At 33.9% G+C, this 233,760-nt stretch overlaps 1 protein-coding gene across 1 annotated transcript; it reads left to right on the top strand.

Annotated features, from left to right (window-relative positions):
- The first annotated feature begins 53,084 nt into the window (after positions 1-53,084).
- Positions 53,085-209,774, top strand: LOC118182555 (chordin-like protein 1). The gene is made up of 12 exons (XM_035351925.2): positions 53,085-53,241; positions 97,788-97,889; positions 104,511-104,665; positions 125,451-125,547; positions 157,068-157,243; positions 159,686-159,773; positions 173,330-173,413; positions 182,708-182,805; positions 183,683-183,791; positions 203,446-203,703; positions 205,248-205,346; positions 209,309-209,774. Exons 1-12 carry the CDS (start codon positions 53,226-53,228, stop codon positions 209,461-209,463), a joined length of 1,437 nt encoding a protein of 478 aa, XP_035207816.1. The 5' UTR covers positions 53,085-53,225; the 3' UTR covers positions 209,464-209,774.
- Positions 209,775-233,760: the final 23,986 nt, after the last annotated feature.

Below are 233,760 nucleotides of genomic sequence, written 5' to 3'. Positions count from 1 at the left end.
CTTATGGGAATTGATATCTAATGTTACACGTAAAGCAATAGAAATACTGACTCAATGATAATAAAATAAAATTAAATAAACTCTTGCTGTTGAATTTTTATCCTAAAATTCTGTTTAACGATGATATTTTCTTGTTTAGAAAATGCTGGAATACAGCCTTTGTATCATAGGTAATTTTGAGAAACTGTGCGTATTCTTTCTAAAATTTACTTCCTAAGCAAACCTAGCTAATACGTGTGCTATTCATGGTAAAAAATCTAAAAGCGTTTTAAGCAATCATCTCATTTAGTCATTAATCTAACTTCGAATTAAAGATACCAGTACTTAATGAACCATTCAAAGAAAAGCAAGAGAAGCTTCTAATACTAAAAAATTTAGAATTAATTTTTGAATTTCTATTAAAACTTTAAAAAGAAATGTTTTCATTAATTTGAATAAAAGGCCCATTTAAGAGATTTCAGCTGTTCTCTTTTCGTACATAAGGGAAAGAAATTTCTTTGCTCAAATACATGACACGTGCCACCTGGTTGATGACACACTCCACCAACTTAATTTTGCCAGAGAATGGCGATGTTGATAATATTCCTTAATTTCTTGAGTAGAAAAAGAAAAAATTAGACTTTAAAATGAAATCCAAACAACCACAAAACTGTCTTAAGGAGTTATCGCATTATCCTACGTATGCTGTCTGGTATAAATGGTTAGAACATCCATTTGGCATTTGAAAGATCCGTGGTTCAATTTCCAGTGAGCGCATAAATAATTTCTCACTCTTCCTACTCTGAAAAAGTCCTAATAGTCTCTGCAGTGCTTTCTGAACTAAAATATTCATCATTGGATAACTCATCATCATCCGTACTTGGTGCCTGCTTCACAGACTTCGCCCTTTTAAGTCGAGGAGAAGCCGAGTTATTGTACTACCTCAAGCCTGCTCTCGTGGCTAGGTGGTTATCGCATCCAACTGCATTTAGAAGATCCATGGTTTGAATACCGAAGAAGGCACAGTTGATTTTTCATGTTTTCTTCTCCAAAAACGCTCAGTGCTAATTATAACTTTTTTTTTCTCCTCAAAAGATCCAGTTTATTAGTCACATTTTGGAATTTGAACCATGTATCTGATTTCCTGTTTTCCCTGATTCCTGTTTACTACCAATGAACATAGATATATTTACCTTAGGACTTGGAATCTGGCTTCTTGCTTTCTGCAAAGGGTTATGTTCTAGTTAAACTAAAGTTTTGTTCATAAAACTATTATACGTTTTTTCATGTTAAGAGAGATCATTAAATGAAAATTTTATTAACTTTGAATTATATCTGATATATGCATATCGTTTTAAGAAAACCTGAGAGAGATAAAGAGAGAGAGAGAGTATGTTTTCAGATATAACATAACATTCTCATTCCATTTACTTTGAAGTTTTTATCGCTTTCTTACATATTTCTCAACTCTCAAACAGCATAAAAATAAAATGTAGATCATGATTTCCTAAAACGAATATTATTTTATTTATTAACATAGAATATTTATTTTTAAAATTCTAGTCATTTCGTCAGCTTGATCATTTTATTGTTTGATCATAAAGGCGTAAAGCTTTTATACTCCTTGATCAACGCTTTTCATACTTTTGATTTGGGATTTTAAAGTTTTTTTTCATATTCTGAAATTCTCATGGTTTCATGAATCAATAGTATCACATTTCACATTTGTATTTAAATTAATTAATTTATTTTATTATGTGTGTTCCTCTTTTCATACTGCTATGGTATAGATATTGCAACACAAAACTTTATGAGGAGAAAATTTTAAAAAGATTAAATGGAAAATTTTAAAATTCTTGTGTAGTATTTTGTTTCATCATCAAAGGCGTTACGTTACAATTCATTGAATTGTATTGTTACGCCGCATAAATTTCTCTTAAATCAAGCTTTAATCAGATGCTGGCTTTTTAAATCATTGAATTTCAGCTTCTAAGCAATAAGAAATATACATAAGACTCAGATTAATACCTACGTTGTAACAACAACAAATGATGTAGCAGTCTAAATTGTCAAAATGCAATCTTTTTAAATTTTTCTTCTTTTTTTTTGTATATTACGTGCTGATACAATATGCGTAATATCCTTCATTGCTCCTTTACACTCAGACAGATATTGTCCTGCGTATGAAAAACAGAAACTCAACTCTCCCTTTATTCTGTAATTACGGTCTATAATACTCTCTCTGAATGCTGGAAAAGCAGATGCCTAATTATTTCGTAATTACTAAATTTAATTAAACTGGCTTGTTGGGCAGAGTAGTTTTGCATCTCGGTCCCGTAAGTGAACTCAGAACTTCAGGCTGAAGTTTCAGTATCGATAAACTGGCGACACTACTCGCAAATTGCTCTACTACATGCACAATTCTGATCACAAATCGGCAACTGCTTCCCAGAATTAACTTGCGGGATATGGTAATCTAGATGTTTATGAAATCTCAACGTAAACACATTCGATGAATACCTCACAATTATACATTGCATTATAAAGTTCGGTAATCCTCTTGGCTACCATAAATTGTAACCAAACATTAGCGACAGCGTATTATCGCTATATATAAAATATTAACTGAAACTTGAAAAGAGTGGAAAACACCCTTTTATTTAAAACTAAGAAGAACAGAAGGCACACCTGATGCTTACAGCTCAGCCAGCTATTATGACGAAATGACTTAAATGAACAACCAAATATAAATTTATATTCAAGTAGCTAATAGCTGAAAGCTACACAGTTCAATTTAAACCAAAGCTGGCTCAAAAAGATAATGGCTGTAGATATTCAAATACCGGTAATTAAAATGCAAGGCCGAAGACTGAAAATCTCATCTGCTATCAAAAACTTAGTAACATAGCCACGAGAGGCAAAACACGCTCTCTCTTACAATCTGAAAACCTTGATTTGAATACACGCGAGATAATTTTCATTCAGGTTTGGAAACGGGAAAAAAGAAGTGATAGTACAGGTGTAAATCATAATAGCTGGTCAATTAACATAAAAGAACGATGAGCGTTATCATCGGACAGTTAGCATCATTTGAAAAAAAATCGCAGTGGTATTTGTAGCAAAGATCTTTTGTTCAGTTGAGCTGTAGTTGTGAACTTTTTTCCAGTTGGAGTTTATGTCCAGCTGATTTGTTTGCTGATAGTATGGTTTATAAGAACTGGCCTTCTTAGGAAGACCAGAATTCTAAAAAGACTAGAATTCTAAAAACCAGAATTCTTATTAGACCAGAATTCTAAAAAGACAGCTAGTGATGTTTCACTGTGTCTTGTAAATATCAAAGAGAGAGAGAGAGAGAGAGAAAATGTGTAAAAAATTTGTTTTATTGATCCAAATTAAGTCCATCAGATGGCACCAACTCGTGTCTACAGAAGCCAACGCTTTTGGCTTAAATCAAAGGTAACGGATAAGCTAAAATTAATGAAGATAAGTATAGCCTAACGGCTTCACAATAGAACTAGCGCGCAAGCTGGCTCTGCCCGAAGTCGATGTAAACACGCATAACGGCAAAAATAATCCATGCACTTTTCGAATGAGAAATTCACCACACAACTTTTCTTTTATGCGATGCTTCAGATGTTGTTTCTCCCACCTGCGTCGTCTAAATGCAGCGAAATACTAATGATGTGCACATCCCAACCTCTTCTTCCTTTCATGTGATTTTGACGTTCGTCAAATCATTCCTTCCTGGTGTTGCAGTTTTAATGGCCAGCATTGTATATTTCTTGGACTTTAAAATAATGCATTTCATGAATTACTTTTCTGTATTTTGTAGTGTTCCTTATTATTATTCTCAATTCGAAAGCATAGTCAGAAGTAACAATGTAGAAGCTTGATTTATGGTCAATATCTGACTAAAAATTGTTTTCCTGAAAAAAAAAAAAAAAAAAAAAAAGAATTACTTTAAAAGATCACTATTATAGATTTCGTATTTTTCTTGTTTTATCATTTTTTATATTAGTTTTATAATATTTTGTGTTAAAGTACTGTTTCTTTCTAGTTAGACGGATTAATTTTTTTAATTAGCGATTTGTTTCTTCTTTCATAGTTAAAATTAAAAATTTTCTCATCGACCTATTACTAAGTTAGAATATAATAAAAGCTCTAAAACTTGTGTTAAAACTCTTCCGAAACTTTAGACAATCGTATCAAGAACAAACAGTCTGATGCTGAATGCTTAGAGTACACAAATGGAGATGCATTCATGATCGGTTGGTATAGATTTTTATTTTTGGTACAGCATTCTTAAAGAAAACATACATTGTAGGATTTTCTTAGTTAAATAACCTTTTATTCAAATTTTTGCTATCTTTCCTGAACTCCTCAACTTCCCCTCTCATTTCCTTGCCAGGATGTAAATTTAAAGTTAAGTGAGTTGAGTATTTAAACGGGTGAATCTTGGAGTTTATTCAGAGCGTGTTTTCGCTAGCCAGCGCACGCTTCGTTGCTGATCTTGTTGTTACGCTAATACGACCCACGGCGATTTCAAATAATTGTCACTCCTGTTAGGTTTGTTGAGTCAACTTAAGTTATCCGTAACTTAACGTGCTAATCCAGTATTATTCTATTTAGAGTTGAAGTGATTTATGTTATAACGTTTAAGTTCCACAGCAAGTAGTCGGTATTATTGTAAAACACGAAGTAGTGCCTTTCTGTTGTTGGTTGAAAATAATAAAGAGTTATTTTCAGGAAGACTTACAGAAGAATTCCGTGCTGGTATTCCTTCACGTATATGCGAGTATTAGCCAGGTTCATTTGTAGGATCTATGTAGATTAGTTTATGTGGAAAAGAAGAGACAGATCTTTTAAGTGGCGCCCAACATTTTCCGAACTCATGACTGAGAACGACGCTGCAGTTGAGCTAGCCCATCGACATCGCGAACTCCACCGGCTCTTGGAAATATCATGGAAGGTTTTGGATACCTTGTTGAAACAATACGGGCCTCCATGAAACACGCAGTGACATTCGACGGAAGAACGCCGGTCACCAGCTTCCTAGGCCATTTGGACAACCATTTTTTGTTGTATCCCGCCCCTGAAGTTCAAAAGATAACTAGCGACGACCGCCTTAAGAGAACAGGCATTAAGTTGGTTTAAAGACACTGGGGAATTTCGTCTGGGGTAAATTAGGCAGTTTCATATATACGTTTGAAAATCTTAAACCCGCTCTGATAAAAGCGTTCTCCCTGGTCAAAGACAGAACAAAACTTGAGGTCGAGTTGTACGGCAAGTACCAATTTAAAATTGAAGAAGTAACATAATTTATTTTACGCAAGTTGCTAATTTGTTGTATGAGAAAAGCCCCGATGCAGAGATAATTCAAATTATTGTCCCTCGACTACCACCGCAAATCCATGATTATATCGAAGTGAGAAACCCCAGCACATTAGAACAATTGTTTGAGCTAGAGGTTAAATTCGAGAGTAGGAGGGTTGCAGAAAGTTGTGCTATTGTAAATAGTTGTTTAATGTATTTTATTTTGTTGTGAAAATATTTTCAAATATATGTTAGTTTAAAAAGGCTTGCCTAGTTATAAGAATTGAATTATATCGCATGAATGAATTGTGATTGCAAACTTTCAAACTGAGAAAATTAAGTTAAAAGTAAATTTAGTTGTGTGCATGAGTAAGTTAGGCTCTCTAGCCAACACTTAAAGTTAAATCCCACTCACATTAGCGCATTAGGTGCAGTTTGTGCCGCATTATGTTATTCTTTAAAATATTATGCAGGGTATTCAGACAAAGTGGCCAGTTTAGTAAATTAAGTTACGGAATTTTCGGTATTTAACTTATTAAGACATAGTATTTTACTAACCGGAATCTTCACTCACGTTTCAAAATAGTTACAGTCACGTTTTTTGACTATATTCAAGTAACATTTAAAACGTTTATTATTTTTTTATAGTAGTTACATTATAATGATGAGTCATGGTAAAAAGGCACAAATTTTAGTTTTATGGTTCAGCCTCAAATTTTAGTTTTACAAGAAATGTTTCTATTATGGGGTTTTCTCGCTTTCGATTGAAACACTGATATTAACATAGATCTACCTTTTGCGAAGTATTCTTAACCAGAGATTGACAACCTGTAGAGACATTAGGAATTTTTTAAAGCGGGAGTGATGAAAAATAAGCAACGCCTTCGCCGGGAATCGAACCACCGACCTCTGAAATACCGGCTCAGTGTGCTGACCACTACACCACGAAGGCACGCTAAGAAGGCGGGAGAAATACCTTATATACTACCCCTTTTAAAGGGTGACTGGGGTTTTTAGGGGACTCAATCGCCAAATCCTGGGTGTGGAAAATCCTCATCCAACACCCTTTTAATTCGGGCGCCACTGTAGAGACATTAGGATTTTTGGAGACCGGAGGGATTAAAAATTAGTAACCGCCTTCGCCGGGGATCGAACCAAGGACCTCTGAAATACTAGCTCAGTGTGCCGACCACTACACCACGAAGGCATGCTAGGAAAGGGGGAGAAACACCTTATAAATTAATGTAGAAAACCTACCTTATCCACTACTGCTGAAGCCAGTTAATAATGGGAACAAAAATGTTAGCGTAATTCCAAAAGTTAGCGTAGATATACGTTTTGTAAAAGACTTGAGTTTGAACGCCCTCCTTCAATATAATCACCTCTTCTTGCACAGTAATTTTTACGGCTCTATGAGCCATGATGGCACATTCAACGTTTCGATATCTTGAAAAGAAACATTAAGATATTCTTTTAAATTTTTGTGAGTGGTTTATATATAACACTGTATTTTTCGAAGAAATATAATCTTTTTAATAATGGCAGTCGCATTAAGTTATCAAAATAACAGGATTTTTTTTTCAATTCAGTGTCGATATAAAGGCGCGAATATAAAAGGAAGACTGAAGATAAATCATTCTAGCTTGAATAGGATTAATGTTTTTTACATTGCTTTTATTGCACAAAAAATTATACATTTAAAACTATTATTGGTTTAAACAAGCTATTAAATAACTTCTGTGCATTTTTTCCCTTATGTTTAATTTAAATGATGCTTTTTCATACCACATGATATAGATTTGTGACAATAAACAATTAATTATAATTATCAATTTTGATAATGAATTTTTTGTAATTGCTGTTTGGTTTTATTTAGAGTAACACGCAGTAGAAAGCATCGCTGCCTACTAAAGTAGCATATCTGATGTGAGTGAAACTTAAATTTTTATGGGTGCTTTCTTTGAGCTTTAACAAAACATATGAACAGGTTATGTCAAGCTATAACGTGCGAAGAAAAAACATAAAATGGATAACAGGTGATTAATTTACCTGGTATGAACTGCTGCGTTTTAACAGTGGAGTCTATTTGGCAATTCAATTAGGTCGGACAGTATTTGGATTCGTAGTAAATGCTGTCCGGAATACTCTCATAGATTTCTCCTCCCATTCTAGTCTTCCACAGCTACATATTTCGTGTCAGGACTCTGTGCATCCCACTGCCGCACTGCGCTGCAGAGAATCACTGCTACTGACCACGTCGATAACCAGGACGACACAGACTCCAGATAGCCCCGTCAGAGCAATACATAGTCTTCACCCATTTCTTGGTTTTTACCCCAGAATTATGCACTTTATCCGGTACTTACGTATTATCCCGTTTACCGCTGGTGGGCATTTCGGAGACGATCACCAGTCGCGAGTCGTTGTTGTGGAATTATAAAGGATACGTTCATCCATAACTGCCGCTAAATCGCTCTACTTGGCCGGTAGACGTGATAATACTTACGTACTCGTTTTCCTCTTCAGCACTGCGCAGACGCCAGAGGGAATGCAAATTTCCCAACAGTAAACAACGGGATCTTGATTATATTGATCATCTGCCATAGAATTTTTGGGTATCGATCCCCGATCGACCCCTTGGAAATTTCATCGACTTCCGAGCCTCAGTACCGACCTCTTTGGGAATCCCATGAAATTATAATTTAACATGAACTTTCTATTCTTTTCTGTAAGATAATCTGTGATGTAAAGTGATGTAATCTGTGAACAACAGACGAAGTATTTTGGCTACCAAATATGACGGATAAACTCACGCACATTAAAAATTGAAAAAAAAAAGGTATTAAACTTTCATATATTATTACGTCATCAATTTATTGTCCATCCCTTTATTTACAACCTCTCTTACTTGTATGCCAAATATAGTAAGCAACTTGACGCTTGAATCAATTTCCATTTCGTTTTACAACATTCAATAAACATAAAAATTTGATGACCACCGTTTCTTGCTCTTTTTTCCTTTGATATATCCGAAACCTTCCTTCAATATCCTAACGAAATCGTTGAGATGCTTATCTGAACATCTATAAAGGTTAATTTGTAGCGGGTTTTACCTTTGTCAAAACACATTTATTTATATCAAGATAACCAATGCAATTCGAAGGCAGGGTTTGTTACGTTTTAACTCTTATATTTGATTATTTTATATTTGAAACTCTTATATTTGATTACTCTTATATTTGAAAGCACTTATCATTTGGTATTTCTTGTGTTAAATCCTTAATTAGTTCAGTGGAGGTCCCACTAAAAATAAATCCTTTTATCATATTCTAATGACAAGCATCATAGAATTGAAAATTTTGGTATCTTCTTATCCTGCAGTAGGGCATATGTAACCTATGTGTCATATATCTCAAGAGCTAAGAAAAAAGCGTTTCGAAACTCTGTGTACCTCCTACTAATTCACTAACAGATTGTGTAGTTGTAAAACAATATTTTATAGTTCAAATCTCTTAATCTCTGAATATTATATATTATTAGTCGGAGAATGTTATACAGTTTACATATAAAAGATCACCGCAAATGAGTATGTAATAAACATTGGTATAAAATGTTTCGTCTAAAGAACAAACTCATTACCATGTATGTTTAGAGTAAAAATTTCTGTTTTTACTTTATTCTTACTTTCCGTTCTTACTTTATTCTATGCTGTTACTTATAAATTCGGGGATCAATATATATTACGCTTCCGTCAATTTTTTAAAGACAGATATAAAGTTTTTGTGGAAAGAGAAAGAAAGCAAAAAATAGCAGAAAAAAGTATGCTGCATATGTGGAGTTTCGTCGATTTGGGGGGAATGATCGTAAGTGACTCAGAGTGTTAAGAAACGATTTTTAACGAAAATGTGTTCTGTGGGTAGTAGTACCTTTGTGGATTCTAAGTTAATTTTCCTATTACTTCTACCCATCCATAGAGATCCTATTATCAGAGCTCTGAACCAAATAACAATATCCAGCCGGAGCTAGTTCTTCCTCTTCATAACTCGTTCCCTTACTCTCTCTAAGCGTAGCTGATCTTTTCCAGGCAGCTCTGCTATCGATGACAATGTGGGGGAAATTCTGGGCAATTCAAAGCCTTAATATGACATGTTTTCAATCATGCGATCGGGAGGTGTAGGCGTTCAAGACGTTTTATTCATATTTTTTTCCTTTCTCGCTATTTCCTCGTATGGAAAATGTTTAATTCAGAGAGGCAGATAACCTTTTTTTCTAATATATCACAAGAGAAGAAAGTTTTTTTTTTAATGTAAGGTATTCTAAATTGTGGCAACAACAATAGCCGTCTAATTTTTTAGAAGGTAAAAGGGGACGGCTGTTGTAAAATTTGTCACATCTTCAAGAATGTGTTTGTTTATACATTGACACTAATATATTTAAATGCTAATTAAAACAAGAAGTTATAAGATAATGGAAAATATTAAGGTAATCAGTATGAATTGCACTTGTTGGCTGAAGGTTTTAATATTCCCATCATAAGCCACAATACAAATTTATGAAATTTATTTATTTCTGTTAGTGTCATGTAGTCGCTGTTCATGCATTAAAATTAAAATTTGTATGATGATTTTATAGGATTATTGCAGATAAAGCTAAATTTACTCGAGGTATAATCTCGTTTCTATTAATTAAACTTACTATTTTAGGAATCCGTATTTCTAAAAAGTAATAATTTCCTGTGGGGGAGGCAATATTGCAGTACTGTTTGCTGAAAAGAATAGATAAGATTCTAAAAGGATTTATGAAAAAGGATTAAAGTTATATCGCTTAATTATCAGCACGGAAGCAGAACAGCATGTAACATTTAGGTCTAAGCCATTAGATTATAAATATGTCACGCATGGTAGCGCAGAAATTGAAGATAATTTTTTGAGTTTTAATTTAAGTGCGTCTGCATTCTTAAGCAGTTTTACTGAGGAGTTTAACTCACAAAGTGTATATTTTAAAGACGAGACTTTTTTAAAGAATATTAGCTTTCTAAAGATATTTTCTTTACCTTTTAATCATCCCTATTTCTTACGGATTTGCTTTTATTAATTTAAAATAAACTTCAGCAAAGCAGGAAAATTTAATATAATTCTAATTTGGGAAACTATTGGAATTAACGAAAATAGTTTGATATCTTGTATTACTTAGGCATAGTTAACATCTTGATATAAACTCATATCTTTATTCTCGATCTATTTCCGTCTCCAGTTATAGGAGCTAAAAGCATCCATTTAGCATAAGCATTTAGAGATAAAATTGTTTAAAACTGAAAAACGGTAAAAATATCTGCATACGTTTTAAATCTCATTTAAACGCATCTGTCTTCTTAAGTACATTAATTATGATGACAAGCAAACTTTAAATCAATGAGCCTTATATAGAATACTTCTAAACCTTATTTCTAGACGCATTAACTTTGTAGGATTTAAATTTGTTAATTTGAAACAGACTTCCGAAAACTAGAAAAGCTTAACATAATTCTATCAACTAAAAGAATTATTTCAGTTTGCTAAAATATTTAGAATTCATACACTACTTAATTATAATTAATAACTCAACATAAATTATTATTATTTACAATATGATTCTTCCTCACAATTCTATGAAACAAAATTTTTTAATTTAGTGCTAAATCTCCTTTGTGAGAAAAACGGAACATTTGCATACAATTTGCAATGTGTGAATTCATTTATCAGTAAGAAATGCACAAGAGAAGCAAATAGAGCCAACAGATTACTTAAGTGTATTGAGAAGTAGAACTACTTTTATGCAGTATGGAATAAAAGTGTATTTTTTCCAACTGCTTACAAAACTAATTGAAAATGTTTAAATAATAATAATAATAATAATCATAGCGTATTTTTTGTACTCAAGGATACTCTCTTTGCCATTTATTGGAAACTGCATCATATTCTGCACCTGTGTTTGATGCTTCATGCAAAATTCAAAATCAACTTGCTATGTTTTTTATGTTTATTAATCCATTATCTTATTATTTTTATCTTTACCGACACTTATGCTTTCGTCGGCTCCCACCAGGATGCTTGGTTAATATATTTGAATACTGGAAGCTCGACCTGATTTGGGTTCAAACCCAGGCGAAAACGCTGGCTGCATGGTTGTTTCTCGTGATATTATCCATCTGTAACGTGAATACGAGAAAATTTCCATCAGAAAGTTCTCCACAACGGCATTTCTCCTTTTAAGCAGATTGCTTTTTCGGCTTTGCCATATTCAAATAACCTAACCTAACCCATCAGCATGCGAATTATTTAACGTACATAAGAACGGAGTTCTTGAGGTTAAGACAGAAATTTCAGCAGCGACCACTGACCTTTACCTTACTATTTCCGCCCAGCTGTTACTATATTTTCCTGAATGGGCTTTATCCGTTTGTTAATAGTGTCAGCTATCGTGATTGAGAATTTGAGCCAAAGTTTACAGTAGGACTTCGTCTTTTGAATTTCATGCTTAAATGACGAGCTTTATGTTATGTTCTGTTAGACTCTGAAGAAGAGGTGACTCATTCTGTACTACAAGAGTTATTTATTCGTTAAGTTATGATAGAAATTTTTATCTTAAACCTTCCTGTGAGTTCGGAGTTACTTGAAATTAAATCTGAAAAACTAAGACTGGGTGATAAGTCGCCTGACTGTCTAGACGGAGCCAGAATTCAGCTTTGAAGGTTCCGTATATTCTTTTATTATGCACAATAATATGTTCTAAAAATTTAGAGTATAATCTAATAAAAAAATCACTCCTAAGCCTAGTTTTAAAAAAAATTAAATAAATCTTGGTTTTCATAGAAAACAAAAGCAATTTATTTTAATGGGTAAATAATTCATTTTAAAATTCGATCTTCAAAGTAACTCGAAATCTAATTTTATCGCTATATTTGGCATGCTTTAGTAAGACTAAGCACTATTTATATACTATCATTAAGATGGAAAAAATAGTTTGTACATTAGACCATGTGAATTACTTATTAAGGCAGGCAGATGTCTGGTTGGTCTAGATATTTGAATGATCCTGAAATACCGTGGATAGGTTATCAGGTCTGAAACTACAACAGTGTGGAAAAATTTATTTCTTTTTCCATCTATTACGATTCTATAAAAATGAGCAGATCATCAATAAACTATAAAATTTACAGGCAGCGTTCCTGAAAGACAAGAAAAACATTCATGACGATATTTCTGTTCAGCAGCGTCATAAGGATGCATTTTAAAAAGGTAGAGTGGTATAGCAGTCATAACCTTAAAAAGCATAACTGGAGTTCTGCTTCAAATACGGAAAACAATTTTACTAGAAAATAAGAAAAGTGAGAAATCATGCTATTTATTAAATTTATCATGACTACTACTTGCTTTTACAAAATCCATGAAACCAGTATAAAAGATTCCAAGTTAAATGGCAATATTCCTTTGCTAACATCCAGTTCGTTTGTTTGCGTAGAGTAGTCCCTTCACCGGACCACAAGTAGCCCTATAACTTACTTAGCCTAATATCAAGTAGTGTCAAAGACTTAATTCAAATTAACAGCATATATACTACATTGGTTACACTATAAGGAGTTAAGACTTTCCTGCATTGCGATGTATCACAAACATCGCAATGCAAGTTTCATAAAGATGTGCTACAGAAATTTAGTTTTTTAAATTTAATTTCAAATGTGATACATGCATGTGTGTGGAATGTATCTAAGTTTTTCTATAAGTTGAAGAACTTGTCACAGCAATAAATGCTTTCTACAATTCAGCGATAGATCCCTATATCCTCATATCATCTCTACAGGTAATATATCAAGTGCAGTCATCGGGTGGCCCACATTACTCAGACTTGATTTGACTGGACTGGGCAATGGTTATACATCATGTGATTTGACTGGAATAGACCATGGTTTTACAATATTTGCAGGGTTTTACAGTATTATGGCCTTTAAATAGCCTTGATATCATGACCAGAAATCTTGCTCGGGAGAACCATGAAAAGGTAGATTGCCAAATCAAAGTAGGTAATATAAAAAGAATGTGTTCCACAAAGTTGGTACCACGTGTCATTATGTTTTTTAGAAGTAAAAGTCATGAAAAATGAGCAATGTAACGGTAGCCGAGTGTGCTACCGTTACGCCACGAATGCATGCTAGAAGGAGGGAGAAAACACCTTTTAAAGGGTGACTGGGGATTAGGGAATCGAATCGCCAAATAATGGTGGTGACGAATTATTGTTTTAGTTCGAGCGCTACTGTAGGGTCATAAGGTTATTTTGGAGCAGGAGGCTGTGAAAAACAGGAGACATGAAAAATGAGCAATGCTCTCGCAGGGACTTGAAACTCGGAACTCTCGAATCTGCGCCTAGTGTCCTGGACATTACATCGCGATGGCATGCAGGAAGCAGGGAGAAAATACATTATATACTCCCACTTTTAAAGGGCTACTGGGGATTATGGGACCCAATCTCCAAATCCTGGTGGTAAGGGATCATCATCCACCACCTTTTAGTTCGGACGCCACTGTAGAGTTATTAAGATTTTTTAGAAGTCGAATTTATGAAAAAGGAGCAATGCCCTCGCCGGGACTTGAACCTGGACTTATCGAATACGCGCCAAGTTTGCTACTGTTACACCACGAAGGCATGCAGAAAGGAGGAAAAGCATACCTTATACTAAATATTTTTTGAAATTTTTTATAATTTAGTTCAAAAACTGATATATATACAACTTTCGAATAAATTGAAGCTCCAGTCAAAAGCGGACAGAACTTCTTTTGTTGACTTTCAGATATTGAGGACTAACAAGCTTCTTTACATACTTATCAATTAATCACCAAACATCACTTTGCTGTTATTCCTGGGCCGACAGTTTATTTGAAATAAGGAGCTTATATACTTGTGTATTTATTTAATGGAAGACATTTAATGGATATCTAATGCAATATATCTGACTTGCATATTTGTCTTCATTCCTACCAAATGTTTTCGGGAAAATAATATTTCTCATTTTTTACTTTGTAAAATATTCATAGAATGGTAAAAATGTGCATATTAGCGAGGAGAAAAGAAAAATTGACTTCAACTGTGAATAATAGGAAGTTCTATATTAATTACTGAGGTTAATTTCTATATTAATTACTGAAAACAACTTACCATACCTAAACTCTTAAAATTTTTATCACACTTGCTAGGCTTCATTAAAAATATTTTTTTATCTCTAGCAATCATCATTCACTAGTCGTTACATCGCCCAAGGCGGCTGCTCTCACAGAATAATATCTAATTTAAATCAAATTGGAAGGGAATGTAAAATTTAAACTTAGGCGAAAAAGAAACTTTTATATTGCGCAGATTTTGAATACAACTTCCTAGTTTGTAAAACATTTATTAGTCAAAAGGGGCTTTGTCCTTGAAGGACTATTGTTTTCGTTTTGCGATTTTGCGTTGAATCACTATAAATATCCCTTTCACTTTTCAAACTGTTGCCACCAAATGTTAGAGTTCTGCATTATATTTGAAGAAATTAAATAATGAAAAATCTGCATATATGTATGTATATTTCTCGCAGTATGATAAAACAACGGTACATAGAGCCATCGAATTTTGAATGACTTAATCCTCCTACGAATATGAGCATGTGGAAGCCCAAATTTGAAATTTGGAATTTGTTTTATTATCGATTTTATATTTTGTAAAACTTTGACGAATTTTTGATTAACAAACTCAAGGATTTCAAAGCGAACAAACTCAAGGATTTCAAAGCGAGCAATCGCAACACTCTACGGGGGGAAAAATCTTTTTATCTCCCGCTCGCGGAACTATGTATCAGAAATTCTAAAGATAGGTTCATTTTAAAATTATTTTGCGACATAGCTATTGAACTGAATTTATTCAGATTCGATGGAGAATACCTGTTTACTCCTCTGGCAGGGCCGCTTACTTGCGTTTGAATTTACAGTTAACATTCCTCACCAGCAGTGGATTCTCTTAAATACAAAAACATCGGACCCCCCCTCCAAAAAAAATGGTAGATTAGAAAGGCAAATGAGTTGACTATGGATCTTTTCAACAAATAATACTACAAAATAAATATTCACAGGTCAGGATATAATACAATTCTAAGACAAAAATCAACTTAGCAAGTAACAATGGATGAACATATAAGCATTTGCCTACATGGCTCGTCGTGTATTTTGAAAGCCGCCTTGCCGCACAGACACTATATGTTTACAAACATCCATGTGTTCTCCAGGATTCGAACCCAGCACATCAATATGTTTGTCGGCGTCACTAGCCACGATACCGGTTGGGTGGATTATTGCTGGATTAACATATAGTGGAACGATTGCATGAATTGTTTGTTCTCTTGATGCTAACCCCGCAGAGTTTTCTGTTTGTTTGCATGTTAAAGTGGCCTACCAGCGTCCGAGCGGTAAAGTTTCTGAACTCTGGTAATTCGACATGAGTTCGATTCAAAGCGAACTGTATGAGCGGTTTCGTAGTTTTGTCCATGAGTAAAGTAAATAGCAGCCTCTTTTGGTTAGAAAGTATTCGAGTTCTTTGCCGTAACCAACTAAACCAACCATGCCAACCAAGCTAACCATAATTCCTCTTTCAATCTTATTAATTCAAATTGCTTGAAAAATAAATTGATATCCCTTGGATATTTTTAATGCTTACGCAAAAATTTGTTAGTTACAGTTTAGAATCTCTTGAATTGAATTATTTTTTTATACATGATAAACTACCTATTATAAAGTGGTGCTTTTTACTTCCTTGCAACGAAGTAATTTATAGTTAAGGACTTCGAGCAATTTATTTTGGATATTTTGTTGAATGGAAGTTTCCTATTTATGAAGTATGAGTTTACTTTGTGAAAATCAGTGATAATCTGCAGTACAGAAAATAAAATCCTAAAGAGTAAAATGTTTTTTATAGGAAGACAATAACACAAGAATAAACAAGGGTCTTCAGCAATGTTGGGGCCAAAGAATTAATACAATCCAGCTACGCAGATAGCATCTATACATACAATTGGGATTGTTAACGACTTCTAGACGGCACTTGTAAGAAGTTCACGACTCGCTCGGCCAATGAATTTCCTGATAAAACAAAAAAAAAAAAACGCAGCTGAAAACATTTCTTAGTGTGCTTTGGGATTCCATTATGTACCGAAAATGTTGCATCGAGTTTGCTCTAGTACAGTGAATTATATAAGAGAATGAAATTGCCAACATTTCATTTTGAATTTTTTTTTATTCGGAAACAGCGATTTATGTAGAGCAAAAAACACAAATTCTAAGCAGAGTAAAATTTTACCTAAAGCGAAGAGCTATTAAAAAAGAAAGTTAAATGAGGGTCTTATTCTAAAACGCACGTGCATTATTAAATTCAATAGCTAGACAGGTCTAAGACATTAACAGATGAAGAAAAAATATCTTAACAGAATTTTTATAAATAAGTTTGTCGCAGTTATAACTCAAGGCTTCAATATCATAACGGATGGCATGGATTACATTTTTTATTGCAATACCAAAAATATGGTTCTAAACTTTACATTGCTATCGACAATTTCTCAGGATGAATTTCTTTCCATTGTTGATATGAGCTCCGTAAGGGATTGTACAGCATTTTATTCCTGGTAAGTATTGTTTTGTTGTCAAATTTTGTTTTCAAAATTTATTACCTACTGTAATGCTCTGAAACTTTCTTAGGTTTACGCTCATTGCCAGGGGAAGACAATCTGCGACTTTCAGATAACAGCATAAAACAGGAAAACACATTTTTACTTAACTTGATTTTTCGTGCAAAGTTTAAAATCCTTTTGATTTGACTATCAGGTTCAATGTTCCTTCTGACCTTCTTCGGAAACATACAAGGACCTGACTCGGAACAGAGAGCTTACTAAAGCTATGTTCACTAATTGTGGTAAGTAGACAGGATACAGACGAAGGGTATACAAAACCCTTTATTTTTCTCTATATACAATAACTTCCGTACTTCGGAATACACTGACCCACCACTTGGGGTCTAACGTAAAAGTATAAAAATAAAACTAAACTCTAATTTAACTTTAGAATAATACACGTTGAAGATTGGCCTTATAATAACAGGAAGCGTATGTAGCACAGAGACTGTGAACACTACAATACGTTTAATTTATCAAGAGGATTAAAACCTCTGGCCTGGAAGGCAAACAGCAACTGCGTAACTTCTAAGGTAAGCTGCCTGCGTTGACTCACTGCTTCCTCTCCGTCGCTTGGCAAAAGGCCACACTTAAATACTTGGCGTTCGCCAGACAAACTTTGCATAAAATCCTTAACGCTTATAATTCTGGCCGGAAGTAGAAAATAAGAAGTGATAGTAAAGATTTAAAATAAAATAAACGTTAGTAAAATTTAAGATCCTTACATACTTCGCGCCAGAGTTAATTAGTTTGAAACTGAGGTCTAAAACGACCTTGTTGAAAACTTTTAGCTCTAGAATCTAACGCGAGGCCAATCTTTTACAAACATAACTTCGCTAGAAACTAGAAAATTTAAAAGAAAGAAATTTGTTACAATAGCAGCTCCCAGGATATACAACAATCTTTTTTTTCATCTGTACTGCATCTAAACAGGAGCTTTTATTCAATTCTGGTTCCTTCCAGAGATCTGGAAGGAAAACTAGTTTAATGAAATGTTACACAATGACATGGCAAGTAACATATGCAATTATACTGCTCTTTAACATTCTTATTTCATTCATGACTATTTTAATTATCTCTCCCCGTGCTCTCTGACATGTGTTGTAAAAGAACACCAAACACGAATGTGTTTCTGTCTACGTGTGCCACACTTCCTCCTACAATCAAAACACTAACGTGTTAAGATTCAACATAACGAGACCTCTTAACACACCCTACTTTCAACTCTAAACCCTGAGGTACTATTCTAAAAGTGGTTAACTCTAAAGTGTAGCGTCAGAGAGCCTAACTACATCATTCAACCTTTAACACATATTCGCCATGCTTTAGTCTTTTTACAGTCACACGAATAAAAAAATTTTAACATTCACTTTTACCATATCACGGTATTTCTTAACATTTAAAATAACAGTTCACATTGTATATAAGAACATATCAACATGCCGTTAATTTTACACATTTGAAAACATACATTAGTAGTACATTGTTAACTTCTATTCTTTTCAAAGCAAGTGCCAATTCTTCTGCATTGAAATACTACATTTCAAAAAGTCTTTCAGACTAAAACTTCTTTCTTGCTAGAATGTTTTAAATAAAATTTATACAATAACTTTTTACAATATTTAAGTCTTTACACAACGCTATTATACATCAACTTTAGTTTTACGCACGAGTAATTTAAAAACATAATACGAAAATCGGTCACAACTCATTTCTCGCCCTTTTGGCGATAAAAGTGGACCTCGCATGAGGTAAAACTTCTTGAAATCTGCCACTTGCAGTAAGAATGAAAGATTAACTTAAGTTTGCAAAGTAACATAAAATTTTACTTATCTTTGTAATATTCGGACATCCTTTTCTGGGCCCAGTCTTTAAAGGTACTGCAGATAGTAGCTTGGTTTATCCTCCTTCTTGTACGGGCTCGCCCTTCAGTGCTTTCCTCTGGAAGCTTCTTTTTTTCACCAGTACGGCCACCCTTGAATACTTTCCTTTTCTCCTCTGCTTGTGGTCTTTGCCGTTTGATGGCAGCTGGTCTGGGCGGAACCGGGAAACTTCTGTCGTGATCCTGCTTGGACCTCGTTTTTGGCCGTTCAAATTTTTCTTGTACTTTTTCCTCCGCCGCTGATGGCCCTTCCGCAGTTCGGCGACTTTTGCTGCGGAGAGTTCTGTCGGATGAGTAGATCTTCCGTTTTAAAGCCGGGTTATAGTTGCCGTCATTTCTCCTGGTCCTCTTCACATACGTCGTCCTTCTCCCTTCTTCATTCTGGGGGTGTTCGTGAACTCTGTTTTCTGGACGGTGGAACGGCTTCTTTTTCTTGTTACCTTCCATTTTTCCGCGGGGCAATTTTCTTTTCACTTGCTTCTGTCTCTCATTGGCTTGCCCTTGTACTTGTCGTTTTTTCACCTCTGGAACTTGTACCTGCGGTGTCTGCCGTGCCGGATCCTGCAAAAGATCTGAAAAGATTTGCATTTTATTACGATCGAAGTAGGGCTTGATTTGATCAATGTTTGCGGAACAGGTTTCACCATTTCTGGCTTTTAACACTACAACAGCGTGAGTTATTTTTTCTATAACATATGGTCCTTCAAATCGTGGAAAAAATTTGGCAGTTTTATCTTCTGGTGCTGAAGAAAGTGAATGCTTAATTTTTAAAACTTCATCCCCTACTTTATAAGTTACTCCCCGTCGTTTCAAATCATAATATAGCTTCTGTTTTCTTTGTGCTACTTCCGTATTCTTTTTTGCTTCTTTTATTAGTTTTTCTATATCACCCATTTTAAATTCTGGGGCTCTTTGTTGCACATAAAATAATTTATCTAACGGTGTTATAATCTTTCTGTCTAGAAATAACTCAGCAGGAGTTTTGCGGTCCTAAGGGCAAAAGCAAATTCATTGACATAGTTATCCCAGCTTTTATGAAAATTTTTAACATAACTACGGATAATTTTCACTATATTTCTATTGACCCGTTCCGCTATATTTGATTGCGGCCGATACGGGACCATTTTTAAATGACGTATGCCCAGTTTTTGGCACATGTCTTCAAATATATTACTTACAAATTGAGGACCATTATCCGATATAACTTTTAGGGGCGCCCCGTATTTTAAAATATATTTATTTAAAATAGAATCGGTAACTAATTTCGCGGAGGCTCGTTTTAAGGGAACAATTTCGGTCCATTTACTAAAATGATCAACCATAACAAGGAGATAGCGACTTTTATTTAACTGACTTTTTGGGAAAGGGCCCAATAAATCGATGCCAATTATTTCATTTGGAAATTCGGATTTAATACTATTTAGAAACCCGGCCATGGTTATTCTTCTTCGTTGGGCGCCACTATCAGGTTCAATGTTCCTTCTGACCTTCTTCGGAAACATACAAGGACCTGACTCGGAACAGAGAGCTTACTAAAGCTATGTTCACTAATTGTGTTAAGTAGACAGGATACAGACGAAGGGTATACAAAACCCTTTATTTTTCTCTATATACAATAACTTCCGTACTTCGGAATACACTGACCCACCACTTGGGGTCTAACGTAAAAGTATAAAAATAAAACTAAACTCTAATTTAACTTTAGAATAATACACGTTGAAGATTGGCCTTATAATAACAGGAAGCGTATGTAGCACAGAGACTGTGAACACTACAATACGTTTAATTTATCAAGAGGATTAAAACCTCTGGCCTGGAAGGCAAACAGCAACTGCGTAACTTCTAAGGTAAGCGGCCTGCGTTGACTCACTGCTTCCTCTCCCTCGCTTGGCAAAAGGCCACACTTAAATACTTGGCGTTCGCCAGACAAACTTTGCATAAAATCCTTAACGCTTATAATTCTGGCCGGAAGTAGAAAATAAGAAGTGATAGTAAAGATTTAAAATAAAATAAACGTTAGTAAAACTTAAGATCCTTACATGACTACAATAAAAAATAATGCCAAAGAAATTAAGAAACTATGAAAAGTAAATGAGTTTCAACGGAGAATATGGTCCTTTTCCTCAAGCGGAATATTATACTACCATATTCTATCGAGATTCTGACGCATATTTCTCTGTCTCGGTAAGCGTTTCGGGCTTTTATTTCTTCACAATTAACGTCCAAGGAATTTCCCAAATTTATTAATGTGTGTGCGATTTATATATATTTCAATAACATCTATGTATACGTACGCTTGTGCTTTCTGATGTAGCTTTTCAAAGACAGCAAGCAATGTGAAAAAAGCTCACCTAGCTGTATGGACGGAGTTTGAAATAATGAAGACTTTTAAAATTTCATTTATTTCTGTCATACTCTTCTAGTGGAGGCAATTAAAGTAATTCTGAGTATTCATGAAGTGTTCAGTGCAAGCCGAAAGCTCACTTTATATACAATAATTTTTTTTGATTGAATAAGAATTCATTAAAATTTTTTTTATCCAGTATTTTTCATAACCTCTCCTCAAAACAAAATATGAATTGAATATATTTAATACTTTGATAAAAAGGACTGAAGATAACATAAGTGCACAAAATTATTGTTTTATTCAATTTTGATTCATTTCCTAAATCGGTCATATTTTCGAAATGATTACATGACATATAAAAAAACATTTCCATCCGAAATGATTTTGGTGGAGCCATTTTGGGTAACAAATTTTCGAGTAACACCTGATCAGATTCCCTTAAAAATGTTGACAATACATCATATGCACACGTATATATCATTTTTAACAGTTAATATTTTTGCTAAAACTTTCAATAAAATTTCCTCTGTAAAAATTTTATGTTTTCTTTTAAATCAATAAAAGAAAGAATATGCATCTGTACAGCAGGAAAAAATACATTTTTAATATATAATTGTTTTAAAATTACGCTTACGCTATTATCATTTTACGCAATTAAACAAATGTATCATACCTGTAGAAGGAAAACCGTATGATCAAAGTCAACGTTATTGCAGTTTAAGTACAAGATTATTTTAAAACTTGTATTCGTAAGCAGCATGAAATTTGAAAGATCTTGTCATATAAAGACTGTTAATTTTCCAGTTTCAGAAATCATGTTTCAGAATTCATCATCACCTAGGTCACTGACAAATTTCTTCACAGAGCAGCAAAAATTCATTTGATATATATATATTTTTTTTAATTTACTGAAATTTTAGTGCTTTCGCTTTAGACGTACATTCACTTTGAAATTTTGTTTGAAACAAAGTAAATTTTAATTGATATAATCTACCAATGAAAGCAGACACTTGCAAATCACGATCTCTAAAATGTTGTTTCACAGTATGTTTATATTTTCTTCCAATGGGAAACTTTATTTAGAAACGGCTTCCATACTCAATGTGTATGGAATTATCACATCCCCCATTCTTATCCTCAAGGTGTAAGTGGTAAACACGTCCAGTGGAAGATCCGTGCTTCGAAACCCGGGTACTCCGCATTTATTAAGTTTCTAGGCCCTAGAAACAGAATATTTCCTATAATAGCCGCTAATCCTATTATTGTGTAGAACGATAATTAGTCACTACCTAGTTGGTCAGTTGGGTATTGCGCTTCTTTTCAGTTGCCCTTTAAGTAAGTTGTAATACTTTGGCAGTTCCAGATAGCAGTAAGGTGTAATACTTTGTCAGGTCCAGATAGCAGTTGAAGGATCCATGGTTTAAACCCTCTCATACCTGACTTCTCATGCTTTGAGATTTATATATTCTAATAATCTCTACACTGGTGCCTGAGCTAAACGTGTGATGAAGGATAACTCATGACCACCCGGAATTTTCAGGTGGGCTTCTCTCTAGTCGTCCTTTAAGTAAGACAGAATGTAAGGAACTGTTATATTCTCGTACGTTCCCCCGTATATTCTTCCGTACTTTCTCTTGTGTAATTGGTTAGTACTTCCAGTAGGCAAGTAAAAAGAATGAACCGTTATTTTATCACTTTTGTCATCTCCAAAAAGATCTTTGCATTAGAGTACGCTAGTTCAAATGTTTTGCTGTCATACTCTGATGCAAGGCTCGAATTTGCAGTTTGTTAGAAAAGCTTAAAAAATTAGTGGTAACTTTCATTCCCAGTACGCTATAATATATTTCTCCCACATGCTATCTTCATTATACTTTCAAGTGTCTGCCTCGCTTAGCTTTAACAAATGACACGATGAGCAATCATTCATGCATAAGTTAATCTATTTTAAGATTAACTTCTTAATTCAACATTCTCTGACGCTATTCTAAAAACTACATCATCAATCTTATTAAAATTCCTAACATGGAAGGACAGGGGCAAATTTATTACATGATTCCTGTAAAGGAAAAAATTATGATTTAAAATTTTAATAAACAGCAAGAAATCAAATACTGTTCCTAATAAACAAATCAGAAGGCATAAAAATTAAACAACATATTCATTACCATGCCTTTTCATTTACTTGCGAAAAACAAGAATTAATTGCCTGCTTCTTGAACATGAGCTCCTCCTTTGTCTTTTCCACTACCCCAAATTTCATTGCATGAAATACAAAATTCTAAAAATAAGAATGTACACGATATTAGTACTCGCTTTATTAAAATGCTCAGCATCTCAAGAAAGTAAATTATTTTCTCTTCAACGGCTTTACAAAAATATTTTACCAATAAAAATCCCTATTTACTCTTTCCTGCTTAAATTATACATGTATATACATTGTGTGTGTTAATGTAACTACTTAAGTCTGAGTAGTGGAATAAAAAGGAAAGATAATGGGAGATTGAGAGCAAGTGACAGTAAGTTTGAAAGCTAGGAGTTTGATTTTTGGCGTGGGTGACGTTACAGAAGCTTCTGACACATGAATAATGCAAATGAACCAAGTCATATCTTGACTTTACAGCAGTTTACGGGTAGAGGAATACAAGCATCAGTGGTTCGGAAGATAGAGAGCAGTAATTTGCTTGAGGTTTTATAATCTCTTGGAAATGAAGTTTTTTAAGGTCATTTCCCCTAGGAGTGCCATATTAGTTACCTTTCGTTTTGTTTCTAAAATCTATCATTGTTTCGGTCACTAAGGTAAAGCTGTTGCATTTTTGACTTTGAACTGATTATATGGTTGAAGGTTATAATGATAGCTTTAACGCAAGTCTTTGAAACTGGATTGTCTTCTACATGCGATCAAGATTTTGTGACTGTTTCACTCCTCACTGTTCACTGAATATGAAACAGTAACTCTAATATGTGACATTTTTTAGCCTCGTGTCTTTCAGCATCATGGTTTTTAGAAGCAGCTATCACGAATGCTTGACCTTAAATCCTTTTTTCGGATACCTCTTGCATCCTTTTCTCCCCATTATTTTGGTTAGCAGATGTGAATATTTAGTCAATTTAAAGTTTTCCACCTATTTTGTTGTTTTCTACTTAGATCTAAAGAACATACTACTGACAAACTGCTTTCGACTGTTCATTCACTTTTAAAGTTTATCATATTTTATCATTGTTGCGTGGTTTGTATAAGAAATCTAGTCTTTTGACAATCTCTCATCATATTTAAATATTGCGACAAAAATTTAAATATTTATTTGTGCTTTATTCTGATAAATGCATTTTATCTTCTAAAACAGTGCTTCTAATCCTCTTTTTCCCTATACACCTCTTTCACTATTGTTAGGAGATCTTTTATAAAACTTAAAAACACATGTAAATATTTATTTATATTCAGATTACTTTTTAATGCATTTTACATATTAGGGTCATCCCTATCCTTTGTAAAGATCATCCTCCTTCTTTGTAGAACTAATTGTTTCAGCAGCTTTACCTCAGTGACCGAAACAGAAGATCATCACCCTCCTTTGTAAAACTCAAATGTATGTAAATATTTTTTAGATTCAGATTACTTTTATAATGTTCTTTACATATTAAACAACAAAAAGTACAGAAAATGTTGATAAATGCCGAAACTTGAGAGTAAAAGCATTTTTTATATTCATAAACTGATACAAAATACTTAATCGCGAATTAAAAGGCAGACTGCATCTCACATTGAAATTAGAAATTACCCCTGGTTGAGAACTCTTGTTTTAGTAGGTAGAGCAAAGAGTGCTTTCGTCATAATAACGAAATTTCTAATATATAATTCACTATTTCTATTCCGTTTCCTTTAGTTTAATAGTGATTATTTTGAGTTCCCTTTGATTTTTATTGACAGCAAGAATTTAAAAAGATTTAAGTTTGCATGCATCCTAACACAAAACGGAAAGCGTATGATTAGATGTTTATGGAAGCAAAGCATGAAAAAAAAGATTTTGAAGAGCTATCTTAAAAAATAAACTTTTATTTTTACGATCTGATGTGTGCCCATCATTTGACCTAATCACATTTGGCTGAGCATTCTAATAAAGATAGAGAAAAGAGCGACTTGTAAGTTTGCGTGGTATGAGATGAGGTGGGAAATCCATTAAATGCAGTTAAAAGGTATCTTATTTCATTGGCAAACTGCATTAGAGTTTGAAATCATTTAAACACACTATAGTGTTGTATTTAGTCTAATATTTGAAATTCAGTCCTACAAGTAGCGAGTTATCGCTATGTGTGAAATCGTTCGACAAAGACTTGCGAAGGTTTTTAACAACTTTTTTTCAAATTAAATAGAGCTTTTAACAAAACAGCATAACTCGTGCTACAAAATCAATCGCTATTTGTGGCGGTATAAAATAAGCAATAACAGATACTTAAATATAATTGGTAAAGTAATCTAAGACTACACTAAGATACAAAGCTGGCTCAAATTATTTACGGCGCGTAAGTTTAAAGTATCAGCTGAGAGAGAATGCAGAAGCCGATATAATTACGTTTAGATTGAACTGGCAGAATATAACAGCGCAGAGCGAGTACGGAAACTTTCTTTCTGACTAAGATCCGAAAGCCTTCAGCTTAAATAGCCTGAAAGCTAATTTGCATTCCGGTGAGGAATATGAAAAGAAGAAGTTAAGGTAAAGATCAAAATCATAATAACTAGTTAGTTAACATAAGAACCTTACAAGGCATTAACAATAGACTGAAAATATATATATATATATATATATGCGTTGTATAGAGTGTAAAAGAAAGTATTTCCTTAACCAAAGATATAGTTTAAGATGATAAGAAGTCTTCGGGAGGCAACGCCAAGACCAATGCTTAAACTTATATCACGTAAAAAAGCCTAGGTATAATGATTATAGATTATGTAATTTCGAGAGGTCTAGTAAAAATTTTTATTAAGCATACAAAATTATTATTATCCCTTATCAACACTTCACGTTAAGCAGAACTTAAAAGTGAGCGCAAGGGCAACTGTTTTGCTAAGAATATGAAGCAATTATGAAAAAAAGAAGGTCACCGGATAATACCGTCTTCAGTCTTTCGCATTTTTCAATCCTTTGAATATATAGTCCTTTGAAGTATCTTCCACAAATTACAATGGAGGTAGACATTTTATAAGATTTAGTTTGAGTTTTATGTCATTTTTATAGCTTTCCAAGAGTACATGCAATTTATTGAACCCTGTCCAAATTTGTGTAGTTTTTATTGAATATTGTTACTACTTTAGGAGTAAGACCGAAATTGAAATAAACACTCTAGTTAATTTAACTCTTTCAATTTTTATTGAATCATTTTCTAATGTCTGCTTTCCTGAAACTCATTGCTTTTTTATTAAAATATTGCACTTTATAAGGTATTTTCTCCCTTCTTTCCGGGTGTCTTCGTGATGTAACTGGAAGCATGCTCGGCGCGTATTCGGGCGGTCCAAAGTTCGAATCTCGGTGAGGGGATTGCACATTTTTCACATTCTAGCTCTGGTATAAAATAATGACTCTACAGTGGCGCCTGAACTATAAAAAGGTGGTGGACAATAATTCGTTACCGCCAGGATTTGGCGACTGGATACCGTCATCACCAGTTCTCCTTTGAAAGGGAGAGTATATAAGTCATTTTCTCTTTCCTTTCCGCATGCTTTTGAGGCGTAAGTTGAAGCACGCTCGAAGCGTATAAGGGAGGTCCGAAATTCAAAACCCGGTGAGAGCATTTCTTATATTCCAACACCGATTTAACTTAATAACGCTACAATTTAATTTAATAATAGCTTAGGAGAATTTAAAGCATTCCCCATGTGCGTGCTCTCTTGGTATAAATGTCGAGCATGTCAAAAATGCGTGGTTCGAATCCTGGCGATACAGCAATCGATTCTTCATGTTTCTTGTCTTTCATCTAATAGGCTAGACAATGAGGCCCGGTCTTGCTTTAGAATAGGCATTTCAGGCCATTTCTTCTCCCCAAACCGTGGCCATAATCATAGCAACAGATGCTGCGGAAAAAACGTCAAGTCCTCTAATTTGCTAAAATGTTCTAACTCCCTCTATGCGGTTATGACGATACACGTTGAGATCACAAAATTAGAGGAAGATCCCTATGACCCTGAAATGACTATTTATAAAGTTTTTCTCCCCCCCCCCAATGGCGGGGACTAGCCATTAGATGTGTTGGCCACTACAAAGGCCGGAAGTGGTAATCACTTTATTACAGAGATACCTAACAGGTGGAAAACCGTTGACTCCTAGGAAGGGACAGACAATTTACATCCCTGCCTTCTCCGGGATTCGAACCTGGGACCTTCGGCATCACGCTTTCCTGTCTGGGGGGGGCACGATTTATAAAGAAACAGAGTATAACATATGATCGACCATATTTTGTCACCACCTGGATTTATTAAAGTGGTTTGAGCCTCGTCCTGCTCCTCCGGCTGCCCTTTAAAAAGGGAATAATGTGAGAAATTTTTGCACTTTTTGCTTGAGCGGTGTCGTGCTGTAAGCGTTTAATATATCCAGCTAAAAGATGGAAAATCTATGAACAGAGCACAGTTAATTTTTCTTATTTTTTTGCTTCCAGAAATCTAACTGTCTCGTCAAGCTTACTTTAATAAAGCAAATCAATGATATTTAGACAGGGTTTCGGATAATATTTTCAGCAATTTTGCAAATTTGAAAAAAAAGTAATAACTCTTTACTTTTCGCTATGTCATATACCTTTTTTATACACTTTTGTGCCTTTGAAATTTATGATATTTATATTTAAAATGTAAAAAATCCTTAATTCTCATGAACATTCTGAAATACTCATACTGCTTTCAAGAGATGGGCGATTTCGTAATTTTTATGAATCGAGTCATTATAGAACTTCTTTATATTGGCTGGTGTGCTTTTAAGTCGAATCGTGAATCGCTGAAATATAATTTGCAATACACTTAATATTCGCTCTACTCGAATACATGAAACAAAATAAAACCCATGAACAAGAATTGTTTTTAAAAAAATTTGAACGATCATTGTGAAATGCTTGCTGGATTGTTGAAAATATACGCATGTTATTGGAGGAAATACGTATACCCAAAGCTATAAGTACATTTTATAATACGTATATTTTACTTATATTTATTCCTATGTTATACCCAAACCAATGATGTTCATATGCCGTCAGCTTTGACGAAATGTTTTTGTTCTGAAGATTTGAGTTACGTGAAAAATATTTCACGAACTTTTCTTAAAAAAAAAGGGAGAGAGTCAGAAATGTGCTGAATTTTATCTCCGCTTTTGATTATTATTATAATCATCCAAAATTACAAAGTAGCGAAAAATAACCGATTTCTATGATTCCTGTCGTAATGGCAGTGTAATTATTGTTTAAAATTTTTTAAATAATGCACAGCAACAGATAACTAGTAGTTGTCATCGTGCTAATTCCAATATTAAATCTCTTTCTTGAAAATAAATTTTAGGATGAAAAGCGAGATAAGGTAACATAGTTCACAGGTGAGCATTCATTTCGATTCCTAGATAAAAAAGCTGAAATCTTGAGAGCTTACTTACCAAGCCTAACAATAAATAAATAAAATAATCTCGCCTCTATCGAAGGGAGGATTGTATGTCGAATGGCTGTCAATCCGCACCGATTAATCGGAGTCGGCGCCAAAACGCCGGCCCGCTGCACTTCTTTCTTCAGACTTCGCTAAAAAGCAAGACGGTTGCCACATTTGGCAAATTATCGCTCATGCGTAGAGCTCCACTTTATTTTTCTAGCTTTCAAGAGATAAAATAGTTCACTGCTTTTGCAGAAACAAGGAATTTTTCGAGAAGGAAATCTAGCTGTGGCATCAATCCTATTCAGTTTTACACACTGTAAAAAAATTCCTGGCTTTATTGAAAAGACATTGCATTGTAAGGAAATTGGGAAGGAACTGATACGAGAATTCTAGAAATGCATTTTGGAATTTCACGCTTTCACTGAAATAATATCGATAAATTTCTCAGAGCTCGATGGTCCAGCGATATAAGAACTCACTCTAATTTGATTAAAATGCATAATTTTCACATTGTGCTACGAAATCTATTAGCATGTTTTAATTATTTGACACAATTAGTTAATATTTAATTGTGAAAGATTTTTGAAATTATACATTTTAATATAATGAAATTTTGCAAAGTAAATATGGATTCTGAATTCTCTCATTGATTTTTAGTCTTCCTGCATTAATTAACTATTTCTTCTTAAAAGTATATTTTTGTTCATAGTATCCTAAAACCAGGAATGTGTTTTGTAAGGATTCATTTAAACTTACGAATAAATATTAGGCAGAGGATGATAGCGAATTGAATGATAATGTAGAAAATGACAGTCGTAGAGTTTGTTCTTATAAAAATTGAATAGCGTACAGCTTAATAAAAAAAAGATAGTAATTTTCATAAAGTATTGTGATACTCTAAAGCTTGAATTACAGTAAAAATTACACTTGCTTGAAATTACTAAATTACTCGAGTACGCTTGAAATTACAGTAAAAAATTACAGATAAAAGTGTTACATTGAAATCTTTAAAAACTTTGTGAAACATTAATGACTAATTAATAGAACACCGACATGACTAATTTATCGAATTATTAAATGGAACGGAAAATACGTTCTTGAAAGTGAAAGGGAATTGTTTTCATGTAGTGCGGTCAGCTATGACATAATAATTTTGATCTAAAGATCTGTGTTATTTGAAAACTGTTTCATGGCTTTTTCTTAAGCAAAATGTTTTGAGAAATTTTCTGAAAATCAAGCATTCATGTTCATGCAATGAAGTTCTTAAAAGGTAAATTGTGAAAGGTAAGAAATCTCTGTGCGTAGCTTACTTTTACAAAAAGCTTGCAAAATCTTTTAAACGACAAACGATAAACTGTTGTATAATAATTCTTAAATAATAAACGTATATCTCTATTATAGTCATTAAATATTTTACATAGCTATGTAAGCAATAAATTACTACGCAGAATAATATGTTACGTTTTGAATTTAGTTTTACTTGCTTGCATAATAAAAAGGGACTCCAATTACCTCCGATAACTTGAAGGACACCAAATACGTTTTTAACGCATTAAAACTTAGTTAAAAATAGAGAAAAATCGCAGTTTTATTACCATGTAAGTGAAGTATATACGTATAAAAATGTTTCATTAAATTGTTTTCTGTTATATTTAAATATTAATCATAACAATTAATATTTAATTATAAGAGAATGACAGTTAAATTGTGCTGGTAAAACCAGTGTATGTTTTATATAAACTATGTTACAAATTTCTGTAAAACTCCTGAAAAGCTGGTTCAGATTCTTTGGAACTGTTGATATAATATCTAAATTCTTTCTCATTATTTAGTTTCCCTTAACATCGTATTGTATAGCCATGAGAGTTTTCCGCAGGCGGCTTAATTTGACAAAGAACTTCCTGAATTCGGAGCTCCCGCACACTTTCAGCCCACACAATCTCTTGCACTCTTATTAACAACAGAAACTGCTCCTGAGTCTGCATTTTCTACAAATTCTTTTACTCACTGTTGTCGCATAGCGTACCCCAATCCAACCAGTAAATAGTGAGCTTTAAAACTTATATTAGCTTCTCCTCTGGAGTTCAATGTTAAGTTAGAAATGTTTTAATCTAGTGGTTTAGTTATTGTTTGTTTCAAGATACTCATGTATATTTATGTAAAACTGTGCTTAAATTATATCATTAAAACAAATTTAGTCACTTAATTTTCACTTGTTTAATCTTTCTTGTCCTGATGGGTTAATGTCTATATACAAACTAGGTTTTAAAAACTGTATAAGAGGTAAAGTTTAATTGAAAGATTTATTAAAACCTACACCTTATAGTACATTTAAATATTAACAAATGGATATATAGCAAGGTTTCCGTAATTCAGTACACATGCTCTGAAACACAAATAAAACAGACAAGCTGTCTTTCAGATACTAAATGGTTGACTATAGTTAATGTGCATTCCAAATCAGCACGCTAGGAAATACAAAATACATTCACTAAAAGGCACAGAACGAAGGCGCATTATCTCAAGACAGCGCTCTATTTTGAGTAGGACTCATAATATTGTATATAAACGACTAAATATTTCGATATTTAAACTAATTAGAATTCTGTTGAAAACCGATAGAAGAATCATAAAGCGCAGAAAAGATTTAACATAAAAGTAACGTTTATTGGAGGAGTTAAAGCAACATGAAGCAGCTTAATATTCATGAATACAAGAAGAGTCAGCTTAATATTCATAATATAAGTTTCGAAGGTTTAAATGTAGAACCTTCTTCTTCAACTGCAGAAATGCAAATGACGAAAGAGAAACTAGTGATAAGAATGAGATGAAGAAAGTCAAGCCATCTATTGACGAAAAATGAAAACAATTCTGAAATAATTTCCATAAAAACTCAGGGTAAAGATGGATTGGTATTGGAATCGGTAATAAGAACTGAAGGATTTTTATGAATGTGAAACGCCTTTATAAAATCTAATTTGAAAATGGAAGATGGTTTTTAAATAATTTTGGTAGCAGAAAAGTGGAAAATATAGTTTTCTGACCAAACGTTTTGAGTAACAGAAGATTTATGAGTTTATTTTTTCCTAACATATGACTTCTGTTCCTTAGCACGAAATTTCAAGGCTCTCTTAGTTTGACCAGTGTAAAAACCACTCTGGCAAGGAATCTTGCATATACCCCAGGCGTTCATATTCGGAATAGGGTCCTTAAGAATGGAACTGTGAATTTTATTGATAGAAGAGAAAACGACCCGAAAGTTGAATTTCTGTAAATTACCTGCAATTCGATGGACAGAAAGGAATAACAAAAGAATTCTTATAATCTCCTAAAACGACAGGATGCTTTTTGTTATGTTGAGATGAGAATTTTTTAACCGCTTGGTCAATAATATCAGGTGAAAAGCTTGTGTCAATAGCAACTGCTTTTAAGTAATTTAATGTTTGATCAAGAGGCGATTTGTCAGAGCAAACTTGAATGCACGGAAAACGAAGGAATAAAATGAAGCCAAGTTCTTTTTAATCGACTAACATGATTTGAATTGTGATGCAAGGAAAATAGTTGAAACCTGCTTAGATTAGATTTTCTAGAAGAGTTTTACATTCATAAAAATCTTTCAGTTGTAGTTAACAATCCGAATTCCAATCCGTCTCTTCCACTTTTAAACAAATTATTTCGTAGTTGTTTTCATTTTTCCTTAGTAGATGACGCCAGCAGATTGATTTCCTTCCTCTCATTTTTATCACCTTACCTTATCACTTGCTTGCCTTTTGTCATTCGCACTTCTGCAGCTGAAGAAGGAGGTTCTTTATTTAAATCCTCGAAACTAGTTCTGCAAATTTATGAATATTACACTGATTGCTGTTGCTTTAACTCTCCAATCATAGTTATTTGACGTGTTACTGAAATTTAAATTAAAGTAACTATTAGCTAAAATATTATGTAACTAAAGAAAAAATAAAGAGGTCTGAAATGCAGGAACGTAAATAGCAATTTCTAAAACAAGCAGCTGATGACACAAAGGCTTGTTTCGAGTAGGAATCGAAACCAAAACTTATATAACTACTGACGAGAGCATTTAAACGAGGCCACTGGAAACTACTGATTATGTATTCCTGATCTCTGTTTGAACATTCGTGAAACAGATGCTGCCACACATATTTTATCGGAATTTAATTGTTTCTCAAAGACACATATACATAGTAACATAACTGTATGTTCTAATTTCTCTAATGGGAATTAACCCTTCATCAGCACTATCGCCACCTTCGTAGCAAGAAATTGTTGCTAAGTTTCTTTGCTTCATCTGTGTTTAAACAAAAAAGGCGCTTTTACAGGCGCCAAGTTTTGCTGTTTCCAGTTTGCTGCTATTCAGCATAAGCGATATTTTAAATCCGAAAATTAAAAATAAAGACAAGCACACTCTATTAATCTTATTTTGAAGATTTCCAAATGATGCAATGTTATTAATGGAGAGTTAAATCTTTTTACCACTGTGCTCTCAGCCGCCTAAATAATTAGAAGCTTTAGAAAAGTTTGCTACATGTTTTTACTCAAATGCCGGAACTCCTCACGTTTCAGTGATCCGTTCTTTCTGATTTTTACACTTTTAGCGAGAAACCATATATTCTTTCGACACATTTCATCGTGCTGCGTAACCTTAGACAGAAGTACTTGCTCATTTTAGTGCACTTTTATATGAACACTAAATAAAATATGCCATTCAGCTCTCGCATACATTAAAAGGTCCCCATAATACGTCATTTATATTTTTATATGACTAAATCCCATTTGTAAGTTAACAAACTAGGTGTAATTCCCGGCTTTCAATAATATCCTTACCATTAATCTATCAATTTATCTATGCGTATAAAGTCTAGCAGTGCATTACATAGCGAGATAAACATACACAGCGTTAACGGAAAGAAAGTAAAATATTTTTACTCTCCCTTTAACGGTAGCATTAGGTGATCATATATGAATATATGACATGCACAAATTTTTTCTCTTTAAAATTTTAATCTGTCGTAAATATGTAAATCATAACAAATATTATTTCTTCATCACAATGAATTGCAAATAACTGACATATTCACAAAGCGTAAGATCTTCCTTTCCAGAAAACACCCTTCTGGCGCCTCCGAGACTTTCTTTCAGGACAATGGAAAAACTGAAATCTAAGGAGTGCGAGCATGTAAGTTGGACATATCAAGATTGGAATGAATATGGAAAATGGGAATTCTGAAAACAAAATTTATATTTGCTTTTAACTTATATTTATTCTGCCATTAGTACAACAAATATTACAAGAAATATTTCGCATGGACCACTCATAGCATTCCAATGGCGTAGTCCTGAGGAAGAAATATATATATATATATATATATATATATATTCTGTTTTATTTAACAGTATTCGGCAGTTGCTGTTCTGCCCTATGCTGTGTATTAACCAGAATTAAAAGTTTTTTGTGAAATATTTTGTTTATTCGTCGGGACATTCTTATTCTATTTTAAAAGCGTATTGCACGATTATTATACATGTAGAAGAATAATTACTTTTAACAGAACACTGTGTTCCTGTCAAACCAAACGTATCTGTGGTAATCATAAAGCACTGCATCTGGAATGATAACGGAATATAAAGGATATATAGAGCGGGTATATAGGAAACATATAACGAGCAGATATATAGTATATATTTATCGAATAGGGGGCCAAATTAACTGCGAAATTTTAAAAATACCTTTTAAAATAAATTATGCTCATTCAGTTTTGAAACCTATGAAGAAATACCGTTCTGAAATATAACATTTAAAGAGAAAAAACAGCGGCACTATATTCTTCAGCACTTACGAACATGCTTGCTCTTTCTTAATCAATTAAACAAACCAAATAAAAAACTTCATTAACTGTTAACGATTCTATATTCACAGTGAGACAGAAAAATCATTATGATCTATTTTACGTAATTTTCAGCTCGTTATTATTACTTTATGCAAATTTCAAGTTGGTATAAGGTATCAAATGATAAGTCATTACAGTGGATTGAAACTAATAACCTCTTCAAGCAAATCAGTTTAAATTTTTCATACGTCTTCGTGGAATTTAGTACCCCCAAAGAGGTAAATAAAACCCTCAATGAAACTTTTTAAAGATATAAAAACTGCTTGCTTAACAGAGGGACCGAATTTCTGAGAAATTACGCTAAAATATTTTCAACGTTGCCAGTCATAAATATTAGAGTGAAAGAAAATTTAAAATACTTAAAACAAAAAAGTAATAAAATTATGCGAAATCTTCTCTTTCCTCCACAAATTTCAAATATCACAATATAGAGCGTAAATTAAATAATCAAGTATATTTTGGAAAAAAAAATTACGGTCCACTTTATTTCACGAAAAGGAAGAAAAATTAAATTACGCCCCTCAAAAAAGAACTTGAATGGTAATGCATAAGACCTCGTCTTCTTTAATAGCATACAATTAGACCAGAACTCTAAAAGACAGCTAGTGATTTTTCACTGAGTCTTATAAATACCACAGATAAAGAGTGTAAAGATCCTTTTAATAATCCAAATGTAGTTTAAAGGACGGTGCAAGCTGGTGCTTACAAAAGCCAACATTTTTGGCTTTAAAATCAAAGATAATGGATAAAATAAAATGAATCAAATTTAATTACAGTGTAAAGGCTTCATAATATAACTAGCGCTCAAGCTGTCTCTGCTCGAAGCCGACTTAAAGAAGCCTAATGGCAAGAAAACTCAACACTGCATAATCCTAATTGAGATAATCAAAGTTAGCAATACAATCTTCAAGCAGGTAGAAAACGCTCTGATTTCATCCTCTAAAGCCTTCCTTTAAATACTTCTTTCGAGGCCTGATAGGAAATTTATTTAACTTAAAATAACTGGTTAGAAAATTTAAATCAGACCTTATAATTTTCTTTGACAGAATTTAAGTATACGAAATGGAGGTACCGACGACCTCGTTAAGAACTAAATTCTAACCAGATAAGAATTCAGAACCAACTACTTACTGTGGATTTTAAAATGAAGCTCATTAATTTTAATTTTACATTTTACATCTTCATCAAAGACAATTTAGCAGCTCAGGTCCATCCAGAAGTTTGGAAGGAAAGGACTTTAGCAGAAAAATCTCATGCGTTGCTTCAATTTACATTATCTCATAAACATTTCATTTAAATTTATCTGCACTTTCATTCAACTCATGTATCCCATGCATAAAATCTCCTTCCCCACAGCTCTGCAGTAGAAATATACTGTACAGATAGAAACAGTGTCGTGTCTTTTTGTATAAGTATCACAACAATCCAAATCCTAGGTGTGGAGAATCATCATCCACCACCCTTTTAGTTCGGGTGCCACTGGAGACACATTAGGATTTTATGGAAGCAGGAGTGATGAAAAATGAGCAACGCCTTTGCCGGGAATCGAGCCACGGACCTCTGGAATACGCGCCCAGCGTGCAGACTACCACACCACGAAGACATGCTAAGTAGGCCGGAGAAATACCTTATAATTGCAATTTAAATTCCCAGCTTCTTGCTCTTTAAATCGCTAAAATAACATCAATCGATGCAAAATTCAAAAGGGTCTAGCAGCTAGTACTTCTGAATATAAAATAAAACTGACCTTAGTAAGGAGATTTTAAAATTCTACTTATTTTTTTGTTCTTTTGAATTCCTGCATTCTCTTCGCCACGAAGTAGTTCCATGTGCGATATGCATCAGCTTGCCGAACTCGGAACCTTTTATGTACGCTGAGTCTCATCTTCTACCGGGGCTTGCCAATTTTTTGGCCCGTCACGTACTTTTGGCACCTTCCCTCGGTGTTGAGGAATATCTTCCGTCTCAGCTATTCACTTGTTCATCTTTGAATTCCTCGCTGGGCTTTCCTTCAATCACTTCAGGCAATCCGGAACGATAAAATTTCCGCGGTCGAATTTGAGTCACGGAGACTTCTTCAGATGGGCGCTTGTTCCTCAGCATTCTCGGCGTCGGTTCCTCTCTGTACTTGGGTTCTGTAGATGGAAAGTTCTCTCTGCCCCTTTGCTTGTGTTGATCATCCTTTACTTGTTCGCTTCTCCTACTGGATTACTTTCATCTTAGCTTCTTTCCTGGCCTCTCTTTCTTCCGGTTGTCTTCTTACATTCTTTGGTTGCTCCTCTGCATTTGTAGTTGTCTTTCTCTTCTTAATCGGCATCTGCACTTTCAAATTCGCTTATTCTGTACAGAAGCTCCTCGTTGAATTCGCATTTTCTGATTGAGCTTCCTGAAAAATATCCTTAAAATAGGCATTTTAGTTCGGTCATAACAGGGCTTAATTTGATCCATATTTAATATTGTCTGTTCACTATTTGTATCTTTTAAAAAGCTACTGATTCTCTAACCCTTTCAATTAAGTGTGGAACTTGAAATCGAGGACAAAAGTTAGCTACACTCTCTTTCCCTGCAGATGGTAACGAGTTCATGGCTTTTAACACTTTGTCTTCCACCTTGTTGTTCACTTCCCGCCTTTTTTTATTATAGGATAATTTTTGGTTCATTCCTTGCGATATGCGAACTTGCCATTACAGAAGTCAACACTTGGGAAAGAGTTAAGTATCGCGGGCGCTGGAAATATGCGTTCTGACAGGGAAATGAAACTATGTTGATAGGAAAGTAACGCAAAACAACCGGTTAGAAAATTAAAATAAGACCTTATATATGTAACCCCTTTTTAAATTGATTGTAGTACACTATTCATATTACTTACATGAGTTTTATTTATTATTTATCGAAAAGGTGCATTTTAACCTTTCTGTTGGAAAGTTATAAATTATTATATGTATTAATTTTCTGAATGCATAAAGTTATGATTTCAAAGTATTTTAAGAGTTGTGATGCAATTTCATATAATTACCGTTATTGAAAATAAATGCCTACAGATACAGTTGAATGTTTATGGGAGTGCATTTAGCTCTTTGCCACAGGTGAAAAATTACCTTGGTACGAATCTGTATATAGGATACATATAGGAAAATATAACATATATATTTTATAGTGTTGATGGTATACAAATGTGATGCTGTAGTTTTATGGAACATTAAACCAATTCACACTTTAGTGATGGTCGGGAGAAACTCCCACGTAAATGAATGGAGAGAAAATCACAACTTTCTTGATCTTTAAAACATGATTTTTATTTTGAACAGAAAAAGTTCTTCAGAAATACATTTTGCTTAAATTGGTACCACACCAGAGATGCTAAACATGTCCTACAATTTCTAAATGCGCATTCATAAACCATAGAGAAAGAAGGCGACGCGAGAGACGACGTTTATTTATGCAACAGCAGGCAAGAAAAAGTGACGCGCACTAACTGAGGTCGTACTGATAAGCCAGAAAATCTTTAATTTAATCCTAACCAGCGATTGGGTTAAAGATTTAGCAGTGCAGCGAAATTGCAGGGAAAGAATAACGTAACATGCTGCAGAGTGAGGCAAAATAGTGCAAGCGTATCCTTGAAGCAGGGATGTGTTTAATGAAGTTAAAGGTCTATTGACAATAGATTGCAATTAAGTTTAATAATTTTGATTCATATTTTATATTTTACCTCTATCTATCTATCTATATGTATTTATACACACAGTAAAATATAAAGCAAATTTAAATATCACGCTCATTTCGGTAATAATGAAAAAGGAAATAACATAAACAACGCAAAATCCATTATATAAAATAAATGTAAAAACAATCAAATACAAGTAAATAGAAAATAATTTACCGTTCGCAGCATATCCTCTTCAGAGGATTGGTACACAGAGACATGCAAAAGAGAATGCCTGTTTAAAAGCGAAGAGACACAAAATTAAACTTAATATGTAAATTAAATTAAAAACAAACTGTACATCCACCAGCCCAACCCCAATAGGCCAGAAATGAAAACAGACTGATAAAACTTTAATTAAATTTGTAAAAGTGTTTAGAAATCATTCTGAATTGTACTGCCAAACGCAAAAGGAAATTTTTTGAATAAAATATTTTTCAGGTTTAGAATCCAGCAATAAAAAGTCAATATCCCGTAATGATAAATGTATAAATTCAACCCCTGGATACATAATGGAATATATATGCATTCAGCCTATGTATATATCCTATATATATAGATAAATTATACATATCCTATATATAATGAATTACATAGAAAGCTAAAATAGATCATATATCAAAGTTGTGAAAGAAGTTAGATCGTGGGCTCCATAAAATAGGTTGTAATGCTTATTATAATGCGTTCGTAGAGATTTAGACTTCTAATTAAAACGAAGATAAGAATTCATCAGAAACACAGAACTGTTAAACAGGGTGTAATTCTATAGTTAATAATTATGTTATAAGGTTAAAACCTGATTAACTTTATAAGGTATTTCTCCCGCCTTTTTAGCGTGCATTTGTGGTGTGGTGGTCTGCATGCTGGGCGCATATTCCAGAGGTCCGTGGTTCGATTCTTGGCGAAGACGTTGCTCATTTTTCACATCTTCTGCTTCCAAAATACGTAATGTATTTACAGTGGCGCCCGAACTAAAAGGGTGGTGGATGATGATTCTCCACACCCATAATTTAGCGATTGGGTTCCCTAAAAACCCTAGTAGCCCTTTAAAAGGAGGAGTATATAAGGTATTTCTCCCGCCTTCTTAGTGCGCCTTCGTGGTGTGGTGGTCTGCATGTTGGGCGCGTATTCCAGAGGTCCGTGGTTCTATTCCCGGCGAAGGCGTTGCTCATTTTTCCCATCTCCTGCTTCCAAAATACCTAATGTCTCTACAACTTAATTTAAATAGTGAGTAATTTTCCTAGATTGCGAGACAAATTTTTATTCTTTAATTCAGAATCCAATAACACAAAATGATCACAACAAATGTAAAAACCGCTAAAGTATTTTTTGTACTTTCTTCTGAAGTTATAAAAACTAAAATGTTTAACAGAAACATAACATCCACGTCTTGCTGCCTACAACAGTAGCTCAATTATTCAAAAATTATTCATAAAAAAAATTGTTGAAGACTGAGAAGCAACTCCTACGCTAACGCGGCATCAGAGAGTTAAAAATCATCAACAATCAGTACGACTCTATGGCAGAAGCTGAGAGTTACTAAGCTCCTGGTCTAAGCTGTCGACACTTATTGAACTTGCTACTTAAACTCACTTAGTTTGCATATCTGGTGGAGTTGAATGACAAAAGAAATACAGGAGAGATTTAATATGAGAAAAAAAGTGTTAATTGAAATAAACCTCGTATGGTTTAACCTTAAAAGCTAAATTAATAAAAAGATTATCACTTACCCATATGCGTGATCTCACTTTGGAACTGGTACCAATTCCAGTCAGCAGTCCAAAGAATTCGAATCTATTCGAGAGCATAGGTGAGGTGATTTTTCATGTTAGATGCCACTAGGAAAAGAAGCTAATAGACTCTACAATAACGTTCGAACTACAAGATGAAGGACGGTAATTCATCACATGCAGATTTTGCTGACTATCTGGAGCTCTCTCCAGTTGCTCTATACGTGAGGAAGGGGGGAGAATGTAAGGAATTATGGCATTAACTCAATACGCATTCTTGTGGTGTTACTGGTTGCACGTCTAGCTAGCAGTTGGAAGGAAGATCTGTGTTTCGAATCCCGGAGAACACATAGCTGACTGTTCAAGTTTCCTGCTTCAGTACAAAAAATAATAATGGACTGTTTAAGCTGAATAACTTATTTAGATAAGAATTAAACTGAGGCTAAAAATATTACCAGTAATTGCAATTAGAAACTGAAACCTGCAATAATTCCACACATTCGGACCCAATAAAGGGAAAATAAGGAGAAAGTTGGGAACTTATTCTATCACATCCAAGTATAATAAACTATAGTCCACCACATTTCAGGTTGAGGGCTACTGTAAACTCTATAAAAAGTTTGGAACAGTGCCCTTGACGAGATCCGAACGACGGATCTTTAAATTGCTAGCTGCACTTGCTAAATAATTACATATCGGCGCACGCAAGAGGGAATGCGATAATTACTTACTATATTTTATTCTTTTCTTCAAAAGGCTAGTATTTTTTATGCTGTGCTCATTCGTCAACTGCTAGAATTAATCTGGAACCTTTACAGCATTCCATCGTCCTTGGTACACTTCTTTAAAGTGAAACCATCCTGGTTTCTGGAGCAAAATTTCTACACTTATCAAATTTTGGGTATCCAGTCAGAGGCAAAGATTTTCATTCTGAGTCATTATTACTGGGGAATTTGTCCAACTACTGTAACATGTTACCCATTATGATTTTGATTAAAATTTTGCCTTTATGATATTGGTCTTCCTGATTTCTCACAAAATTTACCGCTTCATTTTAAATGCTCATACAGGGTTCATCCACAGCAGTAATGAATTTTTTCTGCAGAATTTATATCCGCAATTATCTTTGATATCATATTCACTAAAAACACCATTCTTTTAGCAGCGGATAAAATTTAATAACTTGTTCGGATAGTATGTAAATAAAATGTTCACCATTTTTTTCTTAAAGCTTTAACAAACTACTTCATTATAATCATAATGTTATATAAAATAAAAGTTAAAGGGTTGCATTTTGGAATACCACGATTCTAAGTAAAATATTTTTATGATGCTAGAGTTAGGCTTTTTAGTTCAACATTTCTAAATTAATTTGGGAAAGTCTACAGAGAGAAGTGTCCGGTCGATTTTAGGATAAAACATTTCGTTCTTTTTCTTAATTGTTATGACCCATAATATTGGTAAGATAAAGTTAGGAACATTTTCCAAGTTTGAAAAATCTAACCATAATTTTGTTGTATCAAAATGGAAAAACAGTTTTTTCTTATTTTCAGTTTATATCTTTAATATTATAGTTGTAAGGATTATTTTAATTTTATTAACAGTTAAATTTTAAGTTCAAGTTCCTTTCCTGTCAAATTCTTAACTTCAACTTACTACTTCCTGCCAGAATGTAGTTTTGGAATTTGCTGAATATTTAATGAGGAGGAGCGGTATTTAAGCCACGAAGTTACTTACTGAGTCAGAGAGAATCAGAGTTTCTGATTTACGCGCGTCTGCCTTTTTGGTCACTCTCTCTCTCAAAGCTGTTATTACGCACGGCCGTACTCAGGCCCTTGCTAAGCTTCGTAGTCAATTAAGTTAAGGGACCAGCTCAATCTGAACCTTGATAGCTTCGGCTATACTTCTTAGTTAATCTTAGTTTTAGTTTAATTCTTAGTCTTTTAAGTTCAAGCCCAAGTGCGGGCTTTGCTTGTACACTCCCAGGCGGAGTTTTGTTAAATCTTATTGGAATAATAAAGGGTTAGTTACCCTTCTATCTGGTTGTTTCTTGTCACCGAACTGTAGCGATTATTCGCTTATCAGTTCTTAGATTCCTCACTTCCAACATTAACTTAGAATTCCAAAGTGAGGAACTCTACATAGTTTAGAATGCATACTGCACATGTTATGTAGTAACACTTTTTTTCGTTATCTTAATTCTTGTACATAATATATGGTATATGATTATATGATATATGGTTGTATGGTATATGGGTTATATGGTATATGGTTGTATGGTATATGGTTATATGGTGTATGGTACATTGTATCTTGTATACGTTTTTTGATTCAAACTTTTCTCTTTACCTACAGTAAGCAATGGAAATAAGCAGAACTTAAACAAAATGAGCTAACACATTTTTAAATAAAGGTCTTTAACATTTTATAATAATACTTTAATGTCCTTTTAAAACATGTTAATGCGCTTTTAAAGAAGGAAGACTTTAAATGCTGGAAAATATTTTGAACAAAATTTTTGCAATTAAAATTTAAAAAAGCAAATTATAAAAATGCAAGCATGGGATACAAAATAAAAATTGTGTATCGTAGTTGATAACAAGAGGATGTTAGTTGCATAAAGCTATAACATTTTAAAACTTCGAATTTTATAAAAGAAGGCGTTATTTTTAAATTATACTGGCGAATGATAAAAATTATGACATAGCAACTGCAGGGTCCACATGAAAGAATTACACAAGACCCCGCTTTAATGCCACAATAAAATTCCGTCTATTTGATCAGTAATAGAAATTTAGATTAGACGCGGAATAAAAAATAAATAGGTGGGTTGCCATACTTTGCTGTTTTAGGAGTGGCCTTTGGATCACAGCAAAAGTATGTCTTCACTAATGGAAAGCAAATATTCAGAAACAGAAATTTAGATTAGAAGTAGTAATAAAAACTATATTTCTAAATTATTAATTAAACAGATATAACTTTACACCCAACTGAATATTGATTTGTCAATTATATGCAATAATTAATAGCTATAATTCGGATTACACAGAAAGCACTCTTATTTTCTAAGGAACTTTCCGCTCTAGCAAATAACTTCATATTTATGAAGCTAGAATCCATGGAAGTTAGTGAATAATTGAAAAAAAAAAAAAATTTAGCAACGGGAAATTTACAGCGTTAATCAATGAATTGTGCGGTCGAACCGGTTTTGTGAGATGAACAGTTTTCAGTACTTCGGCAGGTGGACTTCGATAACTCCTACCAGCTGCCGAAATGATTGTGGTTTATCTCACGAAACCAGCCCAATCTTAAAATTCATTGATTATACCATACACATTTTGCTAGTTTATTTATTTTCAGTTTGGATATTGGCTCGTCTTTTTCCATCATTCCAGATAATATAGGTATTAATTTTATTATAAAAGTCATCAGAGTAAAGAAATGCATTTAAAGTAGAACAATGTTAATTAATTAATAAAAATTTTAACAGCGTTACTAATTTGCTGTAGTTTTTTTTTAATTCTTAGATACAAAATGCATAGTGTTTAGGTATTACTGCCATATGATATTTTATAGCGGCATTGCTTTTGCAATAATGTTTTTTTTTATGAAGGCATTTTCAGAGTTGGGTGTTTTATTTTAGTTTCGGTACCTACCGTGGTATTTTATATTACGATATTTTCCTTTCTAGTTAATTTTTCCCTGGTGTTTTTTTCTAGAGATGGTTGCACCTTTAAACAAATTTACGACAAAATCTCGGTTTCTCAGTTTTTAGTCATGAAGCATAGTCATCTATCATGCTTAAGTATTAGAATATCTGCTAACATTTTAATTATCTGTTTTATTTAGCGTCTTTATGCTTATTGACCACTTTCATTACTAATTTGCCTTCTTAATTAATATATATTTTTTCTCTCATCATTAAAATAATCATTACATTCTGAGACTTGAAACGCACAGAGGTAAAACGAAAACTTCACTAAATCCAAAAGTATACACTTACTAAAAGTACTCAGCAGAACTCCGCCCATTAAGACTATGAAACCACAATTAAGCTGGATGAACATGGATAACTGTATTAGTTTTCTTCTGTGCTCCAAATACGTATTTACGGTACAGTCCATTAAAATTTTCGACGCCAGGTAACATGAAAATTAACTGTGACCTCTCCGCGATTCGAGCAGCTACTAGCGTACTGTTTCCACTTACTGGCTAGGCGTGCTGACCAGTTACACTGCTAGAGCCTGTATGGGAGAATGCGATAATTCCTTACATTTTCCTTCATTTAAAGAGCAAGGAGGGAGGGATATTAGAGCCACCAGTTCATAACGAGTTATCGTCCACTACATTTTAGTTCGACAACTATTGTAAATTTCATTAGTCTTGTAAAATCTGGAAAACATAAATAACAAACTTTTAATCCCCGACATTCTAGCTACAGATCTTCCAGTTCTAGCTGATTGTGCTAACCACTTACATAACAAAATCATGCTTATGGGAATTCTATAATTCCTTACAATATAATGCAAACGAGGGTAACTTGAATTTTCCATTGTCTCAACTAAAATTAAACATTTAAATGAATAAAATATTCTTATACTCTTAAAGCAAATTAAAGTTCACATTTTCAATAAAAGTAAAAGGTGATATTATTTTTATTTGCCTAAATGCACAGTGTATTGCAGTTTCAGTTAAACTAACCAAGCAGTGAAATTATGTTTTTACTTCGCAAAACCTAAAACCAAACACAGCCTTTTCTTTTAATTTTTCTTACGGCGCATAAAATGAACAAATAATGTTTTAGAGCAAAAACAAAACAGTAACATATTTCTCTTCAATTAAAATCAAATTAAGGTTTTGTTTCTGCATCGACGTAAAATAATAACCTTTTCATAAATAACGTAAACTGAAGTGTAATGAAAATAAAATATTGTTATATTATTTAACATATTGGCCACCATGTGGGCCACCGGTGACCGACATCTGGTTATTTCAGTAGCGCTGTGAGGTCAAAGGTGACCAGCAAAGTAGGCTGATCTTTGAGCTATCCTTCAGCGCTGCCGGCCGCAGTCTACACTGAAGTGACAAATGGGATACCGCCTAATATTTTGTCGGTCCTCCTTTTGCCCGGCGAAGTGCAGAAACTCGACGTGGCATGGACTCAACAAGTCGTTGGAAGTCCTCTGCAGGAATATTGAGCCATGCTGCCTCTATAGACGTCCATAATTGTGAAAGTGTTGACGGTGCAGGGTTTGGGGCACGAACTGACCTCTCGGTGATGTTCCATAAATGTTCGATGGGATTCATGTCGGGTGATCTAGGTGGATGTTCTTCTAACCAATCGCGAACAATTGTGGCCTGGTGACATGGCGCATTGTCATCCATAAAAATCCCATCGTTGTTTGAGTACGTGAAGTCCATGAATGGCTGTAAGTGATCTCCAAGTAGCTGAATGTATCCATTTCCAGTCAATGATCGGTTCCGTTGCACCAGAGGACCGAGTCCATGCCACGTAAAAACAGCCCAGACCATTATGGAACCACCACCAGCTTGAACAGTGCCTTGTTGACAACTTGGGTCCATGGCTTCGTGGGGTCTGCGCCACACTCGAACCCTACCATCAGCTCTTACCAACTGAAATCGTGACTCATCTGACCAAGCCACGGTTTTCCATTCGTTTAGGGACCAACCGATATGCTCACGAGCCCACGAGAGTAGCTGCAGGCGATGTCGTGCTGTCAGTAAAGGCACTCGAGTCAGTCTTCTGCTGGCATAGCCCAAGGAAGACAAATTTCGCCGCACTGTCCTATCGGACACGTCCCACATTGATTTCTGCGGTTATTTGACACAGTGTTGCTTGTCTGTGAACATTGATAACTCTACGCAGACGTCGCTGGTCTCGGTCGTTAAGTGCAGGTGGTCGGCCACTGCGCTGTCCATGGTGGGATGTTATGCCTGAAATTAGATACTCTCGGCACACTCTTGACACTGTGGATCTCGGAATGTTGAATTCCTTAACGATAACCGAAATGGAATGACCTATGCGTCTAGCTCCAACTACCATTCCGCGTTCAAAGTCTGTTAATTCTCATCGTGCGGCCATAATCACGTCAAAGACTCTTCACATGAATAACTTGAACACAAATGAAAGTCCTGCCAAAGCACTTCGCATTTATACATTTTCTACGCGATACTACTGCCATCTATATATTTGCATATTGCTATCCCATGACTTTTGTCACTTCAGTGTATATGTATTTCACTACATGAATTGAGCAGCGGGGCCCTTCTGCATATTGCTGCGATTTGGCATGAGAATATTGTTTGAAAAGAAACATAATATATGCTCATATGTGGAAGAATGTGTGTACAAAATAACTCGTTAAGAACAAACATGATTTTACTGATAAGAAAATAGAAAATATCAAGATTCGGCACGCATGACCAACAAGGTGACCCGTTTAGCACGTGCAGTAAAACTTATATCATTAACGCCGTGACACTGGTGACTGCAAATAAAAAAAATTAAAATATTGTTGAAATGACCAAAATGATAGAATACTAATTGCGCTTATATATCCCCTACAAAAACAAATAATCCAAAAAACCAATAGTCATTTTTCAAGCATATGAAAAACTAAAAACACAGAAGTGACTAAACAATTCAATTTTCTGTAACAAGAATGAATAAAAAGAACTCCAAAGAATTCGAGTTCCGGAAAAATCGTAATTTTACTGTACGTAAACATGCAATGCCTAAATTTTTATTTTAGAAGCGTTATTTAATTGCTTATAAAATAACGTGGCTATTTCGATACACTGCAAAATGAAGTAAGGCTACATTCTTATATGTTTCATTCCGTATGTGTCTATGCTTCATACGTATATAACTATGAAAGCTGTACTGATTGATTATCCATGCAGTACAACATGAAAACTTACCTGATGCATGGACACTCATTCTACTACACTACGCGAATAAATGAGAGATTTATATTATATTCATTATTATTTTTACGAATAATTAATTACTAATATAAGTGACAAATCTAAATAAAAAAAATCAGAATGCCAACTTTTGTAAACTCCTACTGAACCATTTCGAAATCGGGACCTTATCTCCGCCGATAGGTGCTTTAACCATTTTAATTAGTGCGTCAACTAATTAATTCACGTATTATTCAGCTAACAAAATTGTCAATATAGATTTCCTCTTATAATTTGTTTAATCCATTTTAAATAACATTAAAATTGCTTTCAAATTATTTTGTTTAATTAAAATTTTTTTGCAATACGCATCTGATCATATCATGTAAATTCTTCATTCTGTGCAAAATATGCTAAGCAAATGGCATCAAATAGTAACTGTAGCTCAAATAGGAACTTTGGTAGCAAATCTTAACTATTGCTCAAATATTAACTTTGACATGTTAGGTTTTTGGAGCCAGGAGACAGGAAATAATAAATAATATCCTTGCTGGGACTCGAACCAGGAAGCTTCTAATTGCTAGTTGGGCATGCTAACGTCCTAAACCAACAGAGCGTGCACGAGAGAGCGAGAAGTGCAATAAATACTTGCATTGCTCCAAATAATTTCTTGGGCTGATTTATATGACTTAATGCTGCGGGTCAAAATTGCTCTCAACTTGTTCTAACATCTAACTGTAATGAAGCTATTTGGATGAGATTATTTTTCGAAGAGTTTTACTTTAAATTCATGCATGTTCTCTATTTCATCATCGAACGGCGCTATTAATGCATAAAAACTCCATTTCCTGCAATAGATTTTGCGTATTTTGCGAGAGAACGTAAAAATTAGGAATAGGTGAGATTTTGGATTGAAAAATAAACCAGAAACCTTTTCCAGCTTTTACTCAGCCCTGTAAAGAATATGAGCAATGTTAATCATTCTTTTTGTATATTTTCCATTTTCACAAAATTTTCAGAATTAAGAGTGTTTACTTTTGTAATTATATAAGGTATTTCTTCTTCCTTTTTAGCATGCTTTCGTGGTGTAATGGTCAGCACACTCGGCGCGTATTCGAGAGGTCTGAGGCTCAATATCCGGAGAGGGCATTGATAATTTTACATGTTTCCTGCTTCGAAATAACCTAATGACTCTACAATTAGAGTCCAGAATAAAACGTAATTATACATATGCGGATGAAATACACAATAATATACGTTTTAAGAGAGAAAACGATAACGTTTTAGAATATTTTATGATATCTAAGCTTCTAATTAATACTTAACTCTATCATATTAGATGTTGCACTAATCAAATAGCAGAACAGACGCGTTTAATGAAAAATTCCATTCAGATTAAAAATACCAAAGAATTTATAAAGGCTTACTTAATACTCCTTTTATCTTAAAAATTATGGATATGAGATGAAAAATACAAAACTCGGAACCTTTAACCAATGGCATGAAAATAACATTTTGAAAGGCCTGAATGGAAACACTTAAGGCAAAAACGTAAGGATGGGATAAAAAAAGCCTTGTACTTTAACTGTTTTACCAGATTCCTTCTCCAGGATCTTAATATCAATGGATTTTGAATGCCCCGATTTTGAAAAGGTAGTATAGTTACGAATGTCCATTACTTATTCGGTATTCGACTATCAGCGCTTCCATCACCTGCTCACCACCATATCTACAGAAGGAGATAAAATGAAACGAACAATAAAGTAATTAATTACGCATAGCAATAATTGAATTTTTAATCGCTTTTATTAATCAGTGTAGGACGCACCATTCTAGCGACATTCTTGGATTAATGATTTAAATCCAAGAATTTTTTATTAAAAAAACAAACATTTTCGTACTTATAACCAAATATCAAACTATTTTTCTCGCCTAAATATATTTACTAATTCATAACTGTGCAGATAAGACTAATAACTATGTCTCATAAGTTAAGAATAATAAATTAATTTAAGCATTGCGACAGCCATAAAGAGATGAAATTCGATGTTGGTTGTCAGATACCAATCACAATCCGTGAGTGGGAGTTATTAGGCCCAAGGTCGTGAAACTAAAAGATGACATTTTCAGCAGCCCCTTTATTTGTAAGTCATTGATGCCTCCAAGTCTATGATTTGATTAAAAAAAACACGATTTGAATTCTTTCTGTGTTCCTTGCTGTCGATATTCGTTCTCAAAGGTATTACTACATTTTTTAAATAAAAATTGGTCTTGCATGTCGACGGTACACGTTATAATAGACAGTACTGTAGCATGTACCATCCATATTCTCACTATCGCGTGCCTTTTGGTAATCAGTTTCTTAATTATCTACCAAAGGACTCATAAAATGCTACTTAGTAAACCGCGAAAGCTGCGAGAAACAAATCATTTCTCCGAAAGCTTGATGTCATTAAATGTTATTATTAGAAGTGTTTCAACTAGACTGAGATAGTCTTATGTGTCCATGATGAAAGTGTTAAGTAACATATGTGTTATAACCAGGGCTTAATTTCTAAAATTAGAAGTACCAGTGCGGAAGATCACTGAAAATGGTAAAAAAAATGAATAAATAATAATTAGTAAAACAACAACAACTGATACACGATTAAAAAAGTAAACGTTATGCAAATTTTAGTAAAGTAAGATAAGTTTCACATAAATTACCGAATTAATGAAACACTTTTTAATAGTAATGTGATTCACTTACACAACAATATAACGGAGATCATTTTGTTTAGGTCTCCTGTTGGAATTAAAACTTCTTTCAAAACTAAGAAACACCGGAGCATTAATTAATTCAATAACTTATTTTTTATATTGATTTGAAAAAAGTAAAATGACAATTCACAAAAAAAAAATTTCGCATTTGTTAACCGATTGAAATTAAATAAATTCATTTAGAAAGAAAATATCGATAATTCTTTCATAAAAAGCAAAATTATACATTTATTTTGTATGTATCTGTAAATATTTAAATCATTTTTATTACACTGCTCTAATATTGTGCATTGCTTTATGTGTTCATTTATTTTTTTTATTTTGTATTTGTGGTTACACATAGTATATAGGTGTTTTTTTTCCTTATATGCAATTGTTGATCTTTCTGTTCTGAACCTGGCAATCTGCATCCTGTAAAAATAGCTCAAGTGAAACACGAGATGTTCTTCACGGGCCTTGTCGATTGATTCTTCTCGAAAGTTTACGAAAACTGTACTACACCAGACACATGCCTGTGTTACGCTGCATAAAAGCGGCTCTAGAAGCTCGGGAGTTGTTGACTGCTAGTTAACTGTGGTTAAACTGTGAGATTTAGAGTAGCTGAACTATTAGTATCCCTATTAGAAAAGAATGCGTCATTAGTGGCACAGTAAAAAGTCGCTGGAAGCTGCGCGTAGGACACGCCAGCAGGATACAAATGATTTTGCACTCTGGATTTGAAGCGCGGCTAGTGGTAAAGAGAAATAGATTCTTACGATCGGCAGAAAACTGAAATTACTACAAATCAAGGATTCTGGCAGTTTAAAGTAATTTTTTTCGATTATGCAAGGCTCCGACGATATTTGAATGACTAATGTAGATGGTTTTGGAAGGACTGTTATATGAAGCATGATTTTTGTATCTCGACGGTATTGTTATAGTAGGATGCAGTTTTAAAGAGTATTTGGAAACATCAGAAAAGTTCCACAGAAGCTCAGATAAGGAAATTCAAAGCTTATAAGGTATATTTCTCCAGCCATCTTAGCATGCCTTCGTGGTGTAATGGTCTGCACGCTGGGCGCGTATTCCAGAGGTCCGTGGTTCGATTCCCGGCGAAGGCGTTGCTCATTTTTCACATCTCCTGCTTCCAAAAAATACCTAATGTCTCTACAGCGAAGCCTGAACTAAAAGGGCGGTGGATGATGAACCTCCACACACAAAATTTGGCAATTGGGTCTCCTAGAAACCCCATTCGCCCTTTAAAAGGGGAAGTATATAAGGTGTTTCTTCCACCTTCTTAGCGGTCCTTCGTGGTGTAGTGGTCTGCAACTGGGTTCGTATTTCAGAGATCCGTGGTTCGATTCCCGGCGAAAGCGTTGCTCATTTTCACATCTACTGCTTCCAAAAAACCCTAATCTCTACAAGCTCAGCCCGTCAGATGTAAATTACTTCGTCGAGAATGTCTTGGTTATTTTATCTCCGCCGAAGATGTACCCACAGACCACTAACAAAATCGAAGTTTGTGTTTGTGTCATCTTTAACATATTCATCAGTTAAGAAGTTTCCTCGGCCTCTGCACTTGCTATCCAAGATTTGTCAAAAGTTTCTCAACTTTTGGAAGGCCTTTTACAAGGGCTTATAAAAGCAAAGTAAACGTTTTGGTGGAGTGATGAGTGTCAAAATGCATTTAAAATCCTGAAGGACGCTTTGACGTCCGCACTTGTGTTAGCTCACCTCCAATCTGAATATGACTTTGTCTTCGATGTAGACACCAGCTGTATAGGGACTGAAGCTGTTCTTTTCTAAGGAATCGAGAACTAAGAGAATTATATTGCTTATTTTAGTAAGCTCTTGTTAGAGCCGGGAAAAAAACTATTCTGCTTAGTTTAAATATCACGCTGAATAACAATCAGAAACAAAGTCCAACATTAAGGATCAGCATAAATTTAAAAAAAAATTTGCAGTACTAATTTCGATAGTTTTTGAACTACCTTCTTCTTTTTGAAGGATATGCGCTCCTTACGATTGGCGATCGATTCTTCTCGAAAGTTCCAGAATACGGTGTTACGCCAGACTCGTGCTTTGTTACCCTATATAAATACGGCTCGGGATATGTTGTTAATTTATTGTTATTTAACTGTGAGATCTAGTGTTAACTGAACTTTGATTTAATTCTGTGAGTGAGTTTAGCATCTGACTATAGTGCGCTCATGAGGAACTGTTTAACATCCGCTTTTTCCTTGAGCTATAGACTGTTTCTTATTATACTTTAGTGTTTATAATAAATTGCTAATTTCGCCCTGTACATCAGGAGGGATCATTAAAACAGATATCAACGTACTATTAGCCCGTTACAATATACAGACTGTTGTGGGGAAAACATAACTACTTTTTTTAAATATTTAAGAATAAAATGAAGAGGTACAGTCACGTAATGTTTCTCAATTACGCGTTTTAGAAGGCTAAAATGTGTGCTTGGAAAAGAACCAAGAGCTGTTTATCTGATAATGGATGCTTTCGAGGAGAAGTTTCTAATGGAAAAATATTTCATATTTAAATACATTACATTACATGAAGATCATGTTAAAATTGCGCTACTACGGAGATCTAAATTAAATGCACAGATTAAATGCAATTTAGTACTGAACACCAGAAGGTAACGTTCAGAAGTGAACTAGATTTAGCACTGAGTACTGATATCTACCAGTACTAGATTTTCGTACTGGATTCTCGGTTATTAACGGTTCCAAGTCGAAAAGTGTTATTACAATTAATTAATTAATTTTAAGAACAATTTACAAAATATTGCAATACCAAAAAGCAAAGTTTAGAAGAAAGCTAAATTAACTCGTATTTATTTGATGCAGAGATGAAACATTTATGGACTGTGATACGCAAAATATAACAGAATTATGTACGTATATCTGTCTCCCTCTCTCTACATATGTGCGGAATCTCTATTAAGTATCTTAAACCGAAAGTAATTCAGTCATAAATTCTTAATTCTGAAAATAATTCATTCCGAAAATAATTCTGTCATTCGTATTTTGTTTTAATACTTGCATCTTCACCCGCTATAAAACTTTCTTGGTTACCCGCTGTGTTAAACATTCCGCACGTGATACTCGTGTTGATTTGGCGATACTGTTGGCGACACATTTCCTTTTTGCGAAGAGTAACCCTACTGCCACTTTTAGTGCATCAAATCCTGCCGGCATGCTAGTATATAAAACGCAAGTTACGCTCTTTCCAGTTCTCGTTTGTGAAGCTTTAAGACAACTTCGGTAGGTCTAGTACATCGGTACTTCCTTCCTAGCTAATAATTTCCCTTGAAGTTCAATTCCTATCGTTAAACTGAAATGAATCCTTTTCCCGGTGAGTCATTTTAAATGCATTCTTTGAATTTAAATTTATTTAGTCATAATTTATAGACTTTATGGTTTCGCTGCAAGAATTAACATGTATATTTGAAAAGTTCTTAAATACAAGCACATGCAAAGAGAAAGTGCTATTTTTAATGTGCATGCTGTTGAATAATCAGCATGTAAAGTGATATTTTGCAAAAGTATCTTTGAGGGAAATAATCTTTTAACTAGAATGAAACTTCTGGAAGTATGAAAAGCGTATAAAAAGTAATCGAATTCAAAAACGCATAATGGTTTTTAATGTAATCTTTTCCAGTGATAAAATTGGTCATTGTGAATTTTTCCTTAATGAATCTATTGAAATGTATCTCATTTCATTAACAAACTGCAACGTGATAGGAAATTTGCAAAACCGAATTTTATTTTCATATAGCATGTATCTGAGAAATAATGGCATTTAACATGCAAATTCAGAAATCATAGTTTTTACGAAAATAGTAACGAAACTAACGAAAAATAACGAAGCTAACGAAAAATAATAATTTTTGCCCTTTTTTGATAATTTTTTTAATTAAAAAAACAAAATATTTTTGCTTTATTACTGACAGAATTATTTTTATTTCTGGATGAAAAATCAACAATAATAAAGAATAAAATAATCATTTGGGAAATAGTACGTTGAGTTTCAATATAGTTTTTATTTAGAACATGCTAAAAATATTATATGTAAAAAAATACAAAAATGCGCATTTAAATATACGCTAAAGGATTTTTAAAAAGTTTTACAATTCCTTATTTTATCGGAAAGAAATAATTTTATTTCTTCAGAACGATATTATTACTTTACCAATAACAGAGTTCAGGGTTAAATTTTAGTTAAAGAGCTCTAATGGCTAAACAGTTTCATGTTTGATAAAGTTTAAAACTTTGCTCGTTGATTATGGAGGTTTTGAATAAACATAGGAGCTGTTTGTAAACTTCACTACAGTCATATCTAAAGTTTTACATTACGATTTAAACTTTCTTACTATATTTTGATGTCTACAAGTTTTAGGCTATGCATCTAAAATCAAAATATTGAAATGAAGTAAAAATTAGAAAAGGAAAATCAACTGGTTAAGGTATTTGATATTAACCAATATATAGAAAATTCCTGATATATAAGCTTTTGATACAATACTCTAGTATGGTAATTAATTAAATATAATTAATTATATGTGTTAGTAATACCAGTAATGACGTGAGTTTCGCAATAAAAATGAATTATTAGCTACATTAACCATCTGATTCTGAATGTATTTCGTGTTATCTTTATGCATCTATCAAATTCTATCCTTTCCTAATGCGCAATTAATTAAGTCAAATTATTTTCAGAACGAGCTTTTAAAATGCACTTGAATAGATAAATTAATAAATTAAAAAAATAATATAAACAATCGTTAAAATATTCATGTTTATAATTAATATTTCATTCTGTTTGAAAAATTAATTCGTATGTAAATGAAACAAAGGAGCAAACGTTTTAATTCATGCTTACAAGAAAACATAACTCTGATATTTTTAAAAAACGCAGGTTTTTGTTTCTATCATATAACAGTATTATTTATTTATTCTTTAGTCAGTTATTCCACAGGTGTTTCGTATGAAATTTTCAACAAATCTTTATACTGAACATTAAACAAATTTTGTACTTCTTTTATATCTTAACTTTATAGTACTTTGCTTCTTTAATTTCTTTGTACAAATAGACAAATGTTGAAATAATTCACTACATGTCTATGTTATCTCTTTTGAAATTTGATATAATGATGAAACAAAGAAGACGCAAATATGAAATAGAATTAGCTTTACTGGAAGCTGGAAAAATTCATTGTCTTTAGTATCATTTGTAGAATTTTCATCCAAATAATTACCTAGAGAAAGCTACCAAATAACGCAATTATCATTCGTAAGGCCCACCAGCGGCAGAGTGGCAAAAGCCACTAAATACAGTTATATCCGGGGTTTATTCCACAAGTCCATCCGCCGGGGTCTGAACCCCGGATTTGCATGGGCGTTGTCGTTGTTTTCCTATGTGTAACGTGGACAAGAGCCAGTTTCCCTTAAAAGTCCTCCACAGGGCATCCCTCTCTTGCCTAGCAGTGGCTAACGGCGGAGCACGTAATAAATATCAATCTGTGAGGCTCAATGTTTTCTTTAAAATTTGATTGCGTTTTATGGTCAAATGCTAAATCACGCGTAAAATAAAATATCTGTTTTCTAATGAGCTATAAAATAAAGCATGTTTCGCCCTAAAACTTCTCACAAAACTTTAGGACCACCCAAAAATCAGTGACCAACTCTCCAAGAAGCAGATTTCGTGCTGTAGACTTGAGTTTTAGTTTGAGTTTAGTTTTGCTAAAACTGAAAAATTATTCTTATTTAATTCGTCCTATTTTTAATTCAAATTAATTTATTGAATCCTTAAAATTTTTAAGAGTCCTTTAATCTATTAACATTTAATGCTAAGTGTGCTAATTTAATGCTGAATTGCTGTTACAATATAATGCTCAAGTGCTCCTTGCAAATGGCACCTAAGAGTAAATTTTGTTGAAAAGCAAAACTTTTTAGTGAATGATTATATTTTTATGAAAATTAAATTATTGTTTTTAAACGAAGTTTATCTATTCTCTTACTGATCGTAAATTAAGATTTTTTAAAATTATTTTCCTATAAATGAAAAAGTTTTTAGAGTAAAAAATCAATCAAACTTGATTCATATTTCTTCGAAACCGATTGTGACACAAGTCTCATGAAGTTAGCTACCAGTCGCTGAAATATAAAGACATCATTTAAAATATGAGTCATCGTGGACTAGTTTTTTAAATAATAAGTAAAAACCTGGATAATGATTTAACATTCCTATGGTTACTCATAATACGTTTCAAACAAAATATAATTTGTATCTATCAATGTGCTGCATTATGCGAAATTTCGTTAAATAAAATTCCTCATTTCTTTTTTGGGAACTCATTTGAAATGCTATAACTAATTCCTAAATCCAAAAACTTCAATTTATTTCATAAAATTTTCGTGGATTTTCAAAAGCTCTGGAAATATTAATAATTATCTTATTAATTATTTAATTTTATTAATATCTTATTAATCTTATTAATTATTTTCAAAATACTTATGTGTATAGTTGCTTATAATCATTTGCTTCACTTTCAGTTAATATTTCTAATAACATGAAAACTTTAGTTACCAGAAGAAATTTTCTACCTGAAATTGAGACTTAAAAATTTGAAACATGCTTACACTACACTTAATCTACAACACTTTAGCGTTTATTTACTCTGACGATAACATGAACAACTGCGTTCTCAATAACCAATCATTGATAAATCCCTGTAAAGAGGAAACATAAATAACTATTTATATCATTAAATCTGATTATTTCAATAATTTTTGCCCGCAAATGTATATGCAGAAATTAAAACGGTTTTCAGACGTTTCTACATTTACGTATTTCAAAGTAATTATCATATGTAATATCTGCTCTAATTTCCCCTCTTTACCTTTTTCTCATTTAACAAAAGGAAATCCAATCTTCTCCTTCTTTTATATAAAGAAGACTTCTGAATGGTATATAATGTTGTCATTTCTTTAGCGTTTATCATTTTGAGTGTCATTAGCTGTAATTTCTCTGCTTCTTATAATGTGTTTTGCCAACAAGAAAAACTGAGCTCCTTCGAACTAGTCATTTTAATGCAGACCTAGGTTTTTTTTTAACAACTATTTTTCGTTTCTCTTGAGTATTATGTACTCGAGAAAAAAAGAAACGTAATGGGGTAGTCGGGCCAGAAATTTTACCTTGATGCAGGGACTGTTTATTCAGAATAGGGGTTCGAATTTTATGCATCTGTAATACTTCATAGCCATATAATTCCTTTCTACTGTTTTCGTTCTTTTAATATCTCGGTTTCTGGCCTAAGCTGATATTTTCCATAGTTCTATAACTTTAAACTACCTAGGAATTGGTGACTGGAAATTCAGCATCATTAATCTTTAATATATGTGACACATTTTTTGACTTGTTGCATTTCTCATGATAATTCAATATAAACTCACGGTATTTAAAATGGATTATATATTTAACAGAAATAAGTAACTGTGTTATTTATTGAAGCAGATATAAGTAACACAACTGCACAATGACAATTAAATGTTCATATTCGAAAGACATGTATTTAGTTTAATAAATGGCAATAATTCAGGATGTTTCTCAGTTAACTGATGGTTATGAAAATTTCCGGAAATGGTACAGCTATAGCGCTTTTCCCATTTTGGATTTGTAAATGAATATCGAGAGAAAGGCGCCACATAATATAAAATTAAAAATATGCAGATGACGTAAAAATAGTTTATTTTGAATGAAAGGGAAACTGAAAGCACCAAATTTGCCTTTCATTCAAAAGAAACTATTCTTACGTAATTTCATTTAGCCACTGAATGGAAAATTCAATGGAAACTATTCTTGCGAATTTTTATTTAATCCTTGCAAACCGTGAATTTTTTTTTTTTTTTTGTTTGTTTGTTTTGCTCTTTTCTACATATATGCCTTCACTTTGACTTGCGATTGGAAAAACCGTCAAACGAAATGTCCACCTTTATAAGCTGTGCGTGTCAACCTTCATGACAGACGTGAATATCCTCAACCGACGACTGATGTCACGTGATCCTCCAGATAGTTTCAAAAATTGTAATTTGTATTCGCAGAAGATTTTATTCATTTTTTCAGACTTTACGTTTCGTCCCAAGAAAACATTTCCTGTGTGATTCCACTTTTCTTCTGAAAAATCATACAATTTTTGAGAAACTCAGTTCAACGATGTATGCTGTCAAACCAGTTACATTACTTGCTTGACTTGAGCTTTTAAGTTATTTTCAATATTACATAAGTTTATTTATATTAGGTCATATGAAAAGTCTCCGTGCTTTTCTAGTACATTTTTGAACAAACATTTTCTTTATTGAAAATAAATTTTAATGAACTACATATTGACCATTATTATCAGCTTTGGCCATTTTTAGGGTAACTTCATAATTCCATCGGTGCAGAACTTCTGTGGTTTATCGTCGAAAGCCAAGTGATTTTCAGCGGTGCTTCGGTCGTCTAGATTTTTACCATCAAAAGAGTTTTGCAGAGACAGAAACAAATGGTAGTTAGATGGGCTATACGGTGAGTGCATAAAAATTTTCCAACCAAAATTCCGTCAATTTATTCCGCGTCATCAAAAATATGTGTTGCCGCGCATTGTCGTGATGGAACACAACTACCTTTCTGTTGGCCAAGTCTGGTCCCCCTTTCTGGACTGCTTCGTTAAACGGTCGACTTGTGTACAGTATAGGGCCGAATGTTAGGTTTTGCCAGGTTGCAGCAGCTCATAACGGGGAATTCCTTTCCAATCTCGACATCGAAATTTCAGGAATGGAATCAAGCAAACCACTGCTGGATCCTTCGTTTACTCAGAGTATTCTCATCGTATACTTCACAAATTTTTCGGCATGTTTTTGAAGCGTTTTTACCTTTGTTATAGTAAAAAAGCATCACATACCGTATTTCGTCATATATTTCACTCATTTTCAAATCAATATAACTTTAGACAAGAGCAACAAATTAGAAAACTATATTCACAAACAATGGAAACTGAATGCCACCTTTTAAGCACATGTTCGTTTGAGACAATCGGGTGAGTGCTGCCAAATATATAGGCATCAATACTAGTGGCAAAAAGCGCGGAGACTTTTTATATGACCCAATAGTACACCTATATAATTAGTATCATATGAAACCGAATATCACCGTATTAAATTACCATTAATCTACACAAACCTACAGTGAGCTACACGTTTTCAGCTATAAATTAATTATTTAGTTAGAAATTACCATAGAATGAAGTTGTCACTGAACCAAGGCGACTAACATGTGTTAAATTAGAGTTTAACAGAATTGTTTAAATACATCCCAGTTCTGCCAACACAGTTAACTTGGGCTAACTACTTTAAATAAGCAAGAATCTTTAATGAAGATTACTTTTAGAAAAAATATTTCTGAAAGTATTTTAGAGAAGAGTTTACAAATAAGGTCTTTAAAGATTTTTACAAAACTACTTCTATATATCAAATATATTTCAGTAATATTGTAAGGAATTTAAAGCATTCCATCCAAAATGTTCTTGTGCAATGTGCAATTTCTAACTAGATAATTAACTTATAGCTGCGCACCCAATCATCTGTTCGAAGGCCTCTACTTCTGTCCATTGGAAAGGCATGATTGATTTTTCAAGCTTCATGCTAAAAAAGAGCTAATGACTCTATAATATGATATGGCAAATTCCAAAATGTAATCTTTAAAGAGAAAGTAAATTTTAATTTATATTTATAACTCTTTCCATAATAAAAGGGCCGGATACTTGACTTAAAATTTGTCCCGGTGTCTAAATGTGCGAAATATTGAGCATTGGCACTGAAACGCATTCCCAGCACTTGAATGGACTTCGGCACCCCGATGCTTTTGGAATTTCATTTATATGAGGGATGCTCTTTCAGAGAGTGTTCAGCGAAAGTATCCTTCCCTATAGACTGATAATCTTTATGCGAAATGTAATAAAAAGTAATCCAAACCAGTTCCATAAAATTCGCCTCGACGCTGCACCAATACTCGACAATTTACGAATATGAAGAAATTGCAGAAAAAGAAGACGGGTTTACATTTCTATAATTTTTTCACTTATTATTTCAAATATTTTCTTCCGAGCACAGTTGCTGTCATATTCAGCTGCAGATCAAGAGCTCTTGACATCGAGTTTTGGCCAGAGCAGGGAATTCATACTGACATCACGCTTCCTATGGAGCACTATGAAAAAATAGTCTCTACAGAATTTAAAAATTAAGTCATAAGAATATAACAAAGCACACAAGGACTATATGACTAAGGGAAGAGATGCCTTCATAGAAGAATTCCTACAGGAAACTAGCTGATATTCACATTACATATGGAGAAAATCACGAAAATCAGCCTTGTAGCCAGGGTTTAAATCCAGGTCTTACTACTAAGTATTCAGACAGTCTCTAACCGCTCGCTTCTCAATCCTAAAAGTTATGTTTCTAGGTTGTATGTTTTTGTGACTACAGAATTTTAGTTTAATTTCTCAGTACGTCTCAGCTAGGTTAAACTTTATTACGTGTAGCCTTGCAAAGAATTACTGCAATTTCATAACTTCAGGCTGAATTTTTTAATATTATTTGATGATCATTAGAATAAAGTATATTTCTCTGCATAAAAAAGAAAAAATTAGTCAAGCCGCTCTAAACGTTAGAAAGTCTTGTTAAATGCTTTGGTAACTAGTAGAAATAAATTAATATTTCTCTGGTGATCATACAAACAGCTTAGGAAAGATAGCCAGTGAAATGGCCCAGAAGAAAATAACGCAGCCTTTAATAAGTTTGACGTCGTATGTCTCTTTAAGTCCGCAAGAATGTTTTCGGTTGAGGGGAGGAAAAAGGTCTTAAATGCCCTTTCTTCCACTTTTCCTCTTCTTTTATCGTAAGAATGAAAACGTGCTTCGTTTAAATTAGGAAAAAATATTTGACATAACGGATAAAATTTGACTATTGGAGAAAGTAAAAGGCAGAAAAATGTGTTTTATAAGAAATGAAATTTCTAAGGGTTTGGTTGGTTTATTTCATTATAGCAAAGCATGTTAAGATTACTGTTCAGTTAAATTTCTGGGGGCCAGTAGTTACGTTGGCCAAAAAATAAAGCGTAGTTTATTATTTTATCTTTCATGTATTCTTGGAAGGAAAGTTAAGATAGTTGGGTAGGATACCGATTTCTTTTATGCAGTTCGCATTGTTTTAGAAAACAATGAGCAGCATTTTGCTTCATTTAATTTCTGTGTAAATTTTCGATGCGAATCGGCTTTGTTTAACGCTTTACAATCATCTCCTTCCGTTCTTTAGTTTTGTTGGTTGGATGTTAGCTCAGGTTACTTGAATATAGTAAAGGACACGTAGGCTATTTGCCTAGGGAAGGAATACTTTCGTAGAGGGTTTTCTAATGGAAAATGGCTTCCATTCACGCTACCCATCGGAAAAACAAAAAAAATCATGTAATAAACCTATTCGTTTAGAATCGAACCCAAGCCACAGTCTAAATATTCAGCGGTCATTATTGACTCGGCCATTTTTCATGCTTGTTGGTAAGATGTTATTTCACGAGTTTTATGAAAGCAGACCAGTATCCGAGCGGTAAAAATTCTTAACACTGGTAGTTTGGTCAGGGGTTTCAGTTCTGGTGAACGGGCTGGCTGTATGGCTGCTTTCTCTTAGGCAGATAGCCCTCGAGTGCTTTGCCATAAATCAAAACAGATATAGATAAATTTATAAAACCATTCAATACAATAATTATTAATGAGCTGTGTAAAGGCTTTCGAAAGGTATGTTGTTGGAATGCAAATGTATCCAGTCTATCTGCCATGCTAGTTCGTAATTTTTAAACTAAGTTTCAGTCCCAAAAGAATTAAAAACAAAATTAGGCATATGAAATGCTCCAAATATCAGGATTCGAATTTCATCGAATAATAACAATAATATTTTATTCGATATCTATACCATACTGATCAAGGAATCAGCTCTAAGAAATCATTAGGTTTTTAGGAAAAACGTAACAAATCTAAGCTTTGCCCTGGCCGAGGTACGAACCACGGATGTTTTATTTGCAAGCTGAACCAGTTTACATCAAGGGTGCATTCACGGGGGAATGCCATAATTCCTTACGTTCTCTCCCCTCTCCCCAGTTGAAAAGCAATTGGAGAGAAGCGCGAGTCTCACTCGATCGAATCCAGATAGTGATAAATTATCATTCACAACTCTTTTTAATTTGAGCACCAGACTAAAAACCATTAGGTTTCTAAGGGCAGGATAAATGATAAGTTAACAATAATCTCTCTGAGCTTCGAATCACGGATCTTCCATTTGCTAACTAGACCAATTACATGACGAGATCACGCGTAGATAATGCGTTAATTCCTTATAAGTTAAAATAAACTAAATTCAGCAGTATATTCTATTCTGCTTTCAAAGTATGACTAAATAAAGATATTATGTTAAACTGGGCGAATGAAGTTCTCGTTCATTAGTAGTTATTTACATAATTTCCAGTAACTGAAGCTTTTCTGCTGAAACATACTTTCAGAATATATTATCTGAAGGATGTGCATTGCTTTTACCTTTTTATTTGCTTTCAGATTAGCTTTGCCAGACTATAGGACGGGAAATTAATTTTTTTGCCTCTTTAATAACTATTAACAGGCAACTAAATGAATTTCTTTTCGCTACCAGGGGAAATGTTAACAGGTGACATTAATAATCATAGAATGTAAAATTAATTAAAATAACTGGTGTATAGAGTTATCTGCTTTCAATTTATTTAGAATTACATAATAGTTTAAGATACTAGGCTATTGAAAAAGTTCTATCCACCATTTGAAATGAAAATTATGAGTCGATTTGACGTCGGACATGACGCAGTGATGATATAAGTTTTGGCCAATAAAATGAGTAGACACAGAGCATGTAAATGTAACTTGTGTGAAAAAATAAATCATTCATACTAAATTCGAATCATTTAAATTGGTAACTGATGTGCAGCATATCTGACATTGTTTGTTGTATGAGTTTGATAGAGGCAATACTGCAGCCTTAGCATGCCAAAACATCAGTCAAGTATGCGGGGAGGATGCTTTTGACAATAGCATGTGTCGTCTCTGGTTTAGGAGATTCAAAGACTGATACAGAAAATGCAAAATTCGTCTGCGTTCCGGATGTTTTCTAATAGTTTCTGAGCAGACTTTTGACAAAGCAATGTCCCGTTGTTGAAAAGTAATCGTAAAGCTAATCCACACACAAAAACAAGGCCGGTAAACAAACAAGGTCAGGCTCTTTCCAAGCCTTAGGGGCTCATTAATTGTGAGCATGGGTCTGGCAATCCCGAGGTACCCTAGTTCTCTATGAGCTCACCCTCTAAGTGAGACGGGTATCACGACCTCGTTGGCCCCAGTGATCTCTTTCTCCTTCTTTTCCCTCTTTTCTTGGCTTCTGCTTTTTCTTTTTTTTTTCCTTGAGGTTTCCTTCTCGGAGGTTGGCTTAAAGAAAGGTGCTGTTACATCCTTTGTTTTCAGCTTCTCACTGAAAGAAAATTGCCCGCGTGTTTACCGTGCGTAGAGACCCATAAGGCTGGAAAGGAGGAGCCTAGTAGTTTAGAGGAGAGATACTGTCCCTTAGCACGCTGCTTTGGATTATGCTTCAGTTTTTGTTAACGGGAGGTATATATTGGCCCCGTATGCATCAATCTACTGTTAAAGTTTCCTTTTGGCTTCGGGTTAAGCAACAGGAGCATCTGATAGGCACCTCGTTAAGGGTGGAGAGCTACTTCAGGAGCGCTCTGTGAGCGTATAGACATGACTGGCATTAATGCTGGTATTTGCATCCCTTTGTTGGACTCAGTAATGGGTGGTACATTCATGTCCGAATTAATTATTCTTTTTCTATAACATGGCTTTTTCAATCAACTGTATTTACCAAACAAACTGCACATTTTGATAATTAATAAATCAATAAATTCATAAGCTAACTCCGGAAATATACCTACTCACGCAAGCTATGGAACTGTTGAAACGATTGATAAAACGCAAAAGGAAACTTCTGTTAATCCTGAATTACGTTCTAACGAAAACTACCGATTACTGGTTATAAATAACATAAATGGTGAATTGCAGAAGTTGTCTTTTTTCGTAAACAAATTAATTACTTAATTAATTATAAATTAATTACTTAATAATTAGCCATAGACGAACCAAAGAATGTCTTGTCTAGAAGCTTGGATGTGGTGATTTACTTATAGAAATCACATCTTACAAACAGACATTTGCACTTTCCAAGCTAACCTGCTTAGGAAACACAAAAATAAAAGTCTCTCCTCATAAGACGTTAAATTTCTCGCTGGGCATCATTTCAGAATCAGACCTAATAGCTGTTTCAGAGTAAGAAATGATTGCTAAACTGAAAGACCAACATGTATGCAGGGTTCGAAGAATTAAGGTATGCCGAAATGAGCAGCTTGTAAATACGAGATATATACTAACATTTAGCACTCCGGTTCTTTCCAAAGCCATCAAAGCAGGATATATATAAATTATCCAGAGTGAACATAATATCCATTTCGTGCGTTGTTTCCAATGGGCATTCTAAGATTATCTGTCGCGGCATCTTACCTGTGCTAGATGCTCAAAGGTGGGACATAACAGTGAAGGCTGCATGAAAGCACCGCTTTATATCAACTGTCAGGGAGAGCATCTGGCAGATTCTAGATCTTTCAAAAAATGGGAAAGGAAAGAAGAAGTGTAGAATATAAAGGTCACCAGAAACATAGCCTATGCAGAAGCAAATAAAATAGTGGATAGCTATCAGCCTCGTCCTAACGTTTCTTACACCGATGACACTAAGTCTTCTCGATCAACTACAATTCACACATTACCTAGTACTCAACCTGAGAAAACTCTTCAAACACCAAGCAGCAACCAAACAGGCAAAAGAGAAGTAGTAAAAAAATTAATAGTCTCAATGTTTTGAGTGATTTAAACAAGATCAATACTTGCGATGTTGGGTTCTGACAAATCTTGAAAGAACACAGATGCAGATACAATTGCTATATCTCAATATATACGGATGGCTCAAAGACCAAGAATTAGGTTGGATCAGCATTTGTGTGTGGAGGTACTATGAAAATCTTTAGGCTGCCTGAAGCCTTTTCTGTCTTCTTCTTTGAAATATTTGCCATCTATAATGCTTTGACCTTATTTTGTAGGCAGCATGGCAAGAAATACATCATTTATGCAGATTCAAAAAGTGCCTTGATATCAGAGAAAGCCTTTAATAATAATAAAAATCCTTTAGTTTGGGAAGCAGTTAAGCTAGGTCAAAGCTTGAAGGATCGGGGTTACAGCATCGTTTACTGCTGAGTATCTGAACACGTAGGATTCAAAGGGGAATGAATTAGCTGATATTACAGCTAAGTCGTCTGTTGAAAATCTCCACCAGTCTATATCCTATGGAGATATTCAGAATGTCGTCAAAAGCAGAGTGTAAGATAAATGGCAGCAGTTATGGAGACTCAAGTAAACAATAAGCTGAGATGTGTAAAAGCTAGGGAACTGAATAGAAATCGTAAGGAGGGAAGTACTCTTGATTTGTCTACTTATCGGTCATTCAATGTCAACTCCTCAGTATTTATCAAATGAAGGGAATGAACGTATTATGCAGTAAATACAATTATCTTTTATCCATTGAACATATTTTAATTATTTGTCCTCTTTTTAATACTCTTAGAGTACAGTTTTTCATAAAAAAGGACGAACCCCATTTTAATATCTTTAGCTTTTTAAAGGCTGTCAAAATGTATTACCGCTTTTAAATTTTAACTGCATTTTAGGATTTTTAACACATAACCATTTCAGACAAGTGTTTTCTAAACAGAAAATATTTTTAAACTTTGTTTTCAACCTCTGCTATTGCCGTTTCTTTACACCAAATTTTGGTTTTCCTCTATATTGTTTTGCATTTCGTTATGTCATTCAGTTCTATTAATATTTGATGTTTTATTTATGTATTTGTGTGAATCCAAAGATTTAATCAATGAGTCTTCATATTTTTCTTTCATCTCACGTGTGCGCGTATAACTTTATGCTAGCATATCGTAAATTTTCAGATTATGGTCCAAAACTCTCTTCCCCACTAGGTCCTTTCCAATATTAGAGTTTAGTGACTTCACCTGGGATTTAACAGTGGGAGAAACGAAGGAAGTAGGAAATAGTTGCTTTTGAGCTGACTATGAGTCAGTGATGTCACGAAAGAGCAAAATTTGCACAAAACAATTATTGAAAGACGAATGCAAGCACTTAATCTCATCCCAAAGCTCAATTAGTATATTCAGCGTCAGATCTATGAAAAGAAACTACAGGCGAAATGTAGTACCTGTGTTTCTTTGCTTTTACATTCGAGAAATGAACAATTTTTGAGCGGATTGTAATGCGTGATATGCGGTAATATCAAACATCGAAGAACACCAAATCGCGTAGGACTGTGTTGCTGCATTCACCTCAAAATGAAAGCTGCACCCCGAAAATGTTTAGTTAAGTACGTGGTGGAGTATGAAAGAAATAATCCACTGAGTTGCTCTCGAGGAATCAAACCATTAATTACTGACATGTCCTATCAACAGTTGGATGGATAGTGGTGAAATTTAATACGTGAGCGGACAGCATTTATCAATCGCTATTGTATTCTATTTAACAAGATGACGTCAGAACTCACGTTGGTTTAATGACTTCTGAAACCTAATCGTAATTCCTTTGTTCTTAGTTATGTAACTCCTTAAACTTTTAACCTTTGATAGAGTGTAAGATGTGCAAACAACATCACAAAATGTTTGGATTTAAGTAAATGAAATTTTTTATCGACAAGGGATTAATCTGCTGCAAGAGAGATGGAAAAAGGTCATACTAAATGTTGGAAATAACGTGAACACATACGAATTTTATTTTTTAATTTATTTTTCGTTTTCACTTCAAACTGGACAGAACATTTGAACGCATCTAACTATTTATCATCCACTGAGAATTTCATAAAACAACCTAAAACTGTAAAATTAATCAAACTGCAGAGACTTTAATGAGCTGGCTATCTCGCTAGAATGAATGAAGATCGTTGCTGCAAGAAAATCTTTCTGGCAAATTCCATGGGAAATAAGACTTCGGGGCAGACCCCCCACTAAGACGGATTGGTTGTGTCGAAAGTTATTTTAATATTTTAAAGGTTCAAAACTAGGAAACAGTTGCCAAATGTAGAGCTTCCTGGAGAAGACCAGGATCCACCCAGAGCCATTGAAGAAGAAGAAGCAATTTCATACAGGGTATTGGCAAAACGTACTTGTAGATTTAACAGAAGCATTCAGTAATTTATTTAATATAGCATAATACAAAACTTAAGAGAGTCAAAGGTGACAATAAAAATATCTGGTAATTATAACTGTTATTATAACAACTAAGTAATGTACGTATTATCGATATAATAAAGAATTTCGTTTTTCAAAGACAACTATTAGTCCAATGAGGGAAGCACATCCCACGGTTGTGGTAAAAATATGCTGTTAAAACTTCAAGTTCTGGTGAGCTCACGATTAAGATTATATCCTAGTTGTAAACTATGACACTTGTCGTAAAATTTGCATAAACCTCTGGTATGAGTGAGTATCATTACGAGACACTTAGGAAATATATTAGCATAAAGCTAACTCATAGTAAAATATAAATCATTCATTAGCATGCTCACTAATTCACCTTTTACATAGTCTGATCTCTGTGGTATTCACTTGAAATTAAATTAAAACAATTTAAAATTCCAATAAACAGTTAATTTCATTTTAGAAAAGATTTGGTTACATCTAAAGCAGATTTGTTGAAATTTGTGTTGTAATTAAAAGCTTAATAAAACTTAGGTCATATAATACTTGGTAGGCTAACTGATTATTTTAAACACGTGACGAATATCTGTCCAAGGAAGATGCCTTCGAGCAGACATTTTAAGAAACGTTGACTCATATTCACATCACACATAGAGAAGCCAATCCATCCAACTTCCCCGTCGTGAAGACGAACCTGCAGCGCCTTGCCATAGAGAAAATAAAATTGTGTGCATTAAAATTTAGATTTATTCCCATTATTAGAGTTATACAGAATAACTTAAGTTTTACTAATACTTCAGTTAAATCTTTACTGCAAATTCAGAGATTTACTGAATGTTTTAACTTCGCTCTATATATTAGTTAAATTCAGCAGTTAGTAATCAAGTTCGAGATCCCTAAAGAACACATCTCGCCTAGCAGAATAGAAATTCACATTAATTAACTAATCAGACATGCTGGCATACTTCAATAACTAAATTTTCTTTGAAATTTTGAAAATAAAATTATTATTGTTCTAGTGTTATCAAAACATATGAACAATAGTTATAAAAACTAACTGGAAAATCGAATATTAAAAAACAAATACATTTCTTGTACAACAAATTCTTGTTTATGAAGTCCTATGCTTTTATGCGCAAGATTCGAGAGGATATTTGTAATTAATAGCTAGTGGAAATTTAACAACGAGGGCTTTTTTACCTAGCTCGTCATTAAACGACAGGATGTATGTACAACTTCTGCTTCATAGACAGAAAATTTTTCAGTGAGTTTAGAACAAATAATAACTTTAGACCAAAATTTAACAGTGAAATATATATTAATAAAGACACTTAAGCCAGTAAACTGGCACTCGAATATCTCGGTGACTTTTGGGTATAAAAGTTTTGTTACTAACTCATTAAAATATAATTTTCTACAAATTGGGGTTTTTCCTATGCATAATAATACACTCCTTATTTTGAGAAACTTTGTAATTAAAAGTGCGTATTTAGGGTCACGATTTAAGAATATAACTTTTCAAGCACTTCTTTCAAATACTCTGTATGGCATATGCAATTACAGTTATGGTTCGAGTAGGTTTCCGTTTAAGAAATTGAGTTCATTTACGAAGTGCTTTTAAAGAAAGGTAAAAAGAAGTTTCCTGGAAGAATCACAGAAAGGAAAATAAACAACAACAAAAAAAAAAAAAAAAAAAAAAAAAAAAACTTAAGAAGTATCCAAGTGTTTCTCAGAAAATAAATAACAGTCATCAAAGCGCAAGTTCACAAGCAAATCCAGCCATTTTATCTAAACGTTTAGAAAATTTTGCTGAGCGTAAACCACCCCATTCTACAATGTACTCGAAACCATTCCCTGACTTTAATGTTTGTCAAAATGTATTGCTGTTCGGGTTATATTTTTCTCTCCTGTCTTTAGGGTCATTGTCCTGAGCCGTGGACAGCGTCGTTGAAGTAAAATCAATCATTCAATCAATCGATTACGATATCACTTACTGTCCGACTATTAGATTAAACTAATGTTACTTCACAGTATAAAATACGATGATTGTTTTGCCGATTATGAAAAGCTAAGCGAAAAATATATTTCGTGTCTATTTCTGAGCTTTACAGAGCTATATCGAATCTTCTGAGAACAAATCAGTAAATGACTTTTTATCCGTGTAGCTGTCTCTATACAGTCGTTCAGTTTTTATTATTTTTCGCTGCGACAAAAATAAATAAATGTCTGAAATCGAAACAGAATTGATCGAAGAAAACGTTCATTGAATGAAATCTTGTTCAGATGCCATACCGTTTCATTGCTATTTTAAAAAAAGACTACCCTTTCCTCAGACAGTTATCAACACCTCCTCCTCCCCCTGTCTATGGGATAAGAAAAATTCAAATACATATTTTAGATGAATGTAATTATCTGACATCTAAACACAAAACTGCGTAAACAGAAATGCTGAAATTAATTTCATAAACGCAAATTTATTAATAAAATATATGTATATATGCAAAATATTATGTATTTTTTACTATACTTTTGTTAGTGTTTGAACATTTAAAAGCTTAGGTCTGAAGATTATATTGTAGTTTATTCTTGATAAAAGAGCTCCGATTTAAAATTAAAGAAAAATTATTAGTTTCTATTTTTAGACTTAAACTAATTTCAGCACAACGGGTATAAACAAATTAATATAAGCCCAGAAGCGATAGAAACGATCATTTGAAGTTTAAAACTTAGTTTTTATTTTAATTTTAGATCTTAACACAATTTGTTTTTCTGCATAACATATTGTGAGGTTTATCTATTTATTTTTAATTTACTTAATTTTAATTTTAATTAAGTCATTTAACAGTAATTTTAAGTAAGACAGTAATTTTAAGTAAGTTTAATTTTAAGTCACTTAATTTTAAGTAGAAAATATATAGTAATTCATTCGATTATTTATTACTTGATTTGCACCCTGTCAATAGAAATGATTTTAATGAAATACTTTTTAAGGATTTTCTTAACTATCATTTACTATTATTATGATTTTATGAACAACAATGAAACGTTAAAAAGACGGAATATGCAGGTATATTAGAAAGAAGGTAAGTTATTAATATTTCAGAAAATTACCTCCCAAAAATTGAGTTTATCATTATGCAAAACCTTATTAAGAGAAATGTGCTTGGTTACTAAAAATATGACTTATCACTGAAGAGCTTATCAAAAGAGTTTTTTTAACTGAAATATTCAATATTCATCAAGAAGCTAAACCTTTTATTCCTTTTGGTTTCATTGTGGAGACACTGAAAGAATTTTTTTTTTAATTTCTAGTAAATAATATTTTGGAAGTAGTTTAAAAATGAAAGTCAAAATGCTTACTTTCCGAGACAATTTATTAACAATATATGAAATATGCATTAGTGAAAGCATTTACAGCACATTTCATTCCTTAGATTTGCCTCTTCTCTCTCTCTAAAGTATTTAAAATATGTTTTCGCATTGGAAATGAAATTTTTGACTTTCATGTTCGAGCAGCAACATGCTCTTTTATACATTGCCAGCAGATGTCCAAGTTCTCAGTTCTACTCATTCGTCACACCGAGCTTTCGGTTTTTTTAAAAAATGTCTCCTTTCTCTGTCAAATAACTGTTACAGCTTGGAAATAACAGACACTCGATCTATCATTTAAGGAACATAATACGGTATAGCGACCCTGTTGATGCGGCAGATAAGAAATTTAAACACTTGTTACTTCCAGAGCTGGGAAATATAAAAGAAAGTTCTGGTAAATTAGATACGACAAAAAGCAATCTTTTTCTCCTACGATTTGTGGTTTAGAGTTTTTCTTCCTCTCCTTTTATATATTTTCCAACTGTGTATCGTGCGAGTTTCCGATTGTGAAAGTTGTTATCCATCATTAAAAATGTTTTCATGAGAACAAGATAATTAGAATTCCTCCGCTTGGAGTATATTTTGTAAGCTATATCCATTAAAAAAACACACAGAAAAGTTAAGATTATCGTTGTTGTGTAACTAGATGAATATTATACATGAGTTTCAATAAAATTTCAGACAGATTTATGTAAACTCTGAGTTTTATTAATATATATTTAGTTATAGAAAAATAAAGCATTCCTTTTTATACTCCTAATTTCAGGAAATAATTTTGACTATTAGAAAGATAATAGTGTAAAACGCAGGGAAAGGGAGCAAAAGAGAAATAGAGACTAAGAAAACGATGCTATGATAAAAACTTTAAAACTTCTTTCCTTAAAACCTTAAAATTTATGAAGAAACTACACTTACGATGGAACAGCACGCAGGCATTTATGCTCCAAAGGAAAAAGAAAAACTCTGTATTTTTATTAAACAGTGGTAGTAAATATACGATTTGCACAGAATACGCAGGTACGCACTATTATTTATTTGCACTTTATCACCAGTGCTCATTTTCGTTACATACCGTCACTTAATTTACATTAATTGACCATTTCTTGTGTTTCAGTTTAGATGCCATTGAAATGATTCACTAAGGAGCAACGAATCGTAATCGTTAAAAATCATTACAAAAATAGCGAGTGCTACGTAAAGAAAGATCGTAAATTTCGTGCGATCTTCGTACCTGATGGCGACGAAATAGATAACGAGAATATATGGGCTCAGCAGGGGCAACCTGTCACATATCCTTAGTCAATAACCTTGTTTTCATGTAAACCTTCTTGGGTGCGTGATCTGATTTCGTGGAGGTAACAAGGAATGGCCTGCGAAGGTCTTGTAATATCACACCTTGAAATTCTTTTCATGGGATTATATCAAGTCGAACGTTGAAGTGTAAAAAGCACAAAAAGTTCTAAAAAAAGAAAGAATTTCAATGGACCATTGGCAAAATCAGCAAAGACGTCAGTGAAAGTGTCGTCGTGAACTTCACCAGTAACAGCCTGCCTAAAATCGGTAGATTGATATATGTCAATCATAATTTTCCAGTATTAACACAGAGGATATTCAAAAGTAAATAAAATAGAAATTAAATTTTTTATGCAGCTTTGATTGATTTATTGCATTTTGAAAACCTGCGCAGTTTATGTAACAATTTTGTAAGTTTCAGATTCTGTGAACAGGATCGCACTTATGTTTGAGAATTTTTTTCCTTTGTGAAAATTTTGCCTCATTAGATGTGTAAGGTATTTTATGTTAATTAACTAATTATTATGCTTTAAAACCGTTACTATAAATTTTCCTTTCCGTAGCCTTCACCGAAATAAAGTTAACTAAATTTAGGTATGTAGACCAAATTGTCTCTGACTGACCAAATAGTCTCTGACTTCATTACCTTAAATCTTAATTTCAATTTATGTTATTTTAAATATCCACGAATAGCGAAGGTTATTTATAAGTACAAGTGGTGCCTGTTTAATTTCAACACTTTAATAAAAAAATTTTTTTCAATCTTTTTACGACTTTGTCATACTACTTTTAGACGGCTCGATAAGCTATCTTGGCATTCTAGTAAGATCTGAAGGAAACTGATTTTAACTTCTACATATAATTAAAAACAAGATGATTTAGAAAATGTTGCGTTTAGTGTTTGCTGCAAATCTTCAGTAAATATATGCAGAATATGAAATGCGTTCTTATTCTGCTTTTGTATAAAATTTTCTTTTATTTAGACCTGTTAATTTTCGGAATTTCAACAATTCTGAGATTACTATTCTTCCGTCATGTATGATTGTCAACATTGTTACACTAAATCTAAAATGAAAGAAAATTATCCGATCTCAAGCTCATAAGAGCAAACGGAAATACAAAAATTTTAAAAGGAATTGATTGAAATATGTTCACTAGAAAGTGTGTTTATAGGTGTCTGAAAAAATATTTGTAGTGAATCAACAGCACCTAAACGAGCCACAATGCTAATTTCTCATTAAAAATGGTGACCACCACTTTTAGGCCGTTTTCAATTACTATAAGAAAACATAAAGAAATGTGTAGTAAATCGAGGAGTACAATTACTGCGTCAAGAAATGTTTCCTTTCAAATTTTTCTTCGAGAAAAAGTCATATCTGATTTTATTATTTCAGGGAGTATTCCTTAATTTCGCGAAAAATGCCCCGAAAAATATATAAAATTTGTAAGCATTCATTTTAGTCTTTTCATATATAAACTCAGCTTGTATAAATAAATATATACAATTTCTTGTATAAATAAAGCCATAGTTCTTCTATAAAAAGTCAAATATTAAAAACCCTTCTCAAATAAAATAACCGGCGGTGATCAATTTTTTTGCTATATCCGTCGTAGTTATACTACCGAGCAGATTAGAACATGTCATAGTCCACAGTACTACAAAATTGTGAATGACTTTTCATATCACATAGGTTTTCGATTGCTGTTTCAAGTTTGAACAGAAAATTATAGGAAATTTTTATTACAGACGTCGATAGTTCTCCATATAATATGCTATTTTTTCTTTCTATTACCATTTAATTTTCAATTCTCGTAATTTTCACTACGTACAGACTAGGCAGGTATTGTATATATTTACTTTTTTTCATGTAGATTATTCGTTTTTATATAGATGTTTCTACCCCCTTCATTTGGTTTATTGTACATATCAAGGAGTTATTTTACTTGCCAGCAGAAATGTTAAATAAACATTTTGAAATCTACCAGAACTATTGCTGTTCTGATGATAAAGAAGATAATTTTAAGCAAATTCCGTCCAATAAAGAGGAAACTCTCTTCATAATTAGTTGATGTTCTTAAACTAGAAAAATTAAGAGAATTATCAGACTATCAGAATCTCAATCAAGAATTTAGTCTACCTGAAATTATTTCAAAATGACAACAAACTGAGGATCTATAATTATGATTAAGCGACCATGTGTTCACGACTCGGGGTCATCAGATGCGATGTTTACGATTAAATAATATTCCTAAATGAAATAAATTACGTATTTCGCTTACTGGTTGTTTTATAACTACAAGAACTCAAACGACCGATTTTTAAATATTCAGTTCCAACAAAATGAAACTGAATTTAATTCCAGCAAGTAAAATGAATAACTTTGAGAAATGGGAAGTAAATGTTTTTCCTTGAAATAAAAAAAGTATCTTGAAATCTTAAATACTAAATAGTGTCGAAAAATACGAAAAACATTAGCTGTAGAAACTGTCTTTTGCGCAAAGTACCTATGAAACTGAAATGACGGTAACGTTGCATTATGCTATGAGTCATGTTTTGCGTTAGACCACGCTTTGAACAGTTATAAAATTTTTGTTCTTAAATTAAAAATATATTTCTCTGTGTACAAAATAATCAGCAAGAAAAGACCTTTTGTTTTGTCCCTCCTTACCGCGTGCGCATGCCTGTGTGGTATAATTCCAACTGGCAATTGCAAGTTCCGGGATTCAAATGACTGTCAAGGCCTATCTGATTATCTTATAAGGTATTTCTCCCGCCTTCTTAGCATGCCTTCGTAGTGTAATGGTCAGAACGCTGGGCGCGTATTCCAGACGTCCGTGGTTCAATTCCCGGAGAAAACGTTGCTAATTTTTCACTTCTTCCTGTTTCAAAAATAACTTAATGACTCTACAATCTTACCTTTCCTGCTCCTTAAACTCTAAATGATTGTGTATTAGCACCCAAACTAATATATAGTACTCTATAATTCCTCACCACCAGGATTTGGCGATGGGCTCGCCACCTTCCCAGTGCCCTTTAAGTGGGGGAGAATATATTGTATTTTCTCTCTCCTTACCCCCTGCCTTCATGTTGTAATTGGAAGAAAACTATTAAGTACAGTACTGGACTGCGCATTATACCATTTACTACAGGACAGTAAATGGCATATTAAATCTATATTGAGAACTCACCAGAGAAAAGTCAAAAGATTACACTGTACATTACACTCTTAATATTTGTTTTTAATCTTGTGTTATTTACCAATTATGTAGATTTTCTACAGTGTAAACAAAACTTTATAAGGCAATGAAAGTCTAAGAATAAAAATAATGTAGTATCTTCTGATTATTTTTACTGCACACGACCTTACCATCTTTACTCTCCTATTAATCATGATACAACTACCTACAATTTCCTTTCGACAGAATCCAGAAATTATAGACCTGTCAGTTTAACGACATTAGTACGAAAAGTGTTTCATAAGCAATTGCAGCTCAGCGCACTGAGAACGGAGTATATTCATCACTTTCAGTACAAATGAAGATGATTTCCCTACTTTCTTTAGATTGTTGTGAAGATGATTTCCCTACTTTCTTTAGATTGTTATGAAGATGTTTCTCAGAGACCTTGACAAGGAGGTGGCGTGGATATTATAAGTTATTATAGCATGTTAGATGCTCAACTAGAGAAATTATGAATTAAACGCAAATTATTTTGTAGGTGTCGAAACCATGGCTGGGACAAGGGTGAGGCAAGCGAGACACTCGCCTCAGAGGAGTGGCTAAGAAGAATGCCAAGTTGGCTGCCAAATTTTAGAAACACAGCTAAAAAATAAATTATGATTGTTTATTTTCAGTTTTGAAATGCATAGAGAACTACTGTTTTAAAATAGCACACTTAAAGCAATAAAAAGACACTATATTTTTGAGCACTTGTGCAATTGCGTGTTTTTATTTAATCAGTTAATCAGATATAATGAAAATCTTGATTAACTTTTAACGATTAAATATTTAAAAGTGGGACAGGAAAATCATTATCATGTATTTTGCATAATTTTCATCATTATTATTATCTTATATTTATACAAAGTTCAGGTTTATATAAGTTATCAAATTATAAGTTATTGTCATGGATTGAAACAAATAACCTTTCAAGCAAATAAATTTAAAACTTTACATTTGTCCTCGTGGTACTTAATACTGCAAGAAAACGAGAAAGGTAAATACAGCCTTATATTCATGAATTTTAAAAGTACAAAAATTGGACACTTAATAGAGGGAATAATGTTATATCTAATTCCGGTGAATGGCTTGACAGTATGTGTGTTTTCGCAGTTTTCCTCTGTGTTTCATGTATATACGAGCCAGTTTACCCTAGAATGTCCTCCACGAAGATATTCCTATTATTAGACAAATAGCTCTTGCATAATTTTCATATTGAATTAGATTTTTTCTTCACGGAAAATTAGATAAAATAATCTTGATAAATGTGAAAATTTAGATTTAAAGATAACTACATGCAAAGTGAAAAATAAAGGTTAATAAAAACATAAGTATTTGAAAGTGTTATTATTTAATGATTTTCATGGCTGAAAATGTTATGAATTTCCCCCAGGGAGAATTTTATAATTTCACTTGTAGTAGCTTCTGTGTTTTTATGAGTAAGTTGTGTTAATCAAGTTGATTGTTTCAGCGTCGTGGAGTCATGACTTGCAGGAACCAATACTGAACCACCACTAAAGCTTTTACATTGTTTTAGTTTACGAATATTAAAAAAACTACTTTTATTCAAGTTTTGGTATTTACCAACATTTCTGTACATTTTTTGTTTAATTTATAAACATTTTAAAATATAATCTAAATCTGAATAAATGTATATATGTATTTTTCAAGTTGTGTGTGTGTGGGGGGGTGATCTTCTAGTAATGGTGAAAGAGGTCATGGGAAAAAAAAGGTTGAAAACCAAGAACTGATTTAGAACAACAAAAATCGAAATTTCTTCAGGTTTTATTCGAGGCTTCAAGATCTAGATCTTAATTAATTTATAATGGGAGCTTATTTTATGATATCTACGCTGGAAAGCGATTTCTATTTGAAAGAGATTGCTTTCAATTTTTATACTTTATAATCATATTTTTGATTTAAATCTCAAGGAATCAAATGTTCATAAACAGTAAAATATTTTTCAAAACTGTTGAACAATCTAGTTCTTACAATAAAGGTCTTGTAAGTAAATACACAGTACAATAAAGAGGGCAGGAGAGAGTGTCCTTAAATCAAACATCCTCTTAACTCTATTTTAGCTCTTCTTTCAGAAAGAGCTGAATGAGATACATTTAGGAAACCCCTTATATATTTCACAGGAAATAGATGTGTCCACTAGAAATCATTTTACTAGAAAGGAATGGTAGAATAAAACGAAAACCTTCCTTCATTCCGATTCATTTGCATCTAAAGTGCCAAATCAAAGATAGCAGACAATCTAAATACATTCTACTATTTTAGTTCCATGTAGAATAACTTAAAAAAACCTAACCTGACTATAAATTTCTAAATAGATTACCGGAGTAAAATTAACTTATTTGAAACAAAATGTAGCTACAAATATAATAATAGTTAAGGATAAAATTAATTTCTTTGAAAAGATCTAATAACTTCTTGCTATAAATAAGCTACTCTAAAAGTATAGTAAATGTCTTCTCATGGAATTGCCTATTAAACGAAGCTAATGCAATTCAATTTTGCATGTATCCAAACATTCTGCGTCGCTGAAATCTTCATTTTCCCAGGGCTAAAAATACCACATCACATCTCTTATGAGCACTTATTTAGATTTCCTTCCTTCTTCGCAAGCGCTTGTTTTTTCTGCAGCAATTCAACACTACTGAAGAATATTGTAAAGAACTGTGATGCTTCAACGTGAGTTGAAGCAACATCCAGCTGATTTGAGAGTTTCGTTATTCGAATCCCGGCGAAGGTACAGCTGTGTTTTCACATTTGGTAGCATCATAAAAGCCTAATGGGATCAGCAGTCCGAACTGAAAACGTGGTAGATGGTAAGTCATTACCACTTAGGTTTAGTCAACTGTGCTTCGTACTTTTCCCCAGTTGCTTTTTACCCTTCTACATCAAACACGTTAAGTATGTATAGTATATCAAATACAAAGGTGTAAATTCATCTACGTATTCCACTTTATGTTATAAATAATATAATGAAAGGAGTCCTTTCAAAATATTTTAATTGAGAGGAATCTGGTTCTGAATAAACTAATATGTTTACAATTTAAAATAGCTGTCGATTAGTATATACTCTTTGTTTTAAACCAATGCCGTGTGTTTATGTTGCTGGTTAGAGAAATGTTTCTTGTAGTTACCTGTTGAATCAAAATAAGATCAATATCTAAGGGCACATATATATATATATATATATATATATTTCAATACTAATTAAAAGGTGAATCACATTGCAGCTTTTAATAATTTTTCATTGTAATTTGCAATACTTTATTTTTATATACCTGATAATGCATGGAGAATACAAAATAAAATTATAAGGGCTGATGAAACGCAAGTAAATGCCAACAACCTTTTAAATAACCTAGTGGCATTTATTAAACAAAGTGAATAATCGATGCTATTTTATAATTTGCTAGTCTATTAGTCAAATATTACAATGCTTTTAAAGGTTAGACTAAAAATCTCACTTTGCTTCCTTCTCTTTTAAAAGATGTGTGAAGTTTACTTCAGCCATCAATCAAATTTTGTCTTCCTTTTGAAGCAAGTGTACTATAACTATCTCTCGTTATAGTTACTTCCTTATAAAAATATGGCTGACTATAATAAGCGAATGTCTAAAACTTTTAGTATGAGGTTTAGCGTCTGTTAAAATAATAATACGAGTTTATTAAAGGTTAATGAAAAGAGTAATGTAATTTTACTATTAACTAAGGGTGGATGGAAAGGGAAGTCGCGCTGTGGAGACTAGGCAAAAAATTCTTCTGTCCAGACAAGTTTGCTAATGACAGATAGTTGTTATTGTATCCTTTGTTAAACATGTTTCTTCAATTCAATTACAAATGATTGTTTTTGCATTGTTTGTCAAAAAAATGATTGTTTTTTACGCTTTTCTTTAAACTTAACTCTGGAATATATACAAAAAGTAAGACGCTCGCATTAAACGACACAGTTTAAATTTTGAAGAATTCAATAAAAATACGGAAATGTCAAAAGTAAAATATTTAAAAAAAACTGAGTATTCCTGTGTCATCACTGAAAATAAATATTTCTGGAGAAAGAAAAAGAGAAGAAAAGAAGAAGATTGAAGAACATTCTCTTCAAAGAAGTTGCATGATCAAGGCAAATATTTTCTCGATATTCAAGACTTTTTTTAAAGTTTTCATTCAGTGCTGTGCATAATAGGATTTATTTAGTAAAGGACGATCCTTTTTCAGTTGGATGGCTGAATAAAATAAGTTTGTGACATATAATTTTATATCATGTAATTAGTGGATTATACAAAGGTGTCCCAGCTGAATCTGTTAAAGGTTTTTTCAAGAATTTATTAAACAAAAATATCAGCTTAAAACGTTTTTAGCTTTCATGAAACTGTTCCCGTTGTCATAAATCATGTTTGCCAGAAGCCTATACCTTAAAGGTAATCAGCATAACGTAGCTTCGAAAAATAAAGGTCACTTAATAATTTTATTCTATTCAAATAATGGAACGGAAGTGATGATAACTATATAGAGTCATTAAGTTATTTGGAAGTAGTAGTGCATGAGAAATGGGCAATGCCTCGCCGGGACTTGAACCTGGACCTCTCGAATATCCGCCGAGTGTGCTATCGTTACACCACGAAGACATGCAGATAGTAGGAAAGTCACAAAAACCAAAATGTTTTAAAAGTGTTAAAAATATTGACTTTGCGGTAATAAAAAGTTTGGGTGATAGCAAATTATTTGTACAGAATATCTCAAAAAATCAACAAAACGATAGAATAGCTCAGCCGCATTTTTTGTTGTTTTTTTTTAATGTCCCTTAATAAAGTCGTGTAAAGAGTGCTTTACTGTAAAAAATACAAATTTATAATTTATTATGAATTTTTATGATGTAGTAATGATACTCTTCCTTTACTTCAGGTCCTTAGTCTCCTTATTTTATAAAATGTGCAATATTATAAAACGGCCATTTTCATTCAGCTTGCAACTTGTGGGAGAAGAATATTCTAATTTTCTAAAACTTTAAGAACTTTACGAAATTATATACCCAAAATTTATGTAAAATTCTGCGCGATACAGCTTTTCTTTTAGCTCAAAAGATGCTTCTTTTTATGTTCAGTTTTCGGGAATCGAACTCAAGAACTTCTTTTGCTAGCTCTATGCTCAAACTGTTAGACCAAGGGGAAAGAATGCCACAGTATTATCCAAAAACCTAATTTGCCGCATACCGAAACATTCAAACTCATTCCAAGCCTGGTAAATTAATTACACAGTTATAGTTGTGATTGTGGTTGCAGTCTTTAAACATACCTACTAGAGATCAAGAAAACATTTCAGTATATAATTGAATCGGAAGATGTAAAATGGGGTAATGTAACAAAAGTCAAATTTTACAGTAGCAGGGAAAAAAACACTTTCTCATTCCTTACAAGAATGGCTTTTGGTTTATTTAATTATGACAAAGCACGAAAGGGCTATCTGCCTAAGCGAAGGAATACCTTTGTGAAGGAAGTTCTAAGGAAATCTGGCTCGTATACACGTTACATATAGGAAAAACCACGAAAACGGCCATGCAGCCAGCCCGTTCTCCTGTAATCGAGCCCACCTCGAAACTACCCGTTTTCAGCGATTTTACCCCTCGGCCGCTGGTGGGTCCTCACAAGAATGTCAGAAGTCAAAAATAAAATGAGATCGATGTAACTAGGGTCCATGTAATACAGCGTTTTTCAAACGTCTTCTAACATTCTTGTGAGAAATTATGTAGTTTTTGTTGCTTCGGTAAAATTTGACTTCTGTCACTTAGCCCCTTTTTACATTTTCCGATTCAGTAGGCTTTTTGCGACCAAATAAGTCCATGGAAATAAAGCTTGCATTATGCCTACAGACACGAATGCTATAAGCAACTTTTTATAGAAATGCATTCTTACAAAACTAGTTTAAATGGCAGGCAGGAGCATGCCCTATCCTCAATTATTTGCAACTCTAGGTGAAAGTTCCGTTCAATGATAGGCCAACGAATCAGAAATGAAGGATCATGGGACTTAATTCCATAATATAATTTCATAAAACTGTTGGAACCAAGAACTCCTCAAAACGTTATATTCGAAGAAGTACTAGTGAAATTGCTGTTCGGTCTGATAGCGGTTTAAGACCTTTAAAACTGACCTGTGGTACTAGGCACGATCGGGGATTTTCTTTGCATTAGAAAGGGATGCATTCCCTACACTGGATTAAGACTTTGAACTTCTCACTACATCTTCAGCCAGCATACGTCGAAGCGTGTGCTCTCTCGTCACAAATTAACATTTCAAATACTTCAATGTGTTCAATAGTTTTAAAGTATTTTAGTTTTATGATTCTGCACAACTTTCTCTGTAGTCTGCACAAAATTGTACATTTCATTTCTAACTTTATAAACTCTCATTTTATGAAACTATTTTAGTACAAATTCTCCTTTAGGAAATAAAAAAGAGACAAAATAAAAAAAAATGAATATTGCTCAAATTTATCAAATCAGAGTTGTCGTCGGGTAGCGAGCTACTGGCATGGCAAATCCATCTTTCAGGCAAAATTTGAATATATAATTTACGCTTAATGTTATGAGCTCCAGCTTTACGAGTTAAAATTAAGAGCTACTTTATATGTAAACGCGAAGCATTCTTGTATTACAAATATGCACATCTGATTCTGTCAAAAAAATTCATGCTTTGCCGCAATTCATTAAACAAATAAATTCTCAAGGATTGTAAAAAATGAATATTGAAGTTTTTTCTGAAATGGTACAAGCTTATATGTGCATGCAACATGTAGTTTTATAGCACTCTTCCTTTAGTTTAGGCGTGAGTATTTTAATTAAAGGTCACAAGCGTGCATTTCACAAGATTTATGGTGATAATATACGGATTTTAATTATTTTAAGCAGCAAAGTACGTTGCTAAGGAATATTAAAAATTTCAGAAGATGATGAGTTGTACATTGCAATTTCAGTATGTCCGAAAGTCATCATTCAGAATTTTAGCTTTTACATTACTCATAAACTACATCTTTCAGAAATATCATACATACAGATATCTAAAAAAAACTGACAGATCGGAAAAATTTTAAAGGAGTTTTTTGGCGACGTAAAAGTTATGCTTTGAATAGCATGGAATTCTCGAATATTAATTCTTTAAAACGTTTGCGCATTTTAAAAAGTCTTTTTAAGCTGTCAATGCACTTTAAGTTAATGCTAGTTATCTCCTACGACGCTGAATGAGCAAAGGAGTTAAAAAAGATCCGGAGAAAACAGAAAGAGACCATAGGGTTGACTAGAACTTGTCATCATTTCTCAGCTAGCTGACTAGTTTAGTAAGAGAAAAAAAACGTAATAAAGCCATCGATCAAAAACTGGGCTTCTTCTCTGGGATCTAAGTCTTTTCCAGTTCTTTAACCCTGGAATGACCTTGATTAAATAGTTTAGTGCTCTTCTGTTAATACCAAACGAATATTAGTTCTTAAGGATTCATTATTTAATTTTTTTAACAATTTTTTCCCTGTCGCCCTTTTTCTCCATTTTCTTTATTTTTTCAGTTGACATCAGAGTCAAGTTTCAATTCCTTTCTGATACTTTCTTCCTTTCCTGCAGTTTCTGTAGGGGATGAAGGAATCTTCTTGGCTGTTCGTCAGAAAGAAAATTTATTACTGAGTAATGATTATACCACTTTGTGGCGAGAGAAAAATGAGCGTGGAGCAGATTAGAGGTTTGTTGAGATGATTTATATCATCAGAGATGATTTATACCGTCAGAATAAGGAGATTAATATCGCCCCTTAATTGTTCTCCTGTCTGTTTGTTGCTGTGATTGGAAGCTTTTTTTGTTGTACTGCAGCTGCTGTCTATGCTATTGTATTTTTACTTCGTAATACAATAATATGGGTTTAAATTATATTTTGAAAGCAAATCTAGAAACAGTTGAACGGAATATCCCCCAAAACAATTCAGTTTTGTATCTGAAATTCACATTAAATTTCTTAGCATATTAAGAAAATATTTTGCACGATCATCATCTTTGCATCCCTTGATCAATGTAGATCCCTTAAACCCTTAACGCATAATGTTATATTTGGGGACAACCAATACTTTAGTGCAAATTTTCAGATCTGTAGCTTCGTCAAAAGTTACTAATCAGTGGAAACTGCTACGTGGTTACCATATACGGGAAAACTGGTTTAGATGAAACTGGGTTACCAAATTTTAAATGATGCTGACAGCGAATCGGTTAAAAAATAAAGAGCCCGAAAACTTAGAATACTAACTTTTAATCTAAATTAGAAACAACTAGAATAATGACAAACAGCTGGATTTGAGAGATTAGTCAAATTAGTGTATACAGCTATTATAAATATAAAATGTAAATAGGGGATAAGCGATCAAAACAAGAAACGTTATTTAAGATATGCAATCGCTTTCAGTTCCGTATATGGTATTCAAGTAGCAGTCTGCACTGTATCTCTTGACAGTTCAAGACTTAAAATTTTGAGAGAAGCATAAACGTCTCTCTGTGTAATATTTTAAACTTCCAAAGTACTTGCATTAGATCTTAACTCTTTATTACGAATCCATGTAAGATGAAGAAGCCCCTTCCATGCCTGTTGTAAACTAGCAGATGATTTGTATCTTTTTATTTAATTAGCATATGTAATACAACTTTAAAATATCTCATATTTATAATATCGCAGTTACTCAGAAAAAGTTCCTTATTCAGAAGGTCGCTTTATTCATTTACTGTAATATCAGATTTATGCAGAATGGAATCTTAGTGGTGTTAATAAGATTTAATTAACTATATTTGACAAATGTTTAATCATAAAGATAAGAATGATATGAACAGAATTTTTAGACAATAACTGTCATAAATGTAAAATTTTATTATCTAGTCACCGCACCTCAAGTAATAGGAACATATACACTGACTACCAATAAGTATTTGGACACCTATGCAAATGACGATATCTGCGATCCTAAGGTATGTCACGGACTCCGCCGGTATATATCGTGTAGGAAACAGCATCGGTTTTAGTCGCATGCAAGATGCCTCGCAGTTCGGAGCTCTCTGATTTCGAGAAAGGTATAATTATCGGGTATCGCAAATGTGGCCGATCCTTAAGGGACATATCTAGCGATCTGAAGTACCCAAAATCGACAGTGGCCTATGTGTTTAAGAAGTGTAAGGTGAGCCGTGATTGTCTAAATGTGCCCCGAGTCGGCAGACCAACGAAACTGGTAGATAGAGACTGACGAGTGCTGTCCAGAGAAATTCGGAAGAACCGCACCCAAGCGATGGCCCTCATCTGTGAGGAGTATCAACAGGCATCCGGGAGTATTGTTGCAATAAATACCATCCGTAAGGAAACACATCTGCTTGGTTTTCATGGTCGTGCTGCTGCCCATAAGCCTTTGATCACAAAGTCCAACCGCGTTGCTCGGTTAATGTGGTGCAAAGCACATCGAAATTGGACCGTAGATCAGTGGAAATGGGTTCTTTGAAGTGACGAATCAAGGTTCATCCTTTACCGCTCGGATGGCAGGGTCTGGGTCTGGCGTCTACCTGGAGAACGTCTCCTGCAGAATGCATTGTGCCAACAGTCAAGTTTGGCGGAGATGGAATTATGGTCTGGAGGTGTTTCTACTGGTATGGGCTGGGACCCTTGGTCCCCATTCATGGTAAGCTCAACTCCGATGCCTACTGCATTATTTTGGATGACAATGTGCTTCTTACGTTGTGGCAGTTTTACGGGTTAGACCCCTGTTACCTTCAGGACGACAATGCCAGTTGTCATGTTTCGACGTTAACCAAGGCCAATGGAGTTCATCGAATGGACTGGCCTGCCCAGAGTCCAGACCTGAACCCTATCGAGAACCTTTGGGACGAGTTGCATTGCCGAATTCAGGGGTGCAATACAAGTGCAAAATCGGTGAAGGAACTTCTATGTCTTATCCAAGCCGAGTGGAAGAAAATACCACTAGCTGTCATACAAAGACTTATGGAAAGTATGCCCCGGAGTGTCCACGCTGTAATTACCTCTCGTGGAGGCTCTACCAACTATTGATTTTGAATAAAGTTAGTTTTTCTTTTCTATCACAGGTGTCCAAATACTTATTGGTAGTCAGTGTACACTTGTTTCAATACTCCTGGTAGTATTGCGTAAACGATTCCATTGACATCTGTCACAGATTGACTGTCTCATCATTTCTGGAAAGCCAGAATTCTCTTAAAACTTTAAACTTAATAAGTACTTAATGATGACAATATAGCGGTCAGAGGACAAGAAATCTGGCAAAAGTGGTTATTATATGGAAGTGTTCTGTTTCTGATCAAAGAAACCTAAGCATCTTCACTGAATACGTTTTTCTCAATTTAAGACATTGCAACAAAGGAGACGAAAGATGTTAAACTCCGTTTGTACTAAACAAAAAGTACACTTTTCTAGGATAAAGTCATCCCACATGTTTCTTCTATAGAGAATACGCTAACGGCCCCGACAGTTAAATCCAAGGATTGGAATTTTTAGACATGTGAGAAGACTTTTCCGTAAACTTTTGAACAGATGAATACAAATGTTATGTATTTTTTAAGAATTGTTCAAATCGTAAGAAAATATGAGTCGGAAATTAAAAGGAATCTATATATATAACACTTAAGATTTTCTAATATATTTTGCAAAGGGGATTAATTTAAAAATAAGAGCGATATTAAAATTCTAGAGGTAATTATAAAAATAATTATAGGGAATTAGAAAAGTTAAGATACCTGAAATATTATTAGGAAAGATTTAAAAGCCTTCGAAAAAGACTAAAGTAAATTCATAGCATGTAAAAGGATAGCAATAATGTAACTTATGCAAAATAGTTACAAATTTACAAGAAAAACAACATTTTGCATTTACGCACACAAAGTATCGAAAGAAAAGAAAAAATCAAATTCTTAAGTCCTGAGTATGATTAAGTAGGATTTACGGACTAAGTAACTGGCAGAATAGTCTTTAAAGTTTCCTTACTAATATTGACTGTGATGTATGATGTCTTTAGATTCTCCTATGTCATAACTCAGCGGTTCCTAGAATGTGAGTGAGACGAGAGTAGTTTGGAGTTTGTTTTTCAAAACTTTAAAATAACTGTTTTATTATTTTACAACTATATGTATTGTATGTAATTACGAATTCGCTTAGAATTATCAAGTAATTATTAATAATTCTGCATGTTTATTCGTTATTGCTTTATTTTTTTATATTATTTTCTTCTAGAAATCTTTTTTAACACTAAAAAGATGCGGTTTACGATAAATAGCCGCTATCGGCATGTGAGTCGCGATAAATTACAATCATATACATGCTGGCTGCTAGGCTAAACGGTTTGGAGGAAGCATTGTCCTAGCCTACGGGCAGTGGCAAAGCTATTACTTTGTTACAATTTGTAAGGACTATTTCCTTCTCTTGACAAACATTACTGTAAAGGTTACCTTGCAATCGTAATTCGATATTAGAAATTTTTTATTTAATTTTTGCACGAGCAAACATAGTTCAAAGGATATATTCCTTTTACCTCAGGTTGTTCATCAGCGTTGTAGAGAGCATTAGGCATTTTATTTTGACGCAGGAGACATGAAAAACGTGCAGCACGCTCGCCGGGATTCCGACCTTACAATTGCTAGCCGGGCGTGCTTTTACGAACCACGAAGGAACAAAGTAAGGAGGAATCTTACATTCTCCTGCACTTAAAGGACGAATGGGGAGAAGGGTAAGTAGTCGCCAATTCTGGTGGTAATGAAATACCGTCCACCACCTTTTAATTCAGGTGACATTGTAGAGACCAATAGGTATTTTATTTCTGAGCGAGAGACGCGGAAAATGTGCATTGCCTTGGCTGGGACTCGAATCCCGGGCTTTTCGATTGCTATCCGGATGTGTTTTCCAGTTACATCGTGAAGCTCCGCTTTAAGGATGGAGGAAAAACATTACAGTGCCAGTGATCATGATACCGTTACATTTCACTTTAAAGCAACATGGCTAGAAAAAAATGTAACATCTAAGCATACCAATTAAAGAAATTATGATGAAGAGCCCTCCAGTGACAGAATGACTGGAGCGCAGCCATGGAACGGTAGAAATTACTTCCTCGGCCTGAATATCAGGGACAGAATGGGATGATTATATAGCTTTTCCTTTTTCATTCCGCATATGAAATGTAAGAAAGATACAGCTTCTCTCAGAAACTCTCAAAAAAATAGGCCTCAAGTGCTTGTTATAATTGAAACGTCTCTTAACTAAGTTATAAAGAAATGCTATTTTGTAAACAGATTTAAAAACTGTATGATGAATTCAGTTTTAAATAGGAAAAATTAAAAGATATAATCAAAATTTAAGAATTCTGTGGGAAATGTTAACTCGCATTTAAAGCAGCATTCGTACGAAACTTTAATAATAAATGAAAGCTCTATTTTTAGCAATTGAACTAGGGAGTCTAACAATATGAAAGTTAACAGGTAACATAAATATGCTCGGAAATAATGTTTTTATGGATATTTGGCTGAAAAGAATGAATTTGCACTAACAGGGAAAGAAATATTATTTTAATCTGACGTCATAATACAGAGATAATTCTGCTCTTCAATGCTTTTGTAAGAGAAAACATAAGGTGATTCAAACTAATTTTATTAATGTATAAGATATTTTCTCCCTCCTTTCGGTATTCCTTTGTGGTGTAACGATTAGCATACTCGGCGCGTATTCAACAGTTTCAGGTTTGAATCCAGGCGAGGGCATTGGTCATTTTTTCACGTCTCCTGCATTCAAAAATATCCTAATAACTCTACAGGGGCGCCCGAATTAAAAAGGTGGTGGTTGATGATTCTTCGCCACCAGGATTTGGCGATTAGGGTCCCTTAATCCCCAGTCGCCCTTTAAAAGGAGGAATATATAATGTATTTTCTCTCTCCTTTCTGCATGCTTTCGTGGTGTACTGGTACTCTACTACTTGCTTATTTGAAAAGCAATAAAGCTGGCAACAATTTATTGCATCTCAAATATAAGCTATGAATGATATGTGTGAGTGATTATCAGTCTTTGCAATAAATACTGAAACAGTCTTTCCAGCATTCTGAAGATACAGCTGAACACGTCCTTCCCTTTGTACTAGTCAAATTCTATCAATATCGTTGATTCCTCTGATAATGATTTTCAAATTTTAGATTGCCACCTATTTAATATTGGCGCAGAGTTTTAAACTGTAATTCTTAAATAAACATAATAACTTTTCCATAATTTTAAACAAGCCACATTTTGTTTACTCAAGCTTGCTGAATGCTGTCTAGTCCAAAATTCTTTTACATTGGATTTCTATTAATGGAATGGAATTATGAAAAACAAAACGCAACATTGGTTTTTATGTTCGACACTACAATTAATAAAGTTGTCAAATTTATAAGATTCAGACACTCTTGGGAGTAATCGAGTAACTTAATCATTCCAGCAGTTTCCAAAACAATTAATTAAAATAGTTTACTGCAAAATACTCTCTAAAAACTAGACATATATATGGCTATTTCTTGTCCTTGAGAACTGCAAAAAACGTAAACAGCAAAGCTGAATTTAGGGTATATCTTTTATCTAAAGTGTGCAATTTTCTTTTGAAGAAATTTAGCTTTGGCCTTTAACCGTTACTTCTATTTGGTCATTAACCACCTCTTCCAGACCATTATCGAGCATTTTAAGAGCCAAGAAAAGACATACAGGCATCGAATCGTAACTGCGCTTTGGCGAATGGCTTCTATAAATGTAATGCGCAAGACGTTATCTTTTTCCATGAAATAAGCGTCCCAAAATTTTCTGAAATATCCTGAACTTATTGTTAAAAATAAACACGCTCAGATATTATCAACATAAGGGTTATAAATAAGAATGCGAAGTTTATATCAGTACAGGGAATAAAAAATGCCCTTGCAAAAACTATTGGTAAACATGCTATAATATTTAATATATTTTGAAAGCATTCAGCATAAAGCATTCAGATTTCAGTGGACTAAGGTTTACGGTCTTGAGTTTATTCATTTATTTTAAATACCATACGATGTCGGTTGAATTCGAATGGTTAAGAACGCTGAATTTAGGGAGTTCTACACGGGTTCGATATGAGACAAACGCGATACCTGCATTGTTGGTTTTTCATGTTTTCCTCATGTGTAACGCGATTACATGCCGAGTTTCCTTTATAAAGTCCTCGACGAAAGCATCCCTTCGTTTAGACAGATAGACGTTCTGTGCTTCGCCATATTCAAATAACCTAATCTACCCTAGGTTGAATTAACTTACTTTAAATATTGTCCGATAATGGTTGAATTCTTTTAATTTAAATACTCTACATTCAAAATTATCTTTTACTGACCACAAGGCGAATGGTTAAAGCATGAAACACTGATGGTTTTGTGCTGGTTTCATTACTTCGGTGTGCAACGGAAATAGAAGCCAGTTTCTATTAGAAATTCCTCCACGAACGTATTTTTCCTTTTAAACAGCTAAACTTTAGAGTGATTTGCTAAAATCAAAAGATTCAATCTAATCCATTCATTACTTTTGGCTGTGAAATGAGAGTATTAGCTGAGGATTTAATAACAGCAAAGCACAGTTTACAGATGCAATAATCCAACAAACATTGGCAATACCAATGTTGAATAAGAAATATTTTCTGTGATCTTTTTATTTTAATTGCTTTCTATTAATCTTTTTTTCTGATACGTTTCGTTTTCTTCCCTCCGCAGAGTATCTTTCTATTGTTCGCCGTGTATTGTTTCACGTCAAATGCTTATTTGATTGTTTTAGTCGAATATGGTAAAACACGCGAGGGCTACATGCGGAAGAAGAGCAATGTCTGCGTGGAGGATGTAAAGTGAACGGTGTTCACATTACGCATGAGGGCAAATATGAAATCGCCAGTGTCACTTTCCTGTTCACAAGGATTCGAACCTAGGTCGAGCTACCTTTGCATCACTCATCAAACCGAGTAATGAGGTAATTCAGTAATAATTTGCTAGGTATCAGTTAGCTATTTCTCTGAGAAAAGAAGTGATTTTTGAACTAAAATTGTAATGGCTAGGACTGTTTATTACGGTAAGAAGCTTCAAGGTTATCTTAAGGGAAATGCTTTCGTAAAGAACGTTTTTATGCAGAATTTATTTTTATATACGAGAACTACAAACCTGTAAAACGTTTAGTTTTGTAGTCGTTCAAATCAAGTTCTTCTGAGACGTATTAAGTCAACTGTGCTTAGGGAGAAGCTTGTTCGGCACAGTAAGGAAGCTCACAAAAATCTTCTAACAGCCTCTTAAAATCTTTAATTTCTCATGCTAATTTCATTTTGTTGCCAAAGATTTATATTCATCTATTAGTAGAATTGGATAAAATACAGAATTTTATATTTTCTAATAGAAGGACGCCTAAACAGATTGCATGTAGGGACCAGTATACTAAATGCTGAGTGAAATTATGCTTTGAAAATATGTTAAATGAATGAAAAATGCCTATATGAAATAGAGAACTATCTAGCTTAAAAAGTGCTAATAAAATTGGCTAACAAAACGCATAAAGTAGGGAGAGGAGTGTACAATTTAATAAAAGCTAAATCCGAGATTCAAAATCGAGGCGAAAATTAAATAAGCGGGATTGAAAATCTACGTGGTCTATATATCCTCCAAAATCTACGAATATCTTGCCATTCAAAAGCTACATACAGCAAAATAGTAAAAAACACTGCCTAACTTCTTTTATGACAACCTTCAACGTCGTTTCCGCTTTGTTAACAACCCTCCTTTTCGAATTAGGACGATGGGATCAACACTGAAAATGTATAAATTGCAAGTAACAATTAAAATTATACTTTTTAGCCAATTTTTTATTTCATTATGACATACGACAATTTTTAACTGTATAGTTAAATAATTTGTTTCAACCAATCATCAGTTTAAAAAAAAAATTTATAACATTTTTTTAAATTTTAATTTTTTGTATAATTTGTTTTGTGTATGATTTTGGCTCCATCGGAGAATTTCCTTCTTGAAATTTTCTGATTTAAATTAAAAAATATTACATTTCTTGGCTTTTTTCATGTCTTGAAAAAGATTTCTTTGAAATATACGAAGGAGACGAAACGCGATCACTCCTTAATTATTGGTGATTTTGTGAAAAAGAGTTAAAAAGTCGGCCTTCGTCCATGGGATCAACAATAATTAATGACCAACAATTTTCTTTTCTTTTGATATGTATTTTATAGTACTTTGAGTTTTTTATTATAGCTTTCATTATAGTTTAAAATTTATACTATGTACTTTTTCCGTAGTTTAATCTCAATTTTCTAAAATGTTAACTTTTAACGAAATTCATTTGGCAGTAGTTTATGCTCTTCATTTACTGGGTAATACTCGAAATTAAAAATTACTAACTAAATTTAAATTTACAATCTTAGCAGTGGTAACGCTAGACTTTTACCTCGAAGGTCCACTTATGCTTTTTTGTTTTACTTTATATATATAATATTTATAAATAGCGCACACACATAGAAATATTGAGAGAAATAAAGAGAGATAATGCAATGTCTAGTATTCTTAGCTAGCATACTAGACTTACGCGAATATATGGTTAGCGACTTATCGCTAAGACTAGAAGTTGAATATAACAGTAGAAGGCCGTCAAGGGACCTTTATTAAACTCAGTTATTTACAGACGCACAGTCTTTGTGCTTACACATCCACTATCCACTTGTGATGATAAAACTAAAGATAATGGTAAACTAAACTAAATTTAAAGATAAGCTAGTAGTTCAGGATTATACAAATTAATTTAGCCTAGCAGGTTGACTCAGAAACCTACACCGGCGTGATACTAAACTTCGGCGGCAAGAATGCGGAGTCGAGATTTAGTATTCGAATAGTTGGCAGAAACAACAACGTGCATATTCATTAGCGAAACACGCTTTGAGTAACCTTTCTCCACTTCAGTTTAAACACACTCTCATTTACGCTAACTCATTCACATCCTGGAAAGGAAACGCGACAGAAACAAGAAATGACAGAAAAGGCCAACAAATTAAAATAAGTATTAATGAAAATAATATAAACCTCACGATTAAAAAAATTGAAGAATATTTATTTAAATAAATACAGTTAATGTTTCTCAAAATTCTGCAAATTTAAATTAGAAATATATAAAATAAATAGAAAATATTTATATATATCAACCAAGAATGGGAAACTACGTAACATAAAGGCACAAATTAGAAACAGTTTGAAGCAAAAACTTGAAAACAAACAACAAATAAAAAAAATATTGATAATTCCGTTTAAGTATAAGTTCTGTTTAAGTTCCGTATAAGTCGTTTTCAAGGAGTAGCCGAAAGAATTATCAACAAAGCCACGCTATTTTCGTTTACAATTTCTCCAGATATAATTCTGAAACGTGGCTCTGTTAATTATTTTTTCGGCAGGTAAAAATGAATTTATTTTATGTTATTTATCGTTTTTTTTTTTCAAGTTTTTGCTTCAAATGTCTTTAAATTTCCTCCCTTCCTGTTGCATAGATTACTATTCTTATTTGATATGTGCCATTTATTTAATCTTTATCTTTAATATATATATACTATTTATATATATCATGAAAATATGATGTAAACAAAAAAAATCTAGAAATATAGAAATATATTGGATTTTTGGTTTTGAAAGGACCAGGATGAATTTCGGTTTTACTATCAAAAGACATTCATATCAAAAGACCTCAATCAGTTCTTTATTTCAAGTTGAACAGTGGTAAATAAATGTGTCTGTTTGAAATGATACAGGAGGCTAAGTACGACCCCTAAATTTTAGCGAAGTTTTCACAATCCGATAGTTGTAGTACTCTGAAGAGATTATCTTCAAAGACTAGAAATTAACCTGGAAGATTCTAAAATTTCATCCTAGGGAGCGCGATTGGGGCATTATATTGTTGGTTATCTAAAGTTTTCAGTTAAATACAATTGCTTTCAGTTAAATACAATTGGGTTTCAGTTAAATACAATTGGGTTTCAGTTAAATACTATTGAGGGCTTATTATACAGGGTGTCTCGTAAATGTTGCGACAAACTTCTGGGGGAGGTAGGGCACATCATAAGGATTAAGAATTGAAATAGAAACCCATGCCCGGAAATGTCAGGTGTCAGGGGTAAGTGGTAGCAGAGGTAGAAGACAGGAAAAGAAACAAGAGTGATTAATTTGCAACATTTATTGGACGTGAATACAAATAGTGTACGACAGCTTGAATGTTGATGAACAACAGATGCTTAAAGTTGGCACCATCGGACGCAAAGCGTGCCTGATACCGCGGACCATTTATTGCCGGACATGTTCAAACACACTGGGAGTTGATGGTAGCAGCTGAGCAGGCGAGTCTTGTCACGAGATCCATTTCAAACACAACAGGATCGTGATACACGACACTTTTGATGGCTTCCCACAAAAAGAAATCGAGACTCGGTAAACCCGGTGACCTTGGGAGGGTAGCAGGGAACTGGTCCACCACGCCCAATCCATCGACGCGGGAATGATCTGTCCAAATGGCTACAAACACCCAGTACAAAATGAGCAGGCGCCCCATCATGTTGGAATCACAAGTTGCGCCTCACATTTGGTGGAATAGGTTCGTATAGCGTTCCATGCTCTTCGTATGGTACCTACCGCTCGAATGAGGCAATCCTCACTTTCCACAAAGAATATGTATTGTTAAGAAGGAAATCTTCGCAGAAGCAGGAGTGGCTCCCTCCAAACGAAAAGGGACACAACTGCGCATGTGTGAAATATCTGTCGCCAAAAAGCACCAAAGCTCGAAGCTGATGTCGAAGTTCGTACAGGTTCGACAGTCACGTTTATCAAGAGCTTAAAGCTGTGTGACTCCATTTTTTTCACGCGAACGGGCTGCCTGCATGGGTGTTTTCGTGGTTTTCCCCATGTGTAACGTGTATACGAGCCAGTTTCCCTTAGAAAGTCCTCCACGAGGGCATCCCTCCCCTTAAGCAAATAGCCCTCGAATGCTTTGCCATAATTAAATACACCACCACACCACCATTTTCCCCCTACATATTGACAGATATAAAATCAGACAGCAAACTGCGATATGGATAATACAAGTTCAAGTAGTAAAGCAAAAAAGCACGAAAATTCGAGTTTAAATTATTGCGAAAAGTCAAAGAGCGACTCATCTTAACCCGTCTTCCTCAATTTCCTGTACATGTGGCGAAGGTAGAAAATCTCGGCCAGGTACATCACAAAAGGGGAAATTCTCCCCAACAGGTTCCGTCGCCAAATCCCTTGGCAAATTGTCCCTCTTCTTTCTAGCGGCGTAGAAGACAAACTGGTTTACATTACGTCTACGGAGCCTTTCCTTCTTTACATAGACATTCTTTGCTTTCCACTAGCACTCTTCTGTACAGCAACCCCTGGCGGCGTACAATGACGTTTCTGGGCATGGGTTCCAATGCAATTCTTAATCATTATGATCTGCCTTACCTCCTTCAGAAGTTCATCGCAACATTTACGGGACACCCTGTATATATAAATGCTCACCAAGCAGTCTTTTTGAAAAATGTGACAATACCTTTTCTTTAAATACTGAACCTAGATATATATACTTATAGTTACGTAGTTCCTCAAAGTAAGAAAATATTATAAAAACAGTTTCATAATTTGGGAATGGGTTGAATACGTAAAAATTAAATGTAGTTTTTGTATGAGTTCCATTGATCCTTAAGTCTAAAAAGTAAAGTATTCATTATGTTTTAATAAATGCAATTAATTCTGTTGCTCTACGTGTAAAATTTCTGAAGGTATTAAATAGCCAATTTATTAACTCATCATTTTTCATTGTCCGTGAAAAGAGATTTTGATCAGATTTAGTGGCAAACTGCTAAGCAAAATTTATTCATTTTGATGATTAATGCTTCCGTATGAGGTAAAGCATTACTCTTAATTAAATTTGAGTAAGTCTCCATGAAACTATTATTTAAACTATCTCCTAGAATTTCTCACTTAATAGTAAAGAACGTTTTATATTTAACTTACAAACGCATAAACAATATTTCCTCATTTGGTGTTTCACTTTATATTTGGTATTGATTGACTAATTCATCAGGACCAAGCCTGAAAGCCTGAAAAGGCTGTCTATTTAACGGAAGCGATGCCTTCATAGAAAACATTCTATGGTAAACAGTCTCGTGTTTGCGTTGCATATGGGGAGGGCGGGAATATCATGCAGCCAACTCATTTGCTTGGATTAGAATCTGGGTTAAATACCGATGCTAGGAGGTTTTATCCATTCAGCTGTAATCAGCCTTTGCTGGACGGTTAAAGTTTATGACTATAAAGCCTCTTAACACCAATTTTAAAACTATTTTTGTAAAATTCTCAATCCCTCTTTGGTATTAACTTTGGAAACTGGAAATACATGTGTCTAGAGTTAATAGTTATGGAAATAAAATCTATAACTACCTTTTCTGAGCACCTATCGTAAGTAACTTACGAAAATTATTAATTAAAGACTGCCTCACGGGAAAAAAACGCGTGAAAACCATCCTGCATACATATGCACGTATATATTTTCGAAAACATTTTGCAAACTGAAGAGACTTTGATGAGACTACGAACAAATGAAAAGCCCTAAACAAGAATAGACCACAGAAACGTGAAACAGATAGACACGATTTACAATAAGCAATTAGGAAAAGAAACATAAAAAAATCCAAAACGTATTGTGATTATAACTTGATATTTAAGTGCCCAGTTTGATTGGGACAAGTATGCAAATTTATAAGTACTTTTAACCCCATATATGGCTTGCTAATATTTCTTATTGGTTGGTTTGGTTTATTTTATTATGGCAAAGCACTCGAGGGCTATTTCCCTAAGGAGAGGGATGCCTTAGTGGAGGACTTTCTAAGAAAAACTGGCTCGTCTACACATTACACATAGGGAAAACCACGAAAATGCCCATGAAACCAGCCCTTTCGCGGGCTTCGAACCTCGGACCGAATTACCAGTGTTGAGCGATTCAACCGCTCAGCCGCTGGTGGGCCGTTTCTTAAGATAACGTTTTAAGGCATTAAATATACATAGAATTAAAGCAAATCTAAAAACAAATCAGTAGCTGAAAAACGATATTAACAAATTGCAAAATATTTTCTATAATTTTTACTTTCTTCACAGTATTTTACAGTCAAATAAAATATTTATTTCTTAACTTTCACAAGTATTTTTGATTCCAATAATTAAAGTAAACTTAAGTGTTACATTCCATGTGTAATGCCTGAAAGCTTAAACAAACATAAATATGCTGACAATTATTCATCATAAACACAAAAGCCAAGAATTACATTCCATGTCTAATGTGTGATGCCTAAAAGCTTAAGCAACATAAATATGCTGACAAATATTCATCATAAAGAAGAAGGCAAGAATTTATCTCGCTCTGCACAAAATTGCTGAAGCATATTAACTAACGATTAAATGTCAGTTTGTATGCAATGCGGAATAAAAAGTGCAAATGTGCACTCCTCATTATTTATTTCACAATGTAAATAGGATATCTGAATTTGAATATGTTTCGTTCATTTTGGCAGAAAAAGAATTTTAGTGCAAAATATTTACAAGTTTGGGAATGTTCTACATTAGGATAGTTTTTTTTTCAGGTGGATCTGTAGCAATTAAAAATTATAATAGGCTTTAGGCACTGGAATGTAAAAGTTGAGAAACCTAACTTGGCCTTAATGGCTGTGTCGGTGTAAAAGAAAATATCAGCTGTCTCCTTCTAGCTGAACTATTAAAAGCTTTTTTACAGAATATTTACGAACTCGTTTGTAGCAGACATAGGACAGTTGTTTTTATCTTTGTGTACTCAGAAGAAAAATGTTTTGAAAAGTACGCGTGCAGACTGATGGAAATTGCAGATCTAGACACAACAAACTGATGTCCAGCATTACTTTCCTAATGGTTGTTCTGACCTCGAAAATCTGGTAATTATTAATGCATTTAGAATCCGCACCCTGAAGACAGACAGAGAAAAGTTCTTGTCTAGTTCTACTCGAGTTTTGTTGTTAATACTTAAACGAAAGATATTAACATATTAGCCTCATTAAAGTACTGCTTCATATGACTTTCAACGACAGAACGACCACAGAAACAACAAAGACAGAAATGTAAATGAATTATTTTGTAATCCTTATCTTCTCCAGAAGTTGAATGGTTTACAAGATGTAAAACTTATAATTTTTCTGTTTGAAAAATCTTTGGTGGCGCCTATATATTCTGTTTTCATAGTGCTTAATTACTTCTGTGAGAAAAACTTTGACCATCTCCAAAATGTCAATGGTGAAGTATCTGTGATTCATAGCATATATGACAGTTCGTATGCACTTAGGATTATTCCATTCATGCTTAAAATGATTCTCTGATTTTAGTTCTCACACCTTTGTCTTTGATCAAAAGTGAGCATTTACCTTTAATCGTAAAGATCACACATAATTAAATTAAATGATTAGAAATAAGAGCCTCTAATTTTCTGTTTTCAGTTATTCCTCCAAATCATGGAATGAGTCAAAGCATCAATACTTCTCCACAGAATGCAGCGCACGTTTCGCATATTCTTCTTTTGTTGCTCATTGGAGTTCTAGGTATGTAGTTATTTATGCACATTACAATCTATTTATAATATATTCATGTTGATTAATAACTTTCATTATAGCGATGATTTACTAGCTTATTCAAAGATTTTTTCACCCTATACTGATTTCCTTTAAGAATTTTGTCGAAAGGCTGGTTTTAAATTATAATATCTTTAAAGGGTTGTTTGCATTTTAACCATACAAGCAAGCAAATTTTACAAAATAACAGCTGAAAATTACTCATTGAAAATTAAATGCCTTTGAAGTTAGTGTCGTGTATTGAGATTACAATACAGACAAGAACTATAACATGACAATTATTTTATGTAATTGCCTAATTACCTAAAACTTGAGGCAGTTCCTCTTATTCTTAACTTCCAGGTCAGATCTTTATATAAATTTAAGAAACCTCCATAAAGTTTCTAACTATTTTAGTCTTTAGTCTTCTGCAGAGGTGGCCGCTTTAATGCGATTATCGTTATTAACGATCTTTATTTATATTTTAAGGAGTACTGTTCACTTTTAGGGACTGCCGTCTATGGGAGATGTTCACCTTAAAAGGCTTTGATTCAGGTAGTTACGACATAGTTCGTACATAGAAATATTAAAGTAAATAAACCTAAACTTTAGAAAGTAAGGTTTACGTAAATAATGCATATAAATACGAGTTTCTTTCCTGGATTACTATATGTGTATAGTTTTAGGCAATCATACAAATTTTAAACTAAAAATTATGTAAACGTGAAAATTATTAACATAATCATTAAGTATTTATTTATTAGTTATTTGATTTAAAGCAGGGGTGTCCAACTTTTCGAAGAGTGGACTAATGAAAATATAGCAGGGTATGTGCTGTATATGACAAGGAATTATGACAAGAGCAGCATACAGGGTTTAACTTTTATTAAAGATTGCAATATGACGTATATTTTACTACTGCTTTTCATAAAATTACATATGTTTCAGTCCATTAGATAAGTATTAGGAAGAAAAATATGAATACAACATTTCCAATGTCCGTACGCATTTTTTATTGCCAGAATATCTATATCTAACTTGATAGACATTGTTGTGATGACGAATAGGATGTTTAAGTTGTTGGTTTGAAATATCTGTTCTAAGTATATATATATGTGTGTGTGTGTAGGGAAACTTGAAGGACATTTAAGGGATACTGGGGTACAAATCAGTATCAGAGTTACGGTTGAAATAAAAATAAACTTTCCATTTCTTTTTCCTGTTTGCTCCTGAAAGATTTCTAATGACTCGTATATGTAAGTGGTATTTTTAATTCTAATCATATATTTATCAAATTTCCTAGAGTCATCAGGAAATATTTCATATATATTTTTCTCATCGACTTTAAGTTTAATGCGCATGTTATTTTGTCTGTTCCATGATCACAATTTCAATGGTTAATATCATTCATATTTAGTGTAACTAACTACTGCAGAAGAGTCGACTTACGTTTTTGAAAGATAACAGGATAAAAAGACTGCAAGACTTTGCAAAAGACTGAAAATAAGACTTCAAAATTCCTTTGCGTGATTCAGTCAATATGAACGACTAACATCTTGAATGACTAGTCACAGACTTATGGCTTTAATTTAAGAAATGAAGCAAATAAGTGAGACTAACAGATCGCCATGAAACGATCTTAATGTATACAAAATTTAAAATTTTACATATGTTCTTCAAGTGAAAATGTCAGCAAGAAAATTTGTTTTCCTTAGCTGAATTGAGGGAAGCAGTTTCATCATACGATGAAAATTATCCGAGATATCAGTAACTAATATTTTTGAGGTCTGCATATAATATTGTTGAAGGTAGTTACGTCTTACGAGAGTAAAATATTAATATGAAAGCTTAGGTTAAAGATTCTTATCTGTGGAACGCTAAAATTCGAAATTTGCTTTTATACAACCTCTTATATCCGGCTCTTGCCGTACTTTAATCAAATCAAAATGGTTTAAGCTACTCAGCTTTGACAGTTCCTTCCCCCAATCAAATTCAAATATTGCTTAACCTCTTTTTCCTAGCAAGTCTTTAGCCTATTGTCTAGTACAGAACTTTACAAAAATTCAAATTCCGCGAATTTTTACTAAAATGCAGCATTTGGTAAATAATTTCGTAGCCTGAAAGCTTACCTTATTTGATTCTTTTTTTAAACTGAAATCATAGACTTACTGTCAAATGTTCAAAAGGTACTTAATTTTACATCCTTTTAAATCCGCCTGCATAGCTGAATGCAAACCTAAGAAGGAGATCTAATCTGCATTGTGAAATACCTTGAGCATACACATCTTATTAAAATCAGCAGGATAATAGAAGAGAGTTTCCTTTAGAAATTCATCCATCAAGGCATTCCATTTGAGAAAAAATATAGCTTAGTTTGCTTTTCTATAGTTCAGTATACTTAATCTAATCTAATTATTTGTTCGTTGAAACTTTCAGAGTAGGAAAATTAAATCGCTTGAATTCCTCCCCTTCACAAATATCTTAAAATTCTTTCTTTCTTAGAAACGGTATCATTGTTTTAAATGGAATTAAATGTCTCGACAATGCAGCAACGAACTATGTACTCATGCTAACAAACAGTAAAATTCTAGAGTCTAATACAAATTTCTAAAGCTCTTCAACATATTTCAAAGTTTAATGTACAATAACTCATTCCATTGCCTAATTCACCTGCAAGTTGCATTACTGCAAGAACAATTTACTAGACTTCTTCTGCTCTTCCATTCATTACAACAATTACCTCTTGTCCCCGCCCGTCTGCTTTCTCCGCATCTAAACGCAAACCAATGGCCATCCATCTCAGTGTATGTGTGGACACTATTAATTCTTATCACTAACAGTCTAGCTGTCATCGATAAATAATGACGCTATTTGGAAACCTCGAAAGTTGCTGAAAACTTTCAGTCAGAAGATTAAGTGCCCATCGTAAACCGTATTTAAATTCAAGGACATTTAATCGGATTTTATAGTAATTGTTTCAAATTCATTTCATCTTGCGGAAAAATGACAAAATGAATACAAAAAAAAATTAAACAAACCATGGAAATAGGAATAAATTGCCTATAAATATAATCTCATACAACATAGCTCTGCTAATCTTCCGACCCCCCTCCTTTATTTTTTGTTTTTGTTGTTCATTGAACTCTGCGAAATATCTGGATTTTAATGAAATTATTAGCAGATGGAAAAAATGTGATTCCTGAAAACTTAGTCCTTTCATTACGGATTGTATTAAAAAATAGCTATAATTGAAATAAACTTGCAAATTGAAAACTTCAGAATAGAATCTAAGACCTAAAAGCGTTTACCATTGAAAATAAAGCATTTTTAAAGCGCGAGATTTAAAAATTATACAGCAGTTTTATTTTTCTACTTTCATAAAAATAATATCTATTTCTTCCTACTTATCCTACTTAAAAAGTTAAACCTTTACTTTCAAGTAAAATCAAAATTCAGCTTAAAAGCTGTGGCGCTCATTTCTGCACTCCTTTTTTGAACTAAAATGGTATAAACAGAGAAAAATATTAAAGTATTAAAAAGTGTGTTACCATTTGAACAAAATTTCAGAGCGATGTGCAAAGAATATTGCAGTTTATATATTACTAAAAAATGGCATCATAGTTATTGAATTTTATTCTAGATGCCAACGAAAGCATATACAAGAAAAAGACTCAGGAAATCTTGCCATTGTCTACTTATAAGTTGTTAAAAAATTATTTCGTTTACTCTGCCCAGGGTATAAAATAGCACCTGATTTAAAATATTAGCAAAAGCAAGTAAAAGGGCATTTCAAATGATTTAATTTACCCTGCCCTAAATAATGCACTTTTATGTCGTGAAAGAGGCATGAAAGATCGTATGTTCGCAAAAACGTCTGTTCATTGTGAATGGTAATTTACTCAGACTAAAAGCGATAAGTATCAACAACAGAATTATTCGAGATTAATAAAAATAAGAGATAAAATTCTAAAACTCAACAATAAAAATCTTATGTAATAAATCACCATATGTCAGCTACGTTTATGTATGCAGTTATTTTACATCCTATTTGATGTATCCGATGACAACAAAAATTAAATTATTAACATAAATAACTATTGTCGTAAATAAAATGTCTCTTTTCCAATATTATATTGGGTAATATAAAAAGTCTCCGCGCTTTTTTGCCACTAGATGGTATTAATGCCTATATATCCGGCAGCACTCACCCGATTGTCTCTAACGAACATGTGCTTAAAAGGTGACATTCAGCTTCCATTGTTTGTGAAGAGAGTTTTCTAATTTGTTGCTCGTGTCTAAAAATATCTTGGTTTGAAAATGAGTGAAATATCTGAAGAAACACGGTATGTGATGCTTTTTACTATAAAAACGCTTCAAAAACATGCCGAAAAATCTGTGAAGTATGCGGTGAGAATGCTCTGAGTGAACGAAACCCAGCAGTGGTTTGGTTGATTCCATTTCTGAAATTTCGATGTCGAGATTGGAAGAGAATCGTCCATTATGAGCTGCTGCAACCTGGCGAAACCTAAAATTCGGCCCTGTACTGTACGCAAGTTGACCGTTTGAACGAAGCAGTCCAGAAAGGGCGACCAGACTTGGCCAACAGAAAGGGAGTTGTGTTCCATCATGATAATGTGCGGCTACACACATTTTTGATGACTCGGAACAAATTGACGGAACTTCGTTGGGAAGTTTTGATGCACACGCCGTATAGCCCGGACTTTGCACCATCTGCCTACCATTTGTTTCTGTCTGTGCAAAACTCTCTTGATGGTAAAAAACTGGCAGACCGAAGCGCCGCTGAAAATCACTTGGCCAAGTTTTTCGACGATAAACCACAGAAGTTCTACACCGATGTAATATGAAGCTACCGAAAAATGGCCAAAGCTCATAGATAATAATGGTCAATATCGTAGCTGATTAAAACTGATTTTCAATAAAGAAAATTTTTGTTCAAAAATGTACCAAAAAAGCGCGGAGATTTTTTTATATGACCCAATATATACTTCATATCAGTTTAGTAAGAGTGCATAAATGTTTAACTCTATTACGATGATTTCATGATTATTGTGTAGGGCATTCAATGGGAAAACCTACTGGATTTTTAATTATCGTCATCCAGATTAACTTTGTATGCTGAAACATATCATTGAACAGATGCACATAATCATATATAAAGTTCTTAAAAAATAAGTTTCATTCAAATAATTATTAATTTAGTCTAACAAATAACGTCCTACGTAAACTTTCTATTTTTAGTGCATAGTTGTCTAGCTTTCTTGTCTAGAAGTTCTGCAATGATGTATCATCATAGATTGGACCAAAATATTCTCTCCTTATTTATGTATTAATTAAAATGCAATTAATCTTTCATCAGTATCATCTGTCATACTTACGAAACCTTTTTTTGAAAATGTTTTTGGATTTTCTTCTTTACAGCGATTTCATTTTTGCACAGTTATAATACTGTAGAAACCCACATTTAATTTAAATTAATTCCACGTGCAATATTCTTAATATTTTATGATACAAAATTTCCAATTCAGTACCATGCTTTGATGTAAAGTAAATAAAACTCTACTTTTCTCTACGGCCCATCTAACGGACTTGATACTCCTCAGAGTTTAACTGATGAGCATAGCATTTTTTAGTTCTAAATAGATCGATCTGAAATTTTCTACCGAACAAAAATCGTATTTGGTATAAGCGTTTTTCCATTACAGTATTTCCGTTAAGGTAGATGGAAATAATTTCATGAAAGACTAAAGAAAAGTTAAACAGATTATAAGGTATTTCTCCTGCCTTCTTAGCATGTCTTCGTGGTGTAGTGGTCAGCACACTCGTCGCGTATTCGAGAGGTCTGCGGTTCGAGTTCCGGCGAGGACATTGCTCATTTTTCATGTCTCCTGCTTCAAAATAACCTAATGACTCGACATTGGCGCCCGAACTAAAAAAGATGGGGGGGGGGATGACGATTCTCCACTACCAGGATTTTTCGATTGAGTACCCTAATCCCCAGTCGCCCTTTAAAAGGAGAAGTATATAAGGTATTTCTCCCACCTTCTTAGCATGCTTTCGTGGTGTAGTGGGTCCGTAGAGAGAGGTCCGTGGTTCGAGTCCCGGCGACGGCATTGCTCATTTTTCGTGACTCCTGCTTCAAAAAAATCCTAATGACTCAATTACATTTTTTGTATTGTATATAGTATAATTGTACAAGATAATTGTACAAATTGTTCATATAGGTGTACATAGCTAGAGGTAGACAGATAATCATGACTATATAGATGAAAGTAAATGAATACTCACAGGTTACAGACTGAAAGAGACTGGTAGATGGCTATATATAGATGAGTACAAATAAATGCAAATATCTATAAATAAATAGATATAGATTTGTATAAATACTTAGAAATATACACGTATAGTTACATAAATAGTTAGGTAAATACAAGTATGTTTAAATAAATTTCTAGGCTGATGAATACAGGTACAGGTAGATAGATGTGCATGTAGATAAATACAAGTAAACAGACAGCGAAACAGGTGTAGATAGATAAGCAGATTTAATTAGAAGGTAGAGGCTAATGTGATTTTTTTTCAAATTTATTTTAGCTTCTTTAGGAGCGCCTCCACCTACTTTACCTTCGCCTGGAAGTTTCAAGGCACGATGCACGGTTGCTAATCAAGAATATGATATCAACGAGACATGGTACAAATATTTAAGAACACCAAATGCCAACCTCTGTGTTCGCTGCTTGTGCAAAGCGGTAAGTACATTTTTGCTTTTTCAGTCTTATTAGATAATATGTTAAGCTAATTTATCAGAAATCTTGTTCAATAGTTTACTAAATTATAAAAAATCTTATTTAATAATTTACTCAACAAACTGAGGCTTTTTTTAAACTATTTGGTTGAAGATTAAAAGTCTCACCACAACTTGATGTTTAAATTAGCTCACGAAATAGCATACATTAATGCAGTTAAGGTGCGTGTTATATTTAAATAACGTTTCAAGAACCATTTTAAGAACCATTTTTTAATACCAGAATTGTCATATAAAAATGTTTTAGAGCATCAATCTAAAGTCTCTTGTATAATTTTAAATGAAGTCCGTTGAATTAATGAAATAAGCTCGCTTAAATCCAGGAGAATTCGTCATCAATTTCTGATATTTTTTAGACGAAAACGTCAAAACTTCTTACAAGACAAGAAATTTTCTACACGTATTTACGTCTTTAAGACAGTTGAACGAGACAAATATCAAATAGCTTACTAAAAGTAACTGTTTAAGCAATTGCTTAGAAATAATCTGAAAGATCGTATTTTCAGCTATTAAAAGTATATTAGAACTAAACTTCAGAAGATTTGAATCTAGAAAACGTTCAGATGCGAAATTTAAATTATTCTTTGAGATTGTTCATAAAAGAATTTCCTTAAATAGTTTACCAAGGATAGCAGAATTAGAAAATATTTAATTAATTACAACCAATCATTTTTGCTCTGAAAAAGAGTAATGGGGTTAATGTTATAAAATATATAAAAAAAAGTTTTAACTTATCTTTAGTGAATGTTATTATAATTGAGTATTTCTCATTCTGATAAAATCTTATTTACCACATGAATGCGCTAAGATTACTCGTATGAATCAAATTTTGTTTTGTATTCCCGTATAAATGAGTTAAATATGAGGAAATGGTTTATTATGGTTTATTGAGATTACGGCAAAACACATAGGGCTATCTAGACTAAGGGGAGAGATGCCTTCGTGGAGAACTTTCTAAGGGGAACTGGCTCACATATACGTTACACATGGGGAAAACTACTAAAACGCCCATGCAAGCCAGGTCGTTCGCAGGATTCGAACCTCGGACCGAACAACCAGTGTTCAGCGACTTTACTGCTTGGCCGCTGGAGGACTTGAGGAAATGAATTAGTTGAACATATTTTTAGATTGAATGGAGCTTGTTGATAATGTAGGTCTTAAAAATCAGAGTGGAACAAAAAGAATTTTTTTATCTCTCGAATGACCAGACTTGAATACTTATTTTTATTGCTTTGAATAAGATAATTTCAATAATAATAATATTAAGATAATTTCAAGAAAAAAAAATATTTATTCGTCACGAAATTTATTACTTTCAAAATGCTGAGTATCAAACTTAAAATTAATGATGAAAATGTCAAATTGCTGATCATCAAAACATCTGAAAACGTATTCAAAAGAAAAAGCATTGGAGTAGATCTGTTTTTCAAAATATATGCGATGTAATGTGTATCTATATTAAAAGATTAAAGATCAAGAAATAGTAAATTTCAAATTTATCAGTTGAACGATTTAGTCTTGATATCTCGACGAGTCAAGTTCATATTCAAAACGAAAACCCTTTATTTTGTTGCATATAATCAGGTTTAACATACGACAGCAGATATCATTTGGCAAATATACAGAGGTTGGACAAAAATACGGAAACACCTTTAAAAAAACATGTTTCTTTGCTTAATATGGTGTAGGAAACCCGTTGGCATCCAAAACAGCTTGCAGTCTTCTCGGAATGGATAAATACAGTTCCTGTATGTTTGCCAAGGGAATATTATACCATTCTTCCTGCAAAACGGTGGCAAGTTCAGATAACGATGTTGGCGGTGGATAACGAGAACGCACTTTCCGTTCCAATGTAGACCACAAAGGTTCGATAATATTCAGGTCTGGTGACTGTGATGGCCAGGGGAGATGGGACAACTCATTCTCGTGCTCAGAAAACCAGTCCTAGACAATGTGACCTGTGTGAACAGGGGCTTTGTCGTCTTGGAAGACACCATCACCATCGGGAAACAAAGTTTGTACCATGGGATGAACATGATCGGCCAAAATGTTCACGTAAGTCTTGGCAGTCATGTGCCCTGACACAGTTATCATGGGGCTATCAGAGAACCACGATATGGCTGCCCAAACCATAACAGATCCCCCGCCCTGTTTCACTCTTGGCAACAAGCAGTCTGTATTATAGGCTTGAGATGGCGTTCTCCAGACGTAAACTCGGCCAGAAGTGGGAAACAATGTGAAAGAAGACTCGTCAGACCATATTACTCGCTTCCACTGCTCTATAGTCCAGGCTTTATGACTTAAACACCACCTTTTCCTGTTACGGGCATTAGCATCACTGATGAGTGGCTTCTCAATTGCAGCACGGCCAGCAATTCCCTGTTTATGAAGCTCCCTTCTAATTGTTTTGGTACTCACAGGGTTCGGTAACACAGCATTCATTTCAGCAGTAACTTTTGCAGCTGTGGTCTTCTTATTTTTCGTCACAATTTCCCTTAATGATCGTCTGTCACGATCACTCAGGACACACTTTCGTCGGCGCTGTGATTTAGCAGATGATGTTTTTCCGCTTTTCAAATATGCGGAATAAATCTTTGATATAGTACCTCTTGAAACACAAAACACCTCGGCTACCTTGCTTACGGAAGCACCTACCATACGTGCTCCAACAATTTCCCCACGTTCGAAGTCTGTTAACTCTGACATAATGCAATGACAACCTCACATAACAGTACTCCGACAACAACTGAACTGTATAGCACATTTATGAAGTTGTATAGGTGGCGTCAGTAGTCAAAAACACCAGCGCCACCTACATATTTCATTAAAATCAATCTTTCTTTTCAAACATGCATTTCACAAGGTGTTTCCATATTTTTGTCCATCCACTGTATCTTCCTATCTTTGTATGTATTTTCAATACTGTATTATCACATATCGTTTGTAAAATACGCAGCTTATGAACATTAATCGAAAAGCATTTACTTATTGTATATATAGGCTTATCGTTCCTTGTTTACTTCGCGAATAATTACTTAGACATCGCAAAACTTCTTTCCTAAAAACAGATTAAAAATGTCTACTTATGTTAAGTCTTTTCTTTATTTAAGCAAGTAATTTTTTTCATCTGTGTGGGAAGTAATCAAAGGTAGTTACTTTCTGTTATTCTTAAATGTATGTTTTCAATTAATTTATTATTTGTTTCTTTTGTGTGCAAATATGCGATTCGTTTTGCATTCTCGAAGAAAATATACCGTTTCTAAGTATTTCTATATGGTTTCTAAGTATTACGATATTATCTTTTTACTTATTTAATAAACTGTGGAAAAGGAAGTGCGTTGTTGTGATGATAAAGGTCGAAGTTAATGCGGTTAACAAAGAGAAAAACAATAAAACTAAACCCTTGAAAATGAACAGGGAGTTTGAGCATCAACGGTTGCAAATATAAGAAATATATAAAAGAGGGATTATAAAGAAAATATAAAAATGAGGAAGAAAAAAAAAATAAACAGAAGAATAAAGAAAAATTCAACTTCATCTATAAATAGAAGATAATACAAAGGAAAATTCAGGATCTACTTCAAAACTAAATGATAATAATTTAATAAAATTGCTGTATATTTTATATTATTTATTCTTTACACAAATAGCAAATTTAAAAAAAAATATTTGATTATGTAATTTTTTTAGTAATAAAAACAGTTTCTTTATTTTATTTTAACACAATAAGAATAAAAACACGTCATTTAGTCATACGATCTGCGTTGGAACTAGTTTTTTTCTACTTGAAATACTAGAAAGTGTCAATTCTTAGAGAAACGAAAAATAATTTCATTCGATTTCGAAATGACTATGCCTTACATTTTGTTTAAAGTAGGCAAAGACACAAAACTTTTTTAACTGTATAAATTTGTTGAAATAAAATAGGTTAAACAAAAAATAAAATCCTTTCACTATTATTACAGTAAAGAAGTATTTGATCTACTAAGAACAGATAATCTAGTCATCCAGACTTTTCACCTCTCCAATTGCACCCGAGGGTTAAAATAGGTTGAACACATTAGGTTCCAGTCTTCTTTAAAATGTCCTCCATGAAGTCATCTGTACCCATAAACAGATATTTTCTATAATCAAAAACTAAAATAATCCGACTATCCAGATGGCCTGCGGTTCGAGTTATACCAGATAAATAAAGTTTTATCCTACTGTATAAAGTATTTCTCCCGTGATGATTCTTCATCACAGGATTTGGCGACTGGGACCCCTAAAACCGTAGTCGCCCTTTAAAAGGGGAAGTTTATAAAGTATTTCTCCCGCCTTCTTACGTAGCATTCCTTCGTGCTATAGTGGTCAGTACGCTCGACGCGAATTCGAGGGGTCCGTGGATCGAGTCCTAGCGAGGGCATTGCTCATTTTTCATCTCTTCTGCTTCGAAATAACCTAATGTCTCTACAACTGGATTACAGGACAATTTATTTTTGTGAGTTTTACTTTTCTGTGTTCTTCAATGTGAACCAAACCATTGACATTAAAATCCATGAATAAAACAGTACATTCTTTCATTCTTTGAACTATTGCAGATATTAACTGTCTAATAAACGCCATATTACAAAACTAAATGTATACGTGTATTTTTCTTTTCTCTTCCTGTACATTAAACTTACTGAGGAATAATATTGCAGTATATAAATTGGCTGAAAATTTGACAACCGTAAAATTTTATCCAAACTTACATTGAAATTCTGTTTTATTGAAACTTTAGCTTGCTCCAAAAAGCATCAGTAAAAATATTTGGAATAATTGGGGTAATATTTACAGCTAAAATATACTCTATTTTGAAAAACGTTTCTTAGGTAACGCGCAAACGGTTTTGTATCAAAGTATATAACATATGGCGTAGAAACATCCATTATTATTTTCAATAATAAAAGATATTTGCAAATTAAAGCTAAATTAACAGTCATATATATTGAAAGCCCTATATGTTATGGGTATTATAAATTACACGAACTGGAAATAAATTATTAAGAATGTTTTTAAATTATGTATTTAATGCATGGCTTTTAACTTTCTGAGCTACTTAAAATGATGTTTCAAGGTAATTTGAATACGGCAAAGCCGCGAGGGCTATATCTCTAAGAGAAGGGTTGTCTTCGGGGAGGAATTTCTAAGGAAAAGTGACTCGTATTCATGTTACACATGGGAAAAACAAACATACAGCCAGACTGTTCGCCTGGGTTCGAATTCAAACCAGATTGAACTACCAACACTGAGTGGTTTTACACATTTGGCTGCTTTTTAGCCACCTAACAGTTCTAACCGAGCACAGTTTGGTAGCCGCGAAATGGGACTTCCCTGATTTGCCCGTACAACGCTCTGACAGTATATTTTCCTACACATATCTGCTGATTTGCCCAGCTTTTTTCTCTTTTTTTACTTTGCAGTGTTTCTAATAAATGTCACTAGCAGTCTAAAAGAGACTGGATTTAAGAAACGAGTTCAAGGACAGGTTTTACTGCTTTTCGTTAAGGCTTTGTGTGTTGCTCAAAAAGAAATGAAAAAGAAAATTTGTTAGAAAGAAAACCAGATATTTTTGTCCCGATTATGATATTGGACTCTTATTATCTACATGTTTTAAAATGCATCATACCAAAGATGAATCTGGAAAAGAAATGAAAATGTAAGCATTTAAAAAATACATGTTTTCTCCCCAATATTTATCTTCTTGTAAAGTGTGTTTTCTAGGTTTGCACCTTCGTCAGGAAAAAGCCAACTTTAAGTAAAAATGCCTTATTTTCGCCGTAATTAAATTTACCTTAAAATAATAAATGTTATACTTGAAACAGTTTTGACTCTTGATTTGAATTCGTGTAATCAATTTGAACGCAAAATTGTTTATAAAAAATAGGCTTATTTTTGTTAACAATATGGCAGAAAAATGAAACTGGTAAATGGTTAAGCGATGTTAACTTAAGCAGTTGTTTAAGCAACGTCGATTGTCAACACCTCTGAAATTTTGAAATTTATCAGTTTGTTAGGCCGCATGGAAAGTAAATGAAGGATCTTAAGCTTGTCTAATGGCACTATTTTCTAAAACTCATGGATGATAAATATCTTGGCAGCGGAGCGTAGTGCGACAGTGACCAAAAATGGAAAAACTAAGCTTCTATTGTTTAACTTAAACTAATTAAACTAATAACCTTAAACTACTAATGTTCCTAACACCAACATGTCTTTTTTATTTCCTTTTTTTATTGCTTAGGAGTATGAAGAAGATGTACTGAATTCTTGCATTATGCTAAATAATGAATAAACGCAGTTCTTATCCGATATCCTTATTAATTCTAATATAAGACTAAATTAATTCTTTAGAGTAGCCCTAATTTGAAATAAAAAAGTAAACAGTTTGCGATATCATTTGTCACTATGTTGAAAATGCACTATAATAACTCACTTTATTCAAATCAATTTGACTACTTCGCCGTAAAGAATAACCTTAACTGAATCATTTTTCTTTCGAATCCGATCATTTTAATGTTGAAAGACGTAAATATAAAAACCAACATTTTACTAAACTGAAAAAAAAAACAGAAGAAAACGGCTCTGTCGAGTAATAACCCCGAAAGAGAAAATTTGCATCACTTGACTCTTACACCTACACTTCATTACGGTAAAGAACGAATTAAACAAAATGAGCTAAAATTTTCTAAGTAGAAATGATGCACGAATTTGATGCTTGGACATTTGGCAGCTGTTTATTTGGGCTTCAGTTCAGGCGTCGAAATGTCTGGCGTGATTTTCTTCTTGTTTTGCCCGCGTCTGGAAATCCTCAACGTTCTACAATAAACGAGCAAATACTGAAAAACTATTAGAAGGTCTCATAAAACTTTCTACTGCTTAAACTAATTAGATTATTAATTTGAATTCATTTCTTTTTATTTGCTTAGTTGATTTCCATGTTTTGCATTAAAGTTTAATGGCTTCATAAAGCGATTCTTCAAACATGTTGATTTATGGTTTCGCCATTTCCATTATTTGTCTTAGTTACAAACATTTTATTTTACGATAGCTGAAAAACGGCGGATCGTTAACATGTTGTTTTATTTGACGGACCTCACTGGATGCACCGCTAGAATATGCGCAAACCGTCGTACTGACCGGCATTTGAAAATTTTCACTTATTTGTTTCGGTTTCTTACAAAACTAACCATATATCGCTACTAGATTTTATACTTTTTTAAAAATTCGCGTGATAATGTTTAGAAAAGGTAGTGCAGTATGGTAGAATTTTGTATTTTATTTAAAAATGGGAATATTTCATACCTTGTCCATTTAATATGCGCGGGAAAACTCAGTGTTTAATGAACTGTGGGCAAAACAGTTAACATTACTGAATGAAATTCTATATTACTAGGGCCCACCAGTGGCCGAGCGGTAAAGTCGCTGAACACTGATAGTTCGATCCGAGGTTTGAATTCCGCGAACGGACTGGCTACATGGGTGTTTTCGTGCGTTTTTTCATGTGTCGAGTTTGTACGAGCCAGTTTGCCTTAGAAAGTCCTCCACGGCCTTAGAAAGTCCTCCATCCCTCCCCTCTGGCAAATAGCCCTCGAGGCTTTCCGTAATTACATAAAACCAAACCAAACGTACACTACCTGCATTACGCAAGTGATTAACCAGTTAATGCGATTCTGTTCTGTTACTAATCTGCAGTGATAAATGTGTTTAAAATCCATCAACATTGTTGAAATCAGTGTGAAACTGAGAAGCTAATGCATTTGCGCAGACAAAAAGGGAACTGCACAGGCATTGATGCTTGTGATATATAAGAGCAAGATTTCTATAAAATATTTTAAACCTCTACTTATTTTTAATGACAGTTTAGTTTTAAGGAATAATATTTTATTAGTTTACTTCTTAAATATCGCGTCAAATTTTAGTAAATATCCAAAATTTTCCTTGCAATAATTTTAATAAAATTAGATTCAATACATACAGAAAAGCGGGTTCACTTTTAGGTAGGAAAGAAAGCTAATCTCGCCAAGTTTTCTATCTATAAACTGAGAAGGCCCACTAGCGGGAGAACGGTAAAATTGCTGAATACTTGTTGTTCAACCCGGGTTCGAGTCCCAGCGAATGGGCTGGCTACATGGGCGTTTTCGTGTTTTTCCCCACGTTTAACCAGTTTCCCTTAGAACTTCCGCTACGAAAGCATAATTCCTTCCCTTAGGCATATAGCCCTCGTGTGCTTTGCCGTAATCATATAAACCTAACTAGCACAAATTATTAAACTGAGAAATTAAGTGTAAACGACTGTCAATTAGTTATTTCATTCACACTAATCATGGTAAAAAACCTGCGTTTGACATTGATTCTGATATGTTCGCTGAAGACTTGGTAAAGTGATTTCGCTAATTGAATGACAATATGAAAACATCAAAATAAACGGATTTCTTTTAAAATGAATTAATTGATTAATTATTATTTATATTATTATATCGTGATATTGCTGACCACATTTTTGAGGTCGGAAAAAAAAGAAGTGTTTTCGGTTGTAGGCTCATAAGTGATAAACAGGTTTTTAGAAAATATATATATGTATGTATCAACGTATAATTAAATGTGCTTTTCTGATGTTTTCAGTATTTCTGATTTCAAAGCAAGTACTTATCAATAAAAAGTTCGTTTCAGGTGTATCAGTCTACTATTGTTTTTGTTTACTTGGTTAACTTAAAAAATATATTTTTTATGTTTAAAAAAATTTTAACACAGTCGAAATGAGCTGATGACGATGGATTGTTTCCTTATTTGAAGCATGAATTTGACGCATATATCTTTCTAGCGCACCCTGTTTGGAGCGTGTTGCTATATATCGGTAAAAAATTCCAAAAGAACGGGATGTAGTCCACTGCATGCAAAATCTAGAATATAGTAAAATGATTCCATGCAAAATATAGACCACTTAAAACCCTTTAATTTGGAATTTAATAGAGAATTGCATCAGCCATGTGTATTTGTTTAATTATGCAATATTGAAAGTTTGATTAACCGAACTTGTTCGAACTTACTAGTTCAGATTATTGGGTAGCCAATGTAAAATTTGTTTGAGATCCGTTCCACGATATTTCAAAGGCCATTCAACAAAAAGACATTTGTCGACTTCTTTAAAATATACAATTCTTTTATAAAAATCGGAGCTTCACAGTTATATTTTTTAGTCTGCTCATTAATAAATGAGAAGACTTTAGCGTTTTCTGTGTTAAGGAAGACAGTTTCTCACATATGGAAATATCGTAAATTCTTTTCTTGGAATAGAAGATGAATAGGATCAGAGTATTTCTGCTCTTTCGATTAATTTTTAGATATATCTAATAAATGAGTTATGACTTCAGACTTTAATGTCTTTGATCACTACCGTAAGAATTGTTTCGAATTTTTGGTCATTAGGAAGACATGATATGATTTCATCACCATTTAAAATTTAATATCCAGGAATCTACCTTTAATCATTCATGAATTTCCTTCCTTTTTATTTATACCCCTGCAAGTTTGCTTCATATTTATCCACTTAGCATTCTGTAAGATTGATTATGTCTGCAGCCTAGTCTTCTAGTTTGTGTGCTGTCCTGTTACGTTAGGTTACGCTCTTAGGACATTTTCTTCATATTATGCATTTATCATTTCAGAGATTGATTGCTGTGATTTATAAGAAAACTTAACTGATAGCTTTTACAAATATTTGCACCATTACAATAAAACAATGGTGTTTCTAATACCACATATTACAATTATTCGTGCAAACAGTTATTCTATTTTCAGCATAGAATAACTGTTTGCACGAATAACGAAGAAATTTTTACTATTTCGAAATCATTCAGATTTCCAGTATCAACTTGGAGTTCGCTTGAGAAACAGACATGTAGAATTCGTACTTACACACACACACATATATATATACTATATAAAACACCTAAAATATAATTGTAATTTACCCTTAATAATTTAAAATAATTCAATTAATTTTCAAAACAACGACAATGATCGATAATACAAACTACATTCAAAGTATATACAATATGTGTAAAGATGAATGCACAGAGCAATAAATACACAGAAATTAATTTGGGGGGAAAATTAACAATCCGGTTAGGTACACTATCACTGAATCAAGAAGACATACGTACAGCAAATATGTATATTTTTTTCATTTCTAACTTCTCTTGTTCTCCACCTTTTCCTTTTTGAGTTCAGTACAGAAAAGTTATTTTTTTCAGTGTGTATATGGTTTGGAGAATAGGCCACTTTTTTACTATAAGTGGCAAAGCATGTTGCTTTGAGAAGTTCTGGGTAGTTATATCTTCTTTAATGGTTTAACAAAATTCTTTAATTTTTTTGACTTGTATGCTTTTTAATTAAAAAAGTTTTTAGTTAATTTCAATTTAGTCGCTTCTTTTCTTTTGTTGCAATTCATCCAGATCTAATTCAGAAACTTGGCTCTGTTGATAATTCTTTTGGCTGCTCCTTGTACAAAGATCAAAGGATTATCAATTTTTGTTGTTTAATTGCTTTGTTTTTATTTTCACTTGCATTCTGATTCAAAGCTGATTTCCAGATTTGTGCTTTATGTTTTCGATTTTTCGATTTTGGGCTTTTCAGGTTAGAGAGCTTACCCTTTTTAATAGGTTTATATTCAGTTTTATTCTGTTCTGTATAATTTAAAAGATTTTTGCTCAATAATAATATTATAATTTGCAAACCAAAGCGGTAATTAACCAGTAGGAATGAAGTACAATCATAACTTTATTATTCTTAGCCTAATCTCTCTACTAAAATCAACGCATTCGTTCTCAACTTATGTGACCTGTTAGCCTCCTATTCCTAGCTTCACTGTTTTGATTCAAATATATTATAACAAAGTGAAAGATATTAATGTAAATGTTCAAGAACTGGAGCGCAAATTGCGCAATTTAGCTAAGTATGTGTGCTTCAATAATGTTTTATCAAGAAAAAAGCCGTGTTGAATATGATAAGACTGAAAGTGAATCTTTATGCCATTCTACTTTATTCCCATCAAAATTTTTATTACATACATATGTAAAGTTTATTCATCATTCCATAATCTTTCATATAAGCCAAAACATGCCAAAAGACTGGTCCTAGTGACCAATCACACCTCTGCCGATGTTATAGCGTTGTAAAATACTATCAAGTTTAAGAATCTCTCCGTTGTCATAAGTCTTTTATTTTTCAATCATTTTTCCTTGTACACTCTTTGTGAGTAGAATATGGAAAAGTGCATTTCATGGATCATCTTTTCAAATCCATGCCTCGATTGTACAGCGTAAAAACACCTACGCAGAAAGTCTTTGCTTTTTTGGGGGGAGGATTTACTCATGTTTCACGAATACGTTACTTTGATTTTCTACCCACAAGTATAAAATTTCCTTATTCTAGTGTAATACTGCAATTTGATGACAATATATTTCTTGGCAAAGCTAAAAACCATTTCCGTGGGATATAGCATCTTCATGTCCCTTTGAAAAAAGAGCGAAGGAATTTTAAACAAAAGAAATGAAAGTCTAAAACCATTGCCGATTTGTGAACACGAAGAAGTTAAAATGTCCACCATAGCATTCAGTTACTTGAATTAAAATCCCAATTTAGAATTTTTGATATAAAAACTGGCTGTTGACACAAATTTGCCCATTAATTTGGATTTCTAAAAAGCTTCAAAAATTTTCTCATAAATGTCGTAGCGTCCAAAGCAATCTCATAAATGTCGTAGCGTCCAAAACAATCTCATAAATGTCGTAGTTTCTACTCCACTTCCGTCGAAATCGAGAGAAGAAAACTATTGCAGTGCTTGGACCTTTAAAAAAAGATGGGAACATTTTTAATGGGCCAAGTGCTGCAACTCCCGCGTACAGTTCTATAGTTTCTACTACACATGCTAGCAATAATAACAAGTTCTCTTAATGTTGGATATTAAGTTCCAACTGCACTGCAGTCAACAATAGTTATTTTTATTTACTCTAATTTTTATGTTGAATTTTCTCATTTGTCTGCAAATCATTTTAGTTATTTTCTTAAGATAGTCGTATAATTCATTTGTCAGGAATAAATATATGTTTTATCTGGACCATTTCTAAGAAGACAGTTTTCGTAAGATAGGGTTTTTTTTTTTTTTTTGTCAGGAATAAATATATGTTTGATCTGAACCATTTCTAAGAAGACAGTTTTCGTAAGAGAGATATGTTTTTCGAGCTTTGCATCATCTTAACTTTAAAACAAATTTGTGCAGCAATATCGTTATTTTCCCCCACCAAGCTGATTTTATGCAAGTAGCATTTCCTTTCAATCTGATTAGCTTAGTAGCTCAAAACTTTAATAAATACAAATGCAATATAACTCTAGTTACCCAGAACTTCGGTAATATGGATTGTTTATTCTCCGTTTTAATCCAAGTAAAACTAAACTTATTTTAAATTTATGTGCTTGTAATAACTTCGTTGATTAAATGAATTTGTCAATTATTTTAAGTTGACTAGGAGCTAAGCTTAACTTAATCACTGTGTAACATTTAGAAGTGTCTAACAAACTAAAATTCCCAAAGCTTGCCCTTTAGAAATTAAATCTGATTCCTGGGAGTTTATCGCCCTTCTTAATGCTGATCATAAAACACCAGATAAACAGTTTAGGTATAATCTAGAACTTTATTTCTCCCTGCCTGTGGTAATACTAATAAAAAAAGTAACGCAAATTAATAAGGCGATTTCTCATCAATTATCAACTGCAGTGATTGGCTGCTAAGCTGAGTTATTGATTGGATTACAATTCCACGGAAACCTATTTGAAGTTACGACATCGTGGGTCGAATGGAAAAACTCAACAAGCTTTCTAAACTTATCGAATTCGGCTAACGTCGGCTGTTTAAACGTTCTTGCTTTAAGGTCGTCTCCTTATAACAAGCAGCAAATGCAACAAAGAGGTATCTGAGAATCCTGTTAAAATTATAAAATTACATTACCTAGTTTTAACCTACACCACTTTCTGTACAAGTTATCTGAACTTCTGGTCTGAGCAAGTACACGTTGAAGCAAGGCATAAAGGAAAGAAATTAAAATCTGTCTAACTGTTAGCCAAACCTGATTATTGCTTGAATATCCGTCTTATATATCCGTTGAGAACAAAAGATTATTCAAATTAATGCACGCTCAGTAGTAAAATCTAACAAGGTTAACATCAGCTGTTGCCTTGTTGAGCAATGAGCAGCCTTCCTGCTCGTATTTTCCAGCACCGATTTGGCTATGAACAAATTTAGTATTCAACAGAAGCCGCATAAGATTCCCCTGTGCCGTCCGAAATCGGTAAAACTCCTACTATAGTGATTGCCTTAGGAAAAGCTAGGTGTTTCGTTTTAAACAAATTAATTTTTATAATTGTAAATTTCAAGCCTGATTGTTACTTACTTATTATCGATAAGTAATCAGCCCTTTAGTTTTGCAAATAATCGATTTAATTCTAACCCACCAGGAGTGGACAAATAATGTTTCTTGAATCTTAACCTGTTGCTTGCGTAAGTTATTTATTGCCATGTTTATAATTCGCCGACATTTAGAAAGTAACTATTACTTAAGTACAATTACGTGAACATAATTGAAAAAGTTTAAGCACTCGAGTTAGTATTATCTTTTTTCTAAAACAATAAATTCATTATAAATTGCAAGTGCAAAAATTTAATAATTTCTATTTGGCTAGTTTATGCGGGTAGTTGTAGTTTATACGCCTTTATTGGCTAGTTTATATGAATAAAAAGTCATGTTTAGCTTAATTTGAGTACAGATAGATTATCGTTTTGATTTAGCAAATGAAAAATATTTTGTTTATTTTTCATAGAAGTGAAAATAAGATCAGTAGTGTTTCGTTTACATATAAGTAAATAAAAATTAGTTTCAAATGCTTTATTTACTTTAGATAAAAAAGCATATTGTATGTTTAAGCAAATAAAAAAATCATGATTTAATTTTGTCAGTAAAAGTATGTTTATTATTTTGTTTCACGAAAATACATTTTTTAACGACTTGGCTGAAATAAATACAGTGGATAATAATAAAATTCAATTATTTCACTGCAGTTAAAGACGCATTTCGAAGAGAAAAAAGAGAGATGGGGGAATGCAATAGCAGGAGGAGAATGATAAGGGGAAAATGGAAAAATTCCGGATATTTCACATATATAGATTGGTTAAATATTTAGCAGTAGGATATCTGAAACCTACTGTTCGATTAAAATGCGCTAATTACTTTTTCCCCCTTCTTCATTTATTGCTCGAAAACTGTTATATCTGCTTCTCTCTATCATGGATTAATGTAGATAACTATTAATGAAATAAATATTTCAGTACAGATGCATACAGTCTAAGGATCAAGTCAAATAAATAAATGGACGTTTCGAGTTTATAGATCAATGACCTTGGAAGGGATGTAACAAAAGAGCTTTCAACATCGCATCCCGTCGATGGAACTTTTCTTCAAACAATGTGGAACTATTTCCCTTGGATTTTTGCTTTTTGGAAGGGACTGTTAGACATGTCAGATGTCTTTGGGGTGGACAGTATGTGTTCCAGACAAGTGTCTGTTTTTGTTTTACGGTTGATTACAGTTCTATGTGCCTCCTTCAATATTCACTCTGAAATCCAAGTTCTTAGAACCGGAAACTTCTACGAAAAGCTAATGACCCTACGTCATGGACGGAGTCTCTTCGAGTTGCTTTAGATCCTCTTTAATGTTGAGGGTTGAAAGGAAGTTAAAAAATGGACTACATATTTGCATTTACCAATATTTTCCTCCCTTTCCTTTTTTTAATGTAAGATGTAGATTAAAATAAATTTGGTTGAACACCTTAACGCTGAAAAGAATAGCAAAGAGGAAATTTAAAATTCTAAAACATACGTAAAACTGCGTTATACGATTCCTGTACAGCTCTCGCAAATTTCTCTCTTCGTTGAAAACTTTAGACCCATCGCAGGTCGAACGAATAAAAACATTCCAATAACTGAAAAGGATAACGTTTAATTCCAATAACTGAATGCTGTGGTGGACATTTTAATTTCTTCGTGTTTACAAATCAGCAAGGGTTTTAAACTTTCAGTTTTGTTTAAAATTTCTTCGCTCTTTTTAAAAGGGGACATGAAAATGCTATATAAATTAGTCAATTATTTTAAGTTGACTAAGAGCTAAGCTTAACATAATCACTGTGTAACATTTATTGGTGTCTAACAAACTAAAACTCCTATCGCTTGACCTTTAGAAATTAAATCTAATGGCTAGGAGTTTATCGCCCGTCTTAATTCTTATCATAAAACACCAGATAAAAATTTTAGGTATGCTCTAGAACTTTATTTCGCCCTACCTGTGGTAATACTAATAAAAGTAGTAACGCAAATTAATAAGGCGATTTCCCGTCAATTACCAACTGTAGCGATTGGCTGCTATGCTGAGTTATTGACTGCATTACAATTCCACGGAAAACAATTTGAAATTACAACATCGTGCGTCGGTTGGAAAAAATTAACTAACTTTCTAAACATCGAACTCGGTATTAAGAAATAGGGTAGAAATCCCTGCGAACGATGTAGTAGTATGGGCGCTTTGATTGTTTTCCGAACGTCTAACGCGAATGAGCCAGATTTTCTTAGTCTTCCACAGATGCATTTCTCTTCTAGTCTGATACCGCTAGTGTGTTTTGCCATAATCTAATAAATCCACTTCAACTGAAAATATAAACATTTTTATGGTAAAAAGTCCTTAGCGGAGTCATTTCAAAAATTTTTAACCGTTACATTCGTTATGTTATGCTACGTTATAATGCATATATCATCCATTCACCTTGGCAACTCTTGCCGCTGCATGGAACATAAGGTTTTACATTATCTTCGATGCAACCTCGCGCATGAACACGTTCAGTAAAACCTATTACCTATTAAAACTTATTTCTTTCATTTACCTTTTATATTTAGGCAGTCTGTAATTGCTTAAATGATTGGGCGATATAAAAGCAATATACTCGTCTTAACAATTAAAACTGTTACTTAATTTTGAATAATTTTTTAATTGCTATAAATTAAAACATATTTAATTTATCATATATCTACTTTATCTTCTTATGAATTATCTGAAGAGTTACTGCAAGTATTGAAAAGTGTTTGTAGCTCATATATTACGTACTTGGTTCAGAATCGCGTTCACTATTTGATTCAGTCTTCAAAAACTAAAAAAAAAAAGTTTTAAATATCTTTTGTTTTATTTCATGAAGATTTTCTGAACGCGTTAAAGAGTTAAAATATGAAATCATATACAACACTATTGCGATAAGTTTTTTATTTCGTTATTGGAGAATAAAGATCACCTAATCTTCCACGAAAAGAAATTTAACAATTTATTTTCAAACTGACTTCAGATGGAGCACTTTTTTATAATTTATGCCGTTTTTGAACTGCCGCGTTAAGCTGTATTAATACAGGTACATACGAAAAGTATTTTTGAAAATTTGAGAGTATAGACATTGTAAAATAATGAAAATAAAATGCATAGCATTTAAAAATCTTGTATAAGATATCCCCCCCCATTCAAATTATTGCGCAGAAACATATTCTTTTTAAATAAGCAAAAGGAACATCATTAAATGCATAAATATGTTAAAGAGATGTTATGCAACTGTTTTACAGTCTCAAACGCACGTTCTCTTGAGTAGCAGAAAATATAAGGCTTGTCTCAAACTTAAACATGCATTTACGTTTTCAGAGCATTCTTGATTCCCAGAACCTGAAACCTATTTAATTTCTTTCTAGTTCGCTTTTCTTACTCTTAAATTAATAGCCCATTAGAGTCCTTTTCCAGAAGCACCATCCTGTAAGTGAGATCATCTGAATGGCCATAAAGAGCTTTACATGAACACAAAATATAAACATATAGGGGCACCTAATTAAGAATTATCTTCTTTCAAAGTCTACTTTCATTGTGTTTACCCCAGGACAACTCTTACAAGACATATGAAAGGAAGTGCTTTTGGAGGACCGTGCAGTGCCGTACTTCTTAAAATATTTCACGACGTCTAAGTGCCATCACTTTCAGACTTCACACTACCAGCTAGCCAGTGCTCTTCGGATTATTCGAAGCCAATATTTGTGTTTGTACAGTGATTGTGCAAGTTTTTATAGTGACTTAATGAAGTATCAGTTTTCGACCACTTTCACCATAGGAAGAGCCCACCCCCAACTCCTGATTTACTCAGTCATCGAATTTAGAGCTTCAACTGCCCCCTAAGCATCAGTGAAGACTTCAATTGTCACGGTACACCTTGGAGTTATTTATACACAAACAAAAAAGTTTTGCTACTGAAAGAATTCATTAACTCCAATATTCTAATCCTTCATAAGCAACCAAACGACCCTCCAGCATTCAATAATATAAGAATTCAAGACTGGACAGATCTCCTCATCACCTCACCACGCCTAACAATTAAAATCCACAACAGGCAAGTTCGAGGTGATCACACCGAATCTGATCATAAATGTTATCTTTGACATCATCTTTGGCATGAAATGATATCTGATCATGCTATCTTTGAAATCAACCAACCAACAAGAAGCACCATAAACGCCAGATTCAAAATGAACAAAGGAAGACAGAAAATATTTATACAACACCTGAATTAATATGTAGAAGCCATGGTGCACTCAATCAAGCACTGCAACACAAGAGAAGAAATCAGCAAAACTACAGGACAAAGAATATAAATCATCTATGGCCAAACATTTAAGAATAGAACATAAACAGTATTGAGTAACATAAACTGGTTGACAAAAGATCTTTCGAGGGGAAAACATAAAAACAGAGCATCGGGCAGAAAATTCAAATCCACAGAATCAGACAATCATCCATCATCCAAAAATTCAGAAAACAAATGGTTAATTATAAACGCCAAATTACAGAAGCGAAACTTAAAGTCTGGCATACATACTGCAACAATAACAAAATTATTTATGGCCCTCTATGCAAGATAGCAACGAGTAAAATTTTCAAACCTAACTCAGCTTCATTTCCCACTCACCAGTAACTGCAACAACAGGGAACAGGTGACGGAGGACGGGGACACCTGATGTCTAACAAAGGTAAGCAGATATATGTCCCACGCCCTCAACTATCTTGAACCGGCAGCTCCCGAGTCCCAGGAAGCCTGCCTCGGGAATGCATTTTTTCTCTGTGTAGTCGCATGAACGAACAGGGCCCTGGATGATGTTACAAACTGCCACAACAGCAGTGATGCCACCTATACCACTCTGACTGCAATCCTGAACGTTGTCCTCCTAAACGATAACGAAGATGAAGGCACAGAAAACTTTCCGCCACAATAAGCATCCTCCAGACTTAGAAAACGATATACCAGTCACCCAGGTTGAATTAACAAATATTATCAGAAATCTTGATAAGAAGAAAGCTTCGAGCATCTATGGAATCTGAAACCAAATCGTTAATCTTATCCATCATACCAGCCCCTATATAATTCTAAAGTTTGCAAGAAATGCCTCAAACGCCTTCCCTAAATGTCTTAAAACCGGTCAAATTATCATATTCTTAAAAGAAAAAGAAATCTTCCGACAGTCCAAATACTTATCGCTCTGCTTCCGCATAAATCTGTTCCTGCTCTGTGTAAAGTTCTGGAACACCATGCTGTTGAAAGGCGGAAGTTCCACTTCCATCATGAAGACCATATCAGCGACCAACAATATGGATTCAGGGAATAAAAGTCCACAACTTATGTCATACAAGCAGTCCTAGGCCAAGTTAATATCAGTAAAACAAGCAATCTGCACTCAGCTATCCTATGTCGGATGTGCAGATTCTTTCCAATGCAACAACATCTAGATTTTAAAGTGAAATGGAAACTGTATTTAAACAACTCCAACAACATACATCAAGAGAAACTCTCACAAATAAAAGCTCAAAAACATCGCATCAATAAACAACTTCTCCAAAATTTCCATTAACACAGATAGCCAAGCAGCCGTACTCCTCATTCGAAGTCCAAACAACAGTTCTCACCTGGTCCATGAAATTAATCAAATTCTCGGAAGATCTCAATTCTGAAATAACCATAGTTTGCATCAAAGGTCACAGCGGCAACGTGGACAGCGACACTGCCAACAATCTTGCAAAAGAAACAGCTGTTTCACAAGAAGGCGAGTTCCTCAACATTAAACTTCCGAAATTGCAACTACGACAAATCCTAAGTAAACATCTAAGCCATGAGTGGCAAGAAGGGTGGAATAACGCCACAGCAGGATGGCAAACCCATTAGTTCTTCCGAAACGTCAGCATAGAAATCAAGCTCCAAAGTTCTTAATACATCATAATCTAACTTAATACCTCAACGGCCGTGGCCCAAATCCAGATTATTTTCTTAAAAGGAACCTCTCTAATAGCGACAATTACGTCAGGTGAGTCAAAAGAGATGCGAAGCATTAGCTTTCTCTGTCCTCTTGCAAGTGACTTGAGCCTTCAAAAACCCACCAATCAAGCCTTAACTTCATAAGAATAGTGATATCTCATCACAACCTATATCCCCAAATCATCAAAATACACCAAAAACTCATTTCTTTAGGACTGGTCCTATACCAAGTCGCCACTTAGAGCCAAAAACGAGAAAGCGGAAAGAATAATGACTAGACTACACCCCAATAACTGATTCCGAGCAACATCAACAATTTCCATAATGCTTCAAAACACCAAATGTATTGAGCTGAGCTTATGAACTTTGGACTTTCTCTGAGCTGACTGAAAACTCTGAGCTCAGCACAGTCTTTACCTTTAAAAATATACTCATATAGCAAGAATCGGACATTCCAATATATCAGCAAAATCAAAATCCCATATGTTTATCTACTTATATAAAAATTCAAAAATTCCAGCGCAATCAAATATAATAGAGCTGATCAAAACATCAGCTCTATTGTATTTACGTAACCCAGTATTGTAATGAGTATACTCAATATTTTGTGATATGTTATTTAACTTTTCTAATTTATGTTATCATCCTTTCATGGTTAAATGTAATAACTCCAATGTGCAGCTCCAGTGTTCCTCAGGTGAAAAAGCGCACAGTTATTTCCATTTTTCAAATTCTAGCTGGTTAGTCTATTGTGGCAATACCTGTTTGATTCTGTAGTGAAGTCTTTGGTACTCTATACAGTTTTACCAATTTTCTATAAATCAAATTTGTGAAAAATATTTTTGGAGAACAATTTCAAAGTTAAGTTCTTAAACAAAGTTCACTCACACAAGACATTTATAATTAATTACACATCGTTTATAAGTAGCAAAAGGTACTTATATGCTTATATATAAATAGCAAAAGGTACGCTTACCTTGGAAACAGTATAGAAATGCGTAGTATTCAGTTATCATGCTTATGTAAAATTTAAGAGATTCTGGGTTTTGAGTTAGTAAACAAATAAGAATTAAAAACAATGTGTAATAGTCTAGAATTAAATTATATCTAATTTAATAAATAGTGAACTATGTGCATTTTAATATGAAGAAAATTCTATATCCGTTATTTATATTGTAAAAAAAGAGAAAAAAAAGGATAAAAGAACTCGTAGAATTCAAATTCAGCCATTCTTTTCCTGTCATTCGTATAACATTCAATTTCTTTTCTCTCTCAAATAGGATGGAGCTTCAAGTTCAATAAACTGTGTGAATATTACATGCGACCCAAACACTTGTGCAGAAACTAAAAAGGATGCTTGCTGCGATATCTGCCAAGGTAAGAAAGCTTAACTGCATTCATCAGGAGAGCATGTAAACTTCTAAGTTATAATCATCAATTAACTGTTGATAGTATAGATGATAATATAAAATAAATATCGAATTAATATCTTCTTATTATTTTTAAATATTTAAACTGAAATGCTTAATTGGCTTTAACTGCTCTTATTAACCAAAATTTATAATAAAAATTACTTCAATTCACTTCTTCTTATCAACCGAAACTTATATACGCATATTATCATCAAAACTTTGTCATAAAGGGTGTTTTAAAAATTATTTCAAATTAGTCGGCTTATTAACCGACATTTAAAATCACATATTTTGTCAAAAAAATTGTCTTTAAAGATGTATTTCAAAATTATTGCATGACTGAATATCCCTAGAATGACTGGTAGTATATATATGTTTAAGTAAGGAAATTAATCAAACAATAACATGAAATTGCATATTACCACAGTTTTAATTACCTCATACCTTTCAGTCAAAAAACACGAAATTTGGATTATGAAATGCAATTACTGTAAGGCAAAAGTTCCGGTTCGTAATTTCTTTATTGTACTAAGAGTCCTCCACGGGGGGGGGGGAGAGGACATTTTGCGATATGCAGATTTAAAATGCAGGAAAATTATCAAACTAATTTCACTTAAATCACTTTCCCCGGTAGGAAAGCGTCGACTTTAAAGCTCCTATAAAAGTTAACTCCCTTAAATATAAAACTTCAAATTTTGAAATTTTTGCTACTAGTAGTTTGTAATAAAAGCTTCAAAATGAATGCTTTTTTTAACGTAAGGCAAATGTTCAGTGACCGAGTAGATACGACCACTAAACACTGATAGTCCGAACTCCGCTGTATGGATTTTTTTGTGGCTTTACATATAAGTAATGTAAAGCATGGACCAGTTTCCTTTGTAAGGCATTTTCTCCGTCTTTACCTTGTACCTTCGTTGTGTAATTGGAAAGCACATCTGGTTAGCAGTCGAAAAGTTCAGAGCTCGAGTTCCGACAAGAGCTTTCCTAGTTTTTTGTGTTTCCTATTACAAAAATTCAAATAACCTCTGCAAGTAGATGTGAGACTATAAAGGTGGTGGCGAACTGGCATCACCAGGGCAGGCAGTTGGTCCCCAACCTTCTAAGTCTTCATTTGCCGTTTAAGCGGGGAAGAATGTGAGATTTTTCTCGATCCTTACCGCTTCCCTTTGGGGTGTAAATAGAAATCAAGTCCGGCTAACAGTTGGAAGATCTGGAGTTCAAATCTCCACAAGGGAATCTCTTGATTTTTTCTCCTCTCTTGCTTGAGATTAAAATGCCTGGTGGTCTGTACGCCATTAGAAAGTTCTTCACAAAGGCATTCCTCCTTTTAAGTAAGTAGTCTTCGTGTGCTGTGCTGTATTCATTAAATAAATAACCTCAGGCACGTAGCTTCACTTGGTTTACTATAATCCATTAAAACAGTTTCAAGCGTAAAAGGTATCCTAAAAAATTAAAATGGGCTGAAATTTGCATTTTAAGTATTCGTTGGGAATAGCCGAATCTTATAGGCCATTATCCGTTTCATCACTGGAACGCACGGGTAAACCGATATTTCACCCGCGAAAACGGGGAAAGACCGTGCTCAAACAACCAAGCCTAATGCGGGAAATTAACCGTCGTCACCGAAATAACAAGGACTTCGCACTGCGACCATGACGTCACTAGTAGCAGATAAAGGAAAGAACACACTTCCAGCTAATTAAGTCGTTATGACTGTTTCGCTGGTTAACAAGAATGGATTCCCTCCCTTCCCAATATCGATATGAACAGTCTGTTAATTAAGCGTATTTCCTTTAGAATTACTGACATTTGCTGAAGTTTCTTCTAATGAATTACTGCAAATTAACATTTGAGTTTTAGGTTTATTTTTTATTAATTCACAATATTTGTTGCAATACATATCCTTGATAAGCAAATCCGTAGCAAAGAAAATATTATATGAGTCATAAAAAAATTATATCAATAGCTTGATTCTCAAATATTTGCATCTATACACGCGTTATTTATTCAAAACATTGTCCTTTTTTGACATAATAAATAGTAACTAGGCATAATAAGTGTAGTATAATTAATGCAGTTATGAGCTTTAAATATTAGATTCAAGATCAGTTCATAATTAAGTCCAACCAAAAAAAATTAGTACCTAATCATACAATAAAAACGTTGCTACAAAATTTTTAAGTGTTTCAGAATCAATGTCTTTAATTCATTAAATTTATAATCTAGGTAGCTTGATATTAACGTTTTGACGACTGCGCGGATATTCAATGTTCTTTTTTCGTGCGTCGGCGCTTGAATTAGCAGTCCGTTTCATGGGGCGAGATAATCTATCTGACAAAATAACTTTATATTATAATTGTTTGCGGAGAACAGTGAAGTGGTACAGGAAAATCTGTTATACAGCTGATATGCGGAACTTCTCTCGTGAATGCATGGTACGTTCATAAAAAATTTTTAAATCTAAGCTATCAAAATTTTAAAATTTACAGAAAAAATTATTAATCATATGTTGATGGATATTGTGAGTGAGTGAGTGAGTGAGTGCACCGCTATGACGGCTTCCGACCACGGACATGAACCAAACTGAATTATATACCATCAAGGCGGGGAAGACTCCAGAGTAACAAGGTTGAATATTATATGCTAATAACAGTTTTTACATATTGTTAACTGCAAGGCACTAAGCGTTATTCTGGTTATCTGCTTTAAGTTCTGAACTTTTGAAACATTATAATATTATCCACGGTTGTTTCTGCTTAGGCAGTGTCCTGAGATTTTCTCTATTTTATCAAGTGCTATTCTGTTTTTGAGTGTGTTAGTAGTCCACATTGCCCAGGCACAGTCCGCTGGTTTCTTCAAGTGCCAGGTTCTTGTATGTACACAATGGAAGTAATAATGGTCCGTGTCGCCTTCCTCTCCGCATTTGCAGAAAGGAGTATCCTAAGTCTGAATCTGTTCAGGTATACTGGGAATGGTCCATGACCTGTCAAGAACTGTGTTAGGCTAGCACAGTGGGTCTTTATTTCCATGTTAACTTTTGGCAGTAAGCGAAATGTCCTTCGTCCTACCTCTGCCTCTGTCCATCTACTTTGCCAATTTTGTAGCAGACTTGTCAAAGTTGTTCGCTTAATATGAGACCAAGGAAGTTTAGTTGGTCTTTCTATTATATCCGTGCAGTTGGCTGCCTGCTTGGCCAGTAGGTCAGCGGCTTCATTGCCTTGAATCCCTGTGTGAGCGGGAACCCATTTTAAAGTGGGTCTTTGTGAAATAGGCATTGTCAGAAGCTGTTTCTGAATCCTGTATACCAATGGACTCCGGCTGTTTTGACTTGCGATAGCCGCCAGACTTGATGCCGAATCACTAAGTATGGAGAATTTCTCCTGTTGACATGTGTTCGCATATCTAATTGCAGCACTGATAGCTAGAAACTCTGCTTGGTATACCGAGTTGTTCGAGCCTAATTTCCTTTTCCACTCGAATGTTACAACTCCATTTTCTAGTCTACAGAAGGCGCTGCCCGTGCCGTTCTCAGTTTTGGAACCATCTGTGAAAAGATTATTACTGTACCTCTGAATTGGTTGGTCGTTTATACTGATACCGTCAGAGAGATTAAAAGCTGCTGGATGAAAGTTATTGCAGTTGTTTTGCTCCTCGTAGTCCGAGTGGTGATAACTATGACCCCAGAGTGTTGAAGTTTGACCCAGCCTGGTAACCCTTACGATAGCTGCCTCCCTTTCTACTATCAAATCTAGGGGAGGAATTCCCGCTAGTTGTTGTAGGGGTAGTGTTGACGTGGTACGGTAAGCCCTGCATACTTGAAGTAGCTGCTGTCTCTGTATAGAGAGCAGGGATCTTTTCATATGAGAGGTAAGTTCGCCACCCTAGATTGCTGCTCCATAAGTTATTACTCTTTCTGTATGGATATTGTGAATCCCCCTGGTGAAGTAATAATAATAAAAGAGAAAAAAAAGATTTTAATTTGTGCGTAGGATCCGCGAGGAAGGAGAGAAAGGAATGCAAAGAATGCTATAAACGCTTAGCAAGCCTAAAAGGTGCTCAGTACCAGTGACGGATAGGGCCGGCGGCCGACCGGGCAGGTGCCCGGTGGGCCAAAGCGATTTCGGGCCGATCAAGAAAATCGAACGATCGAGTCGATACAGATGATTCGACGAAACAACCCTGCGCATGAGAGAGACATGGATGTGCTGCTGACCGCATATCGAACTGGAGCTCACATGAGATATAGTAGCTGTAGGCTGTAAGGTAAAATTAGAGTAGAGCTTAATAGTGGACAGTGGTCGACAATCGTAAAGTAGATTTATGAAAATACAGTACAGTCACATTCTACTTTAAATGTGAAATTGAAAATATTGCATTATAACTGTAATTAAAAAAGACACTTTAGCGAATTTTACTGTGTCACTGTGTAACGTAAGTTGATGACAAATAATATTGCACTTAAAATTATTTGCAGTATTTTTTAGGTATGTAAGAATGTATAAACGAAAAATCAAAGGAGGTGCACAAAAACTTCGAGAAAAGAGACGCCCTAAAACAAATTTTTGTCGCGTTCGATTGCAAAGATAATTGTTTATACGTAGAATTAATGTTTGCACTCAAAAGTATTGCTTCCAATGTTATGCAAAATGCACAGATATGACAAATGGCAAAATCTATTCTGGGCAAAATACAACTTTTAGAATAAATTTGTCTGCTCACGTATATTTGAAAATATTTCAATATACCAAGCCGGTAACGAAATATTTGCAGACTAAAGGATTAGATTACATCCTAGCATATAATATGGTTAGGCTGGTTACAAGCTCTTTAAAAGCCATTTCTAGAATCTTTGTTTTAATATTTAATGCAACAGAATCGTTTGCAACGGATTGCAATAACAAACTAGAAAGGCTGGGTTGTGATGTAATTATAGAAGAATGACTACCTGCTAGAAGATGTCAAAAAGTTAAGCAAATGGACGCCGAACTCTTTCGAATATTTATCTATAATATTAGGGCACTATGCAGGTGTAACAATTGATAATTTTAAAGATGAATATCAGGACCTCGTAAGTAAGCGAGTAGTAAGTAAGTAAAAATTTCAATTGAAAATCATTATTTTCAATCTGACACCGGGTAGGAAGTAGAATGTGCTCTATATATTTAATCAGCATTCATCCGAAGCTAAATGCAATTTTTGTTAAAATTGCATCTTGTGTGTATATAAATTACTCTTGAAATATAATTTATGTCTTTTTTGCTTATAAGTTTGTACTCATCTTATCGCAAGTTGAATGTGAAAGAGCTTTTTCAAAATTAAAATTTGTAAAAAGTAGATTAAGGAGTACTATGAAGCAAGCAAATTTGGAATCATTGCTGAATATAGAGAGGGATATTATGGCTAAAGCAGAAACCGAAGATATAATGGGGGAAATATTTGCCCAGTTGCCTGGAAAAGATTAATTATGGTGTGGTGTGGTGTATTTAATTATGGCAAAGCACACGAGGGCTATCTGCCTAAAGGGAGGGATGCCTTCGGGGAGGACTTTCTAAGGGAAACTGGCTCGTATACACGTTACACATGGGGAAAACCACGAAAACGCCTATGCAGCCAGCTCGTTCGCGGGATTCGAACCTCGGACCGAACTACCAGTGTTCAGCGACTTTACCGCTCGGCCGCTGGTGGGCGATTAATTATGAATCGACCGCTTTATTTGTTGTTTGTAGTTGTTGTATATATATAAGTGATACTTTTCTACAAAAGTATAGTTTTATTTTATAAAATTATTTTGATGAGGATGATGATGACAATAACTTACATGTTTAATGACATTTCATATGGGGCCTTAGGGCCGGTATATTTTATCCTGCCAGGGGGCCGATTTCTTTGGCCAATCCGCCACTGCTCAATACGCCACGAACAGAGGGAAAAAAAAAAAAAAAAAAAAAAAAAAACAGCATAATGCGATAATTGTAAGGGCTAGCCGGCACTTTCTTTAGCCTGCTTTAAAAAGTTGCATAGAAAAAATTAATAATTATATTTAATATATAAGTTACATTTTAAGTTATTTGCTTTGTATTGCATGTTTAATTATAATATTGAAATGTAATGTATACTGTTGAATAATTAAAATAAAATAAAATTTTGTACCACGGTATTTCTTGATATGCAATCGTGACCCATCGGTGAGTCATGCCGGCCCGCGGAACAATCAAGCACCACCCACCGGTGGGTCATGCCGCCCCACGGCACAGACAAGTATGACACACCGGTGGGTCAGGCCGGCGTGAACATGTTAAATAACTTAAAAAACAATTTAATAATATTTAAGTTATTTAGCCCAGTGAATAATAATTAGAGTTTATATAAATAATAAATCTCATACAATTTTCCACAATCATTATTGCTCCTTGTTTATGTGAAAACTTAATGGCACCTAAAATGTCATAAAATACCGAATTTGCTGACGTATAAGGCGAACCGGCCTATAAGACACACCTCCTTTTTGTATACACATTTTTGAAGGATAAAACTTTATTACTGATCATTATAATGAATTTACAGTATTTTAAATATAAAGTAATACAAATGCAAAGTAATCCTTTCTGCAAATACCCAGTCTATCTGGGAAAGAACACCTTTTAATCTTCTTCGTCTAAACCCAGACACTCATCTCCAGAGATAAATGAAGAGCACTTGAAATTTCACAAACTTAAATTCGTTCGCAAAAATTGGAAAGTTTGAACGAACCCAGCTGTGATCGTCGATGAGAGCGCATGCGCATTCACTGAAATCTACATAACTGTAATATTCCCACACTCCGCATGAAAACAAGAAAAAAATTCTCAGAATTTCGAATACAGGAAATCACCAGAAATGAATGTAATCAAAAACTGAGTAGCGACGTATAAGACGCAATATCGACGTATAAGACGCACCCCGTTCTTTCAGACCTATTTTCAAAGAAAAAAGTGCGTCTTATACGCCGGCAAATACGGCATATGATCTGCATAGCTTGATACTTAACTTTTTTAAAAGCAATTTACGCTATTTCCTTTAATTACTATTTATACAGAACTATGCAAATTTTCAGCCAACTGAACAACAATATAAATATGGGACGAAATTTATGAAATTTGGGGATTCAGTAACAACTACTCTCTCATTTCACATCAAACAAGAATTATCCGCATTAATACAGAAAATGAATTTATAACAGATATTATTCGTAGTATATGGAAATTTTAATTACTACTTAAATTCAGTTTACAGTTTTCGCTTTTTTTTACAAGCATGTGATCATTTTTAAGTAAACATTTTTTTTAAAAAACGCAATTTATAGATATTTGCAAAATTAAGTTTAACAAAATATTATTAGAATCGTCATAAATTTCATCTTAGAAAAAACGTATTCATCAATAAGATACGTCACTTCTACAAAAATATTTCTTTGATTATTTTGCTTCAAATTTTTTTTCATTTTTTTCGCTTTACAATTTTGTATTACGACATAATTATAAATTACTGCAGTTACAACAAGGCCCACCAGTGGCCGAGCGGTAAAGTCGCTAAACACTGGTAGTTCGGTCCGAGGTTCGAATCCCGCGAACGGGCTGGCTGCATGGGTGTTTTTGTGGTTTTCCCCATGTGTAACGTGTATACGAGCCAGTTTCTCTTAGAAAGTCCTCCACGAAGGCATCCCTCCCCTTAGGCAGATAGCCCTAGTGTGCTTTGCCATAATTATATACACCACACCACACTGCAGTTACACCATCTGTAGAGGGGAAGAGTAACTTATTTCTGTCTAGATTTCGAATAAAATTATAGTTTTATAATTATTATATTTAATCTTAGACTTTTGTTAAGGACAATTAATTACGAGCAGGAATTATGTTTGAGCGTTTTTAAAGCCATGTATGAACAATAACTAGATATGTAAGTTTAGACTGGTAACACATTTTGAAAATCATTTTCAGAATATTTTGAAAATGATTTTCAGAAATATTAATATTAAGCTCTGAGCGTAAGTCTAAAGCATTTGGGGTACCATCTGTAACAGTCTTCTCCAATACAGTGAATTAAAATGACACCATGTACTATTGATCTCATAGACTAAGGCTGAAAATTCTGCTTTCTTAATTTTGGTTCGCTTTCAAAAATTTGCCGTATTGATATTAAGTACTGAGAACCAGCAACTATCCGATATTTACTAAAACTTTCTTCTAATGCATCTGTTTGTATCTTTCCTGTAAGAAAATATTTAAGTCCTAACTCATGAAAACAATACTTAGATAATTCTAAAAACACATGTGAGGTCTGAGAAACAGTTTAATGCTTTTCTTTAGTAAAATTCCCTCTTGTGGAAGCATTAGCTTTCCAAACATCTAACCATATAGAAATCTTTCTAAAAACTTTTCATTCAAAGAATTATTGGGCGATAATATTATTTGCAATGGGTTATTTAACCTCTGACCTTTCAAAGGTATTTTAACATTGACTATATTGCGCATATTATAAATCAGTTTTATGAAACCGGCAGTATTGGCATAATTTGAAATATGGTTCTTTTTACCAATATTAGAAAGGGTAACATTAGCATAATTGTTAAAAATACTGTTAAACCAAGTTTGACGTTTTGTCTCTCCAAGTTTGATGGTTTGAGTGATTTTAAAGACAATCCATATGCATATTTTACTAAAGAATTTGATTCAATCTCCTGAAGTTGTTTTAGTGATTTAAATGAATCAGTGGATAATGGCAGTTTCCCAAAATCAGGAAAATCAAGATAATAAAACGCTTGTTCACATTTTTTTCATTTAAACAATTATTTGTTACATTTTTAAAGACATGAACAGAATCAAAGACAACAAGCAAATTATTGCATGAGTGTTGATCAATAATACTTAACTAGAATGGGGAACAAGAAAAATACATTGCCTTTCTGTTTATGGCATTATTATCACTGATTACACACACAACTTAAAACCCTAAGCTATGCAAGCCAATTATTCTTTTCTTTAAAACTGAATAATACTTCAGCTTGGATTCTTTTCTAGAGCAGTAAATGTACAACTTCTTTAAATTAGGATAACAAACATAAATATATATGCTGTATTTGCAACACTATCACTGTTATATGCCATACCAACAACGTTTCCTCCCTTATAATGTATGTGTAGTTTTGAGTGTATTTCCTCCAATATTAGTGTAACTATAATATATTCTCAATTCAAGCCATTTACTTTCGGTTTAATAAAGATATGAAACTTTCACCAGACTTCTCTTTAATGGGGCTAGTATTAAATCCAAAACATATTCTATAAATTGTTTTTGAATGTAGCATGATGATATTACACAAAATCTAAACAATTCATATGCTTGGGGAGAAATAGAATATAGAATAACGAAGAAAACGTACATATGTGATAAATAACGCATGCGTTCCCTTTTACAAATAACATTTGACAGCTGCTTAATAATGAATTCCACAGTTTTCTGTTTATGTTTTTTTTTTGTTTGTTTGTTTTTTATTTCTTGTGATTGATATTGTCAAGCAAAAGAAGTGCGTTTCTGCACAGGTTCTGTTTTAATAAAAATCTCGTTTTAAACATTTTCAAGACTTTTGTTACTTAAGACACAGCCATAATTCGCTCCAAGTCTGTTAGGAGTTTGATACTAGTTTATGCCACTAAAGAAAATCAACCTCTATAGTGACTTCTGATACAATCAATGGCTGAAGATAAAGCAACTTTTATTCTGTCCCCTCCCCCAAGATCACAGGATCCATTGGCACAAGTTAGTTCCATGGAAGCATTGGGCTCATCGTAGATACAAGGCGCACTTCATTGAAACCGCAAACTGTGTTCGATCGCGGAAGATCCGTAATGGTCTTTTTTGGAACAACTAAATTCTCATGGTTTGGTTTTACTTTACATGGCCACGGAAGTACAGAATGTCAACATAGCAACAGCCGCACTGCGAGGACAGGCACTCAGCTTGTACAAATGCATCAGTAAGTTTTTATTAGGAAAACCAGGCAGCTAGAGATATAAGTTTGAAGTGTTTAAAGCGGCCAGCTGTTTTAAAAGCATTCCCCGTGGTGAAAGATAGTACAAAACGCGAAGCAGAATTGTTAAGTAGATGTTAAAGTTAAGTCGAAGAACTGACGGAATTTATATCGAGAAAAATGCAATTTGTCAACTTGTTGCATGGGAAAAGCCTGGTGCAGAGGGTTATACAAATTATCCTGCTTGTTTCTTCAAATTTAGGGCTTCATGAAACTTAGAAACACGAGTACGCTGTAATAATTATTTGAGCGTGCGTGAAATTTGTTAGTAGGAGGATATCGGAAAGTACATGTATGCCGGGATATGACCAGAGGTGGGTCCGGTGGATATTCGCGTAGATCTGTAGCGGAAGGAGGACCAAGGACGGTAAATATTTTGATAATAGAAAGAAATTTCCAACCTCGAATGGCGATTGCCAAGATAAATCACAAGGAAGCAAACAGGGGGAAGACGGTAAGAATTTACACCAATAAGGATAAATCGCCTCGGAAGAAGAAATATCCCTCTCGGATTCACCTAAATATTGCGATAATAAAGAACTTGACACTGCCGGTCATTCAAATTCTGTTAAACAATGTACCATCCGAAGCATTGCTGGATAGAAAGATAAGGTGCAAAGTAGTTTCTTGGCAGCAAGTGTTTTTAGAAAGAACTTTGAACGGTGTCGAGCATGTGGTGTTGAAGGAAAAGTTATTACGGTCTAAGGTAAACAGAGTGAACGCGTAGAAAATGTCACATTAAGAGTACAGGTGGAAAATAAAAATCCAAAGGTGGTTTTATTTGTGGTGAAAAAACCTGCAGGCACCTATAATTTTAGGAATCGATTTTTTAAAGGCGGCAGAGAAGAAAATTACTTTTCAGGAAGCCACGGTGCACCTTGATATGAATAAGCTGGAGGAAAAACAAACGCAGCCTCCGGCGTTGGACTTGCAAGAGTTGAAGCCATATGAAAAGCTGAAACTGGAACAGCTGGTAAGAGATTTTGCAAATTTATCTGATGAAGCTCCAGGCTTAAGCGGTAGACCATGGCATCGACACTGGAAATAACTCCCCCTACCAAGCAAAGCCGTATCGGTATGATAAAGTTAAAGAAGAAATAATTGAGAAGCACATTGAGGAAATGTTAAAAAATAAATTCCCTTAAGTAGTCTTTACCGCAACTCGATAGTACTATGCTGAAAGAAATATAAACTCCCACTGACCGATTTCAAAGCACGGCTTTCTACAGTTGATGACAGAAAGCTAAATATCATAACTATATAACCCGTCTTATTCGTTGCCAATAATCGAGGAAATTATATAAAAAATCAAACCAGCAAACTACTTATTTAGAATAGATCATTGCTACTAGCGAGACAATAGACGGACATATTCGAGATTTACACGAAGTGTTTTCGCTTAAAAAGAAGCAGAGTTAAAAACATGCGGCTAAATGTAAATTTGGGGCTAAAGAACGTCTTTACTTAAACTATAAGATATCTCAAAAAGGCACAGGGACCGAAGACTCAAAGATTATAACAACCAAAAATTATCCTCCACCTAATAAAAACCACAACATTATTTTTGCTCATTTTTTTTATTTGTGTTCATATTATAGGACTTTTATTAATGATTTTTTCAACATAGCAGAACCGCTATTAAACTTAAAAAAAAAAAAAGCCAGGTTTACATGGTTGGTCGAAGCAAACGCAGTGTTCGAAAGATTAAAAACGGCTTTATTCCAAATGCCAGCGTTAAAGTTCCTTTTTGCGAAAAGACGGAGAATTCGATTTTTCAAAAGAAAATCTCCTAGGTACTTTTCATAAGTCTTCTCAATGCATTACTGTATACCATTTATGACTCTTACACTAAATTTGTGTTATAATGCCAAGCTGTGTTTTCAAAGCTTGTTTACGAATGTTTTAGGAAGCTCGATACAAGATACAGAAGTTCATACGCCTACTATTCCAGGAAATTGGATGGCAGAAGAAAGTTTTGTGTGGAAATGAGGAAATTCCTAGAATTTGCTCCTACACACAGCATATGATGCAGGGAGTATCTAGCGGAGAGAGCAAGGAGGGGGGACATCTGTCCCCGGGCACAGCATCTAGGTGGCGTCAAATCGATGTTAAGAAATTTTAGAATGAAATGTTTTCCATTCCAGGCAAACAAGAATAGGCGCGAAATCATCAGCTGCCCCCGGGTGCTGAAACCCCTAACTACGGCTCAGGATACAGTTGCATATTCGAAGACTAACTTTAATTTTAATGTTTGTAATTTGCTTTTTATAACTTTCCTATTTATACATGCACACATATATTTGCGTGCACTTACCAAAAAATAACTTCCAGTACTCAGATTCTTCTAAATAAATTTAAAGCACTACATAAAAGACTTAAAATACAACCCCAGAAATATAACAACAGGTTTGCAAATCTCTATGCCTTACCGAAATTTCATAAGTCTCCAATTAAATTCAGGTTCATAGCTAATAGTACAAAAAGTTATCTCAAAGAAATAGATTATGTCTTTGCGCAAAAACTTCGTATGATTCGTGAACTAATCAATAACTATGATTTTAAGGGTTTGCATTGCAACTGGATGATCTCTAGTAATGAACTAGTTCTTAAAACTCTGAATTCACTTCAAATAGAACATATCCAATGCTACGACTTTGAAAACCTTTATACTTCTCTACCACTCGAAGAAATTTTTACAAGTTTACTTGCTCTTCCAGATTTATTTCCACAAATTTCTACCATTCTCAGCAACGAAAAATGGCAGCTATTCCTAACCAGCGTACTTTTCAATAATTTTATTCAATTTGACAATTACATATATAAACAAGTTCAGGGAATACCTATGGGCGGGAATTTCTCAACTTCAGTTTGTGAATTATTCCTGTTCACTAAAGAACTGACTTATGTACGTTCACTCAGTACGGAAGAAAGTCTCCTTTTCCAGCACATCTATAGATATATCGATGATGTCATAGCATTTAATAACTACAACAAAATAGAGATCGCTAATATCTACCCTGCTTGCTTAAAACTTAATAAAACCAATACAGAACAGCATAATGTAGTCTACCTTGATTATAGATTTCCATTTTATTAAATATATTATTATTATATATATTATAGATTTCCATATTATTAAAGTTTACGATAAAAGAAGAGAATTAAATTTTTCCACACTTAAACTCAACTGAAATTCAAATATTTCCAAAAGAGTCATAATCAACACAATTTATTCACAGCTACTTAGAATTAAAAGAATTTGCAATACTGCGGAACACTTACAAGAAGAAATACTATACTTCGTAACCATTTTAAAAAGTAACCAAATACCACATAAAATAATTAAAAATTCTCTTACCAAAGCTGGCATTAGCCTTACCTATTTATAGATTTTTTGAGTTAGATAATGATTTTTTATACCTAAAGCTACGGACGGTTTAAAAAGGATGGCTAATTCAGAGAATCTATTGTAAAAATGTACAGGAAATTCTTGTTTATTCATTCTCTTTCCTCCAAAAAATTTTTTGGCACTTTAATCTTAAATACTATTGTGTACATATTTTTAAATTTTTAAATTTCTGTAATGGCCAATTTTACTGCTTTTATTAACAAATCGGGCTTTTTTCATTTTTCATAGTAGCTTGATCGCCCGCTAGCTTGAAGAATTACGACTTTTTTAACAAATGACTGTTTTTTCCTTTTTCTCATGCTTTAATGGCCAAGTTTTTATAGTTTTAGCTGAATTTGCCATTTTCACTTCGAAAAAATGTTTTCCATCCTACTACAAGCCAAGCGCCATTTTTTGAGATCTTTACACGGTTTCCGAGGTTTCCGGCCCCCTTCGATAATAGGAGACGAGTTGCAGATAACGAAAATCACTTCGCATTGGCTAAACGCCCACAGCTCTTCGCTTCCCCCCTACGTACGTCATCCAAAATAAGACGCTAGAAGTTAGCAGCCATTTTTCAACAAGTTTTTCAGAGGGACAGCTTTGCATCGCCAAATGTCAGTTATTTGTTTCTTTTGTTAAAACTTTTTCTTGGTCTTAGCAAGACCCACTGAGTTTGTTCTTTTCTTAATTATTTTTTATTTTATATTAATTACAGGTTTTCTTACAGTTTTCTAAAATCTATTATTTTAAAATTAAATTGTTAATCTTTTAGCTTGCAGGCCCAGCCCGTATGTTTTTGTATTTTTAGGACTAATAGCTCATCGCTATTTATTTTCGTTTTGATTTTAATTTTAGACTAGATTTAGGAATTTTTGATTTTGATTAACATATTTTAACACCTTAATGTGTCATTCTGAACGGACGCGTCGGGAAATTGGAACAGAGAATTGAGACTATTAAAATTTCCAAGACACTTTGTCAAAAAAATTTTTTAGCGAAAAAGTTTCAATTGTCTGTTTCGGCGAAACGCGTAATGGGGTTAGCTTGATTCGACGTTCAAATAAATGAAATTTCCCTTGAAAAGCCTGTTTGGAAGTCGAATTGGGCTAATTTACCATTTTCCGCTTACTTTTTAACTTTTTCTGTTTTTTAATTTTATGTTTTACATGTCTAATGATTTGCTTTTCATGTGTATTAATTTTTGAAAACGTTTTAAACCTTTTGGAGCAGCAGCTCTTGGTAACTTTTAGGCGAGCTTTCTACAATTTATATATATATATATACTTATATATGCTTATATATATATATATATATACTTATACATATATATAACATATTCAGGTTCAGAAGCAGTGACCAGGAGCAGGAATTTTGATTGCGTAGATGTGTTGATCCATAATGACTAGGAAATTGGAGGCGAAGACAGATTAAATCTTCAGTTTTATTTTCGGCAGCATCTTGCGGCTACACACAGGTTGGCACATTAAATGTGACTGTTCCAAAAAGCTTACATTTTTGATAACTTTGTAGGAAGAAAGCAGCAGCAGGCAGACAGCAATGTAAGTAAGCATAGAAAGCAAGTGCGTAATGTTCAGGATGAAATCTTAAGTCAGACTGAGTTAGTTTTGGTTCTCAAAGCATTCTGATTGGATGGTTAATATTGCTGTAAAATTATTATTGGCTGTTAAGAGTTTTAGTTCCGTTTACATCACCAGAATTACGTAAGAGTCATATGACATACATTTTTCTCGAAATGACGCAGTGCAAGTAGATCTTGCTATTTTTAGAATAGAGAAGTAAATTAATTTACGCTCCTATTTTAATCTTTAACATATTCTTTTTCAATCATTATATCATATATATATATATATATATATATATACTTATACGCAAATATACTGGACCATTCATATATACTCATACATTGAGTTATTCAATTAACACTCATTGCAAGTGCTTATACATCAGTGCATCAGTCCTCATACATCGCAAATATACTCGTACATTTAATATATAATGTCAATGTCAGTTCAGTGTTAGTTGACATACATTTAGTGAGCATTCTGAATAATTCAATGTAAGTAAACGGAAAATTGAAAAAAAGAATAAAAATATAAGGGAATAAACCCCAAAATTAAAAAACAATAGAATCGGGGGGGCTGTTACGTATTTCGAAACATCACCTCAGAAGTTAGTGCCACGAGGTAATGTAATAGGACATCTCGTTTAGTTTATTATATTTTTTAATTCTTTTGATTTATTCATTTCTTTTATATTTTAAAATATCTTTTTTTTCCGTTTTTTTACTTTGAAGTATTAAGCTCTGGCTGTTCCAAAACATTATAAAAATTTCAATCATTATATCATTCTTACTAATTCTACTGCAAATTTAATGCGTTGCTTAGTTGAAAATTTGGTTTGAGCTTATTGCGTATTACTAAAAATTTTAGCTTATGTATCCGCCTGCTGCATATATATATATCTAAAGAGATGGATATATATATAGAGAGAGAGATACGTCTGCTTCTTTAGCATATATACGCCTACTACTGTTTATCATAGTTTTTTTTATCTGTATATATATATATATGCGTAAAACAAAAGCAAAGAAACTAATTATAAAATATAATTGACTTTTTAATGCCTATAGAGCTTAAGAAAGAACGGAGTTAATAGAGGTTTAAGCCTGTATTGAAATTAGAAAACAAATTTTTAAGAGTGTAAATTTCCACCATTCAGATCCAATTGTCAGTTCATAAAAATGTGTAAGAGTTTAAGAATTGTGATAGTATGTAAGTATGAGAATAAAAATGACGATCTGTCGTGCATTATCCTTTCTGCTTTCAGAAGTAAGCTTAAATTTAATAAATATATATATCCTTGAAAATAATTTCTTTCGCAATATAAATTTATTAAAGACCAAGTTCTTAATATTGCAAATTCAGACTCTCTAACGCTAACACTAACAGCAAATTTAATTTAAAATTAATTTTCTGCACCCACAATTTCGCAAATTCAACTTCTCTCAAATTACCAACATATATAAAGTTTACTTCCCGGCTATTGACACCAAGCCAGTCGTTGCATTTAAATTTCAAATAACTTTAAGCAGTTTGCTCACTAATCACCATGAACTGGATGATTCGGCAGAATGTCATTGCAGATTACCACAATTAATTTTGTACGTAGACGCTCACCACCAACACATAATTACTGAAACTTGGATATCATTCAAAGCTCATAACTTAAAAAATCTGTTATGGTGTAAAATACAGATCAGTAAGATACGTCGGCAAAAGTTATTGCTACAGAAATATAAAAAATAGCATCAACGAATTTAGTGTTAAGGCTAGCTTTCAACTTACTTTACATAATAATGGTTCTTTGAAATGAAGAGAGGAAATACTTCAAATTAAAACTAAAGCTAATAAAATATTACACTCTTCCTAAGTTCCATAAAGCACCGCTTAACTTCAGATTCATTTCGAATGGCACTAATTACAAGAAAAATGTAGACTATTTTTTGGATTTCAACTTAGGAAGATTTGTAATATTATCGTCACTACTTGCAACACAGAATATAACTTTTGTTGGATTATCAATAATAACATTCCTGTAATTAAAACCCCTCAGTCTAGTAACATAAAAAATATCAACTGCTATGACTTTGAAAACTTATACGCTTCGCTTCCATTAGAAGAAAAATATACTAGCCTTCTTGATGTACTAGAACTCGCTCCTACAGTGCTCGCTATTCCAAACTTCAATAGACGGAAGACCTTCCTTAATCGGACTACTTTTGATAACTTCATTATATTTGAAAACCAACGTTTTAAGCAAATAAGAGGAATACCAATAGGTGCTCACACGTGTACTAGTCTGTGTAACCTTTTTTATTTATTAAAGAATTTACATTACAAAAACATTTACAACACAAAGATTTAATTTACTACGCTCACACTTACAGATACATAGATGGTCTTATTACTTTTAATAATCTTAACAAAGTAGAAAATTCCCATATTTATCCAAAGAGACTTATTCTTAATAAAACTAATTCCTCCCAAAATGTTGTCAGATATCTAGATCTTCAAATAATAAATTACACGCAGATTCAACTCTTTGACAAAACATGGAGCTTCAATTTTGCTACTAATAAGTAAATTGGCTTTCCAACATTTAGAGAAAAGTAATTAGCAAACACAATAATTAATCAAATACATTGAATTAAAGCTATTTAGATAGAATAGATATTAGAAACGAAATTTTACTACATATTAAAGTTCTTAAAAATAATCTAGTACCAGATAATCTAATACTTAATAATCTACTTGTCTTTGAAAAACAGGATTTCAATACTCAATCTAAATCATTTAACTGGTAGGGTTACGATAACTTATTCCTAAACCTTCAAAAGACGGAATCTGTTGGATGAATATCACTTGGAAAGATTTGCAAATTTTGCAATTATTGTATATGATGTAAAGATATCGTTTCTTATTGGCATTCAATAGCATTTTTTCTTATGCTGACAAAATGGGCTAATTTAAATTCTAAGACTTGTTAATAGCCTTTGATAAGTGAAGATTTCCTGTTATTTTGCTTTGTACAATTCAGACCATTAGCCAGAAATAAATAAATTCGTTTTGGCGGATAGTTTTAAAGACAAATTTAACCAAACAGACTATTTATCTCGCCAAATTTGTAGTATCCCGCACGCCAGTTCATTTTCCCGCATTCCAAAAAGTAGAGTTCAACACATCACCGCCGACTCTCACTCTCCCCCCCCTTTTATCTACAACCCTATTTAAATTCCTTTACTACGAACGTAGAAACTTACAGCCATTTTGTCCCCGATTCACATTTAGCAAACACGTAAGTTTATTTAAATTCATCTCTGGCCTTTTTAATGTATATAACTTATGTTGTTTTTAAAATCATACATTCTTAATGCTTCATTTAAGTCTAATAAGAATGTATTATTTTTGTACACTGTTTCAGTTTATTATTTTAATTTGTTTTTACGCTGTTTTGCTATGATCAGCGGCGAAAGTGTCGGGGAATGGGTTTTTTTTCCAGTAAAGATCATAAACTTTTAACTTTAATTATAAGTTCCGATTGGCTTTTAGTTTGTACTTTAAATCAAACAAAACAACTTCTTAAATGTTAATTTTCTGTACTATTAAAATTTGTTCATAACTAGTACTTCGAATGGCCCACTCTTACGGACTTGGCCTTTTAATATTGATTCTTACTTCCGGAAAATGATGAAACACTTTCGCTTCTATTAATTGTTGTAAATTCATCGGAAATTGGTTTGTTCCCTTTGATAAGTCAATTAATTTCGGATCAATAACAATAATTGCTTCGTTTTTATTTGCAGCATCATTTGACCTAATTTTTCAATTAAAAAGAATTTCCATCTTTTAATTATTCTACTGACGTATTTTACTGTAATAGAATCCTAGTCTGCTTTTTATTAAGTTTCCTAAATTGCTTTATTTTCCTAGGAGAAAGATATATAAAATACTCTTTTAATAAATAAATTTTTATTCATATATATTTGTGTTTAAAAATCTATTAACTTTTTTAACTTAGCTCTTAATTTACATCCCATTCTTTTTCTACTGTTATAAAATATTCAGTTTAACAGTAATTTTTTTTATAAATGACGTGTAGACTAACTAACCAAATCTAAGTTAATTGACCAAATCTAACAAACTAATCAAATCTAAGTTATCCAACCAATAAAAGCATACATCTTTGGTAGCTAGTGATTACACATTATTCTTTTTATTATAGATTTAGTAGATTTATTCTTATTTGGCATATATTTCTCCTTCAAATTTCCCTTCCTTTTTTTCTTCCCCCTGGACTTTCTGCATTTTCCTTGGGGAGATTTTTATTCCTTTTAACTGAGTCTGATTTTGCTTGTAGATCCCATCAGTACTTGAAATTCTCTTTCGAAACCACTAAACTATTTTTAACTCCTTCCATTATATTTTCAATGAACAGGGCATTTTCTTTAGTGGACGGCACAGAAGGATAATATCATGTAAAACAGAATTGTGGTGAGTCATGTTTTTGTCATTACAACTGTGGAGGCTTTTTTTAGAATATTTTGACGTGAAGGAAGTGAAGAAATTCGCAGTGCCCTCAGCCGGATTTGAACTCCGGACCTCCCGAATACGCGTCGAGTGTACTTCCATTTACACCACGAAGGCATGCGGAAAGGAGGGAGAAAATACCTTATATAATTCCCTTTTTAAATGGCGACTGGGAATGAGGGAACCCAATTGCCAAATCCTGCTAGCGACGAAATATCGTCCACCACCTTCCCCTCCCCCATAATTTTTTTTGGGGGGGTGGCTCCGGCGCCACTTATAGAGTTATTACACTTTTTTCGAAGTCAGAAAACTGAAGAATGTGTAATGCCTTTGCCGGGATCCGTATTCTCGGATTCTGGACCTTACGAATACGCGCCAAGCTTGCTTCCAGTTACACCATGAAGGCATTCGGAAAGAAGGAAGAAAATACCTATTAAAACGTACGTATAATTTTGAAAAAGAGTGGTATAAAAATATATACGACGATATTTTATAGTCCATGCACTTATAATGTTTAATAATCCATATGATAATTAAAAAGAAAATAGATAATATTACCTCTCTGCTGCTTAAAGTACAAAAATTCGCTATAACTTTATTTGCACTAAGTGTTAAATTATTTAGTCAATAATAATTTATCTTTGATTGATAATTATTGGATATTAGACAATTTGAACAGCTTAGCTTACTTATTATTATTTAATAATAAATTAAATTTGAATTATTATTGAAAACATTTTTAAATATTAACATTAAAATTATAATGTTTATTTAATCGATAAACAAAGCTAAGTTGCGTGGCTATTAAATAAAAGTTTTAATAGTAGTAGTTCAGTGCAATTTAAAATAAAACTGAAGAATGTGAGAATTTAATACTTGATTCTTCTACCTAAAAGCTTAACAGTTGATTCTGCTGTCTAACGTCGTATAGCAGTTAAATAATGGCATAACTTTTGATTCTGCTGTCTAAAGTCGTATAGCAGTTAAATAATGGCATAACTTTTGATTCTGCTGTTTAAGTAGTTTCTATTTTGAAGGCATAATTTTTACATTTGGATAGAAATTATTTGTACACTTTATTCTCTATGATATAGAAAAAAAAAAGATAAATCAGCTTTCATTCATGATCCCAATTCCCCGCCTAAGAATCAAGCAATTCCTAGACAATAAATTCTACTTCCAAATACTGAGTTATTCCTTGGAGAAACACTATATAATTAATCCCCTCAACCAACCACATCAGTATTCATATGTAGCTTTAGTCAGGTCTGTATGACACCACTGTGATCGCACAGGATCCATAAATGGACTCTGTTAGTCCATTTTGTGCTCCCTGGTGTGCAGGTATAGTCCCTAATTCGTCAGTGTTATTTGGTAGTAAATCAATCAAATATAATGTAAATAAATTCCTGAAATGATAGGTGACATCATTAAGTACAGTAACTTGATTTCAAGGCTTTTCAGATTTGAAATAACCACTTTGATTTTTAAAAATTTTTAAACTTTGAATTTTAAGAATTTTCAAGTACGTTTATGGTTGCTTGTGTTAGCTAATGAAGTTAAGTATGTGTTAGTGTTACTTATCCTCTTGACATTAATCATAATTAAGCCAAGTCTGTGAAATCATCACGGTCAAGAAAGAGAGAAAGCCTATCATTGGCCAAGATATGAGGCATTTTGACTCAGGTTTGATCGAGAATATCCTGGGGAATGAATTCCAATGACTTGTACCTCCTCTTCCCCTATCATCAACTTCCCAAGAGACTTTCCATTCAACACTTTTTTAGTGCTCTCATACTGCAAAGACGCTATACATGTGTACACATCCATGTCTCTTATGGGGCATTTTGAGACACAAATATTATTTGAAAGGTTCCGCAACGGTAAAAGCTTTGAAGTTTGCTGCTTATAAACGGACCATATCTACCACAGTAATTTAAAATTGAGTTGTTAATTATATTCAAACGGCTGAGAAGAATGCTTGAAATAACACCAGGAAAATTATATTAAAGTTTAACCACTTAAGTGTTTTGCTCGTACACCGTGTATGCACGACTTCAAGGACTTTGCTTTTGCCCAGTAGCTAATTGCGTAACACGGCTGACCTCTAGTAATTTGGCCCCGGGGAGAGACTCGATTCAAACTAACGTTCAACGGCGAACGAACTGATTGTGTGAGCGTTTTCATGGTTTTCCTTACCTGCAATAGCGGTAAAGTCGCTGAATATTGGTAGTTCGGTCCGAGGTTCGACTTCCGGCAAACAGCCTAGCTGCATGGGCGTTTTCGTAGTTTTCTTCACGTGTAACTGGTATATGAGACAGTTTTCGTTAGAAAGTCCTCCCCGGATGTGTCCCTCCCCTTAGGCAGATAGTCCTCGAGTATTTTGCCTTAATTAAACAAAACAAATCAACCAAACCACACCTTACGTACATTATGTATACCAGCCAGTTTCTCTAACAAAAGGCTCCACGAAGTCTAAGTGCCTCCTCGCGTGCTTTTCAGTATTTTAATAAACCAACATACTTGTTTTGCCTGTATGTAATACGAATAATTTAGTTCCATTGCCCCCTTTTTATGTTTCGGTCCTTCTGTTTTTTTTAATTGGCAGTTTGTTTTGTTTAATCGTTATAACAAATTGCGCTAGCCCAGCTAATGACTTAAATTATGCTAGAGTACGATAGACCACAAAATCAGTTCTTCTGGGTTTGAGAAGAATTTAATTTTTTTTAACTGACACACATTGTCGCAGCATTGCCTTGCCGAAATTTTTCTTTTAAAATATATCGATTTTCATATATTTTTACCATTATTTTAAGAAATAAATTTAAAGCACTTTCGTAACAATAGCAGTAAATAATTTAAAGGATAACTAACATAGAACGCAAACAGCTTATTGAGGATTATTCTTATTTGGAATGAGCGATACAGTCTGAAACTTCTTTTTTGTGATATTTGCATAGGAATATACGCCGTTTGTTCTATTCTGATTGTCATTTGCTGCGAGTCCTGCAGTTCATTTGAAGATTGACGCGAGTGAGTACCGGAAAATTTCAGTTTTTTTATTGAGGATTATTTGCTAAGTTTTACCACGTTATGAACAAACAGACACATTGAATAAAGTTCACCCAAGACTGTTTGTTTGATGTCAGTCTAAAAATGAAAATGGCAACCAGCATCGAAACATAAATGCATAAAGAATCAAAGAAAATGAAGATGTTATTTCTAAGTTTAAATGAATTAAGCATCTCAGTTTGCCTCAAACTATGTCACACAAAACTGCTCTTCAAAATAAATGTGATACTACATGTAAGTAAAAGATTTTGGACATTTATTTTCCTGGATTAGTCTTCATAAAACATGTATTTCTGTGAAAACATATTTCTGTTTCTGTGTGAAAATAAAATCCAAATAAAAATGAAAATATCATTAATTACATCTAAATAAAATTTGCTCTAAAAGTTTAAATTTCTTAGGTATAAAAATCTCAATAAGTTGTAATTTTATTAATAGGAAGCTAATCAGAATTTGCAGAAAAAGAATGTGACAATTCCTGAACAGATTTCAGGGAAATAAAAGAATGTTTCAAAGTTAACTCATTTTTTTTCCTGACATATTTTAGTAATGAAAAAGAATTATTTTCGATTTGAAAAGGACTATTCAAAATTAAATCTGTCTAATTATGGTAAAATTATAAAAGTGATAATATGTTATTTCAACATTTAGAACAGCATTTGTTGAATCCGAATATTATTATAATATGTCATTCGTATGAATTTCTTTGTGAAGAAACTGTATGAAAATTATTTCACTCGTGACTACTACTTAAAGAAATAAGACGAAGTTTCTATATGAAGCATACAATAAAGCTGCGGATTTTAAAATCTGAATCTTAAAATTATTTAAATTAGCAATAAAAGTGAGAGGATGCCTTATAAGTTTTTCTCATCTTCGAAATTAGTATGGCTACCAATTTAATATACACCTCTGTCACAAAAAAATATATGCACCCAGAATAAATAGAGCCACAATCACGAAACTCGGCAAGAATGTAGTCTGGTAAGAGACATGTAAATGAGTTAAATTTCGACGCCAAAGAGGCAAAGGTAAGCAACCTTTGCGCATATGAGATGCGTAGGTGGAAGAGTTTAAAAGCATGATTGCTCGTGCTGGAAGGCTATTCAAACAAATCTATCGAATTGAATGGGCAGTTTTGTGATTAGAGATGTGCAAGTTAATGTATATGAAGATAAGTATAAGATATGCATAGTTAATGTATATAAATATACTGTTTGTTAAATTAAAATTAAATCTATAGAATTCACATCTAAAATCAGCAAGAGTTACTTAGCTCGTCTTATATCGCTATAGATTTTCGTATTTCTGAAAACTTTCCGGTAGCAGTCGACAATAAAGTACCTCAATAAATTAAATTTTGAAACTTTATTTACATAGTTACACATAAAAGTATACTGAAAACAGAATAAAATGAGCACTGGTTACAGAGCAAACTTATCAGAGCTATTAAATGTAAAAGAGAGCTTCTGGCAGCGACCGCTGACTGTTAGTAGCGAGATGGCAGCGGTAGGTAAAGCCAACTTTCTCCCAACTTCTGAATTATTTGAATCACATGAATTCGTCAAAAATTCGTTACCCATTCTACTATCATTTGTTTATTTTTTAACGCTTTTGAGATTTTTTTCCTCTGGAAGCACATTTCTGGGATCAATATTTAAGAAAATGAAGCCTACACGTAGCTGCTTTCTCAGAACCCCTTTATATATTGATGAAGCAAAATGTATTTAAGTCTGCAATCAGAAAATAAGACAAAGATTTAGATTACGAGTTTTAAAAAGTAAAATATGATCAATGAGTCAACTTTTATCGTGAAAGAGAATAAATTTTGGATTATTTTAAACTAAAGATCTAGCTGGGAAGCCCTTGTAGTAAGGAAAATGACTTATCTGTGGGAAGCCATAGAGCAAAGTTTCTTGGCCTGTGGTTTGATAACAAAACTCGAAAATAATAACGATGTTCGGAGCGAAAATCCACGCAGTGATTCACTGAGAAACTGCTCAATATCCACATTATCACAAGATTAAGTGAATATACCATTTTCTTATTGTTTTTAGATCTCTAAGGTTTTGCTTCTCATTAGCCGTTTCTAAAGTCCTTGCGGATGGCTCTTTCAAACAATTTCTCAGAATCGTCTAGTAATCTCAAAGTAATTCTTAGAATCAAAATTCTTAAAGGAATTTTCAGAATCTCCCACGTTTAAGAAGATTCTGACAGCTTTCTAATTTACAGCCAGAAAAACCTTTCGTTGTTTTCGGCGGATAATTATCATTGCTATTGTAAACATTAAGAAGTAAATACAAGTAAATACCAGTAAATACCGAATAGTCTGTCTTCTTTTCCTCCAATATCTAAAAAATAAATCCTTAAGATATCGAAACGATCATGAATCATTAGACGTAAGAGAATGGTACGAATCCAGCCCATATGCATTCTCAGCTGCGAGTTATTTTCCGCGAAATAACTCGAAGCAAACTGTCAGATCCGTACGAATACACAAATCCTTCCTGCTATACGTATAATATTAATCAGAGGCACCTCAGATCTAGATACAGTAAGACCCCACTTAATGCTGTTTCGGTTTAGCGCTCTTTTATTTCAACCCGGGGATTCTCCGAAATTGTGCGCAGCGCTAGGTTTCCAAATAACATATCCGAAACAGTGTAGTTGTGTTTCTTGCTTGGTGAACGCATTTTTATCATTTGAAACATTTGTTGACATTATTGTAAGTTTAAATTTGTATAATACTATAACGATTAATACAGTGACAAATATTATGATCTTTAGTTTTTATCATGGGTGATAATAAAAAACAAGAAAAGAAAGCAACCAGAAAAAGCATTTCACTGGAAACTCAAATGCAAATGATTAGAAGATTAGATTCTGGTGAACGTCAATCTCAAATTAGTGCTGCATTGATTTTGGCAACTTCAACAATAAGGACAATTCTTAAGAATAAAGAAAAAATACTGTCATAGGCAACTGCAACTACGTCAAGCTCTGCAACTAGAATTACCCGTTCTAGAAATAACATTATAGAGGAAATGGAAGAATGACTGTCTATATGGATTGACGACGAAATTGAACGCAATATGCCATTAAGCCAATCTATCATAATGCCTTCTTAACAAAAAGGCAGAAAATTGGAAACCCAGAATAGACTGAATGATCTGACTGAGAATTTTATTTGTTTTTAAAAGTATATGCGTTTATATTGTTTTTATTTTTGTAAGAAATAAATGTTTGATTTTATTTTTATTAAAAAAAACATTATTAAATTTAATGCCTAACCATTTTTTATCCGTCTTCCCCTAACCCCATTATTTACATGTTAAGATAGCCTCGCTTAGCGCTGTTTCGCATTACGCTCTACTTCGATAGAACGTATCCCCCGCGTTAAGCGGGGTCTTACTGTACATACATATAACGAGTGCTACATGTAAACCACAGCTACACAGCGCAGCTAACCTGGCTTAAAATAGTTTCATTCTTCTGCTCACTGGACCCAGAAATAACGATGTTATTTGATTTCATGAATGAACTAAATTTCATTAATGTACAGTTTCGGAGAGGAAACATATTTCCTTACAGAAGCTTAATATGAAATTAAAATATATCATTTTTAAATATATTTAAACGATTGAAGCATTTTTTGTTGAATGGTAGTACAGACTACTTCCATGCATTACAATTAGAGACGATGACGGCTGTAAAATTTTGATTTAAAATACCTGTTTCAGTAATTTTATATGGGCACAGGCTTCACACATTTAATTATAAACTGCAATAATAGGTATCTGTACAGTAGAAGACTAAGTGATCTACATTTTGAAAACTCAGGTATAAACAATAGGGCATACTATTTCTTAAAATATACAAAATCATAAGAAAATGGATCTGATTTTAAATTAGTAAATTGTGAGTTATCGTATACCGTTTTTGCAATTAAATAATTTAAAGGCCTCAAATATTTTACTGTATGCAGTTACGTCCCTATAAGGGCCAGGGTTAAAGAGAAGGGCTAGATCATGCCTTTGAGTGACCCCTTGCCGAGGCGATCCTCGTAGAGGAAGTAATCTGATGTCACTGTGTTGTATCAACTCTGACTTTGCTTGCTTAAAACTGTAGTTTCATTCATCTGCGGAGCGATATTCTAGCAATGCTAACATCCCAAATTGATTTTAATCACATATATTTGTTTTCTTGTAAAGCAGCGTCAAAGTCAAACTAGCGGTCCTCAAAATAATTTTATGCGGTCCACGAATATATATCCCGTAAATTAATTACTATTATTATAACAAGTATTTGAAGAAAACGTTTAAGATTTTAGTGGTTTGAAGTCCAGTTTTACGTAATTCTCATAACTAAAAACAAACGTGAGGAACTCTTCGGAAAATCTAGAAATGGAGCTTTAGTTAGGGGGAAAATGACATATATATACAAAACTACGTTAATCTAAAGTTGTTTAATACGAGTAACATCTTCTCTTCTAAATTATAACCATTTTTTCTTGCCCAGTTTTCTAAGGCTGTTTTTTTTCCAAATTTAAAACGTTAATTTCTTTCTTGAGAATTGCGTCTTTGCAGTCAGTGTCAACATGACTACGTCATCGCCATTCGCTTCCTGTTTCAGGGGGAATGCTCTATGAACTAGCCTTTCTCTTCTAAGTCCTGATAAGGACGGGCATTAGAAAAAATGAAAAACTAACTGTATACTCACCAGGATTCGAGCGTCTAAACTCATCTACATAGTAGCTGAATCTTCCATTATAGTCTGATCCCCGCACCCGCAACCTTGAACACAAACATACACGTGCCATTTGGACCGATTTATTTATGAAACAGAGGATGAATATAAATCATATAGTAGGAATTTTTCCGTTCTACTTCTTTCCTGTTTGTTTACGCAGCATTCAAAATGCACTCAATTGAGGCAAAAATTACTTTTAAGTAATTTAAGTTGAAATATGATTATCATTGTAATTAACTGTTTCATTACATTGTGTTTAATTTTGTGCATTTATTTAGTTATATGTAGTAAAAACATGAGTGTTTTTAAGCTTAATTTCGCTATATATACATAATTTAATGATAAACTGTATTAAACAGTTCTTATTATAATCGCTTAATTGGTACATTTTGTCTCATACTTTTCATTCTATTATTAGTAAAATTAATCCTAATAATATTATTTTAAAAGATTATAATAATTTTACGATATATTTTTTTATCTTTGAGCTTATATGTATGTACATTATTATATGCTGAAAAAATTTCTTCATAATTAGTTATAATAATAAATGATTATTATAGTTATTTAATTCATTATAATAGTTGTATTATAATAAATATTCATGACTTTTTTTTATTATTGCACTAAAATCTATATTCATTACTATTCATATTGGCTTGAAAAAAAAAAGAAACACGAAATTTATTTTAGAAAAAATTAAAAATACTCTTGTAATACTGACAAAAGTCACGTTACAGTACTAATAATGTTGCAATACTGGCAAATGTCACATTAAATCAACTACGATCTAGACATATCCCGCTCAAATAAGGTGAAAATTTGTTGATCATTTTTTTCTATAGTGCAGAAAGTATTTTTCTGCTAAAAATGTAGTTCCATTACATTTAGTGTTCTTATTTTTTAAAGTAAGTGATGGAATATGCACTGTTCGTATAAAATTCATAAATTATGAAAAACATTCATCCAGGTTTCAAATCAATACAAATCTTAATTTCTGCTCATATGAACAAAAGGTGCGAATATGATGACAAGGAGTCTTCCCTTCTTTCAGTAGTAAATTCCCTCTTTCCGGCGGAGAGAGGTCCCTCATATGATCCCTTTGCCCGCAGTACGTAATGAACAACCCTTCTGGATGATTCTAAGTGTTTCCACAGAATGTCAATCAAGGTTGCGTTTGCGATGGTCAAACTATAGTTAGGCACTTACACCACCAAAAAACGCCCAGGAAAAATGCAATAATTCCTTATGTTCTAGCCCATTTAATGGCAAAAGGAGAGACGCAGAAGCCAAGTCGACAAATCCAGGCGGTGTTGTACTCGTATTATCGTTCACTTCACTTCAGTTTAGGAACTATTAGGTTTTTTTATATCAGAAAACATAAAAATAAAAATCCCTCTTGTCTTTACTGGAATTTCAGCCACAGGCACTTCACTTCCTAGCTGGACATGTGAATCATTTAAACCTTGACAGCACGCACAGAAGAATTTCAGAATTTCTTGTAGTTGGTCATTTATAAATCGAGGCAGCTTGATGCATGTTTTTGATGCTTAATGCAATAAAAAGAGAATTTGTTAGATGTAAAAAAATTCGAGAGTTATGAGGGGGAAAATTCCAAAATTTTACAACTGAAACAACTGCATATCGAAACTTAAAAAAAAATTAATAATAAAATCCTAATCAATTGTTTTGCTAATTAATTTCCCTTTTTTTTTTTTTCTTTTTTTTCTTTTTTTTTTCTTTTTTCTTTTTTCTTTTTCTTTTTTTTTTTTTTTTTGTCTTTTTTTTATACTGCACTTGCAGAAGAGGCGAAGCCTAAAAGTTCACGATTTTTCTAAGGACAGTGATGTCTGGACTGCCTTCTGTCATTCAATTAATTCGATGGGAAAGATATTTTAGCCATTAAATTTTTTATTCAAATTCAATGGTAATTGTTTAAATCTAAATGTACATTTCTCCTGTAATGTTCCCTCGGTGGAACCATTTTTGTTTAAAAAACCGATTTATATGCACCCTTCAGATTGCTTCCTTTTAATGCGGAAATAATAACGGAGTTGTCTCTCCGCTCTCTTTAGGAGCCTTTTCAAACTGTTGCATATCATTGAAAGCTTGGGTAGCGTTCTTTCGTGTTTGAAGGCACGTCATAACGGAGAACTGCAAAGACTCGATGAAAGAACATATGGGATTTCCTATTTTTCCTTTATTCTAAGTGGACAGCTATGAAACGTCTTTAACATATTTGGAAAAAATTTTCAGAGAAGCAGATCATTATCTTACTGTAAGAAAAGATGCTTAATGCTCTTCAATAAAGTTTTTTGAACTGGTAATTGTCTTTTACATCATAAGATCTTCACTCAAAATATCCGGAATTACAGATTTCCTATACTGAAATATAACATCTGTATGGAGAACGTTTGAACTAAACAAAAAACATCCATTATGAATAATTAAAAATTGTCTATAAGAAGGATTTTCCTTTCTAGGCATAATAAATTAACGTTAAACAACCAACGGACTTTCCACATTCGGTTTTTAAGGTATGACTCAGTGTTAAGACACTCTTTCTTAAATCTACTCTATTTTTTTAATTTCTGACTCTTAAATTAGCCTCGCATGCGTATATTGATAAAATTGGAATTATTCCTATTTTTTATGATTTCTTTTGATTATGCTTTGTTAAATGGAATGAAACGCATAGAAATTACGTTTAGAAGCCTACAGAATACAAATTACATCAGCTTTCGTTTTCTTTTTCCAAACTTATAACAGTTCCTAAAATTTCTGTTATACGAGAATACTTTTAATGTTTTAGAATCATTTATTTCACTATACCAAAGCACATAAAGGCCATCTACCTTAATTTTCTGTAATACTGATTCAAAAGTTCCCAGTGAAATGTGCCAAAGTATCAGAATACATTGATAGTAAAACCAGAATTTAGATGTCTGTAGCTTATTCTTATATGACTCTTTAGTGCTATTAAATATCTAAAACTTAACCTCAGTTAATATTGGAAAAATAAATAATTTCTGAGTATTTTCTAATATGAAATTTCTTAAAAGGATTGTTGTAAATTTGCAGAAAATAATTATTAATTTTTCAGAGAATTTTGAATCCAAAGGAAAATGTGAAGCGGATATGAAGAAAGGATTTTATAGTAACAGATACCAAGAGAACATATTTATAGAAGTTGATTAAAATTCACAAGTCATTCTGAAAGCATGATATATTTCAAGCTACAAACTCTTCAGAATTTTTACCAAGAATACTTATAGATAAAATTTTATTAAATGTTTGTATTCCCCAAGTTTCTTACATTTTCTAGCTCTTCTTGGAATTGTTAATTTTCCATAATACAGCCTGCCCTAATTAAAATTGCTGCTCTTTCTAAGTCTGTAACTAAATTTCTTCCTTTGTCTCTAAAATCGACTTAAGTAACAACTCGCATACTGGGAAAGACTGGTTAAAATGATGAATATGTAAGATCTATCTGTTAAGAAAACCACGCATAAATTAATATATTGTAGAGATTAGAATTTTGGGGACGATAAATATGAAAAATGAAATATTCACTCCACAGAGTCAACCAGTAGCTATCTTGACGTCTTAACCACTTGCAATACGATAGTGTGCACGGGAGACTAGGATTGTTTTGTTAGAATATAGCCATATAAAATTTCTGCTGACTAATATGATATTGATAAATAAGGGGTTTAACAGTCTGCTTGTAAATATTTATATGCCTTTTTATATAATTTCAGTCAGCATATAGTAGTATTAAACCTGCGCAGTAAAATATTCAGAAGCTTTCTCCATAATATCAGTAAATTTCTAAAAATGAATATGGTAAAAAATTTATCATTTGTTAAATAGTATCAAGCTTAAATGGATGATATAGAATACAGATGGAATAATTTTCAGAAATGTAACGAATTTTTGCTCAGGACAAATTGCCACTTTCAGGTGAAAGTTTTTTTTATTTAGTTACTGTTATAAACATTTATTTTTTTTATTGGCAAATGTACTTCAGCTTTAAACAAATAATCCTAAGAGAGAATATATTTTTCTGATTTTTTGGTACTTCGTCTACTGAACTAAAGGCGCTTCCGAAGAAGTAAAGCTTGACCAAAGCCTGAATACTGATACAAAAAGTGAAGATCCCAAACTGCCTTGCCTGCACAATGGAAGAGTATATCAACATGGGGAAGAATTTTCATCCAATGCTACTGGGCTTCAAGCACAAAAGCCAAACCAGTGCATTCACTGCATGTGTCAAGTAAGTTAAAATTAAAATTTAAATGAGTTTTCCATTGAAATATTCTTTGCAGAGTAACGAACATTTCTTTTTTTCGTAGGTGCAAATGCAATGACAAAATGGAATATGTTGAATTTACTATATAAAGCATGTTTAGATTTATTCTACATTTTTTAAACTTTTCTATGCAAACAAATTTATTCTGTGTTCAAAAAGTTCACAAAAATACTTTTAGAGCAATTCTATTTCAAATGTACAAAATGATCATCTAACCAGCTTTGAGGTAACATTAACATACATTTACTCTAGCACACATATTCCTGGTAGCATTGCTAGAATGCTTCTTTTAGTATCTATTGTACACTGGCATTCGCCTCGTTTCGGATAGCTTGAATTATCTGGAAACCTTGACCCCCATAGTAATATCTTAATAAGAATGAACAGCTTGGTCACAAGATAAGAAATCTGACAAATAAAGTGGTTGTGACATATTGCATATGGTCTTTTTATATGGAATGTTTTGCCTTCTTCATTGAATGTCTTCATGTCTTAAATGGTAGCAAGTCTAGCTAACATCGGAAGAAGCATGGTGCAACCGGTTCAGAACAGGGCAGAAACGGAACGAGTTTATGGACCCTTCTTGCCTAATGACAACTCTTCTAGCAGTGATGGCTATGGAATTATGACAAAGGGAACATTTTCTGAAATGCAGTGGTACGTCTGAAAATATCTCTAACCAAAGCTGCTTACCTCATTTATTGACGATCATGTACACTCCTTCATATCCATTGTGTCCCATATGCAGATAGTCACTTTAAGTAGAACAACACACCTTGTCACTGTGCACGATTGATCATAAACTGGTTCGAAGAGCTTGATATAGCTCCAATTGCTACAATGGCCAGCTCAGTCCACTCATGGATTTCAGTCCTACATAGTATTTGTGGGACTAAGTGGAAAGATCATTTCAAAGTTATAAAAAATCTTCATCCAATCCAAATGAAATTACAGCTGCCATTATGCCATTGGCTAACTTAAATCAATGATAGCAGCAGTCTGTTCAATCCATTCCCAGAGGAATAACAAATGTAATCAAAGCTAAAAGTGGATCAATGCGTTATTAGGAAGTGCCTCTAAAACTGTGGTCTATCAGGGCCCTTATCTTTAGAGGGTGCATAGCCATGAACGACTGAAAAGAAGTCTTCGGACAACTGATCCACTCATTTGAAATTGTTTTTAAGGGCGTTAAATTGCACAGTAGTCAACACCAGAGAAAATAACGGCATATTTTATAGGTTACCATGTTTCAAGCCAATCAACAGACCATAATCGTTGAGAATCATCCGGTAGTATGCTTGGAGCCATAGCTGGCATGCGAAGAAACAGTTTTTACAATCCCATAACCTATGTCCTTCATCGTAATGTAGCACCTGCAGCAAAACATCGAAAGGAAAAGGCTATATTAATAGCGTGGTGAGTAGGGATCAACTTATGATGCACAACTCTACCAACCTAAACAATAAATACAGCTTGTTCTTCTTTATGATCTCATTTACCTGGACTTCATCAGAAACATATACTATGATTGTTCTTGTTTCTCAGTTACTTCTACCTTATTTCGCGCAAAATTTGATGCGCCATACATTAAAATTTTGTCACATCTATTTCTGCTTAGTATAACAGACAGGCAGAAGGACAAGACAGGCAGAAGGACATAACATAATAAATCCTTGTATCCTAAATATTTTTAATAATATCGTAGATCCGGGCACATGACGGGACAACCGGTATCGCCGCCAGCTTTGGCAGAGCTTGCGATGACGGTTGCACCAGACAAGAGTAGCACCTCGGCACCTGAACGGCACCATGGATCCCAAGAATGCGCTGTTAATCTCAATAAGTAATATAAGAGGCCTTTACCTACTTACTAAGGGTAAATAATAGGTTCTCCTGCACCCATACCTAACTTAATCCATATTCTGATGACAAATTACAGTATAGCAGGAAAACCTTTCGTAGTATTATGCACGAGTATGATATATAATTCCCGTCCTGCTTTTAAACCTAATTTTGGTGATCATAGTATCCGCCGAAAGACAAAATTTTATCTCAGGGTAGTAAAAGAAACATTTTTCTTTACTGTCTTTAAACTGGAACACTAATTTTCATTTTCTTACAGGAAATATCGTTATTAATTTAATTTTAGAAACTGTTTAATATTCATAAGCAAAGCATTTCAAACATTGGCTCAAATTAATCAACCGCAAAATGCTCCATTATGGCTTGTTTCAATTACCGATAGAGCTTTTCGAGATCACAAACAAAAAATACGTATTTTATATCTTAAAACTTATTTAAAACTGACTGAAACCTCATTACTTTTAAACTGTGCAAATAATAAATAAATTCATTATATGCGAAGAGTATTTTTTATGTGTATAAGATGTACAATCTTTCTTTTAGACCGGCTTGGTGCTTTGCCGTCTCAGAAACTGTGACTCTGTCCAATGTCTTTCTTCTGATACAAAGGATTGTTGCCCAACATGTAAAGGTAAATTTAACAAATATTTTGTTTTCCTTAAAAACAAAGAAATGTGAATAAAATATCAAGTTTCTAATTGTCTTCTTTATACACTCACGTTTGTGAAAATTGCAACACCAAGAAGGAATCGTCATAATTGAATGCAATTTAATACACAGTTGAGTGGTAGTGGTACAAATAAATGATTAAATGTTCAAAGCAAACAAACAAGAACAAGAGATCAGAATCAGTATTTTGTGTGGCCACCACGCGCCGCAATAAGTGCTGCTACACGACGTGGCATGGAGTCAAACAAAGTTGAATGTCTGACTGAGGAAGAGCATTCCATATCGTTTGTACGCGTACCCAAAGTTCGTCTGCAGACGCAACAGGACGAGGATCACGAGCAAGACGCCGACCAATGACATCCCACACATGTTCAATTGGAGACATATCCGGGGAACACGCAGGCCAAGGAAGAAGCTGTACCTGCTGCGCTGCAAAGAAGGATTTAACAATCCGAGCAGTATGAGGGCGGGCATTGTCCTGTTGAAATACAGCGCCTGGCAAGCTTTGAAGGAAGGGAACAGCTTCGGGCTGTAGAACTTCACGGATATACCGGTTGCTGTTCAGATTGCCCACAATTCGTAGCAATTGAGATCGTCTATGATATGCTATGGCGCCCCAGACCATAACTCCGGGTGTTCGTCCACTGTGGCGTTCGATAATGCACTCTGGAAGGTCGCGTTCACCGGCATAGCGTCTGACACGAATGCGGCCATCATGGTACCACAAATTAAAGCGGGATTCGTCAGAAAACACGACATGCTGCCAATCAGCACGCCAGTCTCTATGCTGATTGGCCCATTGTAGCCGCAGGCGGCGATGGTCGTGCGTTAGGGGGATCCTGTATAAAGGAGTCCGTGCGCGCAGTCCACACTGTAGCAGACGTCTACGAATTGATGAAGCACACAATGAAACACCTGTAGCTATTGACCACAGTGCTGCCAATTGTCTAGAGGAAGCTGTACGGTCCGTCCGCGCCATGCGGACCAGGTGTCTATCATCGCGAGCTGACGTCACATTTCGGGGTCCACTCCCGGATTTCCGAGTTGTCCGACACTCGTCCGTCCACTGCTTCCAAACGCGCATCACTGTGCTGCTGTTACGCTGCACACGAGAGGCTACTGCACGATACGACAATCCAGCTTCACGAAGGCCGATGATTCTCCCTCGTTCAAACTCTGTAAGTTGTTCAAATCTCTCTCTCTTTCGTCGACGAGGCATAAGTACAGATTGAGTTAACGTTTACCACTAGCAGATAACCACCGATAACCATACACGCCTCGCTACAGCCGTCTATTTATTCGGATCCATCAGCCGTTCAGAGGGCGCTGCTCAGCATACGCATGCGCTACGGATTTGCAATTCTAATCATTTGCATATCATGCGCTACTTTGCATTTCCTGAAAATTTCAGCTCACTCGCGTAAGTCCTTCATGGTGTTGCAATTTTCACAAACGTGAGTGTACTTATTTATTCTAGATGCTGAAATACATAATTTTTTTCTTTAATTCTGTGAAGTCATTAAAAGAAGTTTTAAAAAAATATTAATTCCAGTCAATTATTACATTTTAAGCTATCAGATTTTATATTTATAAAACTTCAACGTTAATTCAATTTAGTTTTAGCGCTTACCGTTCTAATGGCCTTTAGAAATAGCTAATATTTTCCTAACTTCATTTAAAATTTTAGTAAAAGTGCAGAAAGTAAACATTAAGCAATGTAGTGCTTAGAAAATTAGAGTCAAATTGATTAAAGTGATTCTTATGTATTAAACAATCCATTATATTTACAATAAATTAACAGAACTTAGCTATTTGAATGAAAAGATTCGAAGACTGCTGTTTCGAACGAGGATCAAATCCGAGAATACTCAGTTTACAACCAAATGCTATATAGCCATTTAACGATCAAAGAATGTCTTCACCAAATCCTTTTTAAGTTCTTTTTATTGTAGAGAATCAGATGCATATATTGAAGATCAGTCAGAGCAGGAAATCAGGGGCTCTCTAGATACCCTTACCGAGAAAAATCCAATTCACTGACTGAAAAGCCTTTGTGGGTAATTTTCGCGGAACAAAAGTCAAAATTATAATTCAGTGATAAGTTCAGTAATTCAGTCAAAATTATGATGAGTTACCTGAGATTTATTTATGTTTAAATATTTTTGTACTTTGATACTAAATTGTAACGTTGTTTTCTTTGGACGATACATATCAAAGCATACTGGAAGATATACTGTTGCAGCGGACCACACAGAGATGAGAAAAATTGTGTGTGCGGTCCCCGCAAGTCACTGTTTCCAAGCTTTTACGACGTGACACACCAGATGGTTCTGAAATAGCAGACGCAATATTTCGCTACAGTTGACAGTACAAGAGATATAACTTCACGACCAGTGTCAAGAGATTTGAGCGTTCTGCACTGTCTCTGTTGTCAAAGCCTCTTGATTTCAGGAGGGCTGACGAACCAATGATCTTGTTTTTCCTTTTGATATCGTTCCAGATATAACGAATCAGAAAATGTAAAATACTACTGAAAAATTAAGGAGACATCGCTAATTCAGTTTGAAGATTTTTTTCCGTCGGAACAACACGTTAGAATGCTCTTGAACTCTCGACTAGAGAGACCCTCGTTAGAGGTTCCTCATGTCACGAGGACTATAATTCACTTCAATAACTGTTCTATGCTCTCCCTGAATTATATATATTCACATATTGTAATAAATATGGTCATTATATATTATAATAAGTATGTATATTATATATTGTAATAAATATGTTTTGAGTTCAAAAATGCAGTAAGTATTACGCAACCTTACAAATGTACCAACCATTATTACGGAGTGAGATGCACTACCTACCGCCAGTCACCCTCACTATAAAGTCTCAAAGAACTAAAATCAGAGAGAAATTTAAGAATGAATTTTACTGACAGTTGATCAAATGTCCCGAAAGAATGACACTACAAGAAAATATTTTATCAGTAGCAACCAATTTCAAACAGTTAAGTTACCCAGCAAATAAAAAATGACACTATTTACCCACTTAAACACTACTATCAAAAGTTTCGTATAAGTTTGCTATGAAAAAAATAGCCTTACTTAAAATGTAGATCAATATAATTTGGATAAAAAAGCAATTAATATAACAGGAATTTTTCTTTTCGGAAATTAATGATTTTTAACCATTATGTGTTTTGAATAATAGTTGAACGAATTCATTTCTGAAACGAGAAACATCACCACATTATTCTACGTAAACATGAAAGTGTGGAAATCAGTTCCATTTAGAAAGTCTTTTATGAAGGTATGACTTTTTGGCCGGAAAGCTATCAGTTGATATACCATAACTAACTTTATAAGTAGCCTTCACATTTAGTTCCAAATATAATACGTGGTGGAAAAAAATTGGTACTTCTTTCATACATTTAATATCAATTCTACAGACAACTGAAGCAGCTGAACAGTTTTTGAAGTTATTTTTAAATTATTCAAATGGAACCAGGTTTCTCACAAATTTACAAGAATTAAAGAAAATTAGTAAGAGTCTTTCTTAATGGTTCAAATATTAAAAATTTTAATCAGAAGTTGTTCGAACTGATTTTGAAATATATCGCTTTATTACTTTCTTACATAGTGGCGCTGCCAGAACTGTCGAATTTGGCTGTGAAAGAAGCATTCTCATTTGAATATAGCTTAGTAATCTGGATATGGAAAGTAATTAAAATAATAAGAGATCTTGTTGTCGGCCACTAATGATCTAACAACACTATATCTGTTGAGTAAGAGGCGAAAACCTCCATTTCTGAAACGAGAAACTTCTACCTGGCCTTCAGCTTCAGGAACAATATTCTAAGTCTCAAGGGTGTCGTTTTCAGCTCCATTTGGGAAATTGTGAAATTTTGTTACGATGGGGTCATTCTATCTTATCAAAAGACTGGCTACTGGAATATATTTTTTTAGGTAAAATTCTAAGCATAAATATCACCTGGTGGATTTTGTAATGGGACAAAGAATAGTTCATTCACCTTTAGACGTTTTCTACTACATGTGCCGATATACATAATTTGAAAATTTGACAAAATTATAATTTCATCTCTAGAACTGCCAGATGCTAAGAGCTTGCATCGTTTTTATTGATTACTATACAAACCAAAAGGCACAGGTACATAAGTTCCAATACAAAGAGCGGAAAGTTGGCGTTATAAATGTCTAAAATTTGGTAAGTGTCACAAATACAGGACTCGAATTTAAGAACCGAAAGTCTGAGCACTTTAAGTACAAAAAATGGTAAAGTTATAGTAAACAAATGGCAATTAAATTAAAAAATAAATTTATATATAATTATATTTCGAACTGGAGTGTAGGATGCAAACAAACGCAGCTCAGTACTCTCGATAGATACGGAGTTAGATACTAGACGGATACTGAATCACAAATGGATGCTTGCTCTTTTAAGACTTATCTAGCTCAAAATATTGAACTAGATAAACTCTAAAAGTTCTAATTTTAAAACTGCTGCCTGTTGAATGTATTGCTAAATTATTGCTTATTGAAGTTATCCTCTATAATTGTCTGAAAGTAGTTAATCGCTTCATTAATTTTCATTCTTTATTATCAGTTTTTTTAACCAGTTCTCGTTTTATTTTTATCCTATTCTATCCCTATCCCTTCTGATTTCATGCGTACAGAAGCTCATTCCAGAAGAAGATGTAAATTAGTGAATACAAAGAAGGTAAGAACGGATATAAATAGGGCCAATTAAATATATCTAAAAAGTGCGTAATTCAACTTGCGTTGAATCTTGGTTTATTACTCAGCAATGAATGAAAATTTCAGATGAAAATGGTAATTTCTGGATTTGCGGTTGATAAGTAAGAGTCAGTTATAATGTAGTTCCATGACGCATATCAAATTAAGTTCATTCGTTGAATTCCAACTCTACTGAATGTGTGCATATGGTCTGAAAGGATCAGTTTCTGTTAAATATTGTAACTCCTAACACATGGTAATATAGTTGGTTATTAGCTATATTTTAGTTTGATTAGCAACTAGATTGGTAACTTGACATTTTCACATTACGAGCTCTTTTGTAAAGTTACTTAGCTGAGTAGATTTTACTAGGGACTATAAATATGTTTGGTGAATGGCTACAATGTTACTTAGCTCATGATATTAAAAAAAAACTAAGCTTCAGCCGCATGTATTATGATAACTTTGTACCAGTTGATTACCTTATCAAAAAACATAGTCAAAATTTATTCCTCAAAATTGAACAGATTGATAACCGAGCACTTCAGCAGATGCCAGCCTATGATCCTACTATTCGCAGCTCACAGAAGAGACCAAGAGCCGTGATTGGCCGAGAGTTCGGCATCTACCCTCCATCTAAAAGGGCAAGACACGCCCTCTCAACATCAGTTCCAGCTCCCGCGCCATGAAGGAAGGAAGTCTCTTCAGCGAGCTGCCATATAATTGCTTATTACCATCTCTACCTGCAACCAAGATCTTCAAGCAAAGTTATCAATCTGTTCGCATAGAGTCACATCTCCCGCAGATTTTTTAAAATCTGCCTATGAATATTTTCAACGCGTTCATATTTATTATTTGCACTATCCTACACAAGCCACATGCCAATGAGCCTATTAATCTTAAAATCTTTCCTCTCCGCTTTCTGCTTTAGTGTTGTATTGTGTATAAAAAAATTTATAAAAACCAAAAAAAAAGTATAAAATTTAAAATACAAAAAAAATTATAAAACCTAAAAACTTTTATAAAATATTTTGATTCTTAAGTTTTTATTATCTCATCTCTATCCCTAAACTTTCTTGAGCCAGTGGCTCCCTCTAGTGTGCATCAGGTAATTCACTTATGCAAAATTTTTTCTCATTTCTGCTCGCTTTTAGTAATTCTGATGAGGAGGTAAATGGTTTTGAACCATAGGAACTCCGTAATTTTTAAATCATTGGCATTGGATAACTTTGTATAATGATCATCTTTGTACAATGGTAATATCACGATTTTCTAAACAAGACTAATAACTATACACTCACTATAAAATATTACAAGTTCAGCTCTTTCATTGCGACCTTAATTGACAAAAAATGCAAGCTTCGAAATTAATGTTTTTGGAGAATATTCTAAAAGTAATTATTTCATTAATTAATGAATGCAAAACACTCTTTGCTTAAATAGAAAAGGGTTCTGATTCTATCTAAGATGAGAAACTCTATCTAAGATGAGTTACTTTCGCGCGCACACACACATATAGTATATATATATAATCATAAGATTATCTGTCACCATAAATCAATTCTAGTAATTTGTTTACTCGTGAGTTTGAAACTTTCGACTGCTTAAAACTCATCTATAATTCATTATCCATAGGCTCTGTGATGCAACAAGAGCTTCTGCTTATGGTATCTCACACGATCTATTTTTAGTCGTGTTTGAAAAGAATGGATAGCAGATATACACAAATGTAAATTAAAAATACTAAATCTCAATTTAGCTTATCATATAAGTGAATAAATAACGTTTTTTGAAAAAAAAAAAGTGTTTTCAAACAAGGCAATATTTTTTTAAGCTTTTGTTTTACGTAAATTTAGATACGAGTATTTTCCGGACTTTCAAGACTCGGGGAATTTCGAGAAACGGAAGAAAGTCCTCTCTACGTCAGAAGAAAATTATTCTTCGCAAGCACTCTTTTTTCTTTCACATTAAATAAAATGTTAAATTCTTCTACTTATCAAAAAATAAAGATAAGGAAAGTTAGAAAAAAATTATGCCACAGAAATTTAAGCATTCTTAAATAGTAAGATTTGAAAGTCATTACTTTAAACTGAGATATTTTACTAAATAATGAAGAGTTCAAAAAATCTAATGCGCCAACCAAAAAAAAAAAAAAATAAACTGCATAATTTTAGTATAACGTAGAAAAAAGAAGAGAAAAAGAAGAGAAAGATAGAGAGAGGTCTCCAGGAAAAACAATAATAAATTAGAAATGATTTGTTTATCTTTTCTGTTTGTTGCATTTAAGGCCAGTAAATTCCTATACGCTTGGGCAAAATTATTTTATTTAAAAAAAAATGTTAGATTATTGTGTTATGGCAAAGCAATCTTGAGCCATCTCTTTAAGAGCGCAGGTGGCTTCATGGAGGACGTTGTTGGCTTAGGTTACGCACGGGAAAAAATCTCCCTTTTTGTCGCTGGGAAAGCCGTCCTGAAGAAAGACTTATTTTTTGAATTGGATTATTTAATTCGTGTAAAAGGGCTATCTGCTTACCTTCATCCCACTGCTGACACAGAGCAATCCGTAGGTACACACCTCGTACTTTTCTTCGAAGAAAGTACGAACTTCCGGAGGCACACTCCTCGTACTCTCTTTATACAGAACGACATATACAGAACTTCCGGAAAACACAGAACTTCCGAAACTTCCTTTTCGTACACAGAACTTCCAGAGGTACACATCTCGTACTTTCAAACACCTCGTACTTTTCTTTCCCTGCCATCAAGCTCTCGGGGGAACTTTCTTATCGACAGATTTTAAATACTCTTTCTAGCAATGATACCAGAGCCTCAAATACCCATCCGAGATCCGAATACAAGCCTATCAGCATAAAGCTTCTGTTAATTATTTTACCAACAGAGTGACCCTGACAAACAGTTGATTTGTCGCTCAAAATACTCTGAGCAATTTTTACTGAAACCGATCATTGATTTTTGAAGAAAACTTTTACTGAATTTACAAATTTACAATGATGAACGCTACACAGAAGCTGTTGAAGTAAGATAACTACTATCATTCATTTTAGCGGGGAGGTTTTACATATGACTATAAATTTTAAATTTTGTTAGGAAAATGTATAATGTACGGAATATATAATCACATTCCACTCATAAGTCCGAAAGATAAAAACCACATACCACATATATTAATTTTCGTTCCATATGTTATAATATATACAATTAGAAATTTGAAGACATACAATATGTACTTTCATGTCTCTTCAGCTGGTTTAGTAAATAAACTTTCATATCTTGAATAAAAAAAAAAAAGTTCTAGAAAATTCAAGAATTAAACCGTTTTAAAGCTTTAAAATGAGCTCCAAGGCAAAACGGAGGCTAACATCCTATTGCCTCCTAAGTCATAAATATAGCAGCACAGATATGAGTTGTACTACCTTTCTACCGAAGTCCCGACTCAAGTATCGTAATTCATTTGATATTTAATTTATTATGATAGATTTTATCTGAAAATATATATCTAGTCTTCCAACCTGCCTTAAAATTGTATTTATATAGTACATTTTTATTGTTCTATATCATTCAGGATTAGGCTAAAATGCTAAGAATCCATTGCTTCCATGACTTTCTAGTAGGTCACATTGTTTGATTACTTGATTATAGTAAAGTACACTAGGGTTCTCTGCCTAAGTGGAGTGATGTCTTCCTGGAGGACTGTTTAGAGGAAACTGACTCGTTTTCACTTACACGTGGGGTTATAAGGTATTTCTCTCGCCTTCTTAGCGTGCCTTCGTGGCGTAGTGGTCTCCACGCTGGGCGCATATTCCAGGGGTTCGTGGCTCGATTCCCGGCGAAGGCGTTGCTCATTTTTCATCTCTCTTGCTTCAAAAATACCTAATAGCTCTAAAGGGTAAACTACGAAAATGTCCAAGCAGCTAGCCCGTTCGCTGGTATTTGAGCCTGGATTGAACTGCCAACATTCAGCGATCTTGTCCATTCGGCTACAGGTGGGCAGTTAGTATTGTTATGAGAGAAAAGGAGAAGCTTACTCTATCAATGAACAATTCAGCGCATTATGTAATTTAGCATTAGTTTATTTAATGTTGGTAATGTCTTACTGCTTATGATGTAGCAGTTAAACTTTGTTCTGTTTATGCGTTATATGAATACTGTGTTCTGTGTAGCTTCCGGCTTTTCAATACATTCAAATGTCTGATTTTAGAAACACATTACGGATTTTTCGCGGAATCCAGTTTCTCTTTCCACGACTCATTTATCGAATATGATTTTAACAAAGCTACTTAATTACGCTACACGAATCTTCTTTTGCAATGAGTTCTTTACATTTATTCTCCCTTTCATCGGCATTAACGTTTGTTTCAAGTGCTACGAAGCAAAGTATTAACTCGTATCAACTATTAGACTGTTTTCAGAAAGATTAAAAAGGCTTTTAAAAATCTACTGAAAAATCCGAACTTTTGACGTCAGAAGTATTTCATGGCCCCAAAATAAAAATGTGAGATATAAATTTAAACCAGAAATTGCATTTCTAAACTTAGTAAATTAAGTTCAAAGAACTCTTTTGCGTGCTTGCTGAAGACAAAAATATGCTCACCAGCACTTCCTATAAGCAGGGTTATTAAGATAGCAATAGTCGATTCAAATATCTAATTTTAGTAATTTATTACTAAAACTGTTAAAAACGCTAGCATTAGGGTATTTTAATAGCTTCCGTTCTCACTTTGTTCTACCCGTTAAAGAGATTATTAACTACACTTGTGCTATTTCATATTCCTCAGCGTGTGGGTTTTAATGTGACGTCAAATTCATCTATTTTATCCAAAAAACATTTTAGTAGATTCCAATTTTCAAGACCGGGATATTTATTAGTCCGGCCTTTTTTTATATGGATAGCAATTTGACCTTTTTTTCCCTTTAACAGTTAATTTGTTTTTGCCGAGTTCTTTTCGAAGAAATATTATGACAGCTTCGATTTCAAACAAGCTTATATGTAATATAATGAATCATAAACTGTATTTCCGTCGCTTTTTAGAGTAGACAGAAATTACTTTATAGAATATATATAGTATTATTTTTTCTTCGCTTCCTTAGTACAAGTAAAGTGATTATCTGAAATTCCATGAATATCCAATATGTACTTTCGTTCATGTACTTTCGTTCATGAACTAAGTTCAAATTATTTTCAGCAGTTAGCTTCATAATATAATAAGTTTGGACATCAAGAGAAAACAGAAATTGTATGTTAAAAATGAAACTTTATTTTTCATATCTTTTTTGAATTTTTATCATTGAGATCCATGATTAAAAATAACAAAAAGTTGGACAACTTTTGCATGGTGCTACGCTACCCTAAATGCTAACTCCGAGAACCTTAAAGCTAGGCAAACGACTTGGCATACCTTCTGCGTAGAGTAGCACAAACTCAGATTTGAAAAAAAAAACTGTTTATCAGCACGTCAGACTGATAGAGTAATAGACAAGTAATAGCCGCAAATCGTGAGTGTATGAGTGATGCGTCCCTGAATCGTCTCTCAAATTTTCTCATGTCAAAGTACTAAGATGTAATACCATGACATCAGCGCATGATATAAAGATCAAACCTGATTTTATACGAGTAATTTAATTCTTAATTACTGCAGAACAATGAATTCTTAAATATTCCACCTCCTTTTATGTCAAATCAACATAAATGCTATAGTTCCAACCAAAATGGAAGTTATTCGCAAAGTATATAAATATGTGACCTTTGAAAGTACCTTACACAAATTGAACATGATCATTCAAATCAAGTTACAATCCACATTAGACTAAATACCACCGCAATTCATTGAAAGAGCATCCATCAATGCCGGGCCTCCTACTTAGTTTAGATTTCTCAAACTATAGATATATAAGGGTATCACCAAGACAATTTCATTAAGTTTAGCACCTCGCCTGAGTTCAAGACCATTGTGAATGAATACTGACTGGTCAATAAAACGCTGAGATCCCGATTGTGCCGAGCTCATATGTTACTGATAAAAGCCCTTATATAAAAATAAAATATTATTTTATTTCAAAAATCTTCCACGTCAAATGCGTTGCTTTTTCTAACCCTAGAACGACTGCCAGATGACAGTGCTTCACAAAATTCAAAAGTAACAGCATGAAATTCACAGTAACAGGGTGGTTTTCAAACTCTTATGCGAAGCTTGGCATAAAGTTCAAAACTTGAGACTTTTGAATTATGCCCTGTACCACATTTGATAGAAAATAAGGAGATCTCCTTTTTTAGTTCCAGAGCTCTTCTTATTTATAATTTATAGCATGTGAACTTTCTCTTTAGTGTGAACGCTGTTTATTGATGCTTAGAATTTAAAGACTATGTTATTAGTAATACGCTACTACACTATTAGTACCATAGTAATCATAGTAGCGAAGCAGCTATAAAGGTGATGGGGCCATGATACCAAGTAGGTAAAATGCATGTAGATTCAAGAACTGTGAAAATATTTTCGTCCGGGACAGTTTAAGTTCGGTGGTAAACAAGGTGATACCTAAAATAAACACCGACTGTGTGACTTTCCTTATTGAGTGCCTGAATTATCCAGATTAAAACAGGTATCAATAAGTTTTTATATCAACAATTTTAGCAGAGAATGATATTCTATTCTGCTCTAAATGGACGAAATGCCGTAACATATATCCATAGTAGTTTGAAAAATGGTTAAATAAATAAACTTCGGGCATTGAAAGCAAGATTTATGCAGATTCAATCTCTCGTTCTCCAGTTATTACTCTATTAAACAATTATGCAATATAGTTTGAGCTAGCCTTGCAAGCTATTAATCCAGTGCCAATGAAACATAAAATCGTTTAGAAAGCAAGTCAACGAATATGATATACACTGAAGTGACAAAAGTCATGGGATACCTCCTAATATTTTGTCGGTCCTCCTTTTGCCCGGCGAAGTGTAGCAACTCGACGTGGCATGGACTCAACAAGTCGTTGGAAGTCCCCTGCAGGAATATTGAGCCATGCTGCCTCTATAGACGCCCATAATTGTGAAAGTGTTGACGGTGCAGGGGCACGAACTGACCTCTCGATGATGTCTCATAAATGTTCGATGCGATTCATGTCGGGCGATCTAGGTGGCCAGATCATTCGATGGAATTGTCCAGAATGTTCTTTCAACCAATCGCGAACAATTGTGGCCCGGTGACATGGCGCATTGTCATCCATAAAAATCCCAGCGTCACACTCGAACCCTACCATCAGCTCTTACCAACTGAAATCGTGACTCATCTGACCAAGCCACGATTTTCCATTCGTTTAGGGACCAACCGATATGCTCACGAGCCCACGAGAATCGCTGCAGACGATGTCGTGCTGTCAGTAAAGGCACTCGAGTCGGTCTTCTGCTGGCATAGCCCAAGGAAGACAAATTTCGCCGCACTGTCCTATCGGACACGTCCCTCGTACGTCCCACATTGATTTCTGCGGTTATTTGACGCAGTGTTGCTTGTCTGTGAACATTAACAACTCTACGAAGACGTCGCTGGTCTCGGTCGTTAAGTGCAGGTGGTCGGCCACTGCGCTGTCCATGGTGGGATGTTATGCCTGAAATTAGATACTCTCGGCACACTCTTGACACTGTGGATCTCGGAATGTTGAATTCTCTAACGATATCCGAAATGGAATGACCCACGCGTCTAGCTCCAACTACCATTCCGCGTTCAAAGTCTGTTAATTCTCGTCGTGCGGCCATAATCACGTCAAAGACTCTTCACATGAATAACTTGAACACAAATGAAAGCCCTGCCAAAGCACTTCGCATTTATACATTTTCTACGCGATACTACTGCCATCTGTATATTTGCATATTGCTATCCCATGACTTTTGTCACTTCAGTGTAACCCTCTATAGAAGCGTCAGTTCCTTTTGGACTCTTTTATGTCCCATCGTTTTTCCTACTTTATCCAGTTGTTCAAATCAAAGAAACCGTTATGGCTATTCAATCTCTGACAAACATTTTCGTTTTTTAGTGCATCTGGATCACGAAAGTATGAGCGTCTCCAATATTTTTCCTTAGTTATAGAATATAATAGACATCTCGCAAAAATTCTACTTTCATAGTCTGGAGCTTTTAGGTATGCCTTAAAGAAGCGTATTATATTGTGTTATAAAAGTTATAACTTTTATGGCGTAAGAAAGCGTCATTAAAGAGTTCAAAGAAAATTTTCTTCTTATCAAATCTGCCCTATTTTAAACAAATAAGAGAAATAAGAAACAAATAAGAGATTGTTGTTCTTTTTAATTTTTAAAGTTTAAATTATTTAGATAAAGTCAAATTTAATGAGTTTGGAGGGTTTCCCTAAATGAAAGCTAAAAATCTACAAATCATGTAGAAATAATTTGTCACTAATTCTTATAATTAAAAAAACAGCTTTGTATTGAATGAAATATTAGTGTATTTCTATAACATTACAGTACTGGAACTGAATTCACATTTCGGTATTTGAATTATAATTTAAGTCATGAGAAACAGATAATGAGATTAACATTGTTCGGGAGATCAAATTATAAAGGACTGTGACATTTTAGTTGATGGAATTATAAAGGATTATGAGTTCACACCAGACTGGCAGTATTGAGCATCAATAATATGTTTTATTGCTGTAGTTCTTTTTTTTTTTTTTTTCATTTTCTCTGTGCTTATGCAGTTAAATGCTAATAAAATACTGAGAATTCTTAATCCCATTATTTCTTTAGATGAACCGGTAAATGAACACGAAAGTCAATCAAATCCGGTTCTGGTTACAATAATGGTGTCAGATGGTCAGTCACAAAGTGGAGGTATGTTTTAATGTAATAATCGTTTTTAAAACAATAGAATTTTTTCCTATATTTCTCACTGTTTACGTTAATTTTTCAGCTTCGTTTGATTTTGCATGATACTTTTTATAGTTCATTTTTCCCGTTGCATGATCATTGTGATATTGGTAAGTTATATTTTCATTTTTGTTCTTCCATTTGTTTTTATTTTTATTTTTAAGTTTCATTGTAAATTAGAAAAGAGATTTGATTTTTTTTTTCGTTCTAAAATTTCTTGGGTTTTTCCCACGGCATGTTTTTAAATTTTTGCCAAATTTTCAAGAAAATAAGTACAGTTGAATTTACTAAAATCAAATATGCTGTAAATTGCTTTAATTGGTAATGTAAATTTATCTATATATTAAAACTTGTAATATTTTACAAAACAGAATCAATCTACATATATTACATTTTGTAATACGTTATAAGTATACTCTTTAATTCCACATTATATTATTACTAACTGAGGACGCTTTTTAAAAGTAAGATGAAACCGTTACCGAGTTTATAAGGGTAACAGTGAATAAAACTTCAGATTATAGTAAACAGACTGAAATATATAATTATTTCAGAGAGGTGTGGTGAACTAGGTGAAGAAATTAGTAAAACTTTAAATAACTACTATATTAAGGTCGCCTAATTTTTCTTTAAAAATGAAAAACATTTACTAACTGTTCTATGATAAAAATAATATAATTCAAAAACAAAATTAAAAAATATACAGTATTCATACCTTTCTTAGTCTTTTTTTAATTGCAGTGCGAACGCTAAATAAGAGTACGTAGAGAGATTATAAAAGCGTATGCTTAGGTACTACCATATTTGGCTATGCAACTTTTTAACTAAATACCATTTACTCATTAAAAAAGCACAATTAAATATTTGAAAATGCGCAGAATTAATGGTAGTATATTAACTTGCTTCATATGAAAACCTGATTAGTCTTTAGTCTTACAACAAATTATAAGATACGGTAAAGTCACCTGAGTATAACGCTACTTATTTTTAACAGGCTACACTCTTTTTTACTTTTCATTAAATAACGCACTTTTAAGAAGTTTTATTCTATAACAATGGTTGCCAGCCTTTTCCCACTTACGTACCCGTTAGCATCCCATTTTTATAGTTCAATTAATTGAGCAATTAATTTGTAATTAATGTAGGAAACCTATCTTATCCACTACTGCTGAAGCCAGTTAATAATAGAAATAAAATTGTAGTGGAATAAAGGAAGCGTTTACAGCAGTAACGAAATCAGTTCCATTACTATTACAATCAATTCGTAACGAAACCCATAAATCAATTGTAAGAGGAACAGAACATTCATATTATACATAAATAAACATAATTACTTTAAAAAATGGGTTCAATTAAATGCATCACTGATCATAAAAAAACTATATTAAATTAATCAATCATTTGTATGAATTTTTAGTTGACGAAAAGAATAAAGTCTACTTGTCGACAAAAAAAAAAAAAAAAAAAAAAAAAAAAAAAAAAAAAAATCAAAATTATTCCACTGATGATTCATATTGTATAAATTAGGCATATTGCTAAATGTAGAAAATGACGCTAGCCGGTTCAAAAGGATTTTGCATTCCTCGTTTGTATAATTAACAAGTTTCGATAATAAACACCGCAAGAGTAAAAATATTCTTCGCCATAGGATAATACACTGTTGCTCAAAAAATAACCCAGAAAGGTAAAACAAGGAAGAAAACAAAAACTATTTAATTGATATTTTGTGAAACTGATCCGAGAGGTTGGACATCACTAGACCACATAGCAAAGGCATACAAAAATACATGTATTACGACCATCATATCGCCAAAGACAAAATGGAAATGGGTTGGAAGAATGGGCAATGACAACGTTACGCTAATTACGGGTATGATACCCTGTAGCTGAAATGTATGCTTGACAACAGCGAGGCAAGTTGGCAATAGTGTCGCTGATATCTTCTCGTGGCAGTAACGCCCATTCCTGTAGTAGCTTGTGAAGGGTCCTGGTGGCATACTGCGACCTGCTGTCCGTCGTCCCACACATGCTTTGTGGGATTCATGTCCGGTTATTTAGCAGGTCACGTCAGATGTTGAATGGTTTCACTCTCCAGATAACTCCGCACCACTCGAGCTCCATGCGGACGAGCGTTATCGTCCATAAATATTGCGTCAGTACGTATTGCAGCTATGAAAGGACTCTCAAGAGTGTATAAAATCGGATGGCTGTGACGGAACCACCAGGAATCACGTAGAGGTCAGCGCGGCCGTTCATTACTATCCCAGCCCATATAAGTAAGTCTTCTCCTCTATAATGGTCTGTAGTCATATCATTGCACTTCGGGAATAGTTCTGTATGTTAAATCTGTAAAGAGTACGTGATCTCACTGCTCTGGTGTCTAGCTACGATGCTCACGAGCCCAATTCAACCGCGCTCTGATATGCGATGCGGACAAAGGAACACAGACCACTGGTCGTCGGGCATACAGTCCACCTTCATGCAGTCGACTCGACACAAGCGGAGTGTGGGCCGTCCTGCAGCAGCAGAGAGATGCGACGCCAGCTGTCGTGCTGTTAGGGATCTACTACATTTTGCACATATGAACAGGAAACGACCTTCTGCCGTTGTGGTAATCCCAAGGCGTCCAGGCACACGTCTTCTACAAAAAGTTTGATCCCTTAGCAACGATTCCACATCCTATTAATGACACTACAATACACATTCAGCTCTCTAGCAACAGCGGATTGTCTGGAATCAGCTTGCAACATCCCTCCAAAGCATTTCATAGTGCAGATAGTGTCTTCGGCTCATGCTTTCTGCTTTGGCTCTCTAGCATTGCACGAAACTATCGCTACTTGCGAACTCACAAATAGATTCGGCATGCCTCTTTTTTAAGGAGTTGTGGTGTGACTGCGACATTAAGTTTCATGCTAATTTTGTTTGCCAATTCATATTCTGGGATGCAAAACCTCTAACCTCATACGTAAATTTATTGTTTTATTTCGAATTTTTACGCTAGGTTCTTTTCATTTAATGTTTGTTGCTTACTTTTTACTTTCATCCAAAAGTGCTGGTTTCTAACTTCTGATCCTGATAATAAACAAACTGAAGCATTTATTTGAATATTACCAAAGAAAAATGAAGATATGAGAAATTATATTACTGGAATCTACACACAGTGACTAAAGCTTTCGTTCTATTCATCAGTAACATTTAGATATGTATTGAATAAGGTAAAGATGAGAAACAGAATATTTCATGGTCGATTTGTATGATCATGAATTACATTTAGACACTGAGGAGCACAGAGATAAGTTGGATTGTAAATCTGTTTTCTTGCCATTATTATTTCAAATTCTGACGAAAGAAGGCACATAGAAGCTGTTTGGAAGCAACACTTTTTTCCATTTATAACTTTCCAAAAAGTAATTTGCTAAATATAAAACAATTGAATTTGGCTTTAATGTAAATATCTTTGGTACGTTCGAAATCAGTTTAAACCAGCAATTTAAAAGAAATGAAAATCTCTGACGCAAACCAAATTTGGAAGACAGTAACCAGATTTCTGAAATTTAGCTTTCAGAAAATCAATCTACTAACACTGCTTACTTTGGGAAAGAAACACACCTACATTCATCAGAATACTAGGTACGCTGAGAATTCAGTTCCAAGTCGGAAATTAAAAATAAAATTTTAAATAAAAAGTAACGAAACGTTTTTAATTTTTTAAAGTATTTTCATCCCCTTTTCGTAAATCCTATTTTTAAGACCTTGGGCTTTTTACCCCTTCAAGATAGCATGCACTGAGACATTTATCATACCGGAAGCCGAGTTTTTGTATACCCTGTCATATACATCTAACCACAATATATACTTCTGCACCTTGTCATATACATAATATACATAGACCATTATGAAATACCGTTTACTGAAGCTCTTCGTTGTTAGCAAAACATTTTCCACTAAAAAACTGATCATCCTCTAGTATAACGCCCGGCGCATGTCATTACATCCAGGCAACAACTATGCGGATGCGGATTTTGATTGGAGATTTCGGAACACATGGCTCAAAGCCTCAACCTTGCCTAAGCGCTAGGAGGAAAATATATTTTCCCTAAATTAAAAGAAGCGTTGTATCAAACTGTTCGAGAATATATCATTTACGAAATGATAAAATACAAATTTGAATCGTATATTTAATTCAAATCCTTTTAAAAATTTGTTGCAGCTGCAAACACTTAACCCAGGTTCAAAGTAGTAAAACGATTAGAATGTTTTCGGTTGTAACTTGGTAGACAAATAAAAACATACAAATAATGACTTTACTTTAATCTTGGTGTTTAACTTTTATAGATATTGCCATTTTAATAATTATATTTACATAATCGTAGATAATACTAAGGAAGATAGTAAATCAAAATAACGACTTTATAAAATAAGTTCACTTCTAATTCTTGGAGCATAACCTATTTATATCCTCGGCATACTTAAAATGATTTAGGTATTATCATAATAATCTCTACATGCAAAGGGGAAATGAAGAGTTCATAAACAAACAAGCAACCGGACAGCAAAGCTACGCTTAATGTTCTCGTTTTAAGTTCGTAGTCACTGAGAATAAGTCCTGTTTGGTAACACATGACTTCCTCATACTAAGTGGTGGACTCACAATTTAAAACACATCAAATGATCATCTGTTCATTTAGGATATAATCTCCCTTTAAATATCAGTAGACTGGAGCACTTTATTACCTTCGGGCAGAAGACGTTATTAAATCAGTATGTTCTTAAATATCAGTAAACTGGAACACTTCACCACCGTTCAACAGGAACCATTATAGATCAGTTTCTTGAGTTACTTAAATAGCAGTATTATAACAAAATCCCTCTTCGCAGTTGATCTTTTACATCCCGCAAATTACTCAGGTCCTAATAGTATTCTATATTTCTTCATCATATTCACAGTAGATTATTTTCCGCCGTTTTCTCTTCATTTTGTCAAACTCTCTCAGAACGCTCCACTTAACCTTTACGCACTCCTCTCTCTTACTCTCCTTTTCCACTCTTTTTTCATCATTCTCCACTCTTTTTTCATCTTTCTCCACTCTTTTTTTCACATTTCTCCACTTTTGACAATTTTTGATTAATTGACATTTGACCTAATTATTAATTAAACTTGACTTAATTATTAAGTAAACGATCTTCTGACAAGACCATGCTTCATATCTTCTTACAATAGTCAAATCAGTCATCTCACAATATTTCAAACCAATTATAGGCTCGCAGCAATTAAAATTATGGATCGCACATTTTCCAGCATCGCCCCCAAGGAAAGGCGGCTATTTTTTTGGCTCTCCTTCAAGCAGCAGAAAATCTAATGCAGCCTATAAAATATCTCTTAAAAAAATAATTTTGCTTCTTTGGCAGTCCAAGGGCCATTTAAACAATAAATGGCACTGTGCTCGTTCAAGGCGATGTCCATACTTCTTTAAACATCACTTCACAACTCGGAAAGGACGTTTCTCATTAAAGCAATAGAAAGCATTCTATCTCTGCTAGGGACATAGAACGCGAAAGGATCAAAATTACTAGTCTTTCCTATTGTGGAATCTAATAAACGGTTAGAACTATCCCTGAAATTACATCGCTACATACAGGAGCTTTGAAATGAAAAGCGCATTGTTGACAGCTAAGAGTTTCAGGAAAACGTAATTGCAGTTCTCAGTGAGAAGACGGAAGTATATGAAGAGAGTAAGCAAACTTTGTATCTCGGTTCTCTCAGTGGCATATGTGTTTACATGGAATAATAAACCAAGATCTTGCTTTTAAAATAAAAGGGTTTTTTCAGATACCTTGTTCAGATCTCTTTTTATTACTAAGCGGTACTATTTCCTGGACTTGGTGATAAAGACTAAAGAGAAGAAGAACCGCTCTTTGTTAAACTCATCTCCTCCGTTTATAAAACTTAAACTGGCAAAAGACTGATTCTTCAGACCCAGAATAAACTGTGTGACTGATGAAAGCTGTTTGTTGTTCATTCACTTATCTTTAAGTTATGCAGTGCTTTAATAAAACAGGCTTAGCAGAAATTTCGCCCAGTGTGATTAGAACCAGGACCCGTGGGGATGTTGGGTACCCTTCTGTAAACCCTGTGAGCCACTGTTTGTAAATCTCTTTATCCACAATACAGCTGAGAGCGACATAAGACCTTTACCTTACGATTAAAAAAAGCAGTGCTCTAGATGCATTGAAAACTATTTCTGTGATTGTAAATGAGTGAGAGTTTTCCAGAATTAAAGCAAATGTGGTGCATAAGTGAGCACTGGCTTCCTTTCTCGAATACCAGCTGATAGGAGATCGAAGTGGATACAGACATTTAGTTTATAGGAAACCTCATAAAATTATCTTTCCACTAACGCACATTAGCAATCTTTAATTATAAAGGGAAGTGGCCGTTGTAGGTTAAAGAAAAAAGAAACGAAAACATTGATTACACCAGTAATAACCATTAACTGACAAATCAACTTGACAAAGTGCAGTCTGCTTTCTGGCAAAAAAGCGAATTTTGGATTTTAAGCCTGAAAAAAGTATAAATTACTGAAATCTCATGATACGTTTGGTGAATGCAGCCAAAGAGAAGCTGTATTTAAAATGAAAATTTCCCAAACATCATTGTGCAAGTTACTCAAACAAACAAATAAAACTGATAAAGAACTACTAAAAAATGCAAACTCTCAAGGTAGTGCGGAATGGTTAAAAAATTGAGAATCGAGAGAAATTCTTGAAATAGCTCTTCTAGAGATGTATCAAGGATTGAGACTAAACAATGTTCTAATTTGTAAGCTCTTTTAAGCATAAAAGCTGTAGGATTCGCTAAAATTGTAGGAGAAACTTTTATGCCAACTGATGGATGGCTCACAAGATGGAAAGAAAGAAATAACATTGTTTATCGGAAACTGAACGGTGAGGTGAGATGCAAGGGACAGATCATCATTTGGCTGAGAAATGGATAAAAGACATTTTACGCGGGCTTCTGAAAGAATACAATCCAGACGCAGTTTGTAACATAGATGAAACTGGTCTGTTTTACAGAGCATTATCGGATCCCACAAATTGATGTTTAAAAGTGAAACGGCAGATGGTTTTAAAAAATTAAAAGAACTAGTTACTGTGTGATCAACGTGCAATATGGATGAAACAGTTAGAAAGACTCCGTTGATTATTGAAAAAAGTAGAAAATCTCGATGGTTAAAAGGAGTCAAGAACTTTGTTTTACTATAAAAACAAGATCTCATAGATGACAAGCACTATTTTTATAGATTTCCTTTTGAAATAGGAGAGAAATACAGCTGAGAAATGAAAAAATAGCTTTATTCTTAAATAACTGTGCTGCACTCACCTCTGATATCGCTCTGATAAGAATATTAAATGAGTTTTTCTTCCTGAAAATACGACTTTTATCATTTATCATTTAGACCAAGATATTATAAAAGCTTTCAAATGTTACTACATAAAATGTACGTTCAAAAGCAGATAAACAAAACCAAATCTTATATAAAAACAAGCATTTCGAAGGAGATAACTAAGTTGATATTCTTGCAAGAGGTTACGTATATTATAATAAATGCGTGGGAGGCAGTCTCCCAAAACACAGAAATTGTTTAGAAAACGTGGTTTTTATTTAGAAGAAGTCACAGAGGAATTGCAAGATATTTCTAATATTTGGGACGTTAGTTGGATAACTCATGAAGATTTACTTTTAGAATATTGTTACGAAATGTCCAGGCGCGGTAAGATAGCTTCCCCGCAAAGCAGTTTTAGGGTTGCCATAAAATGGCAAGGGAAGCCCGGGTTGCCATATTTTGCGATAATCGCCCATTTGGTGACATTTGGCGACAAAATTGGCGATATGCCATGGATGGATGGAGAACCTTCTGGAACGAATTCTTACCGGTTTAGCCCAGAATGTTCTCGAACACCAGTCAAAAGCTATATAAACCATGCTGGTCCGCAGTCAGTCAGAGTGTGCTTCGTCGAGAGGGCGAGAAAGTGCCTCGCATAGAGTGCGAGTTAGTAGTATTGAGTGTGTGTGCGTCGTCTAGCGAGCTGATAGTCAGTCATTGAGTGAGTGTCTCGAAGTCTAGCGCCAAGTTGGTCGTCGAGTGCATCGAGAGAGTCATTTAGTGCGTCGCGAATTAGTGCATCGCCGAGTTTTGTCTTAGACTGTGCTGAGTAGAGAGCTATACTCTTGTGTATCGTCGAGTGCATCGCGAGTCGTAGCGTGGAGAGTCTCGAGAGTACGTGGAGTTCCGAGAACGACCGAGCAGAGTCGTCTTCATGGCAAAGCCTCTAGTGCTTTGCCGTGAAGCTGTCTCCACCGTGATAGCCTGATAATCTGAAGCCTGTGTCGCTGATCGTGTCAGCGTGTTTATAGTAGTTCATCGACGACTGTCAAAAGGTGTTTTGGAGCTGTCCTTGTGTACCAGCAAGTGTGTTTCGATACTTCATCAAGTGTCGTCGTTATTCACTCCAAATCTACAAACCCCTTACGAACGTGAAGGAAGAAAATAACGTAACAACTGGTGTCAGGAAGAGAAAAACGCAACAATATGTTGCAATTGATGATAATATTGAGACAGCATGTGAAAACACTGGATACGATATTACAGAAGACGTTAAAAGAGCTGCAGAAACTGAAACTGACACTGAAAGTGATACGGAAGAAAGTGAGTACATGCCAACCTCAGTTGAATAGAGATGCGCACTGCAAACTCTCTAAGAACTCTTGAATTGAAAATAATAAATGAATAAAAAATAAATTTTCAAATTTCGTTAATAATTTTAGCGTTAATTTCTAATTAATAATTTAGGTATTAATTATTAAATTAATTGTTAGTTACTAGCTTACTAAATATGTTCAAAGTTGATACCGTAATTTGCAATTTTGAAATCGACGTTTATTAAACTCATTATGCGCCAAGAACTAATAAACTTGTTGGCGCATAATGAGTTGAACTAATAAAATTAAATACGTTTGAAACGGAAGTGATTTTAATAACCGGAGGGTATTAAAATTTCATATACTGTTAAGTTTCTTGCATACCTAAAATCCTGGTTCGTCACCTTGGGTTTACGCATTTCATAAGATGAAAGACACTGATCTCTACCATTCGCCAATTCTTGTTATTCAAGATTAGCTATAGATTTCCATGTTTCTTAAAAGTACCTTTTTAATGCTAATTTTTCCTCATCACTCTTATATCTGTGGTATTTCAGATTGTACTGCTGCCGGTGTCACATACAGTCATGGATCATCCTGGCATCCTGTGATAGGACCGTTTGGGCCTATGGACTGCGTTTACTGCAAATGCCAAGTACGGTATTTAAAATATCATTTTAGCAGTGCTTTTAAATTAAATTGTGTGCATAAACTCGCTAATATTACGAATATTTATTTAATTTTCCAGAGCAATATATATTTATCACAGTAACTGAAATGATGTGAAACATTTTTTGTTACTTGCACGCTTATTTCTTATTATTTATTTATAAATTGTTTAATTTAATTATTAGTCCATAGGCGTCAGCCCAGAAAGGCTATTAATTTCGTTTTGGCGTTTTGCGTTGAAAACTTTAAATGTCGGTTCACTTTTCAAACTGTTGCCACAAAATTTTACAGCTCTGTATTATATTTAAAGAAATTAAATAATGAAGCATCTGCATAAATGTATGTATGTTTATTGCATTGTTATAAAACGACGGTACCTAGAGCCGGTACCTAGACGGTACCTAGAGTCATCACATATTGAATAACGTACCTTTCCATCCGAATATGGGCATCAGGAAGCCCAAATTTAGAATTTGTTTTATTATCTATTTCATATTTTGTAGAACTTTAACGAATTTTTAATTAACAAACTCAATAATTTCAAAGCGAGCAATGACAGCACTGTAGGGAAAAAAAAGACTTTATCTCCAGCGCACGAGACTGTGTATCGGAAATTCTAAAGATATGCTCATTTAAAAATTATTTTGCGACATTGCTGTTGAACTGAATTTTGTGATTTAAGTGCAAAGAACATGGTATTTCACCGGCATATTTTCATCACGAGAGGAAAGGAGATATAAAAAAATGAACCTAGCCATAAAATGTTATGAACCAAAGAACATAAGATGAAAATGTAGATATACATTACTTAGATTTTCGTTGCTGAAACATTTGTTTAAATACAAACTTTTATTTAATTGCAGAATGGAAAAATAGAATGTAGTCGGTTGAATTGTCCATCTGTCCAAACACTATCCTGCTCAAAACCAATCCAAGTTCCTGGTCATTGCTGCCCGCTGTGTACTGATGAAGGTTTGAATAAATATATTTATTTTTAGAACAAATAAACTTCGTATATTGTGTATTTCTTACTTCTAGAATAAAGAAGCGGCCTTAAACATAATATGTAATACTTTTTTCTCTAAATTTATTATAAAATTTGGTTCTGTATGAAGAAAAATTTGGCATGTCAAAGATTACACCAAATGAGTTTTTAAACCCAACTATGGTAATGCTATCAGGTTCAGTATTCCTCCTTACTTGCTTGGGAAACATTCAATGACCTGACTCGGAAAAGGGAGCTTACTAAAGCTATGTTCAATAAATGTGGGAAGTAGACAAGATACACAGGAAGGGTATACGAAACCCTTTATTTTCAACTCTTTACAATGATTTCCGGACTTCGGAATACAGAGACCAACCACTTGTGGTCTGAATATAAAAATATTAACTAAACTCTAACTTAACTTTGGAATAATAAACAAGGGCCTACGTGGAAGATTGGCCGTATATTAACAGGAAGCCCTATGTAGTACAGAGAACTGTTAACACTACAATACGTTTAAAATTATTAAGAGGATTAAACCTCTGGCCTGGAAGGCAACCAGCAACCGAGTAAAAACTGCTAAGGCAAGCGGCCTGCTTCTACTAACTCCTTCCTCTCTCTCTCGCTTGGCAAAAAGCCACAACTTAAGTACTTGGCGTTCGCAAGACAAATTTGCATAAATAAGTTAAAGCTTTTAATTCTGGCCGGAAGTAGAAAATAAGAAGTGATAGTAAAGATTTAAAATAAAATAAACGTTAGTAAAACTTAAGATCCTTACATACTTCCCGCCAGAGTTAATTAATAGTTTGAAACTGAGGTCTAAAACGACCTTGTTGAAAACTTTTAGCTCTAGAATCTAACGCGAGGCCAATCTTTTACAAACATTTCTCACTAGAAACTAAAAATTTTTTAAAAAAATTTGTTTTTACATTATCAGCTCCATGGACAATTACTTTTCATCTGTACTGCATCTAAACAGGAGCTTTTAGTTGAAATCTGGTTCCTTCCAGAGATCTGGAAGGAAAACTAGTTTAATGAAATGTTACACAATTAAATGGCAAGTAATATGAATATTTATATTTCTCCTAACATTCTTATTTCATTCATGACTTTATTTAATTATCTCTCCCCGTGCTCTCTGACATGTGTTGTAAAAGAAAACACCAAACACGAATGTGTTTATGTACAAGTGTTCAACACTACCGCCTGCAATCAAAACACTAACGTGTTAAAATTCAACATAACAAGACCTCAGAACACACCTTATATTCATCTCTAAACCCTGAGGTACTATTCTGAAAAGTGGCTAACTCTGAAGTGTAGCGTCAGAGAGCCTAACTACATTCATTCAACCTTTAACACATATTCACAATAATTTGGTCTTTTTACAGTCACACGAATAAGTTTTTTTTTTTTTTTTTTTTTTTTTTTTTGCATTACTTTCACTTTTAACAAATCACAGTATTTCTTAACGTTTAAAATAACAGTTCACATTGTATATAAGAACATATTAACATGCCGTTAATTTTACGCATTTTAAAACATACATTAGTAGCACATTGTTAACTTCAATTCTTTTCCAAGCAAGTGCCAATTCTTCTACATTGAAATGCTACATTTCAAAAGTCTTTCAGACTAAAACTTCTTTATTGCCAGAATCTTTTAAATAAAATTTTATACAATAACTTTTACAATATTCAAGTATTTACACATTCCTATTATACATCAACTTTAGTTTTACTCGCGAGTAATTGAAAAACATAATACCAAAATAGATAACAACTCATTTCTCGCCTGTTTGGCGATAAAGGTAGACCTCACATGAGGTAAAACGTCTTGAATTCTGTCACTTGCAGTAAGAATGAAAGATTAACTTAAGGTTGCAAAGTAACATAAAATTTTACTTATCTTTGTGATATTCGGACATTCTTTTTTCTGCCCAGTCCTGGAAGGTAGCAAAAATTAGCGTTTGGTTTATCTTCCTTCTTGTGCGGGCTCGCCCTTCAGTTCCTTCCTCTATGAACTTTCTTTTCCCTCCAGTTCGGTCACCCTTGAAGACCTTCTTTTTCGCCTCTGTCTGTGGTCTTGGCCGTTTTATGGCAGCTGGTCTTGTCGGAACCGGGACACTTCTATCTCGTTCCTGCTTGGATCTCGTTGCTGGCCGTTCAAATTTTCCTTGTATCTTTGCCTCCGCCGCTGGTGTTCCTTCCGCAATTCGTCGACATTTGCTGCGTAGAGTCCTGTCCGATGGGTAGATCTTCCGTTTGGGAGCCGGGTTATAGATGCCGTTATTTCTCCTGGCTCTCTTTGCATTCGTCGTACTTCTCCCTTCTTCATTCTGGGGGTGGTCGTGCGCTCTCTTTTCTGGTCGGTGGAACGGCTTCTTTTTCTTGTTTCCTTCAATTTTCCAACGGGGAAACTTTCTTTTCAATTGCTCCTGCCTCCTAATGGCTTGCCCTTGTGCTTGTCGTTGTTCCACCTCTGGAGCTTGTGCCTGCCGTGCCGGATCCTGCAAAAGATCTTTAAATATTTGCATTTTGTTACGGTCATACTATGGTTTTATCTGGTCAATGCTTGCGGAGCATGTTTCACCATTCCTGGCTTTTAACACCACTACAGCGTGAGTTATTTTTTCTATGACATATGGTCCTTCAAATCGTGGAAAAAATTTGGCGGTTTTATCTTCTGGTGCTGAAGAAAGTGAATGCTTAATTTTTAATACTTCATTTCCTACTTTATAAGTTACTCCCCGTCGTTTCATATCATAATAGAGCTTCTGTTTTCTCTGTGCTACTTCAGTGTTCGTTTTTGCTTTTTTAATTAATTTTTCTATATCACCCATTTTAAATTCTGGGGCTCTTTGTTGAACATAAAATAATTTATCTAACGGCGTTATAATCTTTCTGCCTAAAAATAACTCAGCAGGAGTTTTGCCCGTTGTATCATGTTTTGAGGTCCTAAGGGCGAAAGCAAATTCATTGACATAGTTATCCCAGGTTTTATGAAAATTTTTAACATAACTACGGATAATTTTCACTATATTTCTATTGACCCGTTCCGCTATATTTGATTGCGGCCGATACGGGACCATTTTTAAATGACGTATGCAAAGTTTTTAGCACATGTCTTCAAATATATTACTTACAAATTGAGGACCATTATCCGATATAACTTTTAGGGGCGCCTCGTATTTTAAAATATATTTATTTAAAATAGAATCAGTAACTAATTTCGCGGAGGCTCGTTTTAAGGGAACAATTTCGGTCCACTTACTAAAATGATCAACCATAACAAGGAGATAGCGACTTTTATTTAAATGACTTTTTGGGAAAGGGCCCAATAAATCGATGCCAATTATTTCATTTGGAAATTCGGATTTAATACTTTTTAGAAACACGGCCGGGCGGAAATTAATATAATTAACTGCTTGACATGTTGGGCAGGACTGGACATACGCCCTTGTTAACTTTTGCAGTTCAGGAAAATAGATTGCCTCGCGTACGCGTTGGATAGTTTTTCGAATACCAGCATGAGAAGCTAATGGGTTGTCGTGTAACTCCTGCAGGATATTTAATCTAAGACTAGCTGGGATAACAGGTCGAAATTCGTTGTTGGAATTTGTTGTTTTTGTATAAAATAATAGACCATCTATTAGTTCGTAATGGGCCGCCCTATTTCTTATCGCCACAATATCTTGGTGGCTAAAATTCAGGATCCTTTAAATACTCATAAATGTTTCTAAACTCAGGATCCTTACCCAGTCCGTTTATTACAGTTTCTCGGGAATTTATTGTACATGCTGTGAGCATTGCCACCTTTACAGTATTACCTTCTTCATCTATTTTTATTCTGGATAGGGCATCTGCTACGATATTTTCCTTTCCGGGGGTGTGCTTGATTACCAGATTATACTCTTGTAACTTGAGTGCCCACCTTATTAACCTTGGGGATAAGTTTTTCCCTGAGTACAATCTAGTTACCGCCGCATGATCAGAATACACTGTTATTGGCGCCCTTCCAAAATAGACTCGGAACTTTTGCACTGCTAACAGAACTGCAAGTGCCTCTCTCTCAGCCGCGGAATAATTTCTTTGTGTTTGATTTAAAGTTCGACTAAAAAATGCCATGGGCTGCTGATTTTGCGAAAGTACCGCTCCTACCGCATAATCCGAAGCATCCGCTGAAATTTCTAAATTTTCATCCTTTTCAGGAAATTTCAAAACAGGGGCTTGCGTTAATGCTTGCTTTAATTTTTCGAAAGCACTATTGGCTTCGGCCGTCCACGAGAATCTTGCCTTTTTCCTTTTTAATTTAACAATGGTTCAGCAATAGCTGCAAAATCTTTTATAAAGGACCTATAATATGAACAAAGTCCTAGAAAAGAAGAGAGCTTCTTCGCCGTATTTGGCGGCGGATACTTTTGCACAGAGATTATTTTTGATTCGTCTGTCTCGATTCCTTTCTGAGATATTTTGTAACCTAAGTATTTTAATTCAGGGGCTGCAAATTTGCACTTTTCATTTAATAATGAAAACACCTGTCTTAAATCCTGTACATGTTGGTCCAGATTATCACTAGTAATAATGATATCGTCTAAATAGATAAATGTGGACTTTCCAAGAACAGGCCTTAGCACAATGTCCATACATCGCTGAAATGTTGCCGGTGCCCCTGAAAGGCCAAACGGCATACGCAGGAACGCATAAGTGCCAGACTTAGTTATAAAAGCAGTCTAAGGCACGTCTTCCGGTCTAAGCCCTATTTGAAAATAACCAGTCGTTAAGTCTAAAGTCGTCATGTATTTGGTAGACTTTATGTTCCTTAGAATTAATTCAATAATAGGTAACGGATATACCGGATATTTAGTCATGGAGTTTAATTTACGATAGTCGATCGCAAAACGCCACCTTTTTGGATGTGTTACTGGATAGTCATTGTTTTTCTTACATAAAACCACCGGGCTAGCATAACTACTTGAGATGGGCGTTATGATTTTTTTACGTAACATATCTCTAATGTGCCACTCTATAATTTTTTCTTTATTCTTATCATACCGGTATGGTTTGTGGCGAAATGGCAGTGAATCTACGGTGTCGATACCATGGTTAGTAACTTGAGTAAATCCTGGAATATCACTAAATAACGAAGCAAATTCACTTACCACTTGTCGGATTTTTTGTTGCTCTTCCTTAGGCAGGTGGTCAAGGTTTAACATTGGTGGTTCTGTTTTCTCCTTTCGAACTGGTTTCGTCGTCAGCTTAAGGGACGCTTCGTTAAAATCCAGTGTTGCTTCTGCCTCTGAAAAAAAATCTATTCCTAAGATGATATGTGCTTGCAGATTCTTTACTATAAAAAAACATAATTTTTACTTGTTCGTCCTTGATACGAACGTATAGCGGTAATTTACCTATGCACTTATATCTTTCTCCCTGCGCAGCTAACACTGTCGTATTATCTGCATTATATATGCGGTATTTCCGAAAATACTTCCTAAAAAAATCTTCTGCCACACAGGAACACTGCGCGCCTGTATCCAGGAGTGCGGTGGCTGGGATATTATTCACCAACACTTCAATCTTCGGAAGAGTCAAATTTTTCACCATTACTGTATTTAACTTGAAGGAAGAGGGGTTTTCGTGACCTTCGGATTTCCGCACCCTCTCGTCAGCAGAAATCCGTTTTAGTTTAAATTATTTTTCATTTCCGTGCTTTCCTTCTTTTTCCCCTGGCCTTGAGACTTTTTTCCTGGATTGCTATTGAACTGTCGACGTTCTCCGGCTGTTTTTGAATGCTCGGGTTTCCTTGCCCACTGATTGGCTTTGCTTCCGTAGCCGTGTGCTTGAGTTTGCTGTAGTCTTGGCGCACCAAATTGGTTTCGCTGTTGATATTGGCGTCTTCTTTCGACGTCCGCCGTTCTTCTACTTTCAAACTGGATTGCTAGCTCAAATAACTTTTCCAGTGTAGTCGGATTTCTTAATTCAATAAAGTCTTGCACTTGGGGCAGTAACCTCGGCAAAATCACTTGAATTATTTCAGGATCCGGACGGTTTCCATACAAGAGTTTGAAGACATGAATTTTTCTTAAAATAAAGCTTGAGAGATTTTCGATCCTTTGCTGATATATACTGAAAAGTTCCGTTTCTAATTTCGCACGATCCCTTACGACAGGGAAGGCTTTTACTAGGGCAGTCTTGAAATTTTCGTAAGTATAGGTGGGACTTCCTGCTTGACCCAAGAGACTACTGCCTATACATTTGAACCAATTAAGCGCTTGGCCCCTCAAAGCGCTGGTAGCTAAGGTGACTTTCTGGAACTCGTGCACGGGATACATTATGAAGTGGTCCTCCAATTTTTCCAAAAAACTGGTTACCGGTGAGTTTCCATTAAATGTTGCTTCTGGTTTCATCGAAGCGCGCATGGTCTGGACGATGTAAACAAATCCTTCCAGGGCGGCAGCTGGCATTTCTGGATTCTGAGCCGCTTCTGCAGGCAGCACAGGTTCTTCTTGAAACTCGTCCATGGTTATTCTTCTTCGTCGGGCGCCACTATCAGGTTCAGTATTCCTCCTTACTTGCTTGGGGAACATTGAATGACCTGACTCGGAACAGGGAGCTTGATAAAGCTATGTTCAATAAATGTGGGAAGTAGACAAGATACACAGGAAGGGTATACGAAACCCTCTATTTTCCTCTCTTTACAATGATTTCCGGACTTCGGAATACAGAGACCAACCACTTGTGGTCTGAATATAAAAATATTAACTAAACTCTAACTTAACTTTGGAATAATAAACAAGGGCCTACGTGGAAGATTGGCCGTATATTAACAGGAAGCCGTATGTAGTACAGAGAACTGTTAACACTACGATACGTTTAAAATTATCAAGAGGATTAAACCTCTGGCCTTGAAGGCAACCAGCAACCGAGTAAAACTGCTAAGGCAAGCGGCCTGCTTCTACTAACTCCTTCCTCTCTCTCTCGCTTGGCAAAAAGCCACAACTTAAGTACTTGGCGTTCGCAAAACAAATTTGCATAAATAAGTTAAAGCTTTTAATTCTGGCCGGAAGTAGAAAATAAGAAGTGATAGTAAAGATTTAAAATAAAATAAACGTTAGTAAAACTTAAGATCCTTACATACTTCCCGCCAGAGTTAATTAATAGTTTGAAACTGAGGTCTAAAACGACCTTGTTGAAAACTTTTAGCTCTAGAATCTAACGCGAGGCCAATCTTTTACAAACATTTCTCACTAGAAACTAAAAATTTTTAAAAAAAATTTGTTTTTACATTATCAGCTCCATGGACAATTACTTTTCATCTGTACTGCATCTAAACAGGAGCTTTTAGTTGAAATCTGGTTCCTTCCAGAGATCTGGAAGGAAAACTAGTTTAATGAAATGTTACACAATTAAATGGCAAGTAACATGAATATTTATATTTCTCCTAACATTCTTATTTCATTCATGACTTTATTTAATTATCTCTCCCCGTGCTCTCTGACATGTGTTGTAAAAGAAAACACCAAACACGAATGTGTTTATGTACAAGTGTTCAACACTACCGCCTGCAATCAAAACACTAACGTGTTAAAATTCAACATAACAAGACCTCAGAACACACCTTATATTCATCTCTAAACCCTGAGGTACTATTCTGAAAAGTGGCTAACTCTGAAGTGTAGCGTCAGAGAGCCTAACTACATTCATTCAACCTTTAACACATATTCACAATAATTTGGTCTTTTTACAGTCACACGAATAAGTTTTTTTTTTGCATTACTTTCACTTTTAACAAATCACAGTATTTCTTAACGTTTAAAATAACAGTTCACATTGTATATAAGAACATATTAACATGCCGTTAATTTTACGCATTTTAAAACATACATTAGTAGCACATTGTTAACTTCAATTCTTTTCCAAGCAAGTGCCAATTCTTCTACATTGAAATGCTACATTTCAAAAGTCTTTCAGACTAAAACTTCTTTATTGCCAGAATCTTTTAAATAAAATTTTATACAATAACTTTTACAATATTCAAGTATTTACACATTCCTATTATACATCAACTTTAGTTTTACTCGCGAGTAATTGAAAAACATAATACCAAAATAGATAACAACTCATTTCTCGCCTGTTTGGCGATAAAGGTAGACCTCACATGAGGTAAAACGTCTTGAATTCTGTCACTTGCAGTAAGAATGAAAGATTAACTTAAGGTTGCAAAGTAACATAAAATTTTACTTATCTTTGTGATATTCGGACATTCTTTTTTCTGCCCAGTCCTGGAAGGTAGCAAAAATTAGCGTTTGGTTTATCTTCCTTCTTGTGCGGGCTCGCCCTTCAGTTCCTTCCTCTATGAACTTTCTTTTCCCTCCAGTTCGGTCACCCTTGAAGACCTTCTTTTTCGCCTCTGTCTGTGGTCTTGGCCGTTTTATGGCAGCTGGTCTTGTCGGAACCGGGACACTTCTATCTCGTTCCTGCTTGGATCTCGTTGCTGGCCGTTCAAATTTTCCTTGTATCTTTGCCTCCGCCGCTGGTGTTCCTTCCGCAATTCGTCGACATTTGCTGCGTAGAGTCCTGTCCGATGGGTAGATCTTCCGTTTGGGAGCCGGGTTATAGATGCCGTTATTTCTCCTGGCTCTCTTTGCATTCGTCGTACTTCTCCCTTCTTCATTCTGGGGGTGGTCGTGCGCTCTCTTTTCTGGTCGGTGGAACGGCTTCTTTTTCTTGTTTCCTTCAATTTTCCAACGGGGAAACTTTCTTTTCAATTGCTCCTGCCTCCTAATGGCTTGCCCTTGTGCTTGTCGTTGTTCCACCTCTGGAGCTTGTGCCTGCCGTGCCGGATCCTGCAAAAGATCTTTAAATATTTGCATTTTGTTACGGTCATACTATGGTTTTATCTGGTCAATGCTTGCGGAGCATGTTTCACCATTCCTGGCTTTTAACACCACTACAGCGTGAGTTATTTTTTCTATGACATATGGTCCTTCAAATCGTGGAAAAAATTTGGCGGTTTTATCTTCTGGTGCTGAAGAAAGTGAATGCTTAATTTTTAATACTTCATTTCCTACTTTATAAGTTACTCCCCGTCGTTTCATATCATAATAGAGCTTCTGTTTTCTCTGTGCTACTTCAGTGTTCGTTTTTGCTTTTTTAATTAATTTTTCTATATCACCCATTTTAAATTCTGGGGCTCTTTGTTGAACATAAAATAATTTATCTAACGGCGTTATAATCTTTCTGCCTAAAAATAACTCAGCAGGAGTTTTGCCCGTTGTATCATGTTTTGAGGTCCTAAGGGCGAAAGCAAATTCATTGACATAGTTATCCCAGGTTTTATGAAAATTTTTAACATAACTACGGATAATTTTCACTATATTTCTATTGACCCGTTCCGCTATATTTGATTGCGGCCGATACGGGACCATTTTTAAATGACGTATGCAAAGTTTTTAGCACATGTCTTCAAATATATTACTTACAAATTGAGGACCATTATCCGATATAACTTTTAGGGGCGCCTCGTATTTTAAAATATATTTATTTAAAATAGAATCAGTAACTAATTTCGCGGAGGCTCGTTTTAAGGGAACAATTTCGGTCCACTTACTAAAATGATCAACCATAACAAGGAGATAGCGACTTTTATTTAAATGACTTTTTGGGAAAGGGCCCAATAAATCGATGCCAATTATTTCATTTGGAAATTCGGATTTAATACTTTTTAGAAACACGGCCGGGCGGAAATTAATATAATTAACTGCTTGACATGTTGGGCAGGACTGGACATACGCCCTTGTTAACTTTTGCAGTTCAGGAAAATAGATTGCCTCGCGTACGCGTTGGATAGTTTTTCGAATACCAGCATGAGAAGCTAATGGGTTGTCGTGTAACTCCTGCAGGATATTTAATCTAAGACTAGCTGGGATAACAGGTCGAAATTCGTTGTTGGAATTTGTTGTTTTTGTATAAAATAATAGACCATCTATTAGTTCGTAATGGGCCGCCCTATTTCTTATCGCCACAATATCTTGGTGGCTAAAATTCAGGATCCTTTAAATACTCATAAATGTTTCTAAACTCAGGATCCTTACCCAGTCCGTTTATTACAGTTTCTCGGGAATTTATTGTACATGCTGTGAGCATTGCCACCTTTACAGTATTACCTTCTTCATCTATTTTTATTCTGGATAGGGCATCTGCTACGATATTTTCCTTTCCGGGGGTGTGCTTGATTACCAGATTATACTCTTGTAACTTGAGTGCCCACCTTATTAACCTTGGGGATAAGTTTTTCCCTGAGTACAATCTAGTTACCGCCGCATGATCAGAATACACTGTTATTGGCGCCCTTCCAAAATAGACTCGGAACTTTTGCACTGCTAACAGAACTGCAAGTGCCTCTCTCTCAGCCGCGGAATAATTTCTTTGTGTTTGATTTAAAGTTCGACTAAAAAATGCCATGGGCTGCTGATTTTGCGAAAGTACCGCTCCTACCGCATAATCCGAAGCATCCGCTGAAATTTCTAAATTTTCATCCTTTTCAGGAAATTTCAAAACAGGGGCTTGCGTTAATGCTTGCTTTAATTTTTCGAAAGCACTATTGGCTTCGGCCGTCCACGAGAATCTTGCCTTTTTCCTTTTTAATTTAACAATGGTTCAGCAATAGCTGCAAATTCTTTTATAAAAGACCTATAATATGAACAAAGTCCTAGAAAAGAAGAGAGCTTCTTCGCCGTATTTGGCGGCGGATACTTTTGCCCAGAGATTATTTTTGATTCGTCTGTCTCGATTCCTTTCTGAGATATTTTGTAACCTAAGTATTTTAATTCAGGGGCTGCAAATTTGCACTTTTCATTTAATAATGAAAACACCTGTCTTAAATCCTGTACATGTTGGTCCAGATTATCACTAGTAATAATGATATCGTCTAAATAGATAAATGTGGACTTTCCAAGAACAGGCCTTAGCACAATGTCCATACATCGCTGAAATGTTGCCGGTGCCCCTGAAAGGCCAAACGGCATACGCAGGAACGCATAAGTGCCAGACTTAGTTATAAAAGCAGTCTAAGGCACGTCTTCCGGTCTAAGCCCTATTTGAAAATAACCAGTCGTTAAGTCTAAAGTCGTCATGTATTTGGTAGACTTTATGTTCCTTAGAATTAATTCAATAATAGGTAACGGATATACCGGATATTTAGTCATGGAGTTTAATTTACGATAGTCGATCGCAAAACGCCACCTTTTTGGATGTGTTACTGGATAGTCATTGTTTTTCTTACATAAAACCACCGGGCTAGCATAACTACTTGAGATGGGCGTTATGATTTTTTTACGTAACATATCTCTAATGTGCCACTCTATAATTTTTTCTTTATTCTTATCATACCGGTATGGTTTGTGGCGAAATGGCAGTGAATCTACGGTGTCGATACCATGGTTAGTAACTTGAGTAAATCCTGGAATATCACTAAATAACGAAGCAAATTCACTTACCACGTGTCGGATTTTTTGTTGCTCTTCCTTAGGCAGGTGGTCAAGGTTTAACATTGGTGGTTCTGTTTTCTCCTTTCGAACTGGTTTCGTCGTCAGCTTAAGGGACGCTTCGTTAAAATCCAGTGTTCCTTCTGCCTCTGAAAAAAAATCTATTCCTAAGATGATATGTGCTTGCAGATTCTTTACTATAAAAAAACATAATTTTTACTTGTTCGTCCTTGATACGAACGTATAGCGGTAATTTACCTATGCACTTATATCTTTCTCCCTGCGCAGCTAACACTGTCGTATTATCTGCATTATATATGCGGTATTTCCGAAAATACTTCCTAAAAAAATCTTCTGCCACACAGGAACACTGCGCGCCTGTATCCAGGAGTGCGGTGGCTGGGATATTATTCACCAACACTTCAATCTTCGGAAGAGTCAAATTTTTCACCATTACTGTATTTAACTTGAAGGAAGAGGGGTTTTCGTGACCTTCGGATTTCCGCACCCTCTCGTCAGCAGAAATCCGTTTTAGTTTAAATTATTTTTCATTTCCGTGCTTTCCTTCTTTTTCCCCTGGCCTTGAGACTTTTTTCCTGGATTGCTATTGAACTGTCGACGTTCTCCGGCTGTTTTTGAATGCTCGGGTTTCCTTGCCCACTGATTGGCTTTGCTTCCGTAGCCGTGTGCTTGAGTTTGCTGTAGTCTTGGCGCACCAAATTGGTTTCGCTGTTGATATTGGCGTCTTCTTTCGACGTCCGCCGTTCTTCTACTTTCAAACTGGATTGCTAGCTCAAATAACTTTTCCAGTGTAGTCGGATTTCTTAATTCAATAAAGTCTTGCACTTGGGGCAGTAACCTCGGCAAAATCACTTGAATTATTTCAGGATCCGGACGGTTTCCATACAAGAGTTTGAAGACATGAATTTTTCTTAAAATAAAGCTTGAGAGATTTTCGATCCTTTGCTGATATATACTGAAAAGTTCCGTTTCTAATTTCGCACGATCCCTTACGACAGGGAAGGCTTTTACTAGGGCAGTCTTGAAATTTTCGTAAGTATAGGTGGGACTTCCTGCTTGACCCAAGAGACTACTGCCTATACATTTGAACCAATTAAGCGCTTGGCCCCTCAAAGCGCTGGTAGCTAAGGTGACTTTCTGGAACTCGTGCACGGGATACATTATGAAGTGGTCCTCCAATTTTTCCAAAAAACTGGTTACCGGCGAGTTTCCATTAAATGTTGCTTCTGGTTTCATCGAAGCGCGCATGGTCTGGACGATGTAAACAAATCCTTCCAGGGCGGCAGCTGGCATTTCTGGATTCTGAGCCGCTTCTGCAGGCAGCACAGGTTCTTCTTGAAACTCGTCCATGGTTATTCTTCTTCGTCGGGCGCCACTATCAGGTTCAGTATTCCTCCTTACTTGCTTGGGGAACATTGAATGACCTGACTCGGAACAGGGAGCTTGATAAAGCTATGTTCAATAAATGTGGGAAGTAGACAAGATACACAGGAAGGGTATACGAAACCCTTTATTTTCCTCTCTTTACAATGATTTCCGGACTTCGGAATACAGAGACCAACCACTTGTGGTCTGAACGTAAGAATATAAAAATATTAACTAAATTCTAACTAAACTAACTTTGGATTAATAAACAAGGGCCTACGTGGAAGATTGGCCGTATATTAACAGGAAGCCGTATGTAGTACAGAGAACTGTTAACACTACGATACGTTTAAAATTATCAAGAGGATTAAACCTCTGGCCTTGAAGGCAACCAGCAACCGAGTAAAACTGCTAAGGCAAGCGGCCTGCTTCTACTAACTCCTTCCTCTCTCTCTCGCTTGGCAAAAAGCCACAACTTAAGTACTTGGCGTTCGCAAGACAAATTTGCATAAATAAGTTAAAGCTTTTAATTCTGGCCGGAAGTATAAAATAAGAAGTGATAGTAAAGATTTAAAATAAAATAAACGTTAGTAAAACTTAAGATACTTACAATGCGAAGAAGACTTACCTTCTTAAGCGGAGTGATGCCTTCGTGGAAGATTTTACTCTCGGGAAAAACTGTGGAGGAAGGAAGGAGAGGAGAAATTTTAAACGGTTTTCCTTTGTAGTGTCTTGAAACAATGAGACACTCTGCGTTGATATACAAATGTTTCAGTCATTTGCCGTCGAGAGATACAGGTTTAGCTTAGTTTAAAAGTTAAAAAATATTGCATTGTAAATATAAGTGTAAATGTGTATATTTTATTTTACGCAATGTTTTGAAATGCTGATAATGACAAATATTGATTTTTTTCAACTATATTCTATACTTCGTTCTGATAAAAGACTATTACTTTTCATGTGTTCAGAAATATAAATTAATTTAAAACTGAATGAAATGTTTTCACAAGCTTTTGTTAAATACATTAAAAGATTTTTGGTAATCTGATGTTATTTGTTCAGTGAATGAAAATTTAATTCAAAGATTCTTGTATTATTATTATTAATATGCATTATTACTTTTCAATTAACAAGAGTTCGTTCTAAAATAAGTTCTAAAATATTAAAAGCTTTCTAACATTTTTAATATACCTTTAAAATAAAAAATTATATTCACACTATATTTAATGCTCTTTCTTCCCACTTTTATTTGTAATTAGTGTAACTTTAATACTACGCCGCCCAAACTGGAAAGTGGTTAGTGATTCTGAGTGCGGAACCAAAGGCTCGAATCCTGGAGAAGGCATGGGTGTTGTTGTTATTGTTGTTGTTGAAAGGGGTGAAACCCCCGGCGCACCGGATCGAAACAAGCTCAGCGATCAGGCCATAACAGGGGCCAACCCGTCAAACAATAACGGAGAACAGCGAGCTAGCCATGTTTCATCAAATTATCCAGTCAAATCAAAATTTCTATCGCTTCTCTGTTCTGAATAATTTTCATTATAATTTCTTCTGCTACTTCTTTAAATGTCTCATAATTTTCAAAATCCCCATTTATATCAAACTATTTTCTCTGAACTACGCCTCTAGTACAACTACACGATTCAAGGAAGTGGCAATTATTACCTTTTACTTTACAAAATTGACAGTATTCATTTTCTTGAAGTCCAAATCTCTTATTATATGCTGGGAATCGTCCATGAACAGTAATAATTTGGTTCATATCTATATTATTAAAACCATTTATCAATTTTCAAAAATCTGATATAACCATTATTTTTTTCAGACTATTACTATTTTTTTTCCATTCCACAAATATCTCCTTTTTCATAATATTTAATAACTTTTTTTTTGAATACATCACTTCAATATCTTTCTTTCCTAGGCCTTGAGCAGTTTCCTTTGCCAGTGTGTCCGCCCTCTCGTTACCAATATACCCAACATGGGCCTTCATCCAGTGTAAATTTATACTATGTATTTCAGCAAAAAATTTGAAATCATTTTAAATTTGGTTTATTAATAAATTATTAGTATGCGTATTAGAAATTGCGTATAAAGCAGACAAAGCATTGGAATAAATATCTATTTTATGTCTGTAAGTCAAGTTTTCTAAATTGTCTGACCTTTCATAGGAGGCAATGTGGCCCACCTATTAGGTTAGGTGCTTTACATGATAAAGTGACCACCCTTAGTAGTGGCCAACGCTTATGACGGCTATTAGAAAAAAAATCAATGCTACTATTATGCGAAATTTAATAATTTCCATGCGGTTTATTTTTATGCAAATTGAGAGGAAAATAAGTTATTGAAGAAAACTGGATCGTATTTACACTACGTATCAGGAAAATAGTGAAAACACTCATGCAGCCAACCTATTCTCAAGAATTCGAAACCGAGTCGAACTGCCTGTGAGTGGTCTTATCCAATCGAACATGATGGGCTATATAACTGTGTAAATTGTTATTAAATAACACATTACATAACGGAATGACAAAATTCTTAATTTGTAATATTCCTAGGAACTTTCGCGAGAAATGCGTAATGAAATTGGATAACTTTCTGAGAAGCAATTTTCATTATCGAATATTCTTATAGAAAGAGTTAAGTAAAAAAAAATATATTATAAAGTACAACATTTTAAAAGGCTGTCAACGTAATGCGCTCTGTTGAACAAAAATGACATATTCCCTTAAAGCCAGTCTAGACAAAGGCTTAGCAACACTGTAAAATCTCCTTTGCAGATTTGTCGCCTGACAGCATTTCGTGTCCACTGAATAATTTTGTTTCTAAGTTGTTCTGAGATATTAATCTAGTCAGAGCAGTCAAAGTAGATGGCGTGATTTGTAACCAATAGGAGACCGCTATCGGTCTCAGAACAAACATAATAATTTGCAAAATTTTCAACGCTTTTATTTTTCAAGGCTTAATTCCGAAAATAAATTGTAATAGTAATAACAGTAATAATAAACAGGAGGCTTAATAAGAGACAGAACGTAACAGTGATTAAAAATACCAATAAAAATTCAAATTAAAAAATGTAAATAAAAGTTGTAAATTAAAAAGAGGCAAAACATGTCAAAACCAAAAAGAAATAAGAAATTTGCGTCTTCAGTGTATCATCATAAGGGGATTGGTGCAACGAAAGAAGTAAAAATAAATTAGTCTGTTTCTAAACATAATTAAAGCTTAAAACTTAAAACAATCTCAGAAAAACAAAGTAATCTGTATCTTTATCAGTCCAACTCCTACAGGCCTAAATAACCAATGTAAAAAATTGCAAAATTATAGAATCAAAAATATAATAATTCAAGTTTAAAACTAGGGTTAGGTTGTTTCACGGAACCCTGGGATTTCACGAGTCAAACCTGGTGTTCCGTAAGTTAAAAAAAAAAGAAAAAATTGAAAAGAAAATTATAAAGAACTCACATTAATTGACTAGTGTTATCAACTAGAAAATTTGAGTTACATTTAGTTATCTTTGAAAACTAATCAAACGCTTGGTCTGCGGACATTTGTAACGAGACGTCAGCAGTGACGTTCTTGGTTGCAGATTCTTGAAACGCAGAAGTTTCTCACACAGAAAAAATGTAGTAATCCTCTTAAACAGAGAAAAATATTCAATCAGACTTAATTAGTGTTAAGAAATGAATTAAGAAAATCCATCGCTTTGCAGCTTACAATAATAAATCACTTGTATCAAGGTGTTAAAAAATAGTCTATCGTTTACAAAGAAATCCATCCAAAATTATGACCCGAAATCATCACATCATAAATTAAATTAAGTATGTTACATCATAAATTAAATTAAGTATGTCACATCACAAATTAATTTTGTCATATAATAAAGAAATCTACCAAAAATTATGATTCGAAATAAATGTCACATCATAGATTACGTTTGCTCAAATAATAACAAAACCACCAAACAATTCGTGTCGTATGTCATTTAGCAAACGAAACGTTGACTCAGTAGCCGCCATTGCTTTTCGAATCCGTGATTTACTTACGCAATTTCATTAGCTGTCGTCAAATAAGTCTACAGCAGCACTGTATACCGTCATGGTAAACCAGTATGACTCGTGGCGCAGGCACCGCAGACATGTATCTAACTCGTCGGCGATGTGTTTCCCTGGATAGGGTGACTGATGGAGGCGCCGCAGACATCGAGAGATACTTGTTCGGAGATGTGTAGAGAAGGATCCTTAGATTGTAAAGGTGGTAGAACTGTATTTCATCCTCAGAAAGAGAAGGGTTTTTCTTTCTATCCCTACCTACACTGGGAAAGCCATGGCAACAGCCTCACGACCAATGCATTTGCTAGGACACGAATCCAGATCAAAATACCAGTATTCAGCACTACAGTATTCAAACTACCGATGAACCCCAAATGAGTGTAGAAGGCCACATCATTCGAAAACGTTTCTAAAAGCATAATTACTTGCACCTAAAGGTAAAAATATGTGTTTCACAGTTCTTCATTTAGACAATAAAATGTGTTAAATAATGAAAAAAAAATTAATACCATTATTCGTTAAATTAAGACATCAAAAGAAGTATTTTGAAGTCTTTAGGAAAATTCACTATCCTTTGAAGTTAGTGTGGCTTTGCTTTACTGCTTCTTGATTTAAAAGTGTAAAAGGTAAATAAGGAGTAATGTGAATGGAATCGATGATAAAGCATGCGATTGAAATAAGCAAATTTAAGTATTATTGCGTGCGTATGGGTTCGTAAAAGATTGAATACACAAGTCCGATAAAAAGTTAATAAAATTTATTCTTATCACAAGAAATAAGACAAAAGGCTGAAATATTTGTATAATATTACAATATCACGCAATACAATCTGTAGCTATATTTTAAACTACTAAAACGTTAAATAGAACACAATCCAAAGCGCAGAGAAAGCTAATCCGTTCAACAAAATTTACCGCAGATAAGTAAACAACAATTAATAAACAACTGAGCTAAGATGTTCTCTCTCTGGCTTTTATAACATTTTAAATCAGCCGCAAAAGAGCGTTCTAGCAATTTCTGGAAAGCAAAAAGCGTAGAATTACAGTTAACATTGCTGTCAATTACATTTATTCAAATTAAATATCGTTTACAGAGATAAACTTTATTAAATGTTAAATGCACGTGCTCTTGTATTTTTACTTTTGCGGCATAGCTTTCTCTTAAAATTCGTCATGCTGCATTGCACGGGGAAATAAAACAATTTTAATTACAATTCTACTAAAATTAGTCAACTAAATAAAAAATCCGTAACAATATTGTATAATATCGGTTTTCAAATCGTTAGAATATCACTCACTCTATATTGGGAAGTCTATGCTCTTATAAGGATTACCACTTTCGGCTGTAGCTGTTCACTTAAACTGATGCGAAATTCATACGAAATTTTATATGCTAACGGAGACTGTTTCGTGCACATGTTCCCTATAAGGAATACCACAAATACTTCTGGTTCCACCAGTAGTCAGGAGACTAAAACAACGAAACCCTAATAGTTCTATCAGGTTTTCCATTTTAAGTGTTTGAATAAATTAGCTTAATGTTATTGTTTAATTGATTGTGACAAAGTTCCTCTCAGCTATCGGCTTAAACAGCCTTTGACTTTCTAAGCGGAGAGTAACTCATAGAGGGAAAACCATGAAAACGCCCAACCATTTAGCCTGTTCCTCGGGGTTCACACTTGAATCAAATTACCAGTATTTATAGGTCTTATCCGTTCACCTACTAGCTAGCCGGTTGCATGAGATTTTCCTTATAAACATAAGCCAGTTTCTCATAGAAGTCTTCTACAAGAAGTTCTTTCATTGAATCTTTTCTTATAGGCAGGCAATCGCATCATGTTAATAATTAAACTATTTGATCCATTGTAAGAAAAACTGCAAGTGCTCAGCTTTATGACAAACTGAACCTCCAAGTTTCCAACTACTAGACTGTTGGTTACTTTTTCTAGTGGATGATTTATAATACAGAAAGGGAAAAGGAAAAAGAAATTTTATCACTTTATAAATAACGTAAAAATTCTAATAGTTATATTTACATAATTAATATAAATTGTTATGTAAAAATTTAATTTATATAAAAATGATAGCATCTGATGTATCATAATAAAATAAAGTAAAATTGTTGTACATTACAAGTAAAAATCTTAGTAATTTTTATATTAGCAGAATTTCGTTCGAGAAGATGGCGAATGTGGGATTAAAGTTTATAATTGCTTACTTAAGCCAAACATATGAACATTCTAATATTGGTGTCGCAAATTTCCTATTTGAGCTTAAATGTAATTTTAAGGAAAAATTATCCCTTTGATCGAAATGGGATTTTTTTTCGTTACTCAAGGTGGTAGTATTCAACAAAACATTACACCTACAGAACGCCTTAACGAAGTGAAATAATTTTACTTATGAATATTTAACAAGTAGCCATTTTATCCAATAAAATTCTTGTGACATTCAAATAACTATATATGATTTGGTTATAAATTAATAATATGGCAAAAATAAAAAAAGGGGAATACGTAAAATTATTATTTAGTTGTTTGCACAAAGTTTGCTTAAATCAAAGTTTCCTAAACATCTTTTTTGATCTCAGTCACCTGTTCATCGCATAATTACTTCCTACCATTAAAAAATGAAGGCAGATTTTAATATTTCTTATGTCTTGACTAGCATGAACCATTGACTGGCGTTAAATTAATTATGATCTGATAATTCTTTACAGGCCAAGGAGTAACACCAGTTGTTCAGCCAAATTTATATCAGCCTTCCATTTCTGTTACCATGCAGCAAAAAGGCACACATCTCGATAAAGATGTTAGAACAATGGCAGATTTCATAGAAGAATGCCTACCTCCTGAAACAAATACTTTAGTTCATCGAAGTCAGGCTTCTAGCGTCTCCAGCTCTTATTATCAATACGCTTTCCAGTCACTGACCGGTGACCATAGCACGAGGTTGCTCACTTGGACCATAGTAGACGGTATGTATAAGGATTATTTTAAATGAAATATAAGAAAAGAAATGGAGAAAACGGTGGCTCGATTAAAATGAGAATTATGTTGGAGATTCTTTTGATATTTAACACTAAATTATTTTAAAAAGCTATTTTAGAGTTTCAAGTTCGCCTCCCTTCAAACAACTGAAAACAACTTTAAAATATTTTTAAGTATTTAGAGGATTCTTTTGGTGCCTCGAACTGTAATTTCTGTAATCTCAAAGCCTATTGTTAAAATGTTTCTCAATTTAGGTAATTATAGCATATAATAATCCTCAATATAATATACTGTTAATTTTTAATGTTTATTAGCAAAGTGGTGAACATTATCGTCACTAGAATTAAATGCAATTTAAAGAATAAAAGAGTTGTGTTAAACTAATTATTGCATTTTAGTGATTTAGTTATATTTTATATCAAAAAAATATTATAACTTCTCTTCCTATCGCTTTCTGCTACTCAGTTTTAAATAGTACATTGCAGGATGCCTTGCTGAGAATATGCAGAGAAGAAATTTTCTATGGAATTATTGCTGTGGTAGTTTCGATTGAGAGCTAATATATTTAATTTCAAAATGCCCGTCGCGACCAATTAAATTTCTTATTATCAGTAAGCTTTAAAAAATTATTGGTGCTTATCTCAAAATTAGGCTATTTTGCATAATTTTTCAGTTCTCCTGAGATAAAAGCCATCATAATGACACAGTTTATACCAAAATTAAATCATTGTCACTGTATAACTTTAAAATAGTCTGTGTCCAAATCGTACGAAGTGAACAATAGAGATTAAAAATATTTCAAAACTTTAAACTCTCATGTGATGTTTCTTCTTCCATTAATATTTAACATTCGAAGGCTTATAAAGCATAAAAATTACACAAAATAAAGTCATAGAGTTCCACGTAAAACCGTAGCAATTCAGTCAGACTGAATTTTTTAAAAGTATAATTAAAGTACATTTGAGCGTGTAGATGTTGATATAAAAGCACAGAAATTTTGTTTAGATAACTAATAAATCAAACTACTATTTGATTTTTTTTTTGTCTGGATATTTTTTCTGTCGGGCGTGTTTTACTATTTTCAAAACAATTGGTCAAAATAAAATTCCGGATTAAGCAAAATGTGATGTAATAAAAATTATGACATTGTAAATTCTCGAAATTTTAATCACTAATTTCGAACCTCAGAGTTAAAAACGCTTCGTTTGGCAAATACTTACTTTGAAAATAAAACCACTTTTCTAAGAGAAAAGAGCAATGTATTTAATTCAATGATGGCTATTGGGCAACATTGGCACATGTAAATCTTTCTGTAGAAAAACGTTTCGCAAGTGTTAAAGAAAAGATTTGAAATTTTTTGTGATTTCTGAATAACTGAAATCTAAGTAAGCAGTTCAGAACTCATTGGTATATTTTAAGATTAATGCATATTTTCAACAAAAGGATTAAATAGTAACTATATTTTTTGAAGGAAGGGAGTTGTACGACAGTCGTAGTTGTTATATTAATGCACATTCTGTATTTCTCAAAGGTCAAATTGGCGATTTTTCGGAGCAACATCTTTCTAAAGAAGAACTGAAGCAACTCATGGGAACCTTCCAATTCAAGCTGCAGGGGGCTACGAGAACCAGTAAGTCAATGAGATTAACCTCTTTACTATATTTTTAATAAACGTTGTAAGATAAATTGTAAGATAAATGCAAAATAAATTTTAAATTTACATTGTAAGATAAATGCAAAATAAATTTTAAATTTTAAAAACTAAAATGTTAAACCTACTATTAGTTAAGGTATCTGATTTCCTATTCTAAAAGAACTTCCAGTCTAAGAAATTCAGTCATCAATTTGAAATCGGAAAAGTGTAGTGAATGGTTTCGATAACTGGAAATCAGTTGTACGCAAATCGAGAAATCTTAGGTTTGATGACCGGTTGTCAAAGCAAAAACCTTCCAATGTAATATTTAAGAAATAACAAAAAGCATTATTTAAAAGTAATATAAAATAAAATAATAATTCAGAACACTGAATTTCTAAATGATATGTCATGAAATAAAAGCTTATATTTTTTATTGCGAAACTACATAGATATTTTAATAGTATATTTGAAAGACTGTCAGCACAATCTCTTCTCTGATGTTGGTGATGATGCAATAGGTTATAGTTCCGAAAGATTCAGTTGGCATTTATACCATTTTCATCAGTTTCATTTATTATATACTCTAACTAAATTTGAAAAAGAATTTCAGTTTCTCTGTTTATGAAAACTGAAATTAGTGAGTTGTAGCTGTTTTATTTATCTTCATAAATATGGCATTGTCACAAACTTAAATATACTATAAGAATGCGTGTATAGTTGCGGAAAAAAGTGTATGAACACGTTTCGTTTGGCATTAAAATGGTACTGCTAATAAATCAAAGTTCATATTGATTTGCACAGAATGAACATTTGAAAATAATATACATTTTAGGTAAAAAATATTCGTTATGAAAGTAACAGAAACTCCATTTCAAAGAATTCTAAAATTTGGAGAAGGAAAAATTATTTGTACATAACAAAAATCTACAAACCTAAGCAGGAAAATTAAAATAAAATATTAATAGAGAATGGCCCCAAAGTCACTAGATCATTTTAAAATGAAATAATTTTATTTAGTTATTAATAATATATATAATATACATTTATGCCTTTAAAAGTAGACAACAAACTTCTTGAAAACAACTTTTATTTTATTTTTGAAAAATTACATTTTTTAAATAACAACCATTTTGCTTTTTACACAGACTCGTTCTTTCTAAGTAGTAAATCATCATCTGTCGTAATATTTCTTGTCTTCCTTGTGCAATTTCTTCATGGATGTTAGCTTTCAATTGCTGAATGGTTCGAAGATTGTTACGGTCTACTCTTTTCTTCAAATCCCCCACAAAAAGAAGTCTTAAGCAGTTAAACCAGATGAGCATGGCAGCCACTTGATTATAGAATTTCGCAAAATTATCCTTCTTCCAAAAATTTGCCCGACAGTTGAACTCAGTCAAAGATGGGATTAGCTATTAGTATTTTGGGGATTCAGGCGATTTGGCTGGCTTACCAGTGGCCAAACGAATAAAATATCGGTACACTGTAAATCGACCTGGAATTAAATACAGTTTGAAGTTTTATTTACGTGTAATATGAATACGAATCCCTTTCCCTCAGCAAGGCCTCCATAAAGGCACATCATCTCTTAGGGAGATGATAGACTTCGCGTGATTTGCCGTAATCAGACAAACACAATCATTCAGCCAATTTGGCCACTGATCAGTTGGTCAGTAATGAAGCTCGCATTTGGCAACACGAATGCTTTCGAGCAAGTATCCAGCTTTTCTTTTGGGGGGGGGGGAAGGGACAATTTGGGAACATTGGTCTTGTCTTTTCATGCTCAGAACCTACTCTACTTTTATAACTAATTTGAGACCAGATTATCAGCATCTGAAAACTGGAATTCAAAAACACTTAGAGTAAGCATTAATTGACATATAGAACAAGCATCACGACCAGCGCTAGGCTTTTTGCCACCCAATGCAAGTTCTGTAGCTCCTAAATTCTACTTTCTGATAACGCCCTGAATTACGAAAATTTTACCGCCTTCAAATTCTGCAACTGCACCAGTTACACCGGCCCTGAAAATCACTAATTTAATTATATTTGACACAACAACCGCAATGACGCTCTTAAAACCGCAGTTTATCAGCATAATCAGCTGCAATTTACTAAGACAAATTAAAATTTCTAATTCATACACTATGAATGAATGAACGAAGTGCTAAAAATGACACTTTTAAGTATATTATGATATTGTACCCAAACAAAATACTTGTTTCAGAGAAATTACAGTCCCAGGCCGACTCTGAAGCACAAAAACGGTCAACTAATAAAAATATGGATTAAAATTTATTTCTCTCGCCTTCTTAGAATGTCTTCGTGGTGCAATGGACAGCACACTCGGCGCGTATTCGAGAGGTCCATGGTTCGAGAGCATTGCTCATTTTTCATCTCTCCTGCTTTCAAAAATACCTAACGTTTCTACAGTGGCGCCCGAACTAAAAAAGGTGGTGGATGATGATTCTTCACCACCAGGATTTGGCGATTGGGTTCCCTAATCCTCAGCCACCCTTTAAAAGGGGGAGTATATAAGGTATTTCTCCCGCCTTCTTAACATGTCTTCGTGGTGTAGTGGGCAGCACACTCGGGGCGTATGCGACAGGTCCGAGGTTCGAGTCTCTGCGAGGGCATTGCACATTTTTCATATCTCCTGCTTCGAAGTAACCTGTCTCAACAAATTAAGTGTATATAGAGTGATTCAAAACATACGGAACAAACTTTGTGGGATAGTAGAGCCCACTGTAACAAACCTTTTTTACAGAAATATAATGTTTCTTGTGTTGAAGCACAAACATAAGAAATAAAACATGAAAGGAACATAGAGGATTACTTACAACATTTTGCAAGTGTATTTTTACAACATTGGTTACGACAATTGCTAAAATTTGCGTGCATGATATATTTGGCAGTGTCGACTGAATGAGTGGCGTACATTTTGAAAGATGCCAGATATTTCTCGCATGCGTGTGGCCGCTACATATATACAAATGACGAGTCCCTCAACAGAATCAACCGGATAGACAAGGTTTTTCTAGATGAAATCGAAACTCAGTAACTCGGTTGATCGAAATAGCTACATACTGCCAATCTATCTGCCCTAAAAAAGCATTAAATTAATTGCACACATCATTGCTGAAATGGGCTGGTGAAACTAGTCTATTACGAAAACTATTCGGGACATAAAATATTGAAAACAATGTCTGGTAAAAGCTTTCCTCAAAAAGTACGACAATATATGTCGAGTCGTTTTGGTAGGAGATATGGCTCCGTCAACAAGTTGTTCGTGATACCCTCATACACATTCAAAAAGAATTGTTCTTGGGACCCATGTGAACGCGTACTGTGTAGATATGAGGTTGTCCCCCAATGTCAACTGTGCACACTGAAAAGACATTAGCATGTAAAAAATAGCCTTATCTGTGTATTTATAAACATGTAAAACAAAATCAAATACAAATATTAACTGATAATCAGTTAATATTTGTATTTGATTTTCATTGATTAAAAAAATTTATGCTGCAAATCACTTGGGGTGGGGAATGAAATCTGTGCAATTTAACTTTCATTAATTCCTTAAACGCTATTTATTGCTGTGAACGTTTTAATTAAAAAACCGGGAGATTCTGGGATCTATTGGGAGACAAGTAGGCGTGGTGAAAAACCGGAAATCTCACGGTAAACCCGAAAGAGTTGACAACTATGGGTTCTAAATTAAATTTTGATTTTAATGTACATCAATTCGCTGATATTGGTTAAAAATACCAACTTCGAACGTATGCAGAATTTCTCTTCACCTAAAATTCCTCATTTGGTTGTTCTAAAACTAATTGTTCTAAAGTTAATCAATATTTAGATTAGAGTTAAAATGAATTACTTTTATTACTTTTATTGATAAATTTCTTTAGATGGTTATCATTAATATTCAGTATACTCATACTTACAACTTTTTTCAGAGTTCATGGAAAAATTCATCCGTAAAGCCAAACGACTGCCAGATCGTTGTGGGACCCGATGTGTAACCAAAATACAACGTTTGGAACAAGTCCTTCATCTAAGAGAAATCGTACAGACACCAGAATGTCTTGCACAAGACTTCACACTCTATTAATCAACTAACCACATCTTTTTTTATTTGAAATTTGAAAGTATTGGAAACAAAGTATGAAGATATATCATTAGGAACGTGACGCTACTACTAGTTGCCATTTTTTTCATGTGACTGTCGTCAAATTTAGCACTTTGAATCGTTTAGCATTCAAACTGTTTCTCTAGCTGCATTCTCATCATCTTTTTGAATGACTTTCAAAGCATTCCTATTTTACAAGACAAGCATCAGTTTTCTCAGATGTATATACACGTGATACTAAAACACTGTTGTTCTGTATCGTATTTGCAATTCCTTATTAAAACAAGTACGTCATTTAATTAGTACTTTGGTCATTTAATTTACTTTAACTTGATAATTTCAGGTAAAGTCTTAAATCAGACATAAAAGATAAAAGCTTCTTTTTGGTTTACCTTACTCTAAGCCTTACATACTAATAGTCATATTTAAAAAAAGAAACGCATTTCCTTTTTAGAACCTTCGTACAAAAAAAAAAAAAAAAAACTGTGACAAAACATTCTTTTTCCGAGGAAGGCAAACCCTTTAAAACAAAAATAAATAACCAAATTCATCCACAAAAGTCTTTGTTTATTTTAGGTATATTATTTCAGCCATCATTTTGAAAAAGAAAATGAATAACCAGCTTAAGCTACATAACTTTTAGTTTACTTTAAATAAATATGTATGTATATAATTTAAACCGCTAACGGTCAATCTGAATCGATTGCCTGGCAACAAAATCGTAATATTTACCATCAAAAAGCAAACTTTTTTTAAATAATTATTTCAGGCATTCATTACTAAAATGCAGGTGTTATAAATTGATTACACCTTTATTTGTAATAATATTAGCATTTAGTTATCAAAAATTATTTATCATCTCATTTGTGGGGTTTATCGAAATTCCTCAGCAATTTCATGTCCACTTCGATTTTTGATTGCAGCCCTGAGCATATATCAAAATATTGAAGCAGTTAGTCTTCTTCTGAATTACGAAGTGATTATTTTCATTGTAGGAAAGATTTTCTCACATGTGTCAAATAGTGAACATTGATTTTTTTTATTTGATTACGAAAAAGTACGCTAGGGCTATCTGCCTATATTGCTTACGAACCCGCTTGGTCAAGAGTGAGTATCATTCTTGCGGGAGTAATTTCCATAGATTAGATTCGTGTTTTTGCTGGGTTTAGTACTGGATCATGATGAAATTAAAAAAACTAATTACATTGATTGACACTTTGCATTTCATTTGAATGACTTATCGACGAGTTCTATTTGTGGCCAAGACTTTTGAAATTTACGACAAAATTCTGAAATCAGAGAAAAATAGTGCAAACTGAAGCAAAATGAAGAAAATAGGATAAAATATATTTTTTTGCGCGCTCAGTTTGAATTTGGCATACCGGAAGTCTTTCAACAGCTCTCGGTGTGGACAAACTGTGACTCTATTTGTAATTTTCTCACTGTACTAGAAAAGTGCAAGCATTACATGATTAAAAATAATAAACATTTTTCAGACACATTTACGCATGGCCAGCCAACATTGCTATTCGAGACAACACTAGCAAAGAATTTAATTGAATAAAATAACAGCATTTTGAGGGTCACAACAATAGATTGGCATGGCGGATATAGCAAATGAGATATCCCATTGCTATAAACAAAGGTTCATCATTAAAATGCATAAAGATGTAGAAAATTGGATATATTAATCATCCACTATTCTACCAACTTAAATTCACAAAGTAACAATCTATTAATGACGCCTTATCATTACCTTTAAAATGCCTCGACAAGTGTTAAAGAAAATTCGGACTACCATTGCCAAGGTTACTAACGATTTTTAAACTGTAAAAATTAAAGAACTGATAAAAAAGTTGGAAACAGGAAAATATTTTCATTCGAGTAGAATTACGAACAAAGAGCATAAACTTGATAAAAGTTAAGACACAATAACACGCCAAACAAATACTTATTCAGAAGTCAAACAACAAAAATCAGCGTTGAAAATTTGAAAACGCTGGTTTTTGTTGGTTGACTTCTGAATTGATAAAAAATGTTTTTCATTGCAGCTACGTTGCATTATAAAAAAGACTATTACGTAATTTATAACAATATTTCCAGAGTTGCAATTGCTTCTGCAACCATGCAAAATCTACATGTATCAAACAACGGTTTAATAATGTATGGAAGCTGGAGCAGCAATTAACTTGTACACTTCCTCGTCAAAGGTAAGGGATAAACTTAGATATTGATGAAGAAATTACCATTTAAGCATAGCTTCTTTTAACAAGTTTCAACACCCGACATGTGTGAAAAATATAGGCGCAGATTTTGCTGTAGTTCAACAATTCTGCTTTTTTCGTATTTTTTGATTATGTTTGCGTTCCTGAGTTTTACTTTCTTACACTACACTTATTGCTTACCTAAAAGAATATTGATTTTTAAAATATTGTTACGAAATGCCCAGCTGCGGTAAGGCAGTTTCCTCGCAAAGCAGGGTTAGGGTTTCCAGAAAGTGTCTGGGAAAGGCAGGCTCGCCATGTTTGACGCGAAATCGCCCATTTGGTGATATGCCATAAACTGATAGAGAACATTCTAGAACTAAATTTTACCGGTTTTCCCGAAAATGTTCTCGAAGGCAAGTCAAAAGCTATATATACCATGCCTATACTCCGGAGTAGGAGAGTATCTGGAGTATGTTGAGTTTAGTAGTAATGTTTTGAGTTCAGAGATTAGCTTGAGACCGACCGAACCGAGTCAGGAGCTATACTTTAGTGCGTTGCCGTGAAGCTATATTCTCTGTTGTAGCTTGAGGGATGTGTTGCTGATTGTTTCAGCGTGTTTGTCATAGTTTTTCGACGACTGTAATGCCTCTTTGGAACTGTCCTGCGTAAGATTGATGACTAAATTGTCTTTGATTCTTCATTAAGTGTTGTCATCAATCACTCTAAATTCACGAACTTGTAGAACGCAACAACTGTTGTCAGGAGTGGGATTTGTGAGTGAACCGCCAGTAACGCGCTTCCAGGAAAAAGCCATGGTGGAGAGATGAAGGCTTTGACGGACTTGTAAGCAGATGTAAAAGGCGGACTGGAAGAGATAAAATCCGGACTGGAAGACATGAAGGCTGAGATCAAGGTTGGAGAAGAAAAGTTGGTGAGCGAAATAAAATTGTTTCAATAAGAAATAAAAGCCGAAGGAGAAAAGCTGCAAGAGCAACTCCAGTGGATAGCAGTGGAGCAAAAGTATATTAGAAGAGATATCGTGGAATTCAGAGAGAAAAATTGAGATAGAAGATGTGAAAATGACAGTAGTGGCATTTGAAGAATCAAAGGATGAAGAAATGAAGGAAGTGGCTAATGAACTGTCTGAGAAAGATCGAGAAATGAACGATGAAACATCTAACGAGATTAAAGGAAAACAACGAAAAGATGAAGAAAGGAAAGTTGGGAAAGAAATTTTTAAATCTCAAGTGCCTGAAGAAGAGATGGAAGAAAGTCATAATACTGTTTTCAAAGATGACGAAATAAAGAAGTGCCTAGTATAGCATCTGAAAAAGGTGAAGAAGTAATTCATGAAAATAAAGTTCCTGATTCTCAGTTATCTGAAGTAGAGATGGAAGTAAGTGAAAATGTGACTGTTAAATTGGTAGAAACTGATAGTGAATTTACGAAGTCGCAGTTAGCAAGCATTGAACCATCTGAAAATTTATGTGATGCAGAGAAGAAGCTGATCTAAAGCTTAAGCAGAATGTTCTAGTATTGCAAGAAAATACAGCCTCTTCTCAGACTAAGTGTGTGTATCATAACAGAAGTTGTACAGACACAAACTTGATTCTAAACGAGGATACTTCTGTTTGCAAAGAATCGGTTTCTATTCATAACTCTAATACAAACATCGAAACATGATGCGAATAAACTACAGAGTAGTGACCAAACTGCTTCAGATCTTCCTGTGGATGAGAAATCCGAAAGGATTGGACAGTGATATGCAAAACAGATATACATCTGAGAACTGCAGTGAAAACGTCATTAGCCAGGGTATAACTTAATGAAAAGCCTGAAACTCAAAATTCTTTCTGAACTTTAATTTATATAACTTAAAATTGTTATGTGGTTAATTTGTGTGTATAACTTGTAAATAGTGTAAATTTTTGTTTATTTCATCTTTATTTACCTTATTTATTCATTTTATTATCATTTGTTTGTATCGAATTTGGCTTCTGACCAAGGATTGTACTGCCCGTGACATACAGTCCTTGGGAGGAGGCAGTGTTACAAAACGGTGCAAAGCGGCGCTAGGTTTGCTAGAAAGTGACAGGAAAAGGCACGGTTGCTATATTTGGCGCGAAGTCGCCAATTTAGCGACAAAACAGACGATATACCATAGACGGAGCGAGAACATTCTAGAACGAAATCTTACCGGTTTTCCCGAGAATGTTCTCAAAGGCAAGTCAAAAGCTATATATACCCTGCCTATACGCGGAGTAGGAGAATATTTAGAGTATGTTGGGTTCAGTATTATTGTTTTGAGTTCAGAAATTAGCTTGAGAACGACCGAACTCAGAGGCTGTACTTTAGTGCTTTGCCTTGAAGCTGTCTTCACCGTTGTAGGCTCAAGGCTGTGTTGCTGATTGTTTCAGCGTGTTTGTCGTCGTTTATCGACGACTCTAACGTGTCTTTGCAACTGTCCTATATAATACTGACTAGTAAATTGTCTTTTGATTCTAATATTGACGCATAAATTGTATTTCGATTCTTCATCAACTGTTATTCTCAATCATTCCAAGTCCACGAACTCGTAGAACGCAAAAATATATTAAATAATTTTTGTGTATTTTTTCCCTTATTTTCTGTGAGTTCTTCCATACTACATTGATATAGCTCTATATCAATAAACAATTAATAATTTTTTGTAATCAATGTGATCTTGATTATGCTAATCAATTGCCGATACATATTCGGGTATCGACAACCTTTAAAATTTCATGGACGATCTAGGTGGTTTATATCGACCCCGTTAGGAACACTTAATTTATATTAATGATTTTCAGTTTTGGAAAATTCAAAGAATATTTTTTGGCTATTTACAGTATAAGCAAAGAGAAAAAGATTGATTTCGCCACAGCTGAGCACTCGTAGTTCGTTCCAGGTTCTAATCCCAACGAACGGACTACCTGCTGGGTATTTTTCGTACTTTTTCCTATGTGTAATGAGGTCCACCAGCGGTTGGTTCGGTCCTGGGTTTGAATCCCGGCAAACGGGCTGGCTGCAAGGACGTTTAGTTGTTTTTACCATGTGTAACGTGCAAACAAGCCATTTCCTTAGAAAGTCCTCCATGGAAGCATCCCATCCTTAGGAAGATAGCCGTCGAGTCCTTTGCCATAATTGAGGCCCACCAGCGGCCGAGCGGTAAAGTCGCTGGCTGAACACTGGTAGTTCGGTCCGAGGTTCAAATCCCGCGGACGGGCTGGCTGCATAGGTGTTTTCGTGGTTTTCCCCATGTGTAACGTGTATACGAGCCAGTTTCCCTTAGAACGTCCTCCACGAAGGCATCCCTCCCCTTAGGCAGATAGCCCTCGAGGCTTTGCCGTAATTAAATAACCTAACCTAACCTTTGCCATAATTATGTAAGCAAAACCCATGTGTTATGCGGAGGAATCAGTTTCTCATAAAACGTATTTCACGAAAGCATCGCTCCTCGTAGGTGGATAGCCCTCGAATTGCTTTGCCCTAATCAATCAACCTATTTGCCTGCCATCAACCTGTTTTTAGTAGGTAGTATTGTGCAGAATACCTGAAGTACGCTTGAATTGAAATAAGGTAACCATGCGTCCTGAATTTTTATATCTCGCTTTTTGGTCCCGGGGTTACAGCATTTGTCCTGAAAAATAGTAGTGTCAGAACGTAAAATTTTAAATGCATATATTTATTAAAGTAATGTAAATTGCAAATTGAGAATACAAGAGTAAGGAGACGCGCGCCATACTAGTACCACTTACATGTAGGTGGTACTGGCCATACCGGCCGCATAAACAGGGATTGCGCGTTTACCTTAGAAAAAGTTCTAATTTTGATTCTAGTATTTCTTTCCTCAACCCACTACCATATTCGTAATTTTTGCTCACAGCTGCATTTCAGACAGCACTGCAGTTTTTAATTGATATATTAATTCAGTTGTGATTTTAATTTATAATATGTGCATATAGTTTTTAATTATCAGCGATGCATTACATACGTTGGTACGTATAATCCCCTTACACATTATAACAATCTAAAAATAATTATCATCTGCTGAAATTTCATTGTAGATATAAGCATCTAAAATGACCTTTCTTTTGTCACGTTCAGATTGTAAAATTTTTTACTCCATCGTCATTTTGATTTTATATAAAGGCTAAATATTCTTCGAAAATCTGCCGAAAGGATGATGCGTAATAACGTTTCTCGTCTGGCAATGACATATCTTTTATTTATCAAAGTTGCATTACATACATGCTAAAGATATGTTTTACTGTAGTTTAATTCAAATATTATTTTTTACCTTTTTTTTAGTCCAAAGGGGCTTTGTTCCTGAAGGACTATTGTTTTCGTTTTGCGATTTTGCGTTGAATCACTATAAATGTCCGTTTCAATTTTCAAACTATTGCCACCAAATGTTAGAGTCCTGTATTATATTTGAAGAAATTAAATAATGAAAAATCTGCATAAATGTATGTATATTTCTCGCATTGGGATAAAACAACGGTACATAGAAACCATCGAATTTTAAATGACATAATCTTCCTACGGATATGGACATGTGGAGGACCAAATTTGGAATTTGTTTTATTATCGATTTCATATTTTGTAAAACTTAAACGAATTTTTGAGTAACAAACTCAACGATTTAAAAGCGAGCAATGGCAACATTCTACGGGGCAAAAAACCTTTTTATCTACAGCGCGCAGAACTGTGTATCGGAAATTCTAAAGATATGCTCATTTTAAAATTATTTTGCGACACTGCTATTGAACTGAATTTTATGGTTTTAGTGCAAAGAACATGATATTTAGTAAATAAAGGTAACACACAAAACGTTCAAAAAACGCCCCTTTGGACGTAATTTAAAATCTGAAAACCTTCAGATCTTTTTTTTTTCTTTTAGTAATGGGTTCAAAAACGTACATTTAACGAAGATCTACAGAAGCAATAACCGTTTATTGGAAAAACTGTAAACGATTTCTATATATGATGTAATATTTTGCTGTGAACATGTTCTTCAAAAATTTTAATAAGCCATGGTGGACGTACATACATTAAACTTGATGTAAATAGTAATAAACACAAAATGTCAAACTCTGCTCGTCGTTAAAGAATGTTATCAAACGGGAGAAAATGTGTAATAAAGAAGAATTACTAGCTGCAGTAGAAGATACTTTTGCATACCGTACTATTTGCCACAACTTATAGCTTTAGGTCTATGGATTGTAAGTCCAAGCTACTTCAAGTGGCATTTGAGCCTAAATTTAAATGTGCACAAACCAAGGCCGAAGCAATAATACTAAATGTTTTCATGCCTTACGCTTTAAGAGCTTTGCATAATGATTTGCGAAAATGTTCATTTGTTTCAATCTTAGCTCATGCGTCCAATCACAAGGAAATAAAACTTTTTCCAGTTATGCTACATTGAATTATAGAGTTAGAGTAAACATTTTAGAATTTAAATCTCTACCTGGTGAAACATCCGATATGGTCAGCAACTATTTAACTACTGCCATGAAGAAGATAATCTTAAAGAAAAATTTATCGGTCTTTGCGCTGATAATACGAATTCTAGCTTTGTAGAAACTGATAGATGTAGAGATTTTTTTTTTGTTTTTTTGTTATTGAAACGAAACCTAAATCATGGTTTAACTGGAGTCGGATGTGCAAAGCATATTATCCATAACACTATAAGAACATCAGCTGATGTTCTGCTAGTTGATATAGAAATGATTATTTCTAAGATATACTTTAAATCTTATACCGTCAGAGCAGAAACATTAAAAAATTCCTACAACTTCGAAGAAACCGATCGAAGAAACCATCTTATTTGCGCATACCCTTAGTGATACTAAGGGTATGCGCAAATAAGATGGTTAGCATTACATCCCGCCATTGAAAGGGTGCGCTAAATGTTTTTACCACTGAAGGCTTATTTTCAATCTCAAGAGAAGTGTCCCAAGCTTATTTCAAAATTCTTTGAAAATTTAGTGTCAGAAGCTTGGCTACATTTTATTAGCACTCAGGCTTCAATATTTCATAAAATTATCACAACAATTCAAAATCAAACTGCGTCTGTATTTGATGTAATTGTTTCAACGGATGCTCCGAAAGCTTCAGTATTGAGCAAAATAGAGGATAAATTTATTCTAATAAATGTTAAGAAAAAACTCTAGAAAAACGTGAAGAGTACGCAGATGAGTCACTAAATGAAGTTACTGAATTTCGAGAAGCTACTGTTTCATTTTATCAGATTGCTCTTACTTATTTAAGGAATGGACAAAAAGTATTTCGGGAAATGGAAACGGCGAGATTCATTCACGGAAGTTTTAAACGCTGGATACTATTAAATCAATTCCTTTCTTGGAGTCAAACTGAAACAGCCCTTTTGTTAATTACGTTATTCCAAATCATAAATTATTGGAAACTGATATATATGAGGAATATGTTTACTTTAAACAACATGCACACACTGGCCAATGAATTAGAAGCCTTTGAGATTATCATTTGAAAGTGTGCTAGAGATAAAGTATGCAAATTTTTTTATGACATGGCTTACATGTGGTTGTAAGAGTGCTTTTCACGATGAATGAAGTAAAATGGGGAAAACGACAGATCTTTCACCACGTGAAAAAAGGCTTATTGTTAGTTCCCGTTTAGCAGGAGCCTCGATTTCAAAGACAGCAGATCTCACTGGGTTCTCAAAAGCAGGTTTTCAAAGGTATCAGAGGTTTTCAAAAGTTGGAATCAGAACTTACAGTCCTTCTCTAGAAGACGTACGTAACTGCTGTTCAAAGTCAGTTTTCCAAGAGAGTGATCGGCGTCGTCTCCGACGAATTGTACGGCAGAACAGGGACTCTACTGTGCTTCAGTGGACACATATCGTCAACCAAGGCTCTTCCCAACAGATTTCAGCTCGAACCATGCGCAGAGATTTGCAGAGGATAGGAATGCGTAGTCGGGTGCTTGTGAGAAAACCACTTATTTTAGCCCGACATGCAAGAATTCGTTTGCAGTGGTGTCGGGAAAGAAGACTCTTTCTTTCCACCGACAGCGAGGCAGGTGATCCACTGGGCAGTTAGCATATCAGGCAGATAGCCCCGCTGACGGAATTAACATGGTACATATAACACACTTTGGTACATATTGTGCTCAAGACGTGTGCTGGGGTCGGTGCAAACAGATGCTGGGCGAGACGATAGTGCAGTGATGGAAGAAGGGTGCATTGCGGGTGAGGAAAACAGTTTCAGTTACATATTTACAGAATTATGGATAGGTGGTTACAATAGGCATCCATGACGTGAACAATAAATGAGTGCAGTGCAATATATAAGCAATTAACAGAGTGACTGATAAAACAGTAAAAATAATATCTAAAATAAGGCAAAATACCAAATAGCAATACTAAAAAATAAAATACTAAAAAGCAAAATAATGCATAAATAAAATAAGGCAAAACAGTGAAAATAATACATCAAATAAGGCAAAATACATAATTCAAGGTTCACAAATCAGGGTTTACAGTTCAAGGAGCTAAGTATATTTAAAAAAAAAAAAAAAAAAAAAAAAAGGCTAACTTAAAAGATAAAGTAAATTCGCTACAAGTACAGACTATACGGAGGCTGTGCTGGTGACGAGGATAGCAGCTGAGAATTACTCCGGTGGCTTTGCAAATGCGGTTAAGAGCAAGAGACTGACGTTAATTACGGAAGGGGAAAGTAAACGGCTGTGTCAGGGATCATAAGAGGAGATATATTTTAAAAGAAAAGTGTTTTTAGATCTCATTCAGTATCAATATATCAGGAATATATATCGCGCGCTGGAGATAAAAATGTTTTTTTTTTTTTTTTTCGTACAGTGTTGCCATTGCTCGCTTTGAAATCGCTGAGTTTGTTAATCAAAAATTCGTTGAAGTGTTATAAAATATGAAATCGATAATAAAACAAATTTTAAAGTCAAATTAGCTAGGGCTTCAACACGTCGATATTCTATGGAAGATTACGTTATTCAAATTTTGATAGCTCTAGGTACCGTCGTTTTATCATAAGCGAGAAACATACATACATTCATGCAGACTCTTCATTATTTAATTTCTTTAAATATAATACAGGGCGATAATATTTGGTGGCAACAATTTGAAAAGTGATTCGCCGTTTATAGTTTTCAACGCAAAATGCCAAAATGAAATTAATAATCCTTCTGGGCAAATTGCCCCTTTGGACTAATAATGTATTCCAAGAGTGATGGGCTGATGCCTAGCAGTAAGGGTTTGGAATCAAGAATATATTTCGTAGAAACATTATATTACTTGCAAGTATTTCATTAACTGATATCGTTAAATTTTGAAATTTTATACAAACTAGAAAAGAGATATAAAAATTAGGAAATATTTTATTTTTAAATAAACATTCAATTTATGTGCAAATATTTCACTCAGTTGTTGTCGCAGAGCAGTAATTTTATTGGGGGGAAAACTAAGAAATTCCACTGGCTAAGTAATGGAAAATTGAGAAATTTTTGCGATCGAGGAGCAAAACGCTTTTTTCTGGGAGGGGGGGTCTATACCAGAAACGAAGCAATAACACAGATAACTAGCATGTAACTAAATAAAATATTATACTTTTTTTAAAATTACAAATTTACATTTATTAATCAATTCAAGAAATGCATACAAAAGCATTAAAGTCAAGATTACTGTTTAATTTGACGGTATTTTTAGACATTATGCTGTACATAAAACGGCTTTTCTTCGTTAAGAAGTTCGTTTTTAAAAAGGTACCTTTTTTCATCGAAATCGTCGGCACTGATACGAAATGAAGGGCGATTTATACTATACCTCAATTTCCTGGCCTGTAAGACGCGCAGTGATTTATCAGGTTAAAACTTGGGAAAAATACTTAGACTAAAAGGATTTTTAATGATAACACTTTATACAACGAAAACGGAACTGTTGCATTAAAAAATTAGCAACTACATCAGCGTTTCTTAGAATCCCAGAAATTCGTCATCACTATTGCTAAAATCATAGTTATTTTCATTTAGGTTGTCACTGTAACTAAATTTGCCGCTTTCCTAAAACACAATGTATGTGTAAACAAATTGTGTAAATGTAATGATAAACAAACTGTGTAAATGTAAACAAACTGTGTAAATGTTGAAATGTAAACAAACTTATTTCCACCTAGTGCACTGCTAATTCCACACTTTTTTAAAGATTTGTTGTAGGATAAAATTGGATAATAGGATAAATGTATTTTTCAGTATTAACTTCATTCTGAAGAATTTTCTGCAGTCTAGTTTGCATTATTTTATTCATAAGTCTCAAATTAAAAACAATTTAATGTTTATTATATGTCATTAGAAAATTAACCAAAAAGCAGCGACCACAATGTAATTGAAAAACAGTCCTTAGACGTGAAAAGGTTGAAGGCCATTTGGGTTAAGACTATTTTCTCAGATACTCAGCTACTTCGCATACATGTAACATTGCATTCAAAATGAAAAACTCAATATTTGATGTAACAAATATCTGTGTTTTTACTTCTACTTTTAAAAAAAAAGATGTTATTTGCCTTACAGTTTATAGTTCAATAATATATTTTCATTGTACAAATTTGCATTCATTCGAAGAATTCAATTTGCATTTTCCTCTGTATAAAAAATCTGAATGTAGAGAAGTTAGATGCTTAAACGTTCTCCACATTTTCTCAAGACTACGAGCAAGATTATCCCTTCCTTTTCAGCACCCCAGTGAAAAAAAAAGGGATTCTTAATTTACGACCTGACCGCATATAGGGTGATTTCAATTACTCCAGCCTGTCTGAGATTTTGCGTGCAATATTTACGCAATCGAATATATAGAGAGCGACCCGAATTTCGAACTTCGAAATCTGGTCACCTTAATTGAAAAGATCCATTGTCAGGAATGTGACAAAATTTTGTAGACTAAGTCAGTGAACAGACTAAAGTGGTTTAATTAAGTGAATTTATCTTTTTATTTTCAGATGGCCGTTAGCTTATACTTTCATAATCTATGGCAACAAATGTAAACGTAGACTAGACGTAATTATCATATTGCTTAATGAAATTAGAGGATAATGCAATACAGTATATTAACTAAAACAAATATATTATAAAAGAAATATCTTTGAGAAGATAACAAAATTTGAAATTGCGTGTGAAAAGAAGGGAACAAATGTCTTAAAAGTATAACTGTCGAGTTCACTGCATAATTGTTGAATTCACAGTTAAAGATTCTGACGCTTAAAAAGAATCCAACAGAGCTACTACAAACATCTTTAGCAGGATGTGTGATCCCCATGAAATATGATAGAACTGGATTATTCTATTATGGCGGAACACATATGGGCTATGTCCCTATGGAGATGATGGAGATGGGATGATTTCCTAAAAGAGCCACATAACTCTACGGCCGAAGTAAAATGAGATTAATCAGCAACTCGTGTAGTATCTTTATTTATGTGTGCATTTTTCACTCAATAGAACGTTTCTAGAAAGTTGACAGAAGGAAATTTATACTTTTCCTGCATATCCCTTACTCACCAGCGGCCGAATGGCTGAAATCGCACAATACTGGGTCCTATTCCCAGCTTTTGAAAAGACTGAACGCATGGAGTTAGTTTCTCTTAGAAATTTCTCAATAACGACATCCCTCCCCACATGGAGATATCACTAGCAAACTTTGTCTCAATCAAATAATCTAATTCCTCATGTCCTAATTTATGTCAGTAAATACCCATGCATTCCATTTTCTTACCTTCCGGCATATCTATAATTAGCTGCGCTAACGTGTATTATTGTACCAACACTGCATTTAATGCGTTTGTTAAAAATTACTCGATTCTTGGAGTTGAGTAGATTTAAACCGTTTTCAAAATCCTCTTTATGTATTGGGTGGTGGGGTTTTGATTTATCCGACAGCCAATACTTATATGATTGTTCAAAAAAAAAAATCTCCAATAGATGGTATAGTTTGGTTTATTTAATTGCGGCAAAGCACTCAAAAAGGCGGCAAAGGGTTATCTGCCTAAGGGAAGGGATGCCTTCGTGGAGGACTTTCTAAAGGAAACTGGCTCGAATACACTCACGCATGGGGAAAACCATGAAAACAACCATGCAGCCAGTCCATTCGCGGGATTCGAATCTTGGACCGAATAACCAGTGTTCAGCAACTTTACCACTCGGCCACTGGTAAGCCACTACAATTACTAGTGTGACAATTCTCATCTTGATAACGTCCGTTTTAAATTAGAGGACTTTCTATTTTCAAGAAAACTCATTTTATTTTCAACTAATTATTGACGGAAATGCGTTAAGGGCATCTCCTTGTGCGGTTTACGTGCGAACTATCATCCAGTGTCCGCTAAATAACCGGAAAAGTAATCATCAAAAGGAAGTCGTAAAGACGCCCCTGTGCGTTTCCTTGCGACAATAATATAAAAGGAAAGAAGAAGGTTTTGTGTGAGAATTATGCTTAGAAGGATGCTGTAGGTAAGTCGCAAGGTGCGACTCAGCTTAGGATATTAGAGCTAAGACAGCTGATTATGAGAAATGAATCCTACGAAGAGGAACTTGTGAAAGGCCCGTTAGAAAATATCATTTCTATGAGGCTTCGGAGAGAAGAGAGGCAGGATAGAATTAGAAGAGAAGAAAGAGAGTTTGAATTAACAAGATTAAGATTACTAGCCGCTAACGGAAATGATTTTTTAACTGGTAGGAATGAAGAAAATGTGCTTAGGAAAAGCCGTTACGATCTGCAAAAAATTATTCCAAAATTTGATCCTGAAGAGAATGGTATTAGTTTGTATCTAGTCCTGTTTGAGCGCCAAACAAAGCGTGCAAACCTACACCAATTAGAATGGGTTCCTATTTTATTGACAATTTTGCCAAATGACGTAGTTCACCTGATTATGCGAGAGCCAGCAGCATGCTTATGTAAAAAGGTTATTGCTTAAAAGGTTTAAGCTTAGTCCAGAAAAATTTCCCATCAAATTTACGGAATACCAGAAAAACACTCAAACCACTTGGAGAGTTGGAAGTTAAAGAGTTTGAACTTTTAAAAGATCTCATAATAGACCAAATGAAGCGTCGTGTAAATTTCGAAGTACGTCAGCATTTTATTGAGGAATGGTTGAAGATAACGTCTCCAAATAAATTAGCAGAAATGTTAGAAGAGTATGAAAACGTACGGGAACTCCGAAAGAAGATCTCTCCTGTTCAAAGTTCGGAGTCACAAAAGGGCAATAAACATCATTTAAATTCAAGAGATTCGCAAAAGTATCACCTGATTCTAGGGAAGCTAGATATGCCTCTGAAAAAAAAAAAAAAAAAAAAAAAAAAAAAAAAAGAAAGAAAGAAACTCCGAAATCAGAATGAGCGTCATTTTGATGTACGTAAACCACTTAAGCGTTATTCTTATGCCTCAACCGATCACTTAAGGCCACAATGTCCGAAAGATTTCAAATCAAGTTATTGTTAGGATGAGGAGATTGAAGAAGATTGTTTATCCCCGTACCTAACGATGGCTAAACTGAACGGTTCGATCTTCCAGTGTCGAGAGAAACCGGATCATGTACTGATATAATATGCAACAAATGCATCACTCCTTCGATGTCGACGGGCAAAACTGTTTGGGTAAAACAGCCATTTGATGCCAGCTCCAATCGAGTTACCTTTAGCACACGTCAACATAGAAGGGGAATTTGGACGGATAATAACGAAGGCAGCAGTCATTAGTAATGAGCGTGATGAAGGACGTTGTCTTCTAGGAAACCGGACGGACAAAAAATTTTTAAAAATAATCAACTTGATGGACTTTCCTTTCACGAAATCGCGAGATGATACCAAAACCAGACTAAACGCGACAGGTTTAGGCCCCCAGAGGAATTTTGGTCCCTTTCGCCCCGAACAAAAGAACTGCGGGAGCCAAAATTGCTCCTGTCTGACGCAGAGGTGAATGAACCGACTTTTCATTCATCAAATACCACTCAAAATTCTCACTTACATAGAGAAAGTAATGATTGGAAATCAACCGTTTATTTAGCAGGTTTAGACTTTCAAAACTTTTTCTAAGAAAGGAATTATCTGACAGAAAATGAATTGCTAATAAATGAAATGGAAAATGGTCGGCAACCTTTGGTCATTTCCGAAACAGTTCAAGAGAGAAGCATAGGTACATGTGGACTTTTGCCCAACACACTTAGGGAAAAGGAAAATATCTGTTACCGAGGTGGATGCTTTACTAAAACCTTCTATCGGAACAGGAATTTCTAAAGAAATTTGGCAGAAACAGGAAAATTTAGATATGCCAATTGGGGCTTCGTACCAACCAGACAAATTCTCGGTAAATTTAGCAGAGCCGGAAATTTTCATAAGTGATTTGCCCAAAACACCACGTATTGTAAATTTACCAGGAAAAACAGAAAGATTCACAATTCGTCATTTATTTACGTTAGTGCCTTCTGATGTCATTTCTTAGTGCCTGAGATGTCTAAAGGAAGTAATTATGGTTACTTCATGCAGTAGCTCTGGAGCAAGTTTCCGGTCTCCACAGAGAGATTACCAGAAGCTGATAATCAAATATCTGCACGGATTTCCTTTTCAGCCTGGATAGATATATAATTCATATTAGATTAAGGAATGTATATTGTATATTACATATTTCAGAAAAACTGTAAAATTCTATTTTGTACGAGTGTGATTAACACATTAAAGGTGGGGGATCTGGACGAAAGTATGCTAGGTAACTAGACGACCGCCGCACCTCGTTTTCCGACATAGAGCGGGCGATATTTTGTGTAATCATAAAAAAATTTAGACTTAAAAAAAGTTTATTTAAACTCTTAAAACTACAAAAAATATTTAAAAAAAAAAACTAAACACTAATTACAAAAAATGTTTTAAAGTACATATTTATGAGAAGAATCTAGTATTTTTTATGAGTGTGATAATGTTGATAACACTCACCACGGTGAAGAATTGAATTGCAAAACTTGCATTTGAAGCAAGTCAACTTTCTTTTTTTATATGCCGCACAAACTACGCTGTTTCGTTGGGCATATAGCTTTTGCCTTTATTTTCTATCCGAATTAATTTGTACTTTTTGATGTCTAGTGAAAGACGTCCAGGCGGATCAATTTTATATCGTGGAGTCCGTGGTGCCGAGTTCGATGTACCAGGTTCAGGTTCTTCAATGTCCATCAAATCATCTGCATATACTATATCTTTATTTTCACATGAAACCATATTGAAGGATTTCAAAATTTACTGCAAGTAGAATTTGAACAACCAAACAGCTTCAAACCACAAAACATACTAAATACAAATGTAAAGTGGTGCATTAGATTGCGCAATGTGGTTGCACACCATACTAATAAGACTCCCGCCTTTATGCTACAGTCGAGATAAATCGTAGTATTAAGACTCCCACCTTTAAGCTACAGTCAAGATAAATCGTAGTACTAAGACTCCCGCCTTTAATGTGTTAAGATCAATTCTTAGTATTTAATTTTGTGTTTTTTTATACTGGCCTCAACATAAGTTCCTATTGTTTTATCCTTGGTACTTAACCCAGCATAGTGTAAAAAATTTTGTGTTTATATTCATTATTTATTGTTGACTTTGAGTAATTTGCAGTGATAGTTAAGTACGAGGAATTGGAGTTCTGACCCCCCCCCCCAGGAGAAGGGGGTTGTGACAATTCTCATATTGATAACATCCGTTTTAAATTAGAGGTCTTCATGTCTTCAAGAGAATGAATTTTCAAGTAATTAATGACGGAAATGTGTTAAGGGTATCTCCTTGTGCGGTTTCCATGCAAACTATCATCCAGTCTGCTAAATGACCGGAAAGGGAATCATCAAAAAGAAGTTGTAAAGACACCCCCTGTGCGTTTCCTTGCGACAATAATGTAAAAGGAAAGGAGATTTTGTGCGAGAATTATGCTTAGAAAGATGCTGTAGGTAAGTCGGACCTCGCAACTGTTTCAGAGCCACATCAAGCGGACATTATCATAATATGGCTGTACTGTATTTACTTTCTATTAGTCAAGAAATCTTTATTAAGTTTTAAAATAAATTTTCAAAAGACCGCTGTCTGTTTATTCATCCATCACGGATGATTTTTATGTTACACTGGATTTATTGTATAATTTTCAATTCATAATGCATTATTCCTTAATTTTGTAGAGCAAGGAATACCAAATTCTCAATTTATTTGCTGCAATTTCCTGAAACAGCTTGATACGTAGCTACATTGCAACAGGCATCTTGATTCTCTAAAAGCAGAGTTGGTACATATATGCCAGAGTCAAAAATTAAAGGTTAACTTCAAAGCAGCCTTTTTACTGGATGGTTTTGTATAAATTTTATTAAAAGCTAGGTCTGACACTCTTTATTTAAAATTGTGGCTTCCATCATGCATGGGAATATATAATCATGCTAGGAGCGTATCAGTGGATTGCACAGAACAGAAGATTAAACTGCCAATATGTTCTTCTAAATATATTTTCAATTAGCATAAGTAAATTTTGATAACTGTACTTGGACTCCTCCAGACATCCAAATAATTGTGAAAAATGGTAGGTGACCAGAAAATGGACAATAAATATCATAAAAGATCTCAAGAGTATTAACCACACAATAAAAGACTATTCAGGCTTACACTGACCAAAACAGATTCTGATGCAGAATAAGACTTAAGACTCTGATTTCATACAAACTAATTTCAGGTACACATTCAAAATTTTGACAATAATCTACAATTTTAATTGATGTCACCTGACAGCATGAATAAAAAAGTATGATGCAGTCAAATATACAACTGATACTGTCTTTAAAATTTATTGCTATACAGAATGTTATATGATGACAGAGAAGCAATAAATTATAATTTTTTATAGTTCTTTATATATTTCATTTTTACATGTACCGAGACAATTCAAGATGCAATTCAACAGATTAATATGCACACCTTAATCACCTGCTACATGTTTCAGAAAAAATTTATGGTAGAAACATATCAGGTATAAATACGTAAAGCATAATGTGCAACAGTATTGGACATAACAAAACGAACATCTAAATATAGAATAAAGTACTGGAAGTACATCCAAAATTCAGTATGTGTTCTCTGATCCATGAAGAAATCTCTCAGCAATGATGCACACCACATAATTTTCAGTATGTTTCGATTAGTAAAAATCAGTTGGAAGTGGCCAGTCAGCCTGCTAAATTGATTTTAGCGAGATGGCATGCTCTCCGGGAGGACTGTTCTATAAGAAAGTGGTTTTTATTAACAACCACATAAGTTCAAGCAGGCAGTCTATCCACTGAAAAATGAATTTACAATAATCTTATTCCATCTACCACTGGTAGGCATGAGTACGAAAAGAACAAAGAATCTCTTTAGCGGGAAACTTGCTAAATGGTGAAGTTGTTGCTTTATAATTACACTTTTAAATCAATATAATAGTCATATTTAAGTAAAAGAAATATATTAATTGTACAGAAGACTGGTTATTTAATAATTTCCAAATGTTAATGGCTTTTAGTGACACAACAGGGAAATCTTCTATTAGAGTTAATCAACATAGATTTTGACACAATATAGATAATTTTCAAAGTATTTGCATATACTATTTATTTTATCAGCATTCAGGTTTTTGCTAGCACCCACATGCAGGGTGACCAGAGGCAGACTTTCATGTTAAATCTAGTACTGGTTTTTAAACATATTTTTAGTGTTTCAGTTTAATTATTACAAGATCTAGTACGTTCTTCCTTCCAAGTAATAATAATAAAGCAGCATAAAAGAGTTAATCAAATGAATTTACACCTTACCTTGAATGTAGCAGAAGCTGCCAATAAGCCACACAGGCTTTATGTGCACTATAAAATCTCTTAACTAAGGCATACTTGTTCTTCCTAATATTTGAGCTACCAAAAGTAGTAAATCTAAATTTAAATTATTTGCCTTTTAATTTCATCAGAAGGAAATTAAAATTTTCATTAAATATTTTTTAAAATCTTAAATTGTCAGTAATAATATCAAAGAAGAGAAAAACCTAATCAACAATGTTCAGTTCTTAGACACAAAATATGTACCTAGATGCAATAGAGGAACAATAATAGCTCACTGGAAATGAATGAGAGAGGGAAATTTCAGGGAGATATCAAGAAAATACTTCTCCATTTATGTTGAGTTCTTAACTAAGTTTTCAAATGAAGGAATTTCAGAGATCATGTACTGAAAGTTTTTTTGAATTCTGAAATATAAAAATTCAGACTCTTTTACCATTAAAATGTGACTTTCCTGGAATTTTTCAAATCTTATTGAAGAAAATAGCTATAACTATTTTGACAGAAAATGGCATTTATTGCAGACTAGAGAAATACTAAAAAACTTAAGACTTGATTTATAGAGCAAAGTACTTGAGAGAAAAAAAAAAGTCATACAAAATTAACATGTTTGTGAATTTTACAAATCTTGGTTAATACTTTATTCTGCCTCCCGTATTTGTCAGCAGAAACTGCAAATAAAAATACTTTCACTAAATGGAATGTATCACGAAATGAATTATGAGTTTTTCTGAAGAATGAATCCTTTTGACAAAGTAAAAATGAAAACATTTATCAGCAAATGGTTTAATAGTTTCAAAAAAGATTATTAATTTAGCAAAATTTGTTAAAAATAATAATTAAATATTATTAGCATTTTTCTTTCATGTAATCAGATATCAAATTTAAAAAAAATATTATTTATATGTAAATTGCTTATCGAATAAACTAAATGTAATGGAATGTAGATGTAATAGAAAAATTAAATAAAATTATAGATGACTACAGTAGACTTGCAATTATTCATCTGTTTGTTGAATCTCTGTTAATTTAAGACTGCAATTTAGTTATGCATACTTAAAATATTAATTTGTGCATAATACAAATATAATTTATTACTTTACTACTAAATCTAATTTTTCTTATACAAGTGAGTACAACATATATCTGCTAAGTGGTTACCCTACTGTCACGTTTTCAGGGACATCACTTGATATCTCAGTACTTTCTGATAAATAATAATTATGCTGAAGTTTAAATTATATGTGTAGATGGATCACTGAAGTTTAAATAACAAACAATTCTATAGTTCTGAGCTTATTTAATATTTTATTTCAAACTTTACTTTCCATTTTTCAGTTAATTGTAACCCAATATTAAAATCATAAGCTCACACCATCAACAGTAAAGAAACCTATTAAAATTCGAAAACTACCCGAAAAACAGTATAGCATTGAAACACAAATACAGTGTAAGTAGTGATTTTAATGTCAACTGATATTCTTTTGGCCTTTAATCTGAGTATACAATTTGTACATTTTTCTACTCACACTGGACAGTAGAAAGCGAGAAAAATCATTGCACCCAAAAAACAGCATTATAAGCATGACTAAAGTTCCATTAATGCAGCATTTAAGATACTCTAAAATAATACATTTTCTCCTGATTAATATTAGTATAGGACTTACGAAGAACTTTGTTCAAGCAAATAGGTGAAATATACAATACATAAACATACCTAAGAACTTTTCTTTAAAAAAAAGTGGTAATAAAACCAAGTAATGCATTTTTAAGAGTCCACAAATGAAAATAGCATTTCTCAATCAGAAGTTGCACAGCAATTTTTTTTCAAGAATGTTTGCAAATTTAATGGGAAATTTCAAGCAAAGGAAATTTAAACATCTGAAGTCATGCAAAGCCATGAGATGCTATGTCTTTCCTCATTTCTTTCTACAGAATATTTGCAATTTTTTTTCTGCATTCCCACCAAGATTTCTCTTGCCAGTTTCAAGCTACAAATGACGAGTATCACAACACTGATAATTTCTAACTAGATAATTTCCGATACCAAGTAAAACTATAAAAGCAACTAATGCTACTTCTGCAAAGTTTTCTTAAGAGTGACACTCTTTAGACAAAATACAGCAAAATAGCAAAACCTCTCATGAAAAGCAGCTACCAAAATTACTATTCCTAGAAACATAGCTGTACTAAACTTTACCAACAATAGTGATGTTCTTTATGATGCATCTGTAAATTATTACCTTTTCTCCCCCACACATACACACTTCTATATACTGATAATATATTGTAAATGTACATCCAAAAGACCTTTGGTTGATAGAATTCCAAATACATACTTGGGATTCAGAAACAGAAATACAGATATATTAACACACTTTGATTCATGACTGCAGAAATTCATACAAATTTGTCCATTTTACAGAAGCAAAGGAAGCAAGCATGTTATATTTAAATATCAAGTCTGTTCATTAGCCATAATTACTTCAAAGAATCATTTTATGACTTTCAAACAGAAACAGTTGACAATTTTTATTTTTTATTCTGCAGATATTATGCAGCTTGTGGCAAATGTCCATAATCAGAGTACTGATTATTACATGAAAGGTATATCATCCGTCATAAGCTGAACATGACTGCAATAAGAGGCATTTTTTCCCTACAATTCCCTACATTCCAATCATGATATTTCAGATTAAAACTTATCTTATGTCTGTTTCTGACTTAATTACAATTAAATTAATAGGCATTAACAATGAGAACATCTTTTATAGTGAACTTTTAGGAAAATTCGAATAGACTGAAAATAAACATACTGTTACTAATTAAATAGAAAACAAAATGAATGAAACTTTTAAAATAACACAAACGCATGCAACTTAGGATTTCCTGTAGACTTCAATATATTGTGCCTCTGTTCAGAATCAGTCATTTGAGAGCAAAAAAACAGCAATTCTAAATTCTGGAAAAATTGTGCATATTGCTGCCTCACTGAATATCAATATTTTTTCACTTTAATTTGCCTACCTACAAATTTTCAACAGCTAATTTATTTATCACCCCCTATTTCCAAATTAATAGTCATATGCGCTGTTATCAAAACCAATGAAAATTCTGGAGTGGAAGACATATTTTTGCCAGTGATATGCATTATTACTGGAATTGGAAACTTAAAAACAGAACCAGGAGAAAAGAAACAGATCACAAAGCAGATACATTCCCAATACTGCCTTTAATTAAGCTTGGCCACATACACAAATTTATGAACACACATGTATTTTACCAAGTGGCCAGACACTAATTTAGCAAGCTTATTAATAACAGCAAACCCATGATCAATTTAGCCATCTTATTATCAAAAGCATTCATTCCCCAGGTTATAACCACAAGGGTGACCAAATTACACTGCAAAGATAGGGAAAGGATATCACATATACAGTCAGGTCTTAACGGAATTTAAACTTGCAACCTTGGTTTCAGGCTAGCAGTTAGCCTCTACTAGTCACTACACAATTTAGAACAGCAAAATATTTATCACTGATCTGTGTTCAGTATCTTGCTTCCATCAAAGAACATTAAACTGAAAGTACATAACATAATGCAAAAATAAGATACATAAGCTGCGGCTCTGGACACCAGACAACGTAGAGGAAATTTACAGAATCATAACCACAGGTAACCTCAAAAATAAGGCCCACCAGCGGCCAAGCGGTAAAGTCGCTGACGGCCCAAGGTTCGAATCCCGCGAACGAGTTCGCATGGGTATTTTCGTGGTTTTCCTCATGTGTAACGTGTATACGAGCCAGTTTCTCTTAGAAAGTCCTCCACGAAGGCATCTCTCCCCTTAAGCAGATAACCCTAGTGTGCTCTGCCATAATTAAATACACCACACCTTAAAAATATTTATCTTCATCGCACATCTATATCATAATATACTAAAGAACTAAAAAAATTCTGATTATATATAAACCCAAGAAATGAAAAAGGCACTTACATTAGAACTTTGATTTTTTTTAAGTGGAGAAAATCTGTAAAATGAAGCATATGTCTGTGCCTATGAATTAAAATTTCTTTCTGAGCAATTAAAAGTAATGCATACCATCATTTGATATTTATAAACTTTGAGTGATAACTGCATTCACTGATAAATTTACTCGCTGCAATGCAATAATGAAAATATTACACTAAATGTAAAAATTTCAAAAGTAAAAAGGTACATAAAACAAGATTGTGCCAACTGATTTACTCTACTGAAGAGAAGAAACCATATATTAACGTGCATTTGAAAATGTAATAAAATTACTGACCTAATTAATTCCCTTGCATCTGGTGAAAAGGTGATAAAAAAATTTAATACAGCACACAGCTAGCATGCTTCTCAATAACTTAAAATTCATTAAATTAGGTTGGGATTTTAAATAAATAGATGAGCTCCATTTCAGCTTAATATAATGATAAAAATTATAAAATTTTACTTTAATAAACATCTGATGATGAATCTAAATATGCTTCATTTTATTTAACAAACAGCATTTTCTAGTTCATATTTAGTTTAAAACCAAAATCAGGCCACATGAAGTTCATGAAAACTTTATTTTTTAAACAACAAAGGGTAAACAAATACATGAACAATATTAACATGCATAATGATACAAAAAATGGAAGTAAACGTTTTAGCATATTAAAAACAGGGAAGTAATTGCAAATGGAAACTGCTTATGGCACAAAATTATATGCAATAACTATAAAATATTTATAAGAAATTCAACTAGTTTATTCTCAAAACAATCTTCAGCATTCCAGAAAAAATTATATTTTGCAATAGTAATTAAGGCTGAATTAATGTTTGATCTCCTGTAACTTTGCCTCAAAATAAGAACTTAAATTTAAAAAAAACTGATTTTTTAAATTAATAAGCATTTAATATATATATGCATACCTTTTAATCTGATTTACAATCTATAAGCGTTATTCTGTGAGTTTTTTCAGATTATACGATCACTTGTTTATTCACCTCTAGAGAAGCCAGTTTAATCAGTAGCATACCATAAATGTTTGCATTATAAATAATGGGTCATTAGTTATTAATAAATATTATATTTAACAAATAAACGTACTTCTGTGTTCAATCAGGAAACTGAAATCAGTGAAGACAATAAAACTTTATTGTGAAAGTG

This window comes from Stegodyphus dumicola, chromosome X2 (assembly GCF_044657685.1).
Source record: "Stegodyphus dumicola isolate Sdum_Otavi_A_Nest chromosome X2, ASM4465768v1".
NCBI classification, from domain to species: Eukaryota; Metazoa; Arthropoda; class Arachnida; order Araneae; family Eresidae; genus Stegodyphus; species Stegodyphus dumicola.
The sequence above is the reverse complement of the archived record's forward strand: the minus strand, read 5'-3'. Positions and strand labels throughout refer to the sequence as shown.

Bases quoted from the DNA above. Each gene is read 5' to 3' on its own strand.
- LOC118182555 (XM_035351925.2), top strand. The intron at 173,414-182,707 runs GTATGTTTTAAT...GTGGTATTTCAG, and splicing joins TGGTCAGTCACAAAGTGGAG to ATTGTACTGCTGCCGGTGTC. The intron at 183,792-203,445 runs GTTTGAATAAAT...AATTCTTTACAG, and splicing joins CCCGCTGTGTACTGATGAAG to GCCAAGGAGTAACACCAGTT.